This window comes from Saimiri boliviensis, chromosome 2 (assembly GCF_048565385.1).
Source record: "Saimiri boliviensis isolate mSaiBol1 chromosome 2, mSaiBol1.pri, whole genome shotgun sequence".
Taxonomy (NCBI): Eukaryota; Metazoa; Chordata; class Mammalia; order Primates; family Cebidae; genus Saimiri; species Saimiri boliviensis.
Genome location: NC_133450.1, coordinates 68897971 through 69186328, shown reverse-complemented (window position 1 = coordinate 69186328; position 288358 = coordinate 68897971). Strand labels below are relative to the sequence as shown.

General features: G+C 41.0%; 6 protein-coding genes, 2 long non-coding RNA genes and 1 pseudogene across 18 annotated transcripts; 7 read left to right on the top strand and 2 right to left on the bottom strand.

Moving 5' to 3' along the window:
- The first annotated feature begins 16969 nt into the window (after positions 1-16969).
- Positions 16970-29060, top strand: LOC101036735 (alpha-1-antitrypsin). 2 transcript variants are annotated; one of them, XM_003928822.4, is made up of 6 exons: positions 16970-16988; positions 18874-18951; positions 24157-24806; positions 26252-26522; positions 27782-27929; positions 28770-29060. In XM_003928822.4, the coding sequence occupies exons 3-6, from the start codon at positions 24161-24163 to the stop codon at positions 28959-28961; spliced, it is 1257 nt and encodes a 418-aa protein (XP_003928871.2). In that variant the 5' UTR covers positions 16970-16988; positions 18874-18951; positions 24157-24160; the 3' UTR covers positions 28962-29060. The 2 variants fall into 2 exon arrangements, with proteins under 2 accessions (XP_003928871.2, XP_074249652.1); XM_074393551.1 differs by lacking the exon at positions 16970-16988 and adding an exon at positions 17061-17074.
- Positions 29061-39676: 10616 nt separating this feature from the next.
- Positions 39677-64758, bottom strand: LOC141583587 (uncharacterized). Of its 2 annotated transcripts, none has more exons than XR_012516247.1 (3): positions 64281-64758; positions 46651-46808; positions 39677-43626 (listed from the first exon to the last, which is right to left on the bottom strand). It is a non-coding gene; the product is annotated as an uncharacterized LOC141583587 (long non-coding RNA). The 2 variants fall into 2 exon arrangements; XR_012516248.1 differs by lacking the exon at positions 39677-43626 and adding an exon at positions 45082-45683.
- LOC101054388 (alpha-1-antitrypsin-related protein-like) lies at positions 41332-47099 on the top strand. The gene is made up of 4 exons (XM_074393552.1): positions 41332-41990; positions 43442-43712; positions 45458-45605; positions 46746-47099. Exons 1-4 carry the CDS (start codon positions 41336-41338, stop codon positions 46935-46937), a joined length of 1266 nt encoding a protein of 421 aa, XP_074249653.1. The 5' UTR covers positions 41332-41335; the 3' UTR covers positions 46938-47099.
- A 17464-nt stretch (positions 64759-82222) lies between the features above and the next one.
- Positions 82223-99576, top strand: SERPINA6 (serpin family A member 6). Its single transcript, XM_003928818.2, has 5 exons — positions 82223-82330; positions 89379-90013; positions 93780-94050; positions 97615-97762; positions 99219-99576. The coding sequence occupies exons 2-5, from the start codon at positions 89398-89400 to the stop codon at positions 99402-99404; spliced, it is 1221 nt and encodes a 406-aa protein (XP_003928867.1). The 5' UTR covers positions 82223-82330; positions 89379-89397; the 3' UTR covers positions 99405-99576.
- Positions 99577-109529: 9953 nt separating this feature from the next.
- On the top strand, positions 109530-118509 carry SERPINA10 (serpin family A member 10). The gene is made up of 5 exons (XM_003928816.2): positions 109530-109609; positions 112063-112815; positions 114143-114416; positions 115755-115905; positions 117675-118509. Exons 2-5 carry the CDS (start codon positions 112113-112115, stop codon positions 117864-117866), a joined length of 1320 nt encoding a protein of 439 aa, XP_003928865.1. The 5' UTR covers positions 109530-109609; positions 112063-112112; the 3' UTR covers positions 117867-118509.
- A 3854-nt stretch (positions 118510-122363) lies between these two features.
- Positions 122364-241278, bottom strand: PPP4R4 (protein phosphatase 4 regulatory subunit 4). 6 transcript variants are annotated; one of them, XM_074393549.1, is made up of 26 exons: positions 240984-241255; positions 239456-239529; positions 198692-198794; positions 181022-181125; positions 177673-177820; positions 177090-177163; positions 175011-175117; positions 174109-174216; positions 171427-171548; positions 167554-167676; positions 166362-166531; positions 165899-166018; positions 163522-163599; positions 162479-162562; positions 161600-161782; positions 157805-157910; positions 156187-156334; positions 150565-150709; positions 148358-148399; positions 147816-147890; positions 142076-142145; positions 141554-141640; positions 141136-141229; positions 139999-140069; positions 126535-126682; positions 122364-123474 (listed from the first exon to the last, which is right to left on the bottom strand). In XM_074393549.1, the coding sequence occupies exons 5-26, from the start codon at positions 177791-177793 to the stop codon at positions 123450-123452; spliced, it is 2301 nt and encodes a 766-aa protein (XP_074249650.1). In that variant the 5' UTR covers positions 177794-177820; positions 181022-181125; positions 198692-198794; positions 239456-239529; positions 240984-241255; the 3' UTR covers positions 122364-123449. The 6 variants fall into 6 exon arrangements, with proteins under 6 accessions (XP_074249650.1, XP_039325068.1, XP_074249649.1 ...); XM_039469134.2 differs by lacking the exon at positions 181022-181125 and having other exon boundaries at positions 240984-241256; XM_074393548.1 differs by lacking the exons at positions 181022-181125; positions 240984-241255 and adding an exon at positions 230459-230551 and having other exon boundaries at positions 239456-239531.
- Positions 129613-133334, top strand: LOC101035582 (rab3 GTPase-activating protein catalytic subunit). Its single transcript, XM_003928815.4, has one exon. It carries the CDS (start codon positions 129701-129703, stop codon positions 132647-132649), a length of 2949 nt encoding a protein of 982 aa, XP_003928864.2. The 5' UTR covers positions 129613-129700; the 3' UTR covers positions 132650-133334.
- LOC104651550 (RIB43A-like with coiled-coils protein 1) lies at positions 136561-139079 on the top strand (annotated as a pseudogene).
- Positions 241279-241591: 313 nt separating the features above from the next.
- Positions 241592-287125, top strand: LOC141583586 (uncharacterized). Of its 4 annotated transcripts, XR_012516244.1 has the most exons (5): positions 241592-242562; positions 242786-242974; positions 253703-253859; positions 278633-278713; positions 279389-285959. It is a non-coding gene; the product is annotated as an uncharacterized LOC141583586 (long non-coding RNA). The 4 variants fall into 4 exon arrangements; XR_012516245.1 differs by lacking the exons at positions 278633-278713; positions 279389-285959 and adding an exon at positions 285968-287125; XR_012516243.1 differs by having other exon boundaries at positions 278633-285959.
- Positions 287126-288358: the final 1233 nt, after the last annotated feature.

Here is a 288358-nt window from a genome sequence, read left to right as displayed (position 1 = left end):
TAGTTTTCTTATGTAGGTAAACATCTGATATTCACAAGTTATAAAAATTTATTATTAAGGATATAACTTGAAATGGTGACCAAATTTGTCTAATAGAGTAGTTTTTATAAGTAATCTAGGTATAATTGTTAAATAAATAAATGAAAAAGATGAATGTAAATGGAATAAATGATTACAAATGAACTTTTTATGTAATTTAAAATCTTAAAGTTACATTGTGTTAAATTAAGCAATAGATACTTATTAAATATTCAGGTCATTTCCATAAAATACTGAAACATAAATTGATGAGTATCAACGTAAGTTTGTCCTTGGCTTCTTAATTTTTGTAGAAAGACTAAAATATATTTAGGTCTTTCAATACATGTAAAATTACGTTATGGGGAAACATGTTTCTAAAATTATAAAATGGTTTTTATCTGTAAAATACTCATACATCACAGATAGCTAAAAATTTCTTGCTTCTCATATTTTCACTAGAAATTGAGGCTACTGAAAGTTAAAATTCTAATTAATATATACAATTCTGTATAACAAGTGTACTAAAAAAGTAAGATGTATTTTTGATTAAAAAAATAATAAAAACATTAAAATATGTTCTTATTGAGAAAAAATAATCGTGTCTAAGTTCAGAGACTAAGGTTTTTCTTTTTTCTTTTTTTTTTTTTCAAAAAATAAATTTAGAAAAGAAAGAGAAACGATAGAAAAAAACAATGAATAGGAAAGAAAGATGTAAAGAAAGTTATAAGGTATATATTTTTGGTACAGAAGTTTAAAAAATAATTTTTCAGATAATAATAAAAAAGAAAGTAAATTTTTGTCCTAAAGTAACATGCCTATTTAAGAAAGAGGAAGAAATAAAAGTCTAGGCATATAATGAAGGATCTGAGCAAGTTGCAGAAGGTTTATGAAAAATGAATTTGTGAAAAGTATTTTCTATATTCTGAATAAAATTTGATTCCCCTATATTAGAACAACAGTTTTCTTGAACTATTGATTAGCTCTTTACAAAAATTGCAAGAGGTTTTGAATTTTATTTCTGAAATCTGTTTCTTTAAGGTTTCAGGCATCTTCTAAATGGCAGCTTTTTCTCTGTTTTGCAGTCTTTGTTTAATTTCCCTAGTTTCAAGTTAGAAATACTGTCTTCTTCTGCTACACTGGTCATTTCATTTCTCAATGTAGAGTTTTCCTGTTGAAATTTCTCAGATTCATATTCCAGAATTTCAGCTGTTGTTCGAGCTTGCTGCATGTGATTCGCAGGTCATGTGTTAGGGCCTTCTGCTCTTCCTCTTTTTCTCCTTGAGAAGGTACATTTTGGCCAGGCAGGGTGGCTCATGCCCATAATCCCAACACTTTGGGAGGCCAAGGTGGGTGGATCACTTGAGCTCAGGAGTTCAAGATCAACTTGGCCAACATGGTGAAACCCCATCACTACTAAAAAAAAAAAAAAAAAAAAAAAAAAAAAAATTAGCCAGGCATAGTGGCAGGTACCTGTAGTCCCAGCTACTCGGGAGGCTGAGGCAGGAGAATCACTTGAACCTGGGAAGAGGAGGTTGCAGTGAGCCAAGATGGCACCACTGCACTCCACCCTGGGTGACGGAGAGAGACTCTGTCTCAAAAACAAACAAAGAAATAAACAAAAAACAAAAAACCTAACTATAGAATGACTGATCAGCAGTCCTCTGGAGGAAAGATCTTGATCAAAAGGGGAAGTGTAGAAGTTGTCAGAATCAAAACGGAGCCACTTCTGTTAAATCCCTCACAAATGGAGCCAGAGAAGGCCATGAAGAAAGGGTTCTCCTGAACGTATGCCTGCTAACGAGGACTATCACCAAAGACTGCAAAAACTACAGCCTTGCACAAAGGCTATCACATCCTTACACACAAAAATACTCTTGTGAGCACATCAGCCCAGCAACTGTCTGTCTTTGAGTGGCACCACCCTTGTTACCGATTCTTATAGCCAAGGATAATCTCAAAACAGTTGTGTAATTTTCTTCATTTTTTCATTAAAAAAGGCTTTGTTTTCCTTTACCTCCCTGCACACACATATGGCGTGCTTGTTCCCATTGCAGTGCGCATTCCTGAATACATTCACCATCCTCTAGAGAGCCTTTCTCTATCTGTTAGGTAGGCAGACACCTCTATCTAACAAACATCTCCCACTATTTTCCCAAGTGTCATTATCTTCCAGCCGCAAGAATCTTCCTCTAAGTTCTGGAATAAGCTCTTTCCTGCCTCTGGGCCTTTACATATGCAATTCTTTCCTTCAGTAGGTATCAGCCTTCGTTTACCTCTTCATAATTTCCCTAACCCCTAAAGCAGGCTCCCATCTAATCCTTATATTCTATCTCAGCCTCTTACAAATTTCCTCTATAACACAACTTAACATTTATATTATTTGTTTCTCTTCCTTGAAGACTTTTTGCTACCAGCTCATTGTCACGCTCTCCAACCTTCCTCCTTTCTTAATTCTTGGCAATGTCAATATTTACAGAAACAGGACTTTCTAGTTCCTGGATCTCCCCCTCTCCTCTCGTGATGCTTCCCTCCACTCTGCCTAAGACACTCACTCCCACGGTCACAGCCTTGATCTGATAATTGCCAGTGCTGTGTGACTTAGCATTACATTCGCTCAACTACCATGCTCCTCTTTCCCTTACCGTACTAGCAAAACCAAAGCCTGATTCAATCCTCCTGTTCGTATACTCCATCTGTGCCGAGTAGACGGGAGAACAATGAACGTCAACTCAGGCTAACTTGAAAAAAATAAACGTCCTAAATCAAAAAGAAAAAAAAAAAAAGAGAGATGGGAGGGCATCGCCTCCACCGTGATTGGCCATGCTTTCACTTTACAATCGCTGAGGACTCCTAATGCTACTTAGCGATCAGACCGTATTTCTTGAAACCATTCTCTGCAATAATCCACTCTAATACATTCTCTAATCCCTTCTTTCCCATTCTCCTGGGTGACAAGTTCATGCTTTCCCCTCTTTCCTCAGATTTCCAAAACCTCCTCCTTCATTCTTATTCTAAGCCACTGACATTATTTTTTGCTGCACTGAGAAAATTAAAGCAATCAGGAGAGAACTTCTACATGCTTCCAGCTCTACATTCTTCTACATTCCTGAAAATATGCCCTCATGTTCTTTTTTCTTTTCCGTATTTGGGTGAAGCGTCTTTGATCTCAGCCAAGGCCGATCCATCCACCTGTGCACTAGATCTATCTTTTAAGACAATGCAACAATGCCTTTCTACTCCTGTACTATGAATTCCTTGATCTCTATCTACTTCATCATCCTCTTCTGCAGGCAAACACAGCTTATTTCTGCCAGCCCCCGTGGGAGGTGCACTAAGATGCACACAGGTTGATAAACAGGTTTCAGAAGTTACCCTTTCCCCATTTGTACTGATCTCATCATTTCTGATAGGAGAAAATGGAGTCCACTGTTCTCCTCATGGGATGATGGGAGGTGGGGTTTGGGAGCTCAGTGGAAGAGATAGCTGGAAAGTCTTGAGCAATTCAGTCTCTGACCTCTCCTGACCATTGTTCCCCCTTCAGGGTCTTCAACAAAGCTCAGCTGGAGGTCCCCCATAGGGAAAGCAGGCCTGTTCAGCTAAATAGGGGACCAGTCTCATCACCGGTCAACCAGAGCGTGGGCACACAGTGACCCCTGAGTGCAAACTCAAGTAATAGTGACCATGAAGAAGTGAGGCTAATGTTGGTAATGTACCACATCTTGTCCCTGAACTCAGTTTACCCATAAAATAACAGAATGAAACTACTCTGGGATTTCAGAAACTGGCATGATTAGTTTCAAATGAGGAATCACAGAAGAGTTAGCATGGAATGTGTGCCAAAGAGGATCCCAAAGAGGCGTTGCTGTTGACTGGAGCAGAGAAAAGAAGCACTAAGGCTGGTCTAGGGGATTGACTTCTGGGAACAATGTGCCAATCAACTAGAACCCTGCCAGGGGAAAGAAAGGAAGGCAGGTCAGACGAAGAGTTGGAATCCTTAAGTCCCAGCCATGTCTCAGGGCAGGGATTGGAGTCAACCACTATTTACTTTTTCGACCATCACAACTGCTATCCAGTCTTTGATTAGGTCCTTGGCTGATGGAATCCAAACATTGCAAAACTCTTCAAGCCTCACCTGAGTTTGAGATATAGATTTTGCTGATTGACATCGAGTCATCTTAGTTATTTATCACTCCATGTAACACAGTTCCAGCCATGATGTGTTTTCTGTGCCCATCTGAGTTGCTCGATCACTCCAGCCTAGACTGCAACTGGGTGGCTGGAACCTGCAGGCAGATTCAACCAAGGGTCGATCCTTCTGAAATGATGCCAGCTCACAAGCAGATGTCTAGTTGTGGATGTTGGTTTGTAGCCCCTTCCTCAGTACTTGTAAAATAATTGAGAAAACTGGTAAGAACTATAAACTACATATCTAACAGGGTTACTTAAGAATCAACTTGGGCTCAGGACTAGCATGATACAACATCTTCACAGGAAGTATATAAGGGGTTAGCTGTTCAATATCAGTGACATTGTTCATGAAAATAAGGAAGAAAGGAGGAAAAATAGTTGACAGGAACAAAGATATAAGATCAACTGATCTGGAGGATAAATCAGGAATCATTAATTTGAAATTTGAAGGCTGGGCATGGTGGCTCAAGCCTGTAATCCCAGTACTTTGGGAGGCCAAGGCAGGTGAATCACCTAAAGTAAGGAGTTCAAAACCAACTGGCCAACATGATGAAATCCCGTCTCTACTAAAAATACAAAAATTAGCTGGGCGAGGTGGCATACACCTGCAGTCCCAACTATTTGGGAGGCTGAGGCAGGATAAGTGCTTGAACCCGGGAGGTGAAGGTTGCAGTGAGCCAAGATCATGCCAATGCACTCCAGCCTGGGTGAAAGAGAGACACTCTGAAGAAAGAAAGAAAGGAAAGAAAGAAAGAAAGAAGAAAAAAAGAAAGAAAGAAAGAAAGAAAAAGAAAGAAAGAAAGAAAAAAGAAAGAAGAAAGAAAGAAGAAAGAAAGAAAGAAAGAAAAGAAAAAGAGAGAAAAAAAGAAAGAAAAGTCAGAAGTAAAGAAACTTGAGCCAGCCTATACTTAATCTTGGCCACTCACACTGCTTACATTATTTTTTCCAAACATTTGTTCATGGTCCGGATGCACTGCAATCAGACTCACCTGGAGAACTGTCAGAATACATTCTGCATGACTTTCACAGAGGCCACTTAATCTCAACTATGATGTGCCTGAGATTTGGTTTAAGTAAATTTCTTAATAAGCCAGTACACAGGAAAGTAGCACCATCTCATATGCAAGTACAATAATTTTAGAAATTTTATCTAAAAATGAAAGTTTGAATTCCTATGTTTATGAGCAGACTAAGATAGAATCTAATCTTATATCAATCACATGGAATCATTACTCCTATTTTTGGCTTGCTAGAAACCAAAGTAGTAACCTCAATCACTTAAGGTTAATAAGAAATTTATTATTTTAACTAAAAGCATGTTTTTTGAGATAGGGGCTCATTCTGTTGCTGAGGCTGGAGTGCAGTGGTACAATCACAGCTCACTGAAGCCTCAGACTCCCTGGCCCAAGCGATTCTCCCACTTAGGCCTCCCAAGTAGCTGAGACTGCAGGTGCACGCCACCATGCCAATCTAATTTTTTTTTTTTTGTAGATACAGGATTCTGCTATGTTACCAGGACTAGAAATGACATTTTTTATAACAGGAATTCTATGGTTATGGTTGTGAGCAGACTCTAACATGAGGTGGCATCGGCAAAATACCAATGTCTGATTGTTTTATCAGGGAGATTACGTACAACTCCAGCAACCTTAGTGACTTCAGGATAAAATCTCTCTCTCATGCTAATTGGGTATGGGTTTCAGCAGCTCTCCAACCCTCTGTTCTTCAAGGCATCACGTCTGAATCAATGTAGTGATCAAGAGGTGCATTCTCACAGCTTCACATCTCAGTGTGGGCCCTCATCTTGACCACTGTAAGGGAAACAGACTGCAGAACCACGCAGAGGTCTTTCCTTGCTTCAGTCCAGATGTGAGACCTAGCATTCATTCTAGCTTTTTTTTTTTATTTTTTTATTTTTATTTTTTTTTTGGCCAGAGCACAGACCTGTCCACCTGCAACTTAGCTGGAAAATGTTGCCTTCCATATGCTCAGAGGAAAAAGAGAATCAGATATTGGCAAGAATTTGTGATGTCTCTCACACTCAACTTAGCCTTCCTTCTTCTGGAAGTTTCTACACAGCCATCTGTGGCCTGGCATATGGCTTCTGGAATGCCCCCAAAGAGATGCTGGTGTTCTGATAGTGGGTACCAGTCACTTCTTCATTAGGGTCACTTTATAGTCTCTGTCAGTGAGTCTGTCACTTAAAATGGCCCAGGCCTGCAAACACTGCTCAATGCAAATGTTTGATATTTGTGTTCCTCCAATTGCTAGCAGGCAAGGAAGGTGTAAAGTCAACTGTTGACTGGGCCTAGGAAACAGGGGAATTCTGGAGTTGGCTGTGGTCACTGGATAAGCTTGTTGGCATTCAAACCAGACATAGAGAATTTGGAAGAACAATATGTCACTGTTACTTTTCTTCCATTGTACAGTTCCCTACAGCCCCTACGGAGAAGCAGGCTCATTTTCCTTACTGAGAAGCTACAAAGGCAGGATGGATGTAATATCCAAGCCATTTAAATGTCAAGTGCTAAACTCATGCTTGTGTATGTGTACATACACACATACTAAGCACATGAAATTGACTGTAATGTTTTACAGCCAATTTTTGGGTAGGATTAATCCATGAACCTAAGGGGCAATGGAGATTTCAAAGCTTCACATAAATCAAAGATAATCCCAGCACTTTGAGAGGCTAAGGCAGGCAAATCAGGTCAGGAGTCCGAGACCAACCTGGCCAACATGGTGAAACCCCATCTCTACTATAAATACAAAAATTAGCCAAGCATAGTGGTGTGTGCCTGTAATCCCAACTACTTGGGAGACTGAGGAAGAAGAATTGCTTGAACCCGGGAGGCAGAGGGGTGCAGTGAGCTGAGATCGCACCATTGCACTCCAGCCTAGACAAAAAGAGCAAAACTCTGTCTCAATAAATAAATAAATAAATAAATAAATATAAATAAATAAAAATAAAAATAATCAGGGTCTTCGATCCCTAGGCTGCAGAATGGTACTGGTCCTTGGGCTGTTAGGAACTGGCTGCACCTCAGGAAGTGAGCAATGGGTGAGATCAGTGCCCTCCTGTCAGATCAGCAGTGGCATCAGATTCTCATAGGAATGCAAACCCTGCTGTGAACTGCACATGTAAAGGATCCAGATTGCACCCTCCTTATGGGAATCTAAGAACGACCTGAGGTGGAACAGTTTCATCCCAAAGTCATTGCCCCAACCACCCTCCGTGGAAATTGTCTTTCATGAAACCGATCCCTGGTACCAAAAAGACTGGGGACAGCTGACATCAATCACAAAATCAAAGGTAGTGCTCTGGCCTCCATGGGAAAATGTGTAAGGAAATATCAATATGCAAGAGATTCACTAATGAGACTTATTGAACAGTGTGGCAGACAAGAGATCAAAATGATAAACTGGCTTCCTGCTACGGTCCTTACTAATGTCAAACTTCAGTGAAAGAGGAAAGAAGTTGAAACAAAGTATGAAAAATTATAAATTGTGAAATTAGATATTTACTCAGTAACTTCCTCGATGAAAACTTTGTAACCCCAGAGCTCTGAGAGGTCCATATGACTATGAATACCAGTGGTCACAGACATCTGGCTCCTTCCTGATGTGATGTTTTAACATACTGAGCTTGACGTTGCAGGGGGAAATACCAATAGCACTTTTTGTTGATTAATTCATGTTTTTGCACAAAATGTGGAATCAGGATTTAGAAAATGATACTTGAAGACCCATTTCAGAACTACCCTGAGCTCAGGAGCATTGCAAATCCTCAAGGATTATCAAACTGTCTGGTAGATAATAAGCCCCAACGGCAGAAGAGTTCTGCCTTAGGTGACCAGACTACCAACGTGATGATCTGTTAAGTCAAAAGATCCATACGGAGAGGTTGGAGGCGCTGCCTTTGCATTTGAAAGATATTCTCTCTCTTTTTCTTTTGGAGTCTCTCTCTGTCACCAGGCTGGAGTACAGTGGCGCAATCCCAGCTCACTACAATTTCCGCCTCCCGGGTTCAAGTGATTCTTCTGCCTCAGCCTCCCAAGTAGCTGGGATTACAGGCACGTGCCACCACACCCAGCTCTTTTTTGTATTTTCAGTAGAGACGGGGTTTTGCCATGTTGGCCAGGATGGTCTCAATCTCTTGACCTTGTGATCTGCCTGCTTCTGCCTCCCAAAGTACTGGGATTATAGGCATGAGCCACCAACCCCGGTCAAAAGATGTTCTTTAGGGACAAAAATACTGTATTCCCCAAGATCTTTCCATGTTAATAAGGCTAATGTCATAAGGCTTGAAATCCAGGTCATGGGATCCCATCCCCAGGGAAGCCTCCCGACTGCACTTGGAGAATACAGCCCTGGTGCAAAATGCAAGAACAAGTGAAGGACAAACACAGACCTAATGACCTTCTAGGCACCAAGGTCAAAGCCAAAATATGGCATGGCCATAGTGCAGAGAGAATACCTGTAACTGTAATTGTAATGTAAGCACAGAGAACAAGAACAATGCCGGTTTTTCAGGGCACAACTCAACAAGCCACTTATATTCCTTGAGTTTCAGTTGCTCATCTGCAGAGTGAGATGACAGCTCAGTGACTATGGCACAGCATTGCTGGAGGTCATGTCCTTGGAGACTGAACACACGGGAAAGGAGACCGAAACCGCCTTTGCAAAATTATAACTGAGGAAATGATGTCAGTGAAAGAAATCAGACCTAATCACTGGGAGGAGGCTGAACTTAGGGAGGGAATTCAGTTCACGGTTTGACTCTGAAAGAAAATTGATAATAGCCTTTCCCAAAAAGACCTCCTTCTTGCCTGGGGACCAGTTTGCCTTTGCGGGACTAACAATTTAGCTACAGATTAGAAATTACAGTTCAGGGGTCATGCAGCCTCTGGCTCCAAGAGTCTGAACTTCTCCAAATTACTCCTAGGGATAACATCATTTACTGTAAAACCTAAGATTAGTGCTTAAGATATTTGGCAGATTACACTGGAAGGATCAGCTGACGCCAGCCAGATCAGTCATCTGGCTCAACCAGTTCTGCCAACCCACCCAGGAGCAGAAGTCAGCAAGAAAGACTCTTCGGCCCCCCTATGATTCCATCTCCAACCTGACCAATCAGAACTCCCCACTTCCCAAGGCCCTACCTGCCAAATCATCTTTAAAAATGCCAATTCCTGAATGCTTGGGGAGACTGATTTGAGTAAGAATAAAACTCTGGTCTTTTACACAGCAGGCTTTGTATGAATACTCTTGCTTCATTGCAATTTCCCTGTCTTGATAAATCAGCTCTGTCTAGGCAGCTGACAAGGTGAACCCACTGGGCAGTTACAAAACTGCTGTTCCTCAAGGAGTTTCTATACGTTTGGACTGTATAGTGTTACTACATCAGCTGTCTCCAAACGCACTAAAGTAGGTCAGTTCCCACTTTATTCCTGAGATCGGTGAGAGATTAAATAATTTCCTAAGTTCCCACAGCTAATAAGCAACATATTAGTATTTGAACCCCGTGTCGTCCGACTTTAACACAGAAGTTTTCCACTCCATCAGACTGCCTTCTGAGGGTTAGGGAGCTTGCAGGAAGGCCCAAAGTGTGAAGGAGAACCCCCAGGAAGTCACCCTTTTAGAGGCCCTGAAAGAAACTGTCATGTATTTGAATAGAGTCTTTTCTGTTTGTTTAAGTTAAAAGGAATTAAAGGTATGCTTTCTTATAAAGGCACCATTCTTGTGAAAACATAAACACACAAAAACATAAAGAACAAAGTAGGAGTCATTGTCCCAGCTGGCAAATCTGCATTCCAGGATAGTCACCGGGTTGTCTGAGGGCCTTTTAGGCATCTCCTTTCATTCTCGATATATGCATAGACTCTAACCCTACGCAATGTACTGTGCAAAGCTTTGTTCTCTTACTTCTAACCAAAACAAAAGACCAAAAGAGAAGAGGAAAATAGAAAGAGGGGGAGTCTCTCTGAAGCTATTCTGGTCTGGGGACTGCCCGATTCTTTTTTTCAAAAAAGGAAAAGAAAGAGAGCCAACATTATTGTTACCAGAAGGAGGTCCCAATCCAGACCCCAAGAGAGGGTTCTTGGATCTCCTACAAGCAAGAATTCAGGGTGGGTCCATAGAGTAAAGTGAAAGCAAGTTTATTAAGAAAGTAGAGAAATAAAAATAATCTGTACACCAGATCCTGTGGCATACAACTTATTCATGTAGCAAACCTGTGTATGTACCTCATGAACTTAAAATAAAAGTTGGAAGAAAAAAAGAAGTAGAGAAATAAAAGAATGGCTACTCCACAGTTAGAGCAGCCCTGAGAGCTGCTGGTTGTCCATTTTCATGGTTATTTCTTGATTTTCTGTTAAACAAGGGGTGGGTTATTCATGCCTCCCTTTTTAGAACCAATAAGATAACTTCCTGACATTCCCATGGCATTTGTGAACTGTCATGGCGCTGGTGAAAGTGAAGATGACCAGAGGTCACTCTTGTGACCATCTCGATTTTAGTAAGTTTTGGCTGGCTTCTCTAATGCAACCTGTATTACCAGCAAGATATTTATGACCTTTTGCTGACCTATCTTATCCCGTGACTTAGAATGCCTTAACCATCTAGGAATGCAACCCAGGAAGTCTCAGCCTCATTTTAAAAAGCCCCTATTCAAGATGGAGTCGCTCTGGTTCAAACACCTCTGACATTATGAAGTGTCGTCTCTATGCTGGTCCTGTCTGTGTACTCTTTCTTTTTATCTTAACAGCCAGCTCTAAGACCTTGGAACTACAATCTCCAGTTACACATACAGACGGTAAAGCCACAGGGGTTAAGTGACTTGTCCGTAGTAGACTGAGCCCAGCTCTAATTGTCCCAAATCCCACCATGATCTTGCTATAGTCTATACTATTTCAGGTGGTGTCAGGGCCATCATTTTTTCCAGAGCCCTTTAAATAAGGAAGAAGACTCCCAAAAGTCTTATGTGGGAGTAGTAGCATGTGTATATGAGCACGTGTGCCAACTGCTTGTCTTCAGCACCCTGAGTGCCTTGCCCTGCCCTCCCTGGTGAACCTGAGGGCTCCACGAGAGAGGAGGGCACTTCTCCATCTGTGCCTCAGCTCCCTGAATCCCATCCCCACAGCTTCCGGTATCTGAGCTTAAGTCGCTTCATAGAGCCTTCCCTGACTTCCCACCTCCCGCCCCCAGAGAACAGAGGTAGAGGGAAGAGGGCAGAGAAGTCCAGAACACGCACGTCCTCATTGTTTGCAGGGAGGGCTGATGTTGACCAAGCTTGTGTTTGCCCTCCTTGCCCAATGCTCTCTGAGGTGAAAAGCCAAACACCTGGCCCCAAGAACCAGTTTAAGTAAATCATTGATTTTTCACAAAATTCCTGCAACTGTTTTGTTTTTTGTTCCCAGTCATTCCACTGAATTAAATTTCTATTTGCCTGCTGTCAAAACGGCAGGCACACAGTCCTGAGGGTAAAAGAACAAGGAAGTACTATTTATCCCACCAGGACCTTTCTGTAATCCTCACTGCAGCCCCACGGTGTCAGGATGATCTTCTCCATTCCACAGGTTTTTATCTTTTGAGATGATGTCGCTGGCTCTGGGTTCTTGGTGGTCAACGGCAGATCTGGGATTCATACTGTATCTGATTTCTTTTCCACTTAATTGCTGGAATCCTTCCAAGACAGCAAGGAAAGGAGAAGGTGCAGGGGAGGGACATGAGTTTTTAGATGTAGTTTGGCATAGTCTACAACTAGCCATTCCACCCAAAAGAAATGAAAACACAAACGACTTCTACATGAATGCTCATGGAAGCTTCATCTGTAACAGACCAAAGTGGAAGCCACCCAGACATCCATCAGTAAACAGGCTAACTGTGGCGTGTCCACAGGTGACAATGGATAGGGCTCAGCAAGAAGCACGAACGCACTGCTGATGTTGATGACAACATAGGTCAACCTCAAAAACACGATGTTACACTAAAAAAGCCAGCACAAAAACATAGTGTATCATCTCATTTACAGGCTCTTCTAGAAGAGGAAACCCCAGTCTATGGAGACAGAAATCAGAACAGAAGTTACCTTCAGGAGGCACTGATAGAAAGGGGACCTCATGGATAGAAGAATTTGCTCTGTCTTGCTCAGAGTGGTGGTTACCCAGATGCACACACGTGGAAAATCTATTGAGCTGTGTATTTAGGAGTTATGGTTTTACTGCATGCAAAGAACACCTCCATAAAAATAAATCAATGAAGACAGTGATGGGATGGTGGAAGGTGGAGAGGCAGAGGGATTCAAAAGGGGCTTTCTAGTGTCACCTTATATACTCTCTTCAACCCTCACCTGCAAAGTAGGGATGGTAAAACCTTCCTTGCAGAGCTGTTGGGGAAATGAAAGTTTGTAAGCACAAACTGCCTACAGGGTGCCTTGGCATCTGGTAACCAATCAGCAAATGGGTTGCTTTGGCTGGGATTCCAATGATGAACTCAGGAGGGGCCACAGGGAGAATGGAAAGAGGGATGGCAGAGGCATGATGCCATCTCCCTCCTCACAGGTGGCACTTCATCATGACAGCTCAGTCCTCGCTCTGCTGTCCTCCCACAGACTGCTTCCCTTTTCTCAGGGAGCAGACAGAGGAGGCAGATGGAGAAGCAGCTTGGGTGGTGGTGGAAGCCCAGGCCCGGCACCGGGAAACCAGGCTCTCGGTCCTGGCTGGGAAGCTTTGGCAGCCTGCTAACCTCTCCCTCCTCAGTGTGAGACTCCAGCTAGAATAACAAAGCAACTGGTTTGGTTTGGTTTTACCTAAGGAGTTACACGTCTCACACAAATTTTTAGCATATGTACCGTTTTCACACTTTTACCCTGGCAAGACACCTTAGCCATCGGATGAAAGAAACTCTCCATTTCCACAATCCTTAATTAACTCAGTTCATGAAGCAACTTTCGATCACCTCTTTTGTGCTCAGGACAAAGCCACAGAGATAGAAACAATACAATCCTTGCCCTCAGGTCACTGGCAGCCTGGTGATCCCACCGAGCTTCAGGATCACACATCTCACAGCCTGGTTAGAATCTGCCCTCCATTACTTGCCAGCTCCATGACCTGGGGCTAGGTACACAACGTCTATGAACATTGGTTTCCTCATCTATAAAATGGGATAACAGAAATTGACTTCATAGGCTTAACGTGAAGATGAGGAGTTAATCTGTGACAAATGCTTGGAATGGCGCTGGCAAGAGCCACGTGCTCACTGTTATCTATTATGCTAATGTTACAACGGGATGTGTATGAAGTGTCGTAGAAGCAGCAAGCAGGGAGAAAGAGAGGAAGGGAGAGACGGAGGTACCCGTTTCAGCATCAGGGTAACACTCTGTGCCTCGGTTTCCTCATATGTTCTAAGGAGATCACAGTGGCACCCACTGCGCAGGATAGAGTGAGGTGATGCACACGAAGTGTTTAAGACAGGGCCTGGCAGAAAGCACACGCCCGAGGACTCTCAGCCACGATGCAGGGGGTGGCATACCGCCACTGGAGCATTCGGAGATGTGTATTATAAAATGGAAGCAGGAGGCCTGTTAATACGAAGCAAACAAACGCTCAAAGTCAACATGAAGTCAACAGGGCAAATCGAACCATCTGAAGCCAAGGTCGGAGTTGGGCAAATTAAGAAATTAAGAGCCCTATTGCTCTCTGTTATCTAAGCCACCCACACAGACCTTGTATTTCTGGGTAATATGGCCTGAAGTCCTGCTGGGTCTCCCCTGGTCCCCACACAAGGATGAGTCCTGCACGCTCAGCCCTCTTGTGGTTCCCAGAAGGCCTCTGTCACTGCCTGCCCTCTTCCTCTCCCAGGGAAGAATCCCCAATGCCATGTCTTGGGGCAAGAAAAAATGAAGGCAGACCTGGAACCTCAACGTGGTGGCGTTGCCAGAAAGCAGTGTGAGTGGCTGAAACATCAGCAGAGATTGCCGAAGGGATAATGAGATAACTTTAAAAAGTTCCTGTTGACCAAAATGGGACAAGTCGACCATCTAAAATCAAATCATGATTATAGTTAAACAGGACGCATTGAGTCTCTTAAAAGTTTCCAATCCATAATGACCATCATGGCCTATGACCCCCAAAGGAGTAAAGTTAAAATAAGTTCTGAAAAGGTTAGTTGCAATAAAACATTAGTTTCATTCGTTTTAACAAGAAGACGATGGAGCTATAGATGCATGTTTTCTTCCTTTTTTTATCTATGTTGCCCATTACAGTGTATAGATTTGGCTTATTTTTCTGTGCCTGAGTAAGGATAAAGAGTAAAGGCTGGGCGTGGTGGCTCACGCCCGTAATGCCAGCACTTTGGGAGGCAGGTGGATCCCTTGAGGCCAGGAGTTTGAGACCAGCCTGGTCAACATGGTGAAACCCCATCTCAACTAAAAATACAAAAATTAGCTGGAAGCGGTAGTGTACACCTGTAATGCCAGCTACGAGGAAGGCCGAGGCATGAAAATGGCTTATAGTTCCCGAATCCAAGAGGTAGAGGTTGTGGTGAGCCAAGACTGCACCATTATACTCCAGCCTGGGTGACTGTGTGAGACTCCCAAAAAAAAAAAAAAGAGTAAAAACAAGAAGCTGTGAGTAGGCCAAATAGTTCCAGAAAGAGCAGAAACCCTCCCCCACACAGGAAGCGGCTCAGGAGGTTACCACACAGAAGGAAAGAGTGTCGGCTCGGGTTGTGCAAATTGATTAATTTGAAAGATGCCTGGAGGGGCCGAGCAAATGGTGCAAACTTAATTCTTCTCTTAGAAGACAAACTTCAAACGCCCAACTCAGCTGACCAGTTAAATAAGTTATAGGAAGACAGACGCAAGTGTCAATTGTGCTAACAGAGGTCCGTGTTAAACGCCCCAAGCATCACCTCATTTAAGCCTCACGACGACTATATTGAAAAGAGACTTTTATCCCCATTTTATAGATGAGGAAACCAAGGCTCGGAGAACTGAGGCCCTCCCCGGATCCAAGTCCGCCTAGCTGCCGTCACCCCACATCCTCTGCATGTCACAGGTGCTCAGAAAGCTGCTCAAGGCACCTGGCCCTGTGCCTTCAGGAAGCCAAAATGAGCACAGCCCTAAAGAGGGGACGGACGGCCTCTTTCTGGAAAAAAAAATGGAAGTTTGAATCTGAGGAGGTGTCCCTCAATACCGCGTGCTGCTCCCCAAGCCCAGGGCCAAACGCTGCAATTGTTCCCCCACTTAGGCTTTTCAGAGCCAGGACACATCCCCAGAGGTCATGGCCTTTGGTGGTTAGCATTGACTTAGGGCCCATCACATGCCAGAGGCTGCCCGCAGAGCTCAAACGTTATTATTTCATTGGATATTCACAATCCTGATGGAAGTAACTCTTCTTAGAGTCTTCTGATCTCACAGATGAGGAAACTGAGGCACAGAGCGGTTACATGGCTTGTCTAAGATCTCACAAAAAGAGTGGTGGAGTTAAGACTTGACCCCAGATGTTAGATCCTGAGCCCAGTGACCTGTACTGCCTCCCAAAGAAGGAAGCTGGTGCCTGGGAGGGAGGGCACACAGTGAGGGCGCCCACAGTGTGTGTGTGTGTGTGTGTGTGGCCGGAAGCACTCTCTGGGGCACTTTGCCAATGTGTTCAGCTCCCCTGAAATCCACTGTTGTTCTCCTGACCAGCCACTCAGTCTTGATTTACTTGGCCCAGGACCACTGGCACACCCCACCCCATTACCCGCTTCCTTGCTACAGACCCCAAGTCTTGGCTCTCACACCCCTTTCCAGTCCATACCACAAGGCTCCCATCTCCAGGCAGGGTCTCCCAGAAGACCCTTATTCATGACCAGCCCACAGGATCTTCCTATGACACATTTCCTCCAGGGGATCAGCCCAGATGACGCAATAGACAATTCTGGAAGTAACCAAGTGGACAAGACTTTCCCCACCGTGTCCTGGGGTTCCTGGGGACATAGTGTCCTTGCGAATGGCCACTGAGTGGCTCTGCCCCCCTCCACTCCCTGGGGTTTTGTCCTGGTGCATTTTCCCAGATCACCCCAGCCCTTCCTCCCAGGATGGATGTCCAGAGCAGGGCAGGGGCTGAGCCTGGAGCCCTTCACCCAAAACAGCAGGACCCTTACTTGCCCCAACTGCTTCCACTCATGCTTTCCTCATTCCTCCTCCAAATGCCCCAGCTGCCCATTACAATCCCTTCCGCACTCAGCCAGGTCCTGTGACACACACCTTCCCAGCGCACACAGATCTGCCCAGCTGCAGGGTCGCCCACTGGGCATTTCATAGGTGTGGCTCAGTCCTCTTCCCTCTGCAGCCGGCTCCAGAAACCTGCCAGATGTTGGTGCCAGGTCTGTGCCAGGAGGACGACACCTATCATTTTTAGTAATCCTCTGGGCAGTGTGACTGTGCCACTTACAGAAGTTCAAAGGGACAGGGTGACTCATCTTGGGTCACAGAGCTGAGGCAGTACAGGTGGAAGAGGTGACATACAGGGCTATCTGGATTTATGAGGGCCAGTCCTGTGTCTGCCTGGCAATGGCCAAGGCCCCTTCCTGTTCAAGCTCCCCGCCCCTCCCCAACCTATTGTGTCTGCCATCCGCCATCCAAAGTCTACTTCCTGGGTGAGCAGGAACTGGGCACTGTGCCCAGGGTGTGCACTGCCTCCACACCGCAACCCTCAGAATCCTGAGCTGAGCAAAAGAGGAGGGGGCCGGGCCTCCAAGGAAGGCCTAGCTGCTGCTGCTGCCAGGAATTCCAGGTAGAAGGGGCAGCACCTTCCTGCCAGTCCCCAGCCCACGCTCCTGTACCTGCTGGAGGGGACAGAGCTTGAGGAGAGCGGGAAAGGTGGGACATTGTTGCTACTGCTCACTCAGTTCCACAGATGGAGGGACAGCTGGGCCTGGAGTGGGGGGTCATTGTGCAGATGGGAAAACGGAGGCCGAGAGAGGGGAAGAAATGGCCAGGAGATGCCAAGGGCAGGTGACCTCAACCACAGCCTGGTACTGGAGCTGTGAGTGGAGGTAGAGTGGCAGAATATCCATTCAGCCAGCTCAGAGGAAGGACGGGGCCCTGAAGGCAGCGGATGGAGCTGGCAGGAAAGGAGCTGAGAGAGAAGGGGACAGGAGTCTGAGCTCAGTGTCCTGCTTCCTGAAAGGAGGCTGGTACATACTACCTTCACAGGGTAACTGAATGAGAGACAGCCTGGAGGAATGCCCGCCCCACCCCAGTGACACCAGGGAGACCCCTGACATGGGGGAGGGAGGACAGCATCAGAAGGGGCTTTCCAGGAACACCCAGCACCCTGCTCTGAGCTTGCTTTAAACTGCTGCATTTTAATCCTCACAGTGGCTCAACGACGTACACACTGTCACCACCCCCATTTTACAGATGGGGAAATTGAGGCTTGGGGCCTGAGGCCTCACAGCCAGTAAGTGGGCCCCCTGGTCTGAATATGTGTGCTGGAGAATGCTGTGGGTCACTCACCTGGGAGAGCCCCAGGGCGGAGGCACAGTGAGACTGGGAAATAGCAGAAGGGGCAAAAATGCACTCCCCCATTCATTCTGCGAGGGTCTATGGCACGTACACCAGCTGTCAAGCAGGGTTGCGGGCTGCAGAGAGGGTGATGCGTCTGATTTAGGCTTCTAAAGGGATCGCAATCAAGTGGGGCCCCGCTGGCCTCAGTCCTGTACCACCCCTCCCCGCCACCCCCAGCACTCCCCAAAGCCTCTAACAACCCCAGGGTGGGGGCCACATTCCCAAAGAAAATCCAAGCTGAATACAGATCACCTTGGTCTTCCAGGTGCAAAAGCAGAAACAGGCCTGAGGCTGATCAGAGTTGAGCCTCTTCCTGCTCTGAGCAGCCTGGGGGACAGGCTAAGCAGAGGGCTGTGCAGACCCACATAAAGAGCCTACAGTGTGCCAGGCACTTCACCCAAGGCACTTCACAGCCGTGCTTGGGAATGAGACTTCCAACTCTCTCGGATGCAGGTGAAACACTTCTTGGTTCAGAGAGGTGAAGTAGCCTGCCTGAGGCAGCACAGCTCCTCTTTACAGATTTAATCTCCCACCCCTCCACCCTGTCTCATGGTCCCCTCCCCCATGCCAGCCTGATGGTTGTGTCTGCCTCAGTCATGCTCCATTTCCCCATCGGGACAATCAAGAGTGTTTTTGTATCTAAGGCCGACTGTGTGACTTTGGATGAGCGGCCTCTCTGCTCTGGGCCTCAGTTTCCTTGTCTGTCGCATGGGCTGTATCCCACTCTGATCCCCCAGGGCGGCAGTGAGTCTTCAGCTTCAGGCATTTCGGGGTGACTCAGTAAATGGTAGATCTTGCTACCAGTGGAACACCCACTGAGAATTCCACAGTGACAGCAGAGGGCCAGCAGCGTGGTGCTCTGCCAGAGACTGTCTGACTCACGCCGCCCCCTCCACCTTGGACCCAGAGCACGGAGGTTTCTGAGCCAGGTACAATGACTCCTTTTGGTACGTGGAGTGGAGGCTGTGCGCTGCCCAGGCAGAGCGTCCAGGCAGTGTGGGCGGGCAACTCAGAGCCCAGCCAGTGGACTTAGCCCTGTTTGCTCCTCCGGTAACTGGGCTGACCTTGGTTAATATTCACCAGCAGCATCCCCCATTACCCCTCTGCAGCCACTGCTTAAATACGGAGGAGGACAGGGCTCTGTCTCCTCAACCTCAGGCACCACTGCTGACCTGGGACAGTGAATCGTAAGTATCCCTTTCCCCGCGAAAAGTTCTGGAGAGGCCGCTGGGTCCTGCACGGCCCAGGCAGGCAGCAGGCCTGGGGCAGGGGTGGTTGTGGAGTGGATATCCACCCCCTGGGGTGCAGAGCAGATGGAGGGGCTGCAGCGGGGCTCCTGCTGTCATAACAGCAACCGTGAGAGGGTGTCCTGCTTCCCAGTCCTGCCTGGTACCCCTCAGTACCTCCCGGTGGACGCACTGGCCCTTGTAAGCAGAAGTGCATGAGGGTGTCTGGCTCCGTGGTCCTGGCACCCCAGGATGGGGGTACAAGCCAAGATACAGCAACTAAGCTCAGTCATTTCTTTCTGCTTGCGCAGCTCCTGTTTCTGTCGGGGAGCTCCTGTCTGTGGTCTCCTGTAAGCCTCACCACCTCTCCTGCTTGGGCACGCATCTTTTCCCCCTTCTATAGATGAGGAAGTTAAGGTCCAGAGGGGGCAGGAAGGAATGCCGGCTTACGTTCCCCACCCCCTCCAGATATGACCAGGAGCAGACCTGTGCCGAGCCTCAGCCTCACATCAAAATGGGCCTCCCCATGCACCGTGGACCTCTGGGTCCTCTTGTTCCGGTGGATGACAGGAAGCGGTGAGGGGCACCGTCATCCAGGGCTGGCATTCTTGAATAATCACTCTGTGCCAGGCTACTGCTAAGCTCGGCGCACAATGAAGCCTTATAACCCTCCAGTGTAGTTACTAGGGTTATTCCCATTTTACAGATGAGGAAGCTGGAAACAGAGAGGTTAATATCTAGCCCCAAATCACACACCATTCATTATTCAGGCTCAGGCACCTGGTTCCAGGACCCGAACTCCTGAGCCTGGCCCTAGTGCTCAGTTTCTCTCAGGACTCAGGCACTAGATGGGAAACAGGAAGCCTGGGCTGGACTCGAGGCCTCTCTGATGCTCAGTGACTTCAGATTGTTGCTCAACCTCTCTGTTCTCTTGGGCAAAACATGATAACCTTTGACCTCTTTCCTCTCCCCTCACCCACCACGACCTTGATCTCTGGAATACTGGAAGGATTTAATTTTTCCCACACTGAGTTTTGGGGATAGGGGTCAAAAAGATGACCCAAGGCCAAGGTGTTCAGGCTCCCATAGAACGTCTCTAAAGGACCTGCACCGATAGCAGCAAGAACTGATATTCTTGAGAACATGCTGTGCACCAGGCACTTCTTGGCATTTTGTGCATGTTTAATTTGCACAATACCTCTATGACAAAGTCCACCTTTCTCATCTCCAGGAAATCGAAGGTCAGAGAGATGAAGCAACTTGTCCAAGGTCACACAGCTAATGGCAAGTTCATCTGGAGAAATCTGTCCTCAGAGCCTGAAATTTTAGCCACAAACTGATGCCGCCCCTCTTATTTAGCCAGGCCACCTCTGAAGTCTGATTCAAGAGTTCTGGCTTCAGCTTTGTACACAGAGAGGATTAAATGTCAGGTTTTGGAGTCAAATTTGTTTAATTCTAGACAGCACATCTAGGATTAAATGTCAGTTTTGTAAGCAAGGAGCTCTGTGATTTTTAGTGAGTTACTTAATCCTCTTCGGACCTCAATTTTTCTATCTATAAAATAGGGCTGATAACAGTTTGCACCTCTGAGGGTAAATGTGGAGGACAGATTAGTGATGCGGCACCTGAGAAACACCTGGTGTTATGGTGGCGATGACGGTGACGCTGAGGCTGTTTGCTTAGCACAGGATTAGGCAGCTAGCAGGCAGTCAACAAATACTTGGAGAATTGAACGAAAAATTTGCCAAACTCAGTCGCTGTTCACTGCTGAACAGAAGCCTCTTTCTGCTGAAATGTGTCCTGTGGAGTGCAGCAGCTAGCCAGGGAGAAATCTGCCGTCACTCAGGCAGGAGCGCACCCTGTGCACAGATACAGAGAGGGCTTCCGCGCCTGGTGGGTGCCCACCCATGCATTACGGTGGTTATTCCTCACCTCTGTCCGGAGGAATTATTTTCTCCATTGTACAGATATGAAGCTGATGCTCAAAGAAGTGACGTCATTTGCCAAAGCCCCCTGCCAGGAAGTGAAATTTATTGCTCATTTCAACAGGTTGTTTGACCACAGGCGAGATTCTCTTCCCTGCACCCTGCCAGGTTGCTCTTGGACCCTCATTTTATGCTCCTGGGTAGAAATGGTATGCAATCAGGCAGGGAGTGGCTCACTTCCCTCTCCCCCACCTTGCAAAGAGTGCTCCCACCTGCCCCGATCCCAGAAATGTCACCATGGAGTCTTCATTCTTTTGGTTTAAAGCTTGGCCTCCGTGTCTGCACACTATGGGGTCCTTGGCCATGTACTTTCTCCTCTCCAGCCAGCCTCCCGGGCATTAGCCTTTGGGGTACAGCATGCTGCCTTTGATAGAAGAACCAGAAGAGAGTAGGTTTGGGAGCCCTGAGGTTATAAGGAACAGCTTGGGAAGCATAATGAACCCAACACGATGCTTGAGTCCAACGTCGGGGCCCAATTCAGACGTTCATCCTCTGAGCTTTGAGATTAAGCTGTCTCAGTCCATATACAAGCACCGGGAAAGCCAAGACTTCTCTCAGCTTTGTCACTGACTTGCTGTATGGCCTTAGCAAGGCCCTGGCCCTCTCTGGGCTGCAAACTCTTCACTGTGAAAGGAGGAAACCGAGTAGGTGATGTGACGCTGGGGAAGATGGATGGGTGTGGGGAAATGCACTCCTCCCAGCTGTCACCCCCTCTCCACCCACCCTGCACAAGCCTCGCCACCTCCTTTGAGTCCAGAAGCCCCTTGCGTAGGAGGGTGCCTCGCCTCATGCCTACCCACAGGACTTCTCCATCTGTTTTGCTCCACCAAACCCAGATGCCATTGTAACCAAGAATCCTGACCAGGTGCAGTGGCTCACACCTGTGACCCAGCACTTTGGGAGGCTGAGGCGGGCAGATCATGAAATCAGGAGTTCAAGACCGGCCTGGCCAACACGGTGAAACCCCGTCTCTATTGAAAATACAAAAATTCGCCTGGCGTGGTGGCACATGCCTATAATCCTAGCTACTCAGGAGACTGAGGCCGAAGAATTGCTTGAACCCAGGAGACGGAGATTGCAGTGAGCTGAGATCACACCACTGCACTCCAGCCTGGAGGATAAAGTGAGACTGTCTGAAAAAATGAAAATAAAATATCCTATGTTAGTGTACAGAGGACCCCAGTGAGGTCTTCTCCCAGCCCTGGGGAAAGTAAGGCTCCAGGACCAGAGGGTGCTTGCTGAAGGCCAGGTGGGCAGTGATGGCCCTGACAGGGATAGAAGCCATAGCCTCTGGCCCTGAGGCCACTCAGCATATTTAGTGTCCCCACCCTGCAGAGGCTCAACTCCCTCCCAACCACTGAGCCCTGTAATGATGGGGGAATTTCCATAAACCGTGAAGGGCTGCACAAAGTTCAGCTGGGAAGTGAAAGAGAAATCCAGGGAGATGGAAATATACAGCACTAATATTAGCGCCGTCTTCAGCTCTAACAACACTAGCTAGTTGAAGAAAAATATAAACACGTATTATGTAATGTGTGGTCTGTTCCACTGGGATTACGAGAACCAGAAGAAAGGTGGTAGAGAAACCAGTTCTGTGCTTCGTTTTGTTGCTTTATTGGAAAGAAACTTTGAAGAGTCCAGGAGGGTCGATGAATCTCAGTAGTTGTTTATTTCCAACTTTTTTTCTCTAGTTTTTCATTTCAAATTCAAGAGCACCTTTTCCTTTGCATTTTGCTAAGATGATGATTTTAGTTATGTGACCAGTAGTTAACTATGTGGTTACCAGGCGTATTCTCAACTGGGACCTCAGTTTCCCCATCTGTGAGGATGGCAGCTTCTACTTAGGTGGTCTAAAGCCGAGGCATAGCTGGAGTAGAAGGAACACTTCGGGGCAGGGCAGCCTCCGTATTGCTGTGGATGACATTGACTTTGACCACTGCGCAGCAGAGCCTGCTCTCGCTGGTTCAGCCACAGGCCCCACCACTCCCTATTGTCTCAGCCCCAGGTATGGAACACGTATTCCTCACTGGCCTATCACGTGAAGGCCTTGAATCTGCACCACCTGCCAACTCCTCCCTCAAAAGAGTTGCTCTCTCAGATCCTTTTGATGTAAGGTTTGGTGTCTAGACTTATTTTACTAAATTCTCCCAACAACCTCGCTTTATATATGAGGGAAAATGAGGACGAGAGAGATGAATGACTTGTCCCAGCTCATACACCTGGAAAGTGACAGAATCAGATTAGATCCCAGGTCTATCTGAAGCTAAAAGAGGTGTTTTTTCATTTCCCACCACTCCATCTCCTTTAAAGCTGCACAAACCTCTGCTTTAAAGGAGAGATGAGCTTCTCTAAAGCCCGTGACAGCAAAAGACCAGAACTGGGACACTGTTGGTGACCCGGACGGCAGGTAAACTGACTTCAGGGACATCAGCCTGTTCTTGTGACTGGGACCACAGAGCATTGCAGGGACAGCCCCTCTCTCAGGAAAAAACCCTAAGGGCTGAGGATCCCAGTGAGTGTTGGGTGAAACAGCCCCCAGGGGTTTTAATCTCAGCCCCACCATACTCTAGCTGGTGCCATTGTGCAAGACACATTTCCCTTCTGTGCAGCAGTTTCCCTGGCCGCTAAATAGTGGGGTTACATAGAAGCTCTCCAAGGGCTTCCAGCGTGACGTGAGTCTTGATTCTGATCTGGCCTGATCCTGGATAATCGTGAGCAGATCCCTTATTCATCTGGTGCCTCATCTTCTTTCGTGAAACAGTGGCTGTATCACTTGCATCTTAGTTAGGGTCATTGTGCAGAGCCTGGACGCAGGACCTAGATGTAGGATTCTGTTTCTGCTACTTTACTTACTCAGTAACATTGACTACTTGACCTACTCTCTCTGGCTTTGGCTTCCTCATCTGTAAAAGGATGATAGCAGCATGAGCACCTCACAGGATTGTTGCGAGAAAGGAATGAGTTAACACATGTGAGCCCACAGAACAGTGATTGGCCTATGGTAAGCCCCCTGAGAGAGGGGCTGTCCCTACATTTTGCTATTATTCTGATTCTTTCAGTGTTAGTGATGTCGGCAAGTCCTTGGCTCAGGCTGGTTTAATAAACCATCAGTGATGTCAGTCCGTGATCACTGGAAGTCATCATGCGCCCTGCGCCCCCTCTCCCCGTCTCTGTCTTGCAGGACAATGGCATCCTCTGTCTCGTGGGGCGTCCTCCTGCTGGCAGGCCTGTGCTGCCTGGTCCCCAGCTCCCTGGCTGAGGATCCCCAGGGAGATGCTGCCCAGAAGGCGGATACATCCCACCATGATCATGACCACCCAACCCACAACAAGATCGCTCCCAACCTGGCTGAGTTCACCCTCCGCCTATACCGCCAGCTGGCGCACCAGTCCAATACCACCAACATCTTCTTCTCCCCAATGAGCATCGCGACAGCCTTTGCAATGCTCTCCCTGGGGACCAAGGCTGACACGCACACCGAAATCCTGGAGGGCCTGAATTTCAACCTCACGGAGACTCCGGAGGCTCAGGTCCATGAAGGCTTCCAGGAACTCCTCCATACCCTCAACCAGCCAGCCAGCCAGCTCCAGCTGACCACCGGCAATGGCCTGTTCCTCGATGAGAGCCTGAAGCTCGTAGATAAATTTTTGGAGGATGTCCAAAAGCTGTACCACTCGGAAGCCTTCTCTGTCAACTTCAGGGACACTGAAAAGGCCAAGAAGCAGATCAACGACTACGTGGAGAAGGGAACCCAAGGAAAAATTGTGGATTTGGTCAAGGAGCTTGACGAAGACACGGTTTTTGCTCTGGTGAATTACATCTTCTTTAAAGGTAAGGTTGCCCAACCAGCCTGAGCTGTTCCCATAGAAACAACCCAAAATATTCTCAAACCGTCAGTTCTTGAACTCTCCTTGGCAATGCATTATGGGTTATAGCATCCATATCTGCATGGGTTCTTCAATTCTCTACACCGAAACACGACGGCGTCTTCCATCGTTGAGTAATTTGGGGGAATAACAGGTTAAATTCTCAAAACTGCTGATGGCTCTGCAGAACTTTTCAGAGCCTTTAATGTCCTTATGTGCACCGTATATGTAGACTACGTAATACTTAGAACTATAGAACAAATTGTAGTACCCTGCATAAAGGGATAGTTTCATGGAACAGACTTTAGATGACTCTAGTGTCCGGGAATCAGAATCAGCTTTGCAGTCTGAAAGACCTGGGTTCAAATCCTGCCTCTACCACTTACTGGCTTTTGACAAAGCACAGTGCATTCTACCTCTTTGAGGTGCTAATTTCCCATCTTAGCATGGACAAAACAGCACCCTTGCTGTCAGGCTTTTTAAGGATTAAACAAGTGACAAAGATCCTGGGGACAGTGTGTGGCATACAGCAGGTGAGGGACTCTTCTGTACCTCAGGCTGCCTTCCGGCCCCTCAGGGGTTACAATGTCAGACTCCTGGGGGCCCCAGGGCACTCTAAGCCAGCTCCCACTGTCCCAGGAAAACAGCCTGGTGGAGGGGAGGTGGGAGGCAAGCCCAGGGCAGCTTCCTCCACTCTGAGGCTCCCTTGCTCTCGAGGCAGAGGAGGGCAGTGGGGGGCAGCCAGGCTGCAGTCAGCACAACTGAGGTCCCAGCTCCGCTGCGGCCTTAGGGCAGGTCCTGTCCCTCTTCAGCTTCACTCTCCTCCCTCTGTCCAATGAGAAAGCTGAGCTCAGGGGTCCCTGAGGCGCCTGCCCACTCTGCATGCCTCGATGGTGAAGCTCTCTTGGCATGGCAGACGGGAGACTGCCTAGGCGTCTGCATTTCCCCTGCTGATCCAGGGAAAGGCCTCAGGAGTAGTAAATCAAAATGTTTGCCCTGAATGAATAACTGAGCTGACAGTTAACAAAGGGCGGGGAGCCCCAGACAGGAGATACCAAATATGCCTGATGCTCCAGAATTTTATTTGTAATATCAAAGATACCCTCAAATAAAAATACGATTCCAATAAAAAAAGGCACAGCCAGTATGGCATTTCTTAGCCTGGCATCCCCGCGATGTAGAAATTCTTCATCTTTCCCTTGTTTTGAATCATCCCCACACAATCCTTTCCGGGAGCTTTGATGGTTGGTTTTAGCACTTTTTACAGATGACGAGGCTGAGGCTCGAGAGGTGTGTGTCATCAAGGGGGCTCAGGGCTTCTCAGGGAGGGGACTCTGGGCTCCTTTATTCTGCCACACTCTTCCAAACTTCCACCCACCCCTGGTGATGCCCACCTTCCCCTCTGTCCAGGCAAATGGGAGAGACCCTTTGAGGAAAAGAACACCGAGGAAGAGGACTTCCACGTAGACCAGGTGACCACCGTGAAGGTGCCCATGATGAGGCGTTTGGGCATGTTTAACATCCACCACTGTGATAAACTGAAGGGCTGGGTGCTGCTGATGAAATACCTGGGCAATGCCACTGCCCTCTTCTTCCTGCCTGATGATGGGAAACTACAACACCTGGAAAATGAACTCACCCACGATCTCATCTCCAGATCCCTGGAAGCTAAAACCATACGGTAATTCCCCAACCAGAGGTTGACTAAGAAGCTGCCCGCACCTCTTAGCCATGTTGCAATGGAGGCCCATAAGAACTGGCCAGAGGGCTGGGGAGGGTGAACCCCACATCCCTGGGTCACGGCTACTCTGCATAAACTTGGCTTCCAGAATGAGGCCACCACTGAGTTCAGGTAGCACCAGCCATGCTCCATGAGGAAGACAGTACCCAGGAGTGAGGAGTAAAGGTCTAGTCCCTGGGGACTTCCCACTCTAGCGTGGACACTGTCCTTTCCCAACATCCAGTGCCCAGGGCCGGGACAGCAGCACCACCACACGTTCTGGCAGAACCAAGAAGGAACAGATGGGCTTTCTGGCAAAGGCAGCAGTGGAGTGTGGAGTTCAAGGGCAGGACGTCCCTGGGGGAATGGGGGAAGAGCCTGTGTGACATGGCCCAGAAAAGCAAGGGTTAGAATTGGAACAGCCAGGGCACGTTAGCAGAATGCTTGAGTCCCTCTGTCACTTTATCGATGCTGTTGGATTGGATGCCCCGTAGTAAATGATACTTGAACATGAGCCACACATTAGTGTATGTGTGTGGTGTGTGTGCATTCCTAATTATGCCCATGCCCTGCTGATCAAGTTTATTTTGGTCACTGTAAAACCAAGTTGAAAGTACAAATGGTGTCAGATTAATAATAGGAATCGAGGCAGGAATTCCTCTGTCCCACGCCAGCACCTTTTGAGGTCCCTGCTCCAGGGGTTAAGAAAGAACAAGAAGGCTGACCGGGTAACTGATCAGAGAGCCCAGGGCCAGGCTGCCTGCTCACGCCAGACCCTGCTAGGGGCGGCTCTGTCTCCCCATGGAAAACCAGAGGGGAGTATTCAGCCTGGGGTGGTCACTCTTCTCTCATCCCCTGAACAGGTGTCACTGGACACTGCCACCAGTCCCATGTTCCCCTCGGTGTAGGGTCCTGGGGATATTCCAGGCTGGAGGCCCAGTGACCCAACACTACAAGGCAGGATGAGACAGGCTTCCAGGACACCTAGAATCTCAGAGGAGGCGGCATTTCAAGCTTTTGTGATTCAATCGATGTTTACATTCTTTGACTCTGAATGTAGACCAGCTATAAGTAGAACAAACCAAAGCCAAGTTCCCGTCTTAGTGTGGGTGGAGGACACAGCAAAAAGTGGCAGAAATAATCAGGAAACACTCGTGGTGGGTCCCAGAAGAGCAAGAGAAAGGCCATGCCATGCCTTGATTTTCTTTTCTGCACGGCAGCTCTGTCTATTTACATTTACCCAAACTGTCCATTACTGGAACCTACGATCTGAAGACAGTCATGGCTCAACTGGGCATCACCAAGGTCTTCAGCAATGGGGCTGACCTCTCGGGGGTCACGGAGGAGAAACCCCTGAAGCTCTCCAAGGTGAGATCACCCCAATGACCTTGTCACACCCTGGCATCTTTAGGGAAAAATGTGGGGGGGCGGGGGGAGCTGCAGCTCTGTCCTGAATCTGAGGAAGGGGCTGAGCTTCTGAGGACGCCTGTGATTCACTGACATGGGACGTGCTCAGACAGAGAAGCCAGGCAGGGGCCCGCTGTGCAGCTGGCGCTTTCAGGGCCTCCCTCCAAGTTGTGTCACTGATCCTGAGTTTCATCTTTGCCCAGGACCTTCCAGAACTTTGGGCCTTCGTTTATCTATATTAACACAGAAAGGTTTGGGCTAAGTTGTTTCAAAGGACTTTCTGACTCCTTCGATATGTGAAATTTGGGTCTGAGGCACATCACCAAGTGTGAATTAATGAATGATTTCAGCTCAAGATGACACCTATTTAGGAAAACAAGGTGACCAAAGAACAATTGCAGTTCGGTGAATGGCTGTGTTATCTTGGGGTCTTGGGACTGTGAAGGTCACTGTCAGAGTCCGTGTCCCCAAGGAGCTTAAAGCCACATTAGAAAGGAGAGAGCTGGAGGCAGACATGGAGTGAGGTCGCTCTTCCCTGTTCTGAGTTGTGGGTTTGTCCAGAGAAGGGGGAGAAGCGCTTGTCAGGAAGGTGGACGGAGGGGAGCCAGACCCGTCACCCAAAGCCTTGAGGAGGAGCAAGGCCCGTGTGACAGGGAGGCGGAGAACATGCAGGGCCAGGGCCGTCCAGGTGGATAAAGGCCCGAGTGAGCGCTTTCTGGGAGGTGTCCACGCGGGCCATGCTCCAGGCCTGGGCTGGGGCACAGCTCAGCCTCAGCTGCGTCTCTGCTTCTCCCCCTCCAGGCTGTGCATAAGGCTGTGCTGACCATGGATGAGAAAGGGACTGAAGCTGCTGGCACCACGTTCTTCGAGGCCATACCCATGTCTATTCCCCCCGAGGTCAAGTTCAACAAACCCTTCATCTTCTTAATGTTTGAACAAAATACCAAATCTCCCCTCTTCATGGGAAAAGTGGTGAATCCCACCCAAAAATAACTGCCTCTCACTCCTCAGCCCCTCCCCTCTCTCCCTGACCCTCTCCCTCGGTGACATTAAAGAAGGGCTGAGCTGGCCCTGCCTGCATGTGACTGCAAACTCTCCCCTGGTGTCTCTGTGTCTCCCGTTGCCTGCGGAGGCCACATGTGGGCTCCAGGCCACAGTGCTCTCTCCGTCCCTGAACTCTGTTCATGAAGCTTCTGGCTGGGCAGGCACATGCTGGGCCAGGATGGAGGGGGCTCTGTCCTCAGCTCATGGACCTGGGCTCATCTGTTTCTGGAAAGCTCCAGTCTTCCTTGTCCCGTGTTGGAGTCCCCAAAGGGGGAATCACAGGGGAGGAATCAGATACCAGCCCGTGACCCCAGGCTACACCAAGCATCCCCTGCTCATCCCCCACTCCCCACAACCAGAGTTCCTCATCCTGCCAGGGCTTGCTGTACCCACCCCAAGGCTGCCCTCCTGGGGGCCCCAGAACTGCCCGGTCTCACCTTGGCTCTGTTCTGTGGCATCTGCAGCAACGATAGAGAGAAGACCATGTCCCCTTCCTGTCCCACCATCACCTACCCAGGCATGGGCCCTGCACCTCTCAGGTGCTTCTGGCAAATGACTGAGGCAGATTCTTCCTGAAGCCCGTTCTCCATGGGGCGACAAGGACCATTACTCTGTCCTCATCCTTCCTTCACTGCCCCAGAAAGCCTCATATATTTCTGTTTGGAATCAAGTCCCTTCTCCCCAGGTGAAGAGGAAGGTCTCTGCTTCTTCTCTATCTCCTCCTCAGCCTCAACCAGGCCTACCAAGCCCCAGGAGACCATTACCCTGTAACCCCTTCTCTTCCCTAGTCACGTGGCCATAGGCCTGCTGACGGCTCAGGAAGGCCATCGCAACGAGTCCTCAGCTATGGGAGAAGAGGAATAGCACCGATGACCCTGCAACGCCTCCCTTACCTCCCCTGAGTCCTGACTGGGGCCACACGCAGTCCGGCTTCTTTGTGCCGGTGGCTGTCCCTGCAGTCTTCAGAGGGCAGCCACAGCTCCAGCGACACAGCAGGAGGCTGTTCCTGAACAGCCCTTGTGATAAGGGCCAGGAGGATCCTTCCATCCTCCAAGGCCCTGCTAAAGGGCACAGCAGCCAGGAGATCCCCAGGGCCCCTCTATCTCCACCAGGAATGGTCTCGTCCTGTGGAATGCACTGCCCCATCCCAAACTCATCTAGGAATCACTGTCTAGCCACTCACTGTCATGAATGTGTACCTGAAGCACTAGGTTGAGTCATACAAAATAGTAGCTTCTATGGTTCAAAATGGTGAAATTAGCAATTCCACATGATTCAGTCTAATCAGTGGATACCAGCTGTTTCCCACACAAGTCTCCTGTTAGCTTAAGCTTACTCACCACAGCCGTTCACCCTCCACAAATACATTAAAGATACGACCGACATCAAGCCCCGTAGGATGACACCAGACCAGAGAGTCTGAAGACCTGGATCCAAGTTCTGACTCCTCCCCCTGCCAGCTATGTGACCTTCACAAAGACGCTAAACCTCTCTGAGCCCCAGTCATCGATAGTAAGACCCGCCTTTGAGTTTGTATGATGTTCACGTCAGATAACAAAACAGCGTTTACACCCATTAGAGCAGAGAATAAATAGAACTACGTTTCTTGCATTTATGAGCTTTCTGTGAATCAGATAGCCCTGTGAAGTACCTCCATGGCTATTTCTCATTTAATCACTGTAGCAGCACTGTGATGTGTAAGTAGATCTGCTGTGTTCTTAAACTCCAAATCTACAGATGAGGAAACTGAGGCTCAGAGAGGCTGCTGGTCTCCCACAATGTCACACGGCTCATAAGTGGCAAAGCTGGCCTGATGGGCTACTTGTTCCTCTGAACCACACCACCTCACCACACGCTCCCCTTCGAGGGTCATGCCGACCTTCTGCAGAGCTAATTTCTCCCTAAACCATAAGGGTTGCTGGTGGCCCACAGCACACACCTAGCATGCTTGGTGAGAGAAACGTCCTTTGCCCAACGTGGAGCAGGCCCTGCAGAAGCTCACCCGCCAGATACTGACACAGTCCCCAGCCTTGGATGACCCACAGGACTCCTTATATTTCCCAAAACTGGCATTTGGTAAGACAACAGGGGCTGAGTGAAAGACAAGTTGGCTTTCGGAAGAGCCCAGGGCAGGGAAGGAGGCTGCAGCGCTCGGGGCAGTCACCTTAGACACCATCGTTTTACTTTGAAGAATTGCCTGTCACACAAGAGTTGGCAGTCTGGTTGGGAGAGACTCCATGCCAACTAGCATGACTCCCAGAGGGAATTCCTGGGCTCTGGTGGGAATCAACAGGGATCAGTCAGGGGTGCACAGAGCATCACGACAATCTCACTATGAGGAAGACAAATGTATGTCACAAGTCAGTGATGGGACAGCCATAAGACCTGAGCTTCACTGTATCCTCCAGAGTTTTTTAAAAAATGTATTCACTGTCTAATGTGATCCTCCATACAGGTCCTGCAGGACACAGGCTAGGAATCCCCAAAGTACACATGGGGAAACTGAGGCCCAGCAGGTCAAATGCTCCACCCAGTGTGGGCTGAGAAGGCAGGTCTTCTCCATTCTTAGGTCTAGCTGTCCCCAGCTGTACCTACTTCCTCAGTCCATATAGGATCATGATGAACAACTCCATCCTCCAGGACCACGCTGCATCAACCCGCTGTGCCCCAACAGCAGCAGAAGGCCACGCTGCGGGCAGCCTGAGTGTTCCAAGCCAGTTCCAACTGCAGGCAGGAGCCTCGTTCTTCTCTGAAACAAATGAGAGGGAAATGCAGAAAACAGCTTCCAGGAACCTCAGAGTCATCACCTTTTACCTCAGGTAGGAGTTTGTAGGAGTTTGCAGGGAGTACTTGCAGGGGAGAGAACACACGAATTTTGGATTTTAAACCTAAATGAAGGAAACCTTGGTTTGAAGTACAAGCTCTGCCAGCAGGGGGCACGCTGTGAGCCCCATTTGTAAAGAGGGCAACAGTCAGGGAGCTTCCAGGCTTCCCACACCAGAAACAGGAAAGACAGATTACACATTGATCCCCTTCCCAGGAGCAACTTGATCCTCTCCATAAATCTGAGCAGGGAGCATTTATTCAAATGGGCTCCTATGGGAATCCACCAGGATCAGTCAGGGGTGGGCAGAGCGTCACAACAACCTCATTATGAGGAAGGTAAATGTATGTCACAAGTCCGCGATGTGACAGACATAAGACCTGAGCTTCACTGTATCCTCCAGAGTTTTAAAAAAAATGTATTCACTGTCTAATGTGATCTCCACACAGGTCCTGCAAGATACAGGCTAGGAATTGTTATCAAACAACAAACAAGCAAACACGAGCTGCATGTGGGGATGGAGAGAATGAAACTCAGGTCCATCTGTGGGAGAGTGCTGGTCTCCGGCGGTGGGGAACGGTGAATAAACGAGGCCTGCATCCCTGGATCTGACTGGAGAGGGTCAGGGTGCAACCCAGGACTTTTCAAAGGCATGAGAAACAGTCAGCATACACCCACAGATGACCTCAGACACCCCAAGGGCTCCTTGAAAGGCTGAGGCCTTTGTGTTGTTCTCTGTTGGATAATTCACAGGCCCTGGAGTAAACATGGCATGCTGCAGGACCCAGAGTCAGGAGCAGCTTCTGCAGGAATTAGGGCCAGTTCTAAAGTGACAAATGGGATGACCCTGGGTAGAGAAGTCAGGGAAAGGCACTCTCACTGAGGCAAGCTCCCTCCCCAGCAGGGACCCAGGCAGCAACCTGGAAAAGCAGGAGTGCTCCTATGATATCACATAGGAGAGGGCAGGCTGTGTGACCTCAGGGAAGTTCCTCAAATTCTCTGTGCTATAGTTTCCTCACCTGCAAAATGTATATCAAATTTGAGATCTCAATGAAATGACTTATTTCTCTTGTCCTGGTCCCATGCAGCCCAGAAATCTTCCTCTGGCCTCGTTGTGGAGCTGAGGATAGGCCTGGCCTGAATCTCACATTGCTGGAGATGGTGAAGCTGACCAGCATGAGAGGTCAGTTTTTAGAAGCCCAAATTCCAATGGGCATAAGCCACACGCTCCCATATCAGCTTTATAGAAACAAAAAAATAACATGTCATATCCATTTGTCTTTTTCCTCAAATGGGTGGCGCTTGGGCAGGGTAGAGGGGCTGGTTATCAGGGAGCCCAGGAATTCCCTCTGGGAGTCATGCTAGTTGGAATGGGGTCTCTCCCAACCAGACTGCCAACTCTTGTGTGACAGGCAATTCTTCAAAGTAAAACGATGGTGTCTAAGGTGACGGCCCTCAATGCTGCAGCCTCCTTCCCTGCCCTGGGCTCTTCCGAAAGTCAACTTATCTTTGACTCAGCCCCTGTTCTCCTACCAAATGCCAGTTTGGGGAAATATGAAGAATCCGGTGGGTCGCCCAAGGCTGGGGACTATGTCAGCATCTGGCGGATGTGCTTCTGCAGGGCCTGCTCCACATTGGACAAAGGACGTTTTTCTCACCAAGCATGCTAGGTGTGTGCTGTGGGCCACCAGCAACCCTTATGGTTTAGAGAGAAATTAGCTCTGCAGAAGGTCAGCGTAACCCTCGAAGGGGAGCGTGTGGTGAGGTGGTGTGGTTCAGAGGAACAAGTAGCCCATCAAGCCAGCTTTGCCACTTACAAGCCATGTGACATTGTGGGAGACCAGCAGCCTCTCTGAGCCTCAGTTTCCTCATCTGTAGATGCTCAGAGATGCTGACAGCAGACACTTCAATGGCAGCAGGAGTTTTCTGATAACTAACATTGGTATCATGCTTACTACTGAAATCATGACATCAGGAATGATTAAAAGAACTAGAGTCAGATGGTCTGGAGCAGGAAAGCTGAAACCTCCTTCAGCCTGGCTGCTGGGTCACCAGGATGGGTAGATTCCCTCTGTTCAGGAATCAACCTTTGCTGAAGGATTGAAACCATTGAGCTGTGAGCTTCTTGGTGACTGCAGCACATCCTTACCCATCCCAACGGATACAACCAGAATTCATGAACTATGTCAAAGAAGTCTTCACCTACTATGCAGGCCTGGAAGGGTGGCTAAGATTTGAAAATCACAGGGAAGACTGAAAGAATTCTCACAAGGAAACTCCATTAGAAAATTCTAGTTACAAGCTGCTCAGCACAGGCCATGCAGAAATCAGCCCAGATCGGGTGGTGAGCAGGAAAGGGAGGGATATGAGTCCTGAGTCACACAGGAGAGACTGACTGAGGCTCAGGCCAGCAAGGGGGCGGCCACCACCCGACGCTGCATTGGCCAGCAGCTTCCATGGACATTTGCTCTCAGAAGTCAAAGCTGACTTTCCAGAATCGAAGTGTTCACTGTTTGGGGTGATCTAAGAACACTGTAACCATAAAGGAACGAATGATCAGAGCTGATAGAATTGTGTTTCAACTCTGTTGGACTTCCTTGACAGAGGGCATGGGGGGGCAAACTAAGTCAGCAGTGTGTATTAAGTAAAAAAAAAAAATTTCCTTTTAACTGGCAGTTGATACCCTCAAAGTGTTCTGAGATTGATCAAGTAAGTGTCCTTTGGCATTAAAATATTATTCTTAGCAAAGTGGAAAGAACACAGGAATCCCAGCTCCACCTTCTCCTTCGCGTGCAGTCCTGAGTGGGCTGTTACACCTCTCTGCCTCAGCGTCCTCACCTGCAAGGCAGATAAAATCATACCTAACTCCTAGGTTACTTTCGGGGATTAATGTGCAAAGCGTCACACTAAAAAAGCGCTGCTACGTAGATGACCATCAGACATTAATGAAGACTGTGGATTCCAAAAATATTCGTTGAGGTAAGTGGTGTGGCTGCCTTCCCCCAGTGCCCAGTGCTTTGGTGGGAAACTAACGGAGGAATAAATTACAGATATTCACACGATTGTTATCAACAACCCTGAGCTGGGAGTCAGCCTGGGATCTTTTCTCAGGTCTACCACTAATGTGCCACCTGACACTGGGGTCATCCCCTCCCCTCCTTGAGCCTCAGTTTGCTTACCAGAGAATGTGAGCATTGAGGCACCTGGAGTCCTGACATTCCACAGAGCTCTGAGGGCTTCAGATTGACCCCATGCCAGCTTTTCACCTGTGTGCCCTGTGCCCACGGCTGGGCTGGGGCAGGGGAGGTCCAGGGAAAGGGCCTAGGGTGCTCTTAAAAATCACACCTCACATTGAGACTGATGCGTGGAGACCACGGCAGAAGGAGCAGAGGTGAGGACCCTGTGGGAGTCCCCTGTGGCTGCCGTAGCTGATTACCATAAGCTCCGTGGTTTGCAATAGAAATGCATTCTCTTACAGTTCTGGAGACCTGACGTCCAGAACAGTATCACTGGGACAAGGTCAGGCTGTCAGGAAAGCCGAGTGCCCTTGGAGGCTCTAGCGGAGGCGCCGCTCCTTCCTCTTCCAATTCCTGGTGGCTGCCGGCATTCCTTGACTTGCTGCCCCTCTAATCGCATCCTCTGTGGTCACACTGCCCCCTCTTGCTCCCCCTGTGTCAGGTCTCCCTCCAAGTCCCCCTCAGGAGGATACTTGCAATGGCATTTAGGACCCACCTGGATTCTCTTCCCCTATCAAGACTCTTAATGACAGCTGCAAGGACACTTCTCCCATGTACGGTAACCTGTCTCTGGGGGGCACTGTTGAGCCTGAGGCAGGCCGTACTTTACCAGCGAGAGGATAATGGGGCTGGAGGAGGGAAGGAAGGAAGTGAGCGTGAAGGAAGCACCACCGAGGAGAGCTGTGGAAGCCCAGAGCAAAGCCTGCTTGCGGGGTGTCAGGGGAGGGCCGAGGTGCAGGAGAAGGAGGAGGGCTGGAGGTGGCCGGCCAGCAGCACGAGGCTCAGAGCCAGGGCGAAACTCCCCCCGCTCCCAGGGATCAGAGAGAAACGGTGGGGGGTTCTCTCAGGGAGGGGCCCCACATGGCCAGGGCCAGATCTGGAGGTGGGTGCACCCCCCTGGGGGTGCAGAGTCACAGCCCCTCCAACAAGGAGCCTCTGCAGGTGGGAGCCAAATGGAGATGAGCACAAAAGCCCAACTACCGGGCAGATCCTGCCACAAAAATGACTTCAGAGGTGACCTGTGTGTGTAGCCTCAGGAACGGGGTATCGGTGGCCTTTGTAAACCCACCCTGACATGGTGTCTAGGTCACAGTCCCCTGTTCCAGACAGAGACAGGGAAGAGTATCATTATCTTCTCCACCCAGATGGCTAAGAATTTTTGCAGTTTCTTTCAACTCACAAAGTACTGTCCTGGAAGCTATTCCCCCATGAGAAGGAGGTAGGGCAGGTATTATCAGGTTCACTTACAGATCATCAACAGAGGGTCAGACAGAGAAATGGGTGATTTGGGGAGCTCCCAGGGCTGCTAGGAGACACAGCCTGGCCTTAGTCACCGCAGGAGGGTCCAGGCTGGTGTGTGTGCAGATAGAACGCTGTGGCACTGGGTGACATGGACAAGCCACTGTCCTGAGCCTCCCGTTCTCTGGCAGAGAGTCACGGCCCTTGCCCTGCAGAACAGGCTGTCCACAGGTGATGGCTGAGTCACTACAACGCCTTCCCTCTGTGCAGGCCTGGCCCCAAGGCGTGGAGAGTCAGGTGTGTGGCCTTTTGTGGTGTCCGTGTGACCCAGGATGAGAGGCGCTCCACCGTGTGTGTGTGTGTGTGTGTGTGTGTGTGTGTGTGTGTGTGAGATTTTGTGTGTGCATAAGTCTTTGTGTCTCGGTGTGATGCCATATGCCTATGTGCCTTTGTCTGTGTGTGTGTCTCTGTGTGTTAGCACATAACTGTATGTGTCTTTCTCTGCGAGTGCGTGTATGTGTAAATGTGTGTGCCTGAGTGCACATGTGTCTCTGTCTCTAGGTGTTTCTATCTATACTGAGGGTGTGTCTGTGTGTTTCTGTGATTGTGTCGCTGAGTCAATGTGTGTCTGTGACTGTGTGGGTTACATGAAACAGAAGTAAATGTAGTGAGAATGAGGGGTTCTTAACTCCCTTTATCCTCAAACAAGGACCCTTCACTGGAGTGGAGAGAAGGAGCCCTTGGGTGGCACTTGGCAGCTGGTGTCACCACCCTAAGTGCCCACACAAATGGGCTGTGGAGCCCAAGCAACACAAATTCCAGCTCCAGATGAGAGATTCCTGGGCCAGGGTCTTGGTAGACACAAGCCTGGTGACTTCAGGCAGCTGGCAATTACTGGGCATCCACCAAGGGTCAGGCATGGTTCCAGGCTCCTAGCATGTATGGATTCCTTGGCTCCTCTCGTCACCCCTCTGAGGGCATGTCAAGGATAGAGGAACCTGGATCTTGGAAGGCCATGGGGCTCCCTTCCACCCACACTCCCACACGACCTCGCACAGGCTGGTTCTGCTAAACTGAGCCCACCCAGGGAAGAACAGCGAGGCCCTTGGGTGAGATCGGGCTCACTGGAGACAAACATCTTGGCAAGAGCTGGAGGTGCCTCAGGCTGATTTCCAGGACAGGGGTTCCTGGACACAGGCACTGAGCGTCCCCACACCCCCGCTCCATAGGCCCATGAGCACGAGAAGCCCTGAGAGCACGTGGGGTGTGGCCTGTGTGCAAGGCAGCGCAGCGAGCCTCTCTGCGGAACACACAGGCTCTGCCGGGTGAGGAGTTCTCCCTCAGCCTCCTCTGGAGCTGACGCTGGAGGAGAGCGCCAGGAGCCGCCCTGCCTGGATATATCTGCACTTGACACAGGAGGAAACTGAGGCACACAGTGTTTTAGCTCCAATTGGCCAGAGCCAGGATTTGAACTCAGGCATCTGAATCTCTGTGATCCTGCAGGACAGAGTGAGTTGGGGATGGAACTGCATCTCTCACAAAGTGCCCAGCGCAGGGTGGGTCCCTGCAGAGGGTAAGTGCCTCTGCCCTTGATCTCTTGGTTACAATTCGATGCCTGAAATGGAGAGGTGAATGCGTTAAGTCCTCTGCCAGCCTGACAACCTTTACAGTCCCCTCCTGCCATCGCCAGGCTGGGACTCCCCTGTGGTCTCCTGATCTTCACCTGCGTCTCCACCTGCAGAGGCAGGAAGGACTCAGCCTTGGGGATGCCTCCTTGCTCTCCAACAGGCCCCTCTGTCTCAGGCTATTTTTTTTTTTTTGAGGGAATTTTACTCTGTTGCCCAGGCTGGAGTGCAATGGTGCTATCTCGGCTCACGATAACCTCTACCTCCAGGGCTCAAGTAATTCTCCTGCTTCAGCCTCCCCAGTAGCTGGGACTACAGGCATGTGCCACCATGCCCAGCTAATTTTTTTTTTTTTTTTGTATTTAATAGTGACTGGATTTCACCATGTTGGTCAGGCTGGTCTTGAAATCCTGACCTCAGGTGTTCCACCCACCTTGGCCTCCCAAAGGGTTGAGATTGCAGGCGTGAGCCACCGTGCCCAGCCAGGCTCTTTCGTTCTTACCCTGCTCCTTGCAACCTCCAGCCTGAGCCAGAGTCCAAGACCCTGGTGGACCCCATGGCCACTCCCTGAGGGTCTCAGAGGAGGAGCGGTACCCTTTTAGCTCTGGCCCCTCAGAGCTCGTTACCCAGATTCCAGAGGACACCATGTCCTCTCCCACTGCTGTCCGGGCCCCACCTCCTGCCCCCGGGGGCCTCTGCCCTTGATCTCTTGGTTAGGACTCCTGGCCTGAAAGGGAGCGGTGAATTCATTAACTCCTCAGCTGGCCTGACAACCTCTTCAGTCCCTCCTCCCTCTTCTACCTGGTTCCTGGCCGGCTCCTCTACTGGCTGGGCTCTCTCACTGGTCCTGAAGGCTTTGCGGTTGTGAAATCCAACCCCCTCCTCCCTACAAACGCTGCATCTGAGTTCCCTTCCCATTGTCGGGGTTTACATTTACATTTATTTCACTTAGTTCTCCCAATATTCCCATTTCAAAATGAGGATGGAGAGGTGAAAATATCTTTCTGAGCTTACATCGTTGGTGAGTGATGGAGCCTGGATGAGAAACGAGGTCTATTGTCACCACTTTCTCTCCCACACACTCATGTTATTCTGGAGAGATCAAGCTCTCAGGTTCCTATTGCTGTTAGACCCAGAGCTCAACCAGCAATGCCTTAGTCTCCCCTGAGCTGACAGCAGGTGCCTCAGCCCATGTGTGTGGCAGGGACCCCAGACTAGTAGTAAGGCACATCCATGTCCTACTCCTGGGGCTGGGGCTCCAGTGACTCCACAGTAGGCACAGCCCCTGACTCTCCCTGGGGGCTGTCGTTAAGCCCTGGGTCAGGGAAGAGCCTTATGGGTGACGAAGCTCCATCTCAGCACAACAGCCCTGGTAGCCTGTTGGCTCCTGGTTCTGCTTGACCAGCTGTGTGGCCTTGAGCAAGTTACTCAACCACTCAGAGTTTACCTTTCCCATCATATAAAAACGGAGATTACAAGACATAACTTTAGACGAAAGCCAATGTCTGCCATTGCTTCTAGAAACAGGCTGTGGTGTGCAGCCAATCTCCTTATGGAGAATTGGGATGCAGTCCCCTGAGACCTGGGACAGCAGGCACAAGGCAACCCTGGGGACACTAAACGGGGCCCCTATCCCAAAGGAATGGACGCCCCACACGGCCTGGGCCCAGGCAGATGCAGCTGGGCCTCACTTGACTTAAGCCCACTCTGAAAGGAGAGAAGCTTCTGTCCAATCAGGCAAGAGGAGGCCTTCAAGACAGCCAGGGTGATCTGAGCCCCCAATCCAGGGGGGCTCCACAGGGGGCATTAGCAGGGCCAGGGGATGGTTTATCACCATCCCCGTGAGTTGAGGGTCACTTCATCACTGTGGTTTTATGGAGAATGCTGTCAGACATCCTAGGATGCACAGCAGAGTCCCCCCAGCACAGCACAACCCAATCCAGTATGCCCACGAAGCCAGGATCAGGAGCCCTGATGTCCTCCAGGCTGGCCAAGGGCAGCACCCAGGGTCATAGCCTCCGAAGAGGCCGTACGGCTCCACACAAAGCACTTGGCCAGCCCTGGTGGCCTGTTGGCTTCGGTTCTGCTTGACCAGCTGTGTGGCCTTGGGCAAGTTACCGAACCATTCTGAGTTCACCTTTCCCATCCTATGAAAATGGAGATTTCATGACATACCTTTAGACCAAAGGCAATGTCTGCGGCTGCCTCTGGGAGAACAGGGCTGTTGTGCTTTTATCAGCAGCAGTATTTCCCAGGCCAGAATGTCACAGGGCTCAGACAATACTCAGTACAGCCTCCAGGGTCCTGTAAAGTTAAGGCTGCCACAGTTGGGCGGAGAGGGAAGTGCGCGAAGTGTGAGGAATCTGGGGAAAGCCTGGGCAGTTCACACAGCGCCTCTGAGCTCTGGCTGTGTGTCACGGCACAGTATCCTGTCCCTCTAGGGACAGAGATTCTCTGTCCATTAAATAAGGGAAGTCAGTGGAGATCTCCAAGGACTGTTGTGATCTGTGGAAGTCATGTGATGCTGATCCTGACCTAACCACTTCCTTAGTAACCCTGGGCATGTCCCTTAGGCTTCCTGTGCCCCAGTTTCCTCTTTTCTAACATAGGGGCCGGGTGCGGTGGCTTATGCCTGTGATCCTGGTATTTTGGGAGGCCAAGTGGGGAGGATCCCTTGAGGTCAGAAGTTCGAGACCAGCCTGGGCAACATGGCAAAACCCCATCTCTACTAAAATACAAAAATATTAGCCTGGCATGGTGGTGCACGTCTGTAATCCCAGCTACTCAGGAGGCTGAGGCAGGAGAAACACTTGAACCTGGGAGGCAGAGGTTGCAGTGAGCCAAGATCATGCCACTGCACTCCAGCCTAGGTGATAGAGCCAGACTCTGTCTCCAAAAAATAAACTAATGTAAAATAAAAAATAATAAAATGAAATAAAATAGGGCTGTGGCACGTGCACCTCAAGGTCATTGCAGTGGTGAGTGGAGCTGTGGAGAGCAAGCACTTAAGACCCAGCCTGCCAGGGTGAGAGATACTGGCTTTTCCTGCTTGCTGACCTTGGACATGAGCCTAAGTTCTTTGGGCTTTGGTTTCCTCCTCTGTAAAAGGAGGATAGTAGCATTACCACCACACAGGATTGTTACAAGAAAGCCATGAGTTAACACACGTGTGTGCTTAGAACAGTTCTTGGCGTATGCTAAGTACCTTGTAAATGCTTGCTGTCTTTCTGATTCTTTCAATGATGATGGTGTAGGAAAGTACTTGCAATGGGCTGGGCACATGATGGATGTTTAATAATGCATGGTTGCATTCACGCAGTGTCAATCCCTGGTGACTGGGAGTCATCATGTGCCCTGACTCGGGGCCTGTCCCTGCCCCCGTCTCTGTCTTGCAGGACAATGACATTCTCTGTCTCATGGGGCATCCTCCTGCTGGCAGGCCTGTGCTGCCTAATCCCTGGCTCCCTGACTGAGGATCCCCAGGAAGATGATGCCCCAGAGATGCATGCATCCCACCATGATCAAGGGGCCTGGCAGGACCCTGCTTGCCAGAAGATCTCCCACAACATCACCAACTTCACCTTCGATTTGTACAAAGAACTGGCTGATCTATCAAAAACCAGCAATATCCTAGTTGCCCCAGCGAGCGTGGCTATGGACTTTGCAATGCTCTCCCTGGGGACCAAGGCTGACACGCTCACAGAGATCCTGGAAGTCCTGAATTTTAACCTCACAGAGATACCTGAGCCCAAGATCCATGAATGCTTCCAGCAATTTCTCCAAGCCTTAAGCAGGCCGAACAGCCAGCTCAAGCTGACCACCGGCAGTAGCCTGTTCATCGACAAGAGTGTGAAGCTAGCGGACACGTTTTTGGAGGATATCCAGAGGCTATACCACTCCGAACTCTTTTTCATCAACTTCAGGGACACCGAGGAGGCCAAGAAGCAGATGAATAATTATGTGGAGAAGAGAATTGCAAGAAAAATAGTGGATTTGCTCAAACATCTGAAAAAAGAGACAAGTCTTGCCCTGGTGGATTACCTTTCCTTTCACGGTAAGGTAGCACCACCTGCCCAAGCCCGTTCCACTGAAATAACCCAAGCATATTCTCAAACTGCTAGTTCTTAAGCATTCCTATACAGTGAGATATGTATGGCAGGGCATTTCACATGGATTCTGCAGTTTTCCAAACACAAATAGTAAAATACTTTCCATGGTCAAAAAAGATAAAAGAACGATGAGTTCAAGGCAGCCAAACCACCATCTTCCCCACAGACCTTGTCAGAGCAGTATTAATTATTGCATTATTAATTACTGCAATAATGCATACTCATTATTAATAACAAGTATTATTGTTCTAATTCTCATTGGAAATTCCTAACAGGGAGGAGACAGAGCATGAAATGCTTCCCACACACTAAAGTCAGAAAAATATTTTGTGGCACATGCATAAAGGGATACTTTCATGGAACATACTTTAGATGACTCCCGCATCCCGGAAGCAGTGTGAGCTTTGTGGTTTGAAATAGTGGAGTTCAAATCCTGCATTCTACCTCTTTGAGGTGCTAATTTCCCATCTTAGCATGGACAAAACAGCACCCTTGCTGTCAGGCTTTTTAAGGATTAAACAAGTGACAAAGATCCTGGGGACAGTGTGTGGCATACAGCAGGTGAGGGACTCTTCTGTACCTCAGGCTGCCTTCCTGCCCCTCAGGGGTTACATGTCAGACTCCTAGGGGCCCCAGGGCACTCTAAGCCAGCTCCCACTGTCCCAGGAAAACAGCCTGGTGGAGGGGAGGTGGGAGGCAAGCCCAGGGCTGCTTCCTCCACTCTGAGGCTCCCTTGCTCTTGAGGCAGAGGAGGGCAGTGGGGAGCAGCCAGGCTGCAGTCAGCACAACTGAGGTCCCAGCTCCGCTGCAGCCTTAGGACAGTTGCTGTCCCTCTTCAGCTTCACTCTCCTCCTTCTGTCCAATGAGAAAGCTGAGCTCAGAGGTCCCTGAGGCGCCTGCCCACTCTGCATGCCTCGATGGTGAAGCTCTCTTGGCATGGCAGACAGGAGACTGCCTAGGCGTCTGCATTTCCCCTGCTGATCCAGGGAAAGGCCTCAGGAGTAGTAAGCAGAATGCTGTCTTCCATTGTATCTCGAGGGAACCAGCCCTCTGCATGAGGCAGGAAGCCTCCGGCCAAAGGTGGCAAAGCATCGGAGTTCCGACTGCTCATTAGCTTTCCTTAACCCTCCCCGAGCCACTACCAAATAAACAAAGCCAAATATAAAAGCTTTTCTGTGGTGCCAGGATTCTGCCAATTAGTTCAAGTCTGTAGAAACTCTGCATTCTTCTTTATCTTCAGATGATTCTCACAAAAGTAAATAGTTTCATTTGAATCCCATTTTACAGAGGATAAAGCTGAAGCAGAGGGAAGTGTCTCACCAAAGGGACTCAGGGCTCCTTTCATTCACACACACTTCCACCCACCTGGCTGATGCCCACCTTCCTTTCTTTCCAGGCAAATGGAAAGATAAATTCATGGCTGAGCGCATTATGTTAGAAGGCTTCCATGTGGATGATAAGACCGTCATCAGAGTGCCTATGATAAACCGCCTGGGGAGATTTGAGGTCCACAGGGACAAGGACTTATCCAGCTGGGTGTTGGCACAGCACTACGTGGGTAACGCCACTGCCTTCTTCATCCTGCCCGAACCAAAGAAGATGCAGCAGTTGGAAGATAAACTCACCTACAGCTACTTTGAACATATCCAGAGAGCCACTGACTTAAGGTGATTTCCAGTTCAGGGTCTGAGTCAGGAGCTGCCCAGACCTTTAAGCCATGTCAGGAGTGAGGCCCATCAGGACTGGCCAGAGGGCTGGGGAGGGTGGACCCCACATCCCTGGGTCACAGCTACTGCAGTAGACTGATGTCATCACTGAGTTTAGATAGCACCAGCCATGCTTCATGAAAGTACCCAGGGGTGAGGAGTAAAGGTCTAGTCCCTGGGGACTTTCCACTCTAGCGTGGACACTGTCCCTTCCCAACATCCAGTGCCCAGGGCCGGGACAGCAGCACCACCACACGTTCTGACAGAACCAAGAAGGAACAGATGGGCTTTCTGGCAAAGACAGCAGTGGAGTGTGGAGTTCAAGGGTAGAATGTCCCTGGGGGAACGGGGGAAGAGCCTGTGTGACATGGCCCAGAAAAGCAAGGGTTAGAATTGGAACAGCCAGGGCACGTTAGCAGAATGCTTGAGTCCCTCTGTCACTTTATCGATGCTGTTAGATTGGGTGCCCCGTAGTAAATGATACTTGAACATGAGCCACACATTAGTGTATGTGTGTGGTGTCTGTATTCATAATTATGTCCATGCCCTGCTGATCTAGTTTATTTTGTACACTCTAAAACCAAGATGAAAATACAAAAGGTGGCTGGGTGTGGTAGTTCACATCTATAATCCCAGCACTTTGGGAGGCTGAGGTAGGTAGATCACCTGAGGTCAGGAGTTCAAGACCAGCCTGGCCAACATGGAGAAACCCTGTCTCTACTGAAAATATAAAAATTAGCTGGGCATGGTGGTGTGCACCTGTAATCCCAGCTACCCAGGAGGCTGAGGCAGGAGAATAGCTGGAACCTGGCAAGATTCTGTCTTGAAAGAAAGAAAGAAGAAGTAGAAAGAAAGAAAGAAAGAAAGAAAGAAAGAAAGAGGGAGGGAGGGAGGAAGGAAGGAAGGAAAGAAAGAGAAAGAAAGAAAGAAAGAAAATACAAAAGGTGTTGGGGTTCATAATAGCAATCAAGGTAGGAACTCCTCTGTCCCATGCCAGCACCTTTTGAGGTCCCTGCTCCAGGGTTTGAGAAAAAAACCAGGAGGCTGAGAGGGTAACTGATCAGAGAGCCCAGAGCCAGGCTGCCTGCTCATGCCAGACCCTGCTCAGGTGGCCTTGTCTCCCCATGGAAAACCAGAGGGGAGCATTCAGCATGGGGTGCTCACTCCTCTCATCCCCTGAACAGGTGCCACCAGCCCCATGTTCTCCTGAGTGTAGGGCTCTGGGGATGTTCCAGGCTGGGGGCCCAGTGAACAAACACTACAGGGCAGGATGAGACAGGCTTCCAGGACACCTAGAATCTGCCTGGAGGGCTTCTCAAAGGAGGTGGAATTTCAAGCTGCCTTAACAAGATGATTAGTTTGATACTAATGTTCTTTGGGTATAGAGGAGCTCAAAGGAGAACAAACCAAGGTTAACTTCTGATTGTTTTATATATTTTTTAACTTTTCTTTTAGGTTCAGGGGTCCATGTGCAGGTTTGCTAACATAAGGGTTTGTGGTATAGATTATTTCATCACCCAGGTACTAAGCACAGCACCCAATAGTTATTTTCTCTGATCCTCTCCCTCTGACTTCTGATCTTGATGTGGGTGAGGACATGGTGCTAAGTGGGAGAAACAATCAGAAATAAAGCACCGCGCTGTGGTGGCTTCCAGAAGAACAGGAGCAACGCTGCACCAGGCCTTGACTATCTTTCCTCACACCAGGAACATCAGTCTACATTTTCCCAGACTGTTCATTTCTGGAAACTATGAACTTAAGCCAGTCCTCAGGAATCTGGGCATCACCAAGATCTTCAGCAACGAAGCTGACCTCTCTGGAGTCAGTCAGGAGGCACCCCTGAAGCTCTCCAAGGTGAGGTCACCCGGAAGACCCTATTTTCCCCGGGTGTCGGCTGGCAGATTGCGTGGGGGTGGCAGCTCTGTCCTGAGGCTGAGGAAGGGGCCAAGAGACACAAATGAAGACCCAGGCTGAGCTCCTGAGGTTGCCTGAGATCCACTGAGCCAGGCATGGTCAGATGGCGGAGCTGGGGAGGCGCCTCCTGTGTAGCTGGCACCTTTGGGGACCCCCACTGTTGTGTCACTGACCCTTTACCCAGGACCTTCTCATTTGGGGCCTTAATTTATCCATATTGATGCAGAAAAGCTTAGGCTCAGTCATTTCAAAAGACTTCCTGGCCCCTTTCATCTGTGAGATTTTGAGTTTTGGGTGTCTTGCCAAGTTCGAATCAATGAGTGATGTCAGCTAAAGATGACATTAATTTAGGAAAATTAAAGGTATCCAAAGAACAACTGTAATTTAGTGAATGGCTGCATTATCTTGGGGTCTGGGCACTCTGAAGGTCACTGTCAAAGTCCACGTCCTCAAGGAGCTTAAAGCCATGTACTGGAAAGGAGAGCCTCTCCAGCTGCCGTAATAAGATGGTTAGCTTGATACTAACATTCTTTGGGGATAGAGGAGCTCAAAGAAGAACAAATCAAGGTTAACTTCTGATTGTTTTAATTTTTTTTAACTTTTCTTTTAGGTTCAGGGGTCTATGTGCAGGTTTGTTACATAGTTAAACCATGGGGGTTTGTCGTATAAATTATTTCATCACCCAGGTACTAAGCATAGTACCTAATATTTTCTCTGATTAGATTGTGTAGGGGTCCCAACTCTGTCCTGAGTCTGAGGAGGGGGCCAAGAAACACAAATGAAGGGCAGCGGGGATGCTGGTCCACCTTCTGAGTTATGGGTGCATCCTAAGCAGGGGGAGAGATGCTTAGAGGGAAGGTAGATGGTGGGGATCCAGCCCCATCAGCCAAAGCCTTGGGGGGTGCAGGGCCTGTGTGACAGGGAGGGGGAAGACCTGCAGAACCAGGATCATCTGGGTGGAGAAAGGCCTGAGTGAGCACCTCACCTCCTAGGATGAGACTGTCCACACGGGCCTTGCTCCAGGCCTGGGCTGGGGCACAGCTTGGCCCCAGCATGCGTCTCTGCTTCTCTTCCTTCCAGGCCGTGCATGTGGCTGAGCTGAGAGTTGATGAGAAAGAGACTGAAGCCACCGGAGCCCCCTATCTGGAAGAGAAGGTCTGGTCTAAGTATCAGACAATCATGTTCAACCGGCCCTTCCTGGTCATCATCAAGGATGACAACACCAACTTTCCGCTCTTCATGGGAAAAGTGGTGGACCCCACCCAAAAATAACTGCCTCTCCCTCCTCAGCTCCTCCCGTCCATCCCTGGCCTCCTCCCTGGATGACATTAAAGAAAGCTGAGCTGACCCCTGCCTGCGTGTGACTGCAGCTCCTTCCCCTGTCGTATCTGAGTCTCCCTTGGTGCACTGAGGCCATGTGTGAGCTCCAGGTCAGTGCCCTGTCCAGGTCCCCTGAACTGTGTTTATGGAACACATGGCTGGGCAGACACGTGCCAGGCCAGGATGGAGGGAGCTGAATCCTCAGATTATGGGCCTGGACCCAGGAGCTTACGGAAGAAGAAGAGGCTACCAGAAGTGGCCGCCAAGTGTGGGTCAGCCAGGGAGAGCCGGGCCCCGGCCTGAGTTCTAGGAGAACGATGTGGCACTGTGCAACCCAGAAAAGCCACTTTCCTGAGCCTCCTGTTCTCACTGGCAGCATGAGGAGAGGATGCCCCCACCCTGTGAGTGCAAAGCAGGCTGTGAGAGGCAGCTGGGGCCACTGCCACACCTTCCCCCTCTGCCAGGCCCCAACCCGGAGGTCAGGAAAGTCAGATGTGCAGCCTTTGGTGGCATCTGTGTGTCCCAGAGTGAGAGGGGCTACACCATGTGTTTGTGTTTGTGTGTGTCTATGTGTGTGCATCTCTGTGTGTTTGTGTGTGACCATGTGTGTCTCTGTGTTTGTGTGTGTGTGTATGTCTGTGTCTCCATGTGTCTAGGAATTCTGCCTCTGTGTCTGCATATGGCTGTGAATATGTCTGTGTGTGTGTGTGTGTTTCTTTGTGTGTCTCTGAGTCAATGTGAGTCTGAGAGTGTGTGTCTGTGTGTCTGAGTCTGCGTGTGTTAGTGTCCCTAGGTGTTTCTGTGTGTTTGCATACAGTTGTGGACAAGGCTGTGTGTGTGATGTTTCTCTGTGTGAGTGTGTGTCCAAGTCTGTATAGTGTCTGTGTGTCCAGGTATTTCTATCTAGACTGAGGATGTGGCTGTGGCTGTGGATATGTCTGTGTGTGTGTGTGTGTGTGTGTGTTTCTGTGATTGTGTGCTCTGACTTGGTGTGTGTCTGTGACTGTGTGTGTTATATGAAACAGAAGCAGATGTAGTGAGAATGACAGGGTCTTAACTCCCTTTATCCTCAAAGAAGGACCCCTCACTAGAATGGAAAGAACAAGTCCTTCCCAGTCACACCCAGGAGCCCTTGCGTGGCACTTGGCAGCTGGTGTCACCACCCTAAGTGCCCACACAAATGGACCAGTAAGCCCAAGAAACACAAATTCCAGCTCCAGATGAGAGATTCCTGGGCCAGGGTCTTGGTAGACACAAGCCTGGTGACTTCAGGCAGCTGGCAATTACTGGGCATCCACCAAGGGTCAGGCACGGTTCCAGGCTCCTAGAGTGTATGGATTCCTTGGCTCCTCTCGTCACCCCTCTGAGGGCATGTCAAGGATAGAGGAACCTGGATCTTGGAAGGCCATGGGGCTCCCTTCCACCCACACTCCCACACGACCTCGCACAGGCTGGTTCTGCTAAACTGAGCCCACCCAGGGAAGAACAGCGAGGCCCTTGGGTGAGATCGGGCTCACTGGAGACAAACATCTTGGCAAGAGCTGGAGGTGCCTCAGGCTGATTTCCAGGACAGGGGTTCCTGGACACAGGCACTGAGCGTCCCCACACCCCCGCTCCATAGGCCCATGAGCACGAGAAGCCCTGAGAGCACATGGGGTGTGGCCTGTGTGCAAGGCAGCGCAGCGAGCCTCTCCGCGGAACACACAGGCTCTGCCGGGTGAGGAGTTCTCCCTCAGCCTCCTCTGGAGCTGACGCTGGAGGAGAGCGCCAGGAGCCGCCCTGCCTGGATATATCTGCACTTGACACAGGAGGAAACTGAGGCACACAGTGTTTTAGCTCCAATTGGCCAGAGCCAGGATTTGAACTCAGGCATCTGAATCTCTGTGATCCTGCAGGACAGAGTGAGTTGGGGATGGAACTGCATCTCTCACAAAGTGCCCAGCGCAGGGTGGGTCCCTGCAGAGGGTAAGTGCCTCTGCCCTTGATCTCTTGGTTACAATTCGATGCCTGAAATGGAGAGGTGAATGCGTTAAGTCCTCTGCCAGCCTGACAACCTTTACAGTCCCCTCCTGCCCTCGCCAGGCTGGGACTCCCCTGTGGTCTCCTGATCTTCACCTGCATCTCCACCTGCAGAGGCAGGAAGGACTCAGCCTTGGGGATGCCTCCTTGCTCTCCAACAGGCCCCTCTGCTTCAGGTTCCTTCTTTCTTAAGCAACTTGATTGAAACTCCAGCCTGAGAAACCTCAATGTTCAAGACCTTGGTGGACCCCATGCCTCCCACCCTAAGGGTCTCAGAGGAGAAATGACTGTCCTTTTAGCTCTGGCCCTTCAGAGCTTGTTACCCAGATTCCAGAAGACACTGTGCCTTCTCCTCACTGTTCTCTGGGCCCCACCCTTCTGTCCCAAGGGGACACCACCTCTGAGCTCTTGTTCAGCACTCCTGGCCTAAAAGGAGATATGTTTCCCTTAATTCTTCTGATGACCTGGCGATCTTTTCCCTCACCTTATTTCTCTCTCTTATCTGGGTTCATAACCCCACCCTTTACCTGCTGGAGTCCTCACCATTTCCCTGACCTGTATCTCTAACTCTGCAGCTCATCTATCATAAAAGGTTGTTATTTCCTAGGAGGAAATGTAAGAGCTACAGAGAGCCAGCCATGACGAAAGAGAGACCTCTCAGGAGGTGGGTCAGAACACTTAATTGAGTGTTTAGAGTTTATTAGGAGAGAGAAATAAAGAGGACGTGGGTAAGAAAAGGGAAAATTGGGGAGGCCACACAATAGGGAGAAAGCTGTGGGATCTGCATTCTTGTGAGGGACTGCAATGAGCTCAGGGGTTAAAGGATAAAGTCCAAGGTAAATAATGGTGTTGAGACCTCTAGCTATATCAAATATTAAAACACAAAAAATATCAATGTTCTGGGAGAAGGTATGATGTAATTTATTTCTTAAATTTTTTTATTGCATTTTAGGTTTGGGGGTACATGTGAAGAACATGCAAGATTGTTGCATAGGTACACACATGGCAGTGTGGTTTGCTGCCTTCCGTCCCCTTGCCTGTATCTGTCATTTCTCCCCATGCTATCTCTTCCCACCTCCCCACCCCCCATCCCTCCCCCATTTCCCCCCAATGGACCCCAGTGTGTAGTGCTCCCCTCCCTGTGTCCATGTGTTCTCATTGTTCAACACCCGCCTATGAGTGAGAATATGTGGTGTTTGATTTTCTGCTCTTGTGTCAGCTTGCTGAGAATGATGGTTTCCAGGTTCATCCATGTCCCTACAAAGTGGGTAAAACCTTTCTAAAGAAGACAGAAAATACAAAAATCATAAAACAAGGACTGATATATTTACTTTTATAAAATGCAAACTGTATGCCAAAAATGCCATTCAATTCACTCAGAAAATAAAACAATTATACATATACATTCACCCATCATCAGCACTCCAAAATAGATGAAGCAAATACTGACCCAATAGAAGAAAGAAATAGACAGCAACACAATAATAGCAGGAGAATTTAATACCCCACTTTCAATTACCGATAGAACAACCAGACAGAAGATCGTAAGAAAACAGAAAACTTGAACAACACTATAGACTAACATACAGAATACTCTACCCCAAAACGGTGGAAAACACATTTTTCTGAAGTGCACATGGAACGTTCTGCAGGATACACCATATATTAGACTACAAAACAGATCTTTGTATATTTTAAAATATTTAAACCATACAAAGTATTTTTTCCTGATTAAAATGGAAGTAGGAATCAATAACAGAAGACTGGAAAATCACAAATATATGGAAATTAAACAACATACTCTGAATCAATTTTTCAAGATAGCACCAGGAAAATTAGAAACAGTCAAGACCAATGAAAACACAACACACCAAAATTTCCTGTGCAAAAATGTAGTGCTAAGAGAGAAATTTGCAGCTGAAAATATTTACATTAAAAAACAATGAGCTCAAACCAACATCTAACTATACCTTTAGGAACTAGAAAGAAAAGAGAACAGACTAAACCTAAAGCTAGCAGAATGAAGGAAACTAAAGATTAGAGCAAAGATCTGCAAAACGAGGAATACAAAAATAACAGAGAACATCAACAATAGAAAAATAATAGAGAAAACCAACAACATGAAGAATTGGTTCTTTGAAAAGAACAACATTGACAAGTCTTTTGTTAGATTGACTAAGAGAAAAGTGAAGACCAAAATAACTAAACTCAGAAATGAAAATGTGGACATTACAAGAGCTTTTCATAGGAATAAAAAGGAATATAAGAGAATACTGTGAACGACTGTTCACCGAAAATTGGATAATCTAGACAAAATATATAAGTTCCTAGAAACACATAACCTACTAAGACTGAATCACAAGAAACAGACAATCTGAACAGGTACATGACTAGCAAGGAGACTGGATCAGTAATCAAAAACCTCCCAACAAAGAAAAGCTCATAGCCGATGGCTTCACTGCTGAATTCTAACAAATATTTAAGGAATAATTCAAACCAATCCTACATTAAATTCTTGCAAAAAGTTGAAGAGGAGGGAACACTTTCTAACTCATTCTATGATGCCAGAATTACTCTGAAACCAAAGCCAGACAAAACACTACAAGAAAAAAATATATATAAACCAATGTTGCTTATGAACATTGATGCAAGAACAAAGAAATCCTGAAAAAAAAATACTAGCAAAGGGAATTTTACAACACATTGTGAAAGTAGAATCAAAATAGAGTCACCTGTGTTACAAAGAAAAAAAAAAAAAAAAAGAAGAATCCTGAAAAATGGAGCCAGGAATGGTGTTAAAGGAAGGGTCCTCATGCACGAATGCCTGATAAAAACAATCACAAAAGACTCTGCAAAAACCGCAACCTTGCATAAAGGTTGTCACAATCTTACACCAAAAACTACTTCTGTGAGTGTTATCTGCCCAGCAACTGCCTGTCCAACTTTAGACTGACACCTTTCTTACTGATCCTCATAGCCAAGAATAATTCTCTCAAAACAATGATGTAATTCTCCTTGTTTTTCCTTTAAAAATCTTTGTCTACCTTTACCTTTCCGAATATGCACATAGCTTATGATAGTACATGGATTCCCATGGCAATGCCCACTCCTGAATAAACACCACTTTCTTTTGGAGACTCCCTATCTGTGTGTTATACAGGTTGGCATAACTGGAGTCAGAAGGCAACCTCAAGCAAGATCACCTTTGGAAGGTGTCTGCGATTCTTAAGATTGATGTTCAATATTCATTTGAGCCCTTTAGTCTAAGGACTCACCTTTTCTGCCCTGATGTGTCTTCTCTCAAGCAAAGCCTCCATTTCTGTAGAAGTTATTTGACTTTATTTGAGATCTGATTTCAATAAGGCCATCTTAAGTAAAGAACTTTTTATTCCTCCCAGGATGATAAGAGACTTTTTGGCAGTTCTGATAAGTGTTTTCTGATACAAAGACATTTCATCTCTATGGTAAGTGTACTCTTGTGGTTTCTACAGAACTTACATTCTGTGAGGAATGTCTTTTCTAGTGAATTCAATTTTTGTCAATTCAGCTTGCCTGATTTAAGATTTTGTTTCATCTGTACATCGGGCTTAAAATGTATGGGCAATTTGATTTTGGTCTCATTTTATTTGGTTATGCACATATACAAATAATTTAGATCTTTTATTTTTCCCCCTTGCTTGTTTCTGAACATTTTTCAAGAGCAAAAATTAACATTCTAAATGGTGAGCATGAGACAGCAAATTAAAAGTCATTAAGGCAGTTGCCCCATCTAAAATACTTGTGCAAACTCCTGACATTCCTTGGCAGGAGTTAGAGGATTTTCTTTGCTCTTAAGAGAGTAAAAAGAAATCAAGTCGGATTCTCAAGTATCAAGGCAAACCAGGTTTTCTGGGATTCTCGCTGGCTTCTTAGTTTTTTCTAGTGCACATTTTAAAATCAATGGTCATTATAGGGATTATTCACATTCCACAGGCTCTTAACTTCTCTGTTTTTTTCTTCCTCCTTTCTGTTTACTTTGAATCTATTGACTTTTTACTTATATTAAAATAATCTACTGTTGCTTATTTCAAAAGCAGTTTAGAAGTTTTTCTTCCTCATCTCTTAAGCCAACATTTAAAAAAAGAGACAGCCTTCAAATTACAACAGCTCCATGGCAACCAACAACCTAACCTTGTGTAGATAACAGTCATCTGTTTTGGAAATGTCAATATAGATTTGCCTGACTAACAATCACTTAGGGTGACAGAAGTGTTAATTAAAAGGCTGATAGTCTACAAAGGAAAGAATTAGATACATCTTTATAAAACGTTAGATCAAGCAGGTGAAAACCTTGAGCAGAGAGAAATAATATGTGATATCTCTGTCTGGCATAAAAATTTTGCTTTGTTGCTATGTATGAGCCCAAAAAACCTAAGCAAAAAACCCATTAAATGCCTCTCTATGAAATACTTCCCCACCCACATTGATTAATCAAGTAAACGAGGCTGGCAAAACAAAAAGATAAATTTGTTTCTGAAACTCAAGGCCACTTGAACAATTTGTTTTTCTTATACAATTCTGCCAGTTCCAGATAAAATGGAAACATTTAAGTATTTCATTCCTACACTCATTTGAAACTGAAAAAAAGAGAATTAAAAGAGTTGTTCTTAAAACATCAAACTGCTGGAGAGAGATCCAAGATGGCTGATCACTAGCAGCTCGGGACTGTAGCTCCCAGTGAAAGCACAAAGAACGAGAGGACTCCACACCTTCACATGAATTCTTGTTGCTCACGCACCAGGAGATTCCCAGCGGAGGAGCCCCACGGGTTGCCAGCGCGACTCTTGTGACTGGCGAGGCAGTTTTGCCGGCACCTCGGAGCGTCGGTTCTTGGTGCAGAGTCAGAAAAGCACCATCAATCTTAACGCCGCTGACTTAGTCGGCGCAGTGGGTTGCTCAGATTTCGGCGCTGAGAATCAGTAAGTTGAACGTCCACTCAGAAACCCAATTACAAAGACGGTAATTATAAAGACCACAGCTGGATAAATCTACAACGAAGGGAAGAAAACAGCCAAAAAAGGCCGAGAATACCCAAGATCAGAACGCCTCTCCCTCAGCAGGGGATCACAGTTCCTCATCAGCAATGGAACAAGGCTTGATGGAGAACGAGTGTGTTCCAATTACAGAAGCAGGCTTCAAAACGTGGATAATGAGAAACTTCTGTGAATTAAAAGAACTTGTTTTAACCCAATCCAAAGAAACCAAGAACTTTGAAAAAAGGTTTGATGAAATGTTAACAAGAATACACAATTTAGAGAGGAATGTAAATGAATTGATGGAGCTGAAAAACACAATACGAGAACTTCATGAAGTATGCACAAGTTTTAACAGCCGAATTGATCAAGCAGAAGAAAGGACATCAGAGGTCGAAGACCAACTCAATGAAATAAAACAAGAAGACAAGATTAGAGAAAAAAGGATAAAAAGGAACGAGCAAAGTCTCCAAGAAATATGGGACTATGTGAAAAGACCTAATCTACACTTGATAGGTGTACCTGAATGTGACACAGAGAATGAATCCAAGCTGGAAAATACGCTTCAGGACATTATTCAGGAAAATTTTCCCAACCTACTAAGGCAGGATAATATTCAACTCCAGGTAATACAGAGAACACCACAGAGATATTCCTCAAGAAGAGCAACTCCAAGGCACATAATTGTCAGAATCACCAGGGTTGAAATGGAGAAGAAAATACTAAGGGCAGCCAGAGAGAAAGGTCAGGTTACCCACAAAGGGAAGCCTATCAGACTTACAGCAGATCTCTCAGCAGAAACCCTACAAGCCAGAAGAGAGTGGGGACCAATATTCAACATCCTTAAAGAAAAGAACTTTCAACCCAGAATTTCACATCCAGCCAAACTAAGCTTCACAAGTGAAGGAAAAATAAAGTTTTTTTGTGAATAAGCAAGCACTCAGAGATTTCATCACCACCAGGCCTGCTTTACAAGAGCTTCTGAAAGAACCACTACACATAGAAAGGAACAAACAGTATCAGCCTTTCTAAAAAAAATACCAAAAAGAGCATCAATATAATGAAGAATTTACATCAATAATGGGCAAAATAGCCAGCTAATATTAAATGGCAGTATTAAACTCACATATATTATTATTAACTCTAAATTTAAATTGACTAAATCCCCCAATCCAAAGACAGACAGGCAATTTGAATAAAAAACTAAAACCCATCAGTATGCTGCATCCAGACCCATCTCACATTCAAGGATACACAAAGACTCAAAACAAGGATGGAGAAGGATTTACCAACCAGAGAGCTAAAATAAATAAATAAAAAGCAGAAGTTACAATTAAGCAACAAAGATCAAAAGAAGCAAAGAAGGACATTATATAATGATAAAAGGATCAATGCAACAACAAGAAGAGCTAAAGATCCTAAATATATACGCACCCAATACAGGAATACGCAGACATACAAGACTTATAAAGAGACTTAGACTCCCACACAATAATAGTCGGAGACTTCAACATTAATATTAGACAGATCAATGAGACAGAAAATTAACAACGATATCCAGGACTTGAACTCAGATCTGGAACAAGTAAATGTAATTAACATTTATAGAACTCTCCACTTTAAATACACAAAATATACACTCTTATCAGTACCACATCATATCAACTTAGAAGTTTAAACGAAATGTTGGTTGGCTCCTTGTTTGTTATTCTCTTCCCTCATTTTCTTTTATATCTCCATTATTAAGGACAACTATAGGCATACCCATATTTAGATTGCATTCTAGCCCGGGCAATAAAGCAACACCCCCATTCTCTCTCCCTCTTCCTCTTTCTCTTTCTTCCTCTTCTTTATTCTTTTTCTTATAAAAAATAAAAAAATAAAAAATAAATAAATAAATAAAAACCATCAAACTGCTATGAAAGCTGCTTTACCCAAAATTTTGGTTGACAGCCAAAGACTTGTCATAAATCTTTTTACTGGGCAAATGGAATTTAGCCATATGAACAGGTTTCATTTTATCAAAAATTCAGTTTGAATCAAGCTGCTCTTAGATAAATTGATGAGTTTATATTACTACGCTCTACTGTTTCATGATTAAAATTTCAAAATGAATGCTAGGGAATCTACTTCTATGTATTTGTATTGTCTATATCTTTTTATGTTATATGTATATACTATTTTTCTTCCAAGATACATGAAACAGCTCTAATCAGTTAATTAAGGGGGCAAATTAAGCACTTAAGTATTTTATCAAAAATAAAGTAATTAACCCAAATGTTTTTAAGTTCACACAACTTGGGTAAATCTTTGGTAAATAACTAATTTCAAAATTAGTTATTGGTAAAATACATTATGTGATTATTACACATTGCATGCTTGTATCAATGTCTCTCATGTGCCACATAGATATATATACCTATTCTGTGCCCAGAAAAACTGTAAGGAGATCCCAGAGCTTACTTTCCTGTCAAGCACATCTGTTGCCCTCTCTGCAACAACATGCCCTTGTGCCCAAAGACAGTGATGTGGTGCCTTCAGATGCCCCTACACTCCCAGGACTCAGTGGCAACCACTAAAAGGATGTTGACTTGGCCCCCTGGAGTTCAACATTCTTGGTTTAGAGAGACAACATGCTGCTGTTTGAGTCCCAGCCCACCTCCCTCCTTCCTGAGCATTATAACTGGAGAGCAACTGGGATGCGGAGGTGGGGTGAATGAACAAGACTGTCCACTGGGGCGGGGGTGGGCAGGCCTATGATTTCACAAGCCCATATCACCTCCGACCTGTTAATATTAACTCAATTTCCAGCCTGGGGAAGCACCAGCAACCCTATGGGTCACTGACCTGATAAACATGATTTTGCTCATTTTGTTGGCTGGATCTTCAAGGCTTCTCTCCTGGCCTTGGATGGTGATCCCACTGAGAGTCACATAAATATATAGCTTTAACCTCTGTCATTACATGCTGGGAAAGTTCCTCCCACAGGACAACACAGAATCTGGTGGGGGACTGAGTGGGAGCAGAAATCTCACAGGAGCAACATGAATTGTCAATGCAAGGGCTTCAGAATAATTGTCATCTAAGTCATTTCGGTAATTGTGTCATCAAAACTGCTTCTAAGAAGAGTATATATCTTCCTGGTGGGTATTGCCTGTGTTTGGTGTCTGGACATTTTTTTGATTGTTAGTCATTGTTCATATAAACTAGGCTTACGAAGAAATAGATTCAGTCAATCAATTATTCATTCATTCAACCATCTCATGCTGCATGAATCATGACCAACTTCTGGAGCCACGGAGATGAGGGGTGCTTGGAGGGGTCTATCTGCAGTGGCTGGGGGATGCAGCTATTACCAAAGATGTGGAGCAGAAGCAGGGAGGGAATGGGAAGGAACACCCAACTTCTCTCTTCTCCTACCCAGGACTCCCACTACCAAACCCAAGAGGAAGCCAGCTGGCAGGAGAGCCCAGTAGCTCATTCCAAAGGGGTCAGCCTCTCAGGGCACAAAACAGGGGAGAGAAAGAATCTGGGGGGTTGGGCAGGATCTGGCAGACAGAGAACAGCCTGCAGTGAAGGTATTGCCACTAGTAATAGTAATAGCCAGCTTTTGCTGAGCACTTACTCTGTACCATGAGCACACACAATATTTCTCTTAATCTTGACTCATTCAAGAGCTGAACCCTGAGCACAGAGGCACTCATTACACTAGAACTTGTATTATTGGCTGAATGTAATTTCCCACTAAGCCAAAGGTGAATTGACATTTTGGACATTTTTGTGAAATAGGGGAGCCAGGCGCAGTGGCTCACGCCTGTAATCCCAGCACTTTGGGAGGCCGAGGCAGGTGGATCACCTGAGGTCAGCAGTTTGGGACTAGCTTAGCTAATGTGGTGAGAATGATTTTTGTATTTTTAGTCTCTACTAAAAATACAAAAATTAAACAGGCATAGTGGCACATGCCTGTAATCCCAGCTACTCGGGAGCCTGAGGTAGGAGAATCGCTTGAACCTGGGAGGCAGATGTTGCAGCGAGCCGAGATCATACCACTGCACTCCGGCCTGAATGACAGAGCAAAACTCTGTCTCAAAAAAAAAAAAAAAGAAAGAAAAAGAAAAAGAAAAAAACCTGGAATTTGGGACCCCTATTCATGACACTCCCACCCCCATTCCCACCTCCAGGTTTTCCTTGATGACTTGCTTTGAATGAAGGTTTTTGCCAAACCCTGATGCACTGTGCACAGGGGTTTCTGAGATGCGGAGAATGATGACCACACCAGAGGACAGTGGAAGGATGACATGCCAGACCTGACAGATAGCAGGGAGGCTTAAGCCTCAGGTTTAGACCAGGAATACCATGGGAAACCCAGGGGTTCTCTCTCTCCATCTCTCACAGAGCACCTACCTAACCCTTCTCCAGCCCCCTCTCTCTAGATAAGTTTCTCCCACCTAAATAATGGCAAATACCACTGCTCCCTTGCTTGACCCAAAGCTCACTGTGACCAGGCCCTTTTTGATAAGCAAGAGGCCCATAATCCTGGTGCCCACAATGCAGCATCTGGGCAGGTTCCTGCTCCTATGTTTCTACCATCTGCACAGTTACACCCTACAGCTGCAGTGGCACCACAGTCTTCATTCTTTCTGACACGGGGAAAGTCAGAGAGACAGAGGGGCGCGGGTGAAGGAGAATTTTGACACATGGACTCAGCCCTTCCCAATAAGGTAAAACAGCTATCCCTGCCCCCTGATTGCAATGGGATCCTTTCAACATCCACCTCTGCAGTCTCTGCAGCTGGAGGCTGAAATCCCTCTGGTCTTCTGGACCATGACATGAGAGGGTGGAACTGGGTCATGCACTAATTATCAAACAGGATTCAGTCATTCACTCCTCCAAGAGATGGAAACAAATGTGCCAGCACAATAAAATCATCCTCATCACCACCACCACCACCATGTTGTCATATTACATCTTCCTCTGAAAGATTTGCAATTCACCTTAGCACTTCAAAGCGTCGAGAAGTGGTACAGAATGGAACAATGTTTAACTTAGCTTTACTCAGCATTTCCCAAACAGCACGTGAACATGGCAGGCATTTTAACATAAGACCTTTAAACAAGCTACAGTTCCATGGCCTGTAGTTGGAAACTGTCCAAGGAGCTGTCATTTCAGCTCATATACTGATGCAGTCAGCATGACTGGTAATTAACTCAGAGGGAGCTGGGACCATGCTGCTTTACTGATCACCTCTCAAGGAGGCTTTACACAAAGCCATTTTCCAGCCACCTGCATGTCTCTCCTTTTGGCCACACTCTGTGATCAAATTCCTTGCTTTTCTCAAGTATGTGAGGTCTTTGATACTCAATGTGTAGTCTATGACCAACATCACTGGCTTCATTGGGAGTTGTGAGAATTAGAGAATCTCAGATGTCCCCCGCACACACACACACACATACTGAACCAGTATCTTCATTTTCACAAGATCCCAGGAGATTCAGGTGCACATGAAGGACTGGGAAGCTCTGACTTAAATCTCATTGCTTCTTGATAGATCTTCCAGATCCCCCATCGTTACAAATCACCAAGTGGTGACCCACGTGCTGTGCCCTACGTGCCTTCTCCACACCCATCATTCTGTCCTCAGACCCAGCCCTGTCTTCCAAATCAGGGTTTCTCAGCCTCATCACATCATGGGCTGGAGAGCACTGAGCTGTTTAGGGGCTTTTCTGTGCATTGTAGGATGTTTAGCAGCACCCCTGGATGTTCTACCTACTGAATGCCAGCAGCACACACACACACACACACACACACACACACACACACACACACACAGTAGTGATGACCAAAAAATGTCCCCAGTCATTGCCAGATGTTTTCTGGGGCACAGAGTCACTCGTATTCTAGACTATGTGTGTGGACTGTGGGATCCTAGAAGGCGGGAACCCTGCACTTTGTTTAGCCCTGAGTTTTCACTTCCCGCCGAAGACCTGTCTGGTGGACATGCCATGGGCTGCATGGAGCTGAGGGATGGGCTCGTCCTGATGGGACTTTCTTATGCTCCTCAAGCACCCTTCTCCTGGAGAGGCTGACAGCCTCCAGCTCTCCCCGCCACACCCCACTATGCTTGGTTTACCCATGCTGGAGCTGCTAAGAGGCTCCAGCCTCCTGCCACCGGGAAGCTGCTAGGTGAGTCATAGTGGGAAGAGGGAAGAAGGCGTGCTTTCTTGTGGTCAAGAAGGTTGGGAAGCTAAAGTTGGGAAGATAGATTCTCAATGCTCAGCCATCCCCCAGGCTGTGGACACAAGTCACCCTCAGGCTGCCATGCAGAAACTGTGCCCACAGATGATCTGTCTTTGTTTCCTAATTCATGCTTTTCATTTTAATCTGTTTCCAGCTTTCTTGAGGTAGAACTGACAAATAAAAGTTGTGTATGTTTGAGGTGTGCAACGTGCTGTTTCAATGTACGCATACATTGAACATGATTCCCACAGTCCAACTAATTCACAGATCCATCACCTCACGTGAGTACCACTTTTTGTGTGTATGGTGAGAACACTTAAGATCTAATCTCTTAGCACATTTCAAGCACACAGGGCTGTATACATACCTCTAAGCACATGGTGCACAATAGGAATCCGGAATGCGTTCATCCCAACCTTTATCCCTTGATCAACCTCTCCCCATTTCCCTCTCCCCAGCTCCTGGCCACCCACTTTCTGCTCTTGCTTCTAAGAGTTTGACTTTCTAGATTCCACTTCTAAGTGAGAACATGTCCCCATCATGTGCCGTTGATGTAAGACACGGAAAGGTAAACACAAGAAAAGGTGGCTCTCAGTCCTCCCCCGGGACCTTCGAGGCCCTCAAGGCTGACCTTAGAGAGGGAAGAAAACAGGGGAAGGCTTTGTGTTGGAACAAAGGTAAGCAGACAGACAGAGATGCTTCTATTCCACTGCACTCAGGAGCAGGCCACGCCCAGTCTGAGAAGCAGCATCACAGCTAGAAAAGGGGTTTCTGCATTCAGTTCACACCTAGCTTTTTATGAACCATGTTCCCAGCCACTGGGCAAATCTCTTGACCTCTTCAACCCTCCATTTTCTCATTTGTAAAGTGGGTATTTGGGGCACCCAGTCCCCGGGATTACAGTGAGGATGAATCAAAATTTCCTTGTGAAGAACCTGGCACAGACCTGTGTATTGCAGGCACTCAGGAAACACAGCTGACATTAACTTTATTCTGTTATTCTGCAGTGAGATTGCTGGTGGGGGCAGTTTATTAGACGACATTATGTCAGTTCTGTTTTCTCCTCTCACTCCCCTGAATGGAAGGAGGAGGGAGTATTTTCCAAAATTCTCTCTACCTGCGCATATTCAACCAGCTCTTGCTCGAAACGGGCATCTCAGATATATTCAGTTACCATGCAGGGCTTGAGAATTTCTCTGCAAACCATGTCCATGAAGGCCTTCAAGGTAAGTTGAAATCCACCAGTGTCCAGTCATTTCTAAACGTGCGTACATTTTCTCACACATTCACCACACCCCAGTGGAGCCACTGTGACGCTGCTCCACTGCTGGGGGAAGTCAAAAGTGCAAATGTCAAATTACAGCACCCACTGGTGTCCTGAGGACAGCTGATCTGAGGAGACGGCTGGGTCTGGGACTTGGAGGAAGGGTTCCCAAGCTTGCTGCTAAGGCAAGAACCCCCACTCCTAGTTTGGAGGGAAGGAGCAGACAAAGAAACTGAGACTCCACCAGGGAACAGGATGCACCAGGTCATGCCTCTAGTGAGGACACAAGCAGGACACGACCCTGGGCCTCCTGGGCCATGCTCAGACTGAGGTTCAGTGTGGCACCTGCTGGAGGAAGGGACAACTTCTGCTGGATCAACACTGGGAACCGTGGTCCCTCCAAGGCAGAGCACAGGGTGGAACTGACCAAGAAAGAGGGAGGAGCATAAGAGGAAGACGTCACCAACCTCCAGTCCCTCCCTGGGTACTTTCTCCCCACCGTCTGTTTCAACAGGCCCTTCCAACTATTAATTTTTGAGGAAGGCAGTTGCAACCTCCCTTTCATGGGGAAAGTGATGAATCCCAAAGCAAAGTCACCATCAGGTGCTCCTCCTCGCCCCCACCCCCAACCCTCCCAGTGCTGTGCAATGCCTGGGGCTCCTGAAGAAGAAGGAAAACTGTGGCTGGAGCTCATTGGCACAGCACACAACCCATGGCTCCATCCTCTGGTCCTTGCACAAAGCACCTGTGAGTGATTCTCCCATTTCACAGATCAACAAACCGAGGTCCGCGGTTACGCAGATGACCAGCCAAACTCATTTATTGCCTTAATGCCAACTTTCCCATGAGGATCTCAGACCTACTTCACTCTCATGGATTTTCACCAGCTTCCTATCTGCTGCTGGCTTCTGGGCTTTTCCCTGGCTTCCAGTTTTCTCAGACCCTCGCCACCTGGATTGTAGCAGAACTGTTGTTCTCCTTTGAAAGATCAACCTCATAAAGCAGCAAATGACAACTGTGTGTGTGGGTGTGGGTGTGGGTGTGGGTGTGGGTGTGGGTGTGGGTGCGGGTGTGGGTGTGGGTGTGGGTGGGAGGGTGGGTGTTCTGGTGCTGCTGGGCAGGCTGTCTTCCTGGCAGGACTTGGGGACTCTGTGGAGAGTGTCCTGGGAACAGGTTTGTGACATGGAGGGGCAGGACTGTCCTATCATCGCTGCCAGCTGGCATTCGATGGGTCGAGTGGGGTTTCAGGTCTCCTGCACAAGTGTCTTAGAAGGAAAGCATGCACGGACTGTCTCTGAGTCTCTTTGAAAAGAGAGCTACCGAGTATTACGTTACATTTGAAGGTCATTTATGTGCTGCATCTGTGTTCCTGCAAAGGATTCAGGGAGGCAAGAACAAAGGCTCCCTAAACTCCGCCTGTAAAATTCTCTCCATGAGGGAATCGCCTCTATGAGAGGAGACGGCAGAGCAGAGACTGAGATCTTCATAAGAGTCTTCATTTAACATTCAATCCTATATAAGTCACTTGAGTAAGCATCCATTGAGTACCAACTGTGTGCCAGGCACAGCTCTAGGGCTGAAAGGACATAGAGATGGAGGTGATGGGCCCATCCTACAAGAACTTATCACACAGTTGCATGCAACATGCCACCATCGTGTAACCACCCTGCGTGCATGGACAAATGCTCATCAGTGTGACATATTTTCTTGCTTTTTAAATAGAATCCATGTTCTTTCTGGGAATAGTGCCAGATGGTTTTCAGCTGAGTGGGCAAGCAGTCCCGTAGTGACAGAGTCTGACTCATGTGTGAAAAGGAGAAGGGTGTAGCCTCACTTTGAGTTGGTGCCAAGAAACAGCTGCAAGTTGACGGGAACCCACAGGAACTTTGACTGCTCTTACAGTCATTCCATAGACACTAGTCATTACAACAGCGACCCCCCACCATCTCAGGTATTCTACTCTCAGATCAGCCACCACCTCCTTTCTTTCCGGCTCATTCCTTTTGGTACCCAACTCCGGTGATCCTCTAGTCCCACTGGAATGCACATCCATCGATTCTACTGGTTTTCATTTATCTGTCTTCTCTCAGGTCCTCACTACCTTCTTGCCCAACTTCAGTGTCCTAATCAGTCACAGCCCTGGCTCCTCTTGCTTTATCAGCGCTTCTTGACAAGCCCTCCAACTCTCTTCCTGTTCCATGCCAATACTTGAGCTGCTGAATGTAGCCAGAGAAAACCATACTCTCAGGCCCCGTTTTAAATTCATGATCACTAGCCTCAAGAGAGCTTGGATCCTGGAGAGCAAGCACTCTCTACTCCTTCCGCATTCCCACTGTCCTAAGTAAATACGTTATGCCTTCATCTCATACCTTCACCTCCTACACCCTCAGCCCCAAATCACTCGGAGCTAATGACCTCACTTCCTTTCTCGCCGGCAAAATGTAGGCAATCATCTGCCCACTCACTTGCCACTCTGACCATGCCTCTGCCATCCCTCCTGCCACAATGGATGCCTGGTCATTTGCCTAGCTAGGTGACTAGCCACCCCAGTTTGCCAGGAAATGAAAGGGTTCCAGGACATGGAATCTTTCCGTTTTCAAACCAGAAGTCATAGGATGCAAATCTTCATGCTAAAACCAGGAACATTCCCAGACAAACCAGGACAAGTTGGTCATCCCACAAAATCATCCTTTTCCTTCTCTTGAGCGTGCTCCACTCAGGCTCCCTCCCCATTCCCACCAATCCCACCCCCACTGCACCTACCTGCTGTTGGCTGGTCACCCATGATCAATGGCTAATTCCTCCAACAGCTGTTAGTCTGCATTTTTCCTGATTGCTTAGCATCAATGGACAGAATTTATCACTTTTGGTTCTAGAAATATTCTCATTGCTTAGCTTCCAGGACACACACTCTCCTCGTCATCTTGTGCGCTCCTGAGTTCAGCGGGCTGCTGCTTCTCAGCCTCCTATCCTGGCTCTGCCTCATCTCCCAAACTCTTTAACTTTTGAGTGTCCCGGGACTCAGTTCATGAGTCTTTTTTCTTTTCCATCTATACTGACTCCCTAGGTGATCTCATCTGGTCTCATGGATCTTTAAAACCATGTAAAAGCTGATGCTCCTAAATTCGTATAGCTAGCACGAATGTCACCTCTGAACTCCAGACTCATACATCCTGCTACATTCTGGCCATCTGATATCCATCTCAAACATAACATGTTTACAACTGAGCTCCAGATCCCTACAGCCAAACTGGCTCCATGTACAGTCTTCTCATTTTAGTTAATGGTTAACAGGAATGTCATCCTTCCAGTTGCTTGCCTTCGTACCTTTGAAGTCCTCCTTAACCTGTCACTTCTTCTTACACCACACATTGCATTTGTCAGCAAATACCGTCAGCAAATACTCTCAGCTCTACCTCTGAAATGTATCTGAAATCACCTGCCTCTCACCACCTCCACTGCTACCTTCTTGTCCAAGCTGCTATCATGTTTCTCCTCAACTATTGCAACGGTTGCCTAAACTAACTTCCTAAATGAAGAGGTCGAAGAAGGGGAGACAGAAAATATGGAAAATATACTGACCTAATAATGCCATCGAAAGGACTAGAGGATGATTCAGTGTAGCATATGCAATTATAAGGAAAAACCTCATATATTAGTAATGCTCAATAATTTTTCAAAAAAAAGGCCCCAAGAAAATTCAATGGGATGGTCTTTTCAACACATTGACCTAGGACAATTGGATATCTATATGAAAAAATAAAAAAGAAAGAAAAAGAACCGAAGCCCCACTTTCTCATACTGTACACAAAAATTAACTTAAATACACTTTAAATACACAAAATATACAGTCTACTTACATCACACCTACTTACAGGTTTAAATGAAATATTGGTTGGCTGCTTGTTTGTTATTTTCTTCCCTCATTTTTTCCTGTCATCGTTATTAAGCACAATTATTGGTATAAAAGAGGTTTTCAATACCCATTGTTAGACTGTATTCTAGCCTGGGCAAGAAAGCAACACTCCCATTCTCTCTCCCTCTTCCTCTTCCTCTTTCTTCCTCTCCTTCATTCTTTTTTTTTTTTAATTATTTTTATTTATTTATTTTTCTTTCTTTCTCTTTTTTTTCTTTCAAAAAAAATTAACTTAAAATGAACCAGACTTAGATGTAAAAGCTGATACAATAAGACTTCTACAATAAACCACAGGAGAAACGTTTTATGACCTCAGGTTAGATAAGGCATTCCTACATATGACACCCAAAGCATTAGCAATAAAAGAGGGAAAAAAATGGTAAATTGGACCTTACTAAAATAAATGTTTATACTTCAAAAGATGCTACTAAGAAAATTAAAAGACAAGCCACAAGTTTCTTACAAACTGAAACACAGTCTTATCACAAGATGCAGCAATCATTATCTCAGATATTTACCCAACCAATTAGAAAGCTTTCTCCACACAAGAACCTGTACCCAAGTGTTTATAGCAGTTTTATTCATAATCACTAAGACTGTGAGCAAGCCAGGAACAGCTGGCTTACACCTGTAATCCCAGCACTAGGAGGCCGAGGCAGGCAGATGACTCGAAGTCAGGAGTTTGAGACCAACCTGGCCAACATGGTGAAACCTCTGCAAAAAAATACAAAAAAAAAAAAAAAAAAAAGATTAGCTAGGTGTCATGGTGCATGCTATAATCTCAGCTACCAGGGAGGCTGAGGCAGGAGAATTGCTAGAACCCAGGTGGTGGAGGTTGGAGTGAGCCAAGATTGCACCATGAGAGGTGGGGGTTGGGGGTTGGGGTGAGCCAAGATTGCACCACTGTACTCCAACCCGGAACACAGAGTGAGACTCTATTTCAAAAAAAAAAAAAAAAAACAAAAAAAAACAAAAAACTGTGAGCAACCAAGATGCCCTTCAATAGGTTAATAGATAAAGTTTGGTCTATGCAAACAACAAAATATGATTATATGATAAAAAGATAAAGTAATAAAAATAAATGAACTGTCAAATCTTAAAGAGACATGGAGAGACCTTAAATGCATATTTCTAAGTGAAAGAAGTCAGTCTGCATACTGAAAGAAGTCAGGTTACATACTATATGATTTAGTTACACGATATTCTGAAAAAGGCAATACTATAGCAACAGTAAAAAGACCAGTGGTTCTCCGGAGTTCAGGCGAAGGAGGGAAGGGCAAAGGAGGTAAAACATTGGCTATTTATTAGGGTGATGAAACTGCTTTGTACAATGCTGTAATGGTAGACACATGACACTACACGTTTGTCAAAGTCCATAGAACTTTGCCACACAAAATACGAACCTACAAATCAAATAATACTCATTTAGGAGTTGGAGGATCTCAGGATAAAAAGTAAGTAGAATGTGACCAAACAATCTAATTGTATTAGAAATATCCAAAACAACTTCGCTGTCAGGATGGGGGTTGCTGACCTAAGTAACTTTAGAAATGACTGGAAAAAGAGTAAAGGCAAAAGAAATTGTCTGTCAGCACTGTGCTCTAGTTAGAAAAGCTGTTTCCCACCGGGTGCGGTGGCTCATGCCTGTAATCCCAGCACTTTGGGAGGCCGAGGCGGGTGGATCACAAGGTCAGGAGATCGAGACCGTCCTGGTCAACATGGTGAAACCCCGTCTCTACTAAAAATACAAAAAATTAGCTGGGCATGGTGGTGCGTGCCTGTAATCCCAGCTACTCAGGAGGCTGAGGCAGAAGAATTGCCTGAACCCAGGAGGCGGAGGTTGCGGTGAGCTGAGATCGCGCCATTGCGCTCTAGCCTGGGTAACAAGAGCAAAACTCCATCTCAAAAAAAAAAAAAGAAAAGAAAGAAAGAAAAGTTGTTTCCCACAGGGTACAAGTTAACAATTCAGATACCAATATCCATGTATATAGGAATTAAACAATTTGCCAAATGAAGTAAAATGGAAGGTGGGTGGTAAGAGTCAGGTTGGGGAGGGAGGTGACAGATAAGTAAGAGGACACTGGGATTGTCTATGGTTTAGAGTTAGAGAGATTAGTATGAGCCCCTGATTTGCTGTTTAATATAGAGATAGATGGTTACATGTATAAATGCTAAAAGATATGTTTATAGGCACTGTTTTGTGTATACACACATATTCCCTTGCTCTGTGATATGGTTTGGCTGTGTCCTCACCTAAAATCTCATCTTAAATTGTAATCCCCACATGTCAAGTTGGAGGTAATTGGATCATCTGGGCAATTTCCCCCATGCTATTCTCGTGATAGTGAGTCTCAGGAGATCTGATGGTTTTACTAGTGTCCGGCATTTCCCCTGGCCGGCACTCATTCTCTCCTCTCCTGCTGCCCTGTGGAGAGGTACTTTCCAACATGATTGTAAGTTTCCTAAGGTCTCCAGAGCCATAAGGAACTGTGAGTCTATTAAACCTCTTTTCTTTATAAATTACCCAGACTCAGGTATTTATTCATAGCAGTGTGAGAATGAAATAATATACCCTGTCAGCTGAGCGAGTCTAGAAGTGATGATACTTCAACAGCAATGAGCACGCAGAGTAACAGGATCTTGGTTTCTTCTTCAATAGAAGTAACCAGGTCTCCTTGAAGAAATTACTGAATCTAGGACGGGGTAAGAAATATACAAGATGATACTGGAGCATCTTGTATTCCCAGGAAATAAGAAAGTGTTTTAAAAACTATCACCGTGCTGGGAGTATGTCAGTGGAATGCAGGAGTCAACAGAAAGAGTTCCCAATGACCCGAGTTGGGTCAATTTGAACAAAAAATAAGTAGTATTATAGATTATAATAATGTGTATATATAATAGGTTATAACTCAGAGCATAAAATAAATATTTATGAGTCCATACTGATATAAATAAATTATTGAATAAAAAAATAAATTTGAAAGAAGAGATAAATCTGCCATGCAGAAGAATTTCAAATATACTGTGTAGATAGCCATAAGGAGGTGGAACATAACTCCTCACACCTTAAGTGTGGGTTACACATAGTGACTCCTTCCAAGAAGGACAGTGTAAACTAGAGTAACTTTATGGTGAAGAAACTGGATAAACATGACCTCAGCCAGGTGATCAAGGTAAACATTGACAGTGATAAGTCATGTTGATAGTATGTATGATGTGATGTTATGAAAATAGCACTTTACCTCTGTGGTCTTCCTCTGAAAAAACCCATAACCCCAATATAGTAATGAAAAACATTAGACAAATTCCACTAGAGGGTATCCTACAAAATATTTGACCAGTATGCCTGAAAACTGGTCAGTTCATCAAAACCAAGGGAAGTCACAGCCAAGAGGAGCCTAAGGAGTGAACATGATGACTCAGTGTTCCATGGTGACCTGGATGGAATCCCAGAACAGAAAAGGACATTTGATAAGAAAGACTCACACTGAAATATCAGTATAGACTTTAGGTAATGATAATGTATCAGTATTGGTTTATTAATTAAAATGAATGTATCATATAAATATAAGCTGTCAATAATTTGGAAAACTGGGTGTAGAGTATATAGGACCTCTCTATAATATCTTTGCAATTTTTCTGTCAATCTAAAACTTCTAAAATTAAAAATAAATTTAAGGCAAGTTACATACAGGAAAAAAATGTAAGCAAATCATATCTCTGATAAAGAACTTGTATCCAAAATATATAAAGAACTCCTATAACTCAATAATAAAACAAATTAGTTAACCCAATTTAAAAATAACAAATGACTTGAATAGGCATTCACCAAAGAAGACATATGGATGGCTAATAAGCACATGAAAAGGTTCTCTATTTGGTCAGTAGGAAAATGCAAATTAAAACTATAATGAGCTACAACTACACAACCACTAGTATTTCTAAAATAAAACAACAGACGATACCAAGTGTTTATTAAGATGAAGAACTTGGAACTCTCACAGATTGCTGGTGAGATTATAAAATTGTGCTGCCACTTTGTAAAACAATTAGGCATTCTCATAAAATGTCAAACATGAACATATCACACAATTCTACAAAGATAAAATGAAAACATAAGTCTATACAAAAAGAGACTTGCACGTGAACACAAGTCTATATGAATAAAATGAATTCATAAATGGATAAATATATGAATACAATACTATATGAATAACATCAATTCATGTGTGAATAATAGCCTCAAACTAGAAACAATCTAAATATTCATCAACTGGGGAATTGATTAATACAATTCTGTATAATGGAATACTATTCAGCAATAAAAAGAAATGATCTATGGATCTTACTATAGTTAACCCTTGAATAAAACAGATTTGACTTTCTCCCTCCTCTGCCACCCCTGAGATTCAAGACCAACCTCTCCTCTCAGCCCACTCAACGTGAACACAAGGAGGGTGAAAATGTTTATGATTATCTATTTCCACTTAAAAAATAAAAAAACATATTTTCTCTTCCTTATGTTTTTTGAAATAATATGTTTTTTTCTCTAGCTTACCTTATTGCAAGCATATGCTATATAATGCTATAAAGATAAAATACATATGAATTGACTATTTGAGTAAGGCTTCTGGTCAACAACAGGCTATTAGTAGTCAAGTTCTGGGGAGTCAAAAGTTACTTGTGAATCTTCAACTGCATGGAAGATTGATTCCCTTTACTCCCACGTTGTTCAAGGGCCAAAGTGTAGAATGCGGCTTCATCTTGAAAACGTTGTGCTAAGTGAAAAAAGCTAGATCCAAAAGGCTAGCTATGAGTCCACTTAGGTAAATTATCCAGAAAAGGCAAATGCATAGAGCCAGAAAGTGGATCAGCAGTAGCCTAGGGCGATAGCTGGTCCACTTCCTGGCTGTACACATTGGGAGGGTCAATTGACAGCAAAATGTTCCTGGTGATCTTTGTGGTGACAGACAGGTTCTAACCCTGGTTCTGGTGAAGTTGGCACAACTCTATGAGTTAAATAAAAATCATTGGATCAGACACTGACAATCAGTAAGTTTTAGGGTATATGAATTATATTGCAATAAAGCTGTTAAAAGTATTTGGAGACATATCTAGCACTGTATTTAGGAGGAAATTTTACTGTTTCTAAGGCATATATTTTCCCATAAAGTAAAAAAAATCTACAAGGTAATCATCTCAAGAAGTTAGAAGAAGAAGCACAAATGAAACAAAACAATGTAGAAATAAAGGAAATAAGCAGAACAAAAATTAATGATATAGACAGTAAACATAAAATGAGATAGATCAAGAACTCCAAAAGTTGATTCTTTGAGTATGTCATAACTTTAATTATTGAAAAAAAAGAACAGAAATGAAGCACAAGTAAGCAAGGCCAGGAATGAAAAATGTGCCATTACTGTAAATCTGAAACATGCCAAAGAGGTAATTAGAAGATAGTATGAACACTTTGTGTAAGGAAGCTTTAGATTAAATGAGTAAATTTCTAAAAAAAAAAAAAAAAAAAAAAGAAGAAGAAGAAGAAGTAGAAAATTTGAATAGTTCTCTAACTATGAAATAAATTAAATCCATAAATAAAAAATATCTCCCAAAGAAAATTCTAAGCACAAATAGTTTCTCTGCCAAATTCTACCAAACATCTAAGGAAAAACTGACGTCAAGCTTACACAGTTTTCCAGACCTTAGCATAACACTCCTCAACTTGTTTAATGAGGTCAGCATGGCACTGACAATCAGAGCTGTCAAGAGCACAAGGGCAAAGAAAAATTACTGACCACTGTGTGTACTGAACACATTCCATCAATTATCTCCACTCATCACCACAACACTCTTAGATGGGTAAAATTCTTTGTTTCATTTAATGTATCAGAAAATTGAGGTTTGTGGAGCAGAAGAAATTTGACAAAGTCACATAATTAATACTTCATTATAGCAGTATAGAAAGCAGATGTGACCAACTATAAAAGTCTTCGTAGGTTTTCTCTTTAGTTTTTCAGTCTAACCTTCCTCCTCAGGGAAGCTAGGAAGACAAGAAGCTGAGTCTCATATAGAAAAATAAAGAAACTAAATTGCTTCTGTTTGCTGATGGCATGCTCTTACATATAGAAAAGACTGGAATCCACCAAAAAGCTGTTAGAACTAATGAACAAATTTGGAAAAATTGCAAGATATAAAATCAACCTACAAAAATCAGTAGCATTTTTGTACACTAACAACAAATTATCAAAAACGAAATCAAGAAAACAATGACATTGACAATAGTTACAAAAATAAAATAAAATAAAATAGGAATACATTTAACCACGGAGGTGAAAGACCTGTACATTGAAAACTACACAACATTAATGAAAGAAATTGAAGAAGACACAAATAAATGGAAAGATAATCTGTGTTCATGGATTGGAAAAAATGATATTGTTAAAATGACCATACTACTCAAAACAATCTACATATCCAATGCAATCCCTATCAAAATTCCAACATTTTTCACAGAAATAGAAAAAAAAATCCTACAGTTCATATGGAACCACAAAAGATCTGAAATAACCAAGGCAATTAAGCAAAAAGAACAAAGCTGGAGGTATCATCCTCTTGAGTTAAAATATATTACAAAGCTATAATAATCAAAACAGCAGTGCTGGTTAATAGAAACAGACTCATAGACAAATAGAAAAGAATAGAGGCCAGAAACTAACCCATGTGCTTATGGTCAATTGATTTTCAACAAAGGTATCAAGAGCACACACCAGGAAAACAAAGTCTTCAACAAATAGTGTTGGGAAAACTGAATATCCACATGTAAAAGAATGAAATTGGACCTTTATTTCACATCATACCAAAAAAAATGAATTCAATTTAGATTCAAGACTTAAATATAAGACCTGAGACTATAAAACTACTATAAAAAACATAAAGGAAAAACTACATGACAATAAATTTTTGTATTTGACCCTGAAAGCACAGGCTACAAAAGCAAAAATAGACGAATGAGATTGCACCAAATTAAAAAGTTTCTGTACAGTAAAGGAAACAATTAACAGAGTGAAGAGACAGACTACAGATTGGAAGAAAATATTTAGAAGCCATACATCTGATAAGGGGTTAATATCCACAATATATAAATAATAGCAAGAAAACAAACACTTTGATTTTAAAAAATAGACAAAGGACCTGAATAGGCATTTCTCATAAGACATAAAAATGGCCAACGGATATATGAATAGATATTCGACATTACTAATCATTAGTGAAATGCTAATTAAAACCACAAGAAGATATTACCTCCCACCTGTCAAAATGGCTAACATCAAAAGCCAAAAGATAAGAATTGGTGAGGATGTGGGAAAAGAAAATCTTTGTACACTGTTGGTAGGATTGTAAATTAGTACAGCCACTATAGAAAACCATGTGGAGCTTCCTCAAAAAAATAAAAACAGAACAACCGTATGATCCAGCGATCCCACTTTTGGGTATCTATCCAAAGGAAATGAAATCAATATGTCAAAGCGATACCTTCCCTTTCATGTTCATTGCAGCATTGTTCACAATAGCCAAGAGACAGAATCAGCCAAAGCATCCATCAACAAATGAATAAAGGAAGTCTGGTGTATGTGTGTTGTCTTTGTTTGCTGGTGTCATGATCTTATACATAGAAAAGCCTAGACTCTACCAGAAAACTATTAGAACTAATAAATAAATTTGGTAAAATCGCAGACTATAAAATCAACATACAAAAATCAGTAGCATTTCTATGCACATACACACACACGGACACAGTGGAATAATATTCAGCCTTTAAAAGAAAGGAAATTCTGTTATTTGGGACAACATGGATAAACATTATGCTAAGTGAAACAAGCCAGACTCAGAAAGACAAATACTTCAGCATCTCACTTACATGTGGACTCTAAAACAGTTGAACTCATGGAAGAAGACAGTAGAATGGTAGTTACAAGAGGCAGGCAGGTGGGGGAGATGGAGAGGTGTTTGTCAAAGGGTACAAATTATCAGTTAGATGGGAGGAATACATTTTTCAGATCCATTGCACAATAAGGTAAGTATGTTAGTTAATAATGTACTGTATATTTCAAAATTGCTAAAAGAGCAAATTTCGAATGTTCTCACCACAAAAAAAAAAAATAAGCATGTCGGGTGAAAGACATGTTAATGCACTTGATGTATTCATTCCTCTCTGTATACACACACCATAACATCATATTGCCCCCCACCAACATACACAATTGTACTTTGTCAAAAATAAATTTTGTAAAAAAGAAACTGAGCTTTAGAGAAGTCAAGCAACTTGTCCAAGGTCACAGAGCAAGTTGGTGACAGAGCAGCAGGTAGGCAGACTGGGGACTCAGCTCAGCTTCTGCTGAGGAAGATGGTGCCTGCAGAGCTTGCCTACCCCAAGTTTCTGGGTCTTTTTAAGGCTACTAAACTCGTGGGCCACATCTGGACCAATGAGGGGCATTCACATCACCACTCCACACCCCAACTCAACACCCCGATCTAGCCCCTGGACCCTGGTGTCTGCCCTGAAGAATTCCTCAGGACCAAGCCTGGAATGCCATAACCACTGGCCAGATGTGGGACAAGGCAGGGAAGGACCAAATGAAGGCAGAGGCAGAAGCGCTCCATGGTAAGAGCACAGACCTTAGCTAGGATGCCTGGGTTCAGATTCTGACTGCTGTACTTGGCAGTGTGACTTAGGTCAGTCTTCTACCCCTCTGCCACAGTTCCCTCACCTGTCAAGTGAGAACAGCAATAATCTCTAGCGTGCATACAGTACCTACTGTATGGCAGATGCTGTTCTGAGCTCTTGCCATATATGACCTCACCTAATCTGCACAATAGCCTGAAGAGAGCTGGGCACCAGGATCTTCATTCTTCAGATGATACAGCTAAGTCACAGGGAGCTTATGCTACATGCCCCTGGTCACAGTTAACTGAGATATCTGAATTTGAACCCAGAGCCCATGCTAAGATGTCAGGATTTGAACCCAGAGCCCATGCTGTTCCTGGCTAAACTACCTTGGGTGATCCCAATTCCACCCCACAGGGTTCTTTTGAGGATTGACTAGATCAGTCTACAACAGATTCCAAGAGCTGGCACCTAGTGAGGGTTCAATAAATGCCAGCTACTCCCCACTCCAGGCTCTGGGCACTGTGCTCAGTTCTTACATGCTGTGGGAAGACTGGGGTAGGGCAGGGACTGGCAGGTGGGGAGAAGAGGAACAGAAGGGAGACTCAGCCATTGTAGGCAACTCATCAGTGAAGATGCAGCCCAAAGGAACAAAGGCCAAATTAATGGCACTGCTAGACTATGCTCCTGCCTGTCTGAGAAGATGAGGGCCGAGAGGGATTTGGGGTCCTGCTTGGTTCAGGAATCACTCAAAGGCTGTGGGTAGGACAGGTGGCCCCCAAAGTGCAGATTGGCAGGAAAGGGATCCAGGCACTTCCCTTGGGCCACCACAACCAAAAGCCAGGCCCCAGGTCCAGCAATAGCCAGGTCCAGCTCTGAAGTCCATGATTTGGAAGAGGACTCACCTACCCCTGCCGCCCCCACATTGGCCACTAGTACTGAGTGGCATCCTTCTTTGCCAACATAGCTCATGATTCATCAGGTAAACAGCCAGATGGGATTTGGAACGTCCAGCCATGACTCATTCTAGAGATTCTGGTCACTGTAGTCTCTGGCTTCACATGGCCTGTCTGTCCCTTGCCAGGCAAGACCTGGGCCCTAACCTCCTAGAGACAAGATCCTAGAGAGGAATGGGGAAGTTCAGATACACTGAATAACCCTCCTGGCCCAGCTTCTGTACTTAGCAGAATTGGGCAAGTGGAACCCAGAGCAGCACAGCTGTAATTTCAGAGATAACCATTCATGGACGGTGTGATTTCAGAGAGGTAGCCAATCACAGATGGTGTGATTTCAGAGAAGTGGCTATTCATGGACAGTGTGATTCCAGAGGGGTGGCTGTTCACGGACGATGTGATTTTAGAGAGGTAGCCATTCACAGACGGTGTGATTTCAAAGAGGTGGCCCTTCATGGACAGTGTGATTTCAGAGGGGTGGCTGCTCATGGATGGTGTGATTTCAAAGTAGTGGCTGTCCACAGATGGTGTGATTTCAGAGGAGTGGCCACACCTGGATGATCTGATTTCAAAGGGGTGGCCATCCACAGGTGGTGTAATTTCAGAGGGATGGTTGTTCATGGATGGTGTGATTTCAGAGGAGTAACTGTTCACTGATGGTGTGATTTTCGAGGAGTGGCTGTTCATGATGGTGTGATTTAAGAGGGATGCCTCTTCATGGAGGGCTTCAGCAAGATGCTCCTCCAGTATTAGGGATGAACCCCTGAGAGACCAGCAAGTCATTCTCAAGTGAGACCCAGACACAGCAGCCTTTGACCTAGGGGCCAGGGAAGGATATCTAAAACAGGTGTAGCCCTGCCTTTAAGGGAACAACCCAGCCTCCTGGTCAGCAGGAAGCAGGTCTCATTCACCTGAAGTCCATCAGCCAGGGCCTGGTGGGCGCAGACCAGTGGTTCAAGGAACACGTGAGAAACAGCTCAAAGTTGTTTATAAAAAGTTTTCTTTGATTTTAAAAAATGATTTTTCTTTATTAAAGCACTAAGAAATTGATGATGAAAGAAAAGGTCTTGGCTGGCACTGCCCAAGCAGGATACAGTGCTTGGTGGGCACCAGTCACTGAAGAGATAAAATAACAATCTTAGCAGGGATTTTCCTGCCTTACAATGTGCTTGCAACTGTGCTAGGTTCAAGCACCACATCATCCTCACAGCAACCCTATGAAGCAGGGAATATCTATAGCTCCACCAGAGGTGAAGGTATGCCCCAGAGAGGAAAGTTGCAAGGCCACCTGCTGACAGTGGCAGAGCAACAGCCAGAGACCAACCTTTTTTCTTTTTTTCTTAACTCTGTATTTGGAAGTAATTCCTAACCTACAGAAAAGCGGCAAGAATAAAAATAATACAAAGAACACACGTACATAATTTCTCTCCCTGAGACATACATACACACATATGTATGCAGGCCTGTATGTGCATATATAATTTTTTTCAGAATATTTTGATAATAAATTGTATACATCATACCTCTTTAACCCTAAATACTTAGGTGTATATTTTCTATGATTTTGAGATGATGCTTTTCAGTAAACCTACCAATTTGAGGAAATTTAGCACTGATACCTTTATCTAATGTACCATCCATGTTCCAACTTTGTCAATTGTCCCAATAAGGTCCTTAATACATAGCACATGTTTTCTCCTAGTAAGGACCCAAGCTCTGCATTTAGTAAGTCATCAAGAACTTTCAGAAGGTCATCTGCATCCTAGGAGGAGCTTCTTGTTGATGCTCTCCAAGAGTGACTACCTCTTTCTCTGAAATCACACCATTACTGATGTCGTTCTTTCTCTCTCTCTCTCTCTCTCTCTCTCTCTCTATCTCTATCTCTATCTCTCTCTCTCTTTCTCTCTCTCTCTCTCCCCCCCCCCACCACCACCACTTTGAATGGAGTCTCACTCTGTCACTGAGGCTGGAGTGCAGTGGCACTATCTCCACTCACTGCAACCTCCATCTCCCGGATTCAAGTGATTCTCTTCCCTCAGACTCCTGAGTAGCTGAGATTACAGGCACACACTACCACACCCAGCTAATTTCTGTATTTTTAGTAGAGATGGCGTTTCACCATGTTGGTCAGTCTGGTCTCAAACTCCTGATCTCATGATCTGCCCGCCACGGCCTCCCAAAGTACTGGGATTACAGGCGTGAGCCACCGCACCCAGCTGTCATGTCTCTTGAGTATCCTCTGAGATGTAACACATTTTGTCTTTTATGACACGACATCTTTAGAGAACACAATCCCCTCATCACCAAATGGTGTCATATATATGAAATAAGATAAATTTGACCTCTACCTCACACCATACACAAAAATCAAATTCAGATGTATAACTAATCTAAAAGTGAAAAAGAAAACAATAAAGCTTTTCAGAGAAAATGTTTCATAACATTTGGATAGGCAAAGACTTAAACAGAACATAAGCAGCATTTACTGTAAAAAAATAAACAGATAATTTAAACCTCATTCAAATAATGAACCATGTTCATCAAAAGATTCCATTAAGAGAGTGAAAGTTAAGTCACAAACTTATATTGCAATATATTGATCTGACAAAGGATAGTTAACCTTACCAATTGATAAGAAAATGGGAGCTGGACACAGTGGCTCACACCTGTAATCCCAGCCCTTTGGGAGGCCGAAGCAGGTGGATCACGAGGTCAAGAGATCGAGACCATCCTGGTCAACATGGTGAAACCCCATCTCTACTAAAAATACAAAAAGTTAGCTGGGCATGGTGGCGCGTGCCTGTAATCCCAGCTACTCAGGAGGCTGAGGCAGGAGAATTGCCTGAACCCAGGAGGTGGAGGTTGTGGTGAGCTGAGATCATGCCACTGCACTCCAGCCTGGGTAACAAGAGCGAAACCCCATCTCAAAAAAAAAAAAAAGAAAATGACAATATGGTAAAAACAGGCACTTATGTTCAATCTAACTTAAACAGTTACTTCTCAACAGATTATATCCAAATGGCAAAAAAATTAAAAGGTAATCAGTTTCATTAATCATCAGGGAAATGAGGTATAAAACTATTATGTGAAACCACTACACACACACCAGAATGGATAAAATGAAAAAGATGGATGACACCAAGGATTTGTAAAGATGTGGAGCAATTGTGCCTCTCATACACTATTGTTTGAAAGTATAAATTGATCCAATCACTTTGGAAAATTTTTTGACAGTCTCTACTAAAGCTAAATATATGACTCAGCAATTTCTTGAGCATGGAATGTTTTTCCATCTGTTTGGGTTCTCTCTTATTTCCTTGATCAGTGGTTTGTAGTTCTCCTGGAAGAGGTCTTTTACATCCTTTGTTAGTTGCATTCCTAGGTACTTTATTCTCTTTGTAGCAATTTTAAATGGGAGTTCTTTCTGTTCATGGTTAGGAAGAATCAATATTGTGAAAATGGCCACACTGCCCAAAGTAATTTCTAGGTTCAACACTATCCCCATGAATCTACCTTGACCTTCTTCACAGAACTGGAAAAAACCACTTTAAACTTGATTTGGAACCAAAAGAGAGCCCACATAGCCAAGACAATCCTAAACAAAAAGAACAAAGCTGGAGGCATCATGCTACCTGACTTCAAACTATACTACAAGGCTACAGTAATCAAAACAGTATAGTACTGGTACCCAAACAGAGATATAGACCAATGGAACAGAACAGAGGACTCAGAGGTAATGCCACACATCTACAACCATCTGATCTTTGATAAACCTGACAAAAACAAGCAATGGGGAAAGGTTTTACTGTTTAATAAATGGTGTTGAGAAAACTGGCTAGCCATGTGCAGAAATCTGAAACTGGATCCCTTCCTGACACCTTACACTAAAATTAACTCCAGATGGATTAAAGATTTAAACATAAGAACTAACACCATAAAAACCCTAGAAGAAAACCTAGGCAACAACATTCAGGACATAGGCATAGGCAAGGACTTCATGACTAAAACACCAAAAGCAATGGCAAAAAAAGCAAAAATAGAAAAATGGGATCTAATTAAACTTCAGAGCTCCTGCCCAGCAAAAGAAATAGTCATCCAGTCATCAGAGTGAACTAGCAACCAACAGAATGGGAAAAAATTTTTACAATCTACCCATCTGACAAAGGGCTACTATCCAGAATCTACCAAGAACTAAAACATATTTACAAGAAAAAAACAAACAAACCCATTCAAAAGTGGGCAAAACATGTGTACAAACACTTTTCAGAAGAAGACATTTACGAGGCCAACAAACACGAAAAATGCTCATCATCACTGATCATTAGAGAAATGCAAATCAAAACCACGTGGAGATACCATCTCACACAAGTTAGAATGATGATCATTAAAACATCTGGAGACAGATTCTGGAGAGGATACGGAGAAACAGGAACACTTTTACACTGTTGGCGGGAGTGTAAGTTAGTTCAACCATTGTGGAAGACAGTGTGGTGATTCCTCAAGGACCTAGAAATAGAAATTCCATTTGACCCAGCAATCCCATTACTGGGTATATAGTCAAAGGATTGCAACTCATTCTATTATAAAGACATATGCACATGTTTGTTTATTGTGGCACTGTTTACAATAGCAAAGATTTGGAACCAACCCAAATGCCCATCAGTGATAGTCTGGACAAAGAAAATGTGGCACATAGACACTATGGAATACTATACAGCCAGAAAACGGAAGAGTTCATGTCCTTTGTAGGGACATGGATGAATCTAGAAACCGTCATTCTCAGCAAACTGACCCAAGAAAACAAACACCACAAGAACAAGAAAGAAAACCAAACAAAAACAAGAACAGAAGACCGAATGCTGCATGTTCTTACTCATAGGCAGGTGTTGAACAATGAGAACACATGTGCACAGGGAGGGCAATGTCATACACTGGGCTCTGTTGGGGGGTGGGGCAGCTAGGGGAAGGACAGCAGGGGATGGGGAGGTTGAGGAGGGATAACATTAGGAGAAATGCCTGATGTAGGTGATGGGGGGATGGAGACAGCAAACCATCATGGCATGTGTGCTCCTATGCAACAATCCTGCAAGATCTGCACATGTAACTCAGAACTTAAAATACAATTTAAAGAAAAATAATCAAAATAGACATGAAAACTTAAATAAAATAATAAGTTCAAGTTATTGCATATAAATATATATGAATGTGTATATATACATATCAAATAGATAATATTCATTATTTTTAAGAAAACATGGAACATTTATTAAAATAGGCCTTATATGGTTATTAAAAATCTCAGAACATTCCAGATGTTCGATATCATAATAGACAATATTCTTTGACCATAGTGAAATAAAATTGGAAGTTAATAACAAAAGAATAGCCTAAAATTCTAAATAAACTTAGTGACATATTACTAAACTATTCTTGGGTTTAAAAGGAAACCATAAAAGAAATTTTAAAATACTTAGAAAAAAATAACAATAAAAATGGTAATTATCAAATATTTGTGGGGCATAGCTCAATCAGTATTTAGATGAAAACTTTGAACTTTAAATACATTTATGTGGAGACTGGAAATATTAAAGCATAAGAAAGCCAAGTATTTATCTCATTAAAATAGAAAAAAGTACAACAGACCAAAACCCAGAGAATTTAAAAGGGTGATTGAAAAATAAAGATATAAACAGAAATCGATGAAATATCAATTTTTTAAAAAACCAGTAACAAAACTAAAAGGTGGATCTTTGGAAAGATTAATTAGCTAGATAGATCTCTGTAACAGGATTTATCAAAGGGAGAAAAGGGATAAGTAAAATATAGAACAAAAAAAGAATTACTGATATAATAATATAAAAATAATAATGGGGTCATAATAAACAACTCTCTAGTATTTAATTTGAAAATCTAGATGAAATAGATAAATTCCAGATACAAAGTTCAAAATTGGCTTATAGAATAGGAAACTTGAAAAGACCAATGAAATATCAACAAAACTAAGGTGTCTCCAAAACTGCAGATCCAGTGATAAGCCCTACTTCCCTCTTTTCCCCTGGAAAGAGCTTCCCTCATCCCTGCATGGAAGCAATGATGCCATCAACCCAATGGAGAGCCCAGAACTCTAGCGAGGCATTCACAATGCCCCATCCTTCTGCACACTGTGATCAGTCCAAAGCGGGGCAACCGTGCCTTAGACTCCTGGGGGGACTGATATGAACACTGAGAAAAGTGAGAATTTCTCTCCTTCTGATACCAACTAACCAGTTAGAACCAAAGGACCTGGAGCTGCAGTGGCCACCTTTGTCCCCAATGCAGACAGAATAAAGTAGAAGAAGAAAGCAGAGCTACCAAGGAATCAAAGCGAAAGAGAGAGAAAGAGAGAGAGAGAGAGAGAGAGAGAGAGAGAGAGAGAGAGAAAGGAGAGAGAGAGAGGAGGGATCTGATTTGGAACTCCCTAGATCCAGCCATGCCTGAAGTCCTTTCCACCCGTGGACCTCTCATTCATGAGATCCAATAAATATTCCTTTTTGCCTTAAAGCAATTCAAATTTGATGTCTGTCACCTGTAATCCAAAGAAAACTGATGAAAAATAAAATGTGGGGAAGAGAGAATGTGCTAGGTTTCGGAGTTGAATGGTCTTGGATTTGAATCTCAAGGGAGCTTCACTCAACTCCCGTGCATCTCAGTTTCCTATCTAAAGAGCAGGGATAATCATGGTATCCACTTCACAGAGTCATTGGGAAGATTTTGTGAGATAATCCAGAGGAAGCGCTTGGCTGATATTATTCCATGTCTGCCTCTCCTACCAGGCTAAGGCCCCTGGAAGTCATCCCCAGTTGGAGCTAAACACCTCTGTGTGTGTGTGGTGTGGTGTGTGTGTGTGTGTGTGTGTGTGTGTTTACAAGTATCTGTATCTTGGTGTCAATTAAGGGCACCTAAGACATCTCTGCCCACTGACACGGGGCACCTGCAGTGCTGCAACTCCAGCCAAATTTTGATATTTAAAATCAACTTCATAGAATTGAATGCAGAGCAAAGTTAATTAGCAGCACCACGGTGTTTACTCAGCTGTCCTGACAAAGCCTCCCATTGGTTCATGGCTGGTGGGAGAGGACTACCGAATGGTGAAGGCCACCGGCCCCTCTAACCATTAACCATCCAGGAAGCTGGAAAACAGAATTTAACAGGCAGCATCCCCCATAGGCTTACAGTACACATGCTGGGTCCAGGACAGGAGGACTGAGCCAGCAGAAACAGCCTGAGTCCACTGCAGACTGTGAGTAACACCCGAGAACCCTCTGTCCCTCCCGCGGCCCTGTCTCTGCCATCCTCCGATTGGCATCATGCTGCACAGGGCCTGTGCCCACGAAGGGACCCCAGACAGGTATGGCAGTGACCAGAGCAAAGCAAAGATTTCACTGCCTGTCATGGGGCAAGGCCACAGAGAAGCACAGAGCAAAGCCATGACTGCAGCTCGCTTGCTTGTTTGGTTTGTTGAGATGTTTTGGTTTTTTAAACAGTATATTGAACATTAGGGCAGCCAGCAGTGTTATGAGGCAATGTTGTGGAGGATTTTCCAGATCCCAGAGTCTGTGAGTCATCCACTGGGGTTCTGTGGGCTCCTACCATGCAGGGGACTGACACAGAGGGCTGTAGCTAAGAGCCATTCTCATCCACTGCCATGACTGATGCTCCTAAGCCCAGCCAGACGGCCACAAGAGCCACAGAGTCGGAGCCTGAGAGCTATACTGTATCTGGTCTAGCGGGCACCACTGATGAAGGATGCTGGCCAGGGCTGGGGGCCGGGGAGTGCTCAGCTGGCTCAGGGCAGAGGCACTCTTCAGAGTCACACAGACCTTTCTCCACCGCAGCTCCTCCCTCAGTGACCTGGGTCAGGGACAATGCACAGAGAACAGAACTGTCTGCACTGCACCACATAAGGTTTCAATACAGAAGGTCAAGAACTGTGCCTGGCTCATAGGGCTTTTGTGAAAACAGAACACAGTGAATATTTACTAAGTGAGTATCTTCAGAGATAAGGAACAAAGAGGGCATCCTTGACATGAAATGCCTGAATAAGATTGACACTCTGCATTTTTATATATGGCTGGGTACCCTTAAGATGTGTTTTACTCATCATTTTGCTTTCTGTAGAGACAGGCAGAATGGCATGGCACAAGCTCTGAAGTTAGACATCTGGGCTTAGAATTCCCACTCAAGGGGAGTTACTCTATCTCCCTGAATCTCAGTTTTCTCATCTATAAAATGGGCCCCAGGATGACCCATTAAGTGAGGTCACATAAACCAAGCACTGATAACAGCCATGCCTGGTATTCACGACAATATTGTGGGGTGAGTGGAGTTTCACCCTCATCTTAAAGAATTAACACAGGAGAAGATGAGGCATTCAATTTCCAGAGACAGCAGAAAAGGAATGGGGGCCCATCCTAGCATTGGTGTCATGCTGCCTGTGCCCAAGAGGGTGATCCCAGACAGGCATGGCAGTGACCAGAGCTCAGCAAAGTTTTCACTGCCTGTCATGGGGCAAGGCCATAGAGAAGCACAGATGTAAGGCTGCCTGGAGGTGGTGACCTGGGACCTGAGTCTCAAAGCACAAGATGGAGTGAGCCAGGTAAGGCAGGGAGGCAAGGAACCTACAGACTGGAGCCACATGGGCAGGGCTGAGGCAGGTGCATCCTTGTTCCCTGCTCCCAGCCCAGAGCTGGGCTCAGCAAACATGGGGAAATCGAAATGACCTGCCCTGGGAAACTGCATGAACTCTCTTGCAGTAAGTAACCTGTCCTGCAGTGACATGACCTGCCCTGACCTGCCCTACCCTACCCTGCCCCACAGTCAGATAAAAGGCTGGTGTGTACTGGAAGGAACCCCTGACCCCCAGTGTTGCTGTGGCTGAGAACTCAAAGGGCCAGATTTGAGGCTGGAGGCAGAACAGGGTCACAAAGACCCCCTGGGCTATGTTAGTGAGAATCAGCCTCTTTTAAAATCATTTATATTTAATTTTTGTCTTAAATTTTATTGTAAGAAAATATAATATCTAACATTTTAACTACAAGTGTACAGTTTAGTAGCATTAAAACTAATTCCATATTGTTGTGCCACCATCACCACCATCTATGTCCAGAACTTGTTCATCACTCCAAACTGAAACTGTACCCACTCAACAGGAATTCCTCAGTCTCCCCTTGCCACAGCTCCTGGTAACCACAATTTTACTTCTGTCCCTACATACAGAATTATATATATTTCTACTCTAGGTATAGAATTATATTATGTTTGCCCTATTGTGTCTGGCTTATTTCAAGGAACATAATGTCTTCCAGATTCATCCATGTTGTAGTGGATGTCAGAATTTCATTCCTTTTTAAAGTTGAATAGTATTCAATTGTATGTTTATACCATACTTTGTTTGTTCATTCATCCACTGATGGACATTGGGGTTGTTTTCATCTTCTGTGAATAAAGCTGCTGCGACTTCGATCTACAAATATCTTTTCAAGTTCCTTGACTATCTTCTTGGCAGTTCTTTGTGTATATAGTCGAAGCAAAATTTCTGGGTCAAATGATGATTCTGTTTAATTTTTAAGGAACTACCATATTGCTTTCTACATATTGTAAAACTTTATATTCTTACCAGCAATGCATAAGGATTCCAATTTTCCCACATTCATGCCAACACTTAAAAAAAAAATTTTTTTTTTTGAAATGGAGTCTCGCTCTGTTGCCTAGGCTGGTCTCAAGTATTCCTCTCACCTCAACCTTCAGAGTAGCTGGGATTACAGGCAGGCGCCACCAGGCCTGGTGGGCCAACTTACTGTTTTCTGTTTTGTTTGTCTTTTTATAGTAGCCATCCTAATGGATTTGAAGTGGTACCTTATCACGGTTTTGATACTCCTAATGATTAGTGTTGCTGAGCATCTTTTCACGTGCTTGTCGGCCATTTGTATGTTGTATCTGAAGAAATGTCTACTCAAGTCCTTTGTCCATTTCTAATTGGGTTTATATGTTTGTTGTTGTTGTTCTTGGGTTTTAGGAGTTCTTTATATATCCTGGATATCAATTCCTTATCAGATATGCGATTTGCAAATGTTTTCCCATTCTATGAGTCGCAGTTTTACTTTATTGATAGCATGCTTTGATGAACAAAGTTTTCAATTTTGGTGAAATGCAATTTGTCTATTTTTTCTTTTGTTGCTCATGGCTTTGGTGTAATATTCAAGAAATCATTGCCAAAGCCAACATTATGAAGTTTTTCCCCCACGTTTTTTTCTAGGATTTTTATAGTTTTAACTCATGTTTTGGTTATTGATCTATTTTGAGTTAATTTTTGTATATGGTGATAGGTAACGGTCCAATTTCATTCTTTTGCATGTAAATGCCCAATTTTTCAGCACCACTTGTTGGGAAGACTGTCTTTTCCTCATCCAATGATCCGGCACCTTTGTCAAAAATCATTTTACCATATATGCAAGGCTGATTTCTGGGCTCTGTATTCTATTCCATTGGTCTATTTGTCCGTCTTTATGCTGGTACCACACTGTTTTGATTATTACAGTTTTATAGTAAATTTTGAAATCAGAAAGTGTAAGACTTGCAGCTTTGTTCTTTTTCAGCAACGTTTGGCTATTCAGGGTCCCTTGAGATTTTTACATAAATTTTAGGATGATTTTTTTCTATTTCTGGAAAATATGTAATTGGAATTTTGATGGGAGTTACATTGAATCTACAGACTTCTTTGGATAGTATTACCATCTTAGCAATTTCTTCCAATACATAAATGCAGGATGTCTTTCCATTTATTTATGTCCTCTTTAATTGCTTTCAGCACTGTTTTGTACTTTCCCATGTTTAAGTCTCTTAACTCCCTGCTTAATGTCTATTTTATTCTTTTTCATACTATTGTAAATGAAATTGTTTTCTTAGTTTCCTTTTCAAATTGTTTTATTAGTGTTGGGAAATGCAACTGATTTTAGTGTTTTGATTTTGTAGATCTTGCAACTTTGCTAAATGTGTTGATTAGTTCTAACAGGATTTTTTTTGTAGAATTTTTATGGTTTTGTACATATAAGACCATGTTAGCTGTGAACACAGATAATTTTACTTCTTCCTTTCAAATTTGGATGCCTTTTTATTTCCTTGTCCAATTGTTCTGGCTAGAACTTCCAGTGCTGTATTTGGTAAAAGCAGTGAAAGCAAGCATCCTTGTTTTGTTCCTGATCTTCAGGGAAATGCTTTTAGTCTTTCACTGTTGAGTATAATAGGTTTTTAAAAATATATAGTCTTTATTATGTTGAGGTGGTTTTCTTCTATGCCTATTTGTAGGACTTTCTACTTAGTCCAGCTAAAATCAGGGTCCTTGTTGCATGGCCACAAAGGATTAGGTTCACAGACACTTTGAAGGGTGAGAAAAATTGAATTTATTGGGCAAAAGGGAAAACAACTCAGCAAAGCGAGAGAGGGTACCATGAACAGGCCTGAGTCTCACCAATTGAATGGATCAGAGGAGAAAAGGCAAAGCTCTTCTCCCTCAAAGGGCACAAGCTTCCCACATCTCCACCCCATTTGCCCAGTGTGCAGGCAGGTTGAATGTTCTCCAGGCACTTCTTTACACTTGACTGTCTCAATCTGTTGTGTGTTTTTATCATGAAAGGGTGTGTGGAATTATGTCAAATTCAACTTTTTTTCTGTACCAGTTGAGATGATCATGTGATTTTCTTTTCCTTTATTTTGTTAGTATGGTGTATTACACTGATCAATTTTCGTATGTTGAAACATATTTGCATTACAGAAATAAATCCAAATTGGGCATGGTGTATAATCCTATTATAGGCTCTTGAAATTAATTTGATCTATTATATTAGTGAGGGTTTTCCAGAGAAACAGAATCTATATGTCGAAATATATATAAGAGGAGACATTATGGGAATTGGCTTATGTAATTACAGAAGCCGAGAAGTCCCACAACCTGCCATCAGCAAACTGGAGACCCAAGAAAGCCAGCCATGTAATTCAGTCTGAGTCTGAAGGCCTGACAACCGCAGGAGCCAATGATTCAGCTCCATCCTAGGAAAAGGGGCCTAATAAGGCTGCTGGTTTAAGTCCCACAGAGTAAAGGTCCAAGAACCAGGAGCCCCAGTGTTCAGGGGCAGGTAAACATGGATGTCCAACTCAGGGACAGAAGAGAGAATTTGCCCTTCTCCTACCTTTTTGTTTCATCCAGCCTTTAATGGATTAAAAATGCCCACCCATATTGATAAAGGTGACTGTCTTTACTCAATCTACTGATTCATATGCCAATTTCTTCCAGAAGTACTGCCACAGCCCTCTTTTATATAGGCACTAATTCCTTTCCTGAGGATAGAGCCCCCATGAATCGTTTTCCACATATGAATTTGTGGAGACACAAACATTCACACTTTAGCAGCTGGTAAAACATTATTTCTGGGTGTATCTGAGACAAAATAAATTGAGGAAAAATGGACACAATTGAAGGGTGAAATGATTCTACAGCAATTTGGAGACTTCAATACCTCATTCTCAATGATGAATAGGACAACCAGATATAAAATAAGTAAGAAAATAGAGAACTTGAACAACTCAGTAAAAGCTAGGTGTATCAGACACATACAGAACACTCTATAACAACAGAACACACATTCTTCTCTCATGCACATGGGACATTCTCCAAGACAGACCCTATGTTAGGCCACGGATCAAGGGTCAATAGATTTAAAAAGACAGATTATCATACTAAGTATCTTCTTCAATCACAATGAGATGAAGTTCAAAATCAGTAACAGGAGGAAAACCAGAAAGTTTACAAATTGTGGAAAAGACACACTCTTTATCAATCAGTGGATCAAAAAAGATGCCACCAAAGAAATTAGAAAATAAAGACAAAATGAAAATGGAAACACAACATACCAAAATTTATGGAATGAGTGAAAGCAGTGGGATGAAAGAAATGTATAGCTATAAACACATTAAAAACATGATCTCAAATAAAAAATGGCACATATTCAAATTCAGGTGTGAACTTCAGGATGTTCATGTAATCCCCACAGTAACCAAAAGGGATGAGAACAGAATTATTGAAGTGTTGCAGTACAAAAAAGCATTTCAGTACAAAATCAGTACAAAAACTAAAAACAAAAAAAAAAGACAATAACATGGGAAATGAGAGACCAAAAATGTTTTATCTTCTTGCTGTACTGAAAACTTGATTAATATATCCTTGCCTCCTTTTCTTTTGTCTTTTGTCACCTTTTTTTATTCAAAATCTATTTTGTCTAATATCAGTGTAGCCGCCGCTCCCTTCCTGTGGTTGCATTTGCATGGGGTAACTTTTCCATCCTTTCATTTTCCATCTATTTGCATCTTTGGATCTAAAATGAGTCTCTTGTAGACAGCACGTACTTGGATCATGTTGTAGAAGGCTAATGCATAAAAACAACCTTAGTCTTTGTTTATAATTTAGGGACTAGAAAAAGAACAAACTCAACTGAAAAACAGCAGAAGGAAGGAAATAATAAAGATTAGAGCAGAGATAAATAAAATCAAGAATTGAAAAACAATAGAGAAGATAAACTAAGCCAAAATGTAATATGTATATTCATAATACATTTAGTCCATAATATATTTGATATAACCAGCTTCACTTCAATAGCATACCAAAGCTGTGCATCCCTATAGCTCTGTTCCCACCTGCTTCCAGTTACTGATGTCACAAATTATCTCTATGCATCATGTGCCCCAAAATGTAACTTATAATTACCCATGCATTTACCTTTACTAGAAGTCTTTTATTTCTTCATTCAGCTTAAAGTTACTCTCCAGTGTCCTTTCATTTCAATCTGAAATAAAATGCCTCTCACTTCTTGCAAGGCAGGTATTGTGGAAAAAAGCTTTCTCAGGTTTTGTTTTTCTGAGAATGCTTTAATTTTTTTTGTTTTTCTTTCAGCACTTTAAACACACATGTTGGGTGGGTTTTAACCTTTCTGAGCACCAGGTTAATAAAACTTATTTTAGGAGTGTTTAGGTGATGGTTAGATGACCGAATATAGCCAGACCACCTAGATCAGTGGTGGGTACCTGGTAGGCACTGGAAAAATCATAACGCGTATCATTCATATCTTCAAATGAGGAAACTGAAGTCCAGTGCCCTCTGTGATGTGCTCCAGATCACACAGCCAGTGTGGAGAAAGGAACAGGGGCTTGAATGGGGGCTTTTGTATGCCTCCTGTTACACTATGCCCCATTGACTCAGAGGCTGCCACATCATCTAACAAGCTTTTCTGATTTGGCAGGGCCTGGCTATACTGGACAATGCCACTCCTCCTGTACACCTGTCTTCTCTGGCTGCTCTCCAGTGGCCTCTGGACCGTCCAGGCCATGGATCCTAACGCTGCTTATATGAACACAAGTAGACATCACCGGGTTCTGGCTTCAGTCAACGCTGACTTTGCCTTCAGCCTGTATAAGCACCTAGTGGCCTTGAGTCCCAAGAAGAACGTTTTCATCTCCCCTGTGAGCATCTCTATGGCATTAGCTATGCTGTCCCTGGGCACCTGTGGCCACACACGGGCCCAACTTCTCCACGGCCTGGGGTTCAACCTCACTGAGAAGTCTGAGGCTGAGATCCACCAGAGTTTCCAGCACCTCCACCAACTCCTTGCAGAGTCAGACAGCAGCTTAGAAATGACCTTGGGCAATGCCTTGTTTCTTGATGGCAGCCTGGAGTTGCTGGAGTCATTCTCAGCAGACATCAAGCACTACTATGAGTCTGAGGTCTTGACTTTGAATTTCCAGGACTGGGCTACAACAGCCAGCAGACAGATCAATGGCTATGTCAAGAGTAAGACACAGGGGAAAATTGATGACTTGTTCTCAGGGCTGAATAGCCCAGCCGTCCTCATCCTGATCAACTATATCTTCTTCAAAGGTACTCCCTCCCATCCCAGTCTGAAAGCCCATCTGCTCTGGCCAGGAATAATAACAGCCATTAAAATCCAGGGCACACTCTTGGGCAAAGTCTTTGATTCTATAAAGCACATACACATCTGGGAACTTCCATCTTCACCACAATCCTGTTAGATAGGCGGAATTATATTATTTTATAAAAGATCAAAATGACACCCAGAAGGGTTGAGCAATGGGCCCACATTCTGGCAGGTTGGTTTGAGGCCCATGTAACCACCAACAGTCTGGCTGCTTCATGCTCCACAAATGCTGACTGTCAAGCACTGGGCCAGGGGCTGGAAAAATGGTCTAGAACCAGACAGAACCCCACCCACCCCCTCAGGAACTCCTAGATGCCCCCAAAACCATCCTGCACACACTGCTGTGACCAGGTCCTGCTTCAGTTTTTCAACCTTCCTGTTCACAAAAATCTGGAAGCTCTAGGGGAAAATGCACTTCCAGGCATTTTCCAGCTTCTAGAAGCCACATGGCTTGTGGGCCACTCTTATTTTCAAAGCCAGTAATTGCATCATTCCCACCTCTGCATCCGTCGTCACATCTCTGTCTCTGATTCTGGCTTTCCTGCCTTCCTCTTTGACTTACAAGAACCCTCAGGATTACAGTGGATAATGGCCCATTTGGGTGATCCAGGATAACCTGCCCATCTCAAGGTCAGCCAATCACCAACTGTGATTCCCTCTACAACTTTAATTCCCCTTGGACATGTAAGCTAACATATTCACAAGTTCTGGGGATTAGAATGTGAACATTTTGGAGGGCTATTATTCTGCCTACCACAAAGCCCAGGCCTCTTCTGCCTCATGAACCTGCTTGCAACTTAACTGACTGCCTTCCCTCACTTCAAATCTTAGCTCAAAAGTCACCTCCTCTGTGAAGCCTCCCCAGATTCACCCAGGAAAACCTTTGTCCTCATATGCATGCTTTACAGTTTTCCCATGCCTTGTTTTGGCAGTCCTCTTGCCATCACATGTTGTTTAGCACCCAAGTGGTCAGTTAAGCAATCATATTCAAAGGAATGCAGGTAAAACAGTCAAAATAAGCAAACTATGCCAGTATCAGTATAGAACATGTGTCTCTCGACATCATCGGATCAGCGGAGGTGTGATTCCCCAGCCAGGACTCCACACGCCCCTTTCCCTTCTTCCCCAGCTCTCTCCCATGGCTTCCCATCAGACTGTGCCCACCTCTCCTCCCGTCCCACACCTCCTTACTGACTGGACTGACTTAGCCTCTCCGCGAGTCCTTCTTCTCCACCTGCCTCTGGGTCTTTCCCGCTCTCCAGCACAAGGCCGGAACTCCTGGGAGAGGCTGCCCACCTTGCAGGATGGGAAGGCTGAGAGGCTGACCAGACAAAGGCAGCCTTCTCTACACCTGACTGTGGGAGGGCCAGGGAGGCTGGGAACATTTGCCCAAAACCTCTTCTGTGTACTCCCACGAATTCCATAGACGATCTCCCTGAGGAGACTGTGCATTCTTTCTGTGCAGGGCATCTCTATCTCTTTGGGAGATCCCGTGCCTTTGCAAAGTGCTCAGTGCATGGAAGGAGTTCAGCGGTAGTTGCACAGAGGTTCAGGCAAAATAACCTGGGGGAAATGCACAGTAAACCCAGGTGCAGGGAGGGCTCGCTCTCCTGAGCCTGAGAGAGGCCCGAGCACATGTGGGCATCTGGTGGAAGAGGTGCTGGCCTGGCTTCATTCTGCACGAGGTTTCTGTGTCCTCAGGACCACAGAGGGGCTAAGTGGATAGGAGACCGCAGCTTTTGGTTGCAAAATCAGAGAAACTTTGAAGACTTTAATACAGGACCAGACATTGATGGGGATAAAATGCTTCATTGTACACAAATTTTCTATAATACAGCAAAACAAATCTGTAGGTTTTTTGGTTAAAATCACTTGGAAAATACTCTGAAGTATTTCTAGCAAGCCAGGATAATAAATAGAAATCAAGAGTCGCATAGCTATTATCACTAAATGTAGGACACGTAAAATGGCCCTGATGTGTTATTTATTTATTGGACTATCTTGACAGTTCTTTTTAAAGAACATTAAAAATATTGTTCAAAGATTTTCCGGAGGAGCCATCCTTGCTCTCTCCGATTTTTCCCCATAAATTCTTTCTCTGCCACCAATTCTCCTAGGACGTTTTAGAAATACATCCCTTAAAGTAGAGGCTGACCCCCATTTTGTATTTTGTTTTGTGTCAAACTGTATATATCATGCTTGCTTCTCGAAAAGAAATACTTCATAAAAAGCAAGCAGGAAAATGTTAAGGATTCATCCATTCATTCACTCATTCATTCACTGCTGACTCACATCCTCAGCCGACTTTGCCTGAGTGGTCAGACTTGTGGATTCATTTTGCTGTATCATAGAAAGCTTAACAATGAAAAATAGTTTACCCTCTTTTTTGGGGGGGTGGTTTAAGTTATCCACACAATACAACCTCTAGTTCTGAGGATTTTGGACTTCCTTTGGAGGATGATTTGAGAACCCTCAAGTGATCTCATTTGAGACAGATGGACAGTGAGTTTTCTACCATCGGTCAGTGTCTGCAGACACCAAGGTTAGTGAGGTCATTCCCAATGGACCAGCATAGCTCTGGGGTCTCTAGACTCCACAGCCATGGCTGATTTCCCTACGTCATCAGCCTCCCCCTATTGTCTCCATCAGCGGCTATTACAGGAGGTTTGTGGTTGGCTCAGAACCAAGGATTTTGGTCAAGAAATCCACAGATCCCACGGGCAGTAGGATGGAGAAGAGGCTACCTGCAGTGATGTTCTGGCCACCTCTAGGCAGCCTCAGCTGGGGAATAGTTGCCTCACAAGGGCTTCAGGACTTGTGGTCAATGGCAGCCAAGACACCCAGGACCTGCTAGACTCAGGGGCCTCAGTCATGAGTTTAAGACTGGGGAGCCTTCACCTAGAGCAAAGAGGCCCTGTGACACCCAGCCCAGGTAAGTTTCCTGCAGGTGGACTCAGTTGTCTGGAATAAGTTCAGAAGGACAGAAGAGGTCCCACAGGTGGCAGACAATCAGGCAGGCTTTAGCTCAGTCTGAGAAGCAATTTTCTTCCCATCAGAGATGACCAGGATTGCCAAGTCCCATCTGTGAAGGTAGTGAGTTCCCCATCTCAAGGCAACAAACAAGCTGGATGACGGCACCCTGGAACATAGTAGAGGAGACCTGAGGGCCTGTTGGGAGTGGGAATCTGTGATCCTGAAGGAGTCTTTTTACGCTGACTCTGCATTTAGACAGTGTGGTCTAGAATGAAGGACCACTCAAAGGGTCAGGAGCCTCGGCTGGGCCGGCCAGGCTGGCAAGGGTGGAGATGGCCCCCTCGTTGCCCACCAGGGACTGTGAGTTTGAGGCCTGAGGCCCAGCCCCACTTCCAGAGCCCTCACAGCTGAGACTCACTCTAGGCAGGGGGAGCCAAGGTACAATCTAGGTTAAGTAAATCTTACCATCAAATGCAAGGACCAGCACCCTCTTGGCCTCTCCCCACTTCCTTGTTTAGAAGCCAGTCTCAGAAACAGAGCTCACCCTCAACCCATTCCAACAAGTAGAGGATGGAACAGGCTTTACATTTCTTATCTTACCTAAAAACCCTTGAGACTCAAGTGGGGACATTCCAGGCATGCAGAAGGCCACTGTGTCACTTGGATAGCAGGCCCGTGAGGTCACCTGGAACTGTGTTTTCCTCTCTGCCCTGCAAACCTGTCTCCTCTTCCTAGGCACATGGAAACAGCCCTTTGACCTGGCAAGCACCAGGGAGGAGAACTTCTATGTGGACGAGACAACTGTGGTGAAAGTGCCCATGATGTTCCAGTCAGGCACCATCCGTTACCTTCATGACTCGGAGCTCCCCTGCCAGCTGGTGCAACTGAACTATGCGGGCAATGGGACTGTCTTCTTCATCCTTCCAGAAAAGGGGAAGATGAACATAGTCATCACTGCGCTGAGCCGGAACACAATTGACAGGTGGTCTGCAGGCCTGACCAGAAGGTAAGCCCTCCAGCCATCGTGTTGATTTCTGCAATGTATGTGTCTCCGGAAAGTGGGGCAGGTGAAAAGGGGTGCATCTTTTCTTCCCTGGACTCACCCTCCAGGGCTCATTGTTTTCCTGTCTGCTGGACCCCCAAAGGCTATAACATTCTCTGATCTAGAGTTCACACTTACTTATTGATTTGTCCATCAACATTGAAATACTTCACAAAATGAGGTCCCCTTTCCCTGTGAGATTCATCCACAACATCTGCATTGTCATATTTTTGCAGCATTTTCTTAAAGTAAGTTCACCAACCACCCAGCTACCCACTTATCCATTTTGTTATCTTGCTTACCTGAAACCACGCCCTGCTGAAGATTCCTGGGAGACTCCATAGAAATATAGTGAAAATGACCTCTGTATTCATCATGGAGCCAATGCAAAACCTATGAATGGTTCTTAAGTCACTCAGGGCATCTAACTCTTCAATCAATCAGTCAATCAGTAAACAACTAAAAAAGCAAGGCTAAAAGTAGGTAATAAGCACGTAAGCAGAAAGAAATCAAGGGCTGCATATCCTGAAGAGCCAGTAGTCAGGAGGAGAAACTGCCAATGGATCCTCTCTATCTCTGACCTCAGGCCCAAGCAAGAGACAGTGCAGGGTTGACACTCAGGCAAGGTCAGCTGAGGATGTAAGTCAGCAATGAATGAATGAGTGAATGAATGGATGGATGAATGGGTGAGTGAATGAATGGATGGATGAATGGGTGAGTGAATAAATGGATGGATGAATGAGCTAGAGAATAAATGGATGAATAAGTGAGTGCGTGAGTGAGTACATAGAATGGTGAGTGAGTGAATGGATGGGTGAATGAGTGAATAGAGAATGAGTAAATGAATGGATGAATGAATAAGTAAATGAATGAGTGAGTGGATGGATGGATGGATGAATCCCCTATAAACACAAAGCTTTTCCCCCCAAGTACTCCTGAGCTGGAGAGCAATTGAAATTATTGTCATGCGTGTGCCCGGCCCTGCTCCTCACCATGGAGGAAAGAGGTGTTCTTTAGAACATGGTCCTCACTCTCACGGAGATTCAAGTTCTGTCTGTGCAGGAGAGTCAGAGAATGCCATCATGGAACCTGGTGGCAGGTGGGCTGATGCAGACTCAAAAGCAGAGGGAATGCTGAGGAGGGAGTGGGCGTGGAGATCTAGAGTAGCTCAGGAAAGTGGTGGATCAGGCAGCATTTCATTCCCTCATTCAATCATTCATTCATTCAGTGTACATAAATGGAAGCGCCTGCTATGTACCATGCACTGGCTAAGCACACAAACACAATGGTGAACAGGACAAAAGAGAGCCCTTAAAGACATGCACTCTAGAGCAGAAAACAGATTCTGGTGGAATTAACAGTGGCACAATGATGTGAGTTCTGAGAGAGACAGAGAGAGAAGTGTAACGTGTCACTGACTGGGAGGTGGGAATGCCTGGCTCTGCCCGGAGAAGGGGGAAGGACTGCAGAGCAGGTTGTCTTTCCTTGAAACTGCCTTGAGGCTGAGTGGACGTTCAGCCAGTAGGAAGTGGCCTTGAGACCTGGCATGAAGAGGGGCATGGCACCAACCAAGTCAGGGACCATGCCCAGAGTGCCAATAATGCAGGGCCAGCAATAATGAAGGGGACAAATTTGGCTTGGAGACAAATTTTCTGGTCTCAAAGAGAAATTTGACAAATTTTGTGGTCTAAGAATTCTGCAGTAGAAAATCTAGAAGGAAGCTCCTCTACTTTATTAATATGTAGGTTGTGTGGTTTATGGTTTCAGATTGTTTTCGTTTTGAATGATACCCTCAGAGAGCTGTTTGGTGCTGGGTGCTTCTAGAGAAGTTCATCCAGTTCTGTGAATGCACAGGAAGTGCCTGAGAGGATTTGACTCCTCTCCTGTAGGGACGTCATGTGGTCAGCTCTGTGCTTCTGAGTAATCCCTATAGCTATTTGGAGGACACAGTGCTTAAACCATCCATACCTACTCTTGAATGTGCATGTGTGTGTTTGTAGTATGCGTGGGTGTAAACCTGTGTCTGGGTGATGCTAAGGATCCATTTGCCATCTCTTCCTCCTTTCTACCCACCAAAGGAAACCTGTAATTTAGATGTAATTCCACAAAGGGGTGATAACGCACCATGATGCAAACAATGCATTCCAGATCAGACTCCACCTAAAATCATGGGAATGACTTTCTTTACACCAAAAATAATCTCTTCATGAAAATACTTCAGTGTGAGCAGCATTAATCAATAATACATAGTTTAAAGCCCTGTTGTCTTGCTCTCTGATAGCTGTCAACAACACAGCAGGTGGCAGGTAGCAAAACCAGTCCTGGCCTTTCAGTTCTGTTGCCTTCCAGTTGTGTGACTTTGAGGGAATTCCTCAGCCTCTCTAAGAGTTGGTTTCTCAACCTGGAAATTGAAGATGTTGATTCCGACTTCATAGGGGTGAGTGTGTGTGTGTGTGTGTGTGTGTGTGTGTGTGTGTGTGAGAGAGAGAGAGAGAGAGAGAGAGAGAAAGAGAGAGAGAGAGAGAGAGAGAGAGAGAGAGAAGACAAAAAAGTAAAGAAACAGACCAGGTGTTTGGGATAAGTTGATCTCCATTCCCTTCTTTCCATTACTATTTCCACATCTAGAGAAGGTACACACCACTCACCTCTGGTTCTTCTTCCTTTAGAAAAGTTTGGCTTCCACTTCATACAGGATGGTTGCTGGTCTCCAGGCCTCACCCAGGGCTGCTTTTGCTCACTGAGGACAGGGTCTCGTGCCTTCCCTGTCACCTGCCCAGAGAGCCTGTGCGAGTTCCCTGATACTCCTCAGTTTCAGTGTTTCGGGCATCTGCTCTCCCTCTGGGGAGAATGCACAGGAAGAATTTTAAAATAACACTAATGTCTTGACATGTTAAAAAGTGCACATGCCTGTGCTGCCCCTAGTGTGACCCCACCTGTCTTTCTAGAAACCCCACCTGCTTCATCCGATAGAAACTGCCAGCTGAATCATCAGATTCTTGCAGAATCACAAAGCTTTAGCACTCACAGGCCCTGGGAGAGCCTGTGTTCAACCACCTTTGTGTGTGGGTGAGGACATTAGCAAAGAGAGGGGCTGGACTTGGCTAAGACCACACAGCATTAGTGGCACGGCTGGAGCCAGGGACCACTGCTCCCAGCTGGGTGCTCCCTCCAGTCCTCTGCTTCTAGCAGGGGTTCTCCTGGGACCAAAAAGACTTCTTCGTAGACCAGTGTCTTAAATGCTCCATGGTCCAGTTGTATCCCAGATGGAATCAGCTCAAAGGAATTGCAGAGAAGAAAACGTACAATTCAGAGGCCCAGTGGAGAAGCTGCCTGTGTCATGGAGGCAGAGACAAACCCTGCTTCCTGCTCTGTCCCTTCTCCTACCCCCAAAGAGCAACTCAGGCTGGGAGGCAGGAGCTGGAGGGAGCACATGAGGAAATAAGACTCTGGCCAAGAGAAGAGGAGCTGCTCTCTCCTCTGCCAGGCCCAGCCCTGGAATGTCTAACTCTGTCTGCTTACCCCGAGCAGCCAGGTGGACCTGTACATTCCGAAGGTCACCATCTCTGGAGCCTATGATTTTGGAGGTGTGCTGGAGGACATGGGCATTGCAGACTTGTTCACCAACCACGCAAATTTCTCACGCATCACCCAGGATGCCCAGCTGAAGTTATCAAAGGTAAATATCTTGAGAACCCACCTTTTTTCCCTCCAAAATTTACAATATAAATATAATACTAGGAAGTGGCACTGAGCTCATTCATGAGTGAGCCTCTAGGTCCCTGGCTGAGAACCCCAGATAAGTCCAAGCCCCTCATCTCACCATGAGGTAAATGGAGGCTCAGCAAGAAAACACAACACCCCTGGGATCACACAGGAAGCTAGTGACAAAGGAGGGCCATAGCCCAGGCACCTACCCATCCTGCCAGACCACACAGAGGGGGCACTGTGGAACTGATTGGTCATGGCAGAACTGTGACTGGCCCCTGGAAAAAGAAACAAGTGGTAAATGTCTAACTGGGGTCACATCGAGCCTTCTACCCAATTATATCCATTCAATTACATAAATCCTTCTGCTCTATGTTTTGTTATTCATGCATTTGGAAAATTTTTACTGAACACCTAGTACATGCCCCAAACTGTGTAGCCTCTGGGTGTGCCCCTATTACTCAGATATGTGGCCATTAATCTCAAGACACAAGGGCTTTGTGGCCACCGTGGTACCTGGCACACAATATGTGCTCAGTAAAATGCATGCTGCATGAGTGGATTGACTCAACAGAGCTGCCTCCTTAGAAGGAGGGTATTATCCCAATTTCTAAGACGAGGAACCTCCTGTTCAGGGAGGGTATACAGCTTCCCCACAGTCACAGAGCTAGTAAATTACAGTTTGATGTTTGATCTCAGGCCTTTAGACTCAAAACTTCATTATGTCATATGCTCAAAACACACTGCAGGGGTTCCAATCCCAGCTCAGCTTCTTCCTAGCCATGGGTGCCCACTCACAGAACCACTAGAGCCTCAGTGTACTTGCTGTAAAGAGTCGCTGGGAGTTCCACCCCTTAGGGTGTAGGGAGCTCACCAATATCACCTGTTACTTAATTAGCCAGGTTATGAGCCACCAAAGTCTTTTGATACAAGCTAGGCAGACATTTTGCTGATTTCAGAACTCCTAATTTTGATCACAACAAGGACATATCAACAGTCAAAGATTTACATTTTTAGATTCTGCTTCAGCTTTCCCAAACAGAATAGGCATAGGCACTTTGCATAACTGGAAACCTAGTATTTACCCAGCTGAGTGGAAATGGAGCAAGATCTCCTTCCAGTACCCCAGGATGGTAAGAAGCACCCAACATGGACAGTGAAGCCCAGTTCAACCCCTTAGACCTCTAATCTCCATGTGATGGGCCCAACCTGCCTTTTTACAGGAGTGTAGGTGCAGCCCAGGATCTGGAGGTGGACACACTTGGGCCGTGTCATTTTGGGGCTGCCACTTGGATAAGGACCCAGCAAGTGACCTTCTCTGAGCCTAGCTTCACCTTCCTAAAGCCAAGGACATTACCAGCAATGAGGCAGGAAAGTGAGAACACATAGCCAGTGCTCACCGCCCATCTTCATTCTGTACCTACCAGGTGTTCCATAAGGCTGTGCTGCAACTCAGTGAGGAGGGTGTGAACACAACTGGCTCCACTGGGGTCACCCTAAACCCGATGTCCAAGCCTATCATCATGCGTTTCAACCAGCCCTTCCTCATCATGGTCTTCGACCACTTCACCTGGAGCAGCCTCTTCCTGGGCAGAGTTGTGAACCCAGCATAAGAGACCACCCACCTGGAGCCACAGCACTATCTGACTTTGGGCACCAGGGGCCCTACGGAAATGTTTTGGAGAGCAGTAAGTAAGTTTCCCCCAATCTGCTCGAAGTTCTCCTCCTTCCAACCAGACTTGTATCTGCCTTTAGGCATCCTGTAATAAATATCATTGCAACGCTGATGACCAGTGTGATTGAAGGGAAGGGCAGGGGGATTCTGGAGATTACTGTGATAAAGTAGTGTTTGCAAATCCCCAGGCCTGACATCTTCATCCGTGCTGGCTGCCACAGACAGGGTGGCTTGTGAACAACAGAAATGTATTTCTCACAGTTCTGGAGGCTGGAAGACTGAGATCAGAAGCCAGCCTGGTCAGGTTTTGGGGAAGGTAGTTTCCTGGTTCAGAGGTGGCAACTTCTGGCTGTGTCCTCGCATGGCGGAAAGAGCAGAGAAAGCTTTCTGGGGCTTCTTTTATAAAGGTCCTAATCCCACTCATGAGAGTTTTACACATGACGTAATCACATCCCAGAAGCCCCAACTCTAATACCATCACCTTCGGGCTTTGGTTTTAATGTATCAATTTGGGAAGACACAAACATTCAGGCCATAACACCTGGTACTGCCACAGGAGGATCAACTTTTCTGGCCAACAAACCCTCCCCCTTCCCTCATAAAATAAAAATTTCAGCTGGATTAAATCTAAAGTTTATATGAGCAATGAATGATTCACAATGTGGGCAGCCTCCTGAGCTGTGAGACTCCAGCGTAGCTACATGGTAGAAGAAGATTTATGGACAGAAAAAGGAAAGTGATGTACAGAAAACAGAAGTGAGGAAAAGAAACAGCTGGATTGGTTACAGGTTGGCGTTTGTCAGCCGAACTCAGTGACTGGCACAAGTGTAGGCTATGATCTGTTCATCCTTCCACTTGTTACAGTTCATGATGTACAGAAAAACCTTCAGGCCGAATTTAAAATATGTAAGGAGGCAGCATTAGGGTAAACTTGATTTAACATCCCTGACAAGTGCAGATGAATGTAGCATCTTTGCTTTGTTATGGGTCTTAAGGGTCAGGGAAGTGCAGGGAGGTACGTGGGAAAGAGACAGAATCCCTGACAGGCTCATGAGAAGTAAGAGACTGAAGGTCTGTGTTGTTCATTTTAAGGTTTTCTGGGGAAGGGGGGTTTGCACATTTCTGGGCTCCCACCAGAGTGGCTGACACTGGAAGCCTGTTGTACGTGAACAGTGGAGTCTTACTTCAGAAAGACAGGAAGAGACTTAGCAAATGTGTGTGATATGGTTTGGCTCTGTGTCCCCACCCAAATCTCATCTCAAATTGTAATCCTCACATGTTGAGACAGTAACCTGTAATCCCCACCTGTAGAGGGATGGAGGTGATTGAATCATGGGGGTGGTTTCCCTGTGCTGTTCTTATGATACTGAGTGAGTTCTCATGAGATCTGATGGTTTTATAAGTGTCATGTCCTCCCATATACACTATCTCTCTGGCCTGCTGCCATGTAAAATGTGCCTGCTTCTTCTTCCACCATGATTGTAAGTTTCCTGAGGCCTCCCCAGCCATGCAGAACCATGAGTCAATTAAACCTCCTTTGTTTATAAATTACTCAGTCTTAGGGAGCATCTTTATGGCAGTGTGAAAACAGATAAACACAGAATCAGTTCCCATATTCAGTGGTTATCCTTTCTTACTGCAAAGGCAACATGCACTGAAGCAAAACCGCAGGCAGAGGCTGGGGTTGGGCCATCTTGAGGCAGTTGCCCTCGTACTAAGCTAATATGATCCTACCCCCCACAGTACCAGGAATACTGTTTCTGTTTGGTGAGTGATTGAATTTGTCTTATTGATTTTTTTTTTTAGTATGCTTTTCACATTGTTCATTTTCATAAGCTAATCAATACAGTTTTTAACTTTTATTTTTTAAACCAAAAGTGGCATTTCAGGCCAGGCCCAGTGGCCATACCTATAATACTAGCACTTTGAGAGGCCCAAGCAGGTGGATCACTTAAGGTCAGGAGTTTAAGACCAGCCTGGCCAACATGGTGAAACTCCATCTCTACTAAAAATACAAAAATTAGCCAGGGGTGGTGGCATGCACCTGTAGTCCGAGCTACTCAGGAGGCTGAGGCATGAGAATTGCTTGAACCCAGGAGGCAGAGGTTGAAATAAGCTGAGATCACGCCACTGCACTCCAGCCTGTGTACCAGAATGAGACTTCTCAAAAAAAAAGTGGCATTTCAAATAAATGGGGCAAACAAATTGTGTTAAAACATTTATTTAAAATATTTGGGAAAAATCAGGTAGCCACCTGAAAAACAGTGTAAATTGGAATCACTGTTAGCCTTATACCAGGATCAATTCCTGATAGATCAAAGATTTTAATGTAAATATTGAAATCCTAAAATAAGAAGAATATAATGAATGTTTTGAAAATAATCTCATAATGAGAAAGACTTTCCTAAGAGTGCTGGAAATCCAGAAATGACTAAAGAGAAGATGGATACATTCAACTACATAAACATTTTTTAAAAGTATAATCAAACTTAAAAGGCAAATGACAAAGTGCCAAAACTATTTCCATTTATATCCTCGAATAGCTAATTTCTTTTACAAGTCATAATATTCTGGTTGACCCTAGGGCAGTGGTAGCTTCATGAATATTTCTTGCACATCACCCCAACAAGCTATATAAAATGAGCAGTACTCCACATAAAACTACAGATGACCTAAGCCTTCACCATTACATTACCACATGAAATGGAGCCCCAGGAAGCGGGCAGTGAAGGGGACAGGAAAATATTTTAAGAAATACTGGCTAAATTTTTTAAATTATAAATTCACAGTTCCAAGAAATTCAACAAGCCCAGAGCAGGAGAAAGAACACCAGCCAAGCTGCTCTTTTAATAATCAATAATTAAAAATCAATTTCAGTAATCAAATTGCTTTAAACTAAGGATGAAGAGAAAATCTTAAAAGCAGCTAGAAAAAAAGGATACATTACATACAGGGCACAAAGATAAAGATAAGGATTGATTTCTCATCAGAAATTATGCCCATCAGCTAAAACAATACACAAAGAAAGGCACATTGCTTCTGCCATATTTGTGCCTGTGTACAATCTAAAGTTGAGATGATGAAATATCAGAAAATTCCAAATTGAAAGACATTCTACAAAATATCTAGCCTGTATTTTTCAAAAGGTCCTATGTAAAAAAACAACAACAACAACAACAAAACCTGAGAAGCTGTGCCAGACTCAAGCAGAATGAGGAAATGTGACAACGCAATGCAACATGGGTTATTGGATTGGACACTGTACAAGAAAAAAAGGATATTGATAGGACAACTGAAAAAAGCTTTAATAATGCCATTATACTATGTCATATGGTTTGGCTGTGTATCCCCACCCAAATCTCATCTTAAATTGTACTGCCATAACTCTCACAGGTTGTGGGAGGAACCCAGTGGAAGATAATCTGAATCATGGAGGCAGTTTCCCCCATACTGTTTCCATGATAGTGAAAAGTCTCACAAGATCTGATGGGTTTATCAGCGGTTTCCACTTTTGCATCGTCCTCGTTTTCTTTTGCCACCACTATGTAAAAAGTGCCTTTTGCCTCCTGCCATGATTCTGAGGCCTCCCCAGCCATGTGGCATTGTAAGTCCAATTAAACCACTTTTTCTTCCCAGTCTCAGGTATGTCTTTATCAGCAGCATGAAAAGGGACCAATACAGTAAATTGGTACCAGTAGAGTTGGGGGTTGCTGAAAAGATACCCGAAATGTGGAAGCAACTTTGGAACTGGGCAACAGGCAAAGGTTGAAACAGTCTGGGGGGCTCAGAAGAAGACAGAAAAATGTGGGAAAATTTGAAACTCCCTAGAGACTTGTTAAATGACTTCAACCAAAAGCCTGATAGTGATGTGGACAAAAAAGGTCCAGGCTGACGTGGTCTCAGATAAGGAACTTGTTGGGAATTTGAGCAAAGGTGACTCTTGTTATGTTTTAGCAAAGAGATTGGTGACATTTTGCCCCTTCCCTAGAGATTTCTGGAACTTTGAACTGAGAGAGATGATTCAGAGTATCTGGCAGAAGAAATTTCTAAGTAGCAAAGCACTCACGATGTGACTTGGGTGCTGTTAAAGGCATTCAGTTTTATAAGGGAAGTAGAGCATACACGTTTGGAAAATTTGCAGCCTGACAAACCCATTTTCTGAGGAGAAATTCAAGGTGGCTGCAGAAATTTGAATAAGTAATGAGGAACAGAATGTTAATTCCCAAGACAATGGGGAAAATTTCTTCAGGGCATGTCAGAGGCCTTCACAGCAGCCCCTCCCATCACAGGTCTGGAGGTCTAGGAGAAAATGTTTTTATAGAGTGGGCTTAGGGTCACCATGCTGTGTGCAGTCTAGGGACTTGGTTCCCTGTGTCCCAGCCACTTCAGCCATGGCTGAAAGAAGCCAACATAGAGCTCAGGCCATGGCTTCAGAGGGTGCAAGTCCCAAGACTTGGCAGCTTCCAAAAGGTGGAGCCTATGAGTGCACAGAAGTGAAGAATTGGGGTTTGAGAACCTCTGCCTCTATTTCAGAACATGTATGGAAATGTCTGGATGTTCAGGCAGAAGTTTACTGCATGAGTGGGGTGCTCATGGAGAACCTCTGCTAGGGCAATGCAGAAGGACAATGTGGGGTTGGAGCCCCTAAACAGATCCTCTACTAGGGCACTGCCTAGTGGAACTATGAGAAGAGGGCCACCATCCTCCAGATCCTGGAATAGTAGATCCACTGACAGCTTGTACTGTTTGTCTGGAAAAGCCACAGACACTCAACACCAGCTCTTGAAAGCAGCCAGGAGAGAGGCTGTACCCTGCAAAGCCACAGAAGCAGAGCTTCCCAAGACCAAGGGAACCTGCCTCTTTCATCAGCATGACTTGGAGTCAAAGGAGATAAATTTGACTGATCTGCTGGATTTCAGACTTGCATGGGCCCTGTGACCATTTTGTTTTAGCCAATTTCTCCCATTTGAACAGCTGTATTTATCCAATACCTGTACCCACATTGTATCTAGGAAGTAACTAGCTTTCTTTTGATTAACTAGCTTATTCCAGATGAGACTTTGGATTGTGGACTTTGGGATTAATGCTGAAATGAGTTAAGACTTTAAGGGACTGTTGAGAAGGCATGACTGGTTTCGAAATGTGAGGACATGAGATTTGGCAGGGCCAGAGGTGGAATGATATGGCTTGGTCCTGTGTCCCTACCCAAATCTCATCTTAAATTGTATTCCCATAATTCCCACATGTTGTAGGAGGGACCCAGTGGGAGGTAATTTGAATCATGAGGGCAGTTCCACCATACTGTTCTTGTGATAATGAGTAAGTCTCACAAGATCTGATGGCTTTATTGGGGGTTTCTGTTTTTGTATCTTCCTCATTTTCTCTTGCTGCCACCATGTAAGCAGTGCCTTTTGCCTCCTGCCATGATTTTGAGGCCTCCCCAGCCATGTGGAGCTGTAAGCCCAATTAAACTTCCTTTTCTTCCCAGTCTCAGGTATGTCTTTATCAGCAGCATGAAAACGAACTAATACACTTTGGTTATGTACTATGGTCATATGATATGTTCATATTTGTGGAAGCTGAGTGAAGAGTAGATGGGGAGACCATGATTTTTGCAAATTTTTGTAAGTTTAAAGTTATTTCTAAATTAGAAGTTTAAAAAGAAGAAATCACATAAACCACAACACAATGGAAAGATGTCTTTTTCTATTATAAAGACGCATGCACACGTATGTTTATTGCGGCACTGTTCACAATAGCAAAGACTTGCAACCAACCCACATGCCCAATGATAGACTGGATAAAGAAAATGTGGCACATATACACCATGGAATACTATGCAGCCATAAAAAAGGATGATTTCATTTCCTTTGCAGGAACACGGATGAAACTGGAAACCATCATTCTCAACAAACTAACACAAGAACAGAAAACCAAACACCACATGTTCTCACTTATAAGTGGGTGCTGAACAATAAGAACACATGGACACAGGGTGGGGAACATCATACACTGGGGCCTGGGGTGGGGGGCTGGGAGGGAATAGAAGGGGGTGGGAGGATTGGGAAGGGATAGCATTAGAAGAAATACCTAATGTAAATGACGGGGCAAAGGATGCAGCAAACCACCACAGGGCGTGTATATACCTGTGTAACAAACCTGCACGATCTGCACATGTACCCCACAATTTAAAGTATAATAAATAAACAAAATGAAATAATATAAGTTCAGGGCAGGAGGGATGTATGGAAACCAGTGAGAAATTTGCCCGTTTGTGCATGTGCGTGTGTACACATGTTGCAAGGACTTGGAAAGCCCTTTCTTTTCTACCTCTGTACTACTGTAGGAGGAGGCTAAACTTGACCTCTTCCCATCTTAGTTCTTTGTGGGGGTGAACTCCTGTAACAAAGGACGGACAAAAGAAAAATAAGTTTATAACATGTGCCATGCACTTTACGCAGGAGAAACCCACATGAAAATTAACCCAAAATGGTGCAATAAATTAGTAGGAAAATCATGGCATTGGACAAGGGCAGTGGGTTTATGCTTCCAAGGGCAAGAAACCATGGAATGTAAACATATGTGAGGAAACTGAAGGAATAAGCCTTGTTTGCAGATTCCTCTGGCTTGATAAGAGTCTAGAGTCATCTCCAGTAAAGGAGAACTTTTATCTGTCTTTAGGCAGAAAGGGGGAAAGATAGAGAAAACATTTTCTCCATTTGCCGCTTCTTAATTACCTTCAATTCAAAAATAATTTTTATAACAGAAAGGCATATTTGGGGCTATATTAGTCTATTTTTCACACTGCTAATAAAGACATACCCAAGACTGGGTGATTTATAAAGGAAAAGAAGTTTAATGTACTCACAGTTCCACATGCCTGGAGAGGCATCACAATCATGGCGGAAGCTGAAAGGCACATCTTACACCACAGCAGGCAAGAGACAGAATGAGAGAGCCAAGCGAAAGGAGTATCCCCTTATAAAACTATCAGATCTCATGAGACTTCCTACCAACAGAACAGTATGGGGAAAACCACCTCCATGATTCAATTATCTCCCACTGGGCCCCTCCCACAACATGTGGGAATTATGGGAACTACAATTCAAGACGAGATTTGGGTGGGGACACGGCCAGATCATATTGGGGTTAACATAGTCTGGTTTCCTTTACTACCCACCTATCCAAGCACCTCGTTCATCTGATCCACACAAAGTAAACTCTTCCAGTACTCTCACTGTTTCCTGGAGTCTGCGTTTGGCCTCATGGGACTGCCTCAACCCCCGTTTTTTAGATGTTTACTCCTGTAGTCTCTGGACAAATTTGCTTTAGAAAAACCCTCAATGTCACCCTGAAGAGTGGCTTTCAGAAGTTGCGCCTCTTGCCTGAGGGGAGTTCCGGGAAGGGTTCTGAGTCACCTCTGAGTTTATTTGGGTCACCAGAGACCTTCCTGTCAGAGCTTTCCCAATCATTTTTGGCCAAGGCATGTGAGAAGCTAAAGTCTGTAACAGCTGGAAGTCAGATGGCCTGGTCTATTCTGCTTCAACTCTAGCAGGAAAGGCCTTCCTGGTGGGACCTGAATATCCTCCTTTGTAAAATCAAAGACAGGGGACAGGCTTACCTACTTCTGAGGTTCAGTTTGGCTCTAAGAATATGCAACAAGTGCCATTCACGTAGCACTTCCTTCCTACCAGGCGAGGTACTAAACTCCACAAGCACCATCTTAGTTCATCCTCCCAGAAGTCAAAACAGCTCAGCTGGGGGAGCCCCATTTTACAGATTGGGGAACTGAGGCTAAGAGAAAGGTTAGGTAGCTTGTTCAGGGTCATGCTGCTGGTGAAAGAGCTGAAGCTACAGTGCTATGCATGGAGTTTTCTCATTTTCCCACCTAACTGGAGGGCTGAAGATCAAAAGGTGGGTGGCTCCCTTGCTGGGAGTTGTACAGGAATAATGTCCTTGCTGAAGGAGGAGGGCTTCTGAACCACACCCTGGGGCCCAGGGATCACAGATATTACTTTAGGGGCAACATCGTCCACTCCTTTCCTGGCTCCACAGTGCTGCTGACATATTCATAGGCCAGAGTCTGAGTTCTGGCCATTTAACAGAGGAAGAAAGGCCAGCTCTGTGAGGTTAATTATATCCCAGCAGCTAGGAATTGGGAGCAGAGAACCCTAGATTCACACCAGGGCAGGAGGCACTGGCCTGGCTGAAGCCTTCACAATCTCTCCAATATACTCTGCTGCCTTCCTTTATAAGGAGCCATTTCTGAAACCCTGTTCCCTGGCTGGGCATGGTGGCTCATGCCTGTAATCCCAGCATTTTGGGAGGCCAAGGTGGGCAAATCACAAGGTCAGGAGTTTGAGACCAGCCTGGCCAACATGGTAAAACCCTGTCTCTACTAAAAATACAAAAATTAGCTGAGCGTGGTAGTGGGTGCCTGTAATCCCAGCTACCTCAGAGGCTGAGGCAGGAGAAGCGTTTGAACCTAGGAGGCGGAGGTTGCAGTGAGCTGAGATTGCACCATTGCACTCCAACCTGGGTGACAGGGCAAGAATCTGTTAAAAAAACAAAACAAAACAAAAACTCTGCCCTCTCGGGCTCTGCTCAGACATTTAGCAAAACAGACACCTTCCCAAGCCTGGAGGAAGCAGTCCCTGCCTTTTGGGAGCCCACAAGCCCTCAGCTGCAGAGCTCGACGTGGATGGGCAGGCCAAGGCTAGCTCCTGTGTGTGGTGTGAGCCCAGCCTGCCCTTCTACACCCTCACTTTCACCTCTTAAGGAACTGCCAATCAACAGAGCAGGTACTGCCCAAAAGGAACACTCTGGAAACCTGTTGGGACACTTCTGCTCTTCACAAAGTTTGGGGGGAGTACTAGTACCATTTAAGGATTCAGAGTTGACAATGCCAAACATACCAGAACACGCATGGTGGTAAACCACGACCAAGAGGCCACCAGGTCCCTCAGGACTCACATGTCCCCCTGGAAGTTCTCACGTTTACGTGGAATTATCTGAGCCTAGACCCTCAATCCTTGAGCTGCTGTATTTCATATAAAAATACAATATTTATCCAAGGTTTTACTACACACTGCATTTTCTGTGAAGACAACGACCATGTAAATCAGGGAAAGATCTATATTTTATTTTGTCTGAAACTTTACCAAGCATTATTTACCATTTTGAAACTATCCCTGGTAGTTACATTGGATGCCACATTGACTGGCCAGTGGCGAGCAGCACACACATGGCCTCCCACAGGCATTACATTGGCCTGCCTCACTGCACTTGCCCGGACCCTTAGGCCACAGCACTGCCATAGTCAGGGACACATTACTCTCTTCTATTACGCCTCTATATTCTCCTTAGAGCATTATTTTGGTTTTTTTTTCTTTAATTTTGTGGGTAGGTTATATTAGCTATACATTTCACTTCAAGCATAGTAGTAAGGGGCACATAACAAAATATTTAGCTATAAAAAAGAGGATCTGAGAAGTCTGAGAAGTTTTTCCACAAAGGGTCTCCACCAGCCTTGACTCTGAGTACCCAACAATTCAATCTCGAGTCTAACAACATTGTGAAGCAGGAAATCTATCTTGAAAGGAGCTATGTACTCTAAGTAGTGATGTACTGTCTTCCTCCCCCACTGGACTGACCAGTTCCTTGGGGGCTGAGAGAGCAAGTCTCAAAACATCTCTGCTGTCCCCCACAACCCATACCCCCATCGTGTCCAGTACTGGGCTGGGGACTCAAGAAGCATCTGTAGATCCCCCAGTGCCTTCTTTCTAGAGGTGTTCAGCACCCATAACAACTCGAGAGAAATCCCCCACATGCCACCCAGAAGGAGCTGAATCTCACTGAGGCCAAGCCTTGAGTTGAAAGACAGAAGCCCTCATGATGGGATGTGAGTCATGCTCCAGGTTATAGGAGGAATTGGTGTACAGGAACTGAGTACAGGAAGCCTCCCACTTGGTCTTTGGTTTTTGGAAATGCCACCATCACAAGCAGGTTGTTAATCAGTAACCATCCCACGGAGGATCATACTTTGGAATAGCAAATATTTGCTGAAGGTTCTGGGCTGCAAAGCTGAAGCTTTGGTTTTTGCTCTGAATGAAGGACCTTCCCAGGACCCGAGGCCACACACTGGTAAGAGGTAGTGGGTTACAGAAGACCTTCAAAGAGTCTAACCCGAAGGGACTGGGAGAGATGTTCTCATCTCTGGGTGGGCACCAAGGTAAGGGCTGTGTGGCTGAGAAGTGCAAAGGCCTCCATCCGGCACTCCATGGGGACTGTACGTCCAGACTGGGGGCTGGAGTGGGGCGAGAGGCAAATTCTAGACACAAGGGGCTCCTCTGCAGGAAGGAGGCCAAAGGAAAGAGTTTGAAAGGCTTGACATTTCACCCACTGCAATTCACTGCCAGAGTGAGCAGGCCTCCCCTTCCCATGGCTATGGGGAGGTGGGGGTGTGTGCTGTCCCAGGGCTGAGAAGTGGCAGGTGAGCTGGTGATTCCTCACTGCCCAAGTTCTGTCTAGGAAAGTGCATCCTCACCATGCTGGATTGTGCCCTAGTCCAGGAGTGCCTCCTGCACTCCTGGCCTAGACTTCAAAAAGTTGGGTAGATGAGCAAAGACCTTAGGGGATATGTGCCCAGGCGCAGCTAGGGATTACTGGGCTGCCACTCTGCAGACAGCAGGACAAGCTTCAACAGCAGGGAGGTAAGACTCAGCATTTAGAAGCAGTGACATCTGGTTGACGTGCTGGGCGAATTTCCGGACCAATGTGACAGGGAGAAGTAACCTTGAATTCAGGAGTATTCTGTGTGGTCTTAATGTAGAAAGTAGCACTAAACAATACCACGTCATCGTCTTAGCTCAGGCTGCCCTAACACCACTGACTAGGTGGCTTCAAAAGACATCTATTTCTTGCAGTTTTGGAGGCTGAAAGTCTCAGTCAGGGTGCCAGTCTGGCCAGATTCTGGTGGGGCTGTCTTCTCGGCTTGCAGATGGCCCCCTTCTCACCGTGTCCTCCTGTGGAGAGGAGGTACGGAGGAGGGGTCTGTATGGTCTCTCTTCTTCTTCTAACAGCACTAGTGCTGTCACAGTGGCCTTGCCCTCATGACGTCATCTAAACTCATCACTTCCCAAGGCCCCCAACTCCTACTGCCATCACACTGGGGTTAGGGCTTCAACTTATGAATTCTGGGGGGACACATTCAGCTCATAATGAAAGCATGAAACTGGGGTGCATTTACACTGAAAGAGCTATTTACCCAACATGTACAATACCTGAGTGACCTATTGAACACGGGTTTGCCATTTAGAGTCTACAAGAATTTCCTCCACAACGTCCTTTGGGAAACACAGTGCAAGTTATTTCACTGCTTCTGTAGGGTAGAAGGTAGTGCCATTCAGACTGCAGAGTAAAGCTCTGAATTCCGGAGTGCCCTTCAGCATAAGCAAGAAGGCAGTTTTGTCCCAGGCATAGATATGGACTCAGCCCCTACATCAGGAAGAAGAGGCCTGGGAGCTCTACCTGACACCACATTTTGCTGCAGGTGACCTTGGTCAAGAATAACGGTCTCTGCTGATGGGAATTATCATGAGGCTGGCAGCATCCACCTGGCATCCACTGGGCTGGGGATCCTGCCCCATCCAGACCCTCCCAGGGGAGTGGGCCCAGAGAGAGGATGAGGGAGGGCAGGCATCTCAGGGGTCCTGCCCAGCCAGCCTCTGGGATCAGGCCTGCCGTGTGGCTGAATCCCGGAACTGAGTTTGGACACAGACAGGTGACCCAGCCCAACCCAAACCACATATTTGGATGGAAAACATGCAAGTGCTCGGGAGCCAGGCTCTGTGTCCCAGGATATGGAGGGAACCTGAAAGGCGACGGCAGGGCAGGGGGACAGCTAATGGTGAGGAAGTGTGGCTCTCACGCTGTGCACCTAGGGCAGTAGAGCCGGCAGGCAGCCCAGGTGGCTATGAGGGCTCCATGAGGCCACAGTGGAGGGAGCCCAGCCATAGGCTGCATGAGTCGCAGCATCTCCTGCTACCTGGGAGCCTCAGCTATAGGAAGGAAGGAAGACCTCCAAGGAACTGTGTAGCAGAGGTGCAGTGCAAGAATTTCGATAAAAAATCCAATGAAGCTCCAGCATTTTTCCCCTTCCTTGCCCAGTGGCCATGCAGGCACTCCAATCTCCAGCCAAAAAGGGCACAGGGCAAGACTGGCTGCCCAGCTGGATGGGGCAATGAATGAAGCAGATCAGGGAAGGGTGTGTGAGGATCCCTGATTCCACCTGCTCAGACCCCCACCTTCTGTGCTGACTCCTGCTCCCTCAGAGAAGAGACGGGATGAATGGAAAATGGGTCAGGACCAAGTTGCCTGCCAGCCTGGCAGGAAATGGGAACTGGAGGAGGTTTTGCTCTGTGAAATAATGTCTCCTCCTTGGGTGAGCAAATGTCACCCACACTTGTTCCAGGTCTCCCTGGGGCAGGGCTAACCTCCTTGAGCCACAGAAAGGAGGCAGGGTTCCTGAAGCTTTTACTATCCATAAAGACATTTTAAGAGGTGTTAAAACCATCTATACCCTCTCCTCTCCACAGGAAGTCTTGCAGCTGAAGGGAGGCAGTCCTTGGCCTCTGCAGCCGACCACATGAAGGTAGTGCCAAGCCTCCTGCTCCCCATCCTCCTGGCACAGGTGTGGCTGGTACCTAGCTTGGCCCCTGGCCCTCAGTCTCCAGAGGCCCCAACCCCTCAGAACCAGAGCAGCAGGGTAGTGCAGGCTCCCAAAGAGGAAGAGGAGGATGAGGAGGCAGCCAGCAAGGAGAACGAAGCTTGGCTGACAGCCAGCGAGCAGCAACTTGCAAAGGAGACTTCAAACTTCGGATTCAGCCTGCTGCGGAAGATCTCCACGAGGCACGATGGCAACATGGTCTTCTCTCCACTTGGCACATCCTTGGCCATGGCAGGCTTGATGCTGGGGGCCACAGGGCCCACTAAAGCCCAGATCAAGAGAGGGCTCCACTTACAAACCCTGAACACCACCAAGCCCGGGTTCCTGCCTTCCCTCTTTAAGCGACTCAGAGAAACCCTCTCCCGCAATCAGGAACTGGGCCTCACCCAGGGGAGTTTTGCCTTCATCCACAAGGATTTTGATGTCAAAGAGACCTTCCTCAATTTATCCAAGAGGTATTTTGATACAGAGTGTGTGCCTATGAATTTTCGCAATGCCTCACAGGCCAAAGGGCTCATGAATCATTACATTAACAAAGAGACTCAGGGGAAAATTCCCAAACTGTTTGATGAGATTAATCCTGAAACCAAATTAATTATTGTGGATTACATCTTGTTCAAAGGTACTTTGATAATGATCTGCTCTCCCAAGGCCGCAGGGCCCTATGACTGTCTCTCTCCCTTTCCTTCCGTTAGGCCAGCATATGGTTAACGCCAAGTGATTTTCTATGAATACGTTTTCAGGTTTCACAGATAATACACATACTGAATAGTGCCAGATGCTGTCATTTGAGGCCCTACCATAGTATCCCATGTGCTTGAAGTGCTTATAATTTTCAGAGCACTCTACACAGCTCCCCTCTAATGTTTAGAAGTATAAGGTCATTTAAAAAAAAAAAAAAAAAACGGTGGGGGATTATCTGAGAGATTTAGAATTGTACCATTGCTCCTTCATTTTTACTTTTTTGACCTGGAGCAAGTGACAAACTCTGTGCCCTTAGATTCTAATTATAGAAAATAGGGTCACTCCAGCTACTATAGAAGCTAAATGAGACACTGAACATAATGTACCCAGATGTGCTTGGCACGTAATAGACACTGAATATCTATTAGCTCTGTTTATTTCATCTTCCTAACTGCCAATCAGTAGGTAGAGTAGGAGTTGTTGTCTCTTTTCTAAAGATGAAAGCAGCTCAGAGAGGTGAGCTTGATAAAGGTCACACAATAAATGGTAGAGGCAAAACCCAAGCAAGGGCCTCCTGACCCCCTGATCCTAGGTTCTGTCCAGCCCTGCCTCCCTAATGAGGCACTGGATGTGGGTTGGGCGCCACTTTAGCAGAGCTGGCACCAGACTTGGAAAGCCCAGGCAGGGGAAGCCACTTTACAACCAGCCAGGCCATACCCCAGGGCAGACATTTGGGTAAAGTCCTGCACCTGCCTGATGGTGGCCTCTGCATTGTGGGGCCCCTTCTCTCAGAACCACACTAAACAGTGAGTGGGTGAGAAGTATCACTCCTGCCACCTTGGACTCTGAGTGTGCTTGTGCCTATGAATGAGACAAAGTAGCAGTCAGAGGAACCAGGCAAAGGCTGTCTTCTCTAAGTTGGAACCAACTATGAGGGAATGACTGTGAATTCTGTTCAGGTCCAGGAAAGGGAGGGGAGCCAGAGATTGTTGGGAAACATTTCCTTTCTTTCGTGTGCAATTCCAGTAGGACCTGTGAGTGGAGCTGTATTTTACTAGCTGGGCTAGAGGCCAGAGAAAAGCCTGTCATTTGAGGCTTTGAGGAAATCTATTTTGCCTGCCTGAGATGTGGAAAAGTGATCCCGATTAGGAACACCTTTCCTAGTTGGAACAAGAAGGGAGATAGAATGCTCGCCATTATTTGAGCAGGAACAATGCTTTTCAAAGAGGGGATTTCTACCATGAGTTCTTCTCTTACTTGTTCAGGGAAATGGCTGACCCCATTTGACCCTGTCTTCACTGAAGCTGACACTTTCCACCTGGACAAGTACAAGACTATTAAGGTGCCCATGATGTACGGTGCAGGCAAGTTTGCCTCCACCTTTGATAAGAATTTTCGTTGTCATGTCCTCAAACTGCCCTACCGAGGAAATGCCACTATGCTGGTGATTCTCATGGAGAAAATGGGTGATCACCTCGCCCTTGAAGACTACCTGACCACAGATTTGGTGGAGACATGGCTCAGAAACATGAAAACCAGGTACAACTCTTGCCCATACCCTATACAAACTCTACCTTTCCATACTTGCAAACGCTCAGCACAATTTCATTGAATGCACTGTGGTTTAATGCCCATTCTCCTCCAGTGACCTATAAGCTTCTTGAGAGCAGCACAGAATTTTTTTTCCACTCTATACCCAGCATCTGTCAGAGTGCCTGACTGATTCATTCATTGAGTCCACCAGTACTTCACGTTCTGCTACTGTGATAAAAGTATGATGCCAGGGATCCATCAGCAAACAAATCAGGCAAAAGTCCCTGTCCCCATGGAGCTTATGTTCTATTGAAGGAAGACAAACAGTCCATTAAAAATAGGTAATAATGCAGGGAAAATGGTTGCAATACTGATTCCATGGCTATCGCTTCTGAGTTCTGTGACCCAGATTCCGGCAGAGATAAGTCCAGCTAAATGTCCCTAGAATTAGTTTTATCTTCATTATTCCTCTTTCATTTGTCTTCATATCTTTAGCACCTAACAAAGAACCCCAAACATCATAAGCCCTCAAGAAATGTTTGCTGAATGAATAAGTTTATAATCTTCAAGACATGTCATGTCCTCAGTTATGTTCCAGTCTGACAGCCTGGACCAACTGTGCAACAGAGAGAGAATAAAGAAACAGTGTGTAGGTGGGAGTTCATAGTTACCAAGACCATGGTATACAGCAGACACTGCTCTGGTACTTAACGTATAATATTCCTCTGAGCAATCCTGTAAAATTGGTATCAATACTTTTGTCTGCACTTCATGGATTAAGAAATTGGGACTTAAAAAAGACTAGATTAGTATCAATTTGTAGTTTTCACATTTTTTTTGAGCCACAGAACTCATCTTTCGAAGCAAAATATTTTAAAAGACTCCAGTATACAAAATAGATGATATTGAGTTCATCTGGCTAAAGATGGGTAGGGGTTGAAAGTTTCCTTTACTCCCCTCCATGTCCATCCCCAGACTCCTGGAGTCTGCAGAATCCAGGAAGTGAAAACAGCCATTATCCAGGAGACTGCAGGATTGCTGAAAGCAGCTGTCAATTCAGGTTGTTTTTACAATATAGGGAAATGAACACATAGGTACTTTGCTAAAGAGAATGTAAGTCATCGGCTAAGGAATAAAACTCATTTACTGAAGCTGAAGTACTATTTGATAAGCTAGAAATATTTTCCCTGAGATAGACCATTGTAAAAGAATGGCATGAGCTACATAGTCAACTGAAAGACTCATTAATGGAAATAATCTTAAAGAAAAAAAATTGTGACCTTTTTAGTGTCCATAGACTATGGCTTTGTCTACATTTCACCATTATCTGTTCTTATACCATAGAAACATGGAAGTTTTTTTTCCCAAGTTCAAGCTAGATCAGAAATATGAGATGCATGAGCTGCTTAAGCAGATGGGAATCAGAAGAATCTTCTCACCCTGGGCTGACCTTAGCGAACTCTCAGCTACTGAAAGAAATCTCCAAGTATCTAGGGTAAGTAAGGATCTTTCATCAGAGCCCAATATCAGCAGGAAACGTCACGAAAACAAATGTTTTTACAAACCATTGAACTTTGATAAAATACTTAATTGTAATAGAAAATTAGATTTAAATCCCAAATACTTGAAATCACACCCAGGTTGGATGTTTTAAGAATTCCAAGTGACTTCATTAAAATACCTAATAAATCTACGTAATTTAAGTAGACCTCTCTCCCTCTGCTTAAAGTGCTCACGGAGAAATTTGCCCCTGAAATGGAACTGGTTTACAGATTCGCCATCATTTATGTTGAAAACAACTTGAATAGTTCATGAAATTATACCACCTTTACCAGGATACCTAGACATCATGGATCCCAGATTCTCCCTCCTTGTGGAAATCCCCTCCATAGCCCTGTGAAATAGCCCTCCAACTTCTCCCTCTTCCTCTTCATGCTTCCGGTGACAGGAAGCTCACCATTTCTTTGAAAAGCTGCCCAGTCCACAAATGGCTAAAATTGTTATATATAGAGAGAGAAACCTGTAACTTCTACCTCATACTTTCTGGTACTAGTTCTATCTCTAAAAGTACTAAGAACAAGTTCAGTTACTGTCTACATAGAATCCCTTCAGTTACTCAGTGTTTCTCATTGGAAGGTTTCTTGGTTTTGAGGGGAACTGCCTGTTGTCCAGAGCAGTTGTGCGTGTTGCAGGAACTAGTTATCATTGCTGGCCCACGGTCACTAATGCCAGTAGGAAACTCTAGTCATCACTATAAAAATGCTCCTACACATTTCCAAATGGCAGCTACACCTCTTTACATTCTTCCTTAGCTGTGGGGTTTAACATTTTCTCGTACAATTACAATTTTCAATTCCAAGAGAGACTGAAAATGACATCCACTTAAGTAGGACACAGTAGGGCAACCATGGCCTGGAATCAGGTCTTACCACCTCAAGGAAGATAAGACAATTAAACAATCTGCAGACCAGCACCTGAAAGTGTTTCTGCTACAAACACATGGAAAACTGAAATGCACTGCTGGTTTATGAAGGGTCATCATGAAATTTACATTGTAAACCATTAAATATCCCACCCCTGTTTGCACAGGGGAGTTAATTTCCTCTAGGAAATCAGAGAATATCCTGGAATGAAAATCGTGTAATTACATAAATGTTTTCATTATCTCTTATAATACAGTAATTATACAGGTACATCATTCACATCCCATCATATTCCTATAAAAAAGGGCCTCCCAAACATAGCAAGCAGTCACAATATAGGCAGCCAGAATTCAGAAAGGCTCCAGGGACCCTTGGGCTTTGCCCAGAAAATGCCTCAGAGTAGTATCAGGTGCTGGGAAGCCAATACAGAAGACTAGCCATTCCCTGCCTCCACCTTGCCTGCCAAAAGGAAAATAAGAGGATTCAAGGGATCCAGGCAGCTTGGAAACCTTTTAGGAGCAACAGCTCAGCTCAAGAATTAGTCGCATAAAGTACATACTCAATAAACATTTATTTGATGCATGTGTGCATCCTGAATCCACACCCAGAATGTGTTTCACATATTCCACAATACTACTTCACATTGGGTTCCTGAGGTCTACTCCTGTGGCAGTCCCTGGTGCAACCCCAGACCACTCCTCTTAACACAGATGGGCCTGCTCCACTAAATACCAGGAGCATGACCCCATGGTAGGACCACTGTGAAGAACTTCAAGGGTCTCAATTAATTCCTCCTTTGCACTGTCACACAAGTGGTTTTTCACATTATTTCCTTTTCCAGGTTTTACAAAGAGCAGTGATTGAAGTTGATGAAAGGGGCACTGAGGCAGTGGCAGGAACCCTGTCAGAAATTATTGCTTATTCCATGCCTCCTGTCATCAAAGTGGACCGGCCATTTCATTTCATGATCTATGAAGAAACCTCTGGAATGCCTCTGTTTCTGGGCAGGGTGGTGAATCCGACTCTCCTATGATTCAGGACATGCATAAGCACTTAGGGCACAGTAGATGCTGAATCTGAAGTATCAAACCCACACAGGATACCAGCAATGGATGGCAGGAGAGAGTTTCCCTTTTGTTCTTAACTAGTTTAGGGTGTTACAGTAGTCCCCACTCATCTGAGGGGGATGTACTCAAAGACCCTGGCAGACACCTGAAACGGTCAATAGTGCTGAACTTTATATATATTCTTTCCTACTTATACATATCTATGATAAAGTTTAATTTAGAAATTAAGCACAGTTAAGAGATTAACAGTAACAACATTAAGTAAAATGAGTTACTTGAATGCAGGCACCGCAATACAATGACATTCAAACTAATTATAGAGAAGGCTACTAAGTGACTCACAGGCAAGGAGCATAGATAGTGTGGAGACATTGAGCAAGGGGAGAATTTGCATCCTGGGTGGGGTGGGACATAGCAGAATGATGCAAGACTCCATCCCACTACTCAGAATGTCATACCACTTAAAACTTCTAGATTGTTTATTTCTGGAATTTTTCGTTTAATGGTTTTGGACCATGGTTGACCATGGTTAAGTGAGACTGCAGAAAGCAAAACCATGAATAAGGGAGTACTATTACAAAAGCATTAAATTGATATATATATTTTTAAGATGTTTGTGCAATCTGTCTGGTATTTTACCTGTTTCTAAGAGCCTTAGTTATTTGGCTGAAGACTAGCTGAGTAGAATATCTTTTCTCTGTTGCTCACATATTTGGATTTGTCAAAAGCTGTAGGTGAGAACACTATGTCAAGATAAAGCCTTTGGGAGGAAGGCAGGTACACATTCTCCTTGAGTCATGTGCTTCTCTCTCTTTACTTCTCTGTGGTGCAAAATAAGTGCTTTATCTTAATCTATTATAGAATCATTTCTTGCTGGCTGAAATCAGAAGAAAACAGCTCTAATCAGTCCTGTTGACAGCATCTGCTGCCATGGTGCATCAAATCACTTGGCAGAGGCCATTGGCTGAATCACAGATCATCTACCTTCATTTTACAGAGGAAAGAGACAGGGACCCAGAAACACTTCCACATTCTTATTTTCATGGGCCCTAGGCACTTTTACCCTTGCAGACTCCTCCTTCCTTCATGTATATATGTTTTATGGCTGCATTAGTAAAAAGATGAATGTCTTTCAAAGTTGTCTATCTAGCTTCAAAGTTGTATGTCTAGCATATGGCGCTAAGCAAAACACCTTCATGAGCCCTTACAGTACTGTCAGCCCTGGGCACTGTCTTCTGCATCTAGTGGATAAGTCATACCTTATATCTCAGTGGGAAGAAAACACTTGTCCAAGGTCTCCCAGTGTGGCAGTGGCAGTCAGAGGCCTTCCTTTCCTGAGTCTAGTCCCCAAGCCCTTTTCATTCTTCCTTCCTTCCATCTAAAACACGTGATGGGGACCAGGTAAACAGAGAGCATGCACTACAGCTACCTGTGGGGGTTAAACAGAACATAAGCACAAACTTTGTCCCAGGGTGAAAAGGGAAATGGCAAATATCTCTGATTTTCCTTAGGCAGGCATTTTCTGTCACAGAAACAGAAGAGAGTATATTCAGAGAATCTTGAATAGAGTGCCAGCTATGTTGACTAAATGCCTAATTGGATTTCTGTTTGTCTGCTATCTAATGTTTAAACAAATCTAAAATTCATTTATTGTTAGTTGTTTGATTAATGTAATTCAGAGTAATATGAATAGGTAATATTAATGTGCAGTCTTAATACTGACTTTTCATCATTCCAGGTTATGTATAAAATCAATCCAGGTTTTGGAATGATGAAAAGTCAGTGCTTAGACTGCATAATAAAACAAAATTCATTTCTGTATTCATTCCAAGAGCACTAACTGACACTCATGAAGAGACAGGCAATTCTATGTCCTACAGGGCCAAAGACAGGGGACTAACTCCGACATTCTTAAGTCACTTGTTTGTGTTCAATTAGTCAGATTTGTCTGTGGAAAAATAGTAGAAAGGAAAAAAAAGTAGAATTCAGTCAAATTTCCCACTTCTAAGAAATGAAATCTGGAAAAGAAAGTCTGTGAGAACACAATACCCGCTGAAATCAGTATGGCCAAACCCAGTTATAAAAAGGTGCATTACTACTGAAGGATGCAAAAGCATGCAGATCAAAAACCCGTCTTCTTCCCACCACATCCACTGCAAGGCAACAACAGCATAATAACCGTATTTAACATATTACTCTTTAAGGTAGAAAATGAACCTATTCTATATTTTAAACGTATTTTCTAATGTTCCCCCACATTTGCTTTAAGAAGTTCCTAAGACACTCAGTTTCAGATTTCCCAAGTACACAGGCATGACTGAAAAACGCAGACCAATAAAAAATGTAACTTACCTCACACACATACACACACACACACACACACACACACACACACACACACACACACACAAATTCTGGGTTTCCGACTGAGCAGGGAAATCTTAACATTGTACAAGTCCCCATTACATGTGTCAAGTTTTAAAAATTGTTCCTGCTGGGCGCGGTGGCTCACGCCAATAATTCCAGCACTTTGGGAGGCCAAGGTGGGTGGATCACAAGGTCAGGAGTTCAAGACCAGCCTGGCCAACATGGTGAAACCCCATCTCTACTGAAAATACAAAAAATTAGCCAGGCGTCGTGGCAAGCGCCTGTAATCCCAGCTACTCGGGAGGCTAAGGTGGAGAACTGCTTTAAATCTAGGAGGCGGAGGTTGCAGTGAGCTGACATAGTGCCACTGCACTGGGACTCTATCTCCAAAAAAAAAAAAAATTGTTCCTACACTCAATCATACACTCTCACACATACATGCTGTTAACAACTGAGAACAGATTACTGAAATAATCTAATTCATTTTATCCTCATTGTAAAACTTCTACTCAAGCTGAAGAGTCTGTTTCATTTCAAAGATTTCTCATACATCCACTAATTGTATAGCAAAACTGACTCATCTCCAGACTAAGATATTCAAGCTCAGGAAATCAAATAATAGAAATGATTTTTTAAATGTATATGAGGTTATAAAGAAAAATTTTATGTGCTCCTTATTTAAGCTCTATTAAGTAAAATCCTTTATAGACCTATTTCCATTTCTGCAGTAAAAATTTTTTTGCTTATAAGGCTAACTAGTGAAATTTGTGGACTTATTCTTAAAAATGCAAGTTTTAATCATTAACAAAATGATGATGAAGACGTCCCTTTTCCCTACAGGTACAGATAGATGGAGGGAGATTTTTCTTTGTCATGCAACTAGTTTAAAGAATCAATTTGATAAGCTGTTGAACTGAGAACTTTCGCAAAAGTATCCATCTTGTTTCTGGTATAAATGGAGATACACATAGATATTCCTAACTGTCACCAATTTGTTTTTTATTCTGTTTCTATATATCTGTCCTTGGAAGTATAATTTTAACAAATATTTCAAAGATTTTATAAAATGACATATTCTGTTAAAAAAAAAAACTTCTGGCCAGGCGCAGTGGCTCACACCTGTAATCCCAGCACTTTGGAAGGCCGAGGCCGGCAGATCATGAGGTCAGGAGTTCAAGACCACCTTGACCAACATGGTGAAACCCCGTCTCTACTAAAAATACAAAAAAAAAAAAATTAGCTGGGCATGGTGGCGCATGCCTGTAATCCCAGCTACTCAGGAGGCTGAGACAGGAAAATCGCTTGAACCCAGGAGGTGGAGGTTGCAGTGAGCCAAATTGCACCACTGCACTCCAGCCCACATGACAGAGCAAGAATCCATTTCAAAAAAAAATAAATACACTTCCATAAGTAAATCTGATTAACTGTTTTGATAATTTAGTGCCTATGAATAAGACTGCAATTGACTGCTCTACATTTCTGAACTTTATAAGTAGTAGCTGTTTTTCTGTCAAATCATTTTGCCCTTCTCTCATTTGCATGATGGGAAATAAAAACTTATAATTCTGCTAAATTCACATTTAACAAATAAATTAAAATTCTCCATTTTATTTAACAAAATGCTGACTATAAATCAAAGCACCAGAAAAACTGATGCAATTTTGATGTCTCGTTATGTACCAAATTCTCCAGATCTTAATATATTCAATTCCACATTATTGGTGCTAGTAGGAGACATAATGAAAACAGTTAAATGAAATCTACAGTGAGTGTATCGATTACTTTACCAGTACTGTCAAATTTCTCATACCTACTGAATTTTAACTACTGACAAAATGAATAATAACAATTCCATTTACCTGGTTGTCCTTTGGCAAAGGATATTAAGAATCACTAAAAATAGACAAAAAGAAGCCATAAGGAAGGAAAAATGAAAACAAATGGCATGAAAAGATCTCACACTGAGTAACTGTGCTCTTACAGTTGACGCTGGTATATTTCTCCTATTCACTACCTACAAATGAACTATCTTACTCTTTAATTACAGAATAAAAACTGCAGGAAAGTATTTAAAACTTTTTTCACAAACACAGGTATCTTATTAACCTATGTTTTATTTTGAGTAAATTCATTATTCATTATTTCACATTATAAAAATTAACCTCACACACATGTGCATTCACAAATTAGATCATCTTTACCATACATTGATATATTTTAAAAAAACAAATATTTTCTAGTATCAATATAGTTATATGCTTGATTTTGAAATAGAGAAGCTGACAATAGCTTCATACAGTATCTCTCAAGAACTGACAGTTTAAAATTAAGACTGTATATGTTCCACAGGCAAATTTAGATGGAAATATTAGCATTAGTACAAACAAATGCTGTTGACATAGCTTAAGCATGATAGCTTGGAATAACAGCTGATTCAGACTAGATTCATCATTTTAAATTAAATAAGGACAAGTACAATCTAAAATGTAAACAAAGTATTTATAAAATAAATTCTCTAGGAAATAAAGAAATCATCAATCTATTATTTTTAAGGTATTTATAGCTCAAAGTTATCAGAAATCTTTGTGGAATTTTCATTGCCAAATTTAAATTTGGGAATGTCTGGGTACAACATATTGTCTCCACAATCCGGAGGCCTGCCAAAATTGGAGACAGCTATTTGCATCCTTTCAGTGTGACTTTTCAAGCGGGCTTGGAGAGTCATGAGAAAATGCAGTATCTTTTTACCTTCTAAGTCCCCTTCCAAGAGATTATCAAGCTAGGACAATTTCAGCTGATGTAGACTTTCATAGAATTTTTAAATGCTAAAACTCTAGAACAATTAAATAGCTGGTTTCCTGCACAAATAAATGCAGACTTGTCTCTTTTGCAGCAGTGGTTAAAGCACATACTAGATATGTTTTTCATTATACTTCACTATAACATTGGAATTCTGTAACCACATTATTACTCAAAAAATGTATATTATACCTCCTAGGGAATCTAATTATAAATATGGAAAGTACATCAGCTGTCATTATCTCTCTCTTTCTGCTCATTAACAACAACAAACAAAAACCCCCAAAATTTAAAAACAAAGCCCCAGCCATTGCTTTAGCTTTTGTGCACCAATCACATTATCTCCTGCTGCCTTTGTTTTGCCTCCTTCATCAAGCAGTTGATTAAGGATTGGATTTTCTGGATTTTCTTTAGGGAAAAGAGGGAGAGTGGGGAAGGAGGGAGTGAGAAAGGGAGAAAAAGAAAAATACATGAAAAATGTTATTCATATGTTTACAAAGTAAATTAAAAATATATAGATACTCTACTTGGAATAAATCTAATACATGAGAATTCTCATTAACAGAAAAAATGAATTACACATTAAAGATTATTTAAAATTATCTTTAATTACCAAAAATTCTGTGTAAATCTAACATAGCATTCAATTTAATTCATACTTTCCTACATTTTTAATTTTATATAACCATAATGGAAATTACACAGACATAAATATATGAACTGCCTTAAAAGACAAAGATATAATACAGATCTATGCTTCCTTTAAGACGCTAATATTCCTAAATACCAAATGTGTCATCTCAATGACACTGAAAAGCTGGGGAATGTATTACATAGAATTTGAGAAGCGAAAACTGAGATAATTTATACTCTCCAAAATCACCTCACAGGCTTATTTTAAATAAAAAGAACATATTTTCATTTGGATATGGCCTGCTTTGAATTGTGGATACTATTTCACAAGAACAACCAACATGGATATCATCACCCATCCAGCCATGTGGCAGTGTGCAGTCAAGAGGGATCCATATAAATGCCACATCAGATGGAAACACAGTTACAAGCTTGTATATCCAGTTACATGTTAAAAAAGCAACTGCAGATATCAATATTCCTCATTTAGAACCAGAAAAGAAAAAATACACCTGATGTGATTTGCTATCAAAATGTTTGTTTCTAGATTCACTTTTTAATCAATTTTACATATATATAAATTATATAAATAATTATATATTATTTATGTTGAACAAGAGAAAATTCAGTCTATGAAAAGGAAAAGCATGCTCAACAATGAAAGAACAGATAAAAAAAGTAATCTGAAATAAAGGAGAACTAACATAAATATATTTGGTTTCAATGGTCTTTACTGTAAAAAATGCTTATGGCATTTAAAAATATATAGTAAGTGGACGAGAGAATATATTACTTTTGATGTTACTAAATAAAATCAACATAATTCCTCAACAGAAGTATTTCGGGGCAAACTTTTGAGAGGAAGCAAACTTAGGGTAAGAAAGGATTTCAGGATGCCAGAGCTAGAAGTCACCTTAGAAGAGGAACCATGAGGCAGCCCTGTCATGTGATAAGACATGCACAGTGAGGACCAGTGTGCTGAGCTGAACTTTGCACAGCCACTTAGCTGCTGCTGGGAAGGAGGCACACAAGGCTCATGCTCTCCATACACCATTACCATGCCCTGCCTCTGCTTTCATGACTTTGAGATCGAGTTTCATTCTTGTTGCCCAGGCTGGAGTGCAATGGCATGATCTCGGCTCACTGCAACCTCTGTCTCCTAGGTTCAAGTCATTCTCCTGCCTCAGCCTCCTGAGTAGCTGGGATTACAGGCACGTGCCACCACACTTGACAAATTTTTGTATTTTTTTAGTAGAGACAGGGTTTCCCCATGTTGGCCAGGCTGTCTCGAACTCTTGACCTCAGATGATCTGCCAGCCTCCACCTCCCAAAGTGCTGCTGGGATTACAGGCATGACCCACCATGCCCAGTGATTTCACGACTTACATAGAATTTCCACAGTATAATCATGGGAGCAATAATTGTATAGCTAAAGAGCATTCTTTGTGAATAAAAGTAGCATTTACACTGCTAACCTGTAATATCATTATTCTTTTTTTCTATTACTGTTACTTTTTTGTAATAGTGTATTGGTTCTCTTTCCTTGAGCTCCATTCAATAAATTTATTTCTAAACTTATTTCTAAATTTTGAATGAAGTTAGGCATATACATCCATATTGGTATATGCACAATGACCAGTTAAAATTTGGTATACATGTATTTTGGATGTTTGTCCCTGCCCAAATCTCATGTTGAACTGTAATCCCCCATGCTGGAGGTGAGTCCTGGTGGGAGGTGTTTGGATCTTGGGAGCGGATCCCTCGTGGCTTGGTGTTGTCTTTGCGATAGTGAGTTCTCACAAGCTCTGATCATCTAAAACTGTGTGACACCTCCTCCAATCCTACTCTCTCTCTCCTGCTCCTGCTTTTACCATTTGATGTGCCTGCTCCTGCTTCACCTTCTAACAGAAAAATAAGCCTCCTGAGGTCTCCCCAGAAGCAGATGCTTCCTGTAAAGCCTGCAGAACTATGAGCCAATTAAATCTCTTTTCTTTATAAATTACCCAGTCCCAGGTACTTCTTTATAGCAATGCAAAACAGCCTAAATCAGATCCTAAAAGGGACTCTGGCATAGAGTTTTTACAAAAGAATGCATTTTTAAAACTTTATTCAAAAATGCCCATGCATTCACAAACATATGTTTAAAAGAAAATCTAAATCTTGTTTAAAGTCTGTTCCAACCAGAAGGTTCAGGTGTCCTATATGAAATGGCTAGCTTGTAACCATGATTTGGGTATCCTGGCTGAATCATTTATGCCTTGATATAGTCTCTTACCATGGTGATTTTTATGGTACTCCCTCTCTTAAATATTTAAGCTAAAAGAAATGAGTAGCACATTAAAAAGAACGATGGGGGGAAAGAACAGAGGCTCTTTATAACTTCAACTTCAAGACATAATATAGTCTGTAAATATCTCCAGTTTATTGGACTCACAATTCTGGGTTCCATGCTGCCACTTATTTCTTAAGTGACATTAGTTGTACCCATCTTTCTGCACACTGGGTGATTAAATACCATATCCTTAAGCTAGGTGTTTAGAGAGATGTCTTAGAGATAAATTACCTAAATGCAAACATTTCATAGAAAAAAAAAAGATCTCAGATACTAGTGGGAGCCATTTAAATGTTTTCTGCTTCCCTAAGGTTACAAATGTCTTTGCCATATACAAGTCATTCTATAAAAACATAACAGAGTCACATGTGACAATAATACCTTCAACATTTTCTAATTATAGACATTTTCTATTCTTTGGAAAGTACTTAAGTGGGAAGGAAAGTGTGTTGACAAAAAAGAGTAGGACGATACACTCAGTCCGACATCACTTGATTACTTACAAGGTCGCCTTCCGTGGTTGTGTATCTTTACTTCCACTGCTCTTGGGATCAAGTGAGTTACCTGTCCCACGGGAAGTACTCGGTAAGGTAGTATTAGGAGAAAAGGAAGGTGGAACACTACTGGCATTACGAGTCCGGAATGAATCATCTGAAAGTAAAACATATAAAGCCAGACATATCAAATATACTAAGAAAGAGGGTAACCAAAGAAAAGAAGAAAAGATTAATGATAGCTGACTTTTTCACTTTTTAAATCAATTTTATGAGGGTATAATTTACATACAACAAAGAGCAAAGCGTTAAGGTTTTGACATATGTACACTCCCATGAAGATCATGACAGTGAAGATGTGAACATATCTATCACTATGAAACAGTCCTTCATAACCCATCACAATCCTCCTCCTCCCTCTCCAAACCACTCCTGTCAACTATAAATCAGTTTGCATTGTCTAGAATTTTATATAAATGAAAACATACAGTATATACTCCTTTTTGTCTGGCTTCTTTCATTCAGCATAATTTTGAAATTCATTCTTGTTTTATGTATCAATACTTTCTTCCTTTTTATTTCTGACTGGTATTGTGTGAATATGTCAAAATTTGTTTACCCATAATATCTGTTGAGAGACATTTCTATTTTTCCAGTTTTTATACATTACAAATAAAGCTGCTATGAACACTCATGTACAAGTCTGTGTGTGGGCATATGTTTTAGTTTCTTCTCAGTAAATGCCTAGAAGTGAAACTGCTGGGTCACATACTAAATATATATTTAACTTCATAAGAAACTACCAAATTGATGTCCACAATTTCTTTTCCTTCCTGACGTTTCTGCCAGGAATGCATGAGAAGTTTGGAGAATTACTCCACATCCTCACACACACTTGATATTGTGTCTTTTTAGTTATAGACATTCTAGCAGATGTGAAGTGGTATCTCCATGGGTGCTTTTATTTTTTATTGCTTTTAAATTTCCATTTCCCTAATGATTAGGATGTTAAGCATCTCCTCATGCACTTACTTGTGTAACTTTTGTGAAGTTCATGTTCAAATCTTTTCCCCATTTTAAAATTGGTTGCCTAATTTTTATAATGACACCTTTGTATATTCTGGATACAAATCCTTTGTCTGGAATGTATACTATGAATATTTTCTCCAAATCTATGCCTTGCCTTTTATTTTTAAGGCTCTATTTCAAAGCCCAGATGCTTTAATTTTGATGAAGTCCAGTGTGTTAATATTTTTGTTTTATGGTCAAGATAATCTTTGTGTATTACCAAATCACAAAGACTTCTATATTTTCTTTTATTTTCTTTACACTTAGGTTTATAATACATTTTGAGTTAATTTTGTGTATAGTGTGAGATAAGATTTGAGATTCACAGAAATGGAAAGTCAGATACTGCATGTTTCCACTTATAAGTGGAAGCTAAATAACGTGTACATGTGGTCATAGAATGGGGAATACTCATCACTGAAGAACAGGAAGGGTAGGAGTGTCAAAGAGGGCGAAGGATGAGAAATTACTTAATGTGCAAAATGTACACTATTAGGTTACACTAAAAGCCCAGACTTTACCACTATGTAATATATCCATGTAATAAAACTGTACTTGTATGCTTTAAATTTATACAAATTTTTTAAAGAATTAAGGTTCAGGGTTTGTTTTTGTTTTTGTTCCTTTAATATGGATATCCATTGATTCTAGCACCACTTTTTAAATAGAATTTATTTTTTAGAACGGTTTTAAGTTTACAGCAAAATTGAGTGGAAGGTACAGAGATTTCGCATATCTCCCCACTCATACACAGTCTCCCAACTTCCATGTCTCCCAACAATGGTACATTTGTAGCACTGATGAACCTACACCGACAAGTCATTATCACCCAAAGTCCACAGTTTACATTAGAGTTCACTCTTGATGGTGTACATGCTATGGATTTGGACAATATAGAAATGAGTTTCTATCATTTTAGGATCATACAGAGTGTTTACACTACCCTAAAAGTTATCTGTGTTCCACCTATTCATTTCTCCTTTCTCCCAACCCCTGACAACTACTTATCATTTTATTGTCTCCATAGTTTTATCTTTTCCAGGATGTCATATAGTAGGAATGCTACCTTTTTAATTTGCTTCTTTCACTTAGTAGTATGTATTTAAGGTTCCTTCATGTCTTTTCATGGCCTGATGGATCATTTCATTTTAGCACTGCATAATATTCCATTGTCTGGATGTACCACAGTTTGTTTATTAATCTACTACTGAAGAACACCTTGTTTGCTCTCAAATTTTGGCAATTATGAATAACGTTTATATAAACATTCATGTGCAGTGTTTTGTGTGGACATACGTTCTCAACTTCTGCGGATGAAGACCAAGGAGCATGACTGCTGTATCACATAGCAAGAGTATGTTTAGTTTTGTAAGAAACTACCAAACTGATGTTCCATAGTGGCTGCACCATTCTGTATTCCCACCAGCAATGAATCAGAGTTCCTGCTGCTTCACATCCTCACCAGGATTTGCTGTTGGCATTTTGGATTTTGACCATTCTAATAGGTGTGTCGTGGGACTTCACTGTTTTAATCTGTATCAACCTTATGATACATGATGTTGAACATCTTTATATATACTTATTTTCCATCTCCGTATCTTCTTCAGTGAGGTATCTGTTCAAGTCTTCGCCCATTTTCTAATCAGGTTGTTAGTTTTCCTACTAAGTTTTATAAGTTTTTTTGTATATTTTGGATAAAAGTCCTTTATCAGATAACGTGTTTCGCAAACATTTTCTCCCAGTTGGTGGCTTGCATTCTCATTCTCTTGACAGTAGTTTTCAAATAGCAGTTTTCATTTTAATGAATTCCAGCTTATTCTTTATTTCATAGATTGTGCCTTTGACACGGTATTTAAAAATGTCATTACCATATGCAAGGCCATCTAGATTTTCTCCTGTGTTATCTTCTAGGAATTTTATAGTTTTGCATTTTACATTTAGAACGGTGGCTCATTTTTAAATAAATTTTTGTGAAAGATCTAATTTTTCTTTTTTTGGCATGCGGTTGTCTTATTGGTCCATCTGCATATGTTTGAAAAGACTATCTTTTCTCCATTGTATTGGCTTTGCTCCTTTGTTAAAGATCATGTGATTGGCGCTCTTCAAGATGGCTGCTGACAGTGAGCCCGAATCCGAGGTATTTGAGATCACGGACTTCACCACGGCCTCGGAATGGGAAAGGTTTATTTCCAAAGTTGAAGAAGTCTTGAATGACTGGAAACTGATTGGCAATTCTTCGGGAAAGCCACTTGAAAAGGGTATATTTACTTCTGGCACATCGGAAGAGAAATCAGATGAAATTTCCTTTGCTGACTTCAAGTTCTCAGTCACTCATCATTATCTTGTACAAGAGTCCACTGATAAAGAAGGAAAGGATGAGTTATTAGAGGATGTTATTCCACAATCTATGCAAGATTTGCTGTGTATGAATAATGACTTTCCTCCAAGAGCACATTGCCTGGTAAGATGGTATGGTCTGCGAGAGTTCGTGGTGATTGCCCCGGCTGCACACAGTGATGCTGTTCTCAGTGAATCTAAGTGCAACCTTCTTCTGAGTTCTGTTTCTATTGCCTTGGGAAACACTGGCTGTCAGGTGCCACTTTTCGTGCAAATTCACCGGAAATGGCGAAGAATGTATGTAGGAGAATGTCAAGGTCCTGGTGTACGAACTGATTTTGAAATGGTTCATCTTAGAAAAGTGCCAAATCAGTACACTCACTTATCAGGTCTGCTGGATATCTTCAAATCAAAGATTGGATGTCCTTTAACTCCATTGCCTCCAGTTAGTATTGCTATTCGATTTACCTATGTACTTCAAGATTGGCAGCAGTATTTTTGGCCTCAGCAACCTCCAGACATAGATGCACTCGTAGGAGGAGAAGTTGGAGGCTTGGAGTTTGGCAAGTTACCATTTGGTGCCTGCAAAGATCCTATTAGTGAACTTCATTTAGCTACTACCTGGCCTCATCTGACTGAAGGGATCATTGTGGATAATGATGTTTATTCTGATTTGGACCCTATTCAAGCTCCGCATTGGTCTGTGAGAGTTCAAAAAGCTGAGAATCCTCAGTGTTTGCTAGGTGATTCTGTCACAGAATTTTTTAAAATTTGCCGTCGAAAGGAGTCAACTGATGAGATTCTTGGACGATCAGCATTTGAGGAAGAAGGCAAAGAAATTGCTGATATATCTCATGCTTTGTCAAAATTGACAGAGCCAACACCAGTTCCGATTCATAAATTATCAGTTTCAAATATGGTCCATACTGCAAAGAAGAAAATCCGAAAACACAGAGGTGTAGAAGAGTCACCGCTGAATAATGATGTCCTCAATACTATTCTCCTGTTCTTATTCCCTGATGCTGCTTCTGAGAAAACATTAGATGGAACTACTTCAACAGATAATAATAATCCTCCATCGGAGAGTGAAGACTATAATCTCTACAATCAGTTCAAGTCTGCACCATCTGACAGTTTAACATACAAATTGGCTTTGTGTCTCTGTATGATCAATTTTTACCATGGAGGGTTGAAAGGAGTGGCACACCTCTGGCAGGAATTTGTTCTTGAAATCCATTTTCGATGGGAAAACAACTTTCTGATTCCAGGATTAGCAAATGGACCCCCAGATCTGAGGTGTTGTTTACTGCATCAGAAACTACAGATGTTAAACTGTTGTATTGAAAGAAAGAAGGCACGTGATGAGGGGAAAAAGACAAGTGCTTCAGATAATGTCACTCATCTATATCCAGGGGACGCTGGAAAAGCTGGAGACCAGTTGGGCCCAGATAATCTAAAAGAAACAGATAAGGAAAAGGGAGAGGTAGGAAAATCTTGGGATTCCTGGAGTGACAGTGAAGAAGAATTTTTTGAATGCCTAAGTGATACTGAAGAACTTAAAGGAAATGGACAAGACAGTGGCAAGAAAGGAGGACCTAAGGATATGGCAAATTTAAGGCCAGAAGGAAGGCTCTATCAGCATGGGAAACTTACACTGCTGCATAATGGAGAACCTCTCTACATTCCAGTAACCCAGGAACCAGCACCTATGACAGAAGATCTGCTAGAAGAGCAGTCTGAGGTTTTAGCTAAATTAGGTACATCAGCAGAAGGGGCTCACCTCCGCGCACGCATGCAGAGTGCCTGTCTGCTCTCAGATATGGAGTCTTTTAAGGCAGCTAATCCAGGTTGCTTCCTGGAAGATTTTGTGAGGTGGTATTCACCCCGGGATTATATTGAAGAGGAGGTGATTGATGAAAAGGGCAACGTGGTGCTGAAAGGAGAACTGAGCGCCCGGATGAAGATTCCAAGCAATATGTGGGTAGAAGCCTGGGAAACAGCTAAGCCAATTCCTGCTAGAAGGCAAAGGAGACTCTTTGATGATACACGGGAAGCAGAAAAGGTGCTGCACTATCTGGCAATCCAGAAACCTGCAGACCTTGCTCGGCACCTGTTACCTTGTGTGATTCATGCAGCTGTACTCAAGGTAAAGGAAGAAGAAAGTCTGGAAAATATTTCTTCAGTTAAGAAGATCATAAAGCAGATAATATCCCATTCCAGTAAAGTTTTGCACTTTCCCAATCCAGAAGACAAGAAGTTGGAAGAAATCATTCACCAGATTACTAATGTGGAAGCTCTCATTGCAAGAGCTCGGTCACTAAAAGCCAAGTTTGGAACTGAGAAATGTGAACAGGAGGAGGAAAAGGAAGATCTTGAAAGGTTTGTGAGTTGCCTGCTGGAGCAACCTGAAGTGTTAGTCACCGGCGCAGGAAGAGGACATGCTGGCAGGATCATTCACAAGCTGTTTGTGAGTGCTCAGAGGGCTGCAGCCCTGGATCCACCAGAGGAGGAATTCACGAGAATGGGCTCTGCAGAGGAAAGGCGGCAGAACTCCGTGTCAGACTTCCCACCCCCTGCTGGCCGGGAATTCATTTTGCGTACCACTGTGCCACGCCCTGCTCCCTACTCCAAAGGGCTGCCTCAGCGGATGTACAGTGTTCTCACCAAAGAGGAATTTAGACTTGCAGGTGCCTTTTCATCAGATACCTCCTTCTTCTGATTCTTCTAGCATTACTCGTTGACGGCTTCTTGAGACAGTGCTGCCTCCTCCTGTGGGAGGGAAGGTGAGCCAGGGAGAACCCGAGAGGTCTTGGAGAGGGCCTTGCCCAGTTGGGTGATCAGGAATCAAACCAGTATCAGAAAGACTTCCCAGCACCAAGCTGGAGCTGTGTTGTTTCATGGAGGGGGCAGAGAGAATGGGCTTGAGCTGTTGAGAGATTTCTGCCCTAGAGATGGCCTTTGTATATGGAGAGGAAACACAAACACATCATACACTCTGTGTCATCATACACTCTGTGTCCTCACCCTGGTGGGACCGTGTTCATCACATTCTCTTCTGTGACTGTCCTCTAGGCTGGCGGCTGTATTCATGGTCTGTGTAAACACTTCGTGGTTCGATATATCAGCATCAAGTGTTCAAAATAAAATATCTGTTAACTCAGATTTCTGGATATTTTGGTGGTAGCTTCTAGTCCCAGAATCTGTGTTTTTAAAATACTACAAGACATCTGTCTATTCAATCACCTGGTGGTCATTTTTCTTGTACTAATTAACTGTTGATGAGCATTTTGGATATTCTAGGAGAAAACCTATAATTTCACAGTTTCTCTTTTTCATGTAACTGTAACCTAAATGTATTACTTCTGATAAAACAATGTATCAAATGTCAAAAAAAAAAAAGAAAAGATCATGTGATTATACTTACACAGGTCTATTTCTGAGCTCCCTATTCTGTTCCTTCAATCTATTTGACTATTCTTTTGCCCATACCACACTGTCTTATTACTGTAGCTTTATAGTAAGTCTTGAAGTCAGGTAGTGTCCATTACCCGATTTTCCAGCTTTGTTCTTCATTATTATGTTGGCTATTCTGGGGCTTTTCTTCTCGAGGTAAACTTTGGAATCAGTTTGTTGATATCCACCAAATATCAAACAAATCCCAACAAATATACCTTGTTGGGATTTTGACTGAGACCGCATTGAGTTTATAGATCAAGTTGGGAAGAACTAACATCTTGACAATATTGAGTTTTTCTAGCAATCAACATGAGATATCTCCTTCTTTATTTAGTTCTTTGATTTCTCCCATCAGTTTTGTAGTTTTCCGTATATAGATCTTGTACATATTTTGTTAGAATTATGGCTAAGTATTTCACTTCTCTGAGTGCTAATGTAAATGGTACTGTGCTTTTAATTTTAAATTCCTACTTTTTCATTGCTGGAATATAGGACATATTGAACTTTGTACATTAACCTTATATTGACCTTCATATATTAACTTTATATTCTGCAGCCTTGCTATAATCGCTTCTTAGTTCCAGAAGTGTTTCTGTCAATTCTTGTGAATTTTCTACATGGATAACCATGTTATCTGTGACCAAACACAATTTGAGTTCTTCCTTCGAAAATTAGTATATCTTTTCTTTCCTTTTCTAGAACTTCCAGTATGATGGTTAAAAGGAATGGTGAGAGGAGGACATCCTTGTCTTGTTCCTGATCTTAGGGAGAAAGCTTCTAGTTCCTCACTGCTATGATGTCATCTGTAGATTTTTTTGTAGATATTCCTTAAAAGTTGAGGAAGTTCTCTATTCCTAGCTTACTGATGTTTTTTATAATGAATAGGTGTTGGATTTTGTCAAATGTCTTTTCTTCATGTATTACTATGATCATGTGATTTTTCTTCCTTAGACTGTTGGTGTGATGTATTACATGAACTGGGATAAATCCTACTCGATTTTGGTGTGTAATTCTTTTATATATTGTTGGATTTGACTTACTAATATGTTTTGGTGATTTTTGCATTTGTGGTCATGAGAGATGTTGGTATGTAGTATTCTTTTCTTGGAATGACTTTGATTTTGGTAGTAGGGTAATGCTGACCTCACAGAATGAGTGAGGGTGTATTTTTTGCGTTGCTTCTATCCTGTAAAAGAGACTGCAGATAATTAGTATAATTTATTCCCTAAATATTTGGTAGAATTTATCAGTGAACCCATCTGGGCTAGTTGTTTTCTGTTCTGGAAGATTATTAATTACTGATTCAATTTCTTTAATAGATATAGCCTACTCAGATTGTCTATTTCTTCTTGTGTGAGTTTTGAATTGTCTGTTTTCCTTTCCCTTTTTTTTTTTTTTTTTTTTTTTTGAGATGGAGTTTCTCTCTGTCTTCCAGGCTGGAGTGCAGTGCCATGATCTTGGCTCACTGCAACCTCCACCTCCTGGGTTCAAGTGATTCCCATCTCAGCTTCCTGAGTGTCTGGGACTACAGGTACATGCCACCATGCCCAGCTAATTTTTGTATTTTTAGTAGAGACAGGGTTTCACCATGTTGGTCAGGCTGGTCTTGAACTCCTGACCTCAGGTAAGCCACACGTCTCTGCCTCCCAAAGTTCTGGGATTACAGGTGTGAGTCACCGTGCCTGAATGAATTGTGTCTTTCAAGGAACTGGCCCATCCAGCACCATTTAAAAAAATATTATTCTATCACTATTGATTTATCTTGAAGCCTTTGTTAAAATCAACTTATTATATATGACAACATAGAAAACAATGTCTTGATTTCCAGAATTTTATAGTAATTGTTGAAATCAAACTTACATTTAAGTTATCCAGCTTTTTCTTTTTCAAAACTATTTTGGCTACACTGGGGTCCTTTTGCATTTCAATACAGATTTTTAGAATCAGCCTATAAGTTTCTGCAAAAAGACTACTAGAATTTTAATTAGGATTTCATTTAATCTCTGGATCAATTGAGAAAAAAAGTGACATTGGAACAATATTAAGTTTTTCAATCCATAAACATGTTATATCTCTCCATTTATTTAGGTCTTTAGCTTCTTTCAGCAATGTTTTAAAGTTTTTATGTATATCTAGCACATTTTGTTAAATCTGTCCCTGGGCATTTAGTGTTTTTGAAGATACTGCTTTTTTAAATAAACTGTCTTTTTAGAACAGTTTTGATTTACAGAAAAATTGAGAAGACAGAATAAGGAACTCTCATATATGCCTTCACCCAATTTCCTCTATCATTAACACCTTATATAAGTATGCTATGTTTATTACATTTAATGAACCAGTACTGATACATTATTAACTAAAATCCATAGTAGTTGTTATTTTCTCTAATAACAACTTTTTCTGTCTCAGGATCCCATCCAGAATACTACATCACATTTACTTGTTAGTTCTCCTTAGGCTCTGGCTGTGACAGTTCCTCAGACTTCCCTTAACAGTTTTGAGTGGTATAACTGATGACAGGCCAGAAGTCACCACATAATAAACAGTGGATTCATGTTAAGTAAAAAGTATCCAATCTGGCATTCCAAAATATGACTCTGACCTTTCCTTACAGTTTCATCTAACACTACTCCTTTATATTCACTCCACACTCCAGCCAAACTAGTCAGCTGTTGCTCCCTGAAAACACCAACAATCATCTTTCATTTATGACTGGTGCTGTGAATGGAATGTTATTCTATACATATCTCTGTCTGTCAAAATCCTAGCATACCTTAAGGTTGATCTCAAATGACACAATCATCTTGAAGCCTGTTTTGAGTCCCACAATTAAATAAGATCTCTTCTCTATGCAAATACCTGACACATTTGTTAAAAGACATTCTGCTTCCATTTTCTCTTTATAGATGTGTTACTCTACAGTAAATTTTTTCAGTTTCTATTTTAAGTAATAAATAACAATAATAAGCACTTTCTTCTAACCAAGAACCCTAAGAGATATTTCATTCAACCTACAGTTCTCCCTCAACTAATATTAAGATAGAACATTTTTCAAATATTTAAATAAAATACCCTCATGATATAGTTTGGCTCTGTGTCCCTACTCAAACATCACCTTAAACTGTAATAATCTCCACATGTCATGGGAGAGACCCAGTGGGAGGTAACTGAATCATGGGTGTGGATTTTTCCCATGCAGTTCTCGTAACAGTGAGTAAGCCTCACAAGATCTGGTGGTTTTATAAAAGGGCAGTTCCCCTGCACACACCCTCTTGCTTGCTGCCATGTAAGACATGTCTTGCTTCCCCTTTGCCTTCTGCTATGATTGTAAGGCCTCTGCAGCCATGTGGAACTGTGAGTCAATTAAACCTCTTTCCTATATAAATTACCCAGTCTTGGGTATGTCTTTATTAACAGCATGAGAACAGACTAATATACCTCATAAAATACATCATTTAAGACTTTGGATGTAAGTTTTAGAATCTGTGGACCATATCTACCCTCTTGGTTCTCAAGTTCACTTAAAAACTGGTAAAGTGAAAAGTAAATAAATGCACATAATTAAAACTTTTAAATACCACTTCTGAATCAATATTCTTAATGATTTTGACAAAGAAATTTCTTTAAAAAAAATGTTACCAGATCATAAATAAATATGTCACTTGCTCAATACAGCTAAGTGAAGAAGTGACAAGAGGACAGGTAAGATCCATTCAAGTCTGAAGAACCCCTTATGAACATCTATAATTATCCGCACCATTACCTCAGGATCCCATCCAGAATACTACATCACATTTACTTGTTAGTTCTCCTTAGGCTTTGGCTGTGACCGTTTCTCAGCCAGTCTATATTTTAAATAAAGTTCTTAAACTCTGAATGTTCCTTAGTATCTCCTAAAGAATTCACTGCTTTACTGGACTGAAAGTAATCAATGGGTTTATTATACATAGTCCAAGATATGGGGAAAATTTTAGTTCGTCAACTTTCTGTTACCAAATTCTTATGATAATCATAGTCTACCTTGGAGAACCACTCTATATACTGTACATGAATGTCAATGGTTTAATGCTAGAAATATTTTCTGTTACAGCAATTGAAACACTGTTTACAGAACAGCCAATGAGTATATACATTCTTCATGAGAATTTTAAAAAATAAAAAAAGATGAAGAATACTCAAAATGCAACCTCAAAAGAAAATGTAACTAAGCTCTTAAAAATTTCAGATCTTTGAACAGATTCACTATTATTTATACTAAAAGAAATTACAGTAAATAGTAAAATTTTCAACCAATATTTCCAAGGCATAAAGTTAAAAACACACATTTAGCCATTAATAATTTCAGCAATACATTCTACGTTATTAGTATTATAATTCTATAATCTATTCTATAAACCAGAGGTCAGCAAATTACAGTTTGTGGGTCAAAGCTAGCCCACAGCCTGTTTTTGTAAATAAAGTTTTATTGGAACACACCCATATCTATTTATTATGTACTGTCTATGGCTGCTTTAACTCAGTAACAGCAGAGTTCAATAACTGTGACAGTCTCTGTGCAGATGCACTCAGTGACCAGCTGCGCCTCGCCATGGACACACAGGCCACCCATCTGGCCAGGCTGGAGGAGTCCTGTCGCATGGCCATGATGTGTGCTATGGCCAACGCCAACAAAGCACAGGTATGGCCTGGGCCATCTAGTACCCTAGGCCCTCCCCAACTCCTGAACAAAGTCTGGGGAACCTTAGCCACATTCTTCCTCTTATAGCCCCTCTCAAATCAGCACCAGCCCTCGCATCTGAGTACTCCCCCTTCATCGAAGGCCCCTCTTAGGGCACAAGTCACTTCTCCCCACCTCCAGAAGCAAGATGACTTGAGAACAGAATATTGCCCTCTCATCCTCAGCTTCTCAGTCTAAAGGTTTCCTGAAGGCAGAGAAGTTCCTTGCCCATTCTCCCCCACACATGCATTAGGGTCACTGAAAGGCCATGCGATATCTGTTCTTTCCTTGAGATGGAAGAGTAGGGCCATGTTCTCCCCTCCCCTGTGACAGAGTTCCCTAAGGTTGAGCACCCAAATGCTTACATTTGGGGGCTCCCCAAGGCAGCTTCACAGTATGGGCATCAGCGTTGTGAGCGTCAGCGTGAACAGAAGGCCAATCTTGCGGAGATCAAGAACCAGAGCATGAGTGACCTACTGACTGAGAACCCCCAGGTCGCCCAACACTGTACAGCTCCCCACCGGGTCCTGCCCTATTGCTGGAAGGGCATGACTCCTGAGCAGCGAGCTGCCATCAGGAAAGAGCAGGAAGTACAACGCACTGAGAAGGAAGCATAACGTCAGGCCGAAAAAGCATTGGATACTGAATGGAAAAGCCAGACAATAAGCTCAGCCAAGGCAATGCTGGAGCTAGAAGAGCAGGAGAGGGAATTGTGTGCTCAGTTTCAGAGGGGTCTAGGCTCCTTCAACCAGCAGCTGGCTCAGGAGCAAAAAGCCCAGTGAGTTCTAGGTGGTGGTGCTGGAGTTAAATACCAAGAGAGGGAGAGGAGGGATGGTGAGGAACCATGGAAAGAGGGAAAACATGTCAGCTGAGGCCTCTGGACTTCTTTCACAGGCAGGATTACCTGAACTCAGTAATCTATACCAATCAACCTACAGCCCAGTATCACCAACAGTTTAACACCAGCAGCCGCTAAGTTTAGATGTTTATCTCTCCCTTCTTGTCCATCAAGCTCACAAGTGGTCAGGAGTCAAAGAGAAAAATGCTGCATACTCCCACCTTCTAACCTAGGTAATAAACTTCTTCACTCAAAACCAAAAAAAAAAAAAAAAAAAAAAAAAAATGATGACGGTGGCTCACACCTGTCATCTCAGCACTTTGGGAAGCCGAGGCAGACAGATCACAAGGTCAAGAGATCGAGACCATCCTGGCCACCATGGTGAAACCCTGTCTCTACTAAAAATACAAATATTAGCTGGGCGTGGTGGCATGCCCCTGTTATCCCAGCTACTCGGGAGGCTGAAGCAGGAAAATCGATTGAACCCGGGAGGCGGAGGTTGCAGTGAGCCGAGATCACGCCACTGCACTCCAGCCCAGGCGACAGAGTGAGACTCAGTCTCAAAAATAAAATAAAATAAAATAACTGTGACTGACCAATTTGGCCAACAAAGCCTGTATGTTTACCCTCTGGGCTTTCAGAGAAATGCGCTGACCTCTGCCACAAACTTCTAAATATATAACACTGTAAATGTTTAGCTGTTCATCTAGATTTATAGTGAAGTCCTACTGCTTTTAATCTCCTTAAAAATCATTGCAAAACCTTTTTGTCTGTGCCTCAGTAAGCCTTCTAAGTTTGGTAAAACCTACCCTATCACTTTTTTTCTTTCTCTATTTTAAAAGTATTAAACTCCGAGCCTTGACTTTTTATCTTGAAAACAATATAGTTTAGTCAAATATTTTCTCAATTGCTAGAGAAAAGTTTAATTTCTTAGGGATATGATAAAGATATAAATTTAGGAAAACACGGTATCTAGTAGTAAAGAAATAATTCATGTAAGAAAAATCATATTTCATTAAATTTAGCAGGTTTTTGAAGAACTTAGATTGCTACTTACCAGTTAGTGAAAGCACAGAAGTCTTTCCTAACCCTGAGACAGAAGCTGTATATCCTGTTGTAGAACTTTTACTAGAAAACAACATGATTTAGTTTAAAATATAAAAACGCACTTCTCACAAGCTCAGTGAACTAACACTTGCGCTGCTTTACTCTTCTTTTTAATGCTTTCCTCTGCTTACGAAACAGTTGTTGCTTTTATTTCTCATTTGTTTTATTACACTCATGCCTCACAACACTTACTTTGTCTATAAATTAAAAGCATTTCCTTAAACTTTTGCTTCATCAGAATTTCTTTTGATGTTCAAGCAAGGCAGCTAAGATGGGTAAAAATTTTCTTGGAAATAAAACTTACCTTTAGTTATAATCTCTTTTTTCTACCTTGAGATCACTCTATTGGCTAGGTACTCTTGATGGATCTATTGATAATGCCACAAAACACAGCTAAAATTCTGGAAGAAGCTATCTTTAATAAAAGAAAAATACTTTTTCCTGAAAGATGGCATTTATCTTGATAGACAAAGGAATACTTTTAAAAATATTTGTTCTCTTAAACTTATTTTACATGTCAATTGACATATAGCTGTTTGTACAGCACATATAAAAAGTCATGATAATTTAATTTATATTGATTCTCTCCTAATCGTAACTGCTTGTAATTTTGTCTCCTGGGCTAAAGGGGAAGCCAGACATTCATCTATTGTCAGGACAATTCCGCTGTGATCACTTTATCATATGAACATGCATGTGGCTTTATAGACAGAAACAATATTAGTAACAAATGGATATCTATACGTATTTAGAAAATGGGACATACTCATACCTATTAAAAGTTAAGTGGCATATGTGATACAGTACTACTTCCCTCATGAAATAATACACAGATTAATTCTATGATATTATTAAATAGTATCATGGCAGTATTCTTCCTAGAATGCCAGGATACCTATTTTTTGTGAAAATTGGTGGACATCTCTTATTTTTAAATAAAACAATCCCTACAGAAGAAAACTGACAAAATACTGGCCTACAAAAAACTTCAAAATTAATTTTGATTTTTATAAAATGTAAACATATATATCAATATGTGAATAAAGATAAAAATTATGTTATAAATTGAAGAGCTGAGAGATCATACCTAGCACATTTCTCTAAGTTGCCATATTTTGCATGAAAAGCTTGATTATTAAAAGACTGGCTTCGAATCAGTTTGGATTTCTTGATTTCTTTACCTAGAGTAATAAGCAGAAAAAAGGAAAATGTATTAAGTTAATCCTTAGCTGCCCCAACCTCCATTCCCTCCCCAACTACCATCACTTTTAGTAAAACACAGATGGCTTTAGCCTTTTTTTCCTTAGTTTGAGCTCACTGAAGTATCTCTTACCGATACTATCCATTAAGAACTACCAAAACAACTAATAATAGAAGGTGAAAAGTGCTTTAGAATGAGATATTTTATCCCATTATATCTCATCTAATAGAGTGACTTTGCCAGCAATTAATTTTTATAAAAGAAAAAAATTATTAAAAAGATATAAAAAGAAGTTATGTCTTACTTGTCGATGGGGTGACAGAAGAAGGTCCAGGAACAGAAATGGGGATGTTCTTGGGCAGACTTTGTGTTGGTGTCTTAGTGTCTCTACCTAAAATAAACTCTGTTTTAAATTCTATAATTTCCTCTGAGTCCTTATTAATCTCCATAAACATACAAGACAACCCAGACAATATGAATCACTATCCCTAGCTAAGGAGCTTTCTTTTCCAAATATTCTAACTTTGTACTATTTACATATTTCAATCTTTGTTATTCAGTGATCAATTTCACAATCTTACAGCTGTTTTCAAACTTTAATTTTTTCTTTTGAAGGATGTGAACATCCACTCTGGTTCCTGTCTTTCATTCATGTATTCTTAACATCTGTACCACATTAAGCAGCCAATTTTCAAACTGACTTTTGAAAAATGAAAGAAAGTAAAACAAATTTCCATATAAATAAAAAATTCAGCATAGTGTTTCAGAATACCAGGATGCAACATTAATTTTGTAACTAAGTGGTGAAGACAGAAAAACTACTTACGTTTCTTTTCAAACATTTTATCACTCATGGGCCTTCCATCATTCTGTTGCTTTTCTTTCTCTAATTGTTCCTGTTATTAAGACAGTATCTTGTATTAAAGGTAAAACTTAAATAGGTTTAGAAAATTGTTCTGAGAAATTAAGCATTTGAGATTCAAATAAAGTTCATAAAAATGCCTAAAAGAAGTATTTTTTTTTTCAATGTTAGTGTCTAAAAAATTCAGGGTCCTTGGGGGTTTGTCCAGCTAAAACAATGAGTTTGGTACCTTTGTAATAATGAGCCTTCATTTTCTAGAAGGTATTTACTAATTCTTCTTAGCAAAATACCATTACTTTGGTCATTTCCATTTCAGATTGGTAAATGGTTAAATAATATCTTCCTTTAAAAAGACTGGGAGAAAAGAATATGGGCTCGGATATTTTTTAATGTTTTATTTAAGTATAATATATAGAGAGAGGCCAGGCGCAGTGGCTCACACATGTAATCCCAACACTTTGGGAGGCCAAGGTGGGTGGATCACCTGAGGTCAGGAGTTCGAGACTAAACTGGCCAACATGAGGAAGTTTCATTTATGAAATTAGCCAGGCATGGTGGTGCATGTCTGAAATCCCAGCTACTTGGGAGGCTGAGGCAGAAGAGTCGCTTCAACCCAGGAGGTGGAGATTGCAGTGAGCTGAGATTGCACCACTGAACTCCAACCTGGGTGACAGAGTGAGACTCTATCTCAAAAAAGAAAAAAAAAAAATATATATATATATATATATAATATTTCAAATAAATATAACATATGTATTATGTATTTCATTATTTTATAAAATACATATAGTGTACTTTTATATATAAATATATATAGCTCTTTATATACATATATAAATATATGTCTCTTTATATAAAGTACATAAATTATAAGTGAACAAATTCATAGCTCAATGAATTTTCCCAAAATAGACACACTTGTATAACCAGCTCCAACATCAAAAAACAAACCATTACCAAAACACAGGAGCCCATTATGCCAACAGAATAGGCAAGAAAATCAAGAAACACAGCAAGTTCTGAACAAACTTGGTATAACTGACATGCACAGAATACTACAGTATTCTCCTTAGCAAAATACCATTACTTTGGTCATTTCCATACAGTCAACAAGTGTGGAATAAACATTCTTTTCAAGTACACATATAAACTAAGAAAAAATATGGAGAAAATAAGACAAAGAATTTCCACATAGAAGTGGACTATATAAAAAAATCAAATGGAAATTCTAAAACAGAAATAAAGCATAAAACTTTATTGGGTGGGATTAACAGAGTTATCCCTTTTCTACATATTTCCCTCTATTATCTTGATCATATTAATCACAGTTGTCTTGAAGACCTTGCCTACTAGCTGCAAAATCAGAATTATTTGTGGGTATCTTTCTATTGTCTGCTTTTGTCTTAGGCTAGGTCATTTGGTCCTAAAATTTTTTGAGTCTCCCTTACAGCTTCTCCCACTGGCAATCCTGAATTCTAATCTTGTTTTGAAAGTCTGCTGAAACAATAAACTTCACTTTTCAGGGGATTTCCCCTTTAAGCACACAAATTCTCTGCAGAGAAATAGAAAATATAAAAAGAACCAAATGGAAATTTTAGAACTGAAAAGTATTGGAAATTAAAAAATTCACTGGATAGGCTCAGCAGCTGAATGGAGGGGACAGGGAAAGAGTTGGTAACACTGAGGATACATCAAGAGAAATTATTCACATTGAGTAGCACAGACTGTTTTAAAAACTGAGAAAGAACAAAGCCTCCTAAGTCTATGGACAATAATAAAAGATCTAATATATGTGCAATTAGTGACCCAGAAATAAGAGACGGAAAAATTGGAACAGAACATATATTTAAATAAACAATGACTAAATCTTCCCAAATTTCAGGAATGATATATGTTTACAGATTCAGTAAGATAAGCAAATCCAAATGGGATAAATTTCAAGCAAATAATGCCTAGACAACATCAAAAGCCAACTGCTAAAAACAGAAGATAAAAGAAAAAAAATACTTGAAGAAAAAAATACTGAGAAAAACAATGCTTCATACAGAAGCACCAACAATTCAAATGAGAGTAGATATTTTATCAGATGTTATAGGGACCAGAAGACAGATAGAAATATATTATTACAATGCAGTAAGGAAAAGGCTGCCAACCCAGACTTCTATCCCCAGTGAAAATATCCTTCAGGAATGAAGTAAGAATAAGATATCTTAGATAAAGAAAAAATAAGAGAAGTCACCAGAAGATCTGCACTGCAAGATCTGGTAAAGAAAATTCTTCAGCCTGAAGAAAAAAAAAATACCAGAGGAAAATTTAGATCTTAAGCAATGAATGAAAAGCACTGGAAATGGTAAACATCTGAGTAAACATAAAAGTTTATACTCTTAAATTCTTCAAGATACATATGACAACTTAAAGCAAAATTACAACACTGTCTGGTGGGGTCTTCAATACAGACATAATTCATTATGACAACTGTAACATGAAGAATTGGTGTGGAGTGGGTAAAGAGATTTGTATTATTGTTAAGTGACATGAGATAACAATAACACTATGTAGACTGTAAAAGGTTAGGTATGGATATTAAAATCTCTAGAGAAACCAGCAAACAAATTTCAAAAAAAAAAGGAGAAAGGAAGAACACAAATCACTAGCACAACAATAAAATGGTTATCACCGTAGATTAATACCATAATTAAAAGGAGAATATTATAAATAACTTCATGACAACAGACTTGTTTAAATAACATGTAAACTGGAGTGGGAGGGGGAAGCAGCTTACCAAAATTGACAACAGAAGAAACATAAGATCTACATAATCTAATGTCTATTAAAGAAATAGAATCAATTATCAAAATACTTCCCAAAATGAAAACTCCAGGCTTAGATAACTTCACTAGTGAAGTCTATAAGACACTCAAGGCAAAAATAAAACCAATTTATACAAACTTGGTCAGAAAATAGAGAAGGTGAGAATACCATCCATCTTGTTTTATGAGGCCAGAATAACATTAATACCAAATCTGATCCGAAAAAAGACAAAAAGGGGAATTACAGGCCAATTTCACTGAATCTATGAACACAGATGCAAAATCCCTTAACAAAAACATTAGCCAAGAATTCAATAAATAAAAAGGATAATAAACCATCGCCAAATAGAGTTTATCTCCAAAATACAAGATTGGTTAACATTTGAAAAATAAGTGTAATTCAGTGTATTAGCAGAATGAAGGAGAAAAGCCAAACATCATTTCTAGATATAACCAAATGCAACAACCATTCATAAAAAACTCTCAGCAAGCTAGGAGTCAGAAGTAACTTCCTCAATCTGATAAAGGACATCTACATAAAACCTACTTCTACCATCATACCTTACCATGAAAAACTGAACTGTTTCCCCCTAAGATCAGTAAAAAGACGAGGATGCCTACTTGTACCACTTTAATTTTACTGGAGGTCCTAGACCTTGCAATAAGACAAAAGAAAGAAACAAAATGCATAAATATTGAATATAAAGAAGTAATCTTACTGTATTTAAAGAAGATATAATGGCTTACATAGAAAATCTTAGTTGTAGAAAATCTAAAAAACAATTTCTAGAACAAATAAACAAATTTAGAAAGTTTATAAGATACAAGGTTAATGTATAAAAATCAACAATATTCTTACACTCCAGCAACAAAAAAAAAACTGGAAAATGAAATGAAAAATGCGTAATTCCATTTACAATAATGCCAAAAACATAAAATACCTAGAAATAAATTCTAGACTTCATACCAAAATGCAAAGGCCCTAGACTGCCCAAAGCAATTTTAAAAAGGAACAAAGATGGAAAACTTACCCTACCAAACCTCAAAAACACTATAAAGTTACAGTGATCAAGACAGTTTGGTATTGCTTAAAAGATAAACTTATAAATAAGGGGAACAGAATAAAAGGAAGTCAAGAAATAAACACATATGTGTACAACTAATATTTTTTAAGGATGCTAAGGCAATTCAATGGAGAAAAACAGGCTTGTTAACAAATGGTGCTGGAATAAATGAATATTCCCATGGAAAAAAATAAACATATCTTATATAAAAATGTACTTGAAATGAATCATAAACCTAAATGTAAAACCTAAAACTAAATTTTTTTAAAGAAAACACAGGAAAAAGTCTACGATCTTGGGATAGACAAAGGATTCCTGAGCAAAAAAGAACTGTAAAAGAAAGAATTGATAAACTGGGCTTCAACAAAATTAAATATTTCTATTGTTCAAAAGACACCATTAATAAATGAAAAGATAAGCCTCAGACTCCAATAAAATACTCATAATATGTATATCTGTCAAGGAAATCGTATTCAGAATGAATTAAAAGTTCTTACATCTCAATAATAATAACAAAAAGCCACTTAAAATTCTGAAAACTTCATCAAATAAGAGGTAACGATGGCCAGTAAGCAAAGACAAGATGCTTGACATCTCTAGGTACCAAGAATATAAAAAGAGATTTTAAAAAACAATGAGATACCCGTACATACCCAATAGCATGGCTGGTAACTAAAGCTTTTTACCATAGACAATGGGGATATAAAATGGTACAACCACTTGAAAACAGTTTTGTTTTGCTTTTGGTTTTTTTTTGAAAGTTAACCAGGCCATACAATCCAGCCATTCTATTCCTAGGTATTTACCCAAGAGAAATGAAAACATGTCTACCCAAGGACTTCTTCACTAATGTTCAAAGCAACTATATTTGTCATATCCCCAAATTAGAAATAAGCCAACTGTACATAAAGAGGTTAATGGATAAGCAAATTGTGATATATCCATAATATAGACTACTACTCAGAAATAAAAAGGAGGGCCGGGCGCGGTGGCTCAAGCCTGTAATCCCAGCACTTTGGGAGGCCGAGGCGGGTGGATCACAAGGTCGAGAGATCGAGACCAACCTGGTCAACATGGTGAAACCCCGTCTCTACTAAAAATACAAAAAATTAGCTGGGCATGGTGGCGCGTGCCTATAATCCCAGCTACTCAGGAGGCTGAGGCAGGAGAATTGCCTGAACCCAGGAGGCGGAGGTTGCGGTGAGCCGAGATCGCGCCATTGCACTCCAGCCTGGGTAACAAGAGCGAAACTCCGTCTCAAAAAAAAAAAAAAAAAAAAAAAAAAAAGAAATAAAAAGGAATGGCTTCTTGATGCATACAACAATATGGATGAATCACAAAGTAATTATGTTGGTAGAAAGATGCAGGACCAAAAATAGTATTAATACCCTAATATATTATTCCATTTATATAAATTACAGAAAATGCAAGCTAATCTACAGTGACAGAAACTAGATCACTGGTTGCTGGGGACTGGAGTAGAAGACATGGATTACAAAGGGGTAGAAATCTTTAAAGGAATAGAAACATTTCATATTTTCACTGTGGTGATAGTTTTATAAATATGTCAAAACTCATTAAGTAGTATAAATATATGTAGTTGTCAATTACACGTCAGTAGTTTTTTTAAAAGGCTCTCAAATATAGTTTTCCTTCTAGTTCATAAAAGAAGAGATTTCAGAAAACTGGGACTGTTCTTTAGTCATTTAAGAAGAAACAACAGTCATGTGAAATGGCAAAATGGAAAGAAATGATTTTTTTAAGTTTAATAAAAAAACACAGTTAATATTAATCAGAAAAGAGTATATGTGTGCATATGAAAAAACATACCATTTCCAAAAGAAGTAGTTCTTCTCTTTCTTTCTCTTGATCCAACAAATCTTTCTCATAAAACTTTTTCTGAAACTGTTTAAAGTTTAAAATGAAATTGTAAAACATTAGTGATGAGTTTCTGCCAAGTTTAAAATATTCCTTTCAATGAAAGTGTTATGGTTTGGCTGTGTCCCCACCCAAATGTCATCTTGTAGCTCCCTTAATTCCCTCATGTTGTGGGAGGGACCTCGCGGAAAATGGCTGAATTATGGGGGTGAGTCTTTTTCATGCTGTTCTCATGACAGTGAATAAGTCTCACAAGATCTGACGATATTATATGGGGGAGTTGCCCTGCACAAGCTCTCTTTTTGCCTGCTGCCATCCACATAAGATGTGATTTGCTCCTCTTTGCCTTCTGCCATGATTGTGAGGCCTTCCCAGTCATGTGGAACTGTGAGTCCAATTAAACCTCTTTCTTTTGTAAATTGACCAGTCTTGGGTATGTCTTTATCAGCAGTGTGAAAATGGACTAACACAATAAAAGAAGAGAGTATACTTACAGCATCCATAGACATTTCCATTCTGTCCAACTCTAATACAGTCTATAAAAAAAAGTTTCTTAAAATTATTCAAAAGTAATTAAATTAAAAGAACCAGTCATTTCTCAGCAAGTTATTTTGCAGAGGGAGGTTCAAATAGGAGACTTCTGCACTGTGGGGAAGGCTAAGTCAGAAAATTCTAAAGTTTTGCCCAATTCTACACTGTACTTACAAAACCTTTATACAATAATGGCAGGGTCAATTTTAACTTGAAAGTTTTTAACCTTAAGAAGACCAAGTCTACAGGTATATTTCAAATACCAAATTCATGCAATCTAACTCATTTCCAGTAAGTCCTAGTGCCAATCTTTTCTGAATTTTCAGAAACATATTGTAGCTTTTGAATTTTAAAAAAGTCTTTTAGCTATATATCAATGAAGAAAGCCATCATTTGGCTTAATAATCCTAGTTCCCTTCTGTAGAAATTGTATATCTGTTCTGAAAATATTCTCCAATTTATTATTTGTCTTTTAGAATATACTAGTTTGAAACAAATTATTCCAATCAAAACAATGGTCAATCTAACCTGAGGGTTCTGTCTCTATCTGATAGAGTACAGTACTTCTAAAACTTATTCTACAAGAGTGACTCTAATGGCCAAAATAAAATACATTTGGATATGCATAAATTCAAAGCTATCCATTACAAACATAAAATTTATTGGAAGCTTTTTCTGCTGAAATTTATAAAAAATTCATAATGTATGCCATGAAATACTCTCTTTCTAAATAAAGTTACTTCTCATATTACAAAACTGATGAAACTATTCCATTTTTATCCAAAAGTTTTGTGTAGCCTCCTGGGAGTTTTCCATACTAATAACTCATTATACTAAAAAATTTCCATGGGACAAACTGACTTCATTATATGCAGCATACTTAAAATAAGAGCTGTACTCCAGAACAATCCACTGTAGACTAATAATCCATTAATTTAATTACATTATTGTTGCACCTGTATGGGGTTAGCTTATACTGTTTCTTGAATTAATAAATTATTCTGAAAAACTAATCCTCTCAAGTTTATTATTTTGACAAGTTAACTCCATTGCCTAAACTTCTATATTTAAATATTGAATAGTAAAGAAGGAACTATCTGATAAAAATGAGAGAGAGAGAGAGAGAGAGAGAGAGAAAATGAAGGTGTGTATGTATTTTTATATTTAAATGCACATCCAACTCTAGGTATTTCTGATTACGAGTTGATGAAAGGAGAATTCACATTTCATTAAAACTATACAAATTAATACTATCATTAAATCACTTAATTAAAAGATTCTTCATGTAACATCTGGCAATGATTTCTAGAAAAAAAAGAGAAAAAATGAGAACTTTTTCTCACCATGTATGTTAATTTATTTATGGCATTAATAAGGAAATTTCCCTCACTACAAATAAATGCTCAAACACTACGTGTCCCGAAGTTTATATTCAGATTCACAAAATAAATAATTTCACTTTAACTTATAAAAATACTAGTTATATATTCAGCATAAACAATTTTTGAAGAGTAAAAATTATTCTAAGATGTGGCTCACTAACCCAAAGTTTTACTGTTTTAGTTTTCCCAACATTTCCAAGGAATCCATATACTAAGATCTCATGCTAAAACAAACAAAAAACTCATAGGATACAATGTTACATTATTTACAAAGAAATGCACTCAGGGGTAGGTAAGAGGTCTCTATTCTAGTCCTCCTGGTTCTGCTACTTACTAATATGATCTCGAGTAGACAGTATTCCTAGGCATAGAACTTCTATAAATCAAACAGACTCCTGAATTAACTCTATGAGCCCTTCCAGAGATAAGTTTCTATAAAATGTGACTTTCCCAATTTCACCAACAAAGTTTTACTGGATTATAATCATTTATAAAGAAAGTCTGATAAATAAAATATGTATTATTAATTGAACAGTGTTTATTGAGCACCTAACTTGTGAAACTCTCTCTCATGGGCTTATATTACTAACAATAAAAATTTAATATCTAGGTGCCCTTTGGAAGAAACTTTCATATCCAGTTGTAGCACGTATCAACCAAATCATTTACTAATTCTTACAACTCTAGCAAAGATAAAAATATTTTAATATATTGCTACCTGTCAAGCTGAAATAGTGAACCTATGATTCTTACTACCTTAATGCAAAAAACGCAAGAGTGATACTTACTTTTTTTACAATAGCCAGAACATCTTTATCTTTTTCTTGACACAGGAGTTTTCTCACACACATTTCTAACTGCTGAAGTAGATGCTTATCAGCAGGAATCTTCAGAGTAGATTTAACTTTGGGCAACAAGCAGCAAAGTTTCATTCTACAATAAATAGCATTTACTCTTGAGAGAATTTAATAACTAAGAATACCAGTAACATGAAACAAAGAAAAATCAAGTTTTAGATGGCCTGAGAATTCATGCAAGATATATGTATGGAGTGTCTATTGTGTCAAGCATTCATCATTCTAGATGCTGAGATACAACAATAAATAAAACCAACAAAATTATCTGCTCTCCTGGAGCTTACATTATATTATGGGAGCAGAGAAGAGAAAAGAAACAGGTAAAAATCTGTCAGAGAGTGTTAAGTGCTGTGGAGAAAAATAAAGAAGGAAATAAAGTCAAGGGAGTTCCAGAGGCTGGGGATTAATCAGTTTTAAAGCAGGTGGCCAGAGAGGATTATCAGTAAAGGTTCCACTGAAAAGATGACATTTAAGCAAAGACCTAAAGAAAATCAGGGAATGAGTCATGTGAATATCTGGAAAAGAGCATCACAGCAAATATGGAGAGCTTTTCTACTATTGGTCCAAATGAGCAAACAGGCCATTGTGCCTAAACAGAGTGAAGGTGAGACTAGCAGGAGAGCTCAGACTGGTAAGTTAGAGGCTTTGAGGGCCACTGTAAGGAAATTGCCTTTTATTTTGAGTATGACAAGAAGCCATTGGTAGGTTGTGAGCATAGGGGTGAAATGATCTGACAATGTTTTACAAGCATCATCTGCCTACTTTGTTGAATGAAATCAGACTGCAGCTGGTCAAGGACAGAAAAAGAGAAATAGGAAAAGCCCTTACATTGAACCAGAGTGTTAGAGTAAAAGGTGGTGAGAAGTAGTTGGATCCTGAAAATCTTTTACAAGCAGCAGGATGTGCTGAGGGATTGGAGGTAGAATGATAAAGAGAAGAATTTATTTAAGGTTTTGATCTAAGGTTTTGAGGCTGGAAGATGAAATTGTTATTTCCTGAGATGGGGAAAACTACAGAAGGAGCAAAAGCAGGTAAGAAAGATGAAGATTTAATTCTGGACACATCAAGTCTGAGATGTCTATCAGATATACAATGGAAATGCTAAGTGGGCAGTAGGCTCAATAAGTTGGCTGTCCAGGGTAGAGGTCAATGCTGGAGATAGAGTGAGGACTCTTCAGCAAGTAGATGATAAACCGTGAAACGGGAGAGATCACCAAGGTAATATTTTCAGTTAGAGAAGAAAAGGATAAAAGAACACAGTCTAAGGTGGTCTAAAGCACTAACACAGTCTAGACTGGGATGGGGAAAAAAAAAAAAACTTTCCAGGAAGAGGCAGTTAACAGGTAATATATTCTACTTTGCTAAGCTAAAAGTCTACTCTTTTTCCAGGGCTGTTTTAGAGAGGGATGCTAGGTGGATATCTATTTTATAGCTGCTATATTCATCTATTCATCTGAATGCTCTCCAAATTATTTTTCATTTTTATCACAACCCTTGAGACAACTGAATCCCATTTTTAGAGTTTCCAGAACGCTTTCTCAGCTGAATCTTGAGGATTCTTTATATACAACAAAATTTGCTTCGTATTTAACAAAAAAGGGTAAAGAAGCTCCTCCTACAGAATTTCCAGCACTGTAAATCGCAATAATGGTCTCAATCTCATTCAGAGCTCACCACGGATGCGGCTAAACCTAGTAATGCTTTCTCTAATTAAGGAGCATCAATCCCCACAAAGAAATTTCATTTCTGGCAGCTGTGGAAAAGGCTTACTGTGAATACCAAGAGTCTTTTTCCAGCTTGATACTGTATAAACTTGATGAGTTTAAATTTTAAACACTAACTTAAGGGAAAACCAAAACACTTAAATCTATGCACACTCAATTCTTTATAACCCAAGGCTAGAAGGTCTAGAAAATAGATATTCAGCAGAAGCTACACAAGCCATTGTAGTGATTCATCTCCATGAGACTCCTTGGCCCATGAGACGATCAAATTCTTGAGATTAGGGACTTCACCTTTTGGATAATTTACGTCTATTATCTCAGGTATTTGTACCTCAGAATACTTAATAAATTAGGTATTAAGGAAATCATTGCACACAGAAGTTTTGTAACTTGGTTAAAGATACACATCTAATATAGAGCTGGAATTTCAGCTCAGGGAGTGTGGTTCCAGAAACTGTCCTAATCTACATGATCCTACTACCCTTGGCTGTGACAGTTTTCATTCTATCTGCACATCTTTAAAGCACTGAGCAACAGCTTTTATACCCAAAACCAGTTAGCATACAGTGTTGTTGGACCCATTTCTTGGCTGGCAGCCGGCCAGGCAAGAAAGTAGGAACCAAGACACACAGTTATACAAGAATCTATTGCCCTGCAAATCTCTGAAATCTATAGAGCAATTTTTAATTGCTCTTCATTTGGCTTTTTAAATTAGCAGATTTCTTTCTCATAGAGTCAATGTTATGCTCTTAGTCAGACTGACCAAAGTAGTGATGATTTCATTTCCTTTCAAATTATTTTTGCCAACTGCTTGATAAGTGACAATACATCACATTGAAAGTTGCGTTTTTAGAATCACAATTTCAATTCACAAAATGTTCATAAAGCTGGATCCATTAGTTTAGGAAGAGCTAAAATCTAAAGAATTACCAAAGGTTCTTTTTTCTTCTTTGAGATGCAGTGTTGCTCTGTCACCTAGGCTGGAATGCAGTGGCGCCATCTTGGCTCACTGAACTTCTGCCTCCCAGGTTCATGCAATTCTTCTGCTTCAGCCTCCCAAGTAGCGAGGACTACAGGTGTGCACCATCAAGCCCAGCTCATTTTTGTATTTTTAGCAGAGACAGCGTTTCACCATGTTGGCCAAGCTGATCTCAAACTGCTGGCCTCAAGTGATCCCACCTGCCTTGGCCTCGCAAAGTGCTAGGATTACAGGCATGAGCTACCACACCCAACCCAAAAGATTCTTTATATATATATACTTTAAGTTCTGGGGTACATGAGCAGAACATGAAGATTTGATCCCCCCATCAGCTATAGTAGGTATTTCTCCTAATATTATCCCTCCTCAATCCCCCCACCCCCTGCTATCCCTCCCCTAAACCAACAGGCCCCAGTGTATGATGTTCCCCTCCCTGTGTCCATGTGTTCTCATTGTTCAATGAGGGAGAACATATGGTGTTTGGTTTTCAGGTTTTGGGTCAGTTTGCTGAGAATGATGGTTTCCAGCTTCATTCATGTCCCTGCAAAGGACATGAACTTATCCTTTTTTATGGCTGCATAGTATTCCATGGTGTATATGTGCCACATTTTCTTTATCCAGTCTAACATTAATGGGCATTTGGGTTGGTTCCAAATCTTTGCTATTGTAAACAGTGCTGCAATAAACATACGGCATGTGTGCATGTGTCTTTATAATACAACGTTTTATAATCCTTTGAGTATATACCCAGTAATGGGATTGCTAGGTCAAATGGCATTTCTATTTCTAGATCCTTGAGGAATTGCCACACTGTCTTCCACAATGGTTGAACTAACTTACACTGCCAACAACGGTGTAAAAGCATTCCTATTTCTTCACATCCTCTCCAGCATCTGCTGTTCCCTGATTTTTAACGATCATCATTCTAACTGGTGTGAGATGGTATCTCACTGTGGTTTTGATTTGCATTTCTCTAATGACCAGTGATGATGAGTTTTTTTTTCATATATTTGTTGGCTGCATAAATGTCTTCTTTTGAAGTGTCTGTTCATATCTCTCACCCACTTTTTGATGGGTTGTTTTTTTCTTGTAAATTTGTTTAAGTTCTTTGTAATTTCTGGTTATTAGCCCTTTGTCGGGTGGATAGATTGCAAAAATTTTTTTCCATTCTGTTGGTTGCCAGTTCAATCTAATGATAGTTTCTTTTGCTGTGCAGAAGCTCTTAAGTTTAATTAGATCCCATTTGTCTATTTTGGCTTCTGTTGCCATTGCTTTTGGTGTTTTAATCATGAAGTCCTTGCTTATGCCTATGTCCTGAATGATATTTCCTAGGTTTTCTTCTAGGGTTTTTATGCAGTTAGATCTTATGTTTAAATCTTTAATCCACCTGGAGTTAATTTTTGTATAAGATATAAGGAAGGGATCCAGTTTCAGTTTTCTGCATATGGCTAGCCAGTTTTCCCAACACCATTTATTAAATAGGGAATCCTTTCTCCATTGCTTGTTTTTGTCAGGTTTGTCAAAGATCAGATGGCTGTAGATGTGCAGCATTACTTCTGAGGCCTCTATCCTGTTCCATTGGTCTATATCTCTGTTTTAGTACCAGTACCACGCTGTTTTGAATGTCAGTAATATGTCACCTCTCATTTATAAAGGCACAAGAAATATGTACAAAAAACTAAAGTCAATGCAGTTGTGTTTTCTATATTTTCTCACATTTAAAATACAAAATAAAAACTTCTATATTTGTTCCCATTTAAAAATGTGCATAAAATTCTTAGGTTGAACTTTTCAGTATCTTTTGACAATTCATTTTTGTACCTATCTCAACACCAAGGCTATTAATCTTAGCTAGCTTATTATCTCACCAACTCCTCCTATTAAAAAGTTTTGATGTTTTTACATATTGCCTAAAATTCACATCAGTTGTTTATAAAAGAGGTGCATAAAACTAAGTGCCCCTAGTGTAAGAAAATTCAGAAGAGAGTTCTAGAGTTTGTTCAGGAAAGCCTTTGGCCAACTGACTCTGATGTCTCTCTTTCCTACAGATCTGAGTTCAAGTTCAAAATGGAGACACAGGACTTAGAACACAGAAATCTAATGACTGAGGGTTTAAAATTCTTTTCATTCCATTCTCAAATGTACAAAAATAGCTCTTAAGTAATAATGTGCGTTTACTTTAATGTCACTGAACTATATGGTTAAAATAGTAAATTTTATATTATATATTTTACCACAATAATAAAAAAAGGAAGATGTGCTCACTTGGGGAGAAAAAGGACAAAATATATTTATTCTTTTTTTACATTTCCAGGCAAGCCATTTTCAGTTCTGTCCATCCAACTCAACAGTTAATCAAATGCAAGTAACATTTCAGTGGATTTCAAAAATGTAAGGCAGCTAAACATAGAAGACAAGATGAAAACTTTGAAGCAGTACTACTTCTTTGAATAAATGGGCCTCTAAAAACTGACAGACGCTCACCAAGCCAACTTTGAAGTGACAAGGCTACTGACCAACTTTTCTTTAGTTTTAATGATAAATTAATAATATCTACTCAACCTTCTAATCATTGCAATGTATATACCTGAACAGCCAAAGAAGTTTACAAATCTGGCTTTGACTTACTGCTCTCAACCCAGTAAAACAAAAAATCTGAGACAGTGTTCAAAGAGTGTGCTTCCAAGTCTTACTGATACTCATCAACTATGAATACTAACAATTTCAAAGCATGTGTAAATTCTTCACTTAAAATTTTAATTGGCTAAGAAAAATATTTTGCATATGTTCACTACAGTAGGTAAAAATAAATACAATGTTTTCAAATTTTTTCATTGATTGATAACATACCTCACATTTGCTACTGGATCATGTGTCAGTTCAATAGCAGGTAGAAAGAAATATTTACAGAAAAATGATTTGGAAAATATCTCTATAATAAATTCACAAGTATCCAAAAATCGAAGTCTATTCCAATAACTTTTTCCTTGGCCCAATTCTAGAAACAACAAAAATCATCTTAAGTTAATTTTTCCTACATGAAATTAATGTGACAAAATTAGACACACAAAATTCATAACAAGTTTCTTCATACTCACAATTTGGCTAGCAAGTACAAGAGATAGGAGGAAAAAAATCATTATTATATACCTCAGATTTGTAAATCCCCAAATTGACACCTCAAAAACCATAAAAACGTTTTGTCAAACGTTTCATTCAATTTCATAAGCATTTATTAACTATGGAATGACTACATTTACTACTTTTTATCACCCAGTATGTGCTAAGTACTTTACACATATTATCTCATTTAACCCTGAAAAGCAGCCCAAAGAAATGCACACACTTCTTCCTCCTAAAGATAAGGATACTGAGATTTAGTGAGTTTAAAGTCATACAGCTGGCAGGTGCAGAGCTAGAATTCAAACACAGGTCTGTATAACTTCAAAGTGTTTTAATAATCAAATTGACTGTCTTCTTCTCTTTGTTGCCTTAAAAATGCTAGATACAGTTATATGTAAACAGTATTATTGATAATAATTCAGATCAATATTAAAAAGGTTAATTTTCTTTTTACATAAATGTTCAAAAATAAAACTCTTAATATTTAAAACCAAACTGAATCTTCTTTCAAAATAAAACATTCTAAACATGAGGTCTTACCACTGAAAACTGAAAACTAAATTAAAATAAGACTATAAAAAGAAAGATTAAAGTATGCTGAGCATACTTTTTCTTAAATGGAATTTTATAAAAGTACTCTAATTTTTTGAAAAGTAGTGATCCACACTGAAAATGGTAAACTCCAATAACTAGAAAATCCCATTACCTGCCTATGCTGGATAATATAGATTAGTAAAAACATTAAGACATTATAAGCAAAGCAAATATACAATAATTAACAAACTTACTAAGTATACATGGGTGTGTACAACTATTTCTAAAATCAGTACTATAAACCAAAGGGTTCTGCCTTGATTTTAGCTCTTACCAAATCAAAATAAATTTGCATTTGTAAACTGACTTAGTTTCTTAAGGCATGATAAACCAACTAGGCTCATCAAATTCACATTCAAATATTCTATCAACTCTATTCAAGGAAAAATCCCAGATTCTGTTAATTATGTTAATATTGAAATAGGACCATAAAAAAATGATTAGATTCATGGATATTCTATTTACATTTTAGTTCCAAATGTTATTTCATCAGGGTAGAAACTGGGCTTTCAATATAAGTAAACATATTTTAATTTCTAAAGTGTAGAAATTCACAAAAGAAAACAGAGTAATTATTACTTTCATTTATCATAGATCTAATCTTGCCGTAAGGATTTCTAAAAAATAAAAATCAACTTATAAAACCCAACATCAACCTAATTATTCACAGCAAAATGATACATAAGTCAAATATAACTAAAGCCAACTAGTTTGTTTACTTTCCTTTTTCAAAATAGTAATGTTTACTTACGCTCAATTAATTTTTGAATGACCTCATGTCTCTGTTCTTGTTTTCGATTATAACGCAGAAAAATGCATAGAGTTCGTGAGGCTGCCTTTTGGACAGGTAAGACATTCTTGAAGAAATAAATAAGACAGACAGTTACACTAGGCTAATTCTATTCTAGATAATTTGGCCCCACCAAATCAATTTTAAGTTATTGACTAAAAGGAAATGAAGTGTTCACTGCCTCTCAACTCTGAACTTCTATCCTTCTGGAAGTATCTTCATAAATTAATGTTAAGCACCAGGCAAATCAACTAATAATTATATTACAAAGTTAATTTGGCATAGTCATGTCCAAATCATCCAGATTTGACGCTCATTTCCTTGCCATCTCAGCTTAAATGATCAAATACATCCCTGTCACCTATTCTTTTAGCTGTTCCCTGGACTTTGTCATTCATTCATCTGACAAACATTTGCTGTAACATGCCATGTGTCAGGTACATCACCAAAAATATGCCACTACTAAAATATAAATTTAGGGATCCCATGATCAGGTATGCTCTTCAATTCTTCTGGCTTAATTCTAGCTCTTCATGACAGAGGTGAAGTTTGGAATCCAAAAAACACCACATCAATCATTCTTAACAATATTTCAAGTTCCTTTGTCCTTTGAATTTCTGTCACACCACTAAGCAGAACCTTAATTTAAATACAGCCATTTATCTTTCCTGGGCTAGGGTTCAAACCATACATTACAGAAAAATCTCTTAACCAGGTATATTGTGTCCAGTATAAATTCATGTTCATTAGCTTGACTTGCATACAAATATAATGCTGAATTACTAAAGATCCCAAATATTATAGTGGGAATCTTCGAAATTCAAATAAAATGAAACTATGTTGCTGAAACAGTGTTACCTGCTACCTCCGCTCATATTTTATACAAGCTATTCACATTCTATCTGGTACAATTTGAGAGGCGTTTTTAATCTGTTGAATGGTAAAAAGAGGGTATTTCCTATGATTTAGAAAATTTAAGCAATATACATAAGCAGAAACATGACTGGACTTAAGGAAAATGAATTTTCAATAAATGGTAAACAAAATAAAAGCATGTCATTCTTTTCTTTCATTTAGTATTTACTGATAAAATTTCAAATACATATATACTAGTTATATGAAAATATGTACATTTTATAGGTCATATAAAATAGATACTATAGTTTGTGCCATAAGGTATTCTTTTGGGCCCAAAGTCAAAGATAAATGTAATCAGGTCAAAAGCACATGAGAGTCAGCTTGAAGAAGTTGTGACAATTTGTGCAAAAAATAACTGCAATGACATTATTTTATCTAAAAGAGAATCAAAATTAAAAACAAAGTATTCTTGTCACCATTAAAAATAGCTACTGCACCAAATCCTAGCTCTGAAAATTGGTAATTAGAGGAAAAATATTAAGAATTCATTCTGTCTTTACATTAGTAAATGTAGCTCAAGGTCGTCAAATAACCAATGTGGACAAAGGAATATACTTCTTCACAGAATGCCACCATCAAAAATGTGTAAGAAATGATGGAATTTTAAAATTATTTTGCAAGTTATAATGAAATCACTGATTCAAGCGAGGATAATCAATAGACTCTAAAACTAACAAGTAAAAGGCTGACAGAAAAACTGGGTATTCAGAGGGCTGAAGTAGCATCTGAAGATTGAGCTGGCTATTCAGGCTCTTTTTTGGTCCCATATAAATTTTAGAATAATTTTTCTAATTCTGTGAAAAATTACATTGGTAGTTTGATATGAATGTGTTGAATCTGTAATTGCTTTGGGCAATATGGCCATTTCAACAATATTGATTCTTCCAATCCATAAGCATGGAATGTTTTTCCATTTGTCTATGTCATCTATGATTTCTTTCAGCAGTGTTTTATAGTTCCCCTTGTAGAGATCTTGCACCTCCTTGGTTAGATGTGTTACTGGATTTTTGTGTGTGTGTGGCTATTATCATTGGGATTGCATTCTTGATTTGGCTCGCAGCTTGAATATTACTGGTGTATAGAAATGCCACTGATTTTCGTACATTAGTTTTGTAACCTGAAACTTTACTGAAGTGGTTTATCAGGTCTAGGAGCCTTTTCACAGGATCCTTAGGGTTTTCTAGGTATAGAATCATATCTTCAGCAGAGTGATCATTTGACTTCCTCTTTTCCCATCTGGATGCCTTTAATTTCTCTCTTTTGGCTGACTGCTCTGGCTAGGACTTCTGGTACTATGTTTAATAGGAGTAGTGTGAGTGGGCATCCTTGTCTTCTTCCAGTTCTCAAGGGGGTGGCTTCCAGCTTTTGCCCAATCAGTATGATATTGGCTGTGGGTTTGTCATAGATGGCTCTTATTATTTTGAGGTATGTTCCTTCAATGCCTTCTTTGTTGAAGGTTTTTAACACAAAGAGATGTTGGACTTATCAAAAGCCTTTTCTGCAACTACTGAAATGACCATAAAATTTTTGCTTTTAATCCTGTTTATGTGGTGAATAACATTTACTGATGTGCTTACACTGAACTAACCTTGCATTGCAGGAATGAAGCACACTTGACTGTAATGAATTAACATTTTGATGTGCTAGAGGATTTGGTTTGCTAGTATTTTCCTCAGGATTTTTATGTCAATGTCAATGTTCATTGGGAATATTGACTTGTAGTTTTCTTTTTTTGTGTTGTTTTTGCCAGATTTTGGTATCAGGGTGATGGTGGCTTTGTGGAATTAAACAGGAAATCCCTCTTCCTCAATTTTTTTTCAGTAGTTTCAGTAGGACCAATTATAGCTCAAAACAGTTTGCAGGGTAGGTCTGCTGGTAGTCTGGCAATGCAGTGGGTCAAGGGTAGAAGATCCCTGGGCAGGGCAAGTCAGCGCAGGGCAGGGCGGGGAAAGTTAGGGCAAGGCAGGGCAGTGGTACCACTGGTATACAACCAGGTAGGTGCGCCCAGTAGATGGGTGTGGGGCTCACCCAGTTGGCACTCCCCCAACCTGGCATCTGCCCCAGGGGCAGGCCTGACCAGCTGGGCTTGTCCCAAGCCTTCTGTGCCCAGATCGCTGAACCATGGAATGTTTCTATATTTCAAAAAATGGCAATAGGATCTCGTATTAAATGCACAGTAAATTATGAGTTAAATAATCCCCCCATAAATTTCTGTGAACAAAAGTAGACAACTAACTTTGTGAGGAGGTTTGACTACCACCTCGTTTTAAGGAAGGAGTCTTTTTTTTTTTTTCTGTTAACTCTAATTGTAAGGTTATCAATCGTAGTGCATCCATATATTTGTATAAGCTTTCTCTGTTCCATAGCCACACTTTAGTTACTATAAAAGTAACCAAACTAATACTAGGAAGCTTAAGGGATGCCCTGGCAAAACAGACAGCTGGGGTCAGACACTAAGGTGTGAATACATCAGAGGTGCACATCAGAACAGAAGGTCCTTTGCAGTTAAAGTCACTAAGTCTCGTCAACAACCCTCTTAAGAACTATTTCAAGTTTGAAGTGAGTCTACACTGTTCTTGGCAGTATATCAACAAAGGGTAGTTGAAAGTGCCACCTGGTCATTCCTCTCTCCAGCTCGAGAACAGATTCTCAGAGGGAGAGCTAGTTGGGTAGCAAAGGGAAACCTGAAGTCCCTCCTCTAGACCTGGGAAGGTGACATCCTCCTAGGAAGAATGGAATGAACCGAGTTTGTTCCACTATTTTGAAAATATGAAGAAAGTGGTAATTCCAGAATCAACCATGAGTTCAAAAGAATAAGATGAAAGGTACTGAGCTCACATTTGTCATCATGATTGTGAACATTCTTTGTAAGAAACGATAATAAATCTGATCACTTGATATGACATGTGGCAGACAGGCATATTTCTGAAGTAGCTTTTCATGAGTTCTCCATTTTAAAGAGGCTGCAGCTCGCTGTTCAGCAGCTGTGAGTGCTGGAATCAAGTCAGGCAAAGAAGATAACTGAAAAATGAAATGCATCAAAAGAATCAATTACACATAAATAAATAAATTGCAGCACTCGGTAAAATTACTCAGTCTTATAATACATTGGGGAGGGGAATATGCCTGCTCATTTCAGAGTTTAGGAGACATCTTAACTGTCACAAGGAGAAAATTATCTGACTAAATCAAATACTTTTAAAAGAAATACTTAAGTAAAATGTATGATTCCTGGGAACCAAATTTTGAAATAAAAACTACAACTCATTCTTCCTGTCAGATTATAGCAATTCTTCTAACTACAGTACAATGTATTACATATCATTACTGTCAACAGGCTTTGACCTCCTAAACTCCTACCCTTTCCTTAGGTTACACAGAAGCTTAAAAAATAATAATAAAGAAAAAATTTCTACCCTTTTGTCCTCACTATTTGCTATTCTTGGAATAATCATTAATACTAATGAAAAAATGAAAATATAAACATAAACTCCAAATACAATAAATAACAATCACAGTAATTTAAAATTATCAATGTAAGAAAGATAAAGGAAATTCAAGCTGTTCAAACTCTAACAGGCTTTTACTGACCAACTGCTATGTGGTGTGCACTACCTTACATGTTTTCCAAACATTCCTTCATTGACACCACACAACACCCTGTAGAGTAGGATAATATTTACAAAGCTTAGAATGTTTCTGAAAGATGAAATTTACCTTATTTTCTTGAACACTGCTTTCTCCACCAGTAGACATAAGTTCCAAGATTTCTGGAAGATGATCTATAAGAGCATCTAGTACCTTTTAACAGAGATATTGATTACTGTTATAGCGATTACTATGTTTTTTCTAGATTAGCCAATTCCACATGTCAATTTCTATACAGTAATATTGGGGTTTTTTCCCAAACATTTTGGGGATTTCTATTTTCTTACTCTGCCATCTTTGTGCTGAAAAGTCTTAGAAACATGACCAACTGCCTTGGCCAACCTTTGAAAAGAGATTAGTGTACCTGCCTCTTGACATTGTTCAAATAGTCTAAATCTGAGATAGCTGCTTCTACAAAACTAACATGCTCAAAAACTGTCTCCAAACTTTTGACAGGTGGTTTAAATCGGATAATATTCTCAATGATATCAAACTTTTGACAGGTGGTTTAAATCAGATAATATTCTCAATGATATTCATGAACTGAGCTTTGGCAAATTAACAGTCATTTAGTTGAAGGCACTATCTAAATACAGCATCAAAATAAAGTATTTCAAAGTCTTCATAAGTACATACTAAGGGGTAAAATACTACCCAAACAATGCCAAGAGAAAAAAAGTTATTAAAATGCGATATATGATTACAATTGAGTAAAATATAAACCTTTATAAAGAAAAGAAGATTCATATAAAAAAAAGAAAAAAAAAACAATGTAACAGTATTTGGAATTAAAGGTATTCTTTTGTCTGTTTTTTTTTTTTTTGGTACTTCCTAAACTTTTCTTAATAAACAAATACATATATACTAAGTTTTAAAACTGAATATATTTTAAAACCTAATTTTTTAAAGATCCTCCCAATATCCAGTTTATGACACAGTGGTACATCAATTTGAAGCTTCTGGGGCTGGTTAGCTGAAAGAATTCACACAATTCCAAGAAGTAGGGAAGAAAAGGCATCAGTATATTTGGACCAAACATAAAAGAATAAGAGTAAGAAAATATTTAAAAAAAAAAAGAGTAAGAAAAAAACCAAAGAGTAAGAAAATATTACCTCCAGTGATTCATCTTGTAATAATGTTATTAGTTCTTTATGTATTAAATATACTCCAGAATTCAGAAGTTTAGACACCTAAAATATAGCAATAAAGTCTCTCAGATTGAGACTACTAGACAGATAGAAGTTATAATAGTAATTTTTAAAAAAAATACATCCTTGTTACATATTCCTTCTCAAATAAAGCCATGTTATAACACAAATATAAAATCAGTTTCCATAAAAATTAGTGGTGCAAATATAACCAGCTTTCTAGTCTGCCTCATAACATATTGAAGTGTGTGGACATATAAGCACACATAGGGGTGAGGAAATACAAAAGAATGAGATTTACCAGTCATAACTTTCACATCAACAGTAATAACAAACCCACAGGGACCTCTAGTTCACATTTTAAAGTCTTAGAGCAGCCAACAGGGTCTTAAAGGATATCCTAGGCATACAAGTATCCATACCAGTTCAGAACTTCCCAGAGAGTAACTTCATACTGAAGGCCTACAGTGATATTGGGGTAGCAGTAACTCCTAAGTAAGCAAACCAACTTTCCTTTTCCCCATCAAATACTTTAATCAGCATGAGAGGAGTCAGGAGAGTCCAGAATAGTACAGTTCCCCTTGTAGACAGTATTTTTTTTTTCTCCAGATAAACTCAAATGGAGCCCAAAATGTTGGATTTACCAGTTTCTACTTCAACTTATTCTTTTTAAAACACAGTCGGCTTGAGTAAAGTTTTATTTGAAAAAAAAAAAATGGTTCCTGGATAAAGAAAGGGCTTTAAAATTTTTTACTCTAACAGGATTGTTTTTGACTTGAAAATATTTCCAAAATATTATTATTCTGAAAAACAAGAACAAAGAATATAGTAAAGCAATTATCAGAATCTAGCATTAACATTGTTAGAAAAATTTAAATCCGCCAGTGGATTTTCATTACTTAAAAAAAAACTTACACTAGCCCTTCATTTATGGAGGGGCACATCATTCTTACCCTACCTAGATAGTATGATTGTTGTAGAATATGGAAACTAGCCACCCAGTCAATGATTATCAAACTCACTTCCACCAGTGAAACATTTTTGTACACACATGTATATTTCCATGTTTAATTATATGGTGCTATATCATGTCCACTATAAAACATAAATAAAATTAAATATTAAAGTGATGAGAAAAACAAACATAAATAGACTAAAATTGTATAAATACTGCATTCTCAGACTCCAATCTTGTACAACCCTCTTTGGAGACCAATGATCTAACAAGTACATGTGGACATGATAACCAAGCCTAAATGATCATTTAATGCATCTTGGAGGTAAATATTCTGCTCAGCCGACCAGTGCTCTCTGCCCTCTCCCCTCTTCTCCAAAAGCAATGTTCTACAGGTGTATTTTACAAAGATGATATAATTGTGCAGCACTGAAATTATTTTAACTAATTATACTTTAAAGGGAAGATGTCCAAGATTTTGTACAATGCATATATTTTTCATTCATACCAGAAAAAGTGTTCTTTCTAAAAAGCAAAACTATCACCCAGTAGCCAAAAAATAAGCAACATTTGTAATGATGCTATGGATGGATATCCTACACAGTTGCAGCTAATCAAAGTGTTCTGACACAGGAACACAGTGCAAGAAAGGAGATGAAATATTCTCACTAAGAATAAGAACTTATTATACCACTTACTAAAGAAAGGAAATATCTTAATATACCACTTATCCAGAGGTTTTTAATGTGCCAGTTTAGAAGCTGAAAGTTATAGCTTACCCATATTTACTGCAACCATGGCTTAGGTTCACTTCTGGCTATCATTCAAGAAACATGCCCCAAATTTCAACTTCAAGGATTAAAACGTTAGTTACATTCATCATAAAAGTTTAAATTTATTTTTGCTCTTACTTTGTGGAGAGTCATAATAGCAGAATCTGAAAGCCACACTCATGAAACACCATCCATTTGTAGTAAAAAATAATTAATGTATCTCAACTTTCTATTCATTCTCAAGTGCTTAAGTTTAGGTGCAAAGTTAACTGTAAATATTATAAAGCATATGAAAACTGCTTTTACTTCAAAATTTGCATCACCCATATCTACCAAAATGCCTGGCTTAAGGAAAGCACTTGGTATAGATATGGTGAATAAATGGATTCATAAAAGAATACATAAATATAATGTATTTATGGAAATGGATTCTGTAAACACACTAAAAAAGAATTATGGAAATTTTTAAACAAGATTTAAGACAAGAACATAAAAGAGATATGCAGTCTACATCTCACAATCTATAAGCACAAGTGTACAAAATATCAAAAAAATCATCTAATACATAGGTAGAATTAACAAATGTAAAGTGATATCAAGTCTTCAGACTTACTTCATAAAAGCAAATAGCAATAGTGTATCTGACTGGTACTTCAGGGTCATGACAAAGGCAGAAGAATGTAGAATAGAGTTCCAAGTGGAAGTTTTTAGGATCAACAAAAACAATCATGGCCTGGTGGAGGTGGAAGGGAGGAGATGAATGGGAAGGAAAGAAAAACATGCATCAATACCTAATATTATAATTGTTTCACTTAAATTGAAATCATGTTCTCTGAATTGTAATTTAATTAGAAACCATATTTGGAAGATCCAAATATGTGTATATCATTCTGATTTGTCCACAAAGATATAAATTTCACAAATATTTAATCTATGTGTACTATGTTGTAATACTCTGTATGTATTAGACATAATGCCAAGCAGCAAGTGTCAAATATGGCAATATTTTGGCATCCATTCACATATTTTAAAGTTATAATAAAAATCCTCAATAAATATAAATATATATTTATTACCGGAAAGTTATAAGCACAGTTCTTCCGTACTGAAATATATTTCTTCTCCTGCTCTAGGATTTGGGGTGGAATCTGGTTCTCACTGTGTCCATTTTCTTGTTGCAAACCCAATGTACAAAGTTTCTTATAAAATTCCAAAAATCTCAAGTGCTGATCTGGAGTAAAAATTCCTAAAACAAATTTAAAAACCTATGCTCAACATTTCTATTAAAAACAAAATTTTTAAAGGGAAAATCAAAGTACAATAAAAATACAATTGGAGAAAAATACTTAAATAAGTGGTTGCAGATAGTTCATAAATAAAAGAAACATGAAAAGAGTAACTGTTAGGAATCTAACAGTTATTTTACCTCATGTTAATTCTAGTAATATTTTCATTTCAAAAGCATAACTTATATAATGCAGGAACTATGCTCGCATTAATTGCTGCAGCATGTACCATACTGTAGGCCACTAAAAAGTCACTAATAACAACAATATTGTGGCTATTTATATAACTGCCATCTTCTTACAATAAATGTTCTACAATTGCTGGCAGAAAAGGGGTGTGTGTGTGTGTGTGTGTGTGTGTGTGTGTGTGTGTATTTCTCTCTCTCTCTCTTTGCAGGAAAGGAGCTTAAAAATTGAATCTGAAAGACAGCAAAGTAGACTCAAAATATAGTTAATCAATGGAATGGTTCCACAGTCATTAACTATCTCAAGAAGCTAGAAACTGATAATATATTGTTATGAGTTCATTATTACACAGTCTATCTCACATTGATATAGTAAGCTAAGAACTAAGTAATGAGTTCAAAATGCCAAGAGTTATGGTATTATTCCACATTCCAAGCTGAACTCCTCACATGAAATAAATTATTCAATAAATGATTAATAAGTATATACTTACTATATACCAATAGTTAATAAGCCTGAGCTATTATCACACACAAAATAATATGTAAGTATTCAGATATTTAATGAGCTATGCTGCTTACTTTATTGTCATTGTTTTTTCAAATAGGTTCTATTGGTGAAAAAGTCATTCCTAAATGTGTTCTAAATGATGCTACCAAAATTCTAAGATCTCATAAGATTTTTATATACTTAAAAGGTAGGTTTTCCAATAACTGAAGAGCCAAAGTTTACTGACTAAGATAGAAAAAAAGGGGAAAATTATCTACAGTCTTGAAATTCTTAGAATATATCATACCATATAGTCCATGACATAGTTTTCCTAAATGGAAAGATAAAGAAATAAGAATTGATTCATCTGCTTTGAAAGATTTTTCACAAAATGATTTCACTAATGGAAGTATAGTTTGACTTCTGTCATCTGGAAAACAAAACAAAATAATACATACTTTAATTCAGATGCCCACACTGCACTTGTGGAAACTAATACACACACATATTCCAGAAAGAAAAATTACTATCTTAGCCTAGTTCATAGTAATAGAAAATACCTGAAAGCAATAATGATGGAGGTGGGTGGTAAAAAGGGGTTAAGAGGAAGCTTGAAATGATCGAAAACTTTAATGTCAGGTTAAGGGGTTTGGACTTCATACTGCAGGCCATTGGGAACAGAAAAGAAAGAGTGATTATGAATTAAAAAGCTAAGATGATTGAGGATTTGAGTCTGAATGACTAAAAGAATTCTAACACCATTAGCATAAATAAATAGTAAGCAAAGAAAACTTTTCTTATTCTCTTTTACACACATCTCAGACCATGATGCAGCCCATTTTATCATTTCATTTTTTACTAAAACTACATTAGCTTATAATATGTTCTATATATTGAATTTCATCACTTTTATTTCTTAGCTGACTCTTCTTTAAAAAGTTAACTGATTCTTTGAATACATCTGCTTAGGTCACAAGTATCTGACATACTGGCAATATTTAAGTCTCAATTCTAAATACTCTCCAAATTTCTCACAGTTTTCTTAAATTTCAGAAATGAATCACTTATTGTCTGGAAATACAAAGTAAAATGTTGTAACAGGCTTATGAGTATTATTACTACTATTACTTTTATCATTACATTTCAGCACCTATCTACTATTTTTGTTAAATGACATTCATTCAACACATTGTATTTCTTACAGAACAAGCACTAAGTAGGAGTAGAAATACGAATAATAAATGATCTCTGATTTGAGAAATATAAACCAGCAAAAAAGCCAAACACAAAAAATATAAGATGATATGATCACTGCCTTAATAGTTGGTATAAGGCAGGGATCTATAAGCTTGTTTTACATTTGTTCTAGGTTTTGCAGGCTCTGTCCCAACTACTTAGCTCTGTTCTTGTATCACAAAAACAGCCACAGACAATATGTGAACAAATAAGTATGGCTCTGTTCCAATAAACTTTATTAAAAAAAAAAACAGGGAGCAGGCCAGATTTGGTCTAAAGGCCATAGTTTGCCAATCCCTGGTGTAAGAGATTTAGGAAAAATGTCAGGGAGGAAACTGTATTTGAACTGGGAACTAAGGGAGCAGAAGATGGCGAGGAGAAAAATAGAGGGAAGGAAAGAATAGAGAAAGAAAAAGTATGAAAAAAGACTAGAGGTGTGAAAGAATCTGGTATGCTAAGCAAGTAGGACTGAAGCATCAGACACAAGAGGAGTGGGAAAGAATGGTAGGAAATAAAGTCCCAAACACAGGTGAGATCCAGCTCTGTGATAAATGGGTGTGGGCAGTAAAAGGGAAAAGATCAAAGATGATGGCAAGGTTCTAGTTTGGAGATTGGGGATGCCCCATTATTAGAGGAAAAAAGATTTATTCATTCATTTATCATGTATTGCAGTTTTACTCCTCTCGTTTGTCATATTGTCATATTTGGATTTTGTTCTCCAAAATCCAAACACAATTATTGTCCACATTGCAATAATCTTTAAGAGGCTTCCTAGAATTCAGATAAAACGTTGATAATCCAAGTAAATGTGATATTACGATTACACAATTGAATTCTGCACCTAAGTACTTGACATTTAGCCCTCCAAATTTCACTTACTCAAAATGGTTAATGTTTACTGATAACTAATGACAGCATTAGTCAAGAGTCTAGTCACACATTGAGTAGAGCAGTTACTCTACTCGCTTTGTGACATGATTTGCATAACAGTAAAGAATATCTCTTTACCCTCTCCCACTCAAACACCCCATCCCAAATTTCTCCCCCAATGGCTGTAAGATTTCTAGCATTAAAATGTTATTAAGGAGAGGAAACTCATGTAGACCATATCTCAGGATCTGCCTTCATGTCAATTAGGTGAAAAAGATAAGGCTAACTTCTTAACCCTATACACACACAAGTCAGTTAAGTTTTGATGGGTGAAAAGAGAGATGGAATATGTAACAACACTGTATGCCATGTAGTATGGTTTTAATATGGTCTGTCCCCACCAAAATGCCTGTCAAGGCTTGGCCCCAGTGCAACAATATTAGAAGGTGGAATCTTTAAGAGGTGGGGCCGCATGGGTCCATCCCCTGGCTCCACCCTCATGGGTTGACTGATGAAGTTCCTGTGGTATTAAGTGAGCTCTCCTTCACAAGGGACTAGATTAGCTCTCGTGGGACTGGGTTAGCTCTCTGGAGAGCAGGTTGTTATAAAGCAGGTAAGCCTCCTTTGTCCCCTCTCCCTTTTTCAGGCCTGTTTCCCCTTTCATTTCTCTGACACATTTTGGTGCACCATGAGGCCCTCATCAGAAACAGGACAGATGGGGCCACCTAATTTTGAACTTTCCAGCCTGAGAAAACATTTATGCAGCCAACATACATATGAAAAAAAACCTAATCATCACTGGTCATTAGAGAAATGCAAACCAAAACCACACTGAGATACCATCTCACACCAGTTAGAATGACGATCATTAAAAAATCTGGAGACAACAGATGCTAGTGAGGATGTGGCGAAATAGAAACACTTTTACATTGTTGGTGAGAGTGTAAATTAGTTCAACCATTGTGGAAGGCAGTGTGGCAATTCCTCAAGGATATAGAAATAGAAATATCATTTGACTCAGCAATTCCATTACTGGGTATGTACTCAAAGGATTATAAAACATTCTATTATAAAGACACACATACATGTATGTTTACTGTGGCATTGTTCACACCAGCAGAGACTTGGAACCAACCCAAATGTCCATCAGTGATAGAACGGATAAAGAAAATGTAGCACATATACACCATGGAATACTATGCAGCTTTAAAAAAGGATGAGTTCACTCATAAGTGGGTGTTGAACAATGAGAACACATGAACACATGGAGGGAAACATCACACCCCAGGACCTGACTGGGAGTCGGGGGCTAGGGGAGAGATAGCAGTGGGTAGGGAGACTGGGGAGGGAGAGCATTAGGAGAAATAACTAATGTAGATGATGGGGTGATGGATGCAGCAAACCTCCATGGCACATGTATAACAATGTAACAAACCTGCATCTTCTGTACATGTACCCCAGAACTTAAAGCATAATAAATAGGCCGGGCGCAGTGGCTCAAGCCTGTAATCCCAGCACTTTAGGAGGCCGAGGCGGGTAGATCACGAGGTCAAAAGATCGAGACCATCCTGGTCAACATGGTGAAACCCCATCTCTACTAAAAATACAAAAAATTAGCTGGGCATGGTAGCGCACGCCTGTAATCCCAGCTACTCAGGAGGCTGAGGCAGGAGAATTGCCTGAACCCAGGAGGCGGACGTTGAGGTGAGCCGAAATCACGCCATTGCACTCCAGCCTGGGTAACAAGAGCGAAACTCCGTCTCAAAAAAAAAAAAAAAAAAAAGCATAATAAATTTTTTTTTTTAAATGTGAGCCAAAATAAATTCCTTTATAAATTACCCAGTCTCAAGTATTCTGTTATGGCAACACAAAATGGACTATGACACCATGAGGGTAAAAGTGAAAGCCTAGAAGACACCAAAATAGAATGAATCATAAAAAGAGAGCGAGGAAGGGAGGCTTAACATGAAACTTAACATAAGAAATTCTATATCGACTTTTATTCCTTATTAGTGATATAAAACATACGGAAAAACACTGTTTTCAGAAGCAAATATGTATTCACATGATTTACCTGTATCAAATATGTCAAGCAGATTAACCAAAGTTTCAAAAGCTGCAAGTCGTACACTGCTGCCTTCATCCCTAGAAAGTTCTATTAATTCAGGGAGCACCACGCTTTTTGTAAGTTCTGTCCTGCACAATAAGCAATAAAAGAAAATAAATCAAATCAATAAATGTGTAGCAAGAACTTACTAAAAACCAGTGACTGGGATATTTGCTGCAGAAAATACGAAAAATCATAAAGACACTGTCCCTGCTCTCCAGTAGCTTTCAGTCTTATTGAGAAAGCATACCATACACATAAGAAATATTAATAGTAATTTCATAATGATTTAAATCAATCCCACTATCCCCAGCATAATATTGTACCTACAGAGATCTTAGTAACTAGGAGTTTATATTAAACTTTATAAATTATAATATAGTTTTCCATTTTAAGCAAATTCAGCAAATTTTCTGGACTACTTAGAAAAACTTATCAGTATTAACCACAGAAACCCAAATAACATAATTTTATCTAGATTTCAGGATATAAATTATTTTTCCATTCACCTAATACATGACATTACAGTAACTAATTTCTATATACATGATGCTTTATGACTTTACATGGTACACCTAAAATAATTAAACACAATATAAATGCTTTTAGGGAGTATATAATATTTATAATACAATCAAAAATAGTTATTATTCAGCAGTTTGTTTCTACTGATTCCTCATAATAAGGTGTCACTGTAATGACAAACACTCTGATAAAGGAGAGTCTTATGTGGTTAGCTTTCTTGGGTACAAGACGGAAAATGGCATCAATCATAATTGACAAAAGATGTTGATAAGAGTCCAAGAAAGTTATTAAGAGCTGTAGAAAACTTTCTAAAAATTCAGGGTAAAGCTCAAACACTATAAGACAATGCTGTCAAGTAAAACTTTCTGCAATGATGGAAATGTTTATCACTGACTCTTCAATAGGGTTGCCACACGTGGCTATTGAGCATTTTTTAAAATAAGTTTATTATGAATGAGGAACTAAAGATTTAATTTTCTTTAATTTTCCTTATTTTAAACTTAAATAGTCACTTGTGACCAGGGGCTACCATATTAGACAGCACAGCACAAAGACAAGGGCTTGACCAATTGAACAGAAAAAAAAATGTTTCTAAAAGATTGATCTAGATTATATAGATACAGATGTTAACATTACCAGTAGTTCACAAACATTCAGCAAACACAGGATGCAGATAGAGAAGGTAAGAGAGTAAACTATGACAGAACATATCCAAAGGTCATAAAAATTTATTTCATATAAATTTTGCTCAGAATATATTTGTATACCTCCTGAAATCCTTGGATTTATTAATGACAAAAGAAAATAGTTTAAGATAAATAATTTCATCTCTATAGTAAAAGTTACTTTCATTCAATCTTTAAACAGAGTTCTCTTTTTTCAAAAACATGTTATAGTGATGCAAATTCAACTTAATTATCTCTGGGCATTAAAAATGAAAATAATCATAACAAATAACTCTTTCATTAATTGTGTTAAACTTCTAACACAACACTTAAATACTATTTAGCAAGAGTGGAAACGTGACAGATTATACCACCATACCCTGTGTGACAATCTACCATAGCCTGTGTGACATTCTACCATACCCTGTGTGACATTCTAAAGCCTTTTCAGAGCCTTAAATTTGGCCCAGATTTTTAAAAAACTTACAAAGGTACAAATGACCACAATCTGATTGTCCTAGCTTGTTAAACAAAGAATCAGATGAAATCAGTGCAACTTATGCTAAAAATGAGAGGTTCCAATAGTTTTTATACCAATTTTGAACCTTCTTTTTAAAAGAAAAGATTTCCCAATATAGTTTTTAGATAAGACTCCCTTTAATATCATACTTATAAGATTGAAATGAGATCAATTTTTACGGGTGAGGAGATTGGCTGCTATGCCTCTCCTGGGGCTTCATGCACCCGTAGAGCAAAGAGAGCAACGAAACAAACACTGGAAGCCTCAAGCTGCACAGGAGACACAGAAAGGCTTCCATTAGAGTGTAGTCGGCCCTCCACTTCTGTAGGTTCCACATTTGTGGATTTAACCAATGTGGAAAATTCAGAAAAAAATTCTTTACTGAACATACAGATTTTTTCTTGTCATTATTCCCTAAACAATACAGCATAACTATTTATATAGCATTTACATTGTATTAGGTATTAGTGTCTAGAGATGATTTTAAACATGTGGAAGGATATAAGCAAGTCATATGGAAAAACTACACTCTTTTATATCAGAGATTTGAGCATCCTCAGATTTTGGTATCCAAAAGAGGTCCTGGAACCAATCCCCAAAGGATATAGAGGGATAACTGCAATCCCATCTGAAATGACCCAATAATATAGTCAAAGAATTGTCAGTCAAAAGAAATGCGACAATCATATTCCAAGTATGGTTTACACTGGGATATATTTTCTTTCCTGAATCTAGGTGTCTGGAATGATAACTAAGCAACTAAGGTGAGAGTTAACATTAATCAAATGCCTACCACCATGCAAGCACATTCCTCTTTATCTCTTTTAATCCAGACATAGAAGATGTACCTGTTATGATCATTTTTAAAGATCATATAAAATATAGCCTTTCAATGGCATGCTTTCATGGAAATGGCATAGGAGTTCAAAGTATACCTACCCAATGCCCTGAGCTATATTTTCTAATTGCCGACACATACAAGATCGAACTTCATATTCTACATCTTGACAGAGTGATTTTACCAGAGGAAGTATTTCTCGTTTAATGCTGAGAGTGGGGAGAAAAGAAACATGCAAATGAATATTTCAGAATAATATCCTCAAACAATTATCATTAAAATCTTAACCCACCTTAATAATAACAAATGTACTTTAATAGAAAAAATAATCGTTTACAATGTATTTTACATATGTTATTAAATTTGGATGTTATTAGCCACTTGTAAATTATGTATATCACAGAGTCTTTTTAAAATAATGGTTAACTTTGGATTGGTTGAAATGTTCATAGCTGAGATAAAAGGCTGTAGCAGTAGAATATCTGAGTCTGGCAACCATCACCCAAAATATTCTTCACCTTTACTCTTCTATTACAATTATACAACATTCCATTCTTTCCACTTGGTATTTAATAAGTGGGCAAGAAGGAGCATATAAATTATAAACATGTTCCATAAACCTCAAAATAAGTTAAATTACTCAAAATAACAAATTCATAACAATAGTGCAAAAAAGCAGAAATTCTATCTTTATGCTGTTTGCCAATTTCAAAAGTCAAATAAGAGAATGCCATTTTTTCCTCAAAACTACATTTGGTATGAGATAGGGAAGACTAAGGAAGTAGGAAAAAAGTTAACGGATCAATTTTGAAAAGTCATGAGATTGAGAAGAAAGGCCTCTGAAAAAGTAAATTCTGTCATGAGAATTCTATAAATTTAAAATAATGTAGTTAAGATAACTAAATTTGTATACAGTACAAAATAACACAAATATTGCTATACGGTCATTATAATTTTAAGTCAGTGTAATAAAGTAGACCAAAAATTACATACAAATACTCACGTGTGGGCATCAAATTTGTTGGTCAATTTTCCTAAAATTTTACAACTAACTAAACGAGACTGGACTGTTTGAGAAAGTTGTGCCTTGGAAACAAGTGGATTCAAAATCTGAAAAGAAAATTTAGAAAAAAATTCACAAAATTGTACACATTCTTGCCACTCATGTCAGTTATTTCCTTCAGAGTATTTTAATGTTCTGTTTTTAAAGGACCTCAATTATAATTTGAGGTTTAAGACTCAATAACTTGGATCATCTTATTTGTCTTCTGAGTTATCAAGGTAAATATAATGACAAATTATGTAATTAAAACAACTAGAAAAAAACCGAGTTAAAGTTTATGGTGATTTTACAATGCTCTCTATGCACAGATAAAATTATAATTTTGAAATATGTATTATAAAAAGAAAAAAGCAAATTAATGACTGAATACTTGAAATGTATTTTTATTTCATATAGATTTTTATATTTATCCTAATGGGATGAAAACATTATAGCTTCAAATAAATCCTATTAAATAATTCTGTCATTTGAATACAATAAGCCAAGTCCGATCTTGCATTATGTATATACTGGGCACTCAAATACTCCAACAGCCTGACAGACTGTAAAAATGAAGATCAGACCCTGAGATTAGATTACAGTCTCAGCTCTTTAGTTTGTCCAAATAATCCTGCTATTTCTAATCTCCAATTGCTCATCTATTTAAAATAGAAATTAGACTATGTCCTACTAAGATATCTTTAGTTTCTAAAATTATATGACTCATAAAATAGTCAACTGGCTTGTTTCCTCTCAGAGTAGCTGAAATTACTAAATATGTATTGATAATTTAGAAGTGAAAAGTTTAAAATAAGTTACATATTTAAAATCTTTGAAACCACATGTTAAATAATATGGTATTCTAAGGTAAAAACTGCATTATACAGCATACTGCCTTTCAAAAAATATAAAAATCACGTCTATATTATGTTCAACATTTAAATATGTATAATCATCTAGATGTTTGGCATCAAGTATGCAAACATCCTTGTAACTAGAAAATCTTCCCATTTTCAAGCCAGCATTTAAGCACTGCGATAGAACCATAAACGGTATGAAGACAAGGAAAGGACAAAGAAACTTAATGAAGTCAGTAGAGGACATCTCACTGGCTGATAACGCTTTTTTTCAATCACGATATTTGGAAAGAAATATATACAGGAATAATGTTCAAAGAATACAATATCTTTTCATTAGAGGATACACTTCCTTTCCATTTTTCTTCTTCTCTAATTTTAATTTATTTAAAACCTTTAGAGAAGGGTATAGGCAAACATGCTGGGAATAATATTTGTAAGTACAAGAAAGAAAGAATTGGCAACCATAAAAGGTAAATAGCACATATAAATTGTGATTAAAGGATAGGATCAAACAACTGCAAAGGAATAAACAGAAACTGATAAAAATATGAGAAAATATTCAACAGCATAATAATTTAAAAATTCCAATTAAAATGTAATTCCGTTTCTGGCCCATTAAATGAAATAGAAACACTATTGCTGATAAAAGTCTAGGAAAACAGATCTTCACATACTGTTAGTCGAAAGCTTAAGAATATTAATGCCCTCTGATCCATTAATTCCTTTTTGAAAGCTACAATTAAAGAAATTATCTGAAAAACAGGAAGAACTCTACAGAAATGTTGATTAATGCCTTATTCAATAGTAAAATATAAGCTTGAAAACAGGCTTAAATGTTTAACAAGTAAAATATTCTGCAGCTACTATGAAATGAGTTTAAAATAATACAGGAAAATAATGCAAGTAAAAAACAACCATATATAAACTAAATATGATCACCAGAATGGCAAGCAGCAACCATATATAGGAAAAAAATCTGAAAGGAAATACATCAGGATCTTAAAAGTGGACAAGTAACTATGAATTCTTTTCTCTTCCATTTTTTATGTTACTCACATTTTCTACAATGTGCACGTTACATTCAAAATGAAAAAACAATTTTCTTTTTTAAAAAAAAAATTTTGACAATAAACCTTTTTTAAAAACCTTAGAGTGACTTTCTTCCCCACAAAAGTATTACCTCATGCCGTAGGGTTTCTTTTGGCAATACTTCTATAACAGACAGAAGCGTTTCCAGCCATGCATTGCTGACACCTGGTTGGCACAGATAAAACATACTAAATTAAACGTTTCACTTCAAATTCAGTTTCAACTCAGCCATTAATAGTTGCAATAGCACTTAATGATAAAATGGAAATAATTACTTTCATTACTATTCTAAAAAGTTTCTCTATTATTTTGTCTCAGCCAACATCTAAAAAAATTTTGTATTTTTAAAAATAGTACTCGTGAGATATCTTTAAAGCAAGGTTTGCTGTTTTGTTGTACAATACTATAAACATGACTGCTTGAAAAGGAAAAAAAACTAAGAAGAAAGTATAAATCATAAGATCAATTAATGGGGTTTCAGCTTTCAAGGAGATTAAATTTTGTGGGTTTTATAAGAAGATAGCCATAGCTATTTTTAGTCATTCCACTGCTCAACTCCCAGGCAGCACAGACTTAATCAGTTATCCTCATCAGCCTAACAGGATTTATGGAATATCATGGCCATATACAAAAAACAATAAACAAGTATATAATTAAGCATTCCAGGCCCTGACCTGTGTCCCTGTGCTCCAGATGCAGGAGAATGACTTGGAGGAACGAGTGGGTATATGCATGAATTGACACTGACTCATCCTGCAGAATGGTCAGAAATGACACTGCAGCTGTTAACTGCATTTCCACTCCTGCAACATGAAGGGCTTCCTGTATAATCAGAAAGAGTTTGCTGTTTACATAGATGAATCACAAATTGTAATTTTAAAAAATCCAAGGTTATAGAAACTAAACAGTCATACTGCACAAAATTAGACATATGACCTTTAAGGATACGTACTTATTACTTTATTGAAAAGAACTATATTAATATGCTCCTGATCATTTAACTCACTAGACTACATAAAATTTAGGTGTCTCAGGATTTTCTAAGATAAAGTAACATTCCATCGCTTTATTGAATAAAAATTATAACAGTACATAAACCTTTAAGCAACAGTGTAGAAACTTTTGATAGATTTTAATTTCTGTTTTCCTGTTTGGATTGTACAGTTTATCATTCTACCTAGAACAATGTCAAAACTCAATCACATGTGTTTCCATTATTTGTATTTGTATTTCAAAAAATAAACATGATACATTTTACCATAAAAAAGAATACACTTGAGTATGCAAATATATTTCCCCTTTAAACAACTGAAGAGAGCATAAATTACCAGGAAGTAAACCATTTTCAAAAGAAAAATGTTTAAGAATATGCTTTTAAAAAATAATTATATTCATAGCCATCTCCATTCACCATTTGAAGAATTTTTAAATCCATATAAAAAATTAAAGCCTACATACATAGTATGTTTTCAATATACCAAAGGGTTTAAAAAAAAAAAAAAACTATTTTTCTACATAGGCCTCAAAGACAATACCTATACTTCTCTATGACAGACAGAGTGTGTGTACATGTGTGTAATGTAAAGGCAGCTAGAAGTATTACTTGTTCAATCAATTACGGCAATAATGAAAATTCCCTTATATGCCTATTTAAAATAAAGTTAGTAGAACAACCTGGAACTTAGTCATAAAACGAAGTTTCATATCAGTGATCTTAGGAATATTAATCCTTCTGCATTATTTCCTAATGTATAAAATATGAATTACAGCAACATCTTCATAGAGATTTAAATCGTTAAAACAAAACTTTTGTAATTTATCAACCTGTGTAAAATGAATGTTTAAATAATTACTATTGTTTATCCACTGTCTTCTGTCTACATTACCTTTGGATATCTAGTAGGAATCTCATCTTGCTCACACCTTCACTGATCTCTCCTTAAAACCTGCTCCTCCTGTAATCTTCCTCATCCTGATAAATAGTAAATGGTATCTCTGCCCCTCCAGCTGCTCAGCCCAAAAACTATGGGGTCATCCTTAACTCCTCTTACTACCTCACTCCCTACAGTCAAAAGACCAATAAATCCAGAAGGATCTACCTTCAAAACATCCAGATTCTGAATACTATCACCTCTCCTATTACCACCCTAGTCCAAGTCACCATCTTCTCCAGCCTCAATTACTCAAAAAATCCTTAACCAGTCCCTGATTCCAACGCTTCCCTTTACTATCCATTCTCTATACTGTAGCCTGAGAAATTATTTTAAGAAATAAGTCAGATAATATCACTTTTCTGCTCAAAACTGCAACAGGTTTCCATCTCATCCAAAGGAAACGTTAAAGTCCTTTTAATTTGACTTACAGTATCTGTTCTCAGCTCCCCTTTTCCCGGATTTCCATGTGGCTGGCTTCCCTACCTCTTTCAAGCCTCTATTCAAATACTACCTTTTCAATGAGGCCTTTCCTGATGACCCTACTTCAAGCTGAAAGTCACCTTCTTGCCCCAGCTCTTATTACCCCCTTTACAGGTTTATTCATTACCATCCTCCAATACACAATATGTTCATATTTGTTTATGGCTTATCTTTCAAAACTGGACCACAAGCTTCACATATCCCCATCTCCTAGCACACAGCAGGCATTCAGTAAGGAGCTGCCAGGTGACTAAATGTCTCTTACCCTCTCACCTACACTTTCTGCTCTTGAGGCTCTCTCCCTTCACACACATTTTGCACATCTCCCAGAAAGTGGCTTCAAGAGATTTTGAAGTGAGTCCTAAAGATTAGGAATTGGCAGACTTAGAAAGCAAAGCAAAGCAAAAATGGATCACATAGAAATGTATTCTCAATCCTCTTTCTATCATGTCCATACTGCTTTCTTCTATCCTAACATCTCCATAACCATGATTTGGACCTATATACTCAGTCTTCTTGATTCAGCACAGTGGGACACTGCCAGTCATCACAATAGGAGATCACATAGGGATTTCTGCAGCAGAAGAAACAGAATAGTAAAGCACTTTGATAAAGGCCAGTGAGCTAATAAGTGGCAACTCTAACAAACAATTGTCTACCAGATGCCAAAACACTCCTAAGCACTGAATTCTTCCTCACGGATTCTGCATTTCCAGTCATCATTTATTAAGGTCTGACTTAAAGCACTGCTAAGCCTTCATGTGGTGGTGTAGGAGATCTGGCAGTGGCATTTCCTGTGGCAAATGTCTAAGTGCTATGCTTAATTGCCAGAAAACCTATCACCTATGAGAGTGGCTGATTTTTGTTTTATTCTATACTTTTGTATCACACACACAAAGATTATTTTACAGGTTTTTTTCAGCCAAAAGTCAGTTACATATCGTGAGAGTTCTTGGCCAAGAGAAAGAGAAAAAGAATGTTAGAGTATAAAGCAGAAGCAGCAATTGGTCTCTGAAATCAATCCTTCCATACTCCTTTGTTTTACTGTTCCCAAAAGAAACATTTGTTCCGCACTAACAATTTTGGGTTTGGAAAACAGTTTTCAAAGATTTGATGTGGCCAGTATACATCACTTACAGGTTTCAGAAGGCACAGTTTTTATTTAAAAACAGAAAGGACTTTGCAAAGAAATATTAAAATAAATTGTGAGGGCCACAAGGTACATTCCAGTTCACATGAGTCTGTTAAATTCCAAGAGTTGAAATTCTGTCCCCTCTTAAAGTCATTAAAGTCCTGGGTTTTTTTATGTATGCAAACATTATACAAAAGAAGAACAGGAGAAGCTCTCCAACTTCATATCTTCTTACTGTATTACTTAGTCTTGACTCCCGCAGCAACATTTGCCCCAACTATTTTGCATTTAATTTTCGAAAAATCCTCAAGTCTTATCAGGATTTGGGTTTTTCTCTTGTTGTGCTGACTTCAACATCAGGGACTGTCCACTGTTAAGAAACCAGCACAGACTAAGAGATTTCATCACTGCTAAAAATTAACTGATTTTCTAAACATATTTTTCTGAAACATAATACAATAAGAGTTCAATACTTACCAGTAAGTGTTCTCTTCCACAGAGTCACACCCTCTGGACAAACATATGTGAGATCCATACTCTCTGGATAAATAAGTGTGCATCCTCATGGACCTTGGAAGACACTGAAAAGTAAATTCCTCTATTGCTTAAGTGCATGCCTTAATGCCAGTTACCATTCCTCTTACATTACTATTGTACAGCTGGCATCCCAAATTGAATTCCTCAAAAATGAAATGAGACATTAAAAGTTAATGGTACATTTCCAAGTTTTAAAAACTGTACCCATTCAAGGAAGGAAAGTGTACTAGACATGTCTGTGTTTAAATTCACTCTTTAGTTGGTATGAGTGGTGCAAGAAAGCATTTTGTAAAACAACCTAATACATTCCTTGCAGAGAGAGAAATAGCTCTGTCTCCAACACGCCTATATTGTATCCATCAGGAAGATATTTCTCCTTACAATACACATAGAAAAGCATTAAATAAATCATTGGCTTTCTTCAAAAGAGTGAATGTTTAAGATTCACAAATTCTGAAAAGAATCTTCTTGAATAAAACTGAAAAATGTATTTATCATGAATAGTGCTAGTAAAAGGTAAAGAAACTCTAAAATTACAAAATATCTGTGTATTTTTAGAGAGAGCACTGATTATTGTGAAATTAAATAATAAAGACTTCCATATTAAAATACTGAAGGTCTGGGACATATAAAATATCTGGGGCACTGAAGATCATAATGTGAGAATTTTTAGTAATTAACATAATAGTGTAACAGCTCTCTGCTTTATATAATCATAATATTTATAAAAGACTTTCAAATAGGTTAAATACGAATAACAGAAATACGCCAGTCCTAAGATACCTTTAATGATTATACCTTATTATTTTCCCTATCCCTGATTGCCACATGCCACCACTAAAATAAAGAGTGAAGAAAACTAGATGAGATCACTGAAAACCAAAATCTGAGGGGGAAAATGAAGTGAAGACGGTAAACAGAAATAACAAAGGGAGGTATGTTTTACCATTCCTAAGCCTGCATTTCAGTGATTAGCAAGGTTCGTGAAGAGGTACACATAAAAATATCCTTAAGAACTCTTTCCATAAAGGAAATACCAATAGTATCATAAGACTATTGCAAATGTACAATAAAATACGCTGTCATGCAAAATCATAAGAATGCCAAAACAAATAAATTTCAAGACCACGGTTTTGCAACTGAGCTTTCTAGCTGAAATACTCTGCTAAGTCATTTTTAAATATCATAAATTAGAATTACAGGAATTTCAAAATTTAGGCTTAAAATATTAATAAGCAGCAATTTAAAACTTTGCAAAGGAAGGATGTGCTTTTCAAAGAAATATCATTTTAATGGATGTGACAGCTATAAAGAATCATTCCTTCCGAATGATTCACTGTAGTAATATTTAACTAATTAAATGTTTTTTCCAAAAATTATACACAGTTCTCTTAGAAAAAAATCAGCCAGGGAAAGTCTAGCAAATATCTATAAGCAAGAGGAAACAGGGCTTTTTTCCCCCAAGTCAGTCATAATACTTTCACCTTCTATCCTAATCTCTCTCAAAAGTAGCCCAAAGATATCTAATTCTGAAGGTAACATAATTTTAATTTCATTCAAGTCCCAGCATCATACTATGTACTCTGGGAAATTGGAAAGAAGTCAAGATAAGAATCTCTACCTTTGAGTGATTCCTGTTGACTATATGTGCTCACTCAAATGCTCAGTTATGTTCAAGGCACTGTGCTAGAGACCTAGAAACCCAGCAACCAGCAGCATTAACAATGTACAGACACCTAAATGCACTAGCAATAGTCTTACTTAACTTGATTCCAGGTACTGGATGATTTGAAACTAGGCTATCCTCCCCCTGCAAAGGACAGTCTACTCAGGATTGCCCTTGTTCCTAATGCAGAGGGCCTTACCAGGGATTCTGCAAGGCTGTCAGAGAAGTCACTTAGGCTCTCAGTCCCTCAAGACCCTCTTCTAGAATCAGCAAATAGCCCCAAGCCCAAAGCAGGGCCCAAATTGCATGCTCACTTGTCTGGCTATCAGCTATCTCTTAGATCTTGGAAGGGTAATTTTTTACTACCTTGTTAGTTTCCATATGCCTGTGTGCAGACGATTTTTACATTTTGTTCAGCTTTAAAAATTATCCTTGCCAAGAGAGTTGATTAGTTACCTAGTCTGCCTTCATTGAAAGAGGAAGTTCCCTTTCCTATTAGTATTCCTTCTTGATTTAATCTTAGAATGATATTAACCACAACATTTCTATTTATATGCCTGCATAGGTTCTCTGTGCACACACACACCCTACCATAGCCTGTTCACCATCTCCATATCCACACAGATCAACTGATTGTTTTCTAATGATACCTTAGAAGTAATCCAGAACCTAAAATTAAATATTTTGCCAAAACCCTTGTGATATGTGTCCTTAACTTACACTTTGAGTTCTTAAGCTTCCTTATTTTCTTAGTGTAAAATTATGTCTACAGTAGCAGTTCTCCCCTTTTGGTCTTCATTTTCTCTGTAGGCAATCTCTTCCACACAAATGCCTTTAAATGGAATCTGTGCAAATTTTACTTTTTTATTGGCAGACCTGTTCAGAGTATCAGATCTGCATATACAACTCTCTGCAATCTCTACTTTGGATGCCTCAAAGGTAACAAGTCCAAAATTGGGCTCATTTTATTTTCTCTAACACCTGGGCCTCCTCCAGTGTCTCTTGTCCTAATTTGGGCTTTCTCTAGTCCCCTTAGTGTGTGCCATTGTTATCCACCTGGTTTACAAACCAGTATTTCAGGAGTTATCCTTGATACCATTGGTTTTTTTAATTGCTCATATAGTCCTGGTTTGGTTTTGTTGTCTATTTTTGTAATCCATCTACCTCTCCAACCAGGCTACTTCCACCCCAGTCCAAGCCTATTTGAAGGTTTTCTCAGGTAAGGATCACAGATTCCAAGTGATCCTCACCCACTACATCCCTTCCATTCCATCCTGCATCACTCTTTTCTGATTCATTTTCGACTTTAGAGTCAGCATGAGATTTCAAAGCACTTAACACTGTAATTTGAATATTCTCTTGCATAATGCACCTAAGGATCTACATAATTTGGGCTTTTTCACTGCCTCAGCAGTTCTTCCTGCTTTATGCTCTAGCACACTGATTTTCTCTCAGTTCTTTGAATCTGCATTCAATCTTCATGCTTCTCTTTCCTTCTCAATACTGGGAATGTTTGCTTTCCTATCTCCTAGCTCTTTGTATAATTATTTCTCTTCATACAAGTCAGTTGTCACTTCTCAGAGAAGCCTTCGCTAACACCCCAGAGAAGATGACCTGCTGTTATCACAATTTTAGGTACAAAATTAACAGTGTAGCTAGAATATAAGCTCCACCATCCTGCTACTGCTACTATAAACATAATGTCACACTAACAAAGTAAGGAAGCTTAAGAACTCAAAGTGTAAATTAAGGACACATATCACAAGGGTTTTGGCAAAATATTTAATTTTAGGTTCTGGATTACTTCTAAGGTATCATTAGAAAACAATCAGTTGATCTGTGTGGATATGGAGATGGTGAACAGGCTATGGTAGGGGGTATGTGTGCACAGAGAACCTATGCAGGCATATAAATAGAAATGTTATGGTTAATATCATTCTAAGATTAAATCAAGAAGGAATACTAATAGGAAAGAGAACTTCCTCTTTCAATAAAGGCAGACTAGGTAATTCTAATGAACTCTCTTAGCAAGGATAATTTTTAAAGCTGAACGAAATGTAAAAATCGTCTGCAGAAAATCAAACACCACATGTTCTCACTCATAGGCGGGTGTTGAACAATGAGAACACATGGACACAGGGAGGGCAGCACTACACACTGAGGTCAGTTGGGGGGAAATAGGGGAGGGACAGCGGGGGGGGTGGGGAGTTGGGGAGAGATAGCATGGGGAGAAACGCCAGATATAGGTGAAGGGGAGGAAGGCAGCGAATCACACTGCCATGTGTGTACCTATGCAACAATCTTGCATGTTCTTCACATGTACCCCAAAACCTAAAATGCAAAAAAATAAAATAAAATTTTAAAAAAAATTTTTAAAAATCATCTGCACACAGGCATCTGGAAACTAACAAGGTAGTAAAAAATTACCCTTCCAAGATCTAAGAGACAACTGACAGCCAGACAAGTGAGCATGCAATTTGGGCCCTGCTTTGGGCCTGGGGCTATTTGCTGATTCTAGAAGAGGGTCTTGAGGGACTGAGAGCCTAAGTGACTTCTCTGACAGCCTTGCAGAATCCCTGGTAAGGCCCTCTGCATTAGGAACAAGGGCAATCCTGAATAGACTGTCCTTTGCAGGGGAGGACAGCCTAATTTCAAATCATCCAGTACCTGGAATTAAGTTAAATAAGACTCTATTGCTAGTGCAGTGAGGTGTCTGCCAAAAGAAAACATATTCCTTCCATGAGAAAGATATCATCTTAGGCCTCAAACTATTTCTACACAAATGTGTCAAATACAAGATCAATAATATCAACACACATGAGGAGATAAGATAATAAGCAGAAACAACACAAAATATAAACATACCAAAAGGAGCTCCAGGTACTGGTAGTATATGATACATACACGGTTCAAGAGGATAAAAGATATAATTGAAGAATTTAATTCTCTAAGATATTTTTTAAATGGCATATTTTAAAGAGCTAAATAGAAATTATAGACCAAATACATAATCAAAATAAAAATCAGTTTAGACACAGATGAATTGGTGAGACAGAAGATATATTAGAATAAAACACCTAAATCAGAAACAGAAAAAAAGATGGAAAAGAAAGAAAAGATGATAAAGGATATGGAAATACTATTAAAGATCTAATATATGTAAAATTGAAGTCTTAGAAGGAGGAGAGAGAGATTAGCCAGGTATGTAAAAAGATATCTGCATTTTCCCAAACTGGCCAAGGAAAATAAGCCACAGAGTCAAGAAGCCATAAATATGCCTCCATATTTCTAGAAATCTACAGATACACAGTGTAAAATCCTATGCCAATAAAAATATCTATTTAAAATGCATGTGGAAGACATTTTGAAACCAATAAAAATCAAGAGAATTTGTTACCAGCAGACTTGTACTGAATACTAAAATGTGTTCTTCAGGCAGGAAAAAACAGATTCCAAATGGAAATACCATAGGTAATAAAAAATGATAGATATGTGGGTAAATCTAAATAGATATTGATTAAATAAAACAACAACAGTATCTAGGAGACCTGAAATATATAAATAAAATAGCTAACAACAATAACAGATAAGTCATAAGAGGATTAAATAGAGAATAGTAAGGTTCTTATATTATAATCCAGGAAGAGGGTCAAAATACAAATGAAATTAAACATTGACAATATGTCCTTTTTGTAATGTCTAAGGTCACTAATACAAGAAAAGTAAGAGTCTATAACTTCCAAGTTAACAGACAAAAGGGAAAGTGAAATAATAAAACTACTTAATCAATTCAAATAAAATAAATAAGAGAAAAAGAAACAGAGCAGTTGGCAAAAAGAAAAAGCAAATTGTAAGTTGACCTATGGAAGTACATTAAATATAAATAGGAAAAATATTCTAATTAAAATAGTGTGAGATTGGATTAAAAAATAAAACCCAATCATGTTGTTCACAAAATAAAATCTAAAGCATCAGGAGAAGCCACAGAGTAGAGAATAAATTTCAACACATAACCAGAATAGTACAGAGTATTATATCATTGAATGGTTATACCACAATTCCATCAACTGTTGACTGATATTAGGGTTGTTTCCAGTTTTAGCTGTAGCAGGAAAAGCTGCAATAAATATTCATATATAAGTCTTTATATGAAAAGATGTTTCATTTTCTCTTAATCTTTAGGAGTTAAATAGCTTAGCAATACAGTAGATGTATGTTTAAATTTTTGAGAACCTGTTTACTAAAGTTGTTATACCATTTTACACTCCCCCCAACAGTGTAAGGGAGTTTGAGTTGCTCCACAATCTTCCATAATACTTCATGTGGTCAGTTGATCTTTTTTGTTTTTTGTACAGATATTTTAACAAATGTGTTGAGCTTTACTTGCATTATTCTAATGACTAATGATGTTGAACATCTTTTCTTATGTTTACTAGCCATCTGCAAATGTTATTTGGGGAAGCATCTTACAAATTTTTGCGTATTTCTAAAAACTGGGTTGTCTTCTTACTGCATTTTGAGAAGGTCTTTATGTATTCTGAACACATGTCCTTTGTCATCTATGTGATTTACAAATATTTTCTTCCATTCTGATTTGTCTTTTTTCATTCACTTAATAGTGTTTTCTGAAAAACAGATCTAATTTATCAAATTTTTTTTTTCTATGGATCATGCTTCTAGAATCATATGTAAGAAACTTTTGCCTAACCCAAGGTCACAAAGATTTTCTCTTATGGTTTCCTCTAGAAGTATTAATAATTTCAGTCTTTAAAATTTAGGTCTATGATCTATTTTAATTTTTGCATATGGAGCCAGGCATGGATTTATTTTTCAAACTGTTTTAGCATCATTTGTTGAAAAGCCTATCCTCTCTATAATGAATTGCGTTTGCCCCATGTCAAAAACAAACTGACAATTTGTGGGGTATGTGAGAGATTTTTAAAACTTTCTATATGTCTCATTGATTTCTTTATCTCTCTCTACACCAGTCATACAGATATTAATTGCTGTGGCCACATATTATGTCTTGAAATCAGGTAATAAAAGTCCTTGAATTTTGTTTCTGTTTTTCAAAGTTGTTTTGGCTATTCTAGGTCCTTTATATTTTCATATGAAACTTAGAATTAGTTTGTCATTTTCTACAAAAACCCAACCTATTTGAATTTTGATTATTTTGAATTAAATATATGCATTCATCTGGGCAAACTGACATCTTAGCAATATTGTTATTTGGTGAAGCATCTTATTGTTATTTGGTGAAGCATGTTATTTGGTGATCCATGAATATGATCTATATTCAGTTCACTTCATTCTCTCATTTCCTCTCAGAAATGTTCTATAGTTTTCAGTTTATAGATCTTATGTAACCTTTGTCCCTAAGTATTACATACGTTAATGTTATTTTGATAGTTTGAGAAAAATTTCAATTTCCAATTGTTGCTTGCTGGTTTGTGGAAACACAATTGATTTTTGTATATTGACCCTGTATCCCACAACCTTCTATACTTGCTTCGAAGTTCAGTATTTTTCTTTTGTAGATTCCTACATATGATAATGTTATCTGAGAAAAAAAAGACAGCTTTACTTCTTTCTCTGCAATGTGAATGCTTTTTCTTTTTGTTGCCTTACTATATTGGCTAGTATGTCCAGTATACTGTTAAACAAAAGTGGTAAGAGCTGACATCTTTGGCCTTTTCCTGATCTTATGGAAAAGTCTTTCACCTTTAAGTGAACCTGTAGGGTTCTCACAAAGGAAGCTCCCATTTATTCCTAGTTTACTCAGTTGTGGAGTTATTTGTTGAAGACAGGGTCTCATATCTTCCTTAGGCTAGACTCAAACTGCTGGGCTCAAGAGATCCTCCTAACTCAGCCTCCTAATAGCTGGTATTACAGGTGTGCACCATTGCACCTGGCTAAGATTTCTTTTTTCTAGAAATAGTTGCTAGATTGTGTCAAATACTTTCTCTAAATCTACTGAGATGATTAGATGGTGGTGTTCCTTTTTTAGTTTTCTGATAGGATGATTTATATTGTTTAGTTTTCAAATTTTGAAACAATCCTGAATTCCTGAGATAAATCCTGACTAGTCATAATGTATTATTATCCTTTTGCTATAATTGTGTCTTTTTTTAGATGTTTGCATCTAAGCTCATGAGGTATGTACATCATGGTAATGCTGGGCCTGAAAGTTTATTGGGAAGTTCTTACCACCTCCTCTATTTTCTGAAAGAATTTGTGTAGAATTGTTATTATTTCTTTTACACTTACCCTAATTTTTATCATTTCCAGTGCTCTTCATTTATTCATGTAAATCCAAATTTCCATCTGGTATCACATTACTTTTACCTAAAGAATTTCCTTTACAACCGGGCACAGTAGCTCAGACCTGTAATCCCAGCACTTTTAGGGGCGGATCACCTGAGGTCAGGAGTTCGAGACCAGCCGGGCCAACACAGTGAAACCCCATCTCTACTAAAGATATAAAAGATTAGCTAGGTATGATGGTGGGCACCTGTAATCCCACTAAGGCAGAAGAATCACTTGAACCTGGGAGGCAGAGGTTGCAGTAAGCCGAGATCATGCCATTGCACTCCAGCCTGGCCACAAGCAAAACTGTCTCAAAAAAGAAAAAAAAAAAAAAAAGAATTTCCGTTACCATTTCTTGGTGGTATAGATTTGACACAATTAATTCTCTTAATTTCTGTTTGTCTAAAAAAAGCTATTTTTGTCTTCATCCTAGAAAGATATTTTAACTGGGTATATATTTTAGTTGACTTTAATTTTTGCTTTTTACTTTCAGTACTTTTAATATGACATTCTTTTGTCCTCTAGACTAGTTTCTGACCAGAAGTCTGTTCAATTTTCACCTTTGTCTCTGCCTACTTCCAAGATTATCTCTTTTTTATTTTCAGCACTTTATGGTGTCTAGGGGTGTGTTAGCGCGTGCACGCCATTTATCCTGCTTGGAGTCCTCTGGTCTTCTTAGATCTACGCTTTGTCCTGGCTAGTACTTCTTTAAATAGTTCTTCTTTCCTATTTCTCTTTTCTCATTCTGAGATACTGATCACATATATATTAGATCTTTTTATACTGTCTCAAAGCCATTGGATGTTCTCGTCTACGTTTTCACTCTTTGCTATTTCTGTTTCAGTTTAGATAATTTCTATTTTCAAGTTCACTGATTCTTTTGCCAACCATATTCTTTTGAAATCTCCTATACATCTAGGCATGTTGTTTGTTCAGTGGATTTTTAACCATATAAATCACAGTTACTTTAAATTCCCTAATACTTCCAATATCTGGGTCACCTCTGACACTAGACCTGTTGTTGCTTTATGCTTTAGTAAGTTTTTCTATTTTGGGTGCCCAGAAATTTTTGATTTTGAAATTTTGAATCCTGGATATTCAGTGAAGACAGAGGTAACAGTATTTATGCTCAGAAATGAACATTCCTCTTCTGACAGGCTGTTAAGTATAGGGGGCTGAATAATAAGTCACATTAGCAGTTGAGCTGGGTTTGAGGATTTTTTGTCACTATGGTAATCACAGCAACACAGGTTTCAAACCTCCAACGGTGGGCCACTGTTACCTTATGTTTAATGTGCAGCCTCAGATGCCAAAGGATTTTCTTCAGTGCTCCTGCTCCACTGTTTTCTGCAGGGGTCTCTCTCCACACTCTTGTGCCTTCTCTAGTAGTAGACAATGTAGCTTCTTACTACACACTAGGCTAATGGTGGGTATAACGGATTCTCAGGTATCTTGGTCCAGTCTCATCATAGGCAGGGTCTTAGAGCCTGGGCCTCAGGAATATAACTTTTTCAGTGTTCCTGTTCTATAACTTTATATCTTAGGATGCAGAGGGGTCCTTTGGCAGGGTCAAGTTTCTGGCCCTACCCCCACTGGTGGCAGACCTCTGCTTTTTATCAGTGCAGGGTCCTGGATCTAACATCTCCTGCCTTCCACACCCAGCTCCTAGTGTCAAAAGGCTTATGCTACTACCTTCTCCCAGAAGTAAAGGATCTTGGCATGGTCCTGGAGGAGGGTTTTCTACCTCTCTTCCAGAGGCAAGTGGGTTGTGCTCCTACCATTCCCACAGAAGCAATGGCACTTCACCTGGGCTGTAGAAGCAGGACAGTTCACTGCTTCTCCCTCCACAATTCAGACTTTTCCTTCATAAAGAAGGTTTTCAGAAAGTAGGCAGAGTTGGCTCCTGTCCCTTAGCAGCAGCTCATCACTACCACACCTTTATTACCAAGGGAGATGCTCTCCAATCTCCTGCATTGTTCCCTAATCTTTCTCACAGAGCAAACAGTGGAGATGTATAAAAAAGAGCTTGCAAATGAATACAAAGCTCCTCTGTGTCTAAGCTACAAGTTATTCTAAACATATAAACTGTGCTAACACAAAGCCACCCTTTAAAATTTTGTTAAAATCTTAGCTGATGCTGCTCATTACTTTATATGGTGGGAACCTCTTCCTCCTATGCTCTGCCAAGTCAATGTTCCTGTGTCCCATCCATCCTCAGAGGGGTTTGTTACTCTTGTGAATTCAGCTCACTTGGTTACCTTGTAACCAGCTCTGCTGTACTCAAGAAGTTATGACTGTGTAGATTTTGTGGATAACCTACTGTTATCAGAATTAGTGTGATGTTCTTTTGCAGCCTAAGTGGAAGTGAAACAGATTGCTTTGTTTTTGAGCCCTAGTACAATTCCTTACTCCCTTACAAGCTTAACTACACATTTAAAATTATTTCAGAAGTTTCAATTCATTTTTATTGCAGATAGGGTAAAAATAACAAGCGACTAAATGACTAAGAAGCATATGTAAAAACACTGGTGTCCACTAAGAATTTACCGAAAGGTAGTATTTCTAGGTCTATGAGGAATATCCGCTAATATAATTCTATGTGCCCAGAAAAACTATATAGTCAGTAAATTTTTCACAGAATTTGAATTGTGAAGTAATTAGTAATGTCAATCCATTTTGTCCTTAAATAAAAATAGATACATGTAAAAGAAAAAGTGTAAAAAACATTATTCTCAAAATACATAGCATTCAATGTACTTTTATTTGTAAACTGTAAATCATGTAAGTTTGTATCAATCTGTTCATCTCTAATTCCTTTCATTAATACTACCTCTTTTTTTCTAAGTGAGCTAGAAAAATAAGTTATATAATCTTATACTTCCTAAAGCATAAGACCTCTTAATTCTGACCCTGAGAATTATCGTCTATCTTACATTATAGAAATTATTTCACTTTCTTATTTACATTCCTTCCTATGAGTGTCCCTAAATGTTTAGCCTCTTTATAGAATACTATACTGTGGGCTTTTTATGATCTGTAGGGGATCTGGAACATCATGATCTGCTTATTATGCATAAATGTGTTGTTTTCACAAAATCCTTTTGCTTTCCTCAGAAGTTAACTTTTAGTTTATCTCAGAACACATCATCTACAGAGAGGAAGACAGATGCCGGTTTTTTTAGCTGCAAACCAAAGAAGAAAGCAATCTGTATCATTTGTTTATGCTCTTTAATTCCTTTAGTCAAGATTATATCTTTTTCTTGGTGAACTGTAAGAATAAATTACATACTTTCATGCTTCCTAGAAATCTCCCAACAACATATTCATGAACACTGAATTTTTTAAGCCTAGATTTTCCCAACTGTAAAATGAGTATAAATACATCACATGGAGTTGTGAGGAGGATTTTTTTAAGGATATATCTAAAGCATTAAGCACAATGCCTGGCCCACAGTAAGTGTTCTACACATCATTCTGAGTTGAGTATCCCTTATCCCAAATGCTTGGGACCAGAAGTATTTCAGATTTTGAATGTTTTTAGGATTTGGGAATATTTGCATATTCATAATGAAATATCTTGGGGATAGGACCCAAGTCTAAACATGAAATTCATTTATTTCATATACATCTTAGACACATAGGCTGAATATAATTTTATACAGTATTTTTAATAATTTTGTACAGGAAACTAAGTTTTGACTTCATTTTGACTTTAACTGCAATTCATCACATGAGGTGATAGAGAGTTTTTGCATGTAGCATCATGTCTATGTTCAAAATGCTTCAAATTTTGGAGCATTTTGATTTTGGATTTGGGAATTAGGAAGTCTTAATCTGTGGTCTGTCCACTTAACTATGCTACTTGAAATATGACTTTTTAAAAAGTTAAGCTTTCTATTTACAAAATTTATAAAGTAAATGCTTTCTGTAAAAATTCTAGAATAAGGTGTTTTTAAAAAAAACTACCCACATACAGGAGATACACATTCTAAAATAATCAAATTAGGAGAAATTCATGATTTTTTCCTATTTTTTTTTGTTGTTGTTTTTAGAAGCAAGGTCTTGCTATGCTGTCCTGGCTGGAGTGCAGTCAGTAGCTATTCGTTGCAGCCTCAAACTCCTGGGCTCCAGTAGCTGAGACTACAGGCATGCACCAAAATAAAAGGAAATCAAATTTCGTATTTATTATGTCTCTTTTATCCTTCTTTCTTAGGTATTTCCTGAATCTTCCCCAAACCCCCAAAAAGTCTTTCTAGAAACATAAAACAGTGTCATACCATTCTATATGTATATGTCAAATTTCCAAATAAATTATCTTCCTACTTCTCATCTAAGAATGCCATCAGTGGATCAGGCCAATGTTCCCTTGGTCTTTCAGGTATATACTTATTGTCTCTGAATGTTAAGTTCAATTAAAACTTATTTACAACATTTTTTTGAGTGCCCATTATTTGCCAGGCACTATTCTAGGTCCTGGGGGTATAGTGAGAAACCAGACTGACAAATATTCTGCCCTTAGGAAAGAAAGGGAAAAGACTGGCAGATGATCAGATCACAAAGATAGAGGGGGTGATTTATGGACATAGTAACGAGTTGTATTTTATCTGAAATGGGAAGTTACTTATATTAGTTTCCTGTGACTGCTGTAACAAATTACCACAAACTTAAACAGCAGCTTAAAACACCAGCTATTTCTTCTCTCACAGGTCTGGAGACCGGAATTTCAAAATCAGTATCACCTGGTCAAAATCCAGGTGTTGGCAAGGCCACAATCCATCTAGAGGCTCTCAGATAGAATCTACTTTTTGCCTCTTTCAGCTTCTAGTGGTTGCTGTCATTCCTTGGCTTGTGGCCACATTACTCCAATCTCTACCTCCATCTTGACATTGCATTCCTCTACGTGTATGTGTCAACTCTCCTCTGCCTTCTTATAAGGACACATGTGATGGCATTTAGACTGCCACCCTGATAATCCAAGATAATCTTCCAATCTCAAGATCCTTAACTGTATCTGTAAAGACCCTTTTTCCAAATAAGGTAACACTTATAATTTCTAGGAATTAGGGCCCAATATCTCTTTGGAAGGGGCATGATTCTATCTATCATATCACCTAAGTAATTTTCATGCAAGAGGGAGATAAGATATGATTGACACTTTTTAAAAGATCTCTCTGAGTGAGTTTGCTCTAGGAGGCAAAGTAGAAGCAACAATTCAGTGAGGAGGTTGCTGTAGTACAGACAGGAGATGACTAAAGCTTGAGACGTTAAATTACACATTATATATCTGTTACAGTCATGATCAGCTAATGAGTAGTAAAGAGTGAGGACTCAGGAGTCAGACTTCCTGTTTAAACCTAATTATACCACTGGCAAGCTTTGTGACTTTGAGCAAATTGCTTAACTAAGATTTTTCTTCCACTGTCAAATGATCACTGAAGAACTGCTATGAGGATTCAGATTAAAATTTGTAGAACATTGACAGAATACAGTGTCTGAAACGTAGTAAGACCTCAATAAATATTTGCTACAGTTATTTTTATCTGTGCCTAGCATTGCTCAATTTCTATTAATTTTATGACCTATATTATGGTTGCCTAAATGTAAGTGTAAAAACAACTAAGTAAATAACTCAATAGGTAGAGAGTCTTTTTGCACTGAATTGTAAAGGAATCACCTTCATTATGTGGTGTAATTATATCACTATTATTCTGAATTTTATAAAAGACTATTGTATAATATTTTGGATATTTATCTTGACAATCAAATTCTTTCACTTCTAGATAACTGGAATTTCAAATCAAATATTGAAGTCTAACAAACATCTAATATTTCAATTTAATATACTGTGGAAAAAGAATTAATAAAGACCACAGGAGAAAAATTCTTTTTTAATAGATATCCTAGGATTAAATCATGTAACATGAATATATGGTAATGACTATATTTTAAAATGTCTCCACATTTAGGAAATTTAAATTGGAGGTCAAAATATTTCCTTTCTAAATTCCTAGCTAAATTTAACCTTGAGATGAGTGACCTAATTGCACTACCAATGGATACAATTTAGAAAACAAATTGGGGAAATACTATGGATTGGCTCAATTCTATTTTTCTTAGTTTCTATTTTTCTTCTTTTATTAGTTATTCTAGACATCAACCTCAATCTGACAGATTGGCTCAATTGTAATACTAACCCTGCTTCTGACATTTTAAATTCCTTTATCTGTAAAACAGTGAAAACAGCAACCTATTTTTAAAATCACTTTTCAATTAATCCATTATTATAAGAACAAAATCAAATGCAATAAAACAAAAATATCACTGATGAGAGTTTATAATACATAAGCCCAGGAAGATCTCCATTACTTTATCTGATGCTCTTAAAGGTAAAGACAAGGTAAAAAGTGAGCTCTGAAAGCTGCACACACTACTGTTATAAACATGGTAAAAATCTTGATATTGATTAACTTCTTGCATAAAATATTTATTGTTCATATCTTTAAACCATCTAAAAGTAAATCAATCATAAAAGACCAGTATTATCAAGTATACAAATTACTTTTCCTTATGAATTAAACAGACTATTAACCATAACTGAAAACCAGCAGAACCATATGTATGGTCAAGCCAGAAATCTGGAAGTTATCTCTCACTTCAGAAACCCAATCCATTATGAAGTTCTGCACATTCTATCTTAATCCATGTATCTCAGATATGTCCACTGCTCTCTACTGTCCTAATTAGTTAGCCTCATACTAGCTATGAGGACCAGTACTGAAGCTTCCTAAGTATCCCACTCCAATCTATTCTCCAAACAATAACCATAATGATCACTGTGAAATAGAAACACAATTAAGTCACTGCCTGCTTTAAAGCCTTCAGTGACTTTTCACTGTCCTAATAAAAACCAATGCGTGTATGCTCTGTCATCAATCATTTCTCGAACCTCTTCTCAATCACACCCCACCCTATCCACTGGGTCCCAAACATACCTGTCTCTCTCAGTCCCACCCAGCTCTTTCACCTTAGGGCTATTTACCTCTCTCCCTACTTGGTCCTGACTAAAATGGCTGCTTCTTTCCATCCCTTCCATTTTCTGCTCCTCAAAAAGGTATTCCTTGACATCCCAATGGACAGCAGATGCCCTCATTACTTTACTACTTCATTCCATCGACTACTGTTCTGTACACTCAGAGAGCTTATCACAAATGATAATTATACCTTTCTTGGGTGAGGAGGGATTTACTTGTGTAATGTCCATTTCTCCATCTGAACTGTAGCCTCCTTGAGGGCAAGTCCCCTATCTTTCGTTGGCTTCTATTTTCCCAGTGCTTAGAACAGTGCCTGTCTTACAGGAAGTACTCAGTAAATATTTATGAATGAATGAGAATGCCATTATTACTAAATGCTCAAGATCACTTTAAAAAAAAATTGAGAAATCATGCAAGCAAAGGTACATAGTTAACACCAGATTTTGTCAGCGTTTCATCACTGGAAAGTAAACACAGAAGTGAAGTGGAATTAACAAAGGTGCTAATATAGGAGTACCAATAAATCATAACAAAATCTAAATACAATGAATTTAAAATAACATGCACAAAAACACAGATTTTATCATTTGAAATAGGGGTGATGAAATGTTTAGCTGTCTACATTATATATTAAACCATCAATAGAAGTCATTATTATTGGAGTTACCCCCATAAAGACCTTCTCATTTGCCTTATTCTTCAGCATTTTTACATAAAGTCAGAAACCCACAATACTCTATTACACTTGTTCTCTCATTGTTTTCTGTGGTCATTAGGTCTTCCTAATATACAATCTAATCTGGACTCTTCTACCTTTTTGGTATCTCTTTTAAAGGGAGTACAGGTCAAGACAACGGTCCTAAATAAATGGTTGCATATTGATTAGCAAAATAAATGAATGAAATTATTCAGCTATAAATAAAGGTTTCCTTAGTACATATTCATTAGTATATACTTCCTTTGTATCTATTTATTCTGTTAATATACTCTGAATTATGGATTAATTTTCATTACTTTTAAAGCTTATTAAAACCATATCTTCCATAACTCTGGCAAATACCTTATAGTTTCAGAAGATACATTTGATTCTTTGTATAAATACGCTATATATTTATAATATGTATATTATATATATAATATTCTTTATACAGTCCCATGAAATTAAGGTTTTAGGGGAGCTGTTACTTAATTTCCTTTATTGTGAACTCAGCAAAAGGATTTTTGCAAAGTAATTTAGAAACCTCTAAAGTTCACTGCTCTCTTTCATCATGAAACTTTGGACATCTAATATGCTCTCTGTAGACCAGATTTCAACTGCTCAATGCAGAGTGTGCGCCATGCGGTATTTTTAGCTTTAAATCTCATTTGCTTACTTACATTAACTCTGTACCAAAGAGGACCTAAATATCTGTTCCTTTCTGCTATCGTTTAACTGGCTCTTCTGGCTGTCATACTGACAAGAGTAGGTCACTTAGTGTCACTGAAAATGAATGTGCATAAACCTGGTCTGTGTGGACCTAATTACTTTGAAATTATGTCATAATTCTGGGAAAAACAGATACAAAAAAGCTTGATTTACTTTCAAATCACATGCAATGCCAAAATAACTATCATCTTAATTCACCTTTGTAATCAGTAAAAACATTTATAATGCCTGCATAGAAATGTGGGCATCTCATGAAAATAACATGGTACATCCTGATCTAAAGTCACAGTAACTAGAAACATGCTACACATACCTAAAAATAAAACTCAAGAACTCACTAATAACTTCGGTATTTTAAACACATATAAATTAGTTAAAAATTATGAAAAGAGCTATATCCAAATTTAAAAAACAAGGTAAAATCTACCAAACTCTATTAGCAAACATAATTCTCATTAGTATGTAACCTCACTGACCCCATTAGCAGGTAAACTCTTAAAGGACACACACACACTTGTGTTTTGTTTATTTAAGTTCTTATAAAGAAAAGTACTCTGCACATAAGTACAAACAAATAAGTATTAAATATTTAATAGCTGAAATTATTTCATTTTATATTAATAAATATTAGTCACAAGAAATAATATTAATAGATCAAAATCAAACATTTTTGTTCATAGCAGAAAAACTAATTCTGAAGAAATTTATAAAGCAATAAATTACATATACATCTAAAATTGTGATGGCCATAATTCAACCTTTATTTGATGATTCTTCAGAAGTCATCATAGGGTCAATATCAGGAATATCAGCTCAATTATAATATCAGTGTTATACAAATACTATTAATATAGATTTAAGTCAACAGAATATTAAATACTTTTTTTAAGAATAGTTAAGAGGTGTTTTTGACCTATTGAAAACTACCTTTAGTAAAATGTCTTTACTGAGAAAATGACTGAAGAAATTTTACAACTTAAAATCTGGATTTCTCCATTTCCATCAGCTAATTTCCCTAAATATTTTCATTATAATTAGAAATGTCTATAAATAATGCTTTCTCCACTGAATTCTTAGGTGCAAAAGATCCGCCACTAAAGCTCCAAAATCTTTCTTCAACAATGACAACATGCTGCTGGGGAAAAAATGGGAAACTCCAATCTTATTTTATACCAACTTACTCTGACTTTTGGCAGGACTCTCCGCAGTGTCTCAGTGGGATTCTGTCGCATCAAAAATGGGAGATTTGCAATCACACTTGTTCCTTGGATATCTTGACCAGCACTTACAAAGAAAACACAAATTTAAAATTTATAATTACAAGCTAAATTCCTCTGCACAGTTATAAAAAGTGTGGACTAATTAGAAAAATGACTTCTTTGAATGATAGGCACTCAGACTTCTGATTAAGTTTTAAGCTAGAAATGCATCATTTAAATATAAAACTAAAACCAAAACTGAAATTTCATTAAGCAAATCTTCTAACAAATACATGAAGATATTAATTATGCTTGTGCTGAAACAAGATTGTCTATTGTTTTATATGTCTTAAGTCTAAAAGTTTTGAGACTATTAAATACATATATTTTTAATTCTATCTCATTTTCTCCTGTGACCTGTCAGTTTGCCATACTTTATAAAAATATATAAATGGTAACATTTTATTATGATAAAACATTAATAAGCATTGCAACAGGGACACCAATAAAATCAACTACAGCAAAATCATACAATTTTCTCTTAGTATAGTGAAATCACTCGTTACGCTAGATTTAACTCCATCCCAGAAACTTCTTAAAGATACACTCAGTACTCTTAATGATCAGCAGGGTATATTTACATAATTCCTTTTTAACATAACATTCACTAAAGAGTTATCAAAATAATCTTAACAATACTCCAGTAGCCTAAATACCTTTTAAAAAGTGTTCAGATCCTTCCAAAACAACCACTTCCCAAACAGCAAAAAACTTTTTTCAAATATAACCAAAGTGGCCTAAGTTCTGAAAGAACTGGAAACATACAGACACACACACATCTATATCATATCTGTCTCTCTCAAAAAGATGCTAATAAACATGGCATCACCTCAGAGGGAAATTCCACCTATTCTTAACTCATGCTAATTTAAATACTGATTGCTGATTCCATAAAATTTACTTATTGATTAGAATTATTTTTACTTATCTCTTCAAATGAATTTGTAGTTAAAGCATATATACATAAGACTTTAATATATGTTTTAAATAGCAGAACTTCAGAGTTTTATAAGTTCTATTAAAAAGAAACATATTCTGATTCTAAATGAAGCTGCCCTGCCATGAAGAAAGCCTTTTTCTATTGCAACATGGTAAGCTATGAAATACAGGACACCATAATCATTCCACTGTTGTCACCACTCTCTAGGAGAATCCTTTAAGAGACAAAATTAAGAAGGAATAGAAAAGGGGTATGAAATAGAGAACCCAGGCCAAATGGAGAGAGGATCAAAAAAAGGAAAATTAAAGATACACAGAAAAATACTACTTGTAGTGAATTGAATGGTGACCCCCTAAAAGATAATGTCTGTATCTTAATTCTAGAACCTATGATTGTTGTCTTAATTTTTAGAGGGCTCTTCAGATAAAGAGATTATCCTAGATAATCCTAGATAATCCAAACTGGCTAGGCCCTAAATCTAACTGCAAGTGTCCTTAAAAGAGAAACTCAGAGAATAAAACACAATAGAAGGTCATTTGACTACAGATGCAGAAATTAGAGCAATACAGCCACAAGTCAGCTAATGGTGACAACCACCAAAAGTTGGAGTATGCAAGAATGGATTCTCCTCTAGATCTCTGCTGACATTTTCACTTCAGATTTCTGTTGTCTAGAATTGTGAGAGAATAAATTTCTATTATTTTTAAGCCACATTGTTTGTGGAAATACAACAACCAGAGGAAAAAAATACACTACACTACTAAAGAACTGAAAGAAGAGAATAATCTGAAAGATAAAGAAAATGACAAAGCTTGGCTCAAGGTAGAGGTTCAATAAATATCTCTTGAAAGCATGAATGAATAGATAGCTAAGTAGATTAACAGATGTCAAGAATATTTAATATTGAACATTTGGTGAATTTTATTCACTAATTTGCAATTACAATAAAAAAGGATATGATCTCTAATACCTCACAGATGTGAAAACAACTTTTCACAGAAAGGCAAGAAAAAGAAAACAAACAAAAAAACAACAAATAAAAATGAAAAATGAAATTATACAATTAAAATATCAACAATTACATTAAATATAAGTGGTCCAAATACATCAATTTAAGACAGGAATTGGCAGAGTGGATTTTTAAAATGATTCAACTATATGATGTCTATAAGAAACTCACCTCAAATATAACAGTATCAGTGGTTGAAAATAAAGAATGGAAAATAACATAGAAATGTGAAATAAAATAAAGCAGGAGTGGCTATATGAATATCAAATAAAGTAAATCTGAGATAAAAGAAAATCATCAGAGACAGACCGAGACACTATAAAATGGTAAAAGAGATAATCCGCCAAGAAATAGCAATCCTAAATGCATATACACCAAACTGAGTTGCAAAATACATGAAGCAAAAACTGATGAGACAAAAAAAAAAAATACACAGTGCACAGCTGAAAATTTCAGAGTCCATCTCTCAACAACTAACAGAACTACACAGAAAATCAGTAAATATATAAAAGAACTCAAGCATACCATCAACCAAAATTTAGTAGATATTTCTAGAACATTCTATCCAACAACAAAAATATACATTCCATTCAAGTGCCCAAAGAATATATATCAAGACAGACCACATCTTGGACCACAAAACAAACCTCAACAAATTTTTGAAAATTTAAATAATACAGAGTTTTCTCTGCCCACAATAGAATTAAAAAACAAATATTAAATAACAGAAAAATCTCCCAACTCTTGGAAACTAAACAATAAACTTATATATATTCCCATGAATCAAGGAGAGAGTCTCACAAGAAATCAAAAAATACACTGAACTGAATGAAAAAATCAAAAATCAGCACTTAGGGATATAGCTAATATGTAGAGAGAGGGAAATGCAAACATTAGAAAGAAACAGAACATCTCAAATCAATAATCTAACTTCAAGAATCTAGAACAACGTAATCACACACAAGCAGAAGAAATAAAGAGATGAGATTAATGATAATAAAAATAGAAAAAATAAAGAAAAGGAAGGAAACAAAGACCTAGTTGTTTTAAAGGTAAATAATCAACTAACCTCAAGCAAGAATGACAAAAGAACAAGAGAAGACACAAATTACCAACATCAAGATTTAAACAGTAGGTATCTCTACAGACTGCAGAAATCAAAAGGATAATAACTGAATGCTGTGAATACTTCTATACATATAAATTTGATAACTTAGACAAAATGGACCAAGTCCTTGAAAAACACAAATAGTTACAATTTATCCAATATGAAAGAGATAATCTGAATGTTTCTACAACTATTAGGGAAATTGGATTAATATTTTCAAAGTCCTAAAAAAAATTCCAGGCCCAGATAGTTTCAATGAAGAATACTACCAATCATTTAATGAAAAATTAACACTATTGTACACAATCTCTTTCAGAAAAGAAAAGATAGGTAGCACTTCCTCAATCACTTTATAAGGAAAAACTGCAGAACAATATACCTCATATAGATTAAAAATATTTAACAAAATTTTAGCACATAAAATATAGTAACATATAAAAGTAAGAATTATATACCATGATCAAATGGAGTTTGTTGCAAGGAAACAAGGCTGGTTCAATATTAAAAATTAATGCACTCCATCATATTAACAGGCTAAAGAAGAAAAGTATCACATGATCATATCAATTCAGAAAAAATATTTGACAAAAGTCAACACATGAACACTGAAATGACAAATTCAATATAATTTATAATCATTCCCAAAAAAACTAACAAAATATGTATGAAAGTTGTAGGCTGAAAATACACAATGCTAAAAGAAATCAAAGGATATGGGAACAATCAGAGAGACACACATTGGGAAACTCAGCATGGTAAATATGGCAATTCTCCCCAAAGTAGTATACAGCTTTAACACAATCCCTATCAAAATCTCAACAAGATTTGGGGGATACATAAATTATATTTTTCTAAATTTATATGAAAAACCAAAGAAATGAGCATAGCTGAAACAATTTTTAAAAAGAAGAATGAAGTAGGAGGAATTGTGTCCACCCACTGTTAAGACTTACTACATAGCTATAGTAACCAAGACTGCAGAGTATCTGTGGAGAGAGACACATAGATCAACAGAACAGAAGAGAGAACCCAGAAATAGACCCCCACACATATGCCCAACTGATTTTTGGCAACAGTACAAAGACAATCCAGTAGATAAAAAATAGCCTTTCAACAAATGGTAGTGAAGCAACTAGATATCCACAGGTGTTTAAAATTAAAAAAATATATATATATGACGGCTGGGTGCAGTGGCTCACGCCTGTAATCCCAGCACTTTGGAAGGCTGAGGCAGGTGGGTCACAAGGTCAAGAGATCAAGACCATCCTGGCCAACACGGTGAAACCCCATCTCTACTAAAAATTACGAAAAAGTTAGCTGGGTTTGGTGGCATGTGCCTGTAATCCCAGCTACTTGTGAGTGTGGGAATTCACTTAGGGTAGTAGCAAAAATATTAAGGGAAGAATATTAGAGAAATTTATAGAATATAGTCTCAAAACCTTTTGGGAAGTCCTAAGGGTTTTTTCTACAGTTCTTGGCTAAAGGCAGCCTAAATCCCCTTTACATTTAGTTAATAAGTAAAGCAAATAGCTAGGGTATGTGGGGGAGTTTACCTAACTAGTTTACTCATGTGGTCTAAAAACTAACCTTTGAGCTGGATGGCCCTCTCAGGGGGAGGTCAACCAGGGAGATTATCCACTAATGGTGTTTTCTTTGGGCATAGGAACCTGTCCTTTAATCTCATCACTCTATCGGTGTTGACTCAAGCCTTTGTCAATTAAACTTTACTAAATAAATGCATGTCTCACTGGCTGGTGGTGGCCAGAGGTTGCAACTGTTTATAGCACTCTCCATGGAGTCTGTAAGCTGCCCAGACTCTCAAACTGGCGAAGCATAGTATCTGTGTGTCAGTGTACTTTACTCATCCGTTACTGAGTCAGGGTCTGCAGGACAGACCCCCGCAGATGGAAACCCCAACACGGGAGGCTGAGGCAGGAAAATCACTTGAACCCAGAAGGCAGAGGTTGCAGTGAGCTGAGATCAAGCCACTGCACTCTAGCCTGGAGACAGGAGTTAGACTCTGTCTCAACAACAACAACAAAAAATACACGACCTACACCTCACACTAACTCAAAATGAATCACAGACTTATACCTAAAACATAAAACTATCACTTCTCAGCCTTTTCAATAAAATCAAGTGTGAAATATATAACAATAGAACTGTCAGGAAATACATGGGAGAATAGCCTGTAGATCTAGGGCTAGGCAAAGAGTTCTTAAACTTGATAGCAAAATCATAATCCACAGGAAAGAAAAGTTGAACTTCATCAAAATTTAAAAGTTTTGCATTGTGAAAGACCCTGTAAAAAGATAAAAAGACAAGCCACAGACTGGGAGAAAATATTTGCAAATGAATGTTTGAAAAAGGACTAGTGTCGAGACCATATAAAGAACTCTCAAAACTCAACAGTTAAAAAATACACAACCCAATTCAAAAATGGGTAAAAGACATGAGGGTACATTTCACTGAGGATGACATACAGACTGCAAATAAGCACACTAAAAGATGCTTAATTCATTAACCATCAAGCAAACACAAAGTAAAAGGACAATGAAACATCACTACATACTAATCAGAATGACTAAAATTTTAAAAACACCACCAAAAGCATGTATATATACATGTATATATGTATATATACATGTATACATATACATGTATATATGTATACACACACATGTATATATATACATATATATACATGTATACACACACACATATATATACACATACACACACACACACACACACACACACACACGCCCCACATTTTCTTTATCCACCCATTGACTGATGGGCATTTGGGCTGGTTCCATATTTTGGCAATTGTAAATTGTGCTGCAGTAAACATGCATGTGCAAGCATCTTTTTAATATAATGACTTATTTTTCTCTGGGTAAATACCCAGTAGGTACAAAATCGCAGAATGGATGAGAATTCACCAACCAGCTGCTGTCTTCAAGAGACTCACCTAACACATAAGTTATCATATGTGTTAACATAGTCATCAAAAGTGAGCATGAGTAGCTATTCTTATATCAGACAGAAACAAACTTTAAAGCAACATCAATTTAAAAAGACAAATAGGGACATTATATAATGATAAAAGGACTTGTCCAATAGAAAAAATCACAATCCTAAATATATATACACCTAATACTGGAGGTCCCAAATTTATAAGCAATTACTACTAGACCTAAGACAGCAACACAATTTAATAGTGGGGGACTTCAGTACTCCACTGACAGCACTAGACAGGTCATCAAGACAGAAAGTCAACAAATAAATAATGGATTTAAACTATGCCCTAGAACAAATGAACTTAATAGATATCTACAGAACATTCTACCCAGTAACTGCAGAATATACATTCTATTCATCAGCACATGGGACATTCTCCAAGATAGATCACATGATAGGCCACAAAACAAGTCTCAATAAATTTAAGAAAACCAAAATTATATCAAGTACTCACTCAGACCACAGTGGAATAAAATTGGAAATCAACTCCAAAATGAACCCTAAAAACCTTGCAAATACATAGAAGTTAAATAACCTGATCCTGAATGATTGTTGGGTCAACAATGAAATCAAGATGGAAATTTAAAAATTCTTTCAACTGAACAATAACAGTGACACAACTTATCAAAACCTCTAGGATAGAGCAAAAGCGGTACTAAGAGTAAAGTTCATATCATTAAATGTCTACATCAAAAAGTCTGAAAAGTGAACAAATAGGCAATCTAAGGTCACATCTCATGGAACTAGAAAAACAAGAACAAACCAAACCCAAACCCAGCAGAAGAAAATAAATAACAAAGATCAGGACAAGACTAAATGAGACTGAAACAAACAAACAAACAAAAAATCCAAAAGGTAAATGAAACAAAAAGCTGGTTCTTCGTAAAGATAAACAAAATTGACAGACCTCTAGCAAGATTACAAGAAGAGAGAAGATCCAAGTAAGCTCAATTAGAAATGAAACGGGAATCTGATCTTTCACAAACCTGACAAAAACAAGCAATGGGGAAAGTATTCCCTATTTAATAAATGGTGTTGGGAAAACTGGCTAGCCATATGCAGAAAGCTGAAACTGGATCCCTTCCTTAAACCTTATATAAAAATTAACTCAAGATGAATTAAAGACTTAAACGTAAGACCTAAAACTATAAAAACCCTAGAAGAAAACCTAGACAATGCCATTCAGGACATAGGCATGGGCAAAGACTTCAAGACTAAAACACCAAAAGCAATGGCAACAAAAGCCAAAATTGACAAATGGGATCTAAATAAACTAAAGAGCTTCTAATTAAACTAAAGAAAACAAAACACCACATATTCTCACTCATTAATGGGAGTTAAACAATGAGAACACATGGACACATCACACACTGGGGCCTGTCAGGGGTCAGGGGCTAGGGGAAGGACAGCATTAGGAGAAATACCTAATGCAGATAACGGGTTGATGAGTGCAGATAACTACTATGGCACATGCATACCTATGTAACAAACCTGCACATTCTTTACATGTACCCCAGAACTTAAAGTATAATAAAATATTATTTATATATATATATGAAATACAAAAGATCATTTAATGCTTCTATGAACACTGTTACGTGCATAAACTAGAAAACCTAGAGGAGATGGATAAATTCCTGGAAATATACAACCCTCCTAGATTAAACCAGGAAGAAATAAAAACTCTGAACAGACAATAACAAGCAGCAAGACTGAAACTGTAATTTTAAAATTGCCAACAAAGAAAAGTCCAGGACCACACAGATCCATAGCTGAATTCTATCAGACATTCAAAGAGGAATTGGTACCAAATGTACTGAAACTGGAACATTAGCATTATCCAACACTGTGTTGGAGCTCTGAGCCAGTGCAATAAGGCAAGAAAAAGAAATAAAACACAGATTAGAAAGGAAGAAATTTAATTGTCTTTATTCACAAACAACATTGTTGTCTATGGTGAAAAACCCTAAATAATCTACAAAATGGTTAGAAAAATAAGTGAGTCTAGCAATATTTAGGATATGCCCTGAATACTAGATAAAGTACCTCTACTTTTATATATTGACCTTATATCCTGCATACCGGATAAAGTATTCTTTTCTATTATATGGAAAATGTAATACATAAAAGTACCTCTATTATATTATATGGAGAATATATAAAGTGCCGCTTTTATATATTTTATAAATATATATTAAGTACCTCTACTTTTATATATGTTTTAAAATATAATATACTTTTATATATTTTTAAGTACCTCCACTTTTATATATTATATTCTCCATATAAAAGAAATATGTATTATAATTTAAAAAGTAATCTAATTTACATTAACATAACAATATTGATATGGCAGGCGGCGCAGGGAAGTGCTGGGAAGGGAAGGGCGTGTTCCCTGTCTAGTTAACACCCCTGGGCCTGTGCCTACGAACCTAGGTGAGGACAGGCACTCCCACCTTCACGTTCAAATGCTGCTTTTCCCAAGACAATCCTCGCCCGACACCCGCATCCTGTGCCTTTAAAAACCCCCGAGACACTAGCAGACAGAGACACAAGCAGACGGACATTGAGAGGAATACATCAGCGGAAGAACACGCAAGCGACTGGACATTGAGAGACAACGTCAAAAGAGGACGTCAAGAGAGGACGTCAAAAGGAACGCATCCACCTAAGAGCACACCAACACGCACCCCAGGCGGAATGAGGCAGAGTTTGGCTGAGGCAGTCAGAGGCGAGGCCCGGCTGCTAAGCAGCCCAACTCCAGGGGGAAATCACCTTTCCACTGGATCTGTCTTCTGGCTCCATCTGCTGAGAGCTACTTCCACTCAATACAACCTTGCACTAATTTTCCAAGTCTAAGTGTGATCCAATTCTTCCAGTACACAAAGGCAAGAAACCCCAGAATACAGAAAGTCCTCTGTCCTTGCGATAAAGCACAGGGTCTAACTGAGCTAACACAAGCCACTCACAACTGGCAAAACTAAAACTGCACCCTGCAACACATGCCCACTGGGGCTTCAGGAGCTATAAACATTCACTCCTAGACACTGTGGTGAGGTCGGAGCCCCACAACCTGCCCGTCTGCATGCTCCCCCTAGAGGCTTGAGCAGCAGGGCACCAAAGAAGCTAGCCTCTGCCCTACTGCAGGCCCTGCGAGGGAGACTGGGAAACATTTCCTGTTTCAATATGAAATATATTTGGAAAACTTAACAAAATACGTACAAGATTTATAGACCAAAAATTACAGAACACGCTGAAAAAAATAAAGAAGACCTAAATATATTCAAGGATTATGCTGTTAAGATGTCAATCTCACAAATTAAAGACAGATTCAATATGATCTCCTTCTAAATCCCAGTAGGCTTTTTGCAGAAATGAACAAGTTTATTCTAAAATCTGTATGGAAATGCAAAGGATACAGAATAGTCAAAACAAATGTGACAAAAACAAAATTGTAGGGCTAATACTGTTTGATTTTTAAAACCTATCATAGAGCTACAATAAACAAGATAGTGCAATACTGGCATATAATCAATGGAAAAGAACAGAAAGTCAAGAAATAGACCCAAACATAAATATACAACTGAGTTTTTAAAAAGGTGAAAAGACAACTCAATGAGGAGATGATAATCTTTTCAACAAGTAGTTAAATAGCCATATAGAAACACAATGAATCTCTCCTCAACCTGAAACAATAAACAGAAGTTAACTCAAAGTGGATTACAGGCCTGAATGTAAAAGCCAATAATGTAAACCCTCTAGAAGTAAACAGCAGAAAATCTTAGTGACCTTGTATTTGACAAGATTTCTTGAAGAGAGCACAAAAGGTAAAATATAAAAAATTTAAAAATCAACTAAATGAACTTCATCACAATTTAAAACGTTTTTCAAAGGCACTGTTATAAAAATGAAAATGTAAGCCACGGACTTGCCATAAAATATTTGCAAAACAAATATTTAGCAAACGACTTTTCTAGACTATATAACGAATTCTTAACTACAAGAGTAAGAACATCTAATAAAAAGCAGACAAGATTTGAACACCTCACCAAAGAAAATATAAAAATAGCAAATAAATAAATTTTAAAATCCTCGGCAAAATTTTAATCATTAGGTAAAATTACATTACCACCACAATGAGATATCACTACACATTCACTAAAATACTAAATTGTAAGAACTGAACATGCCAAATGTTGGCAGGGATGAGGAGTAATGGCACTTTCATATACTACTTGTGGAATATAAAATAATATAATCATTTGGAAAACTTTGACAATTTCTTTAAAGGTTATACATACATCTACCAAACAACCCAGACATTATACACTTAGATATTTCTCCAAGGAAAATAAAAGTATATGTTCACATAAACACTTAAATGTAAATATTTATAGTAGCTTTGTTTGTAATAAAAACAATCCAGATGTTCACTAACAAGTGGGTAATCAAATTGTGATATATCCATACAGCGATATCCATTTAGCAATAAAAAGAAATGAACAAATCGTGAACTTCAAAACAATTACACTGAATGAAAGAAGCCATACTAAAAAAGAATTAATACTACTGTATGTTTTCACTTATAGAAAATGCAAACTGAACTATAGTGGCAGAGAGCAGTTTTTGCCTAGGAATGAGGAAAGGAGAATTGAAGCTGGGAAATTTTCAGGGGTGGATATGCTTATTGTCTTGATCATGGTAAGGTTTCATGGGAATATACATATGTGAAAAGTCATCAAATTTCCCATTTTAAATACATGTAGTTTACTGTATATCAATACCTCAATGAACTAGTGCAAAGTAAATATAAATTTTTAAAAAAAGACTGATGAAAGGGCCCTTATAAAGATGGCAGCAGTAAACACATTTTTTTTAAATTTCCTGAATCCCTCATTAAAAAAAAAAAAAAAAAAAAACAGAACTAGGACAAAAATAATAAAAAACAAAATAAATAAATAAAATAAACCATGCATGATATCTACACTATAACTACATAGTAAGATTTCCCACACAAACCAAAAATGCATGCCATGTGTGGACAGCAGCAAAAACTACAAATTGTTTTATATACTCCAATAGCTGATTAATTCAAGTCCACAGTAACATCTGAGAGGGCCAAGCAGTCTTATTCCCATGAGCTTTTAAAACCTATCACGGAGCTACAATAAACAAGATAGTACAATACTGGTATATAATCAATGGAAAAGAACAGAGACCCAAGTTGAAGAAAAATTCTGGAAAACGGAATCCAAACTAAGCAGCAGAGGAACAACAGAGAAGGTCCCCATAGAGTACAGGAGAGAAAGAGAACCAAGAAACCTCAGAAAGTAAGGTATTCTAATTTGAACACCATACAAACAACAAAAAAGGGATCTCTAGAACCCTGAAATTAGAAAAGCTATCCTGAACCACACCTCCTTCTAAGGTTTATGAAAACTAATTTCACATAAAAATGAAAAATAAGGATCATGATTAAATTCCATAGATAGTGAGAGTAAGAAGCAGACTAATATTCCTAAAGACAATGAAAGACAAACATACAAAACAGGTAGCTATAAGCTAGTTTTTACCTCAAGCAAAGACATTTTTGATGTATAAGATATGAAAAAATACATGAATCATAATTATGAAAACTCAGAAATGAAGTGATAGAACTCAGGAAAGAATTAGAAGAAAATATTTCAGAAGACAGAGCCAGAAAAAAGAAAAAGGTGAATGAACACAATAAGATAATACCTCAAGAGAAATAAAAGGTGAAAAGAAGAAAAAATTTTAAATAAAAAAGATTTGAGTCCAGGCTGCGGCTCACACCTGAAATCCCAGCACTTTGGGAAGCCAACACAGGTGGATCACCTGAGGCCAGGAGTTTAAGACCAGCCTGGCCAACATGGTGAAACCCCATCTCTACTAAAAATACAAAAATTAGCTGGATGTGGTGGCAGACACCTGTAATCCCAGCCACATGGGAGGCTGAGGAAGGGGAATCACTTGAACCCAGGAGGCAGAGGTTGCAGTGACCCAAGACTGCCCTACTGCACTCCAGCCTGGGCAACAGAATGAGACTCCATCTCACCCACCAAAAAAAAAAAAAAAAAAAATTGAGAGAAAGTAATATGTAAGATAGGCAAAGATCCAACAACTTTTAATAGGAGTTCCTGGATAAGAAAACTAAAGCAAAGGAAGGAATTTTTTTAAGTCAAAAAAAAAACACAAAAAACAAAAAAACCCTTTCCTATAATTTAGAAAAAAAAAAAAAAGATTCAAAAGCACATACAACAAACCTGAGAAAATCAATGCAATATAACCAACACTGAGATTTACTGTTGAGCCCTAAAGATAAAGCAAAATCCTTTGGGCATCCAAGCAAAATAAGCAAGTTACTTAGGAAAAAAAAAGAAAAGTAGATTATCATTAGACTTTCACAGCAATAAGATACAAGAAAAGCAAATAATACTAGTCTGTAGGCTGATATTGCTCACTATAAAGAGGACATTAAAAAATATGAAAATAAATATAAATTTTATAAAAGTACAAAAAATTAAAATCACCATAATCTTTAATTTCTATAATCAATTTATATCTGGCCCTTTTCCTACCCAGGGAGACAAATTGATATATTATGGCTAGTACATTGGGTATTATGAGTTTGAAGGAAAAGAAACTAGATTAGCTAGTGATTCTCAACCAAGAGTGATCTGCCCTTCCCCTCCCCTCCACTCAAGATCTAGAGACTTTTTTTTTTTAATCATCACTTGGGAAATCTTACTGCAATCTAATAGGCAAAAGCCAGGGATACCACTAAGCATCCTACAATGCACAAGACAGCTGCCTACAACAAAGAATGTCAATATCTCAACAAAATATGTCTAAGAAATCTTGGTTTAAACAAAGCAAATGTTAGTTGAGCCACATGAAACCACCAACATTAATTACTAGCCATAGTTCAACATATATGCTGAGCTTGGCAGAAATATATTAAGTCAGTGACATCAAGAAAATGTATACAGGTTAGTAACTACAACATGCAGAGCAGTGGTTCTGAAACTTCAGCATGTGTCAGAATAACCTTGTGCAGCACTTGCTAAAACTGGGTCCCACCCCCAGAGATTCTGGTTCAATTGGTCTTGTTGAGGCCTGGGAACTTGATTTCTAACAGGTTCACACATCAAGAGTCACCATGGTAGAAGGACAGTCAAAAACAAAAAAGAAGAAAAGGAGACTGCAGAAGCAACATTTTTTAGACCATGTGAGTAAAATAAGCCAAGTGCATAGCAGCAGTTTGCCCAAATGAAGCAGAAGGTCCATCTGACAGTAGACTGCATATGTTCACAACTTCTGTTAGTCCTGGCTACAGGGCTTTTCATAATGATATTAAAAGTAATATGGCAAAAAAAAAATGGCAGAGATGGAATAACATGTAAGTCTATTTAAATGTCATTAGAGGACTGCTGGGAAGATGGCCGACTAAGAATAGCTCAGGACTTCAGCTCCCAGTGAAAGTGCAGAGGGTGAGTGGACGCCGCATTTCCAGACGAATTTTTATTGCCCACAGACCAGGAGATTCCCAGACAGAGGGGTCACCAGCGCCGCTGTTCCGGCCGGTGCGGCTGTTTTGGCCCCCATGGGGCTGATTTGGCCCGTGCGACTGCTTTGACCATGCCCTGTTGCGGCGGTTCTCCGTACAAAAGCCACTGGTCTAGGAGCCCTCTTAGTTGGTGATTGGAGCCCTGAGATGGCAGAGTTGCCCATTCATCTGAAATAGCAAGCCAGGCCAGGAGATTCCTAGGCAAAAAAACCACCAGAAGCCTCGGCGCCACTGTTTGAGCCGACTCAGTGAGTCGCAGCACGGGAGATCCCAGCGCCTTTTCAACAAGCGACTGGAATGCTGGGTCGTTCAACTTAAAAAATAAAAAAAAGACTGAATCAGGGAGTCAGGTGATCAGGCTTGGCTGGTCCCACCCCCCACCCCCAATAACAACAACAACAACGACAACAAAAACAGTAATTGAAAACGCTCTGGGTTGAGCGTTTCACAGCAAGCACAGCTGAACCCGGGACGGTCTGACTCTGTCGGGGAGGGGCGTCCGTCATTACTGAGACTCTTCACCACTACGGAGGCAGGCCGCCGTTGCCAAGGCAACCCGCCGTTGCTAAGGCAACCTGCCACAACAGAGAGAGTCTGCAATAACAGAGGCGGGGCCACCATTGCTGAGGCAGTTCTAACTATGCCCATATAAACAGGACTGCAGGGAAGATCACACGGCAGCTGGGTGGAGCCCACAGCAGCTCAGCAAAGCCTCTGCAGGCAGACAGTGACTAGGTGGGCTGTTAGCTGGGCAGGGCAGACCTGAAAGAAAAAACAAAAAGGGCAGCAGCACAACGGAAACTCATAAAGCCCTAACTCCCCGGGACAGAGCACCTGGGAACAAAAAGCAGTTTATTAGTTCAGCTGCAGCAGATCTAAACGTACCTGCCCAGCAGCTCTGAATGAACAATGGAGATCACAGCTCAGGACTTGAGCCCCAATAAAAGACAGACTGTCTCCTCAAGTAGCTCCCTGACCCCCATAGATCCAAAGAGTCACCTCATAAAGGAGAGAACAGACTGACATTTGGCGAGCATCCTTCTGGGACAAAGATAGCAGAAGAAGAAACTGGTAGCAACCCTTACTGTTCTGCAGCTACTGCAGGTGATCCCCAGGCTAGCAGGGCCTGGAGAGGACCTCAGCAGTCCTACAGCAAAGGGGCCAGACTGTTAGAAGGAAAGCTTAAAAAAAAAAAAAAAAAAAGAAGTAATTTCAGCATCCATGAACTGGAAACTCACTCAGAGACCCAATCTGAAAGACAGTAACTACAAAGACAACAGGTGGATAAACCCACAAAAATGGGAAGAAACCAGTGCAAAAAGGATGAAAACTCCCGAAACCAGAACACCTCTCCTCCTAAAAGGGATCACAACTCCTCACCAGCAAGGGAACAAGACCGGATGGAGAAGGAGTGTGATGAAATGACAGAATCAGACTTCAGAAGGTGGGTAGTAAGAAACTACAGTGAGCTAAAAGAACATGTTCTAACCCAATGCAAAGAAACTAGGAACCTTGAAAAAAGATTGGATGAAATGCTAACAAGAATGGACAACATAGAGAGGAATATGAGTGAATTGATGGAGCTGAAAAACACAACACAAGAACTTCGCGAAGCATGCACAAGTTTCAACAGCCGAATTGACCAAATAGAAGAAAAGATATCAGAGGTCGAAGATCAACTCAATGAAATAAAAAGAGAAGGCAAGAACAGAGAAAAAAGCGCAAAAAGGAATGAACAAAATCTTCAAGAAATGTGGGACTATGTGAAAAAACCTAATCTACGTTTGATAGGTGTACCTGAATGTGATGAAGAGAATGAATCCAAGCTGGAAAATACTCTTCAGGATATTATCCAGGAAAACTTCCCCAACCTAGTGAGGCAGGTCAATATTCAAATCCAGGAAATATAGAGAACACCACAAAGATATTCCTCAAGAAGAGCAACCCCAAGGCACATAATCGTCAGACTCACCAGGGTTGAAATGAAAGAGAAAATGCTAAGGGCAGCCAGAGAGAAAGGTCGGGTTACCCACAAAGGGAAGCCCATTAGACTCACAGCAGATCTCTCAGCAGAAACCCTACAAGCCAGAAGAGATTGGGGGCCAATATTCAACATCCTTAAAGAAAAGAACTTTCAACCCAGAATCTCCTATCCAGCCAAACTAAGCTTCATAAGTGAAGGAAAAATAAAATCCTTTGCGAAGAAGCAAGTACTCAGAGATTTCATCACCACCAAACCTGCTCTACAAGAACTCCTGAAAGAGGCTCTACACATATAAAGGAACAACCAGTACCAGCCACTCCAAAAACATACCAAATGGTAAAAGAGCATCAACACAATCAAGAATCTGCATCAACTAACCAACAAAACAGCCAGGTAGCATCAAAATGACAGTATCAAAATCACACAAAACAATACTATCCCTAAATGTAAATGGACTCAATGCCCCAATCAAAAGACACAGACTGGCAAATTGGATAAAAAGCCAAAACCCATCAGTGTGCTGTATCCAGGAAACCCATCTTACATGCAAGGATACACAAAGGCTCAAAATAAAGGGATGGAGGAAGATCTACCAAGCAAATGGAGAGCAAAAAAAAGCAGGAGTTGCAATTCTCATCTCTGATAAAATAGACTTTAAAGCAACAAAGATCAAAAGAGACAAAGAAGGACATTACATAACGGTAAAAGGATCACTGCAACAAGAAGAGCTAACGATCCTAAATATATACGCACCCAATACAGGAGCACCCAGATACATAAGGCAAGTTCTTAATGACTTACAAAAAGACTTAGACTCCCACACAATAATAGTGGGAGACTTTAACACCCCATTGTCAATATTAGACAGATCAACCAGACAGAAAATCAACAAGGATATCCAGGACCTGAACTCAGACCTGGAACAAGCAAACCTAATAGACATTTACAGAACTCTCCACCCCAAATCCACAGAATATACATTCTTCTCAGCACCACATCACACCTACTCTAAAATTGACCACATAATTGGCAATAAATCACTCCTCAGCAAATGCAAAAGAACGGAAATCATAACAAACAGTCTCTCAAATCACAGTGCAATCAAGTTAGAACTCAGAATGCAGAAACTAACTCAGAACCGCACAGCTTCATGGAAACTGAACAACTTGCTCTTGAATGTTGACTGGATAAACAATGATATGAAGGCAGAAATAAAGATGTTCTTCGAAACCAATGAGAACGAAGACACAACATACCAGAATCTCTGGGACACATTTAAAGCAGTCTCTAGAAGAAAACATATAGCAACGAGTGCCCACATGAGAAGAAAGAAGAGATCTAAAATTGACACCCTATCATCAAAATTGAAAGAGCTAGAGGAACAAGATCAAAAAAAACCTCAAAACCTAGCAGAAGACAGGAAATAACTAAGATCAGAGCAGAACTGAAGGAAATAGAAACACAAAAAACTCTTCAAAAAATCAATAAATCCAGGAGCTGGTTTTTCGAAAAGATCAACAAAATAGACCACTAGCCAGATTAATAAAAAAGAAAAGAGAGAATAACCAAATTGATGCAATAAAAAACGATAAAGGGGATATCACCACAGATTCCACAGAAATCCAAACCATCATCAGAGATTATTGCAAACAACTCTAGGCACATAAACTAGTAAACCTGGAAGAAATGGATAAATTCCTGGACACCTGCATCCTCCCAAGCCTAAACTAGGAAGAAGTAAAAACCCTGAATAGACCAATAACAAGGTCTGAAGTTGAGGCAGCAATTAAGAGCCTACCACCCAAAAAAAGCCCAGGCCCAGATGGGTTCACAGCCGAATTCTACCAGACATGCAAAGAGGAGCTGGTACCATTCCTTCTGAAACTATTCCAAATAATACAAAAAGAGGGAATCCTTCCCAAATCATTTTATGAGACCAACATCATCCTGATACCAAAACCCGGCAGAGACTCAACAAGAAAAGAAAACTTCAGGCCAATATCCATGATGAACAGAGATGCAAAAATCTTCAATAAAATACTGGCAAGCCAATTAAAACAGCATATCAAAAAGCTTATCCACCATGATCAAGCAGGATTCATCCCAGGGATGCAAGGCTGGTTCAACATACGTAAGTCCATAAATGTAATTCACCACATAAACAGAACCAAAGACAAAAACCACATGATTATCTCAATTGATGCAGAGAAGGCCTTTGACAAAATTCAACAGCCCTTTATGCTAAAAACCCTCAATAAACTAAGTATTGACGGAACGTACCTCAAAATAATAAAAGCTATGTATGACAAACCAACAGCCAATATCATACTGAATGGGCAAAAACTGGAAGCATTTCCTTTGAAATCTGGCACTAGACAAGGATGCACTCTGTCACCACTCCTATTCAATATAGTACTGGAAGTTCTAGCCAGAGCAATCAGGCAAGAAAAAGAAATAAAGGGTATTCAAACAGGAAAGGAGGAAATCAAATTGTCTCTATTTGCAGATGACATGATTGTATATCTAGAAGACCCCATCATCTCAGCCCAAAATCTCCTGAAACTGATAAGCAACTTCAGCAAAGTCTCAGGATACAAAATCAACCTGCAAAAATCACAAGCATTCCTATACACCAGTAACAGACTTAAAGAGAGCCAAATCAAGAACCAACTGCCATTCACAATTGCTACAAAGAGAATAAAATACCTAGGAATACAACTAACAAGGAACGTAAAGGACCTCTTCAAGGAGAACTACAAGCCACTGCCCAACGAAATAAGAGAGGACATAAACAGATGGAGAAACATTCCATGTTCATGGTTAGGAAGAATCAACATCGTGAAAATGGCCATACTGCACAAAATAATTTACAAATTCAACGCTATTCCCATCAAGCTACCAATGACCTTCTTCACAGAACTGGGAAAAAAAACACCTTAAACTTCATATGGAACCAAAAGAGAGCCCACATAGCCAAGTCAATTCTAAGCAAAAAGAACAAAGCAGGAGGCATAACACTACCGGACTTCAAACTATACTACAAGGCCACAGTAATCAAAACAGCATGGTACTGGTACCAAAACAGAGATATAGACCAATGGAACAGAACAGAGGCCTCAGAGGAAATACAACATATCTACAACCATCTGATCTTCGACAAACCTGACAAAAACAAGCAATGGGGAAAGGATTCCCTGTCTAATAAATGGTGTTGGGGAAACTGGCTAGCCATGTGCAGAAAGCAGAAACAGGACCCCTTCCTGACACCTTACACCAAAACTAACTCCAGATGGATTAAAGACTTAAACATCAGACCTAACACCATAAAAACCCTAGAAGAAAATCTAGGCAAAACTATAGGCGTAGGCAAGGACTTCATGACCAAAACACCAAAAGCATTGGCAACAAAAGCCAAAATAGACAAATGGGACCTAATCAAACTCCACAGCTTCTGCACAGCAAAAGAAACAGTCAGTAGAGTGAATTGGCAACCAACAGAATGGGAAAAAACTTTTGCAGTCTACCCATCTGACAAGGGGCTGATATCCAGAATTTACAAAGAACTAAAACAGATCTACAAGAAAAAAACAAACAAGCCCATTCAAAAGTGGGTGAAGGATATGAACAGACACTTTACAAAAGAAGACATACAGGAGGCCAACAAACATATGAAAAAATGCTCATCATCACTGGTCATTAGAGAAATGCAAATCAAAACCACATTGAGATACCATCTCACACCAGTTAGAATGGTGATCATTAAAAAATCTGGAGACAACAGATGCTGGAGAGGATGTGGAGAAATAGGAACACTTTTACACTGTTGGTGGGAGTGTAAATTAGTTCAACCATTGTGGAAGACAGTGTGGCGATTTCTCAATGACCTAAAAATAGAAATCCCATTTGACCCAGCAATCCCATTACTGGGTATATATCCAAAGGATTATAAATCATTCTACTATAAGGACACATACACACAAATGTTCATTGCAGCACTGTTTACAATAGCAAAGACCTGGAACCAACCCAAATGCCCATCGATGATAGACTGGATAGGGAAAATGTGGTACATATACACCATGGAATATTACACAGCCATCAAAAACAATGAGTTCATGTCCTTTGTAGGGACATGGAAGAACCTGGAAACCACCATTCTCAGCAAACTGACACAAGAGCAGAAAATCAAACACCGCATGTTCTCACTCATAGGCGGGTGTTGAACAATGAGAACACACGGACACAGGGAGGGGAGCACTACACACTGGGGTCTGTTGGGGGGAAATGGGGGAGGGACGGGGGGTGGGGAGGTGGGAAGAGATAGCATGGGGAGAAATGACAGATACAGGTGAGGAGAAGGAAGGCAGCAAACCACACTGCCATGTGTGTACCTATGCAACAATCTTGCATATTCTTCACATGTACCACAAAACCTAAAATGCAATAAAAAAATAAAAAAGATAAAAGCCTATGAAAGGCAGGCTATTGAAAAAAAAATGTCATTAGAAAAAATTCCATAACAAGGAGTTTGGGAAAGGTTGTGTATGAGACAAAAGAGGCACTGAGTAGACTTGGCTGTTCATTAAAGTGAGAGCTCTTAACTTACATGCCTGGGAATTTTGGGGGCTGTGAACATGTTGTTTGTCCTGCTGACTTTAGTCATAATCAGTATAAATAAACCAAGTATTACCCGGCACAGTGGCACTGCACCTGTGGTCCCAGCTAGTCAAGAGCCTGAGATAGGAGGATCACTCCAGCCCAGGCCCAGGCATTCAAGTCCAGCCTGGGCAACACAGCCAGACCCTATCTCTTAAGAAAAAAAAAAAAAGTATGTGTGGATCTATGCTACCATCACTGACTAGAAGAAACCCAAAAACAATTGGCATAGAAGATTACACTTTCTTGCTACTTTATATCACATATGTAATTTCTAAATAAATATTTGATCAACATTATCATTTTTCTTTCAAAATAAACTTCCCAGACTTTCAAATCTACAACTTTCTATTGAAAAGCCCAACATGGGAAATAATCGTCATGGTTACAACTTGAGCTGCTTCTTTTTGCCCCAGTTGTGCTATTCTTTGGGACATGCTCCTTTTCTAGGAGCACTCAGAAACAAAATGAACACAAGTCCACTCAACAAACCATTCTGCTAAAACTAAAAAGAATTGGGTTAATCATCTAGTCTGTACACTAGTGGCTAAAAAGGAAAGCTGGAAAAAAAAAAAAGACTAGTTAAATAAATGAATTTAGGACATCTATCTTTTAAACTCTAAATTAACGTTACTAATTATTTTATCCCTTCTGGGAGATGCACCTATTTTAAAGAGCCATTTATAGTAATATCTTAAGCCAGTGGAAAACAAGTCAATCCACTGAAGTACTCGTTGCTACAATAAAAGTTTTATAGTCTTTCTTATTGTCCCAGCTTCTGCCATTATCATGGCAAACTGTATCATTAAGGTGAGTGACCAATAGCTGGTTTCTGATCTCTTGTAATCCAAGGATGTTTTACCCAAATATGGCATTCCTCAACTCCTAACAAAGCAGCACACAGTAAGTAAGGGCTTCATAAATATTTGTTAAAATGAATTCATCTCCACTTCGTATCAGCAACCCACTCCTTTTGTAAAAGGCTGGATCTTATTAACTGGAAATACTCCATCTCTTGAATCTCAAATTGTGATCTCACTTATTGACCATTAACTCTTATTTTTCTATTTTTCTATTGCTAAGCCTATGTTTCACCCTCAACACATTTCTTATCCATTAACTTTCTTATTCTGTGGTCCCTAAATTATTGCTAGTTTCACTTTCTTCCTTGCCAGCCTGAACCTCTCTATTATTTCAACTAGATTCTCACCCATAACTTTAATAACCTCCTTCTAATAACAACAAAATAAAAATAGTATATAATATACTATAAGCCAGGCATTGTGCTAATAAATAAGCACCTAACTTGCATTCATCTTATTTAATTCTCATAATAATTTTATAAGGTGGGTAGATACTATTATTATCCCATTTTGTGTATCAGGAAATTAGAGCTTAGAAAAATTAAAGTACTTGCCTAAAGTTATGCAGCCTGTACTACTGCAAAACTCAGGCTATCAACCACTATACTACCCTGACTCCCATCCAAACTGTGCATACAGACAAGCGCAAACACATCCATCAGCTTTTCCTTTCCCACTCCTGCTTCATCCTTTAAAAATGTACGGTTTAAAAACAACAACAACAACAACAAACAACTTTGTCCTCAAAGATCAATGATGCTAGACAAAAACACGAAATGATAACCAATTTGTTGCAATCAAGAATGGAACCAGAAATTCTTAGTTTATGATATTGGCTAGAGCATTTTCAGAAACATCTTTGATCTCTCAAATGAGGCTACCTGTGCTAGTTTATGAAATCTTTGCCCTTCTCCACAAAAAATAAGCCACATGTTAGAATAAATCCAGATGCTAACAATATTACCTTCCAGTATTCTTGTACCTTGCACCTACCTCTAAGAACTTAAAATCTATTAAGGAAGACAGACTCACACACTAAAAATGTTGACTACATAGCACAACGTCCTCTTTTTCTAGCCTGGACATCCTCGTTATTTGTTTAATCCTAAACCACTTGGACAAGGGAAAGGAAATGAGCAGATGCTATCCAAAAATTATGATGTGACATAATCAGTCAATACTGTATCTGAGAACTCCAGATTTGCTACTGTTTAACTATGTAAATATCAAATGTTTGTAGTTATAGAGAGCTAGTGATCCTACTCCTAGTAGCTCTCACTTAAAATCCAAAATATAACTCATAAGCTGCTGATCTGTGCTTGAATTTATAACAATAAAGCAGATGCCACAAAGGCCTTGCTTTGAGTTCACAATAAAAATTAAACTTTACATAGTTGATAGTTAATTATTTCCTTACTCAAATTAAAGTATTAAACAGTTTGTTTTAATGAATAGAACAAAATAAACTAAATGATTACCTTAGAGAATTAACCTTCCAAGAAAGACAAAACCAAAGGCAAAGATGACAGATAGAGGGACTCAAGAAACTTAAGCAGAAGATACTGAATACCAATCCCTAACATCAGTAATTTTTCAAATAAAGCATATTTCCATGTTAGTCATGTAAAATCAAATCCTTAATAATGCTAAGTCTTTAAAACACTGCCTTAAAAGGTTTATGTAGAAAACCATTCAAACCTGATTATAGTCTTCCAGCTTAAGACCACAGAGAAACAAATAATGGTTTTTAGTAGTACCGAAAAAAAAGCAAAAGAAAAATTAACATTTAAGGGCCTACTATGTGCTATACAAGACACTTTACATACATAATTACATTAATCATCACAATATATGAGCAGTATATTTCTATCCTTACTGATGCCCAGAAAAAAAAAATGGAATTCACCTAAAGCCATGAGACTAGTAAAGATTAGAGCCAGGATTCCAACCTATGATTTCTCAGTCCATAACCTACAGCCATCATACCACCTCAGATCATAGTCCCAGCAGAAGAACTGGCTTAACTGCCAGCCTAAAAGGATTTCTAAGTTGATAATTTTATGAGTTATATTCATCATTTATTTAATATTTATGTTACAATAAATTCTTTTACTAATAATGTCCACTGTGTATCTTTTACTATCAATGCCATGTCAAAACCGTATACAAGTGTTTCACGTTCCTTGTGAAGAGACAAATTCCTCTTTGGATTAAACCTTTATTACCAAGTATACAGAGAACATTGCCTTTTCAGTGGCTCTTCAACAATTTATACAGCAAGATAGGAGGAATAAGTTCTGCTGTTCTATACCACCATAGGGTGAATATATATGATTAACAACAATATAGCATATATTTTCAAAAAGCCAGAAGAGAGAATTTTGAATGTTCACAACACAAAGGAATGATAAATGTTTAAGGTGATGAGTATGTTAACTACTCTGATTTGATCATTACACACTGCTTACATGTATTGAAATATGCTCTGTATCCCATAAATATAAACAATTATTACATGTCAACTAAAAACAAAATAAAAAATAAGTAAAGGCCCAAAATTTGCCTGAAAAAAACAGTTAAGCTTATTTTTCCCATCCCTCTTTATATCAACAGATGTACAAACAGCACTCTGATTCCTCAGGATACAGTCTAGAATTATTTCAACCTTCCCTTTCTCCTCACACCGCATGGCACATTTCACAACAGTATAACAAGATGTGCACGACTCCCAACTGTTCCGGAGTGAAAAGAACTTACTAAGGTGCAAGCACACCTGTGGCATTAATAAATCCTTGTTTTTTGTATTATCTTGGTTTTTTTCATATTGTAAAATATAAATAAGATTATATTTGATATTAACTTTGCTATGTTTTACTGTATTATACATGGGAGAATTACTGTTAAATTTTAGTTTCAGTTATATCTATTAATACATATGCACACAACCGTGTGTGTACATGTAGGGTCACAATTTAAAATATATTCCTTACAAGATAATGTCATAGTAAAAAAAAAAAAAAAAAAGGTAGGAAATCACTGCTCTACAATATTTTGCATAGAGTAAAAGGGAATATTACCAAAGTCCCTCCTAAATATCTGAGCTATAGTAGAAATATTGAAAGGTATGCAAAACATTAGTTCAGGACTAACTACATAAACTTGGAAGAGTTCTGGGAACACTGGAAGCTCATTCCTGTTAATTTTTTTAACCAGGCTTTCTATTTTTCTATTTCCTCATTAACAAATAGCAGTAAAAATTCCTTTAAAAGACTTTTTTTTTTTTTTTTTGAGATGGAGTCTCCCTGCATTGCAAGATGGCGCTATCTTGGCTCACTGCAACCTCTGCCTCCTGGGTTCTAAAGCAAGATGGCGCTATCTTGGCTCACTGCAACCTCTGCCTCCTGGATTCAAGCAATTCTCCTGCCTCAGCCTCCTGAGTAGCTGGGACTACAGGCACACATCACCATGCTTGGCTAATTTCTTTTTTTTTTTTTTTTTTTTTTTTTTTTTTTTTTTTTTTTTTTGAGGCGGAGTTTCCCTCTTGTTACCCAGGCTGGAGTGCAATGGCGCGATCTCAGCTCACCGCAACCTCCGCCTCCTGGGTTCAGGCAATTCTCCTGCCTCAGCCTCCTGAGTAGCTGGGATTACAGGCACACGCCACCATGCCCAGCTAATTTTTTGTATTTTTAGTAGAGACGGGGTTTCACCTTGTTGACTAGGATGGTCTTGATCTCTTGACCTCGTGATCCACCCGCCTCGGCCTCCCAAAGTGCTGGGATCACAGGATTGAGCCACCGCGCCTGGTCGCTTGGCTAATTTCTTAATAAAGACAGGGTTTCATCATATTGGCCAGGCTGGTCTCGAACTCCTGACCTCAAGTGATCTGCCTGTCTTGGCCTCCCAGAGTGCTGGGATTATAGGTGTGAGCCACTGTCCCAGGTCTACAATACTTTTGTAAACATCTGTAGCTATGTTAGGACATAGCAGGGGAAAAGGGCTAGCTAAGACAACATACTGCCATCCCAGCCAGCCCAGTAAGACAAACTCAGAAGGGAAAACAGAATAGTAACCAACAGCTTATTAAAAATAAATAAATAAACAAACAAACATACCAGGTGTGGTGGCACACTCCCGTAACTCCACTAGGGAGCTACTAGGGAGGCTAAGGCAGGAGGATTGCTTGAGGCCAGGAGTTTGAGACCAGCCTGGGCAATATAATAAGCCCCCATCTCAAAGAAATAAATAAATAAAAGCAGTCCAAATCCCTGATACCTACAGGAAGAAGGGATGACAAGCAAGTATCACAGGAAGGAGAAGAGACCCAATTACCTAACCTAAACACCTAAACAGATGAAGTGATATGTTCAACCATTCAGGAACTGCTGGGTGCCAGGCACTGGTTCTGGATTCTCCAACACAATCTAATAATGCTTTATGCCTAGCACAGAATGTGTCAGACAATGAAAACTGTCAGAGTACGTAGAATACTGAGAGAAAAAGAAACAGTATAAAATTACTCCCAGGTTTCCCTGTAGTATGATATAGAAAGATGGTCAGAATTCAATAACAAGCAGAGGCACATTTAGATAAGAAGTGATTAATGCAGTTTCGGGCACATTGAGTTTGAAAAGCCAGCAAGACGTTCTGGTGGAGACACCCTGGTAGAGGTACTCGGCAAACTGAAATAATTCAAAGCTGAAAAGGAAAGCCAAGGCTACAGTCACACATTTGGAAATCATGCCATGGAAATGATGATTGAAATCCAGAACGTATAATATGACCCAGAAAAAGAGTCCCTAATAATACACAGTGGCTCCTGCCTGTTTATTGGACTGATTATCACTGTCAATGGGGCACTGAATCAGGAAAAAGGTAATACAAACAAACCAATAATAATATTTAAAAACTCATCAGTCAATCCAAAATCAATCTGTAAAAGCTATGTGAAATAACTATTTCTTTTCTCTAATATTAATAAGGACAGGATAAGATAGAATGCAATCAAACGTTCAAGTTAAAAGAGGGCCTTGGAAATATAATGCATCTCCTTCACATTGTGACAATGAAGAAACCAACATCTACAGAGATTATGGAACTTGTTCAAAGTCAACCAGCTAGTTAGTTATCAGGGTCAAAATGTCATCTCCACAAAGCAAGAGTGGATTTGTAAAAACTAGCGCTCCTATAAGATCTCTCATGGGTTCCTAAATAACTATTCATTTAAATACATTTTATATATGTATATTTTCTTCTTTAAGAGGAAAAAAAGTCAATTTGCTCCCTCATTTATTATAACTGTTTTGGACATTTTTCTCATTCCTTTCAACAATATATGAGTCATCAGTCCTCTAGTTATTCTAAAATAATTCCTTTTTCAGTTTTATTGAGGCATAACTGACAAATAAAAATGGTGCATATTCAAGATATACAATGTGATGGGATTTTTAAATCCTTTTTAATTGTAAATTGAGAAAAAAATAAATTGTATGTATTTATGGGCTACAAAGTGATCATGAGTGATGTCTTGATATACATATACATTATAAAATGATTACTATAATAAAGCTAATCAACATGTCCATCACCTCACATACTGACTTTTTTTGTGGTGAGAATACTTAGGATCCGTTCTCTTAGCAAATTTTAACTACACAAATGTCTAAGGAAATACAATTATTAATTACAACATATGTAATTCAATGGGTAAATAATTTAGGTACTATATCAAGATATAAATCTCCATACATGGGCGGGGTGTATATATAGATACGTGTTTATATATAGAGATATTTGTAAACATAGGTATGTGTATACATAGATATGTGTATATATACACATTCAACATGTGTATATATCTATGTATACACATATCAATATGTGTATATATCTATAGATATGTGTGTGTATATATACATACATACACACACACACACACACACACACACACACACACACACACACACAATTTCACCACTATGGTACTCTTCCTAAAAACACATAACCCCCATCTAATGATGAGAAAAAATAACATCACACAAACCAAACTTGAGAGACAGTATATGAAATACATGCCCAGTCTCTTCAAATACACACACACACACACACACACACACACACACGTATGTATATATATTATAGGCAAGATACATATATCCCTGTCAAGATTTCAATATGTTGTCCAAAGACCAGGTCCACATACTATTTATGTAGTAATAATGAAGAAACTAAGCAGTGTAACAAAATAAAAGGCATTTTGATTGTAGGGTCATCCTCATAAAATACAATCAAAATAAGACATTACAGGAAAAGAAAACTGAAGATTAATCCTCTCATTAACATAGATGACAAAATCCTCCACAAATCATTACCAAATTGAGTCCAGAAACATACAAAAAGACTAATACGTAATGAAGAAGTAGGATTTATTCCAAGAATGAGAGGTTGGTTCATTATTCAAAAATTAATCAATGTATGTCACTGTATTAAAAGACTAAATAAGAAAGACATATACCATAACAATAGATACAAGGAAAAAATATTCTACAAGATTCAATACCCATGCATAATAAAACTTAGCAAATTAGGAATAGAGGAAACTTAACCTAATGGTATTTATTTTAAAAAGTAAGAGACACAATGCTTTCTCCCTAAGATGAAGAAAGGCTGGAAGTCCTTTCTCACCACTCCCACAATGGAGAAGCCAGGCAGGTATTTCCTTAACTGAATGACCAAGATTAACATAACTGATGATAAATCATAGTGATAGCAGGAACTCCCTGATGAGATAAGAAAGGCATTTCACCACTAGGGTACTCTTCCTAACAGCATGTAACTCCAATCTAATGATGACAAATAACAACACACAAACCCAACTTGAGAGACAGTCTATGAAATACCTGCCTAGTACTCTTCAAAACTATCAAGATCATGAAAAATAGGAAAAGGTTAAGGAAATATCACAGCCAAGAGAAGACTAAGGAGACATGACAACTAAATACAGTGTAGTTTCCTGGAGTTCATCTTCAAACAGGAAGAAAAAAAAAAAGACATTAGTGAAAAAACTAGAGAAATCCAAATGAAGTCTGAAGTTTAGAGTGATGTATGAATGCTAATTTTTTAATTTTTGAAAGATGTACCATGATTATGTATTAATAAGATGTTAGTATTAGGGGATACTGGCAAAAGATATATAGGCACTTTCTGTACTAACTTTGCAATGTTTGTGAAAATTTAAAATTATTCCAAAATAAAAAAAATTAATTAAAAGGACAGAAAAAGATATACTTTGTAAACACTAACCAAAAGAAAGTTGGAATGAATATGTTAAGATTAGATAAAGTAGATTTCAAAACAAAGTATATTTCCTTTTTTTTGTTTGCTTTTTCGTTTTCCTGAGACAACTCTTGCTCTGTCACCCAGGCTAGAGCAGTGCAGTGGTACTATCTTAGCTCACTGCAACCTCTGCCTCCCAGGTTCAAGCAATTTTCCCAACTCAGCCTCCTGAATAGCCAAGATTACAGGTGCCCGCCACCACACCTGGCTAATTTTTGTATTTTTAGTAGAGACAGGTTTTCACCATGTTGGCCAGGCTGGTCTCGAACTCCTGACCTCATGATCCACCCACCTCAACCTCCCAACGTGCTGGGATTACAGGCATGAGCCACCATACCTGGGATAACAAAGTACATTTCAAAGGATAAATATTACATAATGACAAGGGGGTCAATTCAAGAAAACAATAATCCAAATTGCATGTGCACTTCACCACACAGTTTCAAAATACATAAACTACTAGTAAAAAATTATATATTTGAAAGGAGGAATAGATAAACCTACAATTACAATTACAGAGAGACTTCAATACTCTCTGTAATCAATAGAACAAATTATAAACACAATGAATTATCACTACACACTACTAGAATGACTTAAAATTAAAAAGACTGATCATATCAAGTGTCATAGAGTATAAGGAGCAACTCAAACTCTCATATACTGCTGGTGGAAATATAAAATGGTACAATCACCTTAGAAACAGTTTAGCAGTTTCTTAAAGATATAAACAAACATTTACTAGAGGGTCCAGTCATTCCATGTTTACCAGAGAGGAAGGAAAGCACAAGTCTACATAAAGATTTTAAAATGAATGTGTATAACCACTAAGTTTGTAACAGTCCAAAACTGAAAATTACCCAAATGTTCAACTGATGAATGGATAAACAAGAAGATGTGTTATACCCATTAAATGTAATCATCATCAATAATAAAAAGCAGTAAACTAATGATATAAGCAACATCAAGGATGAACTACAAAATTATTAGATTGAGAGAAAGAAGGTAGACAAGAGTAGACTGTATGATCCATTTCTATAAAATTCTAAAAACTGCAAACTAATTTATAGTAACAGAAAGATTAGTTGTTGCCTGGAATGGAAGAGGCTCACGGAAGGAAGAGAGAGATAATCTAAGGACACAAGTAGCTTTTGGGAGTGATGGATATGTTCAGTATCTGAATTGTGTATACATATGTCAAAATGTGTTAAATTACATGATTTAAATATGTGTGATTTACTGGATGCCAATTATACCTCAAAAAGCTGCAAAAAATGAAAAAATACATAGTCACCATATGACCTAACATTTCATTCTTAGGCATTTATTCAAGAGATATAAAAACATGTATCTTATTTATCCAAAAGATATAAAAACATGTAAAAACATCTAGATTCCAGAACAGGCAAAATTATTCCATAATGACAAAAAGCAGATCAATGGTTGCTTAGGATTAGGGTGTGAAGTTAACTGTAAAGAGACACTAGTGGCTTTTGTGGGGTGATGAAAATGTTCTATATTTTGTGCTAGTTATACAGATGTACCCTTTTGTCAAAAATCATCAAGCCATATACTTAGTTTATTTAAATTATACTTCAATAAAGTTATTTTCCAAAAATGAAGGTGGGGTTATTTAGTGCCCAATCTAGAAAACCAATCTGGAGAGGAAACTCTGTAACACACGAAGTTTCTAGACAGGATGTTTCCTATATATCCAAAGTAAACTACGTTCTGAATCGCAAACAGATGACTTAAAAGGGCAGCAACAAATATCCTTTACTGAACACTACTCTGTACCAAGCACTGTGCCCTATACATAGATTTCCTCTATCTTCTCAACAATCCTGCAATGAAGGTATTATTATTAATCTCATTTCATTTTTTGTTTGTTTTGAGACAGGGTCTCACATTGTTGCCCAGGCTAGAGTTCAGTGGCACACTCATGGCTCACTGCAGCCTCAAGCTCCTGAGTGCAAGCGATCCTCCCACCTCAGCTTCCCAAGTAGCTGAAAAACAGGCACATACCACCATGCCTGGATAATTTTTTAAATTTTTTTTGTAGAGACTGGGTCTTGCTATATTGCCCAGACTAGTTTCGAATTCCTGGGCTCAACTGATGCTCCTGCCTTGATCTCTCAAACTGCTGGGATTACAGGAGTGGGCCACTGTGCCCAGCCTACTTATTCGCACTTTATATTAAAAAACTTAGGCTCAGAGAAGATAAGCAACCCACCCAAGGTCTTTCAGTAAGTAAATGAGCAAGCCTCAGCCTCCTAGAATAAATCTGGGTCTGTCTTAAACTATTTCCAACACAACATACTGACTCTCAATACCTGTTTACTGGGGATAACCTCTATTCTTTGAAATTTAAGAAAATGCATTTGCTTCCTTCAAATATCTCCTTGAATACAAGTATCTGCTAGTATAATGACCTTCATTCCCAGGAGATGCCTAGCACATAAGTACTCAGACATTTTATATATTTTAATCTAAATTCCTAAGATTTACTATAAAGCAACTATTAGTTGTATTACAAATCTTTTCCATTATTAACATCTCTAATTGGAGGGAAAATTGCACTCTAATGGTATAACAGATTTTGCAATTATTACTAACATGATTACCATATACCAGTATCATATAAGGATAAGCCTAAAAGGACAACTATGAAGATCTAAGCCTAAACACTTTCTCTATGCTTTCTACATTTGATAGCCAACAAAGTCAATCAAAGACACTATAATACCCAAAAGATCAAACTAAAAGATGTACAAATTCAAAAGATCATTAGACCTTATTCAATGCTTTAATTCCCTTCAGGTAATCCTAATTTTAAGAAGGAAGACAGCTGGGCACAGTGGCTCATGCCTGTAATTCCAGCACTTTGGGAGGCTGAGGCGGGTGGACTACAAGGTGAGGAGGTCAAAAACAGCCTGACCAACATGGTGAAACTTCGTCTCTACTAAAAATACAAAAAATTAGCCAGGCATGGTGGCATGCACCTGTAATCTCAGCTACTCAGGAGGCTGAGACAGGAGAATCACTTGAACCTGGGAGGCAAAGGTTGCAATAAACTGAGAGTGCGCCATTGCACTCCAGCCTGAGCAACAGAGCAAGACTCTGTCTCAAAAAAAAAAAAAAAAAAAAAAAAAAAGAGGAGGAGGAAGACAGGTGCGGTGACTCACACTTATAATCTCCCTTGTCGGGGCTGAGGCAGGTGGATCACTTGAGGCCAGGAGTTCAAGACAAGCCTGGGCAATACAGCAAGACCCCTATCTCTACAAAAAAAAAAAAACATAAATTAGCCAGGCATGGTGACTAATGCCTGTAGTCTCAGCTACTCAGGAGGCAGAGGCAGGAGGAACATTTAAACCCAGAAGTTCAAGGTTATTGTGAGCTATGACTGCACCACTGCACTCCAGCCTTCGTGACAGAGCAAGACCTTATCTAAAAAAAAAAAAAAAGAAAGAAAAAAAGCTATGAATTTTACTACTTGGTATGGTGAACACTTTAATTCTTAATGTGAATACTAAGATACTACTGCACAATTCAATGTTACAAAACTGGGAGCCAAGCAATACAACTCCCACTTTTTACTGGGAACTAATTAATTATAATTTATGATAGAAGTCAATCTTCCTTTGGCCCTGGGTTCTTCCTTACCTACTTCCCAAGAGGGAGCATTGGTATTAGTTAATTGCTCATGAAAATAAACATAAACATACACATACACATACATAGACACACATATGCCCATATACATTTACAATGTACATGTTATAATATGATTGCATTGTAGTTAAATAACTTAATACATTCTTTATTCAAATATATATAGTTATTTTATATTGCTTTATATATTGTATCTTATATTTATTTTATAGATTAATTTTAATATATTTTATTCTATATTGTGAAATTATATTATTTATATTATAGAAATTTATAGGCTTTTTTTTTCTTTTGAGATGGAGCTTCACTCTTGTTACCCAGGCTGGAGTGCAATGCTGCCATCTCGACTCACCGCAACCTCCGCCTCCTGGGTTCAGGCAATTCTCCTGCCTCAACCTCCTGAGTAGCTGGGATTACAGGCACGCACCACCATGCCCAGCTAATTTTTTGTATTTTTAGTAGAGACAGGGTTTCACTATGTTGACCAGGATGGTCTTGATCTCTTGACCTCGTGATCCACCTGCCTCGGCCTCCCAAAGTGCTGAGATTACAGGCATGAGCCACCACGCCCAGCCCGGCATTTTTTAAAGTAATAAAACACTGTGCTTACCAGATGAAAACTTTGCTCGATTCTCTCAGATCCTGTTATGTTATTACGCTTCAGAAATCTTTTCAATGACATTACACGGATCACTTTTACATTGATAAAAATATTTTACTTTTTATTTTTAAGCTTTTCCTACAGATCCCATGAGGACATTCTGCTTTCTACATATGTCACAGAGAAACCTTTCTGAATCTTCGGTAAGTAGGAAAAAAGACACAGATGCCTCCCATGGTTGCTCTCATAACAAAAGACAAGAAAACAGAGATGGGAAAAAATCTCCAAACCCTTCATATTCAGAGACCTAGTACTTTTCCAAAATAGGGAATTCAAGGTTTGCCAAAGACTTCAGTAATTTGGCCTTAGCAATAATAGAAGATATACAGCTGGAATCCATTATATACTGTTCTTAATACATTAAATACTGATCCCTCTGTCCTAAAAAATAAAAAGAAGATACCTGCAATTTCCATGTAGAAAGGCAAGTCATTTTTACATCATCTTCACAGAAGATGACAATGTGGGCAATTTTTTTTTTTAATGAGGACCTCTTAGAATTATTAAAAGCACAGAGAATGAGAATAGTACTCCCAGAAACAGGTAAAGGGCTCCAATATCCACTTTGTTTCTCTTTTTCTAAGAAAAACTAATCACACAACAAGCCTCATCTCCTAAGAGACAACTTAATAACTGAGAGTCTTCTAACCAACAGTCTAGCCATGTAAAAACTTATAGAACTCCTCTTCCTGAAGGGAAAGAAAAAAAATCAGATGATGTAAGTCATACACAGAGAAATAGAAACATCTGAAGGCTATTAACTAGGAAGCCCATTATTGATAAGCTAGAAATTACATACTAGAAAGTTTGTCACTCTTGTTTCCTAAAAAATATAGGCCAGGACCACGCAAACACTACCAGCAGAAGTATAAACTGGCAAAAGCACATTGAAAAACTGTTTAGCAATCTCTTTTAAGCTGGACATAGGCATATGCTATGACCAACAATTCTACTTCTATAATGATACCTAAAAGAAATGTATACATGTATTCACCAAGAGACTTGTACATGAATGATTATAACAGCATTATTCATAAAAGCCCAAAACTGAAAACTAAGCCAAATGTTCATCAGCAGTAGAATGCATAAATTGTAGTATATTCACATAATGCAAGAGTCTACAGCAATGAGAATGAACAATCTGTTGCTCCATGGAACAATATGGATAAATTTCTTTTTTTAAATGTTGAGCAAAAGAAGCTACATACAAAAGGTACATAGAGTGCTTCCTACTATATAAAGTTCAAAGTCAGGCAAAGCAATGTATACTGTTAGAAGTCAGTAGAATGGCTGCCCTTTGCAGGAAGTATGAGGCACTGGGACAGGAATACAAAGGAAGCTACTAAGCTAACACAGTAGATAATGTTCTATGTCTTAATCTGGATACTGGGTACATGGGTGTGCTCACTTGTGAAAACTTAACAAGCTGTATTTTGTGATTTGTGTTTCTGCATATATTCAAAGTTCGCTTTAAAAAATAAAATATATGCTTATGAAAGTACTTCTTTAACTGATATTCCAAATTCATTAATTTTTTTAAATGTATAAAGGCAAACAAAGAACAAACCAGACCACAGGAACAAATTCAACAGAGAGACAGCAGAGGAGTATCAAGAATGAAGCATCATTAATTTTTTTAAATGTATAAAGGCAAACAAAGAACAAACCAGACCACAGGAACAAATTCAACAGAGAGACAGCAGAGGAGTATCAAGAATGAAGCAAGATCATCACAGAGCACACTTGGAAAGGAGATGGTACGTATCTCTCTCAAACTAAGGTGTTTGAGATGTTACAAATTGTTTAAAAATCTGATTAAGCAATAAATACTCTCTCTATTCCCTTGTAACTGCAAGCTGAGAGCTGGTCCCTAATAGGCTACTCTCTGGAATGCCCACAGACTACCACTCTCAATAGCTGAGTTGTAATCAAGAGTCAGCTAAGTATGTTCCCAAACTAATTTATCTCAAATTTCACTTGCTATTGCAATTACACAATTACATAATTTAATTGAATATTAATAAATATATTTATTTATATAAAAATTAAGTTAGAAGTTTTAGAGGAACTAAATTCAATAAACATAAGTTATCAAAGAAAATTGCTATTAAAGTATGGAAGAACACAGGTTTTAAAAGACAGGTAGAAAATCATAAAAACCTAGGACCACTCTTTCAGACTGCTTAATAAGCAAATTTAAATTCTTATTCAACTTTAAAGAAAACTGAACTTGATACTGTAAATACATTATGGAGTGATTTATGAAAGAAGGAGAATTTCAAACTTTAATCAGCAGACCCATACTGAAAGAAAAGATCACGTCTCTACATTGAAAGGTTGGCAAATGAAAATATATTTATTGTTTACATTAAAATGTAATGTTGAAAATACGTATCATCTATGATTTTATGATTTCCCACTCTAGCCAATTTTTTGTATTAATCAACTATCTATCTTAATTATGAAGAATGCAAAAGTCCTTTCCTGTATATTACTAAAGAAAAGTGGGCAAGCAACACTGGTGACTCAAGATCACCTATATACACATACACACATGCACACCACACACACACAAATGTGATCTCTCTCACGCGCGTGATCTCTCTCTCTCAAATGCGCACGCGCGCGCACACACACACACACACACACACACATCGTGCCTCATTAAAACAATACTGAAAGGCAGAAAGCATCAAAGACAGAAATCAAGACAATAAACGGAAGTAAAAGAAATGTGGGGACACATGTTTTAAAAATGAGAACATTCAAAGGAGTTTTTCACACAACTTTCCACTTTCGGATAGCAAATAAGATAGGTATTTTGAAAAATAAAACAATCCAGAGCTAGGTGGTTAGCAAAATTTTAATCACTGGAGTTCTTCCTCACTGTCTTATTGCTACCCTATCCTAGTCTTGAACCCAAGAAGTACACCAGAGTTTCATATGTACAATACTTGTTTATTTCCACTGATTTGGCTGCAGAAATCTCACTCTTTCATATCACTAGGGGGAGCACTTACTCTTTAAATAATGGGAAGAGAAAGGGAAAAAAAAGTTAAAATTAAAGATGCACTTTATGATAGGGGCAGTGGCTGTGGAGAGGGTGTGTGCCTTCTGTAGTCCTAGCTATTCAGAAAGCTGAGGTGGGAGGATCATTTTAGCCCAGGTATTAGAAGCTGTAGAAAGTTGAGGTAGGAGGATCATTTTAGCCCAGGAGTTAAAGCACTATGACTATATATGTGAATAGCCACCACACTCCAGCCTGGGAAACATAGTGACATCCTGTCTCTAAAAAAGAAAAGAAAAACAAAGTAAAGCCCTTTATCTGACTGTCCCTGGAAAGAAAAGTGCAAAATGCTTTAAAACTCACAGCACAAAGTAAAAAATATTTTTAAAGTCACAAATGACTTTAAAAGTAAGCAACATAAAAGCTAAACTCAGTACATTAACCAATCAACACATTTAATGCACAATAGCAAATATTACTTAAGGTCATTTGGTAAAAATATATATATCAACAGGCTGACTTTACTATTACTTAGTTAAAAATGCTTAATTATAATTTGTGAAGATTCTAATTTCTGATAAATACTATTAGCAAAGGAAGTTAATGGATATCTATCACAAACTTCAGCTGGTATACTTTGTCTGTTTATTCAATTATTGGAAGGCTAAATTAATACCATTATCCTCTTTTAAAGTTTTAAATGTAACTAGAGCACCTAAGTAGCAAGGAAGTAGGGAAAAAGAAAAAGAGACAGAAGGGAGTTGACACTAATGAAAATTAGTGCCAGGTGCTTCAACCACTCTGGGAAAAGGAATTATTTCCACTTTACGAATGAAAAACAGGGCTTGAAAACCATAAATAACTTGACTATCATCACATAGATAATAAATTGTAGAACAAGATATAACCCATAATACCCAAAACCAAAAATATCAGAAATTGCTTAATTCATCTGGCAGTATAGTCATCTTAGATACCCTTTATTCCATTAAGTATATGTGTGTGTGTGTATGTATATATATATATATATATATTTTAGCCTTTATCATGAACTTTATTCATAAGGGAATTCCCTTACAACCCATCTAAAAAATAAGAGGTATATCACACCAAAGAACAAGAAAGAATAACAAGAAAACTTGCCCTTGTCCTCTGAAAGCTTGTCCTCCAGGACCTACAATCTACTGAAGAAAACATGCACTCATCGTTCAGGAATATAAATAAATCGATGATTCACAGCCAATTGATGAAAGCCGCCACTAAGTGATAAAGGAGCTCAAAGAATCCTGGGATCCATATGGTTTAAGATGTTAGGGAAGACTTTATGAAAGATGTACAATTACAGTTGGATCCCAGAGATGGTATATGTTGGGTAAGGATATAATGAAAAAGTACTCCAGGATGGGGAAAAGCAAAAGTTAAGGATAAATACAGTGAAGCTGAGTAACAGTGAAAAGGCCAGCATGACTGCATCAAAAAAGTGAAAGAATAAGAGGAAACAACCCAGTATCCATCAACTGATGAATGGCTAAACAAAAGTGCTATATCCATGCAGTAGAATACTACACTGCAATAAAAAGGAATAAAGCACTGATATCTGCTACAACATGGATGAACCTTGAAAGCATTATGCTAAGTGAAAGAAGTCAGTCACAAAAGGCCACATACTGTATGATTCCATGTTTAGGAATGTCCAGAATAAGCAAATCCACAGAGATGGAAAGCAGAATAGTGGTTCCCAAAGGCTGAGAGGGTTGCGAAGTGAGGAGTAACTGCTAATAGTACAAGGTTTCTTTTGAGGATGACAAAAATGTTCTAAAATTGATTGCAGTGATGGTTGCACAATTCTGTGAATATAATAAAACCCACTTAACTACACAGTTTAAATGGGTGAACTATACGAACTATGAATTATATCTCAATAAAGTTAGTTTTAAAAGTGAGGGACTGGTGGGATATCACACTGCACAGCTAAAACAGAGTCACTTACGGAGTATTCTGAATGCCTGGCTTCAGGGTCTACACTTTATCTGGTAGGCAACTAGAGATATACAAGTAAAGATTTACCTAAAGAAAGCACAGTACACATACTTAAGATTCTTCTATAACAAAATCATTCACATGTTTTAAGTACATTCCAAAAATATATGCAAAATCACAAAGAAGAGAATGAACAAGAAAAAGATGTGATATGATTCTCTAAGACACAAGCTGTGACTATTAGGAAAGTTGTTTTGCTTCAGTGCTAAATGCCACAGATGGGTGTATCAGTATCATACGCATGCAAAACCACAAATTCATCTGTGTTAAATCTTTGAAGACTGTAATATTCTAAACTTAATTGTGAAAATGTTATTAATAACTGACCTGTCATATTTCAGGGTAAGGCAATAAACAATGTAATTTGTTTCTTACCGATTACAGTAGTCTGTAAATAAAGCTTTTTTAAGATATTGGAGTCAATAAAAATGCTATCGGAACCTCCACTAAGGTGGACAAAGACAAATATGACTTTGAATTCTAATTTTAACATAATACTCCCAAACAGTTTTCATATACAAAATAAAAGAACTAAAGAAACAAATGACACATAAAAGCAGAGAGCAAATATATATATATACTATTTTACACATTATGTATTATTCAATGTAGAGGAAAGGTAATATGCTCAAAAATAAAACTGAAAATCACTGACAGAGGGGAAAAACGGACTCAGCAAAGTACAAATTTAAAAAAAAAAATGAATAAATTGCATTTACAATAGCAGGCTCAGTACATGAGAGAAGATGAGAAGGCCTAAACAGAGGCAAAGTTTGGAACATCTCTATGAAACAATCCTGTCCCCTCCCCTGAATCCCAAGGAAGAAAGACCCTTTCAGGCATTCCTGGCATTATTCCTCCCTAAGCTGAACTAAGGTGAAACCCCACATTCCCCCAGGAGGTGGTAAGATGGTAGGGATACAAAAGAAGAGCTCAGTTGAAGAACCCATACACAACCAAACTAGTGTTTTCCTTCTGAGCCACCTTACAAACCTCCTTCAAGTTAGATGAGCCACAAGAAACTAAAGGAGATATTGAATCTCTTTTAAAACTCTCTTGTCTAAGAATAAGAGGGCCCATCTGTCTCTATAAGGGCTTTGTAAATTCCAGAACTGAGCGAAACTTATGTTGAGTGTGAGAAATAAAGACAACTCAGACATCCTGGTTTGCTAACAAACAATAAAAGCAAAATGGAAAACAAATCAGCTTTCCTAAAAAAGAAATCTTATCACTGATATCTAGAATATGGTGTCTTCTATCACAAGTAAATAGAGCAAGACTCTCCATTTCCTAATTCTAACCCAGTTTTTATACTAAAGAAAAGAATTCAGTAGGAATAAACAGGAGCTTACTGTTGTAGATTAAAACACATTTATCCACACTTTCTCAATTTTCTATCTACTTTGAGTAAAAGAACTGTGGAAAAAGGCAAATGTTGACAACTACTGTTCACCGTAATAAACATGGTCATTATTAAGGAATAAAGTATTCTAAATATAACAAAATAAAATATGAAAATGGATTAAAAGTTGAATTATTCTCTCAGTAAACACCCAAAACATATACTGTTGAATTCACACATAAATAGAAGTTTTCTTTTAAGTAAATAGGTACAAATGATGAGAGCATGCTACCACAGACACCCCAAAGATGGGGGAAAACAACATCAACATAAAGTCTAAGATGCAGAAACATTTCTAAATGATACAATTATCGGAGGAAATGGTCTACATGGTAGATATGCTGATATTCTGACTAAAGTTAGAACAGAAACTCATGATGCCACTTTTAGTAGACTAAAAAAGTAATTAAGAAAATTGAAGACCTGGAGAGGGATTTTTTTTTTCAAAGGATCATTCAGCAAATAACACGGGACTGGAAACATGATCTATTAACAAGAAAGGAGAACAAGAGACTTGCCAGTACCTGAAACTGGCGCTGAGCTAAAGAAACAAGGACAACAAATATCCTAGGAGGTAAATAACATCAGCTTTCAAAATCTGATTCTGGAAAACGAGAAAGTGAAGACTAATTTGCCAAAAGGGAAAAAAATGCTGTGTAAGCTAGTGAAAAATTTTTACATAAATATACACAAAATGCTGTAGGAAATTTCTGTTTCTAAAGGATTTTCATCAATTAGTTAAAACATCATTAATGTTCACTGCATTAGTTTTTAAGATGCTCAGTCTACAAGGCAATGTTTTAAATAGTTCCGAAAAATCTTGTAAATATTTGCAGTAACTATTTGCCTTAAGCAATTCTGTAGAGCCTGTGAGATGGTTTGAAGTTTAAGCGACAGTAGGCCCAACTAAGTTTCTAAAACCCCTCAGACAAAATCATAAAGCTTGCATAGCAAAAGTAATACAAACAGGACATTGTGAACAGCAAAATTAACTATCACATTTGTGGATTTTTTCCATATAGTAGATCCCATATAATGTTCATACTCTACAATGAACTTTAATCACTGTGTACTCGTCTCATCTAAACTTACTGAATCTTACATGAGAAAGACCAAAGCCAGAAAAGAAAAAAAAAAAAAAATGAGGTTCAACTCAAACCATCTGCTGTTCCTCCTTCAAGCAACATTCTATAAATTACGTATTTTATTTGGGTTCTCAAATTCGTAAGTCCATAGCCAAATATAATTTATAATACAGTTAAGTACTATGCACACAAAAGTACTCTGTTCAAGTGGCTAAGTAAATCTGAACATAACGGGGACATACATTTCAGAAAGCATTCATCTATGCTGCCACAGGGGGGAAAAAAGAGCAATTTCACAGAATGATTAGGAAATACCTGAGCAGATAAACAGCCCTTTCAATATCACTGAGGTCTTCATCAACTGTCAATCTTTCTATTTCTTCTGGTGTCTGTCAAGGGTAAAATACACATTATGCACCACAAACCTTGGGTCAGTCTTGCCCCGCAACCTCCCAGTGAACCTCTATCAGGATAAACTAATGAAAAAGTTTCACAATTAAGCATTAACAATGAAAACTAATCAAGGAGCTGAGGATACCGGGCGACATCAATCACGGAGGTCTCTAACTGGGTGGCCGAGTTTGGGAGGGGACTGTTTTTTTCTGTTTTTCTTCTTCTAGCTTCTAGATTGCAGCTTGAGAATCACATCGTGGCTTCAGAACCTTGGCTGAAATCCATTTCATACGCATGTTATAAAACGAATAAATACACACACTTTTTATCTCTAAGACCTCAAGGCTATTTCTCCAGCGTTTTCCACCCCACGAAATGCTAAAAGGGGTATGAAGACTGCAGACGAGTGGGCATGAAAAGGACAAGATCTGGAGTGGGGGAGGGAAGAAAATAAACTCGGGGGCTGGAAGTAAACCAGAGATTTGAGATATTGCTGCAGGTGGGAGTTAGACGAGCTAAAGCAGCTTATTAAGCGAAGGTCAGGAGAAAGGGGGTCCGTAAACTAGGTTTGCCTGCGCTAAGGGCAGGTACCTCCCGGAGGAAGATGACTCTGCGGGGTGGGGGAGCCAGTGGGGGCGGGGGGAACAAGCTGAAGGTTGACTCCCTCAAAGGGGCTGGGGAGCAGGGTCCCAGCTAGAGTCCTGGAGGGGCTGGGAGGAAAGGATGCGCGGTGACTCAGGATGGCGGCAAAGGATCGGAGGGCTTTGAAGACCGGAACCAGGACGACACTGAGAAAGGGTGCCAGCTGGGAGGCGAGGGGAGGCCGGGCTGCCTCGAAGGCAAGGGGACCCGAGCTTGATCTGACTTGGTGGGCTGGGGGTGAGGGGATGGGACGCGGGTGGGGTCGCCCGGGGAGGTGGGGGGAGGAGCAGGAGCGGTGTGGACCGAGGGGTGGGCCTGGGGCCAGAACCCGGGCGTCGTCAGCGGACCAGGGGTCGGGGAGCCCAGGAGAGGACCGGGGAGGAGTGGGCTGCGGCCTCGAGGGGCAGCTCCCGCGGGGGCGGGGGGCGGAAGGAAGGGGGCCCGCGACTGAGGACGCCGGGGCTGCCCCGAGGGCTGGGGCTCGGCCGTTCCTGGGGGTGGGACGGGGGGATTCGGACGCCTCGGGAGGGGCAAGGGCTGCGGGGCCGGCGCCCGGTCAGGGCTGGGACAGGGACCCGTCTCTTGGGGACGGGGCTCCAGACTGAGAGGGCCGAGTCCGCTCCGAGGAAGGGTCCGGGAGGAGCTGGCTTAGGGCCACAGGGACCGGAGGACAGAGGGGCCGGTCTGACTGAGAGGGTCCCGGCCGCCCGGAGGAGGGGAGGGTGGCGGGGTGGGGCGGAGGCCGGCGCGGGGCCGCGCGAGGAAGGCGGCCGGACGCCCTGAGGGCAGGTCTTCTCCCGGGGCGCACCTTGAGGCTCCGGCGGACCGGCCTCTCGATGATGGTGAGCTCCTGCAGGTCCTCCATGTAACCGAACAGGCTGTTCTGACTGAAATCCATCGCGGCGGCGAGCGGCGGCGGATGCATGGACCGCCGGGCACCTTCGCCGCCAGGGCCGGAGCGGCCCCGGGATGCCGGACGCGCTCAGCCCCGCGGCCGCCCACCAGCAGGACTTTCTGCCGCTTTCGGCCGCAGGAGCCGAGCGTGAGGCTGGCGGGCTGCGGGAGCACGAGCGCAGCCCGGCGAGGGGGCGGGGCGGGCCCTGCGAGGGGGCGGGGCAAGGCGCGCGGGCGCGCTGCGGGGGCGGGGCCAGGGGCGGGTGCCCGCCGCCTTGCCCTCCTCGGCCCCGCCCCCTCCCGGGCGCCGCGCACACGCGGCCGGACGCAACTGCCGCGCAGCTACGCGGCAGCTCCGCCACCCCTCTGCGCCCGCTCCCCGCCCCCCTCCTTAACCCCCGTACGCCCCCAACCGAGGGCGCCCCACCCCGCGGCGCGTGCGCAGAGCCTTTTGCCTCCCGCAGCCGGCAGAGGCGGGCTGGGGGCGGGGGCTGGGGGCGGGTAGGCTGAGCCAATGAGAGCGGAAGCCGAGGAGAGGGAGCTGACCGGGCTGCGGCTGCACCTGCTGACTTAACTGTCCAGTTATTCCCAGGACCGCCCACCCCAGCTGGCGGGCAGCGGACCTAGACCCCGCGCTCGGCACAGCTCCAACCCTGGAGGAGGGCTAAGTGCCCCAAATAAGCAGTTAGGACATGGGGTGCCCGGCTGAGAGGGGAGGGCTAGCTTTTGGGCAAGGGCAGCATTCGGAAAAGGCCTCCTGGAGCAGAGTCATTTAAACTGAATCTTAGCGACCGATAAGGATTTCCTAAGTGAAATAATTAGGCCGGGCGCGGTGGCTCAAGCCTGTAATCCCAGCACTTTGGGAGGCCGAGGCGGGTGGATCACGAGGTCGAGAGATCGAGACCATCCTGGTCAACATGGTGAAACCCCGTCTCTACTAAAAATACAAAAAATTATCTGGGCATGGTGATGCGTGCCTGTAATCCCAGCTACTCAGGAGGCTGAGGCAGGAGAATTGCCTGAACCCAGGAGGCGGAGGTTGCGGTGAGCCGAGATCGCGCCATTGCACTCCAGCCTGGGTAACAAGAGCGAAACTCCGTCTCAAAAAAAAAAAAAGAAATAAATAATTAGAGCAAGCCCGTCTGGGTTGAAGCCTGGGTGTGTTTGGTTGGGTTTGAGAAGTGCAGTCAAAGTAGAGCTCGGGGCTCTGGCATCCAGGACTTGGCGAGGTGGGTGGAAGAGGAATAGGACCTAGGTCCTCGCTGGGGAAAAGCCCTGCTCTGGACAGCCACGTTGAGTCCCTTGCACTTGGTTCTGTTAAGAATGGGAAGCGATGGAAGGGGGATTGGGGCTACTGTTTTAGACCTCGGGAACAAGTTATGTTGATACCCTTCGGCTCGTCAGTCAGCAAGGCCCCTTTTTTGTTTTTATTTTCCACTCATTCCTCCACACCCATTCTTCTTCCCGCCATATGCGCCCTCTTCTTAATTAAGGTATGTCCCAGTTCCTGCACTGTATACAGCCTCAAAAGATACATGGTTTGTGTCTGTTTTTAACATACGTGAATGGCGCTGTGATGAGAACTCATTCTGTTCCTTGTTTTTTCTGTCTTAGAAGATCTATCCATGTGACACTATACAACGAGTTCATTAATTATGACCAATAATATAGTATTTGGTTTCTGTGTCTAATATATTCTACTTACCAATTCCTCAGATAGCGGACAGTGAGGCCGCCAGCAGTTCCTTGCTACACAGACCACGCTGAAATGGGTGTTAGACGTGTCCCTTACAGAACATAAGAAATCGAGTCGCTGGGTCATGAGGTCCACAGAGCTTGGCTTCACTCTGTCATGTTGCCCTCCAGATGGCTTTGCAGACACACCCACACCAATGGCACATGAAGGTAGGAAGATACCCGTTTCCCATTTTATCTGATAACATTTGGCGTTATCTGATGTCCTAATTTATGTCAATCTGAAATCAGTAAAGTAGTATCACATTGTAATTTCGATTTGTATTTATTTTATTGGTGGTGTTAACCATGTTTCCATATACTTAAGAACCATTGGGGTTGTTTTCCTTCTGTGATTATCTGTTTACATCCTTTACCTACTTTGCTGCTGGATTTTATTTATTTTTTTGTGTGTGTGAAGGAATTGGAGGAGTTGAGTTTCTTATGTGTTCTAAATATTAATCTTTTGTCAGCTTTAGACAAACATTGCAAATATTTCTCTCAACCTTTCATGCATCCTGTTAGCTTGGTTTTCTCTATGTTACCACTGAGGAGAAATCCTTAATTTTCATTTAGCCTAATGCATCAAATTTTAGCCTTGTGGAGTGTGCTTTTTAATCTTGTTTAGGAATCTCTTCCCACCTATTAGTCACAAAATATTCTTCTACATTTTCCTCTATTTGGCTTCATACTTTTACCTATCACAGGTCTTAATCCATCTGGGGTTCACCTTACATACAGTGTGGTCAGGAATACAGTATTATTATTAACTCTATTTAGTGAGCCAGTTTTCCTAGCAGCACCCGCCAAACCATCCATCTTTTCCCATCCACATGTAATGGCATCTGTATCATATACCAAGTCCCTAGAGACACACATGTCTGTCTCTGAGCTCTTGTTGCTATTCTATTGATCCAGATCTGTTCCTATGTTACTGCTGTGCTGATTTTATTGCTATGGCTTAATTATATATCCTAAGATCTGGTAGAGTGAATCTCCCATTCCTGCCTGTTTTATTTTCAATTTTGCCTTTGAAGTTCAAAGCAAAATGGTCAGTAATGATGCCCACAGCTAAAATTCGGGTTTTCTAATCCCTACTTTACTAAGGAGAAGTGAATTAGAAGGGCACAGAAATATGGTGGGATGAGGATAGAGAAGAAGCAAACACATGACAAGGTGGTTTTCCTAAGCAAATATCTTACAGGCCCCTTTTCTGTCAATTTCTGAAATTCTCTGTCTTTTGATTTGTAAATGATACAAAATATTACCTGTCAGCTTTACCCTGTTCCAGCGAAGAAGTAGTATCTCACATTTGGATTTTGTAACAGTATCATCTAAAACTGGAGGACGTTCTTAATGAAGGATTGATTGAATATACAGATGTATCTTTAATGTTGGCCGTTACAGGGCAGGAGGTTGATGAAGGGAAAATGTTCAGTTTGATGACTGGAATCTGTAACTGCTCTAATTACCACTGTGTAGTGGAAGTAGCCTGCCCAGCCTGGCTGCCAGGAAACCTGAGTCCCAGTCTTGGCTATGCCAGTGACATGTGGCAGAATGACTCTTGGAGCTCTATTTTCCTTATCTGAACTGCTTTCCTGCATGTTGTCTCAACGTGCCCTCACAGCATCCCCGTGGAGTGCAGAAAAGCTGCATCACTATTCTAATTTTACAAATAATGAAATTGAAGCTCAGAGAATTTATGTGACTTAGTCATGAACACACAGCTAAGGGAAACTAGATTTATCCACTTTGTTTATTCATTTAAAAATAGCGGATAGGCTGGGCGCAGTGTCTCACGCCTGCAATCTCAACGCTTTAGGAGGCTGAGGCAAGTGGATTGCTTGAGCTCAGGAGTTCAAGACCAGCCTGGGCAACTTAGTGAAACCTCATCTTTACAAAAAATACAAAAATTAGCTGGGCATGGCAGCATACACCTGTACTCACAGCTACTAGGGAGGCTGAAGTGGGAGGATCGCTTGAGCCCAGGGGCTCAAGACCAACCCTGGCAATACAGCCTCTCTACAAAAAATAAACAAAATGTGCTAGGTATGGTGGTTGCACACCTGTAGTCACAGCTACTTGGGAAGCTGAGGCAGGAGGATCGCTGGAGCCCAGGAGGTAGAGATTGCATCACTACGCTCCTGCCTGAACAACAGAATGAGACCCTGTCAAAAAATAAAATAGCGTGGTGCTAAGTAAGCACATGGACTTTGAAGCTCAGGTACTTGGGTTTGAGTCAAGCGCTGCTGCTTCCTATCCTTAGCAAAGTATTTAACCTCTCTGTTGCTCACTTTATTCATCTCTAAGTTAGGAATAATAGTAGTACTTACTGCAAAGTGTTGTGAAAATTAAATGAGAATATGCATACAATGCTTAGAAACATTCTTGACACAAGTGTTACTATTATTATTGCCACCAGACCAGTGTTCTTCTGAACCTAGGTTCAGAACAGAGTCAAGAAGTTGTGCTGAATCAATTGATTACAATGGGAGGCAAAATAATGTTTCCCCAAAGATGTCCACATCCTAATCCCCTGAACATATGGGCATGTTACCTTACATGGCCTAAAGAATTTTAATGTGACTAATTTAAGGATATTGAAGTAGGAAGATTATTCTAGTTTACCTTTGTGGGCTCACTGTAATCACAGGGACCTTATATGTGAAAAAGGGAAGCAGAAGTTCAGTGTCGGAGTGATGCCATGCAAGGATACAAACTGCTACTTTTTTTTTTTGTTCTGAGATAGGATCTCACTGCACCCTGGACCTTCCAGGTTCAAATTATCTTCCTGCCTCAGCCTCCTGAGTAAATAAGACTACAGCTGTATGCCAGCTAATTTTTTTTTTTTTTTTTTTTTTTTTTTTTGTAGAAATTAGATCTTACCATGTTTCCCAGGTTGGTCTGGAACTCCTGGACTCAAGGCCCACCCTGGCCTCCCAAAGTGCTGGGATTACTGGCATGAGCCACCAAGCTTGGCTGACTGCTGGTTTTCAATATGAAATGGGGCCATAAGCCAGCACCCTATAGAATTTGGAAAAAAAAAAAAAAAAACTTGAAAATTCTCCCCAGGAGTGCAGCTCTACTGATACCTTGATTTTAGCCCGGTGAAAACTATTTCAGACTTCTAGCTTCCATAACTGTAAGATAATAAATTTATGTTGTTTTAACCTGCTAGGTTGGTGGTAATTAGTAACAGCAGCCATAGGAAACTAATACAATGATCTGTGTGAGAAAAACACTTAAACTTGGTTTCTACCTCAGATCATACACACACACAAAAAAAACAATTTTAGGTGAATAAAATGCTGAAATATGAAAGGCAAATCTTTCAAACTTTTGGAAGAAAATATAGGAAAATAATTTTATGACATCTGAATAGGGAAAATTTTCTTAAAAGCATAAGCCATAAAATAAAACATTGATAAATCTAACTACTTTAAGTCCAGCCTGGGTGACAAAGTCAAACCCTATCTCAAAAAAAGAAAAATATTTAACTACTTTAAAATTAAGAACTCGTATTTATCAAAAAAATACGCCACAAAGACCCTGACAAGACAAATCGTAAACTGGGAAAACATATTTACAACCAATTAATCACAGACGAATTATTGTCCAGAATCAAGAACCTCAAAAAAAAAAATCAGAAGACAACTAAATAGAAAATGGACAAATATATAAACCATCATTTTACAGAAAAACAATCACAAGTATGAAAAGGAGCTCAATCTCAGTAGTCCTTAATTAAGAATAATTAACATGACCTTAATAATAATTAAGCTCAACCCTCTCTAATAAAAGTGGGAAGGCAAATTTACATACCCATCACACAGGCAAAATTTTAAACATCTGATCACATCAAATGTTTGCAAATGTCAAGAGGCAGACTTACATACTGCTCATGGAAGTGTAAACTAGTACAACCACTTTGGAAAATAATTTGGCATTAATTCGTAAAACACCAGAGAAACTCTCACACATTTGCACAAAGAACTATGCACAAGAATGTTCATAGCAGTGCACATTGTAATAGCAAAGACCTGGAAAGAACTCAAACACTTACAGACATTTAAATACTTAAACTAATTGCATTATACTCAATCAATGGAAAACTGTCAGTGAAAATATACAACTACGTAATTCAGTGGGGACAAATCTCACAAACATGTTGAACAACAAATGCAAATTGCTAAAGTTTATCTACATGTGACACCATTTACACAATATTCTAAAACAATAATATGTAATATTTATATGTGGTTAAAATGACCAAAAAAAGAAGAGGAATGGTAAATACAAAATGCAACCTATCGTTTAGGACTAAGATGTGATCAGGGAGGGACACACAGAGGGCATACGTAATGTGTTATTTTTTGAATTGGTGATACACGATTGTTTATTTTATTGCTATGCTTAAAATATCAATATGTATTACATATAATTTTTATGCATGAAGTAATATTTTATATTTTTAGATCAGGACAATTATATGTTTTCCAGTTATAGTTTAGCCACTTCATTTATCCATTCATTCATTCAAAAATATTTCAAGGATTATTGCTATATTATAGGCATTGTTCTAGGTGTAGGCCTTACTGTCAGGTAGCACACATCCTAGTGAGAACAATGAAAATCAATCTAATCCAATAAGCATACAATCAAATATATCATTACAAACTAGGATAATTGCTATGGAAAAAATACAGGTAGTTAGACTGATAAAGGAGCATCACCCCACCTACTTTTGTGTAAATGAGAAATAAACCTTCTTTGTGTTGAGCCACTGAGAGATCGTGCTTTTTGTTTCTGCAGCATTGACTATCCTCACTAATAAAGATTGCAGGCCACAGAGTGACAACAGGGACCAGGTGGGAAATGACTGTAGCTTGGACTAGAATCATTACTATAGAGATGGAGAGATGTGAACAGATTCAAGAGAAGTTTTAGAGGTAACTGGGATGGTTTAGATGGGCGGTGGGGGTGGTGCATGGAAGTCAGGAAGGCCAAGGCAGTAAAGATGACTTCCAACTTTTTGGCTTGTGAAGCTGGATAGATGATGACATCACCCACGCAGTGTTCATTCTGTCCTTTCATTAATGTCTGAGTAGATGGCATTTGCTGACAACTGCCCCAGAGCTCCATCTGCAGCTCCAAGTGGACGTCACGAAGTCTGCCTCCCAAGTCAGCAGCTGTTCTCTGCAGTTCTCTTCAGCTTGGATCTTAGGTGAACTAGGCCGGGCTCCTAGTGGGCCATACCCCTTGGAATCTACCCAGCACCTGACACAATGGTTAGCACATAGTGAGAGCCCTGTTAATGTTCATTGAGAAAGTGAGAAGAGAAAGAGGGAGGAGGCAGGGAACAATAAACTGGAATATTAGGAGGCTGTCTACCACCCTGGTCTGAGCCACCATTATTTCTCACCTGGATCAAGGGTGCCTCTGCTTCTGCTTTTCCTCTTCTAAAGTTCATAGCCAATGTGAACCTATTAACACAAAAGTCAGACCTAGTCACCACAGGCTTGAAACCAGGGTTTCTTAACCTTGACATCACAGATACTGTGGGCCTGGTAATTGCTGGAGAGGGGAGGAAAATGCTGTCCTGTGCATTGAAAGATATCCTCTACCTACTTAGTGTCATACCTCTCCTACACCCTCTTCCCCATAGGAAGATGATGAAAAATGTTTCTTGAGATTGCCAAATGTGCCTTGGAGACAAAATTTCTCCTTCCCCCTTCCCATCCCAAACCCTGCAATTTTCTCATCTCATACAGCAAATGTCCTTCCACGTGCCCTCACCCCTCTGATCTCATGTCCTTCCACTTCTCCCTCACCCACTCTGCTTCCTTCATGCACACTGGCTGCTTTGCTATTCTTCCAACAGTCCAGGTATGATCCAGATCAGAGCCATTGAGCCTGCTATTCCCTCTGCCTGGAATGCCTTTCCCTTGGATTTTCAAATAACATTCTATCATCTCCTTTAGGGTTTTGCTCAAATGTCATCTTCTCGATGAGGCCAACTTGGGATGCCTTTCATGAAATTAAAATCTCACTGTATTAGTTTGCTAAGGCTGCCATAACAAAATACCACTTATTGGGTGGCTTATGCAACAGAAATGTATTTTCTCACAGTTCTGAAATCTAGAAGTCCCAGATGAAGGCATCTGCAGGATGGCTTGCTTCCTGTGGCTGCCTTCTTGCCAGGGCCTCACATGGCCTTTACTCTGTGTGCAGACCTCCCTGGTTTTGTGTCCAAATTTCTTATGAAGACACAGTCCTATTGGATTAGGGCCCATTTTAACTTAAAAAGGCTGTATCTCCAAATATAGTCACAGTCTGAGGTACTAAGGGTTAGAGCCTCAACATACGAATTTTGAGAGGAACACAATTCAACCCATGACGCCCACCATCACCACCAGCAATGAACACTCTACCATTCTGAATATTTTACTCATTCACCTTGTCTATGGTCTTTTTCTCCTCTAATAGGAGGCATTCCTCCTCCTGAGGGGTTGAGCCCCAGAGGTGCTGAGCCAGGTGAGAGCATTCTAGTGCAAGGAAGTTAATCCCCAAGAAGCCAACTCTGACCAACAGGAGGTGGTAGGAACCCTTCCCATGGGCACTTCCTAGGCCTGGATGGGAATGTGTGACTGGGAATCACATTATGTTCCATAATGGTAGGGATTTTGTCCATTTTATTCGCTACTGCATTCCCAGTGCCTAGAATCATGCCTGGCGCATAGCAGATGCTTGTGAACTGTTTGTGACAGTAATCAATAGACATACCTTCTCCACTTAATTTCTCTGAGCCTCAGCTCCCTCTGTCAAATAAGGGAATTAGGCTAGATAATACAGAACAAGAATTCTGTTTTATTTAAATATGAGTGCCAGCGTAGCTGGGTTACCTAGAAAACAGTCTGCAGTGAAGCTTATTAGGTGTTAATGCTTCCTTGGGGTAATAAAATCCCAGGGCAACTGGAATGAGGGAGAGTGCAGTGAGGTGGGGCAGGAAGGGAAGCAAATAGAGGGCACCATGCTGCCCACCAGGCCTCAGTTCACCATTAGGCACAGCCAGATGCCCGGCCACACAGGACGTCTCCAGGCAGGTTGGGGAACTGTCCATGGGAGGAAGCCTGTCAGGCTTCCTGCCACCTCCCGTTGGTCAGAATTGGCTTCTTGGGATTAACTCCCTTGCACTGGAATGCTCTCACCTGGCTCAGCAGCCTCCGGGGCTCAACCCCTCAGGAGGAAGACTGCCTCCAGCCAGGAAATGGATGGAGGATCCTGAAGGGGTTGGCCTCAGGCTCCAGGGACCTGAGGAAGGAAGGTCATGAAGACCGCAGCCCTGATCCCCGCAGGCTGGGCAAATGGCTCAGAGCCTAGTAGACAAGGGAAACCTGGAGACCCTGAGATGCCCAGGATGTGTCCAAGACAGGTGAGATGGGGAAGGGCATCAGTGAGGGGAACAGCTGGAGCATCTGGAACAGAGGCCGCGAGAAAGCTGGTCAGAAGCACAGGTGGGCTTCAGCAGTTGAGGAGAGAGCTCAGATGAGTGCAGTATTGCAGGTGGGCACTTAGGTAGGTGCCCTGGACCCAGGGAGCTGGATTGGTTTGTTTGAAGTCCTGACAGAGGATCCATGTCACCGGCAGCCTGGTCTGATATAGCTGCTCTAGCAGGGACCTTGAAGAAGGAGCCCAGCTTCATTCCCTGCCGGGTATAACTCCAGGTGTCTGTGGCTATGGAAGAGGCTCTGATCTCAAGTGGCAGCCAGAGCTGCTTCATTAGCAACAGGCTGTGGATGCCCAACTCCCCCCAACCACCTCCCCATCAGCTGCCTCAGCCACTCATCTGCTCGTCACTTTGCAAACTCTTCCTAAACTCCAGCCGCCCCCTCAGCTGTCTCTGGAGGGAGAGAGGGCGTTCGCTGCCACCACTCCCCTTCTCCGGGAAGGGGTGTTTTTTTTCTCATGTGTAGGCTGTGTGTGTTGGGCTGTGCCTCGACTCGAGGGCAGATTCCTCCCTCCAAAGGTGATGATACACGCCAGGAGCAGATTGCACATTTGTCTCCTGGGAGGCAGTGGGCGAGGGAAGCAGAAAACGGTGTGTGAGCATGGGGAGGGGGTGCCTGCAGAACCATGATGGGGTGATAGGCCCGGAGTGCAGGGAGTGTGTGTGACTGTTGCTGCTGGCTGCCTACAGAGGCAGTGGGAGACTGATTATAGGGCTGGGTCCCATGGCCCTGGATGTGGGTGCAAGAAGCTGCATTTGCACTTGCCTGTCAAGGTGGGGGTGATGGTTGCCCTGGTGACTAGGCTGGGAAGTGGGTTGGCCTTGCCGACAAATGCTGGAAGGAAAATATAAGAAGCACCGTTCAGGGATTTTCTCTTTTCTTTTTCTTGATTGGAGCACCAGTTCAATAGAGTCTTGTCATCATAAATGAAGGACAACTTTCTATGGTTGGACCCACCATATCTTGTTCTGGTTCTGAAAACCTCACTCCACGTGCTCTAAGCCCACTGAGCTGCCATAGAAGGCCAGGGTCCTAATCCTAACTAGTTAGCCCTGGAACCTGGAACAAGTGGCTTCTGCTCTCCAGTCCTCACTTGGACCAGGCACCCTCCAAGATCTCTTTGAGTTCTGATTCCTGGGCCTCACCCCAGACACTGTGATTAGTAGGTCCACAGCTGGAGTTAGGAATCTGCATTTTAGCCTTTCCACCCGCTGCACCTCCCAGATACACTGGACCTGCATTTCAGAGCCACTGTAATCTGCCACTAAAAGTGCTGGCTTTGGGATCTGACAGGACAATCTATCTATAGCCCATCTGAGCCTCAATTTCCTCATCTGTCTAGTGGAGGAAAAAGGACTGTCAACCATGCAGTTACCATGAGAATCAGATGAGATGCAGCCACAAGCATAGCACAGGGCCTGGCACCTTAGGGGCGGGGGAGTCTAATAAATGTTAGGCTTTCAGCTGCTGCTGCTGCTGCTTTTTTTTTTTTTTTTTTTTTTTTTTGGAGACAGAGTTTCACTCTTGTCACCAGGCTGGAGTGCAGTGTGTGATCTCCACTAACTGCAACCTCTGTCTCCCAGATTCAAGCGATTCTCCTGCCTCAGCCTCCCAAGTAGCTGGGATTACAGGCATACACCACCACACCAGCTAATTTTGTATTTTGAGTAGCGATGGGGTTTCACCGTGCTGGTCAGGCTGATCTTGAACTCCTGACCTCAAGTGATCCACCTGCCTCCACCTCCCAAAGTGCTGAGATCACAGGCGTGAGTTACTGCACTCAGCCTCAGCTTATTATTCTATCTAAACCTATAGTGTCTCTACTACCCTCTCCCCTTCCCAGCAGCCCCTTGCCATCTGCTCACTCTTCTCCAGGCAAATCCCACAAGCAGGAAAATAGTTTTTGCAGTAAGCAAGAATCGTCAGCCTAGAACTTAGGCAGAGGAGGAGGAAGCAATGCTCACAGCTGGGGCCCTCACACCCAAGTTCCAGCTCCATTTAATCTGTTGCCATGGCAATCACAGCTTCACCAACCTCTGTAGGGTAAAATGACTTCCTCCAACATCCACATGCTGCAGATGTCTATGGTCATTTTACCAAGGCACCAGGAGATGGGAGGGTTACACACCTAACTCCTCCCAACCCCATCATCATTTCAGTTCTCATTTCAAGATACACCGGGGGCTTCTGGAGGACAAGGACTTGGCTGAATTTTGCTTCAAAGTCCCAGTGCCCAACGCAGTGCCTGGCATACAGTGGGCAGATGACAAATGTTGGTCGAATGAATAAATGCAGTATAAATCTGATTCTTGTAATAACAGTGCACTTTATTTAGAAGAGAGAGGAAATGGAGTTAGGACTCCAGGCATCTGTTACTTGATCTCTTTCCCACTTACCTTCTTTGAGAAAACTGCATTTCAGCCCCTGTTTTGGGGAATAAATGGCATTCATTCCCCTTGGCATTAATATGAGATCCCCCTAGGGAAGCCCTGGGCATGCAGATACAACCCAACAGACTCAAATTTTTCAAATACTGTTTCTTCAGCATATTCATTCATACTAGCCCTTCCAAACCTCAGTGGTTATTGAGACATCAAATTCAGTATGCAACAAGAGTTAATCTTTCCCTTGCAGGGGCCTGCTTCCCCCACCATGAATTATTCATGCCTCATCAGTTTCCATCCCCTTCTCTCTAGCAAAAAATGGAGTTGATGAAACTCAAAACTACTCAGAATTGCAGCTGATTAACCAATCTCATACAAGAAAAGATTAGGCCAGCCGCGATAGCTCACACCTGTAATCCCAGCACTTTGGGAGGCCGAGGTGGGCGGATCACTTGAGGTCAGAAGTTCGAGACCAGCCTGGCCAACATGGTGAAACCCTGTCTCTACTAAAAATATAAAAATTAGCTGAATGTGTTGGTGGGCTCCTGTAATCCCAGCTACTGGGGAGGCTGAGGCACAAGAATAGCTTGAACCCAGGAGGCAGAGATTGCAGTGAGCTGAGATCACACCACCACTCTCCAGCCCAGGTAATAGAGTGAAACTGTTTAAAAAAAAGAAGAAGAAAAGAAAAGAAAAGAAGATTAAAACTCTTGGCTCAGGAGTTTTTTTCAAAAAAAAATTATCTGAGGGATTAATATATCTGTGTTGTCTACCATTAGTAGATTGAGCTTTGGTTAATGAGGCCTGTGCTTAAGAAGTAACATTTGCTTATTCATTACCCAAGTATTTATCGAGTACTTCCTATGGCTGGGCAAGGCCAGCCTCATAGGTAGATGACCTGGGCAGTTGTACAGGGTCCAGAGCTGAGAGGGACCCTCAGCTTGGTTTCCTGCTGTGGCCATCCTGAAATTCTCAACAATTTTATCTTTGAACTTGTGTTTTGCAAGTGAAGTCCGATGGGACGCTGGAGCATGTCTGTGAGCAGAGGAGGGAAGTACAAGGCGTGTCCACCTTTCCTTACCCAAAGTGTCCACGATGCCCCGTGAACTTAGAGATCTGGGGACCCACAGGCATGGGATTTCGGAGAGGCTCAAAGTGACCAAGGTAAGTGTGTTCTGCTCAGATCTCTTAATTTCTATTCAAACTAGGAGACTTGCTTCAAACACAGAAAGAAGGCAATATCATTCTAACCAACACCATGGCAAGATGACCCTTACTGGTGCTGCTTCCCTGCATTGGCCAATCACACCCACCAAAGGTGATGCTTAGAAGGGAAGGACAGAAGGAGCCCAGAGCTCCTCTTCCTTTCGGTCCTCCCTGCAAGAGAAAGGTAAAGAGAGCTGATGAAACATGCACATGTCAAGAAGTGAAAGGAAAATAGATGAGCTTGTTTTCGGCAGCATTTCCACTGTCTGGTAAGAATAAGATAAAATACAGGGGCACATGCAAACTACAAAATTCCATGGTTCCATAAACTAGTTAAATGCACTCATGTTTGCATTTTAAAATGGCATTGCGTAACATAAAGTTGAATGCTGAAATTCATGGTTTAAAGTTTTAAATTTTTCTTTACTTACAACATTAAATAATAAATAAAATATGCATAATAAGCTGAAAGAGAGAGACCAGGGAAGAAAGGAAAATGCTTTATATTTTAGTATCTCTAATGATATTTTTTCTGCTTTTTGAGAAAGGAATCTCACATTTTTATTTTGCGCTGGGCCCCACAAATTATGTAGCCAACCCTGGGGTCACAAGATGGGAACACAGTGCCTGTCTCCAAAAAGCTCATTTCTTCTTCCTTTCATTATTCTGGAAAATGTCCCAGCCCTTGCAGAGCAAGCAAATAAACAGTTTTAAAGGAAGTAAGAAGGGGTAAATAACTGACTTCTAAAGAGTTGATGGGACTAAATGAGTTAGTACAAGTGAAATGTTTAGGACAGCAGTTGCAGCATAGAAAGTGTTATCATAAGGATGTCTTGGTCCATCTGTGTTACTATAAAGGAATACCTGAGGCTGGGAGATTTATAAAGGAAAGAGGTCTGTTTGGCTCACAGTTCTGCATGCTGTACAAGAAGTATGGCACGTAAATCTGCTTTTGATGAGGGCCTCAGGCTGCTCCCACTTATGGCAGAAGGCAAAGTGGAGCTCATGTGTGCAGAGATCACATGAGAGGAAGCAAGAGAGAGAGGGAAGATGCCAGGCTCTTTTGAATGACCAGCTTTGACAGGAACTAATACAGTAAGAACTCATTACCACATGCATGGCACCAAGCCATTCGAGAGTGATCCACCCCCATGACCAAATACCTCCCATTAGGACCCCCCCTCCAACATTGTGCATCAAATTTCAACACGAGTTTAGGAGGGCACAAACAGCCAAACTAGAGCAAAGGGTTTGCTAATATTATTATTTATTCTAAGGAAGAGAAAACTTCTCTCATCCATTGGTTTCTGAGGATGGGGTTCTTGGTTTCTTAGGCCAGCACAATATTTTGTTTTGGAATTTGAATTTCAAAACTATAAATGGGAACAGTCCTGCCCAGTTGCCTCTGGACTTACTACTGGTTGGTGTATAAGCTGGCCATGCCACCCACTTGTTACTTCTCTGAGCATTTTATCCCAGCTTTATTCATCAGTTTCTTCAACAAGCAAAGTTGAAGGAAGGCCGTTTTTAGTTCCTGTCCTGCATGCTCTGCTCTGTTGCATAAAGGAAATGACCCCTTTATTCAAACCCAATGCAAACCCTGTTTCAATCTAGCAAAAATATTTCTAAAGCTTTGCTCTGTTCACTTAGCACCATGCTTGGAACTAAGAGAGAACAAAAGGGATGTAAATGGGGTGCAGCCCTTGCCCAGATGAGCTTATGATCTAAGACAAGAAACAAGATAGACAAACTGTTAAGAGCATCTGCATATAATGCAAATATATGTGGTTTAAAACCAAAACTGATTGTAGTTACTCAGAAATTACTTCTAAGGGTCAGGGCAGGAGTGGAGGGTGGGGAGGAGAAAGTGTGTGACATAACTTAAATCCACGGATAAATTAAATCTTAATACCATTCACTCCTTTCTCTTACAAAAGACAGGAAGGGCAGGGAATCACAACTAAGGTAGCTGTTTGCTGTTCAAGGAGGTTGCATGAATGAATCTTTGGCCATCAAGACATTCCCTGAGTCATCAGGAGGCAGGGATAAAAGTCTTTCCCTGTCAGGGAAAGAAGATACCCAAGACACAAGAAAGGCATCACAGTGGAAAGACTTAAGCATGGTGGCTGAGTGTGGTGGGTCACATCTGTAATCCCAGTACTTTGGAAGGCCAATGCGGAAAGAACACTTGAAGTCACAAGTTCAAGACCAGCCTGGCCAACATGGTGAAACCCTCTCTCTACTAAAAATACAAAAATGATCCCATGAAAAAGTGGGCTAAGGACATAAACAGACAACTCCCAAAAGAAGATTTACAAATGGCCAACAAACATATGAAAAAATGCTCAACATCGCTAATGATCAGGGAAATGCAAATCAAAACCACAATGCAATACCACCTTACTCCCATAAGAACGTCCATAATTTAAAAATCAAAAACCAGTAGATGTTGGCATGGATGTGGTGAATAGGAAACACTTCTACACTGCTGGTGAGAATGTAAACTGATGCAACCACTATGGAAAATAGTGTGAAGATTCCTAAAAGACCTAAAAGTAGAACTAGCATTTGATCCAACAATCCCAGTACTGGGTACCTACCCAGAAGAAAAGAAGTCACTATATGAAAAGATACTTGCACATGCATGTTTATAGAAGCAATTGCAAAATCATGGAACCAACCCAAATGCCCATCAATTGATGAGGAGATAAAGAAACTGTGGTATATATATATATATATATATATATATATATATATATATATATGGTAGACTACTACTCAGCCACAAAAAGGACTAAATTAATGGCACTTGCAGCAACCTGGATGAGATTGAAGACTGTTATTCTAAGTGAAGTGACTCAGGAGTGGAAAACCAAACATCATATGTTCTCACTGACATGTGGGAGCTTAGCTATGAGAACGCAAAGGCATAATAATGATACAATGGACTTTGGGACTTAGTGAGAGGTGTGGGAGGGGTGCCAGAGATGAAAGACTACAAATAAGGTACAGTGTATACTGCTCAGGTGATAGATGCACCAAAATCTCACAAATCACTAGAGAACTTATATAACCAAACACCACCTGTACCCCAATAACCTATGAGGAAAATAACAAAACAATGAATAAATAATTTTAAATGTAAAAAATACAAATTAAAAAAAACATTAGCTAGGCACAGTGGTGCATGCCTGTAGTCCCAGCTACTCAGGAGGCTAAGGCTGGAGAATCACTGGAACCCAGGAGGTGGAGTTTGCACTGAGCCAAGATTGTGCAACTGCACTCCAGCCTGGCAGACAGAGCAAGACTCTGTCTCAAAAAAAAAAAAAAAGAGACTTAAGGATGATGATGTCTAATATTCAATATCAAGTTTGCATTGCTGAGTGGTAAAGTCTTCTCTTTTGCTAATAAATCTTCAAGACAATTGGCCCTAGAGACAAAGGCACTGTGTCCCATGGATGCGGCTTCTTCACTGTGAAAAATGACATTCCCATTTTTACTTCTCCCCCAAGTGTCTGGCACTTGGCAAGAAATTGATGACTATTTATTATAAGAGAGCTTTTTTAAAAGAAGAAATGTTTAATGAATAGATGATAAAAGAGTGAATAATGATTGACTAGCACAGGATTTCTCTAACCTTACATCTGGGTACAACTGGAGAGATAGGATGCACCCAAGGAGAGCACTGTCCCAGGATATGGGTTGGAGAGGGAGGCAATGCAGGGCTTCTGTTCCTTTATATTTGGAGACCCAGCTTATAAATAGATGCCATGGCCCCAAAAACTCAAAATGCCTCAGAAATCAGCCTATGTCAGAACAACTCACATTCAAGAGGAAACAGAGTGAGTTGACGTATACATGCTTCTACATAGTTTCTCAGCAAGACAGTGCAGAGTTCGTCAAAGGCATGCCCTGGGATAGCGTTTGTCTTGGCAAACAGAGCTATCAGCAGTCCGCTGCCACCTGTTTCACCACAATACCTGCTGATGCTCCTTCCTGACTCACACTGGCTCAGTTTCATAAGAGGTAGCAGCTCTGTTTCTCTCCCTGTGTCACCACAATAATTATTGAGAACAATAATTTGAACAATGAGAATTTATAATTCTCTAGTAACATGCAAAAGTGGCATCATTTACAGAAAAAAAAATCTGAGTATTAGGTAGCAGAAACCATATGTTCTGCTTCAGTTTTCATGGCAAGCTTAAACCTTGGTGGTAAATGGGATTGGAACCATTCATTCATTCATTCATTCAGCACATACTAATAAGACACCAGTGACACAGCAGGCAGGGTGCACAGTGGAGACTAGTCTAGCTTTTTCTCTCCTACGTCTTGATCCAGAGAGAATGGCTGCCAGAACAGTGACTGTTTGATGCTGAAATTGGGAGAGTGATAACATACATCACAGACGTCCCCAAACACCCTGGCTACAATATTTTAGAAGTTACACTCTAATGGTTTAATTTCAAACTAGAAACCTCCTACAAATACCATAGACATGACAGAGTGGGCAGATTTCAGGCTTAATCCTAGTCCTGTCCCTCACTAGCTGTGTGACCTTGGACATGTTCTTCTCCTCTCTGAGCCTCTACTGCAGGAGGTAAAATTGAAATTAAAGCATGTTTGCTATGATCACTGAAGCAACCAACAGAAAATAAGAGGGATTGATGAATTTAGAAACTAAGATCTTAAAAATAGCTATTCTATGCTACTCTAGGAAAATTGTTATAACTCAAAGAATATGTTAATGACAAATATAAGCAGATAAGAGAAGTTTTTAAAATTAGCTCTAGAACCATGAAACAATTTCAGGAATACTGCAGCCTTTCAAACTCTTTGTTAGGTAACTACATTGCAATAGAGCCTATAGAACTCAATGCATGCACAAAATGTCCATCCACATTCAACAGTGACTCCAGCCCTTTATAACACATGAACCTGGACATGAACAAGAACTACTTAACACAGTTTCCAGTTTGTTGCTAAGTAACCACTACTGCCTGGTATGAGTATATGAGCACTCTGTTTCTTGTGTCAACTCATCATGCCAACATAATTAAGAGTGAACTTAACATTGGAGAATAGAATGTGGGATTTCATTTTTCATCACCTATACAGTTAGTCTATTATTGTTCAGCCATCTAAAGAGTATTTTCTAGAACAAGGTGAAAGAATAGAGAGGGAAAGGAAGAACTGAAAGCATATAGGAGTGAGGAGGGAAATATGATTCTTCACATGACAATACACAGAGGTCCAGGAATGACCACATTTAAACCAGGTGGCAGTCTATCTTTTGACTTTTTTCCCTGTCAAATTTTGTGTTGTCATCTGGTCAAGTATGAGCACCTAAGACTTAGTTCCATAATGTACATTGACCAGTAGAGTGAGGGACAATATTTCCACAGTGGTTGTCGCAGTCATCCTAAGCCACTCCCTACCCCCAGCCCAAGGAGCACCAAGGCCATTGACAATGTGGTGGCATTCTCCTCCTCAAAGAGTGAGAGGGTAAGAGGTGATCAGCGTTTACTCCTGGTAGCTCTGACCCACTGTCCAGCCAGTCCAGACAGCTGGGCATCCACCTATTGGTGGCTGTAGTTTCCCAGAGTCCCACAACCACCCTGAGTCTAGACACACCCTAGGTAGCTTCTTTCTGAGCTGTTGGAGGATGTTCTGTGAATCACTTCTCTTAAGAAAGCAAACAGTCCCAAGGTAACTCCAAATTATTTTCCCCCAGCTTTATTGAGATATAACTCACAAAAATTATATGGACCATGTGATTTTTGATAAATATATATACATTGTGAAATGATGACACAATCAAGCTAATTAAGGTATATATCAACTGTGTGTGTGTGTGTGTGTGTGTGTGTGTGTGTCTACTCCTATATTAGTCTATTCTCACACTCCTATAAGGATATACCTGAGACTGGGTAACTGATCAAGGAAAGAGGTTTAATTGACTCAGTTCTGCAGGATGGGGGCAGCCTCAGGAAACTTACAATCATGGTGGAAGGAGAAGTTAACACAACCTTCTTCACATGGTAGCAGCATGGAGAAATGCAGAGCAAAGGGGAGTGGGGGAAAGCCCCTTATAAGATCTTGTGAGAACTCACTATAATGAGAACAGCATGAAGGTAACTGACCCCATGATTCAATTACCTTTCACTGGATCCCTCCCCCAACATATGGGATTATGAGAACTACAACTCAAGATGAGATTTGGGTGGGTACACAGACAAACCATGTCATTCTGCCCAGGCACCTCCCAAATCTCATGTTCTCACATTTCTAAACACAATCATGCCTTCCCAACAGTCCCCCAAAGTCTTAACTCATTGCAATATTAACTCAAAACTCCAAGTCCAAAGTCTCATCTGAGACAAGATAAGTTTCTTCCTCCTTTGAGCCTATAAAATCAAAAGCAAGTTAGTTACTTCCTAGACACAATGGGGGCAAAGGCACTGGGTAAATACAGCCATTCCAAATGGGAGAAATTGGCCGAAACAAAAGAGCTACAGGCCCCATGCAGGTCTGTAATTAATAGAGCAGTCATTAAACCTTAAAGTTTGAAAAATACCTCTTTAGACTCCATGTCTCATATCCAGGTCATGCTGATGCAAGAGGTGGGCTCCCACAGCCTTGGGCAGCTCTGCCCCATGGCTTTGCAGGGTACAGCCCTCCTCTCAGCTGATTTAATGGGCTGGCATTGAGTACCTGCAGCTTTTTGAGGCACACAGTGCAAACTATCAGTGGATCTACATTCTGATATGTGGAGAATGGTGGCCCTCTTCTCACAGCTCCACTAATTAGTGTCCCAGTGGGACTCTCTGTAGGGACTCCAATCTCACATTGTACTTCACACTGCTCTAGCAGAGATTCTCCATGAGGGTTCCATCCCTGCAGCAAACTTCTACCTGGACATTCAGGCATTTCCATACATCCTCTGAAATCTAGGCAGAGGTTCCCAAACCTCAATTCTTGTCTCCTGTGCCCCTGCAGGACCAACACCACATGAAAGCTGCCAAGGCTTAAGGCTTCAACCCTCTGAAGCAATGGCTAGAGCTATACTTTGGCCCCTTTTAGCCAAGCTGGAGCTGAAGCAGCTGTGATGCAGGGCACCATGTCCTGAGGCTGCACAGAGCAGCAGGGCCCTGGGCCTGGTCCATGAAAGCATTTTTCCCTCCTAGGCCTCCAGACCTGTGATAGGAGGGGTTTCCATGAAGGTCTCTGACATACCCTGGAGATATTTTCCCCATTGTCTTGGTGATTAACATTGGGATCCTCATTCCTTTTGCAAATTTCTGCAGCAGGCTTGAATTTCTCCCCATAAAATGGGTTTTTCTTTTCTACCACATTGTCAGATTGCAAATTTTCCAAACTTTTATGCTCTGCTCCCTCTTAAATGCTTTGCCACTTAGAATTTCTTCTACCAGATAGCCTAAGTCATCTCTTTCAAGTTCAAAGTTCCACAAATCTCAGGGGTAGGTGCAAAATGCCACCAGTCTCTTTGCATAGCAAGACTTATCTTTACTTCAGTTCCAACAAGTTTCCCATCTCCATTTGAGACCACCTCAGCCTGAACTTTATTGTCCATATCACTATCAGCATTTTGATCAAAGCCATTTAACAAGTCTCTAAGAAGTTCCAAACCTTCCCACATTTTCCTATCTTATTCTGAGCCCTCCAAACTGTTCCAACCTCTGCCTGTTATGCAATTCCAAAGTTGTGTCCACATTTCTTAGTATCTTGACATCAGCACCCCACTCCTCGTACCAGTTTACTGTATTAGTCTGTTCTCATGCTGCTATAAGGACATACCTGAGACTGGGTAATTTATAAAGGAAAGAGGTTTAATTGACTCACAGTTCCATGGGCTGGGAAACTTACAATCAGCCTCAGGAAACTTACAATCATGGCAGAAGAGGAAGCAAACAGGTCTTTCTTCACATAGTAGCAACATGGATAAGGGCAGAGTGAAGGTGGGGGAAAGCTCCTTACAAAACCATCAGGTCTTGTGAAAACTCACTGTCAGGAGAACAGCATGGAGGTAACTGTTCCGAAGATTCAGTTACCTCCCACTAGGTCCCTTCCACAACATGTGGGGATTATGAGACCAACAATATGAGATTTGGGTGGGAACACAGTCAAACCATATCAACTCCCTTAGCAAATTTCAGGTATACATGAACCATAGTCACTGTGCTGTATATTAAGTCGCCAGAACTTACTCATATTGGAACTAACTACAAATTTGTATCCTACCTATTTCTCCCATCCCCGACCCCTGGTGACCATTTTTTTACTCTCCATTTGTATGAGTTTGACTTTTTTCAGGTCCACCTCAAAATTATTCATTTGCCCTCTCAGCTAAATTTAAATTCACATCCCCTGTTTCACCAGACAATCAATTGTTTAAAACATGGGTCCCAGCAGTGATGCAATAGAAGGAGCATAGGAAGACAGAAGTCAGCAAATAACCATCCAGTACAGCAAGCAACATGCTCAGTAAGGCACCTGAATGGGAAAGAAGGGTTCTAGAAGAAGTGACATCTGAGGACCCGTAGCTGTGGCTTCCCCACTTGAGAGCAGAGACTTGGGCCCAGCCAGCTTTGCATTTTCCCATACCTGGGACAGAATCTTATTCAGGGTGGACATGGAGGAACCACTGGCTTGCACTGTCACCTATCCAGTCATCCCAGATGACACCTGAGCCACTGCATTCACCTTTCTCCCACTCCCTCATTCATTGAGCACTGGGGAGTAAGTTCACTTATGTGCGTTTAAGGTTTTTTCTTTTTTCTTTTTTTTTATTTTCTTTTCCTTTTGAGACAGAGTCTCACTCTGTCACCCAGGCTGGAGGGCAGTGGTGTGATCTAAGCTCACTGCAACCTTTGCCTCCTGGATCCAAGCAATTATTCTGCCTCAGCTTCCTGAGTAGCTGGAGCTATAGGCATGCACCACCATGCCCAGCTAATTTTTGTATCTTTAGTAGAGATGGGCTTTCATCATGTTAGCCAGGCTGGTCTCCAGACCTCAAGTGATCCACCCACCTTGGCCTCTTAAAGTGCTAGGATTACTGGCATAAGCCACTGCACCAGTTAAAGTTTGATTTGCCAATTTTATTAAAAAAAAAAAAAAAAAAAACAAGTCAAACCCAGCTTCCAGGCTCTTGGCTTGTCTTGGAAGAGGAGCTCATCTACTACAGGTCTACCCAGGCCCATTCTAGACATTTATGTTCTGAGGCTCCTCAGACTAAGCCCTTCTTTCTAGCACCTGCTGAGGGATTCAGGCAAGTCAGGGAGCAGGTGGCAGGGCTCTATTAGAGGGACCCACCATCAACACTGACAAAATAGCAGAGCACCTTGCATGAACTGTGTGATAGGCACACAAATGTTCATAGGTTTTATTTGTGAGCAGTAGTTTTCGATAAAAGTAATTCAAGTGTCAATTAAACTCATTAAGCCAGAAAAGGTTAAAAAACAAAACAAACCCACAAACAAACAAAAACCCCAGCTACATTTTGTGTTAGCTACATTTTGAATGACAGCCTTTTGTTTGAATACCTAGTGTCAAAGGAGAGACTTGGACAATGACTGTGTTGTCCCCTTGTTAGGAAGACCTAATCTATATAGCTGTGTCATGTCCACTGTTCAAGTCCTGTCTGTGGCACTGAATTGTTTACCTTGCATCTTAATCTTCCTTAGTCGTCACTTTCATCATGTCATTTTCTTATTCAAGAACTTGAGCTGATGCCTAAGTCCTACTGAAGTCAGTCTTGCCCCCAGACATTTTATTGCAAAGTCCCTTCCCAAAGTAGCCCACCTGCTCTAACTAGGACGGTTTCCTCTCATGTGCTATAAACCATGTTCACTCCTGCCTGCATACATTTGCTGAAGCTTTCCCCCACCACCAAAGCTCTTTTCTCACTATCCACTAACAGAAATTCACCTTGTCCTTCAAACGTGCACCTACAATGTGCACCTGCAAATGTGTACCTACAATGTGCACATTTGAAGGACAAGGTGAATTTCTGTTCACCTCCTAGGAATGCAGGTCCTATAATGTGCACCTGCTTTCCTCCTAGAACTGTGCTGCATAAACCTACCCCTCTTCTCCTCCATCCTGGGTCCCCCATAGTGTTAGTCTGTTTTCACACTACTATAAAGAACTGCCAAGGCTGGGTAATTTATAAAGAAAAGAGGTTTAATTGATCCACAGTTCTGCATGGCTGGTGAGGCCTAAGGAAATTTACAATCATGGCAGAAGGGAAAGGGAAAGCAAAGACCTTCTTCATATGGCAGCAGGAGAGAGTTAGCTGAAGTAGGGAAAACTGACTTATAAACCATCAGACACCAGGCGTGGTGGCTCACATCTGTAATCCCAGCACACTGAGAGACTGAAGTGGGTGAATCACCTGAGGTCAGGAGTTCGAGACCAGCCTGGCCAACATGGCAAAGCCCCATCTCTACTAAAAATACAAAAATTAGCCAGGAGTAGTGGCAGACACCTGTAATCCCAGCTACTCAGGAGCCTGAGGCCAGAGAATAGCTTGAACCTGGGAAAAGCAGGCTGCAGTGAGCTGAGATTGCACAATTGCACACCACCCTGGGTGACACAGCAAGACTTCATCTCAAAAAAAATAGGAACACCTCCAGTCTGCAGCTCCCAGTGAGACCAATGCAAAAGGCAGGTGGGTTCTGCATTTCCAAGTGAGATACCTAGCCCATCTCATTGGGACTGGTTAGACAGTGGGTGCAGCCCACAGAGGGTGATGCCAAAGCCAATGGGGCATTGGCTCACCTGGGAAGTGCAAAGGGTCTGGAAACTCCTTCCCCTAGCCAAGGGAAGCCCTGAGGGACTGTGCCATGAGGAATGGTGCATTCTGGCCCAGATACTATGCTTTTCCCATGGTCTTCACATTCCTTAGACCAGAAAATTCCCTCAGGTACCTACACCATCAGGATCCTGAGTTTCAAGCACAGAATGGGGCAGCCATTTGGGCAGACACTGAGCTAGCTGCAGGAGTTGTTATTGTTGTTGTTTCATGCCTCAGTAGCTCCTGGAACACTAGCAAGACAGAACTGTTCACTCCCCTGGAAAGGGAGTTGAAGCCAGGGAGCCAAAGCCAGGGAGCCAAGTTGTCTAGCTCAGCAGATCCCACCCCCATGGAGCCCAGCAAGCTAAGATCCACTGGCTTGAAATTCTCACTGCCAGCACAGCAGTCTGAAGTTGACCTGGGACACTCTAGTTTGGTGTGGGGGGGGCATCCACCAATACTGAGGCTAGAGTGGGCAGTTTTTCCCCTCACAGCATAAACAAAGCTTCCAGGAAGTTTGAACTTCACCACACTGTGATGGGAGGAACCCATCACAGCACAGCAAAGCCACTGTAAAGCCAGACTGCCTCTCTAGACTCCTCCTCTCTGAGCAGAGCATCTCTGAAAGAAAGGCAGCAGCTCCAGACAAGGGCTTATAGATAAAACTCCCATCTCCCTGGGACAGAGCACCAGAGGGAAGGGGTGGCTATGGGCACAGCTTCAGTAGACATAAATGTTCCTGGCTGCTGGCTCTGAAGAGAGCAGCAGATCTCCCAGCACAGTGCTTGAGATCTGCTAAGGGACAGACTGCCTTCTCAAGTGGGTCCCTGACCCCTGTGCCTCCTGACTGGGAGACAACTTCCAGCAGGGATCAACAGATACCTCATACAGGAGAGCTCCACTGGCGTGTAGAGGATGCCCCTCTGGGATGAAGCTTCCAGAGGAAGGAACAGGCAGCAATCTTTGCTGTTCTGAGGCCTCTGCTGGTGATACCCAGGCAAATGGGATTTAGAGTAGACCTCCAACAAACTCCAGCAGACCTGCAGCAGAGGGGCCTGACTGTTAGAAGGAAAACTAAAAAACAGAAAGGAATAGCATCAACAACAAAAAGGATGTCCACACAAAAACCCCATCCAAAGGTCACCAACAGCAAAGACCAAAGGTAGATAATTCCACAAAGATAAGGAAAAAACGGCACAAAAAGACTGAAAATTCCAAAAACCAGAATACCTCTTCTCCTCCAAAGGATCACAATTCCTTGCCAGCAAGGGAACAAAACTGGATGGAGAATGAGTTTGATGAATTGACAGAAGTAGGCTTCAGAAGGTTGGTAACAACAAACTCTTCCAAGCTAAAGGAGCATGTTCTAACCCAATGCAAGAAAGCTAAGAACGTTGAAAAAATGTTAGAGGAATTGCTAACTAGAATAACCAGTTTAGAGAAGAACATAAATGACCTGATGGAGCTGAAAAACACAGCACAAGAACTTTGTAAAGCAAACATAAGTATCAGTAGTTGAAACAATCAAGCCGAGGAAAGGATATCAGAGAATGACAATCAGCTTAATGAAATAAAGCATGAATACAAGATTAGAGAAAAAAGAATGAAAGGAAACCAACAAAGCCTCCAAGAAATATGGGACTATGTGAAAAGACCAAACCTACGTTTGATTGGTGTACCTGAAAGTGACGGGGAGAATAGAACCAAGTTGGAAAACACTCTTCAGGCTATTATCCAGGAGAACTTCCCCAACCTAGCAAGACAGGCCAACATTCAAATTCAGGAAATACAGAGAACACCATAAAGATACTCCTTAAGAAGAGCAACCTCAAGGCACATTATTGTCAGATTCACCAAGGTTGAAATGAAGGAGAAAACGTTGGCAGCCAGAGAGAAAGATCAGTTACCCACAAAGGGAAGTCCATCAGACTCACAGCAGATCTCTCTGCAGAAACCCTACAAGCCAGAAGAGAGTTGTATTCAATATTCTTAAAGAAAAGAATTTTCAACCCAGAATTTCATCTCCAGCCAAGCTAAGCTTCATAAGTGAAGAAGAAATAAAATTCTTTACAGACAAGCAAATGCTGAGAGATTTTTTTCATACCGGGCCTGCCTTACAAGAGATCCTGAAGGAAGCACTATATATGGAAAGAAAAAATCAGTACCAGCCCCTGCAAAAACATTCCAAATTGTAAAGACCATCAACACTATGAAAAACTGCATCAACTAACAGGTAAAATAATCAGCTAGCATCATAATGACAGGGTAAAATTCACACATAACAATATTAACTTTAAATGTAAATAGGCTAAATGCCCCAATTAAAAGACACAGACTGGCAAACTGGATAAGAGTCAAGACCCATCAGTGTGCTATATTCAGGAGACCCATCTCACATGCAAAGACACATAGAGGCTGAAAATAAAGGGATGGAGAAATATTTACCAAGCAAGTGGAAAGCAAAAAAAAAAAAAGCAGGGGTTGCAATCCTAGTCTCTGCTAAAACAGACTTTAAACCACCAAAAATCAAAAAAGACAAAAGGAAGAGCATTATTAATGGTAAAGGGGTCAATGCAACAAGAAGAGCTAACTATCCTAAATATATATGTGCCCAATGCAGGAGCACCCAGATTCATAAAGCAAGGTTTTAGAGACCTACAAAGAGACTTAGACTCCCACACAATAATAGTGGGAGGCTTTAACACCCCACTGTCAATAATAGACAGATCTATGAGACAGAAAATTAACAGGGATATTCAGGATTTGAACTCAGTTCTGGACCAAGTGACATCTGGACCTAATAGACATCTACAGAACTCTCCACCCCAAATCAACAGAATATACATTATTCTCAGCACCACATTATTCTAAAATTGACTACATAATTGGAAGTAAAACACTCCTTAGCAAATGCAAAAGAATGGAAATCATAACAGTCTCTCAGACCACAGTACAATCAAATTAGTACTGAAGATTAAGAAACTCACTCAAAACCCTACAACTACATGGAAACTGAACAGCCTGCTTCTGAATGACTACTAGGTATATAATGAAATTAAAGCAGAAATAAGTTACTTGAAACCTGTGACAATGAAGACACAATGTACCAGAATCTCTGGGACACAGCTAAAGCAGTGTTTAGAGGGAAATTTATAGCACTAAATGCCCACAGGAGAAAGTGGGAAAGATCTAAAATTGACACCCTAACATCACAATTAAAAGAACTAGAGAAGCAAGAGCAAACAAATTCAAAAGCTAGCAGAAAACAAGAAATAACTAAGATCAGAGCAGAACTGAAGGATATAGAGACATGAAAAACCCTTCAAAAAAATCAATGAATCCAGGAGGTGGTTTTTGGAAAGATTAACAAAATAGATAGACCACTAGCCAAACTAATAAAAAAAAAAGAGAAGAATCAAATATATAAAATTAAAAAATGATAAAGGGGATATCACCACTGATTCCCACAGAAATACAAACTACCATCAGAGAATACCATAAACACCTCCATGCAAATAAACTAGAAAATCTAGAAGAAATGGATAAACCAGGAAGAAGTTGAATCCCTGAATAGACCAATAACAAGTTCTGAAATTGAGGCAGTAATTAATAGGCTACCAACCAAAAAAAGCCCAGGACCAGATGAATTCACAGCCAAATTTTACCACAGGTACAAAACAGAACTGGTACCACTCCTTCTGAAACTATTCAAAATAATAGAAAAAAAGGGACTCCTCCCTAACTCATTTTATGAGGCCAGCATCATCCTGATACCAAAACCTGGCAAAGTCACAAAGAAAAGAAAAGAAAATTTCAGGCCAATATCCCTGATGAACATTGATGTGAAAGTCTTCAATAAAATACTGGCAAACTAAATTCAGCAACACACCAAAAAGCTTATCTACCACAATCAAGTTGGCTTTATCCCTGGGATGCAAGGCTGGTTCAATATATGCAAATCAATAAACATAATCCATCACATAAACAGAACCAATGATAAAAATCACATGATTAACTCAACAGATGCAGAAAAGGCCTTTGATAAAATTCAACACCCTTCATGTTAAAAGCTCTCAATAAACTAGGTATTGATGGAACATATCTCAAAATAATAAGAGCTATTTATGACAAATCCACAGTCAATATCATACTGAATTGGCAAAAGCTGGAAGCATTCCCTTGAGAACTGGCACAAGACAAGGATGCCCTCCCTCACCACTCCTATTCAACACAATATTGGAAGTTTTTATCCGGGGAATCAGGCAAGAGAAAGAAATAAAGCATATTCAGATAGGAAGAGAGGACGTCAAATTGTCTCTGCAGACGACATGATTGTATATTTAGAAAACCCATCGTCTCAGTCCCAAATCTCCTTAAGCTGATAAGCAACTTCAGCAAAGTCTCAGGATACAAAATCAATGTGCAAAAATCACAAGCATTCCTATACATCAATAATAGACAAGCAGAGAGCCAAATTATGAGTGAACGCCCATTCACAATTGCTACAAAGAGAATTAAATACCTAGGAATACAACTTACAAGGGATGTGAAAGATTTCTTCAAGGAGAACTACAAACCACTGTTCAAGAAAATAAGACAGGACACAAACAAATGGAAAAACATCCCATGCTCATGGATAGGAAGAATGAATATGAAAATGGCCATACTTCCCAAAGTAATTTATAGATTTATTACCATCCTCATCAAGCTGCCATTGACTTTCTTCACAGAATTAGAAAAAACTACTTTAAATTTCGTATGGAACCAAAAAAGAGCCCATATAGCCAAAACAATCTTAAGCAAAAAGAACAAGGGGAAGGCATCATACTATCTGACTTTAAACTACAAGGCTACAGTAACCAAAACAGCATGGTACTGGTACCATTCTTCCTATCCATGATACAGACCAATGGAACAGAACAGAAGCTTCAGAAATAACATCTCACATCTACAGCTTTCTTATCTTTGACAAACCTGACAAAAACAAGCAATGGGGAAAGAATTTCTTACTTAATAAATGGTGTTGGGAAAACTGACTAGTCATATGCAGAAAACTGAAACTGGACCCCTTTCTTAAACCTTATACAAAAATTAACTTAGGATGGATTAAAGACTTAAATGGACCTAAAACCATAAAAACCATAAAAGAAAACCTAGGCAATACCATTCAGGACATAGGCCTGGGCCAAGGTTTCATAAATAAAACACTAAAAGCAATGACAACAAAAGCCAAAATTGACAAATGGGATATATTTAAACTAAAGAGCTTCTGCAAGGCAAGAAACTATTATCTGAGTGAACAGGCAACTTACAGAAAGGGAGAAAAAAATGTACGATTTATCCATGTGACAAAGGGCTAATATCAGAAATCTACAAGGGACTTAAACAAATTAACAAGAAAATAACAAATGATCCCATAAAAAGTGGGCAAAGGATATGAACAGACACTTCTCACAAGAAGACATTTATGTGGTCAAAAAACATATGAAAAAAAACTCATTATCTGGTCATTAGAGAAACGCAAATCAAAACCACAATGAGATACTATCCCACGCCAGTTAGAAGGGCAATCATTAAAAAGTCAGAAAAGAACAAATGCTGGAGAGGATGTGGAGAAATAGGAACACTTTTGCACTCTTGGTGGGAGTGTAAATTAGTTCAATCATTGTGTAAGACAATGCGATGATTCCTCAAGATCCAAAACCAGAAATACCATTTGACCCAGCAATCCCATTACTAGGTATATACCCAAAGGATTATAAATCATTCTACTATAAAGACACACGCACATGTGTGTTTATTACAACACTACTCACAATAGCAAAGGCTTGAAACCAACCCAAATGCCCATTAATGATAGACTGGATAAAGAAAATGTGGCACATATTCACCATGGAATACTATGCAGCCATAAAAAAGGATGAGTTCATGTCCTTTGCAGGGACATGGATGAGGCTGGAAGCCATCATTCTCAGTAAACTGACACAAGAACAGAGAAACCAAACATCACATGTTCTCGCTCATAAGTGGGTGCTGAACAATGAGAACACATGGACACAGGGAGAGTAACCTCACACACTGGGGCCTGTTGGGGGGTAGGAGCTAGGGGAGAGATAGCATTAGGAGAAATACCTAATGTAGATAATGGATTTACGGGTGCAACCAATCACCATGGCACGTGTATACCTATGTAACAAACCTGCACGTTCTGCACATGTATCCCAGAACTTAAAGTATAACAATAATTTTTTTCAAAAACCATCAGATCTCATGAGAACTCACTCGCTGTCATGAGAACAGCATGAGGGAACCACCACCTTGATCCAATCACCTCCCACCAGGTTCCGCCCTCAACACATGGGGATTATGGGGATTATAACTCAAGATGAGATTTGGATGGCGACAGTGAAGGCACATCACCCATCTTTCTGCATGGTCTGTTCCAGTCTTCTACAATTTTCTGTGTTTTATGTCTCTTTTTTAAATGTGGAGGGGGATACAGTATAATAGGAAGCTCACTGCCTTTGGAATTGAGTCTCAATTTTGTCACCTATTAGCTGTGTGACCTTGGACAAGTTACTTAATCTCTCTGGGCCTCAGTTCCTCATCTATAAAAAAGAAACAGTAATGCCTACCTTGCAGAATTCTGGTGATTATTAAAGGTAATGGGCATAAATGCAGTGGCACGCAGGGAGCTTAATAATGACGGCCACCCTTGGTGTTAATGAGCAGTAAGTACTCCTTCTGCTGGCCTGGCCTTCTTTAAGTTCCTAATTACAGTCAATCGGCTGCAGCAGTTGCAGAATGGCACTCACTTCCTTCTTACCCTAATCCTGTCTAAACATGCAAGTATCTCCTACCTCACACAATTGCTTCCTCCTAGCACACACAAAATGCTACTCACCGTTGTTGGTTCATGAGATGAATGGTCACTTTAATCCAGGGATATTGTTCACTGGACCTTTCAAGTAAGTGTTTTCTCTTCAAGGCACTCCCTCCCTGGAGCCCAGCTCAAAACCATCTCCCCTCAGGAAGCTCTCCCTCACCTTTTCAATCAGAAGTTCTCTGGGCCAGGTGTGGTGGATTGCACCTGTAATGCCAGCATTTGGGGAGGCCAAGGCGGGAGGATCACTTGGGCCCAGGAGTTCAAGACCAGGCTGGGCAACATAGTGAGACCCTATCTTTACAAAAAAAAAAAAAAAAGGTAGAAAAAATTATCCACGCATAGTGGTATACACCTATAGTCCCAGCAACTCAGGAGACTGAGGTGAGAGGATCCCTTGAGCCCAGGAGGTTGGGGCTATAGTGAGCTGTGATTGCACCACTGCACTTCAGCCTGAGTGACAGTGAGACTCTCGCTCATAAAAAACGGTTCCCTGCAATGCCTCTGAATCCACCTCACTCTAGGTGTCCTTTGCTTGTGGCCCTGAGAGGATTAGGTGAGTTATCCTATGAAAGGCCTTAGAATAATTCCTGGCACAGAGCGAGCCCTGGGGACATGTTGGCCATTATTATCCTCTATCCTTGTCCTCCCTCGCCCACTGTGTTGGATCCCTCCACAGGCTGCTCCCAGTCCACTCTGTGCCATCTCTGTCCACAGGGGGTGACTCCCAGGAACTGAATCGGGAGGCCCTCTGGGATCTAACCTCCTGTTGACTTCAGCTAAGGAGGGAGGAGGAACACTGAGAGGGGACAGGAGGAGGAAAGAGCACATTGTCAGGGTATCGTGTTTTTCCAGCACCTTCTCTGAGGGCAGCTGAAGGCCTGAAGCCCCCTCCTCACAGCTCTCTCCCTCTCCAAATCCCCCTCAGGCTCCCTGATGTTACCAGCCCCAAAGTATTCACTGCCTTTGCGGCTCCCCCACACCTGTCCTCGCCTGTGTAAATGTTCCCTTCATTGAATTCTCCTGAAATGTCCCAGATTGACTCTGCCATCTGTTTCTTGCCAACGCCCTAACGGAGACACCTACTTCCTAAATATTAAACCTAACCATATTCTGGGCTTTTTTGTCAAATGTCATAGGTTGTTCAGGTTCCTTGAGGCTCCCCTGGATGTATTTTCTACAAAACTATTTTAAATAGATTTTTTTTAGACAGAGTCTTGCTCTGTCACCCAGGCTGGAGTGCAGGGGCATGATCTCAGCTCACTGAAACCTGTGCCTCCTGGGTTCAAGTGATTCTCCTGCCTCAGCCTCCTGAGTAGCTAGGATTACAGGTGTGCACTACCACTCCTAGCTAATTTTTGTATTTTTAGTAGAAACAGCGTTTTATCATGTTGATCAGGCTCCTGACCTTGTGATCTGCTGCCTCGGCCTCCCAAAGTGCTGGGGTTACAGGTGTGAGCCACCACACCCAGCCATAGATATGTATTTTTAAGATTGTTATTAAGTGTGAATTTTACCGAGATTTGGAGTGTTCTTCAAAAGTGAGAAATTAGCCCTATTGCCATGCAGTGCCCTAAAATCCTGGGTCCTGGGTGAGGGATAACTGGGAAGATGCGGTGGAGGCCATACTACGAAGGCAACAGCCTTCACAGAAGAAGCATATGCTCCTGTGGCTGAGCCTTCAGGGAGGCGCACCTTTCGTCCCTCTTCAGAGCCACAGTGCCCCTCAGAGAATGAAGGATCTGCCCTTGTCAGTAGCACTGAGCAACAGAGTCCATGAGACCAGTTGGTCCCCATGTTGTTCTGGAGAGAGTGGAGTGTTTGAGAAAGTTCTATGATGACTGATAGCCAGTCCCAAACCTTGGTAGTGGCAGCTCTGAGCCATATCTAATTTGATCTTAAAAATAAAGAAATGAGACATTTCTTGAACTTCATTGTTGTGGCACCACCTGGTAATTGTTGCCCCTTCCTATTTTAAGGAGGAGGCTGGAGACAGACAGTGGCTGTCCAGAATAAAGACCCAGTTTCCCAGCATCCTTTGTAGTTAGATATGAACAGAACCTCACAGTGGCTGTCCAGAATAAAGACCCAATTTCCCAGCATCCTTTGCAGCTAGATGTCAGCAGAACTTCCAGGGCTTACCCTCTTCTTCCTGTCCCTACTGGAATGCAGACGTAAGTGCGGAGCCAACTCAGACCTGCAGTTGGAGTCAGTACCCTGGGGATAGAAGGTGCATGTACCCCCGAAATGGCACAGAGAAGAGCCGAGTAGGAATAAACTACTATGGTTTTTAAGCTACTGTTATTTAGGGTCCCCTAATAGAGATAGCTATGAGGCCAAAACTACATGTGAAAAATATGAAGTATTATTATCTATGTAGAAAATCACCAAAAAAAAAAAAAACCCACAACATTCCCCAAACTAAGAAATAAGTTTTACAAGATCATAGCATGCAAGGTCAGTATATAAAAATCCATTGTATTTCCATACACTAGCAATATTCAGTTGGAAACAAAAACTTAATACTATTCCCAATAGCTTCAAAAACTGAAATACTTATGTATAAATCTAAAAAAAAAAAAAAGTACCAGATCTCTAAGCTGAAAACCACAAAATGCTGATTAAAGAAACCAAAGATTTAAATAAGTACAGGGACATACCATTTTCATGGATTAGAAGACTCAAAACAGTAAAGATGCCAATTCTCTCTAGATTAATCTATCGATTTAATATAGTACCAATCAAAGTCCTAGCAATATTTTTTTGAGATATAGACATAAGTGTGTATGGAAGGGCAAAAGAAAGAGAAGAGCTAATATAATTTTGAAAAAAAAAATAAAGTTGTAGGAATCATACACTGTAATTTTAAGACTTATTGTAAAGCTATAGTGATTAAGTCAATGTGGTATTAGCAAAGGGATAGACACACAGATCTATGGAAAAGAATGGAGATACAGAAATAGACCCACATAGATAAGGCTTATTAGTTTTTGACAAAGTTGCAAAAACAATTAAATGGAAAAAACATAGTCTTTATACCCAATTGTGTACACTCAGCAGGTCCTCAAATAACATTGTTTCCTTCAACATTGCTTTGTTGTAACATTGATAGAAAAAAAAGAGTCACTTCCAGCTGGGGCCACTGTAGAGTCTGCACAGTCTCCTCATGTGTGCTTGGGTTTTCTCCAGATACTCCAGTTTCCTCCCACATCCCAAGATGTGCACCTTAGGTGAATTGGTATGTCTATATTGTCCCCATGCCAGTGTGTGGGGTATGTGTGAGTGTGAGAGTGTGTGTGTGTGTGTGTGTGTGTGTGTGTGAGTGTACCCATAACAGAATGGCCTCCTGTCCAAGGTCAGTCCCTGTTTAGCACCCTGAGCTGTTGGGATAGGCTCCAGCCAATCACCACCCTGAACTAAAATAAGCAGGCAAATAATTCTGCTTATTTTTACTAATCTTTCTTAAATGTGCAGATAACTCACATGTATTTCCGTGTTTAATATTAGAAGTGTTTTTGGTCTGTATTTAGAAGCTTGGTGATGTTTCTGTGATGAGAAATATGCCATAGAAATTTAATTCTTCTTTATATCAATTAGCTGATGGTGAAATTTGTTTCATTATATGTTGTTTGGCCATTTCACTTAAAGTCGCAGTTTCCAGGAACCCATCAGCAGTATTAAGTGGGGACTTACCATACCATTGAACATCCATACGCAGAAGAGGGAACCTAAACTTCATTCCTTACACAAAACACAAAGTCCCCGTATAATTATCGTGTCTAATTATCAAACTGTTAGAAGAAAAGGCCAGAGAACATCTACATGACTTTGAATTTAGCAATGAGCTCTCAGAAATGGCACCAAAAACACTATCCATAAAATTAAAAATTGATAAATTGGATCTTACAAAAATTAAGTTTTGCTCATGAAAGACACTGTTAAGACAATGCTAAGGTCCAGGCATGGTGGCTCACATCTGTAATCCCAGCACTTTGGGAGGCCTAGGCAAAAGGAAGCTTGAGGTCAGGAGCTTGAGACCAACCTGGGCAACATAGTGAGAACCTGTCTCTACAAATAAAATCTAATAATAATCTGTGCACCAGTAGTCCCAGCTTCTCAGGAGACTGAAGTAGGAGGATTCCTTGAGCTCCAGAGTTCCAGGCTATAGTGAGTTATTGTGCCACTGCAGCCTGGGCGAGGATGTTGAGGCAGATTTAGACTGGGAAGAAATATTTGCAAACCATGCATCTGGTCAGGCACGGTGACTTACTCCTGTAATCCCGGCACCTTGGGAGGCCGAGGAGGGTAGGTCACCTGAGGTCAGGAGTTTGAGACCAGCCGGGCCAACACGGTGAAACCTGTCTCTACTAAAAATACAAAAATTAGTTGGGCGTGGTGGTGTGTACCTGTAGTCCCAGCTACTTGGGAGGCTGAGGCAGGAAGATTGCTTGAACCCAGGAGGCAGAGGTTGCAGTGAGCTGAGATCACATGATTGCGCTCCAGCCTGGGCAACAGAGCGAGACCCTATCTTAAAAAAAAAAGAGAGAGAGAGAGAGAGAGAGAGAAAATCATGCATCTGACAAAGGATTTGTATTTAAAATATGTAAAGCTCAACAATAAGAAAATGGATATTCCGATTTAAAGATAGCCAATGCCTGGCATAGGACCTGACTTGTGGATAGAGGCATCCGTTTGTCGACAAAGAAAATGAGAACCCTGAGAGAGAATGACCTGTAAACACAGCTCATCCTCCTCATTTGATTGACAAGCATTTATTGAGAGAAGGAGACAAATAGTGCAAGGCAGACTGAAATGCAGGTTGGAATGCTCTTTCCTTGGGTCAAATCCAATAGTGGCCCAAGGAAAGAACCACACACAGGGAGACAACCTGCAGGCGTGTGTCTTTTTCTGATGTCTTTCCACATGCACCCCCTGAACCAGCCTTTCTCTCCAAGGCTCTCCAGTGTGCTGCCCTGTTGCCATCGATTTTAAATCCAGAGCCCCTCTGACCTGCTTAAGAAAAGTCAGACAAGAGCTGGTCCAGGAGAAGGCTCAGAGGTGAAGCCAGGTGATGAACTTGAGACTACAGTTCAGAAGCCCACACCCTGGCCCCATCACTGCCTATAATAAATGAGTGACCTCAGTCAAATGTCGCTGTTGATGGGCCTCTGTTTCCTCAGCTGTTCAACAGAGGAGTTAGGTGTTCAGACTCTCAGCTCTACCCCCACCCCACCCTGGACATTCTCAGATTCACCAGAGCTAACACTGTCACTCATTGATTGGACTGCTTTTCATTCTTTTTTTCATACCCAAGACCTAAAACCCTGAGCATGTTAGTCCTTTGTCAAACGCCGGCAAGCTTAAACACATATGACAGCCTGTGTCTTTGCTGACTGGAAACCTGAAGGCTGAACACTTGACCTCAATGTCCCTCCTGTCTTGAATTCTCTGGGTGCCCTCAGCACAGCCCACGGTTCACTGACAAAGAAGTTTGTCATCTCCACCTTTGTAGACCTTCTGGCAGATTGCAGCAGCCTCTATTATTTCAATGTATAATTTATATGGCCCATTTTCACTGCCAAGGACAGCCCACAGAGCATACTTGATCCTGCACAAGAAAACAGCGAGCTGTGCCCTCTGGGATGTGTGTGCTCTCCACCTACAGACACACGCGACTTTTCCAAAGTGTTTTGCTTTACTGGGGCACCTCACTAGGGCAGGAACAATGGGACCTCAGAATAATAGGACAGTCACCACAATTTCAAGGCCGCTCTCAGACGCAGGGATGTGGGTAACATTAAACACATCGGGTGGTTTCCAGCCGCTGGAGGGCCATGCTGGCAGGCTGGAGGCCCTTTGCTTTTTTGCAGGTGAGCAGCATGAGGCCCCGGGCAAGAGGTTTGTAATCTGAAGCGGGGGCTGGATTTTCCTGATGCCTACCTGCTACCCAGGGGAACACACACACGCCACAGCAACTCTCTGTGAATTTGAACTCAGAGCTCCAGGATCCAGACCACACATTCTTCCTTCAGCCTCCTCTCCCCTCCACCCAGGGCATCAGCTCCTGCCCTGACAGCCTTTCTGGATTGCAGCTAGGATCAAGAGAAATAAAAAATACATGAGGTTTTTTTTTTTAATAAAACGCTATGCACTTGCAACATAAAGGTTGGTTCATGGACCAGCAGCATCAGCATCACTTGAGAGCTTGCTGGCAATGCAGAATCCCAGGCCCCACCCCAAACCTACTGGATCTGAATTTGCATCTGGCCTCCACTGGCAGCTGAACTCCAATGGCACGTGATTTGCATGAGAAGTACTGCAATACTCTAACAGAAATATGGTATGGGCGTGGGGGAAATGTGTGGTCTGGATCCTGGAGCTCTTGAGTTCAAATTCAGCTCAGCCACGAAGTTCTTCCTGGCCTTGGGAGGTGGCTGGGGCCTCCGTTTCCTTAGTAGAAGAAGTGTCACTCTGCCACAGTATGAGAATTGGAATGGAGAGGAGAGGGAGCACAGGGCAAAGGGCTGAGCGGCAGGGAGCCCCTTCCCAGTGGCATAAAGGGAATGGGTCAGATAAGACAATGGAGAAGAGCAGGGAGAGATCAACGCTTCCCCCTGCCAGCCCTGCTCACCCCCACCCCACCCCTTCCCTCCCCAGTCACCAAAGCTTCTTGGTGTGGACCCTCAAGTCAGCTGTGGGCCAAAGGCAGCTGAAAAGTGGACAGTCCTACTTAGTTGTCAGATATCCAAAGTGGCACCTTGAGGCCTGGGGGGTCTTCAGCCTGGCCTAGGCTGCAGAGTATCCCCTGTAAACCCAGGACTGAGCTCAGTAAGTGGATCGGGAAACCCTGGAGTAGCCCCGTCCTCCAGGTTGCAAAGGGGACAGTTGAGAGGATCTTGCAGACTGTCTTGGAGGCATTGTCTGCACACTTAAGAGTGGTATTCTCATCACACTGGCTTTTCTATTAAGCAAGCTTCTTGACATAACTCGAAGGTGAGGGTACTTGACCTGTGTTTCAAAATTTTCCTGCAGTGCTGGGAAATGGACAGCATCACACTTGACAAGACTCCATTCAAGTAATTACCCAGAGAGAGATATTATAATTGCAAGAACGTAAGTGCTCCATTTTGTGGGTTTTAAAAATATCCACTTGATGGGGCTGTGGTGAGCATTCAATGTGATAACGTGGGGCCCACTCTTCGCACAGGTTTGCAGTTAGCTTTGTCCCCACAGTCTTGCAGATGAATCGAAGGCTCTGCTCTAGCCCAGCGGCCCCTTCCTTGGCCTCCACCAGCAGCTGAACTCTAATGGCTCTGCTAATCGATGTTTCAAGTCCACGGTGATGGAGCCATGAGTCTTGATCCCGAAAGCTGGACTCAGGGCTTAGGGTGTTCTTTTCAGAAAAAGCTCTTCTATTGTCTTTAAGAAACACAGGCAGCTTGGCCCTATGTGCTTTTCTAGCTGAACCCAATCCCTTGAGGAAGTCAAGTTAAAGAAGTCCTTTCTGACAGTAGTTTTAAACGCTCCCATGTGCGCATTCAAAACCTTGAGACTATACACATCAGCAAGTGAATACACCGCGGGAGAACTGACTGACTGCTGACAGGTGGTTGAGTGAATTCCTAGCCCCAGTTCTTCACCACTCCCGGACTCACAGCCTTGCAGGGCCTCATTTTGGGCAGAGTAGTTCCCCTTCCCTTGAACTTGGGCTTAATGGCGTGACTCGTTTTGACCAACTGAAAGTGACAGCATTCCAGTTCCGGCCTGAAGAGGTCTCATATGTTTCAGCTATCACCATAAAAAGGACTTCCCCTGGCAGCTGCTGTCCATCAGGCTGGGATCCAGAATGAACACACGTGAAGCAAAGTCACCCCGGCTGACCCACACCACAGGCTAGCAGTGGACGTCAACGCTGCTGTAGCTGCCACAGCTCAAAACAGCCACCCAGCCAAGCCCAGCCTAGATCAACAGGGTGGCTTTAGTCTGCCTCCTGACCCTCAAGAAAATAAAAACAAAAACAATTGTTTTAAGCCACTATGTTTTGGGATAGTTTATTACACAACATTATCATGGCTGTGGCAAACCAGTGTACCATGTGATTGATGTGAAAAAATAAAATTGGAGGAAGAGAAACAGGGAGGGGGAAAAGGAGAACAAGAGAGAGGGAAGGTGAGATATTGTTGGCTCGTTGTGGCTAACGAATGATATAGCCTGCTGCGTGTTCTCATGTCGAGGTACACGTGGTGATAACATGCCAGGGTGTCACATGGCCCAGCCACACCAGCTGCACGTAGTCCTGGGAACTAAGCTAAGATCCACTTCAGCCTAGAAGTGGGGGAGTTTGCAGAGATACAGAAAAGCAACTGCAGAGCTAACAGCACCCAGAGAGTGTAAACCAGATCTGCACTGGCAGAGAGAGATCAGGGATCTGAAGTTATATCCAGCTGGTACCATGGCACAGCTTTGGAAGGTGAGACAACTGGTCAAGCTGTTAGCCTTGGGCCAATCAGGCAAGAGAGAGCCAGAATCAAACCCGTTTCCTGCAGGAGGGGACTGGCAGGGACAAGGTGGGTGCCAGGTTTTAGGAGGCAGAAACTTGAGGTAGCAGGAATGAATCAAGTAGACAGACAGGGCACCCAGTGGTGGTACTTAGGGAACCTGGGTCCTGTGTGGCACTTGCCCAAAGTGAATTTTAGAGGGACTCTGACCAGCCCTGTCCCACCTTCCAAAGCTGCGCCCCTGATTCCAGCTGGATGTAACCTCAGATCCCTGATCTTCTCCCTCACTGCCAGTGAAGACTGAGAGGAGGATCTCCCCACTATATTCCTTGGAAAAGAGTCCCTTCCTACTTGGGCACTTACGAAGTATTTCATTCTCTGGGGTGGCATCTCACTTTTTTGTGTAACAGAGGACTGTGAGACTCTCTCAATCCATGCTGGTTTCAGATGCACGTTGGGATCGCCTGGCAGAGCTGGTAGAAGGGAGTTTTGTCGTTATTCCTGGGAGTGTAGCTTCACTGTGCAAGGGCTGGACAGCACATAATGAGACTTAACGATGACTTTTAAAGCATCACAATGAGGGTTTACGTAGTGAGTTCACAAGCACTTGAAGTGGAGCTATTCTAATGTTGCATAAATAAGGCCTTGGGCTTGGGATTAATTTTCCAGTGACGGCATCTTTTATAGATGTCAAAAGGGGGAAAATGGACATCGTGGAATATTCTGGGTTACCTTATACCCAGCATCTATAGTATTTCATACATTTCTCATGGAAAGGCTCCTGACTCAGGCTTCAGTAACTTGGCTTTGGGTCTCAACAGTGATTGATGTGTAGAAAATGTAAATAAGTATTTTCATGTTGAATGAATGAATGAACTTCATTTTGATACAGGCTCTATGAACGCCATTGTGGGGCCCTGAGATGTCATCCCACAGACCAGTGGGTGCTCTACATTACCGTCTGGGATGGCAGGGAACAGACCAAGGGAAACAGTGCGAAGGAGAAAAATGTGGGTCATTGGGAAGGACACAGGCCTGGCACCCATGGCCATCAATCAGAGAAACTGATGCTGGGTGGGGAGGAGAGCCTTTCTTCCCAAGGACTGGAGCCAGGTCTGGCGGCCTGCGGGCTAGACCTCTCCCAGGCTGGGTTACCCATGGTGCTGTTGTGGTGGTGGTTGTTGATGTCGTTTTAATGTAAGACTGTCCAGAGATTTGACCTCTCTTCCAAACCAGAAGGCCTCGTCCTACAGGACCCCCAGCCCACAGCACCTCAGATCCCTCCCTTCCTCTACACAGGACAGGAAGTCGTATAACTTCCCAGGTGGCCTGAGACCTCCTTAGTCTCTGTTGCCATTTGTTGTGGCATTTGGACTGTAGCTTTTCTTACAGTAAAATACTATTAATATGCATGTCTGTGTCAAAAGTGGGACAATGAAATGGGAAAGAGGATTTGTATTGTGATCTCGAGGAAGGTTCCTAGTTGTTTAACACAGAGATACTAAGGCAGGCTCCTGACCTCTTTTGCTGCCTGGACGTGAGCCCCAGGCCTCAGCCTACTGCTGGCCTCCCCTCCCCAACCACCCCACACTTCCCTCTGGGGGTCTCTCCTTCTGATCGAGAGCAAAGCAGACTGGACCCATCTTTTAGTTCTCAGTCTCAAGGGAGAAGAATGGTGGAAACTCCCAAAAGAGAACTCAAATGCTCAAACACCCAGAGATTTCAGGTGGCTAGTACCAGAGCCCAGCCTGTTTTGTGGTGAGGCCCCATTCTTCCTATAAATACACCCCAACTCCTGCCAAGAACGCAGAACTTCACACTAGAGGGGGTTATCCACCAGCCCTGTGGACTTTCTGCAGTTTTAGGGTCTCAAACAGATCTACCCAGGCTCCCAATATCAACATCAATGTCTGATTATCTTTAAAAAATACAGTAAGATTATATCGCTAACTTTAAACCTTCTGTTTGTTTTATATATCATTGTGAGCAAAAGCCCAGGTCCTTTGGAATGCCCACAGGCCCTGCGCAGCCTCCTTCCCCCACACAGCCTGCCTCCCTCCAGCTCCCTCGGCCCTTCTGGCCCCATCTGTAGCCCTCACTCACTCCTCTGGTTGCACACCCTTCCTCCTCGGTGCTCTGTAAACACCTGCCCCAGGGCCTTTGCACTGCCTGTTCTCTCTGTCCAGTACTCTTCCCCACATTGCTGCCTGGCTCCCATACTTCATTAGTTCCTTCAGGTTCCAAGTCCCACCTTAGCAGAGAAGCCCTTCTTGACCACGCTACTTAAAGTGGCAGCCCCCTCTCCAACATTCACTGCCCTTCGTCCCCTACTTCACTCCACAGTCTTCACAGCACCCGACATGGTATGTATGTAACTGTTTAATGTTCATCTCCCTTCCATGAGAACAAAGGTTTCCTTTTCTCTCACTGCCTCTCCCTGGGTTCTCTAGCAGCATTTGGCGTGTAAAAAATGTGAATAAATATTTGGTGGGTGAATAAATGAATGAGTGAATGAATGATAAGCATTAGAAACAGCCAGCAAAAATGAATTCCTTTGGACTCTGGGTAGCTTCAGATATAATGAGGCATAAGCAATAAGGTCAAGGAGCATCTCAGGACCAAAAGTTGGAGGCAGCCAGGCCTCGGGACAGTCTAGAAATGAGAACACAGGATTCTCTCTGTCACTCACGCTGGCTTCTTCCTGAAAATTTTGTCCATTTCTCTTTCTCAGCAGAGCAGCTTTTTCTCTTAGCCCATGCGGAGGACAGAAGATGGCTGCCCGGTGACTACTCTGTTCTTTCTTATAAATCCAGCTATCCAGTTAGTGCCTCAATATCTCTCTTTCCAAATCTGCCAGGTGCCCATCTTTGGTCCTATTCATGTGGCCAGGAAAGTGAGGTCATATTCACAAGCATGATTTCCAGGAGCTCCCAGACAAGAGCTGGGGAGACACTGCAAAATCTCGTCCAATGGGAGATTTCTGCTCTCTCAGCACAAAAGGTTGCTCCAAGAAAGGGAGCTGCCCTTTCAGCCCTTTCAGTTTGAGGTTCAGGACAAGCCTGCTCCAGACCTCAAAACGAATCTCCATCCCAACCACCCTAGGCCCCGTGGGTGCCGTATCCAGCCCACTAGCAACTGTGCTTGCAGTTTGAAATATTGCCACGAGAGGGCACTCCAAAGCAAGAAGCGCATTCTCTGAAACTCCAGCCCTCAGAATGCAGCTCACCTGCGGTGGGCCCAGCTAGGTTGACTGCAGGAGGCCTGCAATGCTGGCAGAGACAGACAGGACAGGGACCCTCGATCCCAGAACTCTTGGCCTGCTGCCCAGGCCCTGCCGTGTCTCAGGAAGGGTGGCACACTCCCAGGCAAATCCATTCACTGTATTTTTTTTTTTTTTTTTTCAGACAGAGTCTCACTCTGTGGCCAAGCTGGAGTGCAGAGTTACATGGTCTCTGCTCACTGCAACCTCCGCCTCCCGGGTTCAAAGAGTCTCCTGCCTCAGCCTCCCGAGTAGCTGCGACTACAGGTGTGTGCCACCACGCCTGGCTAATTTTTTGTATTTTTAATAGAGACGGGGTTTCACTGTGCTAGCCAGCATGGTCTTGATCTCCTGACCTCCTGACCCTCCTGCCTCTGCCTCCCAAAGTGCTGGATTACAGGCATGAGCCACTGTGCCCGGCCTCACTGTATTTTAAGCTGGAAGATTGGCCCAGGGGAATTTTCAGAGGGGTGCAGGGCACCTTGGCTAGAGGCCAACCTAACGACTACATTAAATGCAGGCAAAACGAAGGGGGAGACTCTAAAAGCTCTGCACCATAAACATCAACAGGGTTAGTGTTAGGAAACCAAGAGCTTTGATTTTTTTCACTTTGCATATTTATGTTTTCTAAATGTTCTAATGGACATGTATTGCCTGTATAATTCCTCTTGCTAATGTACCTTTTTGGTTATTTTCAGTTAGGGGCTTTTATGAACAAAGCTGTTTTGAACATTGTGTACAAGTCTTTGTGTGGACATGTTTTCATTGCTGTTGTGTAAATGACAAGGAGGGGAATTAATGGATAGGAATATCTTTAACTATAAGAACAGCCAATAGTTTTCCAATGTGGCAGTACCATTTTAAATTTCCAACAGAAATATGTGATAGTTGCTCCATATTCTTGCCAACACTTGGTGTAGTGAGCGCTTTAAATTTTAGCCATTCTAGCGAGTGTGAGGTGGTACTCCACTGTGGCATTGTTTTACATTTCCCGGATGACTAAACACGTTGAGAGTCCTTCTTGTGTGCTTACTGTCTACTCATATATTTTGCTTTGTGACGCATTTGCTCAAACCTTTTGCCCCGTTTTAAACTGGATGGGTTTGTCTTTTTCATATTGTGCTGCAGGCATTCTTTACAAGTCCTTTATCAAATATATGCACAGTATGAAGTAAAGGTAGAGGTTCATTGTTTTCCATTTGGATTATGTAATTTCCTGTGCATGCTATAACAAATTACTGTAAACTAGATAGTTTAAAACAGGAATCTATTCTCTCACAGTTCTGGAGACCAGAAGCCTGAAACCACTGTCACTGGACCACATTTAAGGTGTCAGCAGGGTTGTGCTGCCTCTGAAGGCTCTAGGGAAGGATCCTTTTCTTGCCTCTTCCAGCATCTGGTGGCTGCCAGCAATCCCTGGCTTGTGGCTGCATCACTGCAATCTCAGCCCACACAGTCACATTGACTTCTTCTCTTCTATGTGCCAAATATTCCTCTGCTTCCCTCTTATAATGATACTTGTGTTTGAATTTAGGTTCCATACAGATAATCCAGGATATCTCATAGTCTCAAGATCCTTAATCACATCTGCAAATATTCTTTTGCATAAAGGTAATGATATGGTCTGGCTGTGTTCCCACCCACATCTCATCTTGAACAATAGCTCCCATGATCCCCACATGTCATGGGAGAAAGCCAGTGGGAGGTAATTGAATCATGGTGGGTATTTTCCCTTGCTGTTCTCGTGATAGTGAATCAGTCTCATGAGAGCTGATGGTTTTAGAAGGGGCAGTTCCCCTGCACACGCTCTCTTGACTGCTGCCTTGTGAGGCATGTTTTTGCTCCTCCTTCACCTTCTGCCATGATTGTGGCCTCCTCAGCTATGTGGAACTGTGAGTCCATTAAACCTCTTTTTCTTTATAAATTACGCAGCCTGAGGTATGAGGTTATTAGCATGGTGAAAGCAGACTAAATCAGGTAACATTCACAGGTTCCAGGGATTAGGACTATCTTTGGGCTAATTGTTTAGCCTGCCACGTGGATCTTCAGTAATTCCAGCATCAGTTGAAAAAACTACCTACCCCTATTGAATTACCTTAGTTCCTTTGTGGAAACCCAATTGACCATATATGTTTAGGTTTACTTGTGGGATTTCTATTCCATCCCGTTAATCTCTCTGCCTATCCTCAGGCCAACATCACACAGTCTTATAATTACGTAGCTTTATACTGTCTTGAAATTAAGTACTCCAGTGTTACTCTTCCAACTTTATTCTTTTCAGTAAAAAATGGAGGCCAGGCACAATGGCTCACGCCTGTAATCTCAGCACTTTGGGAGGCCGAAGTGGGTAGATCATGAGGTCAGGAGATCCAGACCATCTCCAGCCTGGGTGACAGAGCAAGGCTCTGTCTTAAAAAAAAAAAAAAAAAAAAAAAGGGGGGGAGGTATTCTATGCCCTTTGCATTTCCATATATGTTTTAGAAACATCATGTCAATTTCACAAAAAAGAAAATTTTACCTGCATAAAAGCCTGCTGGAATTTCTATTGAGATTGCCTTGAATCTGTAGATCACTTTGTAATGTATTAGCAACTTAATATATCTTATTCAGTCTCGGCAGGGCGCAGTGGCACATGCCTGTAATCCCAGCTCTTTGGGAGGCCGAGGCAGGCGGATCACAAGGTCAAGAGATCGAGACCATCCTGGCCAACATGGTGAAACTCCCATCTCTACTAAAAATACAAAAATTAGCTGGGGGTGGTGGCAGGTGCCTATAGTCCTAGCTACTCAAGAGGCTGAGGCAGGAGAATTGCTTGAACCTGGGAGGCAGAGGTTGCAGTGAGCCAAGAATGTGCCCCTGCACTCCAGCCTGGCAACAGAACAGAGGTCCGCTTAAATTTCTCTCAGCAATATTTTGTGGTTTCGGTCTATATGTCCTGCATGTGTTTTCATAATTTATTCCTAAATGTTTCAGTTTGGATGCTACAGTGTCATTTGAAAACAGCTGGATGTTATTGAAGTTTCCCTTTAACTGGTTCGGCTGATATTTATAAATGCGGTTGATGTTAACTACACTCCGGTCTAGCAGTTGTTTGTAGATTCCTTAGTACTTTCTACATAAACAATGTTGTACATGAATAAAGCAAGTTTTGCATCTTTCTTTCCAATCTTGATATCTTTCTTTTCTTCTTTCTTCTCTTCTTCATTACACTGGTTAAGACTCCCATCATGAGATTAAATCGAAGTGGCTCCAAATTCAAAACAGCAGCACTAAGCATGATATTTGTTGTTTTTTTCTACAGAAAGCTTTAGAAGGTTGAGGAAGTTTCCTTTATTCCTAAATTGCTCAGCATTTTAAATCAAAACGTGTATTGATATACCCACACAATATTTTTCACTTATTCTGTATATATGGTAAATTAATTGATTTTCAAATGTTGAACTCACCTTATATTAACCTCACAAGGTCATGACATAAATCTATTTTATATATTTGTGGATTTGATTGCTAGCATTTTGTTCAGGATATTTGCATGTATGTTTGTAAGAGATATTTTTCTGTAGTCATTTTTTAATACCTTTGTCAGGTTGGTATCGAGGTGATATTGATATATTCTGAATATCAATTCTTTGTCAGTTACGTGTATGGCAAGAATTTTCTCCTACTATGTGGTTTGACTTTTTATTCTTGTCATGGTGCCTTTTGTTGAGCAGAGATTCTTAATTTTATTATGCTTGAGTAATTAATAAAGTTTTCTTTTCGGTTTAAGTGCTTTTTTTGCCTTTGCTTGAGGCTTATGGTCTTTAGTTGCATATTCCAGGAAGTCGGAAAAGGTCCAGTTCGCACTACTCAGGGTGTGTTAGAAGGCAGCTGGTGGCTCACGCCTGTAATCTCAGTACTTTGGGAGGCCGAGGCCGGCAGATTGCTTGAGGTTAGGAGTTCAAAACCAGCCTGGCCAACATGGTGAAACCTCATCTCTATTAAAAATATAAAAATGAGCTGGGCATGATGACTCATGCCTATATTCCCAGTTACTCAGGAGAGTGAGACAGGAGGATCACATGAACCTGGGAGACAAAGGTTGCGGTGAGCCAAGATAGTGCCACTGCACTCCACTCTGGGCATGGGTGACAGAGTGAAACTCTGTCTCCAAAAAAGAAAGAAAGAAGCCAGCTGTCACACCCTCGAGTTTTGGGTTATTCTTGAAAGCAGCTTGGATAAACACTAAAGGCTATTTGGGTTTTTAGATTAACATTCAATTTACTGAAATAAATTTAGAAATCTAGTAATCCATAAGTTCTTAGCTTTAATTAAAATCCTAATATTCTATTTATAAAGCTAAAGAGATTTTTACAACTTGGTTGAGCAAATTCTCCTGAATAGTTTAGGATACATGTATATTAACATAATCGAATTTCCTTTTGTGTGTGTGTGTATATAAATATCTAAACATTGTCAATTTTCTTCTTAAACACTGCATGTGTCTCTAACAAGCAAAGACTTCCCATGAATACAGATGAATTTTATAAATCTAATAAAATAAACGGATAATTTTGAATGTTAAGTTTTCTTAAACAATATTTGTTAATAAAATTGTTTTTTTTATTGCATTTTGGGTTTTGGGGTACATGTGAAGAACATGCAAGATTGTTGCATAGGTACACACATGGCAGCGTGATTTGCTGCCTTCCTTCCCCTCACCTGTATGTCATTTCTCCCCATGCTATCTCTTCCCACCTCCCCACCCCCATCCCTCCCCCATTTCCCCCCAACAGACCAATTGTTTTTAAAGTAGAATGCCTTTCAACTTTATAATCGTAAGATTAAGTCTCTTATGGAAGTACATCATTAAAATTGGAATTATAACTAATCTGTCACACATGCCAAGTTCTTATACACAAGTTAAATATCTCAATATGTACAAATTAGTCCTAACACTAATGCCAAAAATGTTAATGCCATTGGTTTTATTTTATTTTCTCCATAAATAATTATAAGCAT

Coding starts and splice junctions, on each gene's coding strand:
- LOC101036735 (XM_003928822.4), top strand. CDS start 24,161: ATGGCATCCTCTGTCTCGTGGGGCGTCCTCCTGCTGGCAGGCCTGTGC. Junction 24,807..26,251: donor GAATTACATCTTCTTTAAAG/GTAAGGTTGCCC, acceptor CCCTCTGTCCAG/GCAAATGGGAGAGACCCTTT. Junction 26,523..27,781: donor CTGGAAGCTAAAACCATACG/GTAATTCCCCAA, acceptor TCTGCACGGCAG/CTCTGTCTATTTACATTTAC.
- LOC101054388 (XM_074393552.1), top strand. CDS start 41,336: ATGACATTCTCTGTCTCATGGGGCATCCTCCTGCTGGCAGGCCTGTGC. Junction 41,991..43,441: donor GGATTACCTTTCCTTTCACG/GTAAGGTAGCAC, acceptor CTTTCTTTCCAG/GCAAATGGAAAGATAAATTC. Junction 43,713..45,457: donor CAGAGAGCCACTGACTTAAG/GTGATTTCCAGT, acceptor TCCTCACACCAG/GAACATCAGTCTACATTTTC.
- SERPINA6 (XM_003928818.2), top strand. CDS start 89,398: ATGCCACTCCTCCTGTACACCTGTCTTCTCTGGCTGCTCTCCAGTGGC. Junction 90,014..93,779: donor CAACTATATCTTCTTCAAAG/GTACTCCCTCCC, acceptor TCCTCTTCCTAG/GCACATGGAAACAGCCCTTT. Junction 97,763..99,218: donor CCCAGCTGAAGTTATCAAAG/GTAAATATCTTG, acceptor TGTACCTACCAG/GTGTTCCATAAGGCTGTGCT.
- SERPINA10 (XM_003928816.2), top strand. CDS start 112,113: ATGAAGGTAGTGCCAAGCCTCCTGCTCCCCATCCTCCTGGCACAGGTG. Junction 112,816..114,142: donor GGATTACATCTTGTTCAAAG/GTACTTTGATAA, acceptor TTACTTGTTCAG/GGAAATGGCTGACCCCATTT. Junction 114,417..115,754: donor CTCAGAAACATGAAAACCAG/GTACAACTCTTG, acceptor CTTATACCATAG/AAACATGGAAGTTTTTTTTC.
- LOC101035582 (XM_003928815.4), top strand. CDS start 129,701: ATGGCTGCTGACAGTGAGCCCGAATCCGAGGTATTTGAGATCACGGAC.
- PPP4R4 (XM_039469134.2), bottom strand. CDS start 241,100: ATGCATCCGCCGCCGCTCGCCGCCGCGATGGATTTCAGTCAGAACAGC. Junction 239,530..240,983: donor CGGTCCGCCGGAGCCTCAAG/GTGCGCCCCGGG, acceptor TACCCTTGACAG/ACACCAGAAGAAATAGAAAG. Junction 150,710..156,186: donor GATCCAGTAGCAAATGTGAG/GTATGTTATCAA, acceptor TATTTATTGTAG/AATGAAACTTTGCTGCTTGT.